Source organism: Neovison vison, chromosome 1 (assembly GCF_020171115.1).
Source record: "Neovison vison isolate M4711 chromosome 1, ASM_NN_V1, whole genome shotgun sequence".
Classification (NCBI taxonomy): Eukaryota; Metazoa; Chordata; class Mammalia; order Carnivora; family Mustelidae; genus Neogale; species Neogale vison.
Genome location: NC_058091.1, coordinates 251,761,058 through 252,049,415, shown reverse-complemented (window position 1 = coordinate 252,049,415; position 288,358 = coordinate 251,761,058). Strand labels below are relative to the sequence as shown.

Genomic DNA, 288,358 nt, shown 5'->3' with positions numbered 1-288,358 from the left:
TGGGTGTGGGTGTGGGGATTTGTGAATGAATGAGCCCCGTGTATGCACAGGGACAGAGGGCATAGAGGGGACAGCAACCTAGGGGAGTGCTGTGATCAATAAAACCAATTTTTCCAAAGTCCACTGTGGGTCAAGAGCTCTCCTGCCTCAGTGCACCCTAGTACTGTGGGTGGAAGTGAGCCCACGGGGACAGGTTGATGTTCTCTACGATGGGATCTGGGGACGCAGCTCGCAGAACTGAGGGCCTCATAGGTGAGGGGTGGCAGGTTGGTCCACCAGGCTGTGACAGTGCGTTCTTGGAGGCTGGGTGCACAGGTAATGGGGAGAGAGGGAGGAGAAGCTGCTAACGGGGATATGAACTGCTTCGGAGGTGGGAAAGGTAGGAGGTGAGAGCAGAGAACCACGTAGACACGAGGGGAGAAGGCTGAACTCAGGACGACTCTGTGACTGGCATCTGGGCCTGCCGTCACCATGATTCTGGCCTGTCGGGGTGAGTGGAGAGTGGACTGAGGCTATGGGAGTGGACAGTGGACCGAGGCTATGAGAACCAACCTAGGGAGATGATGGCGCCGCTCTGGTGCCGAGGGAGCAGTGGGAGCAGAAAGGGATGTGGAGGGAGGGCAAGGGTCTGCAGTGACAACTAGACACATAGGGGGTATTTATAGTGTTATCTGTTGATTCTGAAAGCTGAGTCAAGCTGCATTTAAAATATGAGATTAATACTAGAGGAAAGAATCAGGTCTCTTATTAAAAGAACACGGAAAAGCTCTAGAAAAAAGGTCTCCAGGTGGGAAAGAACAGGAGGAACAAGAGGCTGGGACCCTCCCCTCCCAGATTTCACATTCCCCCTTGAGAGAATTGTCAGTTCTGTTTCTATTACTGTGGGAATCTCCCAAGATGTGGCTTCTTGCTCTAAAACTCTGTCTCAAGCAGAATAAAAACCTTCCCTAGGTTCCTTCAGTACAGTTGAGGAGGGCTGAAATTTAAAAAAAAAAATTGCACACACACACACACACACACACACACGCAGACACACACACACGCAGACACCCCCTGCGCCCCAGGCCTGCTCCCCTGCCCCCATGGTTTCTCACTTGAACCTTTGGGAGCACTGAGCCTATCTTACCCAGATTCTTTCCACCCCACTGTATTTGTGGCCTGGTCTTTTTTGCTTGCTAGCGACAGAAAACCCAACCCAGACTGGCTTAGGCAAAAGAGTCTATGTATCGGTTCTCATCATTGAAAAGTCAGAGTGGTCTTTAGACACAGGCGGATCTGGGATTGAGGTGGGTTGCTTGGGACTCCATTTCTCTTTCTCTTGGGGGCCCACCTTTTGCTGGGCTGGCTTCAATCTGGAGCTCCGTGTGGGGGCCCTCAGAAGCCCACTCCCTCTGGGGTGGCAAGACCCACCTGAGCCCTTTGAGTTCTCTTCCTTTTGGAGTCAACCCAGAGGGCAGATCAGGCTGATCCTGAACATGCTGGTCTGAATTGGACCTTTGAAGGCCGACCACCATGCCTGGAATGAACTGGTCATTTGGGGTCTTGGTCACTGTCCACCCCCAGAACCCGAAGGAGAATATGAGATTGGGATGAATAGATGCTGCCCAGCCAAACCTCAGATGTCCCCTACAGTCACAGAGGAGGCTCTCCAGGATGCCAGGTGTGGGTAGGGCCACTCTCCCATGGCTCAGAGCGTGCAGTCTCTCTCCTCACACTCTTCTCTCCTCTCCAGTGCAGCTGATGAGGACTTTGGGGCCTCTGATGGGAAACTCATCATGCTACAACTCACATGAGCTAAAGGAAAAAACAGAACAGAGCCAAAAGAATGCAAAAGGTAGGAATGCAGTCCCGCTGACTATGGTGGCTGTTGGTCATTTTCTGGCTGCTCAGGATCCACCCTCTTCACAGATATTAGCCCGAATTCCCCCTCTGTATCTGAATGACTCAGGCACTTTTCCCCCAGGGCAGGAACACAGGTATTAGCCTCCCCCTCCCAAACTTCGGATGTACCCTGGTGCAGGCCTAGGGCCTGAACTTTCCCATCAGATGCCTGTGGAACCCTGGCCCTTGATCAAGTGTCTCAGAGAACTTGGGGACAGCAGGAGGGCCTGTCCTGTCCCCCTGTGGCTCTGGCACTTTGGTGATCCCAGCACCACCCCAACAAGGTTCAAGTCATTTGCTTGGCTTCCTGCTTCTTCAACATCCTTCCTGCTCATCCCCAGGCCTGGGCCCCCAACCTCATGATTTGTGAAGGGCCGCAGAAGCCATCTAATACTTCTCTTTTACTTGGATTGGCACCGTCCAGACATACTCCCAAAGTTCAGGTTTCTGTCAAGCCAGAAACCGTGGGCTGCAGACCTGGTCTAAGAGGAAACTGCCTCTTGCCCCAGAGGGGAGAGAACTTGACAAGCCCCTAGCCTGCGTGCTTGTTTCCAGCTCCCAGCCAGACCCTTGTGGAAGTTGCCCTCACGACCAAGATCAGAAGAGCCCTTTCCAAGAGGCTTCCCCTCTCTGGAACTTCCTAGCAGTCCTCATGTCTAGTTTGAGCAATAGGCTTATCCCTGACTCACTGGTGGGACTCTGGCAAGTTGCTGGGTGCATGAGCTCATGCACACTGAAGCTTTGATCAGTGTGTTTATCTCCCACTCACCCACCTCTGCACTAACTGAATTTCTTCTCCTTGCCCTTAGGGTGTCTTTCCTCTCCCAGCCTCCACAGCCAAGCATGAGTCACTTGCTGCAGAACCAGACATCCAGGCTGCAAAGGCTCAAAAGCCACTGGTCCAGGCACAAGGCAGGCAGATGCTGATAGACAGGGTTTCGTGTTGGCTGGGGCTGAGGGGGAGGAGAGGTGGGAGGGGACCCTGTGCCGGATTAGCCTGGATTAGCGTGTCACGTGTCACGTGTCATGAGGCTCCCTTTCACACCCTGCCTTCCTGCTCCTCCTGGAGGACTGCATCCGTGTTCCGTGCTCCATGTCACTGCATTGCCCTGAGAAACGTTGTAGGCGCCTGTGGCCACCAATGGTCATTTGACTCGCCAGCAGTGCTCTGGAGAGGAGTGACGCTGGTCTGAGCGCCAGGAATGAGAGGCTACTTCCCCACTCTGTTCACCCTCCAGAATGGAGGCTGGAGAACCGTGAGAGGGGACAGTGGCATAAAGAGAAAGACATTTCCTGCCCCAGGTCATGGGATCAGAGCTTTGCAATTGCTCATGAATCCAGGAAGGCTGTAGGACACATCACCCGGATCACGGGCTAAAGGTCTGCCCTGTGCCTCTAGGACAACAGGTGGGTTCCCTGGGGGCAATACTCAGTTCTAAGGTTGTTGTCCGTACCAGACTTACACATCCAGAAAAAGAGGGACGGGACGGTGCAGTCACCCGTGGAACTCGGCTAATTCACAGTCATGCTGCTGAGAGGTTCCTGGTCCTGTGGCGAGGCTGTGCCTGTCAGTCAGCTGGTGGGGCATGAGTTCTGTCCACTGAAGCGATCTGGAGGCTAGGGGACTCACCAGAGGAGGAAAAGCTTCTAAAAAGGATAGCCCAGAGCGCTGAGCCTTGTGGTCCAGCAAAACTTTCCTGGAAACTCCCTGGCCAGAGGCCTTCGTATCTGCCCCTCCGGTATCTCCCAAGTCTGTGCCAGAAGTTTCCCAGGATGATTTCAACTTGTCCACCAGCCCCCAAGCTCCCTGTGGATGGTGGGGCTCAACACCAGAATCCTAATTTCTGGCAGAAAGCTGGTACTCTGTAGCTCTTCGTTGCTATTTGCTGGAGAAATGAATTAATGACTCCCAAGCAGACAAGAAGCGGTCAGCTAGTTACCATCTGGCTTAGGTCTGATACAACCGCTCAAATGCTGGAACTGCGCTGGTCACGTCAAAATCAGAATTAAATCTACTCAGATGCCACAGTTAAAAAGACCCAATGATATATTGGCCTGGCGGTTTCTTTTATGAAAACAGCACTAAAGCGTTACCTATTTTTCACTCAGAGCTCACTTAAAGCGCGTTCCATTTTGGACTTTATAATTTATTTTAGGGCTCCTGCTGCATCTCTGCTCTCTGAGTCTTGCCATCGCTCTGGGCTAAAAGCAATAACCGACCTCCGAAGAAAAAGGAGAAAGGCTCCGCATCGCAAGAGCACAGCCTCTGAAAGGAGAACATTTTCTGGAGACCTCAGGTGGTAGCCGCAGCAAGCTGCCTTCCATCCGGGAGGCCAGCTGAGGCCACCTTTCATCAAAGGCTGCAAACACTTCAGCACAAAAACAACCCACAACCACGGAGTGGGAAAGGTTCTGCTTCCGTGTGCAGGCATCGGTTGCCAATACCCCAGTAATAATGAGTAACATTTGAGTAATGCTTGGGCTAAGTTTCCTGGCTGGTGGGTGGAGGCTCCGGGAATGCTGGCTGCGCCTGGCATGTTTGGCCACCAGACCAGGAATCCTCTCCCACGGCTGCTCACCAAGGGTGGAAGAGGCACATCCCAAAACACTTCCAATGTTAATTGTTATTTGTTTGAGTTAATCTATAGCAGGAAAAAAAAAAAATACCCTCATGCAGCAAACCTGTGATTTCACACATTACTTTGAAGAGGAGGGTAAAGGTATTTAGATTTAAAACAAATAAGTCAATTTGCGGGAAACATGTAAATAACAGTACACATAGTATATAGGTATAACAGAACTCATGAGAAGGGCTGAAGTGTGGGGAGAGTGGCTTTGTGCTGTGTTGCTGTGACCCAGGGAAGCCCACATGGACCCAGGCTCCCTGCTTCTGCCTCCAGTTAACAGTAATGAATGTTTCTGAAGCCATAGAGTGGTGGATCCAATACAAATCCATACTGGGATGTGGAGGTAAGATGGGGGATGTATTTCTTCTCGTCCTCCTCCTCCTCCTTCTTCTTTTTTCTGGTCTCAATAACCTCCTCCCCAGATTTCTTTGTCTCATCTTTACAGAAGGAGATGATCAAGCCAGGAATGAGAGATCAAAAAGAAACAGACCATATGGGGGAAGTCTAGTCCTGTCACCCATTTCACAGAGGAATAAACCAAGTCTCAAGAAGTGAAAATGACCTAGTTATATGGTAAGTTAGAACTGGCTTTTCAGAAAGCTCTTTCAAAGACAGAGCCTACGTTTCCAGACATGGAAATAAATGCCCACAAATCAGTAAGAAGAAAGACCCAGTAGAAAAACGGGAAAGGATTTCAAAGAAAACACAAACAACTTTTAAATATCGGAAAAGACGCTCAACCTCATCCATAATAAGAGAGATGCAAATTAAAATTATATTGACACATCTGCTTCTAGCTATGATAGGCTGCTTGTATCAGACCAATCATTTTACTGAGAATAATTAGGAAAACTGGATGAAATTGTACAAAAACCACTGTTTGAAGATACTGGATCACTACCAAGTCTCCAAGATCCCAGAGAAAGGGGAAGCTCAGAGAGGGAAGCCTGATGTCTGGCAGTGCTCTACCTCTTGAGGCATTTTCTAGTTCTGAAACAGGAACGGAGAGGCCGAGAAGAACTTCTGGCAATTCTGTGGGGTTGGGGAGACAAAAATTGGAGTGCAGGTCTCTGAAGTAAGCACCCTCTTTGTACACCCATGTTCACAGCTGCTTATTCACAATAGCCCAAAGGTGAAATTAACCCAAGTGTCCACTGACAGACTGGATAAACAAAATGTGGCATATACATAATTATGACACCTGCTACAACATCAATGAAACTTGAGGACATTATGCTAAGTGAAATCAGCCAGTCACAGGAAGACTGACTGTATGATTCCATTTATAAGAGTTACATAGCGTAGACAAATTCATAAAGGCAGAAAGTAGAATGGTGGTTGCCGGGGGTGGGCTGGGGGACAATGGGAAATCATTGTTCAATGGATACAGGCCTTCTTCAGTTCTGTAAGATGGAAAGAGTTCTGGAGATAAATGGTGGTGATGGTAGCACAGAGCAATGTGAGTGTACCTAATGGCACTGAACTGTACATAAAAATGGTTCAGATGGTAAGTTTAATGTTACATGTAGTTTAAAAAGAAAGAAAGAGAGAAAGAGAGGGAAAAGGATAGAAAGAAAGAAAAGAAGATGTAAGGACGCTGGTAAACAGCCCAGGCTTTCACTTAGGACCCAAAGATTATACACTAGGAGTATTAAATACTAGGAGTAAATGCCCCAGAACTAAACCAGCCCTCCCTCAGGGATGGGCGGCCCATGTCAAATCATCTTAATTCCTGATTTGATAAGTGCAGCCTGAGATGACTGGTGCTCCCAGCTTAGGCAAAAGTAGAAGTAAATTCTCCTTGGAGAAAGGTAACATCCAGAGCCTCAAATTACCTTTTCCATGTTCATCTAGTATGTCTGATACTCAGTGAAATACCAAAATGTAGAAATAAATGAATGGGACAAAAATCAAGAGAAAAACCACCCATTAGAAACATATCATAGGGATCCAGATATTTTAGGCATCAGGGCTAGACTTTAAAATAACTGTAGTTACTGGGGTGGGGGGTAGGGGAAAGAAATAAAATAACTATAGTTACTATGGTCAACAAATTCGATGACAAGAAGAATTTCAGCAGGGAACTGGAAACTATCAAAAAATAATCAAATGGAAATTCTAAAAATGATAAAAGAAGATGATAAATTTGACAAAAGATGTGCAAGAGCTGCACATGTAAAACTCAAGACATTGCCGAGAGATTAAAGGAGATATAAATAAACAGAGAAATATATGTGTTCATGGATCAGAAGACTCAATGTGGTTAAGATGTCAGTTCTCCCCAAATTGATCTATAAATTCAATGCAGGATTTTTTTTTTTTTTTAGAACTTGACAAGTTGATTCTAAAATTTATATGGAAAATACAAATGATCTGGAACAGTCAAACATTTTGAGGAAGAAGAGTAAGTTGGGGGAACTTACAGTACCTTATTTCAAGACTTAATATAAAGTTACAATAGTCAAGACAGTGTAGTATTGGTGTAAAGGCAGACATATAGATCAATAGAGCAGAAATGTGAGTCCAGTAGTAGACCACACTATTTGACAAAGATATCAACACAACTAATGAGGAAGGTTTATTATTTTTAAGAAATTTTGCTGGTGGGATGCCTGGGTGGTTTAACCTGTTAAGTGTCTGACTCTTGATCTCAACTTAGATCTTGATCTCAGGATTGTGAGTTCGAGCCCCACATTGGGCTCCTTGCTGGGTGTGAAGCCTACCTAAAAAGAAAAAAAGAAGAAGAAGAAGAAAGAAAGAAACATTACTGGCACACTTGGATAACCATATGCAAAAAGAAAAATAAGAACCTTGACCCTTACCTTTCATCACATACAGAAATTAAATTGAAATAGATCATAGATCTAAACATAAAATCTAAAACTATAAAGCTTCTAGAAGAAAATATTAGTGATCTTAGGTTTGGTAAAGATTTCTTAAATATGTCACAAAAAATGACTATAAATGAAAAGTCAATAAATTAAATTTCATCCAAATTAAAAATATTTACTCTTCATGAGACATGATTGTGTTTGGCAATGTTTTAAAAAATTAAATATACACTTGTCATATGATCCAACAATTCTAATCCTAAAAGAAAAGATAGGTCCACGCAAAGACTTGCATGTGAATAATTGTAGCAACATTATTCATAATAGCCAAAAATTGGAAATAATCCAAATGTCCTACAAATAGTGAATCATACAATAAATACTACTTAGCAACAAAAGGAAATGAGTTACTGATAAATGAAATGAGATAGATGAACCTCAAAAATATTTTACCAAGTGAAGCCAGACTAAAAAAAATATTTGTTTTTTTTTTTCAAGATTTTATTTATTTATTTGACAGACAGAGATCACAAGTAGGCAGAGAGGCAGGCAGAGAGAGGGAGAGGGGGAAGCAGGCTCCCTGCTGAGCAGAGAGGCTGATGTGGGTCTCAATCCCAGGACCCTGAGATCATGACCCAAGCCGAAGGCAAAAAAATACATAATTTGTATATTTTTACTTACATTAAATTTCTAGAAAGGGCAGAACTATAGATAAAGTAAACATATCAGTGATTTTCTGGGGCCCATGTTGGGAGTAAGGAGTGACTATAATAGGCACAAGGGAACTTATGGGGGTGATGAAATTGTCCTAAAACGGGATAGTGGTGATAGTTCAACAACTGTACTATGTACTAAAAAATCACTGACCTATACACTTACAATGGTAAATTGTATGACATGTGAATTATACTTTATCAAAACTGTTAAATATGGGAGGAAAAGATAGTATTCAGAACACTGAAAGTAAAAAAATTTGCAAAACATAGGTCTAACAAATGAGTTGTATCTAGAATACATTAAAAACTATTACCATTCTATAATAAGACAATTATGAGACAAACTCAATTTTTTAAATGGGCAGGTACTTATTTAGACACTTTTACCATTGAAGATAAACGGCTGTCAAATAAGCACATGAAAAGATGCTCAACAACACTAGTCATTAAGGAAATGCAAGTTAAAATCACAATGAGAGTCCACTATGCAGACACTATAATGGCCAAAATTAAAAATATTGGTCATACCAAGTGTCGATGAGGATCTGGAGCAACTGGGACTTTCATGCACTGTTGGTAGGTGTACAAAATTGGTATACTTATTTCAGATAATAATTTGTTACTTTCTCAAAAACTTAAACAGAAAACTACCATAAAATCCAGACATTCTAGTATAAGGTATTTGTCAAAAGAAGCGAAAGTGTGTGTCTGCGTAAAGATTTGTGTATGAATGTTCATAATAACTTTCTTGCAACAGCCAACAACTGTAAAAATCCAAAGGTCCAAAATCCAAAATCATCAAGGAATAGATAAGCACGTTGTAGGCTATCCATATAATAGACTACTTCTCAGCATTAAAAAGGAATGAACTATTAATACAACATAGTTGATGCATATTGATGCAATAACATGGATAAATCTCAAAATAATTATTCTGAGTTAAAAACAAGTCATACCAAAAATAAATTCATACTCTATGATTCCATTTACATAAAATTCTAGAAAATGCAAATTAATCTATAATGATAAAAAGCAGACCCGTTATTGCCCAAGGAAAGGGCACAAAGAGGGACAGGTTAAGGGCATGAGGAAACTTTGGGAGTGATGGATATTCTCATTATATTCATTATGGTAATGGTGTATTCCTATGTCAAACCTGATCAAAGTGCATACTCCAAATGTGTACCGACATTTATTCATCACTTATGATCCAAAAAAGCTGTATAAAATGGAAAAAAATAATCTTAAAACAGAACGACTGAAAGCAAGAACTAAATAATTGGGTACAGACACTGCTGAAGGGAAGATTGTGGAACTGTAAGACAAATATCCCAGATTGAAGTATGAAAAAAATACAGGAAAGAAAATACAGAAAAGAACATAAGGGACGTATGAGTCATGTAATAAGTATTTAGAATCCAGGAAGAAGAGGAAAGAGAAGATAGAAGAGTAGGTAGTAACACTGTTTGAAAAGATAATGACTAGGAATTTTCTGAAAAAACATACAAAAGAGAATATGCCATGGATTCGTGCACTTAGGAAAACCACATCTAGGTATATCAGTATAAAACTGGTGAAAATCAAAGACAAAGAGAAAATCTTGAAGGCAGTCAGAGATAAAACAATTTTTTTGGTGTGGAAATTGACAGGCTCGTTCTAAATTTTACATAGAAGTGTAAAAGATGAGAAATAGCCAAGACAATCTTGCAGAAGAAAAGGAAAGTGGGAGGACTGGCACTGTCAGATATTAAAATTTAATATAAGTCATTAAGAAAGTGTGATATTGGCACACAGGTAGACAAACACACCAATGAGACAGAATAAAATTCAGAAACAGATATACACAAACATGTGGAAATTTGGTTTCTTATGAAGCTGATATCACAGCACAGTGAGAAAAAGATGGTCTTTCCAGTAAATGGCAGTATCAATTGGATAGCCATATGGAAAAAATCAATCTTATCTCTTACCCCACACCATATAAAAAGTGAAATAATAAAGCTGCTTGAAGATAGCATTGGAGATATTTGTGACTCTGGGGAAGAATGGCACAAGGAAAATATTGATAAATCAAGGAAAATATGGATAAATTAGACTACATTAAAACCAAAGACTTCTGGGGGGTGCCAAGGAGGGGTGCAGTCAGTTAAACACCCAACTCTTGGTTTTGGCTCAGGTTATGATCTCTGGGTCGTGAGATTGAGTTCCACATTGGGCTCTGCACTCAACACACAGTCTGCTTGAGATTCTCTTTCCCTCTCCCTTTGCCCCTCCTGCTTGTGCTCTCTCAACTCTCTCTCTCTCAAGTAAATTAATAAATTATTTTAAAATTTTTAAAAATAAAGTGCTTCTATTCATCAAAAAAACACTATTAGGACAGTGGAAAATTCATTCACAGAGGGGAGGAATATATTTTCTGACATATTACTGGTAGAGGACTTTTATCTAGTACATAGAAGCAATTCCAACACATCAAATAAAAGAAAAAAGACAATAGAAAAATAGGCAAAAGACTTGAATAGGCATTTCACAACAGGGACAAAGGAATTGGTCTATAAACACATGAAAGAGTGTTTACCTTCTTTAGTCATCTCAGAAAGACAAATTAAAACCACATTAAGATAACTACTACAAAAATTAAGATTAACCTTACCAAGTGTTTGTTGAATTGTATGGTAATTCTAGTTTAAGTTTTTTCAAGAAACTGCCATCCTGTTTTTCACAGTGGTTGCACCATTCTACATTCCCTCTGAAAGTGGCCAAGGATTTCAATTTCTCCATATCCTTCCCAACAATTATTATGTTCTGGGTTTTTTGGTCTTTATTTAGGGGGGAGGGTAGCAGCTATTCAGATGGGTGTAAGGTGATATTGTGGTTTTGATTTGCATTTGCATAACAATTAATTATGCTGAGCATCTATTCATGTATTTATTGGCTATTTGAATCTCTTTGGAGAAACGTTTATTCAAGCCTAAGGGAAAACTGTTTCTCTATTCACAGTACTTTTGACACCAACTGTATGGGAGTTTTTCCCTCATACCAACCAATTTTCAAACTGTCTGGACACCAACTGGGTGTTTTACAATTTAATTCAATTCTGACACTAACTCTCTGGAGTTAGCATCAGACTCCACGGGTTAAGGCCTCAGTTCCACAAGACTGCCCACTTCACATGCCAGTCAAAAGTAATGTGTCCTTGGGGTATCTACACTTCTCTCTGACTTGGCTACAGAGTTAGATATTCCCATAGCACCCCAGAAGGTTCAATAATTTGCAGAAAATGGCTCACAAAACTTGAAAACATGAACTTACATTTACTACTTTATTATAAAGGGTATTATAAAAGATTTAAATGTACAACCAGATGAAGAGGCACATAAGGTGAGTTTAGAAGGGTCCAGAATGCAGGAGCTTCTGTCCCCATGGAGTTGGGATGTGTCACCCTCCAGCATGTGGATGTGTTCACCAATTTGGAAATTCTCTGAACCCTGTTGTTTAAAGTTTTTATAGAAGATCTATCATGTAAGCATGATTGATTCAATCATTGGCCATTGGTGACCAGCTCAATCCTTAGTCCCTCTTCTCTCCCTGGAGATCTAGGGATGGGACTGAAAGTTCCAACCCTCTAATCACATGGTTTGGTTCCTCTGGCCACCAGTTCCCATCCTGAAACAATCTAGGGGCCCACCAAGAGTCACCTCATTAGCGTATGGAAAGATACTCTGTTCTTGAATGTTGTCTACTTTTTCCATTAAAACCCTTAGCATATTAATATTTTTTTAAAATAGTTTTACTTTTTATTTTTTTTTAAGTTATGTCTACACCCAATGTGGAGCTTGAACTCATGATCTTGAGATCAAGAGTCACATGCTCTACCAACTGAGCCAGCCAGATGCCCCTAGGGTCCTTAGCATATTAATCATAGTTATTTTAAATTCCCAGTCTGGAGCACCTGGGTGGCTCAATTGGTTGAGTGTCTGACTCTTGATTTTGGTGCAGGTCATGATCTCAGGGTGGAAAGGTCAAGACCTGTATCAGGCTCCACCCTCAGTGTGGAATCTGCTTGAGATTCTCTCTCTCTCTCTCTCTTTTTCCCTCTGCCCCTCTCCATGCTCACACTCTCTCTTTCTCGCTCATAAATAAATAAACAAATAAATAAATAAATAAAATCTTTTAAAAAAATTCCCAATCCAATCATGATCATTCCAACATCTCTGTCATGTCTGCATCTGGTCTGATGCTGTTCTTTCTCTTCAAACTGTGCCCTTAAGGATGCCTTGTAATTTTTTGTTGAAAGATGGACATGATGTACTGAACAAAAGGAACTGTGGTAATTAGGCCTTTAGCGATGTGGTGGTAAGGTGTTGGGTGAGGGGAAGCTTTCTGTAGCCTTATGATTAGCTCTGACTTTTAGTGAGCCTGTGCCATGGGCTGTGACTTTTGCAAGTATTTCTTAGTTCACCACTGTAAGGGCCTATTCAGCCAGAGCGGCCCCACCCCAGTTGAACTGCCATTTTGTTGTAAAACTTAAATTGACTCTGCCCCTCCCCCCCCAGGGGAACTTACTTAAAAACAAGTCCTGGAAACCAGTCCCAGATAACAAAGCCCAAATCCAAGGGTGGGTCAGGCGAGGTGGAGACATCCAATCAGTGGAGGGGTGCATACTGTCTCCCTAGTTACCAAGGAGTATGGGCCCCGCCCTTTGGGCACCTTTTGGGCACCAATTCTGACCAAGGAGATAGGCTGGTTCAAATGTTTACTAGGGTAAATTGTAATTCAATTGGTCACCTAGCATGACTGTGCAGCTTTCTCTGTGTATTAAAACTTCATTGGCCACCTGTGCATGGCCAGGCCCAACCACATGGCCTTTGCTCTATAAAAGCTAGTCTGTGAAACAGAGGTCCTCTCTGTAAGGGGCGGCCCTGACCGATCTGTTTGACAGTCGGTTTGATTCTTGATGCTTGGCGCGAAATAAAGCTTTGCTTGACCTTTGCTTTATATCAATCTCGCTCCTTTAATCACGGACCCATTATTGGGGGACCCAACATTGGGGACCCAACACCACCACCACCCCTTCCTTCCCCAACTCCACCTTGGATGGAACAGGAAGACTACACTGGGCTGCAGGTGAGTATTATCCCCTGACACTGAAAGCTAGATGGGGCTGAAGTTGGGTATTTCTCTCCCACCAGGTCATTTAAGCTCTGGCAAAATAGTTCCTTTTGAGGGGGCAAGTAGGCCTTGTTAAGAGGAGCAGAATGTTCTGGTATATTTCAAAATGGCTACCTTCCCCCTTCCCCTGCCAGAGAACATAGAGAGGATTTAGTTCTAATCTTCACTCTGAGTACTTGGTAGTGCTTCTGGAGGAAATACTCACAAAACCATGGGGGCCTCCCCAAAAGTGGGTCCCCCATGAGTTTTTAACTCTGAACTTCATCCACACCGAGCATGCAGCATTTCATCCATGATAGCCTGTGTTTCCCTACCATGACTGGTTCTCCCAGGGATTTCTATTGCTGGGTTTCTGCTGTGAGAAGTTGTGATTCTCTGTATCACAATTTGGGGAATGCTAATTTGTCCTATGACTTCTGTTCCCTTCTGGGTCTAAGAAAAGTTGTTGATTTTCAGTTTGCTCAACCTTTCTCCTCTGTGGATGGGAGAGGTAACTTCCAAGCTCTTTGTCTGAACTTCAGTCCCATATCTTTCCATTTTTTTATTACGGACATTTTTAAGTATGCATAAAAGGAGAAAGAACTGTACAATGAGTTCCCAGGTACTGGTCAGCTTCAGCTCTGACAAATATTCTGCACTTCTTGCTTCATGTGTTCCCTCTTCCATAACACGGACTTTTTAAAAAAATTTAACAAATGTGAGTTTGTTCCCTCTGACCAGCAATTTCCCTTCCAGGAATTTATTGGAGAGACATACATGCATATGAAAAAAGTGATTTCTGTCCAAAATTATTTATTACAGAATTGTTTGGAATAGCAAGAGACAGGAAACGTTATGAATGTCCATCCACAGGGGACTGGTTCAACGCACCATGGAAGGTCTATGCAGCAGAGAACTATCTGGATGTAGAGATGACTGAGGAACCGTGTTACACACCAATGTGGAGTACTCTCCAAAATATATTGTGAAGTTGGGAGAAAAACACAAAGTAAAACGAAACAAGGGGCCAAAGGATACATCTAGTATATTGCCATTTGTGTAGCAAAAAAGAGAGGGGTGACGTGAACCTATTTTCTCATGGGTGCATAAAATATGTCCAAAAGGTTAAACAAGACACAGGTAACACTAATTGCCTTTGTAGAAAAGAGCTGGTGCCCTGGGAACAGTGGTGTGAGGGAGATTCTCACCGTACACCCTTTTCTACCTTTTGACTTTTGAATCATGGAAATGCATTATCCTATTAAGGAAGGAAGGAAGGAAACTTTAAAAAAAAATGAGGGAGGGGCACCTGGATGGCTCAGTGGGTTGAGTGTTCGGCTCTTGATTTCAGCTCAGGTCATGACCTCGGGGTGGTGTGATTGAGCCCTGCATCATGCTCTGCTCTCAGTAAGGAATCTACTGGGATTCTTTCTCTCCCTCTCCCTCTGCCCCTCTCCCTGTTGCCTCTCTCTCTCTTTCAAATAAATAAATTAATCTTTAAAGAAAAAAAGAAAAGAAATGAGGGAAACTCCTTCCCCTGTAACCTGTACACATTTATCAGATATGCACACCACTGGGCTAACCTACTTACCATACAGTGCTCCCAACTCTCTTGGGAGGTAGGCTGTTTACACCCATTTCACAGATGAGAAAGCTGGGGCTGAAAGAGAAGAGGAGCTTGGCTGAGACAACTGCCACCAGCAAGCGTCAGAGCCCGCTGAGAGCCTGGGTCTGACTCTTGACTGATTCAGCTACTTCCTCTGTGGGGAGTAGACAAGGTAGCCTCACTTCCCGCCTGACAGTGATAAGAGCAGATCAGAACTGTGGGGTCTCCCAGCATGACCCCACATTGCTCCCGGGGGAGCCAAGTCCACCATGGCGGCCAGAGCAGCCATACCTTCAGGTTCATCCGTTCCCAAGGCAGAATCACCTGGCTCCTTCCCCAGGGATTTTTGAGCTGCTGGATGAATCCCAGCATTCTCACTTCCCCCACCTCTGAAAACAAGATCCAATTTAGTTTAGGGAGAAAAAAGTGCACAAAAGCCATAACACTCTGTTTATCCCTTGAAATGCAATCAGGCTGAAGGAAAGAATTAATTTTTAATTCCATCTTAATTACTCAGAGAAATAATCTATTGGCACAGCCTGGCCCTGGGATAGCCCTGCCTGATCTCTGCCTGCTGCCACCGGCACCTGAGGCTCACTTCAGGGGCTGACCGGACCGGGGAGTGGGAGGCAGGGCCTGGGCTGGGGCTCCTGCAAGGGTATCCTTTGCTGAGGAGAGTTATTCACTGAAGAAATTCCTGTGTTATCTTTCCTTTAGCCTGATCTCAGATTTCTTTAAGAAAGCCACAAGATTGATTTCCTTGGAGATGTACAATGGGCAGGGTAGGGGAATCTGCAGGGTACGCCAGATCGTTTGTGACCCTGGGCTGAGGGGTTGTGCCTTCCTTATCATCTGCCATTTGTTAATGAAATTTTAGTTGAGTACCTACTATGTGCCAGGCTTCTTGTGGGAGCCAGGGGCCCAGCAGAAGAGCTTCCTGTCCTCATGGAGCTGACACTCTAGGAGGAGGGGACACAGACAGCCAGTAAGCAAATACATATATGATCATTTCAACTGGTGATAAGCACCTTATTATAAATAAAATAGGGCAATAGGTTAGAGTGATTGGCAAGGATTTACATCAATAGATGAGAAGTCAGAGAAAATCTTTCCAGGAAGGGGATCTTGGGAAGTTGAGACTTGAGAAGAGCATGCCAAGCAGAGGGCACAGCAAGTGAAAAGGCCCTGAGGCAGGCACCCCTGGACATGTCCATGAAGGAGAAGGGTTGGTATAACGGGAAGGGCTAAACTATGGGAAGGGTAGGAATTGCCACTTCGCATCTCATTCTTGGACCAGGGAAAGCCACCGTATGCCCACCACACACATATACCGTAGGTGCTCACTAAGTGCTCGCTGCAGAAACAGCACCCTCTGAACTGCTAGCATTCGGGAATCCGTTTACTGCCATTTTGTCCCTTCCCTGCTGCCAGGGAAATTCAGACAACTGCTAATGTCCAGGAAGCCGCCCTCCGCCAGCCCTCACCAACACTGTTTTGATGTGCTAACAACTCTTAATGAGGATCCTAATGAGTCACTAAAAATGGCATCATTAGGTTGAGAACAGAACAGTCTACACAAGCAAATGTCCAAAACAACCAGGCGATTAGCCAGGGAGCAGACACTGCCCCCTTCCAGCCTGGGCTGGACAAGCCGCCCCTTTTCCCAAACAAGCAGGAAGCCCATTTTTCTGCCTGTATCTCCCTGGCTGTCATTCCCTATCCCAGCACATGGTCACGGACTGTTTTGTTTCTACCACGTGAAGATAAGAACGGAGAAAAACGCGCCCCCACCAATAAATAAATAAATAAATAAATAAATAAATAAATAAATAAAAAAAAGGACTTGCCTGGATATAAAAGTAGAAGTGAAGACATAGCTGAGGCTGGTCCGAACTTCAAGTGCTAATGCATTAGGGCTGAGTTCTAAAGCGAGGGCTGCAGGCTGGATCTGACATGACTGTGTTTTATTTGGCCTATACAGCAGTTACAAAAAACATTTAAATCAATTTCTGACATTAAATTATCGGGAGAGCTTATATACAAATTTGGATATTCAGTTTCTCCTGAAAAGCCTGAAGCTCTGGGGTGCTGGGCTGGGGTTGGGAACAGACTGTCCCTTGGAGCTCTGACCTCTTTGTCACAGTCTCCACCCCAAGGCCAAGTGTCAGTTGCCATTTATCACCTAGTTAGCCCGGCTGATTTCCTCTCTGAAGATTTAAGAAGAAAGGAATATAATTCTCAAAGCTCCTCTTTATTGAAAGTGGTCAAATAAAACACAGAGCAAGAGGGAGAAAAGTTGGGGGAGACACTATTTCTTGGCCATGAAGACATTTCTGACACGTTTAATAGGCAAGCAAACTGTGTCTGCCTGCAAGCAATTCACTAAGATGCTGTGGGAAATAAGCCCCGCCCCACCCCACCGCACATCACGACCCGACCCCAAGTGGCATTGAAGAAGGATCCTCTGGCCCCGCTTGTCCTTTCTGCAGTGGGGACGATTCCTAGAGCATAGACACAACCTTGGGAGCTAAGTTTTCACTACTGGGAACTTTTGTCTGCGTCTCACTTGGGGACATCTTGAGTCATATTCTTGGTGAAGCTGAAAGTTGCCATTGTTTCATTTGAATATGGATTTCGAACCCCATAAGCAGGACCTTCCTGACACCTGGTGTGGGTTCGGCTGTGGAACCCACAAAAGATGTTTAAGGCCACCCTCTGCCCTGGTAAGCTGGACACTCTGGTCAGGGCCTCGAGTAAGGGCAGTTGGCGTTCTGATGAGACGACATGTGTGAAAAGACCCTTTTAAGGTGTTCAAAACATTGGCTAGCTGGATTTCTTGAAGTTTGTAAAAATAGGTAACATGTGCTCATGGGAAAGAAGTCAGCAGCCTACGGAGAACGGTGTATAAGAAGCGAGTCTCTGCTCACCTTGAGCCCTGGTCTCTTGATCTTCCTTCCCAGAGGCCTCCACTCTCCCATGGAACTGAAATCCAAAGTAGGTCGAATGGTGGACCGCCCCCCAAATCTATGCCCAGGCCCTAATTCCTGGTACCTGCGAATGTGACCTTATTTGGGGGAGGGAAAAGGAGGATATTTGCAAATATAATTGAGTAAGGATCTGGAGATGAGGAAATTATCCTGGATTAGCCAAGTGGGCCCTAAATCCAGTGTGAGCATCCTTATCCAACAGATGCAGGGAAGGGGGGAGGCAACGTGGCAACGTGACCCTGGAGACAGAGACTGGAGCACTGGGGCCACAAGCTGAGAAAGGCTGATCGTCACCAGAAGCCGCAAGAGGCAACGAATGGATTTCCCCCAAAGCTTTAGGACTGAGTGTGGCCCACTGACACCTGAATTTCAGACTCTGGCTTCCAGGACAGTGAGAGAGAGAGGAAAAAAAAAAGAAATCTTATTGTTTAAGCCAGCAAGTCTGTGTCATTTGTTACAGCAGCCACGGGAAAGTGATCCGGAGTTCCTGCTCCTGTCTTTATCTCTCCTCCTCATTTCCACACGCATGAAGCACAGCCTGCTCAGTGTCATTCCTCTTGCTTTTTTCATTTAACCATTGCTCGAGAATCTTCTCATGGACAACTGCCATGGTCTCATCTACGTTTGCCTTATATCCCATCGTATGGATGCACAGTGGACTGGTCTCCCCCGCCCTTTACTCATGACTTTGAGGTTGTTTCCGATCTTCGACTCCCATAAACAATGCCAAGAGAAGCATCTTTTCCCACACGGGCATGAATGGGTGTGCAAATGCCTGTCGGACCCACTCCCACAAGCAGAATTGCTACACGTAAGAATGTACGCGCTTCCCACTTTCATAGGTATTGCCAAATTGCCCTCCGAGGACGGTATGGCACAGATTCCTTTTTCTCATTATAAAAGTAATCTTTTAGTAGAATTCTTAAGTGTGATTTGATTACACCCTGTAACCAAAATCTTTTCTAGCAGAACATAGTCAATGGGAAAATAACATCAATTACCTGAAATTTTCTTGCCAGCCTGGCTGGATTGGCCCTCTTCTTGTTAAATAGTGGGTTCTTGTATTAGGTGTCCGTTTTTCCTCCGGTGGCTTCTGCTGGGGGCTCTGAGGCAGGGTGGGAGGACATGGCTCTTTGAGCCTGGATGGCCCTGGAAGCCCCCCTCCCCTCCGGCCAGTGACTAATCCCCACCCCCATGTTCCCTCTGCAGAGAGAAGAGGAAGTGAAACGGAAAGTCACTGCCTCCATCTGGATGCTCCTGTATTGGGTGTTGAATGTCCAATTTGTCCTTGTTTCTTTGCGTTCCCGGACCAGCTTTTGGCTCAGAAGAGAGTTCCCTACCCCACACCAAAGCGGAGACAAGGATTGCCTGGTTCTTGGTGAGGCCACCCAAATTCCATCCCTCAGGCAGAGGGGGCCTGACTCCTTAGCTCTTGGCCTGGACCGGCTGCAAGGACTGACAGTCTCCTCCACGGTGTGCCCACTCCCAGGCAGTCCCCCACAATGGCTTTGAAGTCCCAAGAGACCATCTGGTCGGGTTCTTCGTATTAGGGACACACACACCAAGGCCCAGGGAATGAACTGACTATGCTCACAACAGCCTCCAAACACCTGCTGGTGTAAGGGTTGAGCCATTCGGAGAAAGGTTCTGATGTGGGCCTCACTTTCCTCTCCAGCCCCATCTCCTGCCAGGCCCCACCTCACCTGAAAGGGCTTGAATAACTCTAGGGAATTTGAAGTTCTCCTGCTATTGCCTTCCACTGCCTGGGCCCCCACCATACACACAGCCCCAAGCTGTATCTCAGCTCTCACCCAGGCTTATGCCAACCCCTTCCTTCCTCTGCTTTGCCTCGTATTTTATGATGAAGCTCAGATACCCCCTTTTCCAGGAAGCCTGCCCTGATTTTCCCTAGCTGAATTAGGCTCCTATTCTGGGAGTCCGAGCCCATCTTTAGGGCCTCACTTGCCACATTGTGATCTGCTTGGGGTCTACCTCCCTACCATGACCACATGGCGCTCTTTGAGGGCTAAGATAAAAGTTACCTAGGTATTTCTAGTAACACACTTGTTGAATGAATGAATGAACAAATCAGAAGCTAGGTGACAGTCCCTGCAATGGAGTGGAAAAAAGGAATCCCAGGCTAAGAATCAGGAGACCTTTGCAATTTATCATTTATACACCACTGGGCAAATCCCTTACCTTCTTGAAAGCTCAGTTTCCTCACGTGCACAATGGTGTGATTTGACTGTATCTCAGTCAACTATTGCTAAGTAACAAACAGCCATAGACTCCGAGCGTCAAACAGCAATGAGCATTATTTGATTCCCTTGTTTGCAGCTGTCAGAGTTTTGGCCGTCCCAGCCTAGACTACACCAGGTGGCAGGCTGGGTCTAGCTCTAGAGGGAGTAGCCAGGTCATGTCTTCAAGTGGCGATGGCAGAGGCCCAAGACGAAAAGCAGAAATGTGAAGAGGACTCTGAAGGCCAGGCATGGGCACCTCTGCCCACATCCCATTGGCCAAAGCTTGTCCCATGACTGAACCTGAGTTTCAAGAGCAGGGGGACACTCAGCTTCCATACAGAGAGACTGCAAAGTCACATGAGGGAGGAGTAGACATCGGGACCAGCAAGTCAGTCTGCGCTGGACTTACGTGGTCTCTGAAGACCCTGGCAGACCGCCATCCTCAGAAGTGCTCCCATCCACTGTTCCATGCTCTGTGTCCCCTCCTGCCTCCTGAACGTCCCCTGCCTCTTTCTGTCAGCCTGGCCTAGCCCTCTTTCAGTGGAAAGTCTGAGAGTACAATTCTGTCTTCTCTCCATCTCAGCCTGACATTTTCATCCATATCTCTCCTCCTTGCTCACTCTCTCTCAGGTAAAGAAATACATAAATAAAATTTTTAAAGATTTTATTTGTCAGAGAAAGAGAGAGAGAGCATGAGCAGGGGGAGCAGCAGGCAGAGGGAGGAGCAGGCTCCCCGCTGAGCAAGAAGCCCTGTGTGGGGCTCGATCCCAGTACCCTGGGATTATGACCTGAGCCGAAGGCAGATGCTTCACCAACGGAGCCACCTAGGCGCCCCAAGGAAATAAAATCTTAAAAAACAAACAACAACAACAAAATCCCACAAAAACCCCACAGAAAATGAAAACCAGGACATCAGCTCCCTTCTCCCTTCCTCCAGGCTCTCACCAAGGCTTGTGGGTAGGTTTTACCTCCCTGCTCCCTCCTGACTCCACCACCTCCTCTGGTCCCATCTGGCCTAGGCACTGGCATATCTGCCCCCATCATATGTCCTCTGAGTCTAGGTCTTGCCCCCTCCAAAGGCACTGACCATGCTTTTAACCTGTCCAATCTTTGTAAAAGCAGATCCAAATGTTCCAAGAACACTTTTCTGGGTCTTCACTCTTTTTTTTTTTTTTTTTTTTAAGATTTTATTTATTTATTTGACAGACAGAAATCACAAGCAGACAAGAGAGGCAGATAGAGAGAGAGGGAGAAGCAGGCTCCCTACTGAGCAGAGAGCCCGATGCGGGCCTCGATCCCAGGACCCCGAGATCATGACCTGAGCCGAAGGCAGAGGCTTTAAACCACTGAGCCACCCAGGTGCCTGGGTCTTCACTCTTAATGGCAGAGGCAATCAGGCAGGAAATATTAAGGCCACAAAGGGATGGGTAGGTGAATTGTGCCTCCCCCATAAAAATATGTTGGAATCTTAACCCCCAGTACCTCAAAATGTAACCTTATTTGGTGGTAAGATCTTTACAGAGGTAATCGAGTTACAATGAGACCATTAGGGTGGGCCCTAATCCCATATAACTGATGTCCTTATAAAAAGAGAGTTTTGACAGAGAGACATGCATAGGGGGCAGACAATGCAGACAGGGAGACAGGGAGATTCTCCCTGGCAGACAGGAAGAATGATATCTCAAGAATGCCTGATGCTCGGGGCGCCTGGGTGGCTCAGTGGTTAAAGCCTCTGCCTTCGGCTCAGGTCATGATCCCAGGGTCCTGGGATTGAGCCTCACATCGGCCTCTGGGCAGGGAGCCTGCCTCTCTGCCTACTTGTGGTCTGTCTGTCAAATAAATAAAAATCTTTAAAAAAAAAAAAAAAAAAAGAATGCCTGATGCTACCCAAAGCCAGGAGGGAGGCATGGAACAGATCTCACAGCCCTCAGAAGGAACCAAACTTGCCGATGCCTTGATCTTGGACTTGGGACCTCCAGAACCATGAGACAATACATTTCTGTCACTTAGGCCACCCAGTTTGTTGTACTTTGTCATTAGGCAACCCTAGGAAACTAATACTGTTGGTGGGAGTGGGGAACAAAGCATTAGCACAGCAGGGGGAACATAAGTGGAAGGCAATAGGGAGTGGTGTAGATTCTGGCAAACTGGAGAGACCATGAGCTAGTGAAGGGCCTCCGGTGGCTTACTGCCCCGTAGGGTTGAAAGCCTGGTGTAACTGGAGCTTCAGACTTTTTAAGGAACCCGGGGAATCTATATGTAGATTTTTATGTGAAATCAGTTCATCTTTGAATGTTGGCTAAACGATACAAAACAAAACAAAAATCTGTGGGACGGAATTGGACTGTGGGCTGCCAGGGTGTGACTCTGGGCGGGGAGCGGGGATTGACAAACTACAGCCACGGCCCAGATCTGGGCCATGCCTGTTTTTATAAATAAAGTTTACTGGAACACAAACATGCCCGTTCATTTACATACCCTCCAACGCCGCTTTCACGCTGCGGCGGCAGAGCTGAGAAGTTGCAGGGGAGACTGTATGGTCCACAAAGCCTGAAATATTTGCTCTCTGGTCCTTTACACAAGAGGTCTGTCAATCCCCGGCTTAGAGGATAAATCCAAACCGTTTGTCTGGCGTAAAGCCACACCCTTCCTCGTCTGTCACTCACGCTCCCTGCCTCTCCATGGTTCATACCCACGACCGGCGGGCACCGAACTTCTTTAGTTGCCAGATTGGTCCCCACAGGGACAGTGCGCTTGTCCATGCCGGCTGCGCCCCCATCCCTGAAGACTGCTCTCCATTTGTCTGCCCACGGAGCAGGGGCTGGTCTTCCTGGCTCAGCTCCGAGGCTGCCTGGAGGCAGTTGGTGCTCCCAGGGCGCTCTTTCCACACTCGGTTATGCAGGCTCTGAAACCTTCTTGTTTTCACTTGTTGCGTTCGGGGTCCTCGAGAGATTGTAAGCATCTTGGGGACAGGGCCTGCTCTGGTGGCGGCCTTGAGTACTGTGGGCTCAGCCCCAGCCTGTCCCATGGGCCTGGTGTTTAGGGGAAGGGAGAAGAGGAGCAAAGGAACAGAGGTGCCAGAGATGGCGTGTCTGCAGGAACCGCACCCTCCCGGGCATTCCGCACCCCGCAGGTGCCCCCCCAACCAAGGGAGCTGAGCTCTTGGTGTCTTCTTCCCCACCCATGCTGCAAAACCCTCACCAGACAGAGGAGTTTGTGCTCTGCCAGCTGTGATCTCCAGCTCACCTCCACTACAGTGAGAGACACTAAGCCTGGATGCGGGTGTCCTACCTGTGGGAGTTCATTTGTTCATTCATTCATTTGTTTACCTGATACATTTTCATGCAGACCCACCCCAGTAAAAAGCAAAGTTGTAGGACAGTGGGAAAGCAAACACGATTAAGATGTGGCCCTGGAATGGACTGGATTGTACCCCCATTTCTCCCTCCTCCCTGCCTTCAGCAACAGACTCCCTGAGAGCTGAGGGCATCTCCTGACCCCTCAGCTTGGAGCTTGGCCAATGGGACTTGCCTGGCCCAGTGGCAAATGGGTGGAATTGACAGCTCAGAAGGCGCCATGTGTTTCCTCCCTGTTTTGCTGTGCATCTTTGTCACTGCCCAGGAAAGACGCACCTGGCTGGCTTGCTGGTCCAACGGGATGAGAGGAACATGAAATAGAGCCACCCACCCCAGCCAACATGGATGCCCAGTGAGACACCGAGGGGGACCAACAGCCAACTGCTCAGCTGAACCCAAGCTGATCCCCGGATGTACGAATGACAATAAAGAAGTGTTGCTTTGGGGGGGGGGGAGAAGTGTTGCTTTCAGCCACTGAGTCTTGGAGGGGATTGTTACATGCTGTAGGTAATCCAGCCTGTCTTGTCCTGTCCTCTAGATGCTTCCACCAGTAGAGAAAATAAACCAAGCCCCCAGGGTAACTAGCATATAAAGCAGGTGGGCCAACTGTTTTCTGTTTGGCACCCATGGTAGTCAGAATAATGCACCCCCCAGTCATGTCTGCAGTCTAATCCCCAGAACTGGGAATGTTTTAGATTACACAGCAGAGAGAATTAGAGTTGTAGATGGAATTAAAGTTGTTAATCAACTGACCTTAAAATAAGATTATCCTGGATATTTTTGGGTGGGCCCAATGTAAGCACTGGGGCGTTAAATGGGGGTGGGGGCAGAGGAAGAGAACCAGAGAAACGGCTGTATGAGGCTTGGCACCATCCCTGGCTTTGGAGATGGGGGAAGGGACCATGAGCTAAGGAATGCAGGCGGACACTAGAAGCTGGTAACGGCAAAGAAACAGATTCTCCCCCATAGCAACCCGAAAGGAAAGCAGCCCTCCCAACATCCCGATTTTAGCCCCATGAGACTCATTTTGGACTTCTGACCTCCCAGAACTGTAAGAGAATAAGTGTGGGTTATTCTAAGTCACCGAGTTGCTGAGTGATTGCAGCACTCAGAAACCAATACAGCACCCTCCTCCACCTCCCACCTCCACTCTGTGCCCCACTCCCTCTGCCCCCTTCTCTCTCAGCTGTGTTAGGGGCAGGCTGACACTCTCAAGGCTGCACACCCAGGCTCCCTGGACCTCAGGCTCCTTGTTGAGAACATCCCCAGGACACTGGGGGGTGGAAGGAGAAATGGGAATATCTCTTCCCTTCCTCTCTCCCTGCTTCCGATGAGGGCTGCAACTATGGAGGGCCCTTCCTGCGGCAGCTCTGGTCACACCACTCCTCCCTCACCTCCTCTGCTAGGGGCGGGGGAGGGGGGCTGTGGCTTCCCAGTGGCTCGTCCCTGGTGCTTCCACACCCATGTGGCTTCCCTTTTAACCCTGCCTGCATCTCTGCAAACGGAGCCCTCATTAAATTCTTCTCAGAGCCCTAGCTGAGCGCCCTCTGTCTCCCGCTGGAAACCTGCCTGATAACGTAGGGGGTGAGCATCAAAAAAGATGTCAGTTGATTTCTATGGGGAGGTTGAGGGAGCGCTTCAGGAAGAAGGGTATTTGATGCGGCATTTGCAGGGTCTGCACAGGTAGGAGTGGGAAACGGGGATGCTGGAAACAGGAAGGGATTTCGAGCCAGGCACAGGAGGTTTGGATTCTTGACCCTCTCCCTATAATTAGATGAGCAGAGGGACTCACCGGACCTCTCTGAGAGCTTGCTTGCCTGTCCCTAGAAAGGGCGGTGATGTGTAGAGCATGTGTTGGGAGCACTATAAATGGTGGCTGTTTGGCCTACGGGGGCTTTCCGGGGACAGGGCGGGACTAGCAAGACAGGATGTGCTTCGGGAACAGCCAGCAGCCAGAGTGCCTAGAATAGGAAGATCTAGCTAGAGAAAGGTACGTGGAGATCATGGCCCGGGAGGCATTTAGAATCAGGGCCAAAACTTTAGATTCAATTTAGTCAGCAGTGAGCTGCTGTGAGCAGGGAATGACACGAGTTCTCAGTGATACAGGAAGGAAACACACAGAGAGAGACAGAGACAGGACAGAGATAGGGAGAGGATTTCGAAGGTAAGGACCTTTGGCAATTCTTTCGAGAATTTTTCAAAGCCATCTGTGTCCTTTTTCGTTTGTGCAAAAAGGAGAAATAGAGCTAAGCAGGGCTCCTGAAGAAATGTTTTGACAACTTGGGGCCTGAGAGCGATTGTTTTCTTGGGTAATGTGTTTTCCGATTAGAATTCTTTGCCATCCTAGTATTTGGGAGTGGCTGGGAACAGGCAGAGCCTCCATGTTGAGTGCTTTGGCCAGGGGGCACTCCCACTGGGGTCTCCAGGACCCTGTAGATACTTCCTGGGAGACCCGGGAGCAGGACTCATGTGGGACTTGCCAGACTTCCCTGCTCTGCCTGGAGCCCCTACCCTCCCTCCCGCTGGGCATGGAGGTGGGGCACGAAGCCAGCCTTCAGGACCCTGCTAACTAATTGTTGCCTCCTGTTTTTCCCTTCGACAGGAAAAGGAGGAAAAACCTGAGCCAGTCAACAAAGTTGCACAGAGCCACCTGGTAACTGAGGCTGGTGGAAGCTATCCCATCATTTGAGAGTCACAGACTACACCAAACACGCAAGAGAAAAGGCCATTCTATTTACCCAGCTACTCAGAGCCTGGCTTGCACAGAGGGGCCGATCTGCTCTCAGTCCATTTATCCCGTTATCGATCTTGTCTACGATACCAGTCATTCAGGACTTTGGCATCTTGTAAAATGCTGTCATTGTTATTTCCTTAAAATGACTTCTTTGGAATACTTGCTATATTCATCCGTACTTTTTTGTTTGCAAGATTCAGAAACCCAACTCAAGAAAATGAGGGAACTGGGAAGTTGAAGGGTATGAGCTGCAGCATCAGGCATGGCTGGATCCAGGCGTTAAAAAAAACCACTGTCATTAGGATTCTGCTCCTCTCCCACAACCCAGGTCTGTTTCCTCTGCACTGACTTTATTTTTCATCGGCCCCTTCCATGAAGTGGTCCCCAGCAGCTCCAGATTTGTGTGCTATAGGCTGACTACCCCAGAGGAAAGAAGGGGCTTCATTTTTCATGATGTAATAAATGACCCAGAATGGAGTTCCTCTTGTCTTGTCCAGGATCATGTAACTACCCTGACATCATTATGTCAGGCATGACGGGCTTTGGGTGGACAAGCCTTGGCCAGGTAGATGCCTGTCCCAAGTGGCCATCTCATGAAAGGGGTGGTTTCAGAGGAAAGGTATCTAGACAAAGAGGTTGAAGAGGAGGGTGGAAACTGGGCTGGGTGGTAGAACAGGGGCCACTCTATGTTCATTTCTAATTTTCTTTTTTATTTTCAATAGCCCAATGTGACTTCTAACACAAGAAAATGTGTGCTAACAAATCTGCGTGTACAATGATTTACCACTGGAAGCACAAATTGGCTAGCTACGTCAGCTGTATTCTTGCTCACCTTCTTGCGAGCCAGGGTCTGGGAAAAAAGTCACGATATGGACCTTCAAGGAGCCTGGGCAGGAGCATCTGGCCCCTTCTGCTTAATGTATTTGTCCCCAGAGTGACAGGCAGCCATGGTTGAACAAACTAAGACGACCCAGCTTTCACTTGCGGAGGGAGTAACAGAGCCAAGAGCTCAGACCCACGCAGGCCCTGAGACCGCTCTCTCTCTCAAGGAACTGGGAAGAGGCCATTACAGGATCAGCTGGGTCCTTGAAAGGGGGGGTCTTGCCATATTACTTAGAATCTTTTCAGTTACAAGCAACAGAAACTAAATTCAGATTGACTGAAGCAAAATAGCAATAATAAAATTACCATTCACAATATATACACCAAGACAGCAACAATAGTAATTAATAGATAATTATATAATCTTAAACATAATCATATCACTATATAATCTAATAATTATTAATATCATTATAAATAAGATTGTTTCCTGATAATATCATTATAAATAAAATTATTTCCTGATTATTATTTCAGGCACTGCTGGGCCCAGGTGCTAAACAAGCCCTCAAGAAGTTGTAAGTTCCCACCTCTCTGCTCCTTCCTCTGCCACTTACTTCCCTCTCAAGTACTCGGGCAGCCTCAGGCTAACCCACTCAGCTCAGCAGTCCCAGCAGAAAGAGGACCCCTCCCCACAGTCCCGGGATTGGCCTTGATCAGACTCTGGTCTTCCTGTTTATCTCTCAACTATTCTGATAACCAGGGCAATGAGGTATGCTGAGGGCCAGGCCTGGGACATGCGCCCCCCTCCCCCTCCCAGTTTTCAGCTCCTTCCCGACCTCAAGGACTGAGCAAGGGGGAGGGGCAGTCACGCAGAGGGGGATGATGCCTGCAGGAAAAAAACAACAGCTGTCCCTCACTCGGGTAGGGGGCTGGTGGGGGAGTGTTGGAAGTACAGAAGACAGCCGTGTGCCAAGCCTGAGAAGAAGGCTGTTGCAGGGGGAGGAGTCCGAGAGCAGGGAATGGCGGAATGGGGTGGGGGTGGGGGTCGGATACAGCCGGCTGGGAAGCAGGTGTAGAGTCACAGATGGCAGGGGTCCTCCGCAGCAGAGCCGCTGGGCAGCCCTGCAGGCGAGGTAGAGCTAAACAGAAGCTGGGGTCAAAGGCCCAGAGAGCCATGTGCATCTGGGGAACAGTCCTGTCCTCTCCAGCCTGGAGTCTGACACTGCCTTAGCTGGCAGGCATGCCCTTCGCTCCTGAGGATCTTGGCTTCTGGGTAGCTGCTAGTCGGAAGTTTTCAGGGATTGCCCCAGATGGGCAGGGGGTAAGGAGGACACTCCTAGCAGAAGGCATTGGGGCTGCTGCTCTGAAGTCTGCCCCAGTGGCTTCCTGGAGTCAGGAGAGTGTCTTTCTGAGTGTGCACGTGGTGTGAGGAGAACAGACGGGAGCTCATTTTCTAACTGAGGCCAAGGACGGGCCCTTGGTGTTTTCACTGGGCTCTGGCACAGAGTCTGGTTCCTGGATGGGCTTTGGAACGTGTCTGTGGGATTAAGGCGGCAGTTTGGTGGAAACGGGTCTCACTGCCCACTGGAAGAGGAACTGCCTTAGTCTGTCCTACCTGTATCTGGCTTGGTGACCTTCACTTAGTCACCAACCCTCTCTGGGCCCCTAGGTTCCTCATAGGTCATATGAAGGGGTTGGAGCAGCCCGTTCCCAAGTCCCATCCAGCTCTAACAGGCTTTGGCGCTGCTGCGGTGACACGGGTTCCACCCCTTGTCTCTGGAGGCCTAGCTCCCCTGTGGGTCTTCCCGGTCCCCTGGCAGAGCAGGCCTGGACCAGCCGGGGCAGGGGGAAGAGGCGTTCAAGGCGCTGTAATTATTGTAAAGAGGAGAGTTTAAGTGTTTAGTTTTATGAGCTAGCCGGCCCTCTCTGTCAGCAGAAAGCCGCGCAGCTCCCTGGGTGAGAGTTAATTTCCTCCGTGGCTCGTTTCCTCGCCTGCCGTCATTTTTCTCTGCTGCTTTATGGCTTTTGAAGCTGCTCGGAGCAGTGTGTGGTGGCGGTGGCTTCTCACAGCGGAGCGGGAAGGCCCCCTCCCCGAACCGGACCCAAGGGCAGCCTGGCCCTTCTGGGGGCAGTGGGTCTGGTGACCCCCACGCTGGTTGCGACTTGAGGGCAGGGCAGCCGGCAGGGAGGGCGAGAAGAGCAATGAGGTTGGGCCAGACTGTCCCCAGCCAGGCCATGGCCCCTGGCGCTTCCTTGACAGGCTTGCAAGGAACAAGTCTAAATTAAATGGTGGTCAGGTCGGCCTTGTAGAGGTCCAGGCACCTCAATTAAACAGCGCCAGACTCTGCCCTGTGGCTCATAGAGAACAAGGGTGCGGGGGAAATGCATCACCTTTGGCCTCAGACAGAACTGGGTTCGAATCCCAGCCACCACAGCTGTATCACCTGGCCAAGTGACTTTCCCCCCAAGGCTTACTTTCCTGAGCCGCTGTCACTCACGGAACTATTTTCCCGCTTCCATGGTGAGCCCTGGGGAAGCCACCCGAAGAACTCTAAAAGACACCATAGGTCCCCCAAGACCCCAAGCAGCCTCTCACCGATATCAGGTCTGGCCGTGCACGTGATGTGGTCACAAGGAGGACCCAAGGGGACCTGCCAAACAGCCTTGCAAGGTAAAGATTGTTGGTCCCACTTCAGGCTGAGGGCCCTGAAGACCTGAGCTTGAACCCACTATGCCACTTGTGACCTTGAACAAACCATGCATTCTCTCACATGTGGACAGCCGCGACTTCGTGGAGCAGTTGCAGGGGATTAAAGGAGGGGAGGGCTGGAGAGGGCTACGCACACAGTGAGAACGTTGTGGTGATATCCCACCCAGGCCCAGAGGGGCAGGGAACTGGGAGACCCAGGTTGTCTTTTGGATTCTGTCTCCAGCTCGTTTTCTAACTTGAGCACGTAGCTTCCCACCTCAGTGAACCTCCTTCAGGCAGCAGACCCCTGTGAGGCTTCATTAAGTTGTGGATTCTCTGCCCAGAAAACCGTACACACGGGACCCCGTGGATTTGGCAAGTAATTTCAGAGGTTCCTGTCTGTGCATCCTAGGTGAAGACCCCTGAGCTGATGGTTTCTCCAGCCTGAACCTTCTGTGAATTTGTGTGGGGCCTGGAGTGCGTTTTACCGGGTTCCTCTTGTCCTTTTTGAACCTGGCAGCACGGGGATTCAGAGATAGGCCGCAGCCAGGAGTCCCACCTAACTGTATTCTGGGGAGGAAGAGAAGCTGTTACAAAACTCCAACAAGGCCCACAGTGGCTGGCTTGCTTGGCTTACGTCCTCCACGTTGAGGACATGTGCAGTTTGCCCCCAGAATCCAGAAACCAGCTTCCAAACTCCCCTCAGGACCACCCCTCCCATATCTCAGCCTTGATTGGTGCGCTGATTCCACACCCACCTTCAGGAGCAGACCATCTGATTGGCCACCCAGCATAGTCCCTCCTCCTGGCTGTGGCTATTACTTCAGAGATGGTCAGTTAACGTAATTAGAGTCAAGGAGACAGGAGAATGTTCCTAGAGTTTCTGGGAAAGCAAGCCTGGAAGAGATCTTCACTCTTCTGCTGAAGGATGCGGTATAAGATGAGAATGGTGGTAGGATTTTGCTATCAGGAGGGGTTAGTGTGGATTACACAGGTGGGGGTCGGCGGAGGCTTTGTGGGGATCCCGAGGGTGACACTGTCAAGGAAGATAAGCAAGGTCTCTGGTGACATCTTGGGAGTTGCTGGACCAAGCCTCACCTGACGCTGACACTACCTCCAGACTTTAAAACTGCAGAGCTCCATAACACCCCCTATGATGTAACCAATCAGACCTGAGTTTTCCTGTCACTTGCAACACAAAACGTTCTAACTGCAGCTCTGCCAGCTGGACTAAACTAAGAAAAGATCAGGAAGGAGAGCTCGGGAGTCAGGAAGACGAAATTCTTCCAAAGGATGTGGGAAATCGGAATATCCACCCACTCACCTGGTGCTGGGAGAACTTCAGAAAAAAAGCCAGGGCTGAGAGAGTAGATGAATTTTTTTTTTTTCTGGTATTATTTGTCTGGACAGGAGGAAATGTCAGCTATTTTGAGTTTGATTAATCACCAATTCCCATTCAAGTCCAAAAATGTTTCTTGAAAGCCAGTCAGATGCAGGACCCTGCACAGCGATGGAAGACACGTACAAACAGGACAGTCCTCACAGCAGGGAGTTGCCAGTCCGGTGAGGAAGACAGGCTCAAGCAGAGCTCACTGGGTCCCAAGCAGGGCAAAGATAAGTGCCCAGATGGAGATCGAGACCCCTGAGTCCTGGGAGCCCCGGGGGAGACGGTGCAGGAAGGCAGAACCCAGGAGACAGGGTGCATTTCTCTGTCAATGAAGTCATGCTGTTACCTCCACCCAGAGGCCAGTCTTTCCAAATCGACACAAAGACACCTTAGGCGCCAGCATGGTCCCAAGCACCAGGTACGGTAGGGGAGAAGTCCCTCCATGCGTAGCCCTATCGAATTCTCCAGATTCTCTGTTCCCCAAAGTGTGGGATGAGGACCATGAAAGGTGGGGGATTTTAGGAGGTTCTGAGCATGGCACCAAGCCAACTGTCTCACTGGGATGGTGAGAAAGTTGTTCCCATGCAGTTGTCTCTAAAACCTCCTATTGGGGACAAAGTCTCCGTTTGGTGCTGGCCTTTCTTTAATGCCTCTCTAGCACTTGCTGACCCCTCCTCTTAGCAGAGGGGGGATGTGGAGGGGAGTGTGGGCCTCAGCCTCTTGCCTTCTGCAGGCAACAGGCTCTTGCTCAAATTCCCTCACACTGTTTTGTTTTCGTGGCATTTATTTTAACAGTTGTCTTCTATTTATGGCAAGTGATATTGGCTTTCCATTTATGGCAGTGATAAAAAGCTTTCTTTTACATTTCATTTCTGTAAGTTTTTTAAAGGGGGATGGTTGAAAGAAAAATATTAGATAAGACAAGTGGGACACAGCTATGACCACAACTGTGAAGGTGGGATGTGCATGACCGAAGAAGTTTGGAGGAATATTCATCGCACAAAAAAGGACTGCCTACCAGCTACCACGTGCTGCGAATCCAGCAGGAAACGGAGCTGGCCAAACACTGGCCTCACGGAGCTTACAGTCTAATGGTGCAGGAGGTGGGTGAGACATGAACAAAACAAATAAAATGCACAGATTGTTAGATGGGGGTTGGGACCTGCATGACTGCAGAGCGGGGACAGAGCAGCCTGGTCAAGATTCATGGAAAACCTGGCAATGGGTACGGGCTTGGAGGAGGTGGAGCCCTGGTTTCACAGACACCCAGGGAAGGACTGCAGCAGGTGAAAGAGACAGAAGGACCCAACGGTGCTGCCAGCCTCTCCTGCTTGGGACTAGTTTTGGACACTCCTCACGGTCACAGAGACATGCCCCAGAAAACCTCACATCGGTGCCCTGTGCTCCTTTCTTCAGTACAAAAAAGCAAAAAAGCAAGGGATGGCCTGCTGGGATGAGAGGTATCAGCTGGAAAGCAGCCCCCCTGGGGCACAGCTTGGAGCCACAGCAGCTTCATCCTGGTCCCACACAGGACACAGTGGTGGCCCCACACTGGAGATCAGGACCCAGCTCAACAGGGCCCTGAGGGTCTCTGGAATCATTGCTTCCTGAGTCATCAAAGTGCCATTGATTTACGGTCAATAATAGTGCGGGGTGCTAAGTGCACTTTATTATTCCACTTTGTTGGAAATTGGTCATTTATCTGTGGTCACCTGCAGCCCAGTGGGTAGGAAAGCCGAGAATCTGAACTGGGCTCCCCAGTTTTCAAGATGCCAGCTTCTGGGCAAGTTCCTTTATTCTTCTGAGCTTTCATTTTCTTGTGAATCAAATGGGGTCCCCCACTGAATGATCCCTTTGTCTGTTCTTGGCATGGTTAGCCAGTCAGTAAGATTGTCCTGTCCCTTTGTATACCTAACTCCGCGTTCCCCAGAATGCTCCCAGCTCCTTCCACAAATGGGCTGTGGCACGAGGAGGTGGACAGGAAACCCATGTGCTCATTCAACAAGAATTTACTACTCCACACCAGGCACTGTCCCAGCCACTGGAAGTACAGCAGCAAACAAAGAGAAGGTCCTGATCCTATGGGAACGAGTCCTCAGAGCAATACAGGAGATTTTAGCATGACAAGGACCATGAAGAATGTTTAGGGGAGTCGACTCAGATCAGGTATCCCGGGAAGGATTTGCAGAAGAGGAAACACTGGGGTGAGAAGGGGTATGCTCTGGAAAGGTTTTGGGGGAGAGCACTCCAGGCAGAGGGAAGAGCAAGGCAAAGTCCCTGACAGTTGTCTGAGAGAGAGAAAGCAAGCCAACTGTGGGGGGAAGTGGGTGCTGGAGAGTTGATTACAGGAGGAGGAGGACAGTCAGCCCCCGTGAGGCTCAGGCAAGGGAGAGACCCTTGAGGGGTGGCTGTATGGACCTGGCAGGGTGGGGAGGCCTGCTGTGTCCATTCGGTGACCTGGTCTCTTTGAAAGAGTCTTTAGAAACCCACGACTTGATCCATAACCCACACTGCCACCCACACAGCTAGGCCCCCTCTGCTGTCCGCTGGTGCCTCTGGGGTCAGTTTAATGTTGGACCTGACCCATAGGGCATCCACGTGCTGGCTGGACTTCCCCCCCCACACACTGAATGCCAGTTCTCCTCCAGGTTGGAAGAAAGCGCTGTGGTTTGGATGAAGGAAGGGATGAGGAGGAGGGGGAGAGAGAAAAGTGTGTTTGCTGGCACCAGGATCATAGCAGAAGCCAATGCTGGAACCCTTCCCAAGTATTTAGAAATTAAAATAATAAAAGAAAACTGAGCATATGGAGTTTGTAAAGTGCCGTCCATCTTCGAGAAGGGATCTGACTTGCTCAGAACGCGCGGCAGAGCTGGGGGCTGAGGGGAAGAGGAGTAGAGATGGTCACTCCTCTCTCCAGTGGGGATGAGGGGCAGGGGCATGCACGGCTCCAGGCATGCGGAATGAGGGGATCCCCTTTGGGTTGTGCTTTTGAAAGAGGAGAAAGAATGTCTCCTCCCTAACTACATGGGAGTCCCCAATCCTCCCCCACCTAGGGAATGCCCCCTCCGCCCAGCTCAACCTTAGACACAGCTTTCACTCTTCCTCTTCTATATCCAACTCCAGAGTGGTCCCATGGGCTCAACCTCTAAAACACACCCAAATGCAGCTGCTTCTCACCCCCTCACCATCTCCATTCCAGTCCAGCACCCTTCTCTCACTCAGCCGACAGCAGACACCCCTACCTAATCACCCAATACCTCCCTCCCTTCCCCACCTCGTCCGTCCTGTCCTACCCACAGCCACCAGATGGATCTTTCCTCCAAACACTTTTCATCCCACATAGGATGAAAAGCTCAACTCCTCCTGCTGCCCTTCAGGTCCTGCATGATCCAGGCCCTACTTGTTCCCAATATCACTGGTCTTCCTTCTGTCCCTCAAACAGGCCAATGTCCTTCTTCCCCAGGGCCTTTGCACATGCAATTCCCTCCGCTGGGCACACTCTTCACCCTTTTTATGACCAGTTCCTCACTGGGTTCTTAGCCCACTAGAAAAGCCCTCCCTAGCCCCCTCAACTAAAAAAACCCCTTTCCAGTTCACTCTGTTTATTTCTACATAACTAACACTATCTAAAATTACCTCGTTTTGGGGCGCCTGGGTGGCTCAGTGGGTTAAAGCCTCTGCCTTCAGCTCAGGTCATGATTCCAGGGTCCTGGGATCGAGCCCCACATCGGGCTCTCTGCTCAGCAGGGAGCCTGCTTCCTTCCTCTCTCTCTACCTCTCTGCCTACTTGTGATCTCTGTCAAATAAATAAATAAAATATTTTTTTAAAAGAAAAAGTAAAATTACCTCGTTTATTTGTTTGCTTGACTTGTCCCTTTGCCGTGTGAGGGCCATGAGCCCTGGACCTGTCTGTTCTCTTTCCTGCTCTGCCCTCCATATCCGATACAGTGCAGAGCCCAGAGCAGGGCCCTTCACACACATATACTGAGTGGAGACTGAGGGAACATCAGAGTCACCTGATTTATTTGGGCATAAACCAGGTGTTCTAGCCTTGCAGTTGCTGAGTGGCAAACGTCACTCAGGCAGAACTCATGAGGTTGTAGGGTAGCCCACATGGCCATGAGTCAGGCTACTGTGGAGTGAGCCTGTTTGCAGCCAGATCACCAGACAGCACGTGCTGGGAGCTCCCTGTCCCGATGGAGCAAGAAACCGGGCAAGAAAACTCAACTTGCCCCTCCTCAGATAGGGAGCCCACCTGGGAGGCTCAGGTGCCTCCATCCACCCCAGGTGCTCAGGTGTCCCCGGTGCCAGCTGGCACCAGCTAAAGAGGTGAGCTGACTGGAAGGTATAGGCACAGGGACAAAAGTGGAAGGCAGGTGTCCCATGAGTCCTTTAGGGTAGGAGCCCCAGCCAGCCTGTGGGCCCTGAGGACCTTGAGGGGTCTTGAGTGCTTTGGCTTGAGTGTGCAGAGGTAGCTGTGTGGACACATGTAGACACTTCGTGGTGGCCTCCAGGGGTGGCTGAGCCTGTGGAGGGGAAGAGAGGGTCCCTTCCCTACAGCCTGTCCCCCTCTACTTCTCCATCCTCCTCCTCCGTCTGGCTGCTCCTCTACCGCTCTGCTGCACGCTGGCCTCCGCAAGATGGATTTTCCTGGCTGTGCCAATCTTGCTGCCACCTGTTCGCGCTGTGCTGGAGCCAGCAAAGTGGCTCAGCTTCAAACCCAGAGCAGCTGGGAGAGCGGTTGCCAAGCCTTGCTGTCCCCCTCACTCCCCTCCTTTGTTGCAACAGCAGCAGCTTGGGCTCCGAGTCATCCTGTCACCTGCTGTCAGCTGGGCAGCCCCTTCTCTCTCCCACCACGCCCCCACTAGCCCCCTCCAGCCACCTCCAGGTGTCCCTAGCCCTCAGCCCCATGGCCAGGCTGCAGAAAGGGGCCCAGGCAGGGACATTCATAGCAGTCCTTTCCACCCTACCTGCCCACTACCCACAGCCCAGACTCTCAACCCCTTTCCCCTTCCCTACTTCTCGTAGGATTCCCCAACTTACTGCTCCCCAGAGCCTCCCCCAGGACTCCAGACAGGAGAACTGAGGCTTGCATCAGAGGCCTGAAGGAGCCAGGAGGTGTCCTGCTCTACCTGGTGAGCCCATAACAGAGCAGGTGGCCCAGGACACTCCCCAGCAGAGCAGGTTCCCAACCTCTGGGAGTGGGAGAGCTCTGGAAACTTCCTGCAATAGCAATCTAACCCATGCCAGAGGCTTGAGTCCCAGCCCTGCCCCTAATGCTCACTAGCTCCGTGACCTTGACAAAGCCCTTCTAAACCTCAGTTTCCTTGGCTGCCAATGGACTAGGTCGGTGCCTGCCTATCCCGCAGCGTCACTGCAAAGAACAAACATAGGACTAGTGCCTTGAACTCCTTCGGGAACAAGACAAGGATATAATTAAACACATGCGTGGGACAGAGAAATGCAAACTGTAAAGTACTGTGCAGCCCAAGGAGCTGTTTTGCTCTTTCTCACGGGCTGTGGACCTGCTCTGAGAGAGGCATTGGGGCCCCACGACCTGAGCGCATGCACGCCCGGCCTTCAGGAGAAAGATCCGGGCTGTCTGACTTCAGAAAGACCAGTGGCAGCTGAGGGAGCATCTGACAGCTGAGACGGACACATCAGAAGATAGAGCAGGACACAGGCAGGCAGACAAATAAAGCCAAATGAAATAGCCGGTGTGGCCAATGGCTCTCCTGATAGGAATGGACAGGCGGTGGTGGCTGGATTCCCGTAGCCTGAGGCCTTTCTCTGCTCCACCAGAACCTCTCCCTGCCTGCTGCCCTTGGTCATCAGCACTCACACACACAGCCTGAGGGCACGCTGGCGGGGCATTTGCACATGCACGCACCCTAATGCTCATCAGGGGTGCGAGGAGAGGGGTGCTGGACCGTCCAGAAAAAAATTTCTTTGGAACTGGGCATGGAACCCAATGCAGGGCTTTGATCTCGTAACCCCGAGATCGAGACCTGAGCTGAGATCAAGAGTTGGATGCCCAACCGAGCCACCCAGGTGCCACCGGACGCCCCAGATTTGAAGATGCTACTGAGGAGGGAGTCTCTGGCGGGGAAGGGGTCTTCTCTTACACAGACTACTTGGGGTCTGAGGAGGTATGTCTCTGTTAGTGACAGTAGTAGGAAGCTACAGACCATTTTAATTACAGAAGCAGGTGTGGTGAGTGTTGAACCCTGGGGATGAGGCATCAAGGAGAACTGAGGAAGCTAGTGGAGAAACTCTAGTATCTGCTCAGGCTTGGCAAGTGCATCTTTCCCTGGGTGCCCAGAGCTGTTCACCAGTACCTGCAGATGAGTGGAGAGCTCAGGGGCTTTTGATGCCATCTGATTGCTGGGGCTGGGCTGGGCTGTGGGGCACTAGCTCCAGCAGGGTGTGGACAAGGCAGGGGCTTGGGCTGACAGCCCTGCTTCCTCTTTGCCCCTGCCATGCATCCTCCCACAACTGCCAGACTGTTCTATCCAGAATGAGCACTGGATCTGTCCCTCCCTTGCTGATGTATGGCTTCCCACTGCACAATTAATAAAGTTCAAATCCTACCCATGGCTTACAAGGCCATCAGGGTCTGCCCCATCTACCTCTCCCACCTCGTGTCCTACTTCTTCCTCACTTACTATTCTCCATCAACACCAGCATTATTGTTCCTCCAACCTGGTTCCACCTCAGGGCCTTTGCACTTACTGTGCTCTCTGCCTGGGACATTCCCATTGCCATTTTTGCTTTAGTTGCATTATGATCATTTAGGTCTTGGATGGCCTGACACCATCCCTGTTAGTGTCCCCCTCCTTCCTCTGAGCAGTATCACACCTCCCTGGGTTTTGCTCATTTGCATACTGTGCAGCATAGAGCCCTATGTGAAAACCTGTCCTTTGTATGTTTTTAGTCTGTCTCTGCCCTATAGAACACAAGCTCTTGTCTTGTTCACTGCTGTTTCCTACTATCTGGAGCAGAACCTGAAACACAGTAGGCATTTAATAAATATTCCCTCAGTGAAATGAGTGAATCACAGAGGGAAAGGCCAAGTGTCCCCAGAATGTGGAGCTCACATCCAAGAAACCAAACAGAACAGAGGGGAATGCAGATGGAGACAGGGGGTAGGACCACAGAGGCACTCATGATGTCAGTGCTCATTTGACCACAGGTTTTGCTCAGTTTATCACATCGAATGTTCATCACCTGGAGCTGGTGTATTACTAACCCCATTTGTAAATGAAGTAATTGCAGCTTAATTGTTAATCATGTATTCAGAGTTTCTTCTCTGTGGCTTGTGGCCTGTGGCCTCCCAGCGGGTTGGAGAAAGGTCTTAGGGGCCTGGTCTATGTCCCTTGAGTTACTCCCTGCAACATTCCTTTTTTATATAATTCTATTTCTATTCAATTAATAGATAGCATATTATTAGCTTCAGAGGTAGAGGTCAGTGACTTATCAGTTGCATAGAACCCCCAGTGCTCATTACACCACGTGCCCTCCTCATGCCCATCACCCAGTTACCCTATCCCCCCACCCACCTCCCCTCCTGCAACCCTCAGTTTGGTTCCTAGAGTTAAGAGTCTCTCTCTCTCTCTCTTTTTAAGATTTTATTTATTTATTTGACAGAGAGATCACAAGCAGGTGGGTAGGGGGAGTGGGGAAGCAATCCCAGGACCCTGAGATCATGACCTGAGCTGAAGGCAGAGGCTTAACCCCCTGGGCCACCCAGATGCCCTGAGTTAAGAGTTTCATATGGGGACACCTTGGTGGCTCAGTTGTTGAGTGTCTGCCTTCAGCTCAGGTCATGATCCTGGCATTCTGGGATCAAGTCCCGCACTGGGATCCCTTCTCTGCCAGGAGCCTGCTTCTCCCTCTCCTTCTCTGTTTCTCATGAATAGATAAATAAAATCTTATTTTTTTAAAAAAGTCTCTTATGGTTTGTCTCCCACTCTGATTACATCTTATTATTTTATTTTTCCCTCCCTTCCCCATGATCATCTGTTTTGTTTCTTAAATTCTATGTATAAGTGAAATCGTATGATAATTGTCTTTCTCTAAGCATGATACTCTCCAGTTCCATCCATGTCAATTTAAATGGTAAGATTTCATCCTTTCTGATGGCTGAGTAATATTCCATAGTATGTATATACCACATTTTCTTTATCCATTCATCTGTCAATGGACATCTGAGCTTTTTCCGAATTTTGGCTCTTGTGGACATTGTTGCTATGAACATTGGGATGCATGTGCCCCTTCAGATCACATGTTTGTATCCTTTGGTTAAATACCTAGTAGTGCAATTGCTGGTCATAGTATAGCTCTCCCAGTAACATTCCTAAAAGGGCCTTGCCTGCTTGAAATAGCAGAAGACAGGGGTCACAGGCAACAACAGGCTTACAAGGATTCCAGGCCAAAGGGGGCAGTGGCCAGATGAGAAAAGCCAGAAAAGTGGGTCATGCTCCTTGGTAGACGAGGAAGGCCTAACAGAGCTCTGGCTCATGACTGAAATGAAGCTCTTGGTGGAGGTCTATGCATGGCGGCCTCACCCTCACCTCCAGGATGGGAATGACTAAAGACTTCTGTCTGAGTACGAGCCCTACATCTGGCAACACGGCTCAACTTTCAGCCTCACCATCCTCCTCTATGGACTGGAGATAATAATGCCCACCTCCAAAGTTGCTCTAAGAGGGAACCAAGCCTCGTTTGTGTAAGACTATTTTTATAAACCTTCGAGGATGGTTAAAATATGCCTGAGGAATCATTTGGCTTCAAGGCTCAGAAATACCCCTCAAACAGACTGAAACTCAAAAGGGTTCTTATAATTAAAAAGTCCTCCTAATGAATTTAAATAAAAAGATAAATTAAACAAACAAACAAACAAGTAAATAAATATCTAGCTTCAGGATCTGAACTCAGCAGGGAGTCTGCTTGAGGATTTCCCTCCCCTCCATCTACCCTCCCCTTTCCTTGTGCACATGTGTTCTCTCTCTCTCTCCATTAAATAAATAAATCTTTTTAAAAAGTCAAAAGTCCTCTATATAGGGGATGTTGGCTTCAGGCTTGGCTGGATCAGGGTGCTCCAACAAAATGAGTCCCTCTCCTTGTCTTCTTGTTAGCTCTTCTCTGTAGGGCCTTCCTTCTTAAGTAGGCGCTCTTCGGTGGGTGGCTATAAGCCATTCCAGGCCCCCAGGATCACAGATGACCATCCCCATCTGAAAGGAAGCTTCTCCTATATAAGCCCTGGCTTAAGTCCCAAGATTGATTCTCATATGAACTAAAAGCCCAAACTGAACCAACCATGATGGAAGCCAGGAGACTGGGAAACCCTGGCTGCCACCTCTGGAGCCAGGGGTGGGACTGGCTCAGAACCATGGAGAACCATGGAGACTGTGAGTGGTGGCAGTAGAGGTTCTCCAAAGGAGAATGGGGGTGCTTCTCCCAGAAGAGGGTCTGGGTGCCTGGCTGGCACATAATAGAAGCTCCCAGCAAGACCAACAGTGGTATTCTTCCCCTTCCAGCTGGCATGGCAGAGCTGCACCTTTTAGGGCTCCAGATCCCAGGAGGCTCTATTCTGGGGCTGCTCTGCAGGGGCCTGGACAAGCTGCTTCCCCAGCAAAGTGCTGAATGGGGCTGCTGGGAGGGTTAAACAGAATCAGGGGCGCCTGGGTGGCTCAGTGGGTTGAGCCACTGCCTTCGGCTCAGGTCATGGTCTCGGGGTCCTGGGATCGAGTCCCGCATCGGGCTCTCTGCTCGGCAGGGAGCCTGCTTCCTCCTCTCTCTCTCTCTGCCTGCCTCTCTGCCTACTTGTGATCTCTCTCTGTCAAATAAATAAATAAAAATCTTAAAAAAAAAAAAAAGAATCATTCTGTGAGTAGGATTTGTAAATGGTGAAAGACCCTTCAAATGTGAGAGATTATCCTTAACCGTTTAGAATAGAATAGGGGCAAGAACAACAGGATTCTGGAACTGAAATAGGGCATAGAAATCACTGGCCCCCCCCACCCCCTACCTTACCATAGTCAATACAAAGCAGCCAGAAGAACGACTTCACGATACAGATCACATCATGTCCCCTCCCCTGTCCTTCCACAGGCTTTCCTTGGAGTAGTCTAGATTCTTCTGCCTCCAGGGCTCTTAGGATCTGGTCCCTGCCTAACTCTCAGATTCCACCCTCCCTTCTCCTTTGGCACCACGTCCACACTACTATTCCTTTGCTTAGGCAAATACACCAGGCTCATTTCCTTTTCAGATGCTTTGAGTATGCTGTTCCCTCTGCCCCAAACGCTTTTCCCCCAGATCTCCAAATGGCTGCCACTTTCTCCTCTCTCAGGTCTCAGCTGAAACATCATCCTTTCATGGGGTGCTCAGGTAGTTCAGTCAGTTAAGCGTCTGCCTTCGGCTCAGGTCATGATCTCAGGGTCCTGGGATCGAGCCCCGTGTCAGGCTCCTGCTCAGCGAGGAATTCCACTTCTCCCTTTGCCGCTTCCCTTGCTTGTGTGCTCTCTCTCCTTCTCTCTCTATCTCCAATAAATAAATAAATAAAATCTTCAAAAAATGAAAAACAAAACAAAATCACCCTCTCAGAGATGTCCCTTGGCCACGCTTCTGGACTGATGTCCACCACAGCTCTCCCTCACTTCCTCTCACTCCACCTATTTTATACTCTTCATCATCTGGAATTATCTTGTTGGTTTGTTTGCTTATTTACTGCCAGTTGCTCTCCTGCCTGCCACCCTCACTGGGATGATAGGATCCAAGAAAACAGAATCTACACACAGTACCTGGCCTGACAGAGGGTCAATAAGTACTTGTTGAATGAAAGAATATGTGGGTGGACGGTGGATGGTGGATGGCTGGAGGTTGGGTAAAAGTGTGGGTAGATAGACGAGTGAGTGGGTGAGTGGGTGAGTGGGTGGGTGGGTTGGTAAGTGGATGGGTGAGTGGTTGAGTAAGTGGATGGGTAGGTGGAGAGTGGGCTGAGCCCATGCCTGTCTGGTCCTGCCCTCACTCACTCACTTATTTCTTGCCCTTAAAAAAAACTATGTACTGTTGCCCTTTTTCAACTGAGAGCTCTGGTCGCTAAAGACCCTCCAGACCACCCACTTCACACCAGATCATCCACTGTGGTCTCAATGCCACCTGCTCTAGTCACTGAATTCACCTGATTTCAAAGCCCATTAAACCGATCGTTAGGAGGTTAATAAAACCTTTCCCCCTGCATGGGCACACCCCCACACTTGCCTGCTGCCTGCTGTGCCCATCAGCTGGGCCTGCCTGTCACTGTAACCGGGAGGCAGGAGAGGGGTTGGCCACCTTTTTTGCCTGGCAAGCCATGAGGTTGAGCTGAGCGCCTTTGTCCTCACATCAGCTCCCAGGGAGGGGTGGCCCTCCAGAACTGTTCTGGGATATGAGAAATGGGAGGTGGCCTGTCACTTTGAGGGCTCTGCTCCTGAGCTGGGGGGATCTGTGTGTTGGCATGTGAGCCTGAGGTGGCCTTACACACAGACAGCCTGCTGTGAGCTTCCCTGATGTCTCAGGGACAGAGGCTGAAGGAGGGAAGGAAGGTGTGCTGCTGGAACTCTGGTTCATTCCAGTCACTGAGGAGCAAAGGGTCCCGGGGAACAGTGGGCAGACAGAGTAGTGGGTAATGGACCCATGGGGGAGCAAGGTGGGCCCACTGAGCTGAGAGCCCACATTCAAGGGATGCCCTGATATAGGTTGCAGGCCATTCTTAGCATAAGGTCCTGAGGACAAGGGAGGCTCCTCTTCCTATCTGGAAAATTCCATTACTGCAAAATCTGTTGGAAGAAACATCAAGTCTCCACATCACTGTTGAGTGGGGGGTGGGAGGGAGAGCACACTGCAGGAGGAAGCATACAGTAAGACACCATGTTGTAAAAAGTCACAAATCAAATGAAACTATGCCTAGTTGCTGCAGCAGACATACCCGTATACATGCAGAGAAAGGCCCAGAAGGCCACACACTGGACTTTCACCTGCGGTTTTCTCCTTAGAAAGAAATCTCTGAGACTTGGGCCAAGGTTGTTTGTAGTCTTTTTAAAAATTTTTATAAAAATAAGGTATTTGTGTTTAATATGGAAAATTAAAAACTATTTTTTAAAGCTATTCACCAAGGATGCAATTTGGACAGTGAGGGTCAGACTTAACTCTTAAAGGAAATGGCATGAAGGGTCACAAAAAGACACAAGAGGGTCCTGGCTGGCATAGGTGATGAGCTGGGCCACCATCCCAGGAATCCTGCCCGGGCAGTAGTCCCCCACAGGTGCTGGTGTTCACCTTTGAGGTTCCCTGGGGCTGGGCACCCCTGACTGCCTTCCTAGACCAGACCCTTCCAGATTACACACTGAGGTGGTTGCGGCAGACCCAGGAATCGGTTCCAGGACTTGAGGAGCAGAGTGGGTGGGAAGCCAATACCCAGAGGGAATGCGGAACATTCTGCTGGACTGATCCCACAATACCGGAGCGGCCGCATCTCTGCTCCCGCTGGCCGACTGACAGCGTCCGCACGCTCATGCAAGGGGGGTTATTTTATTAACCAGATAGATTAAGCATCTCTCCTTCTAATTACCAGTTTAATTAACCTTGGCACACAGTATGTACCAACCCCCGAGGGACTGAGTCACAACTGCCACACTGGGTGAACATCGCCCATCTGCTCAGTGCTAGCTTCAGCTGGCCCTCAAGGGACTGGAACAGGGAGCTCCAGAGGGCCTGGGGTCTGGTGGCACTGGAGGATCGTGGGGGAGGGAAAAGTGGGTGGGGCTTGTTAGGGACCTGTCAGGAGGGTCTTGCTGTGGGTGCTGGATTCCAACAGGGCCCCTCTTCCACAGCCCTCCTGCAAGTGACCCTGCATGAGATAAGACAGAGAAGTCAGCCTGGGCCACCCAGCTCAGGTCTCCCAAGTGTCTGCAGGGTAGCCTGGGGACTAGGAGATGTGTGTTCATCCACCACTTGCTGGATGGGGACCGTGCAGGTGCTGCACTCGATTTTCCGAGCGGGGGTTTTGTCTTCTGTAAAACGAGCACCCTAATACGTAGGACATGAGGCTTCACAAAGATGACGAAGGTCAAGACGCCTTGTAAAATTGCATTCATGTATTCATTCATTTATTCAGGGCGTATTTATGGCTCATGCGCTGCATGTTAGCAAAGGTGAGCAGTACAACAATGAACGGAGAGAATTTAGAGACCGACTTCTCCGGAAACTGACTGTGTCTGGCTAACAACTCCAAAGTCACCCTCATGTGCCTGGACACACACACACACACACACACAGCGCCCCACATTTAGCACACCACACGCAGGCACACACATTCCCCTTCACAGCCACGAACAGAACGTGCGCCGACTCGAAAACACGCCCACATTCATGGAAGGACCACATGGCTCCTCTGTTCTCGAGAAGCGTGAGGCCAGAGATGTCACATTAATAAGACGCATATCGAGGCTCTGGGAGAGGGGGTTTTATATATTTATTTATTTGAAAGCTTATTCAAATCTTAACCTAGTCTTCTCTTCACTAATGCAGTGTTATTGGAGCCTCCTGATGTCTGTGTGGGAGGGTGAAGACAGGAGTGTGTGTATTTGCATATGTGTGAGCAAAGACTTTCGATGCATTTGTGTGTAGGGTGTGCTGGGGGTGGGGAGTGTGCATGTCTCTGTGTGTGTGTGTGTGTGTGTGTGTTCCAGGGTATGTGTGTACGTGTCTGGGTGTGGAGGGTGAGCGGGGTGTCATGTTTTTATGCTTCTTAGAATCTTTTGGTGGTGAGCGGTTTCTCAGCCTATTTTCCACTATCACCCCCATAAAGAGCCTTTGTAGACATTTGATTCTGAATCGCCCCCTCTCTGAATTGTATACCTCAGATACACTACAGATCTCCTTATGTACTGTATGTAGATCTGTGCTTTATATAGAGAAAGAGTCCAGTTTTTTTTTTTTCATTTACCACCACCCCCAAAGAAAAATTTCCACCCCCCCTTAGGGGTCACATTACCCTTGTTGAGAATTCATGATGCAGAGCAAGAGTTTCTAGCTCCAGGGATCTGGGACCCCTGATGTTGTGTGCTCCTGGGCAAGGAGTCCAGGAATCCAGGTTTCAGAAAGCTCCCAGGGATTCTGATTCCCTGAATGGGGATGGAGGGAGTTTAGAACCATCAGGGACCATCTAGTCTGAGAAGGAGTCTATGTAGGGCCTTCACCTAGTCCGAGAGAACTTGGAATCTCAACCCACAAAGGCTGGGGTCCCGGCCAGCAGGACTTCCTATATCAGACTGTCCCAGGGCTCCCCAGGGGAGAGTTGGGGAGGCTGGCGGCTGGGCCAGAACTCCTCCCACAGACCTAGCCCTTAGATAAGGCAAAATGAGGAATGTGTCCCCAAGACCAGGATCATGCAGCTGGAGTCTGGGACAAACACTGATCCAAAGTGTCTGGAGCCCCATTTTCCATCTGTTCAGTAGAGCTACAGATGCCCCCACACTATCCTGGGCCTCCCTCCTGGGAGCCCCAACATACCCTGGTCCTGGGTACTCAATATGCCAGGCACTGGGAGAGGAGGCAGAAGGTTACTTCAGCCCTGTGCAGCAGCCCAGGCCAGCCCTGGAATTGGAATGGGAGTTCCGAGCTGTCAAGGGCTGGAACCCTGTCTGGGAGTTGCCAAGGACCAGGTAGCAAAATCAATCAAGAAGGGAGACCTTCTACCTGGCCCTGCCCTCTGTTCGGGCCAAAGAATAGCTATGCCACTTTGGAGGCCTGGACCTGTGCCAAGTCCCAGCCCTGGGTGTCTGAGTGATCAGCACACAGGGGACCAACTGATGCGCCATGGGCAGTGGTCCAGTACAGGGCTGGCAAGGGGCAGATGGGAGGTTGGAAAAGGGAGGGAGGGGCCATCATGTGGCCAAGGAGTCGGGTGGGAATAGAAATGACTCTGTTGAGGGTCTGATGGCAGGAGAAGGGACGATGGGATGACAGTGGATGGGAGATGGAGGGAGCCTAATGGAGGGAGCACAGAGAAAGAGTGAGGAGGAGGGGCACTGTGGTTTGGTAGGGAAGCCAAGAAGCCATCCTTCTCCCTCTCTTAAGCTTTTAAAGGCATCAGAGCATCTTGCTAATTGTTCATCTCCCAGAGACGCTAATGAAATTAACTCTGCAAAATGCCCATCAGGTCATCTGCAGAGGGCACAGTGCCAGGCTTCTGCTTGGTCCAATCCTGTCCTCCTCCTCCTCCTCCTCCTCTTCTTCCTCCTTCTCCTCCTCAGCTCCTCCTGCCCTTTCCTGATGATTCTCCGCCCCCGCCTCTTCAACAGGCCCTTCAGCAGGGAACATCTCACCACTGAAGCTGCCTAAGAGTGCCCAGTGAGGAAACCAGAAATGGGGGCTATGTAGCCCCTCAGAGTCTGGGATGCCATGGAGCTCATGGAACTGGAAAGGTCTCTGGGTGTGTATGTTTCTCTATGTGTGTTTCTGAGTACAAACATTTCTAGGGCATCTTCTAGGTTTAAGTCCTGCCCCTCTTACAAGCTGAGTGGCTTTAGGCAAGTTGCATCCCCTCTCTGTGCCTTAGTTTTTGTATCTATACAATGGGGATGATAATAGTATCTACCTAATAAAGAGTTGCGAGAACTGAAAAAGGATAAACCAGGTAAGGGGCACCTGGGTGGCTCGGTTGGTCAAGCATCTGCCTTTGGCTCAGGTCATGATCCCAGAACCCCGGGATCTAGCCCTGAGTTGGACTGCTTGATCAGCAGGGAGTCTGCTCTCCCTGCTTGTACTCTCTCTCACTATCTCTCTGCATCAAATAGATAAATAAAATCTTTTTAAAAAGAAAAAAAGATTAACCAGTTGAGAATCTTAGTCCTGTGCTGAGCACAAGGGAAGATCTGGAGAAGTGTTGGGCACTGTCCTTGGTTCTGGAGGCGCCAAGGCAAGGAGATCTCCATCCCTGTGCTCAGCACAGGAGAGGCCCAGGCACAAAGTTCTCTATAGCATAGGGCTAGAGAGTGCAGTAGTTGGTACACAAAGGATACGGGGATATCTGGAAGTGGTTTTATGAGTATGTAAGTATATACGGAAATGTGTTTTTATTGATCATGTTCAGTTGCTGGGCATGCACGTGTGTGATTTGGGTGTGGGAAGTGCACTTGAGTTGGGAACAGACTGAGTGGGTGCTGGCATGCTGTGTGTGTGTGTGTGTGTGTGTGTGTGTTGGATTCAGTGATGGGTGGATGTTAGAGCTCTGTGTGAGGGAGACACTGGTCCAGATATGGCTGATGGTCCTCTTAAGAGGCTTGATTCTAGTTCTCTTTCCTTTTTAACCTCTATACATTCTTTACTTGTCTTACGACCTGGCTCTCATTCCACCCTAACACACAACTGAGAAGACATCTATGTCCTCTCCCACAGGCTGCAGTTTCCCCAAGTGGATGGCATTAAGCCTTGCAAACAGTAGGCACTAATAAATGCTTGTTCCATCTTGGGCAAGGCTTGAGAACAGATTTTTATAAAAGATGATTCTGTATCATTTTTAAAAGTATACATGATGGGGTGCCTAGGTGGCTCAGTCGGTTATGTGACTGCCTTAGTCCTGGGATCCAGTCCCACATCAGGTTCCCTGCTCAGCAGGGAGCCTGCCTCTCCCTCTCCCTTTACCCTTCCTCCCTACTCATGCTCTCTCTCTCAAATAAATAAATAAGATGGGGCGCCTGGGTGGCTCAGTGGGTTAAGCCGCTGCCTTCGGCTCAGGTCATGATCTCGGGGTCCTGGGATCGAGTCCCGCATCGGGCTCTCTGCTCGGCAGGGAGCCTGCTTCCCTCTCTCTCTCTGCCTGCCTCTCCGTCTACTTGTGATTTCTCTCTGTCAAATAAATAAATAAAATCTTTAAAAATAAATAAATAAATAAATAAATAAATAAATAAGATATTTTAAAAAATTAAAGTGTACATGACAGAAACCTTTCAAAATGGGCTTAAACAAGAAAAAGGGGAGGGGCGCCTGGGTGGCTTAGCGGGTTAAAGCCTCTGCCTTCGGCCCAGGTCATGATCCCAGGACCCTGGGATCGAGCCCCGCGTTGGGCTCTCTGCTCAGTGCAGAGCCTGCTTCTCTATCTCTCTGTCTCTCTCTCTCTCTCTGCCTGCCTCTCTGCTACTTGTGTTCTCTGTCAAATAAATAAAATCTTTAAAAAAAAAAAAAAGGGGAATTTATTGGCTCATGTAACTGAAAAACCAGGGGTGTATCTGGCAGCTTCAGGAGCAGCTGGATCCAGGGGGCTTGAATGATGAACCAGCGTTAAGTGTCTCTCTCTTCTCCAGGCTCTGCTTTTCCTAACCAGACTCAGTCTCGGGCATGTGCCCCTCACATGGTTCTCCTCTTCTCTGCTCCAAGTTCAGCAAGAAAAGAAATTCTTTCTCTCCTTAGTTCTAATAAAAATCCCAGAAAAGAGCCTGAGCACTTGGTTGGGTCATATGTCCATCCCTAAGTGTCCATCCCTAAGTGAATCACTGTGGCTCAAGAAATAGTAGACATTGAGTGTTTAGATCTGAAGCATGGATTATCCTATGGAACTGGGGTGGGGTAGTCTCATGTGAATCTCATACACTGATGTTGGGGCAGGGTGAGTCCTTGAAGGAAAGACAGGAAGCTCATGCTTCCAGGAGACAGAAGCTGGATGCTGAGCAGCGGGAAAATATGGATGCTTGGATCAAGCCGGGGACTATCAAGAGCCAACGTGGGGTCACCAAGAGCAAGTTCAGCCCGCCAAACTAATTTCTTGTTTCAGGTATTGGCCTGGTGGATGAGGACAAAGCTTATGAATCTGGGGCTCTGGAGAGTCTTTCTGTGTATTTTCTGGATGCAGCCATGAGATGGGAGTTGAAGGATGGGGTGGCCAGAAGTTCCCTGAGCAGAGGAAAGAGATAGTGATTTATTTTCCTAGTGCAACTGACAAGGTAGTGGGGAGTGGGCAGCCACTAGGCTCTCCCCTTGGTCTGCCTTCAGCAACCTGTTTATGAAGGACTTGGTTGAAAGATCTATGGTTTCCAATCTCATCTGGGAAGGACTGGAAGCTGAGAAATAGCAAGTACCCTGCCTGACAGCTTCCACACCCTGAGAGGGCACCATATAGGAAAGAGGGATTGGATGTAATACAGAGCAATAGAATTGGGGATGAATTGGAAGTCTCTGCACTTAAATTCAGAAAGCCAGTGTCCCAAGCATGGATGGGGAACATCCAGGTGTTGGTAGTACCTATGGCAAAGACACAGGGCACTGTGGGGTCTTCAGAACACTGGCACCAATAGAAATAGCCAGAAGGGAGCGGGAGGCGTGGTAAAAGCTCAGATTCCTAGACATGTCCCCAGACATACTGAATCCGAGTCAGGATGAGCAGGGCCTGAAGATGGGCATCTTACCCAGCATCACAGGAGCTCCTGGCACAACTCCAAGTCAGTGATGGCATCACTGTGGGTTTAGAGTTCCCGCTATCCAGCGGGCACCAGCAACTGACTGCGACCTTGCTAAAGCATCAAGCACATGCGCAGGAGATGTGCCAATTCCCGTCAAGAGATGTCTTCTGAGGAGCAGACTTGGAGGAGAGCACTTGCAGTAGGGGCCAGGGCGGCAAGGACAGGGCCCCAGGGTTCTGTTGCCATGCCAGTGATAGAAGCAAAACTATTTGGTCTAAAGGGAGAAAATTCAGGATAGATCCAGACTTTGTCTTCGAAAGTAAAAAGAAGAAGTAGTAGTAAGAGTCTTCTGAATAACAGAAATGAACATAGGGGCAGTGGGGAGAGAGGTTTGATGAGGCCCCAGAATGTGAATCCAGTGATCCAGTGAGGGGTAGATTCCTGCTGCCTGTCAAGGAGAAATTCCTAGCCAGCAGCGGCAGCTGGAGGTGAAACCCAAGCATGGTCACTGGGATATTGCAAGGTGGCCACAGACACTTATGGGAGGGTCCAGCCTAGGCAGGGTCTGGCCTCTCCCTCCCTTTAAATCTGAGGCTCAAAGGCAAAGAAGGTTGAAGATGTTAGGAGCCCTCTTATCTGACCATCTACCTTTGAGCCTGAGACCAGCATTTCCTGGCAGCCCTCCAACCTAGATTCTTAAGAAGAATTTAGGTGAGACATTTACTCCCCATCTCAGCAAGGGCATCCCTGCTCCTTTGCCTGACATGCCCTGAGTACCAATCGGAAGGGGACAGCTAAGCCAAGGCCCGAGTCACTAAAAGGAACCAGCCACGTGAAGATCTGGGGACAGAGTGTCTCGGGAAGAAAGGCAAATAGGATGGTCCAGCAGTGGGGGTGAGCTTAGATGCTGGAGAAACAGAAGGGAAGCCACCATGGCTACAGTCCAGGTAGGGTTGCAGAGTAAGGCAGGGGATCCATCATGCTGGGCTTTGAGGTAGTGGTCATCATTAATGCTACTTTCCTCTTATTTCAGCTGCTGGCACAGAAGAGACATGTAATTCTTTGTCCTTTGGATGGGGCCATGGGGTCAGTTCTAACCAATGAATTGTCAGTGGAAGTGGCATGTGTCACTTCAGGACTGAGCCATCGATGGCTGCTGGGTGTACCTCCAGAGCTCTCTTTTCCTCTGCCTCACTGACCAAAGATGCTCCCGAGAGTGGCTGTTTTGTCAGCCTGTGTCCTCAGTGGAGGATAATCTAGAGCAGTAGATCCATGGTGAACAAATGAGAAACAAAACAGAAGCCACTGAGATTTGGGGACTGTTTGTTACCATGACATAACCTAGTCTATCCTGACTGCTACACAGATCATTCTACTCTAGTGGAGGAGGCCAGTGAAGTGAACATCACAGAGAACTGAAGAGAGATACAGACCCTTTCATTTCTTGTTCCCCAAACCTTATTCCCAAACTCTAATCCCAGAGCAAAAGCTGTAGGAAGAGGAAATGTAAGGAGCACAGACATTGAAGTCAAAGCCACCCTAGAACCAATCTTAGCTAGCCCTGCAAACATTGAATAAGGTTGGCCCTGGACCTAAGGCACTTCCTCTCCCTAAGTCTCAATTACCTCATCTGTATAATGGGGATAATAAAGTTCACTTAACAGGATTGCATGTGAGGATCAAATTAAAATGTAGGCAAGGACATAACAGAGTCCAGCAGAGACCATTATGATATTATCTAATCTCCCAGCCCCCACTCCCAGTACTTCCTTCTCTTCAGTGCCTAAACCCCAGTTCCTAACTCTCTTCCACCAGGTGCCCCAAATGATGGTCCTAGTAAGGTTTCACCTCTCCTACCCACCTCTTCCCTGGGAGCATGCGAGGCATAGTGTCAGAGGGAGCACCCTGGGCACACACCGCTCCTGGCAACACACACACATGCATGCAAACGCACGTCTGTGCGCGCGCGCACACACACACACACACACACACACACACACTTTCTCTCACACTCCAGTTGGGTAGATCAGGTAGACAAAGCCTACATACAAGCAATCACCAAAGCAGAGCTCAAAACCTGGAGGCCGCTGGATATTTGTGGACATTTTCATCTGGGCTCACATGAGGTAAAAAAATAAAATAAAGATTACTTTTCAGTTAGAAATTTTAAATGCCAAGATTTCACACACAGTGACTTCTCTTGAAAATGTGGACGATATGGCCGTACTGGGCCCCAGTTCAACACCAGTTGGCACCTGGTGTAGAAAAGCCAGCTGCCCCCCTGCGATGGGATCCCACGCCCAGTGACCGGGTCGCCATTGTCTCCTCCGCGCTAAAGCCCAGCGTCTGTACATGTGTATCTGGACATTGGCTGATGTTTCTTATACTAGTTAAGAGAAAAGCAAAACATTTCTCCTAACCCTTCTCTATCAAAAGTGGGAAACAAAAGACAGACCGAGAGAGGGCCTCGTGGTTTCAAGAAAAATAGGAGAGCTCATATCGCTTTGTGGAAGCGTAGACCATTATCATATCACCCAGCCTGCAGGACCAATTTACATCATGGACTGGTCCCTTTAGGAGGTTTGCTCTGCGACCATGCCCTCACCCTTCTCGTCCTTCTCCAGACCCAGAGTAGGACCGTCTCTTTTTCTGACAATTCGCCCTGGGTATATGTTGCGCGTTTGCCATTTCCTTTCTCCTTCAAGGCAACAGTCTGTTTACTTTAACCAGATTAGGGAATGGGGGTGGGGAGCAGGAGACTCCAACAGCGGTCACTGCTGGAGGCTCCAGGAGACGACGTGACTTGCCCAAGGTCACAGAGCTAGAAGGCGGAGGCGTCTAGACCCTATCCCGGGTCTCCTTAGCTTTTAAAGACCCGCTCAGTCCTTCACGCCCACATCTCTGGCGTTGTGCGCGCTCAGGGCGCAAACACCGCGCGCCCAGTCAGAGACGCTGTGCCCTGGGGTTGTTTTCCTTCAGCGAGAGGCGCCACGGGGTTAGAGAAATCTTGGGTCACACTGGGATCCACCAGGCTACACGGTTGGGACTGCAGGTGGCCCCGAGTCTGGCCTGCCCGAGCGCCGGGGCCCGGGTGCTCTCCCGCAGTCCCCTAACCAAGCCGCGGGCTGGTGGCGTACCGCAGCACGCTGACGGCCAGGGAACACTGCCGGGAGGCGGGGAGCGGAGTAGGGTGGGGAGAGAGGACTGCAGTGGAACCTGCCCCCGGCACCCCTGCCCCAGGCGGTTCTCTGCAGGCTGGCTCCGCGCCGGGGTCGCTGCAGCCCTGGGCCCCTCCCGGGCCACCTGTGCGCAGGCTGGCGGGCCTGGGAGAGCCCGGATCCGGAGAACCGATCCATTCCGGGTTTCGGACTCCAGGCCCTGTCCCTGGAGACCGCGCGGGGCGGTGGGAGGCCTCCCCGCCCACCACCCCCAACCCCTCCCCGGGGGAGCCTCGGGCAACGCCTGGAGGGATCCCCGGAGCTGAGGGTGGCCCGCGCGCGTGGCGTGGGGCGGCCCGGCCCCTCCTTCCTTCCCCTGCCCCGCCCTGCCGTCGCCCCGCTCCGCTGCTCCAGTCCGGGTTTTGCGGCGCCCGCCGGCCCGCTCCCCGGCTGCGGGCTCGGCGCGGCGGCTGGCTCGGTGCGCGGCGCGGCTGGCGCTGCGCTCCGCCCCGGCTGCATTGCTGTGCTCCGGGTGCCCAGGGGAGCCACGCGCCGTGTACGCCCCGCAGCCGGCCGCCCCGAGGCAGCGCAGTCCGCTGGCATGGGCCCCGGGGGCGCCCCGGGCTGGGGCTCTGGGCTGAGGCGCTGAAAGACGCCCTCCCGCCCGCGGGGCCCCGCGCCCGGCCGGCCCGCTCGCCCGCCCGCCCGCGGCCATGGCCGTCCGGCCCGGCCTTTGGCCAGCGCTCCTGGGCATGGTCCTCACCGTCTGGCTCCACAGCTCGGGTGAGTCACGCGCGCGCTCTGGGGTGGTTTGCGGGGGACTGTGCGCGCGAACGCTCCCTGCTCTGGGGGGGTCCCTGACCCGCTGTGCCCGACCCGGCTGGAAGCCCCCCGAGGCCAAACTTTGCGAGGCGGGACGCGGGGGCCGCTTCTCGATGCTGCGCAGCTTCCCCGCGCGCTTCCCCGGAAGCCTGGGTTCTGCCAAGTGCTGGAGCAGCTGTCAGCGCGCGGGGCTGGCGAGTGTAAACGCTCCACGCCTCCGGGCGGGGGAAGTTTGCTGGTTGCCCGGCCCCAGAGCAGAGTCGGGGGTTTGAATCAACGCCCGGGGGAGCCTGACTCTGAGGGTCGCAGATTAGAAGATTTTGACCACATCCCAGTGCCCAGGAAAATGAGGAGGGGTCTTAAGATTCCTCTTGCCGGTAGCATCTGACCCGAACAGCTACTCACTAATCCGACTTGGCACCTGGCCTCTGCCCACGTCCAGAACACAGTGTCCTCCTCTGTCCCCGCCATACGCTCGCACACGCACACACTCAGGCGTGGAGGCGCATACACCAGCCCCCGGCTCTTGCAGCCCGCACTGTCAAAGGTCCGTGGCCCCTGGCCAGGGCTGTGGCTCCCAACCTCCTTGGTGCATGGGGGGCCATAGTTGTGTACTGTGGGGTCGCTGCTGCTCTCCCTTCTAGCTTTCATTGCACCGCCTTTCCTTCTCCCCTCATGTCCCGTTGGCCACCCTAACCTGCTTGGTAACTAAGCTCTCAGCCCACCTCCCTTGGGGTGGGGGGAGTTCCCCAGCGTCCTTTGTCTGCTCTCCCTGAGCTTCCACCTGAGCTGAGTTGTTAGGGCCTTCTGATCATCCCCCCTCCCCACCATCCATGCACTTAGCAGAGCTGAGCTTATGTGTGTATTTGGTGGGGGGTGGTCATTTCTGTGATCAAGGGAGCATGAGGCTCACCCTAGCAATGCTTGATTCTTGCTGTCCTGAGAACCTGAGGGATGCCTCCCAGCCTGGCTGGGCCATTGTTAATCCTAGGGGTCAGAAGGGAGCATTGGGGTTCCTGAGATGCGAAGCCAGACTGGAGATCAATGAGTGACAGCTGAGACCAGCCTGATGATTGAGGCTGATGGCTGTTTCTTTAAAGGGTCTCTGCGTAGCATATCCTGCACCCACACTGCCTGGCTGCCCTCCCCAGTCTATCCCCTCAGTCCTTGTTCTGCTCTACCCCATCCGTTTCCCACCACCTCCCCACCCCCACCACCCCTGAAAGCCTCACTTTAGCAAACCCTCCTGCCCCATGACCTCCCCTTTTCATCCAGATCAAGCTGGGAGGCTGTGCTGCTGCTGGGTGTGTGTTCCTATTGCATACATATCCGTGTCCGGGTGGTGCATGCAGCCCTCAGGGGGTGCAGGTTTGGTGAGCCAACCATGGTGAACTGGGGGTGTTCAATGTCCTCACACAGGGGAGGTGTTGCCAGATACCAAGTAGGCACCCAGGAAATGTTTACTGAGTCGGCTGTGTGTGAGAAGGCGGTGTGGTCATATCTGCATGTCGCCCACGTGAGCACGTGTGAGGGCTCTGGCTTGGCATGTGTGCCCTGGCGACGATGGGAGCTGGCAGTGTGTGCAGCATCGGTGTGTGGGGGACCAGATGAGCTTGTGTGATGGCTGGCCTACTGTACGTGTGTGATGGTTGTGAGCAGTGGCACAGGTGAGCCCATATGAATAGGATAAGGGGGTGATGGGTGCTGGCGAGTCAGGGTGCCACAGCCTGGGTGGGGGGGTTGCCACATTGGATGCTTCAGATGGTCACAGAGTAGGGGAACCTTGTCCCGGGTTGGTGGGGCACCTGTTGGGGCCGGGTCCGAGGTTGCCTCCAGAGGGGGCAGGTGGGCACCGGTGCATGGGGGCCGCCCTGGAGCGGAGGCTGCCACTGAGCCTCCACTCTCAGCTTGTGGAAGAAGCCTCTGAAGGGCATGCAGGGGCCCTTCTCCTAATCTGGGGTCCTTTACTACTGTCCCCCATAGGCTCTGGGCACACGTGCCCAGGCAGGCTGGCCCAGAGATGACCCCAGCTCCTCCCGCCCCTCCTCCCACACCACCCATCATCTCCTCGGCAACAGCAGCCAGTGAAAAATATGTGTGAGTGGCTGAGGGAGGGACGGGCCAGTCGGGCAGCAGGGGGCGCAGGGGGCCAGCAGGACTGCAGCCTCCTGCTCCCCAGGCCAGGGGCCCACCCTCCGTCTCACGCAAAAGCCTGTCCCTTCAGCACACTCACCCCCTACCCCGTGTGGCCCCCGCACACAGGGACCCCGCCCCCACCCTGCCTCACAGCTTTTTCCCATTCATCCTGGTCACACAGCTGGCACCTGCCTCCCCACCAGGGTGGGCCTCTCACACCTGTTGGTTGCCCAGCCACACAGATCTCTGCACTCCCAGGGGGAGGGGCCCGTGAGGCGCTGGCTCTCCTGGAAGGTGGTGCTGAGGGTCACCAAGCTCTGGTATTGTCCCTCCTGACCCCAGCCGTCGGTCCTGCTGGTCTCTTCTTCGGGCCCCATCCCCATCCTCAGGGCTGGTCCTGGATCCCTCTGTCTGTCCCTCACCCCTGGACTACAGTAGCTGGTTAGGGGAAGGGTGTCTTAATTCTTTAGGGCTAAAAGATACCCCGCTCTCACCTTGTCTCAGGGATGGGTTGGGCTGGACTTTAGGGCCCCACAGGTGTCCCCAGGAGAAGATTGGTCCTCTGACTGGCCTGTTTTCCCTTGTCCATGTTGAGAGGGGCTGGCCTCAGGAAGCTGGGGATTGGCATCGATGCAAGTTCCAAAGCCCTAGCCAGAAGCCACTGGCAGGTTCCTTGGAGTGGCCAGCTCTAGCCTCAGCCAGGGGCCAGGAGCCCTCCTGTCTTACATAACTTTGTCCCTCCTGGGGCTGCTGTGGGCCCCAGACCTGCAGACTCAAGCCACACAGTCTTAAAGTCAGGAGCTACCTCCAGCCTGGGGTGGAGGGGCCCCGTCTCTGCACAGAGGTCATGGTGTTGACTACCTGGGAACACACGTGTCCACGTACATGCATGCCTGAGCCTTCTCTATCCAGGCCAGCCCTCTCCTGCGGCCCCTCCTTGCCTTCCCCCTCCCTCTAGTCCTCCAGCCCGGGGCTGGAAACCTTGCAGTCTCTCTTGGCTCTCCCTTCTCCTTCACGCTTCATGTCTAATCTGTCACCAAGTCCTCCAGCTCAGCTCTACTTGTGACATTGCTCGTGTCCCTCTCTTCTTCTGTCAGCATTCCCGCCCCCAGCCCCTTTCTCCCTCACCTTTCCCACCTGGATCAGTTCAGTGGCCATCCCCATTCATCTCCTTTCTGTGGCTCCTCTGCTTTGATTAATGTCCCTGGTATCCAGGCTGGAACCCCACTAGAAAGCCTTCTATGGCCCCCCAGGCCTGAAGAAGAAGTCCAACCCTGAGCCTGGGGACCCTTAGGGAAACACCTGTATCATTACTGGCTCTTGGCTTTAACTGCCGGTGAGCTGGGCATCCATGCCCGCAGACAATCTATAACTCCCTTGCCTTGCAGAACCTGGTGCGCCGGGCCCCACCAGCCACCCTCCTCACCCTATAGCTGACATCTTCTGCTCTGTCCAGACCTAGGCCATCTCCTCCCTGCTGCTGCCAGTCCCAACTCTTCTGCTTATCTCAGCCCCCAGCTTTAGTCCAGCTCCCTCCAGGAGGCCTCCCCGACTCCTCCCAGGCCCACGGCACATTGCTGAGCTTCGAGTGGCCTACAGGACAGATTCCTCAGCCCCGGAGAGGCCTGTGGGGCCTGCGGGCATTGCCATCATCTACAGTGCCGTGACCCTGCTTTTAGCCCCTAACATGCTCTGAGTCACGGCCAGTCAAGTGCATATTTTTCCTCCACTTGTGTTTGGGTTCTCTGGCTAGGTAAGGAGGGCTGCCACGGCTAGGGAGAGGAAGAGAAGGTTGCTCTGCCCCCCTTGGCAGGCCTCCCCCTCCCTGTCCCTGAACACAGACTTCTTCACTCTGGAGAAGCTGGAAATGGCTCCTGGCCAAGGTAGGAATGAGCAAATTAAAGCCCCACAATGGGGTGTCCGTGCCTTGGACCCTCACATAGATGGCAACCCAGCTCATGTGATCATGTATGTTTGTGGGTCCTTTGTACAGGTGTACAGGTCATATGCCCAGCACTAGTGAGTAGGAACGTCCCTGCTCATCCCTAACCCTCCTGGCATAGATGATCCCAGATCAGTGTTTTGTCATGCAAATGATGTCATTCTGGGCCCCAGCCCTGAGGACTCAAGCCCTTGGAAGGTGGAGCAGGGGGACACGGAACCATGGCATTGCCCATCCTGTCCCTGCGCATCTGCCCTGGTGGCCTGTTCCTTAGGCCCCACCCCATCCTAAGGAATGGAATTGACACCAGGACTTGGGCTGCTCTGTGCAGAACCTGTTGGGACTTCTGATTCCTGAGACCGAGAGCACCAGGACAGTCAGGCCCTTGAGCCCCTGGGGATGGTTTCCTCACCATCTGGTTGGAAGCTCAGCTTCCTGTGATCAGTTCTACTGGTCCATCCCTTCACTCCTTTTGTCTGCTCCCATGGCAATGGCATTGACAGGTGTTTCTGCCTTCTGGGGAGCCTCAGCTCCTTCCTCCTGTCAGGTAGCATAGAAAGGGCAGGGGCTTGGAAGACAGACAGGCTTGGGTTTTAGTCTGAGCCACCTGGCCTTGGACAAGTAGCTTTTATTCCCTAGCCTGTTCCATGTTTTTGAATAGGTTATAGTAAGGAGATGATGGGTCACATAGAGGGCCTCAGGATGAAACCCAACATGGAGCAGACAGCTCTGGCTGTTTAACTCCTCCCATTTTCCCTGGCGTTGAAGGGGCATGGATTAGGACAGAGCTAGAGTCTTGAGGTGATCAGGGCCCAAGTCCAGAGATAAGAGAGAAAAACATTTGTCGCCGCTCCAGCCCCAGGCAGGAGTCCCAGGAAGGAGTCATGGTTTTAGGTGGAAGAAGTAAACACCCGCCCTTCCAATCTGTACACATACCGCCCCCTTCAGGGACTTGGGCCTGACTCACACACCAATTCCTCCAGTGCGCAAAGAACATAGGGCTCTATGAAAATGATGATTTGGGTTCAGCTTGTCCTGGAACCATGTCCTGATGGTCAGCTCTGACACAGAACATGGCAGCAAAAGGGTGTGGGCCCTGGACCAGACTAAATTCTAGTCCCAGCTCTGCCATTTGATTGCTTTGTGATCTTGGATAAGTCCCTTAACCTCTCTGTGCTGTTTGCCTCTTTGTATCCTAAGCATCAGACTTGATGACTCTATTGGAGCAGAGGCTGGTGCACAAGGAGGCTGCCTTGGGAGCCCAGGGTGGGCTGTGCCCTTAGCAGCAGGTTCCCCCAGGACCTACTCACACCTGCCCAGCACCCAGTGAAACCCCCAACCACCCCCGAGGTAGCCGCCTGCATTGCCTTGGAGCCAGGTGTCTGCCGAGGCAGGGCCAAAGGTGGCTGTGAAGCAGAGGTGGCAACTGTGAGTCCCAGAGCCTGAGTCAGGAACCAGGGCCCTGCCTTAACTGATGAACACCCCCAGTGGCAAAAACAGGCCTTCTTAGAGCCGCCCAGAAGGTCAGAGTGTCAATGCCCGCAGCCCACCCTCTTCCCTGGGCACAGATGTCAGAAGCCACAAGCAGCGTTTGGCCCTCAGGAGCCAGCATCCCAGGCATGTCGAGGAGGTGGTGGAATGGCTGAGTTGGCAGTTCTGGAGTCTGGGTTTGGACTAGGACTTGGACTAGGGTGAGGAATAAGTCATGCAAGTGCAGGGTCAGCCTCCTTCAATTTTGTGCCCCTGGCACCCCCTGTGCGCCGCCCTAGTCCTAGCAAGCTCTCCGGCTTTCTTGTCTATAAAAAAATGGTGTGCTGGGAGGACCTAATTCACAGGGCTGTTGCGTGGATTAGGTGGACTAATGCACGTCATTGGTGTGTCATAGTCCAAGCACGCAGTAGGCACTCCGTAAATGCTAGCACTTGATGGTGATGGATACGGCAGAGGGCACTGTTTTGTCCTCACTTCCGGGGAGTCCTTGTGCCATCTCTGCGGAAGAGGGTGCAGCGGAGGGTCCGGGTGGGAGGGCAGAGGCCCGAGGGGAGGCCTGCATTTTGACTGGCATTTTTTTCTCTCTTTTGCCGCGCCCTCCCTTCCCTTCTCCAGGTCTAGTTGTAGACAACCCCATCCCAGCCCTGTCTGAGAGGGGAATGGAGGGAGAGACTGAGAAATCTAGAGGCCTGAGTGGCAGCTGCTTGTCCCCAGGGTAGGTCACAAAGAGGCAGGATTTAGGTCCCACTTAGATGGGGGAGGGGCCCCCTGAAAAAAGCACCAAGGGCCAGCGCCCTGATGGGTGAATTCCCAGAGCTAGGACCCTCCCCACACCTGGATGTCAGAGCTCTGTCCATCTGGAAGGCTCAGGGTCACCTTGAGCTCCAGGCAAATATGTCCTGCGATTTGGGGAGGGGAGTCAGGCTAGACTGACTGAGCCCGAACTGCAACTGCAGGGCCCTTGGCGTAGAGAGCTCAGACCCTGTACTCCACCTCTGCCGGGTACCTCCCCAGCCAGGAGGGCAGGTGGGACCCCACCTCCCCCCACCGCCCCACCCCAGCACGTCCCGCAGAGAGCTTGCTGGGAGTACACCGGAGTGAGACCCTACCCCTCCTAATTGCGACAGAGACCACCTTGAGTTGAGAGGTTGCTGCCCCCCCCTCACTTTCCAGCCCTCTCACTCCTCCCTAACAAAAGGTTGCCAGGCACGGGCAGGTAGAAGTGCTTCCTTAGAGTCCCCGCGTGACCGGAGCCTGACCTGCTTCCAAAAAACCATCCCCACCCCGTTGCCCGGTTGTTCGAGTAGTTGGCGGGCGGGGTCCCGGGCTAGACGCCGGCTGCCTGGCACGTTCGCGGCCGAGGGGCGGCAGAGACCGGAGCCAGTGGGAGCCCGAGCCCGCGGGATTAGCAATTAGCCGGCTCGCCCGCTGGGACTTTGGGGAGTAGCACCCTGGAGGTCCGTCGGGGCCCCCGCGGCCCCGCCCCTGCCCCGGCGCCAGGGTTGATTGCGCAGGGAGCTCGGCGGCCGCGGGGAAGAGGCAGGGGCTGGGGAAGGGGCGGGATCCCTCCGCCCGCCAGCCCGCCCGCGGACGCCCGCGGGATTAGCGGCTCTTTGTTCGGGGCCTGTTAACAAGTTCCTGGCTGAGCGCTCGGCTGCCGCCGGGGGAGCGGGCGTCCAGCCTCCGGGCACCACGGCTCGGCGGCCTCCGCGGTGCCTGGATTCTAGCGCCCAGCTGCGCCCCCGAGACGGGGCTAGCCAGTGGGCCCCACTCGTGGGTGGGGTGGGGTGCGTAGGACTTGCAGAGCACCCCCGCTGACCTCGCTTCCGAAGGGACAAGAGCGCCGACCTCCGTGAGCACCTCCTGTAGGCCGGGGGCTTTGAATGCACCGCCGCGTTGGTCCCATTTTACTGATGAGGGAGGGCACGGCTTCCTGCAGTTTGGGCGGAATTAGGCAGGGCTGGAGTTCCCGTCCAGGTCTTTGACTCCAAAACTCATCCTGCGTCTAGGCGAGAAACCTGGGGTGGAGGAGAGGTGGAGCCTTCAGCGCTGTAAACTGCTACCTTTTTTACTCCTAATTAAATTTGTAATGGTAGTAATCATGGCCCACGCTGGGCTCTGCCTGCATTATTTGATCAGAACCTCAGGACAACCCACAAGGTATGTGAAGTTAGTCCCGTTTATTAGATGAAGACACTGAGGCTCAGAGAAGTGGCAGGGCTGGAACCTTGTTACTGCTCAGCCTGACCCCCTTCCCTACCCCCTCCCACACTGTGGGGAGCAGAACACTGTCCCATGTGATCGTTTACTGTCAGGGTCTTGTCTGGTGGCCCATGGACATGAAAGACTGTAGGAGAAAGTCAGGGGACCTTAATTCTTTGTGTGGTCTTGGGCTAATCCGCCCACCCTTCCAAGCTCATTGCCCCCTCTATATCCTGCCCCATCTTGGGTGCTTCCTGAATGTCCAAGCCACAGGATTTTGTATATAAACCTCCTGGGTGTTGGCTTTCCAACTTGCCCCCACCATACTCCTTCAGGTGGTTGGGACTGTTCAAAGTCACTTTCTTAGAATGAGGAGGAATCCTTCCCAGTAAGCTCCCCAAAATGGCTCTTGGCTCTTCTTTCTGGGGCCATGCTGAATGGCTTCCCCCTTTTCACTTATTTAAGACAGGGCCCCAGCCTGGCCCCATCTGCTCTTAACAGCCGGGCACCTCCAGTCCTTTCAGCTGTTCCTCATGTAGCATGGTTCCAAGCCCCTTCTCTGTCCCCTGCATCCTTGTTATCTGCCTCTGGATGTCCATCCCAGCTTAACCCACTGTGACACAATGCCCTGGCATGAACTCGCAAAGGATACTAGGTGTATCTATTGCAAATACTAGGGAACCCAACCCAAAGTGACTTAAACAAAAGGGATTTATTGGCGTGTGGAACTGAAAGACCAGGAGTAGGTTAGCTTCAGGCATGGTTGGATCCAGGAGGGACAGTGGGACCAGGATTCATCCCTCTTCTCTGCTCTTTGGGGGCTGGCACCACTGTCCAACAGCCTCTACCCTCCCAGTGCCAAGGTGGCTGCCACAACTTACCAGGGTACATTCTTGCAGGCCCAATCCAGGGAGAAGGAGGGAGCATCCCTTCCCTCAGCCATCCAACAAATGCAACAGATGTCCTTCCTCCTTGGGCCAACTCAAGTGCTGTGCCATGGGAACCAGTCCCCACAGCCAAGCTGTCTATGCCATTATGCCACTATGTCCTGCGTGCCATCACTCACAGCTTCTCCACCGAGAAGAGATGGGTACATTGTTCTCAGGTTTAACCAGTGTGTCATCAACGTAGTTTGCCCAAATTATTTAATAAGAATGCTGAAGAGCACCAAGGTCACAGTCTGAGGCTCAAAGGGGAAGACCCAAATTTGGATCCACATTAGCTATTTAATCAGCGGTGTTCGAAAACAATGCTGGCGGTCCAACTGGTTTTGCATTCCTTTAAAAATGCTGCCATCCGGTTCCTGTGTCTCCATTTGCAGATCCTGAGATAGTCTATCAGGTGTCTGGCAGAAATCCAGATACACTGTTTCCAGTCTGGCCCTGACCCACCAGAACAGTAACTCTGTGATCAGGGAAGCTGGTCTGGAGGGAAGGGTCTGCGGGAGTCCCAGTATGGCCCCGTGTGGCTCTACCTTCCTTGCTCAGCTGTAGCCAACAGAGAAGCTCCACTGGAAGCATGCCTGGGGTTTGCATCAGATCCTCAGGCTGAGACCCCTTCAGTGAACATTTTTTGGGTTTTGCATTTGTCCCACTTCCATCCCTGGGCCCACTAGGACCCCATAACCTCTCGCCTTTTAGATACAACCTTAGTGGGGATTTTAGGGAGCCCCTAACCTCAGCAGCAGGACCCAATAAAGCAGGTAAGTAATTTCCCTGCTCCTAGTTCCTTTCTCACTTCAGCACCTGCTTTTAAATCTCTTGTCCCTTCTCTCAACGACCCAATTTCTTGCCAGGATTTTCCCTTTTTTTGCTTAAATTTGTGAGAATGGATTTTGTTGCTTGCACTTGAAAAACCCTGATGCATTCACCAAATCCAGCTTGCCTCCTCTTCTGAAAATTTAGCTGCAGCTCAGGCATCTCCTGCCCCATGACCACTCCCTCTCCCACTTCCTCAGAGATCAGTAAGATTTCCTCTGCCAACACCTGGGGTGGGATCTGTCTGGCCCAGAAGACCTGAACTCATTCCCAAGAAGGCATTCTCTGATCTTGCCTTCTTGATCTTCAGTGCTTTCTTACTAGAGTGTGCCCTGCCCCTCCAGGTCAGTGTCCTCAGCTACAGACTGGTGGGTGGGAAGTTCAACTTCCCAGAGCCCCCACCAAAGAGCAGGCTTGCCCTTTCCTGCTCTTCCTCCTCCAAGCACCCCCTGCACCATGTGGCTTTGGCATTTCTCTGCAGGCCACAGCTGGACCTGAGCTCAGCCCTCCCTACATGCTTCTCCATCCCATGTCTCTTGTCAGTGGTTTTGTACTTGGTTTGGGGCGATCTTTCCGTGTTGGGCATGTCTGGTCAGAATCTGAGTCTACCAAAAGTCTCAGAGCTTCCCTGACACTATTCCAGAGACCTTTTTTTCCTCCAGATCCTTTGGGATCATACAACCAGAGGTCCACTTTGGAGACCCACCCATTCCTCTCAAGACCCCTATCCTTTTAGATCCCTGGCTCTATGGGGGGAGAAGGGGCTGTTTTTGTGTGGATTGCCTGAAGCCTACCACCCACAGGCCAGGCTGCTTTTCTGAGGGTGGTCAGCATTCCCTCCCTAGCAGCGATGTGCTGCTAAATGTTTAACACTTGGCACTCTGGGAGAGCTGGAGGGCTGATTTGCCAATTTCCATGGTGTAAACACTCCCACTATGGCCTATTTTAAGCTACCAACATGATGTCAACTGGCTTGCAAAATTCTAGAAATTTTAATGAGGGGCTCTCTCTCTCTCTCTTTTTAGATTTATTTATTTATTTTAGAGAGAGAGCACACGTGAGCAAGAGGGAGAGAGACCAAAGTGATTTTGGATCGGACCCTGAGACTATGGGCTGAGCCGAAATCAGGAGTTGAACACTTAACCGACTGAGCCACCCAGGCACCCCAGTGATGGTCTCTCTTTAGCAGATGCTGTTCCCTGGTTATCCAGTCCTCTGAAGAAGTGATCACAGGAAGGGAGTGACAAAGGCTTCTTAGTCCTCAGCCTATAGGCTTGGGTTGGAGGGCTGCTCCTTCTGAACACCAGGCGTTTTTGGTGGGCTGAGGCTGGGGAGTCCCTAAAGCACAAGAGCCACTATGAGCCAGGGCTCTGCAGATGATGGTTAGAATCTTCAACTGGGGGGCGCCTGGGTGGCTCAGTGGGTTAAGCCGCTGCCTTCGGCTCAGGCCATGATCTCAGGGTCCTGGGATCGAGTCCCGCGTCGGGCTCTCTGCTCAGCAGGGGGCCTGCTTCCCTTCCCCTCTCTCTGCCTGCCTCTCTGCCTACTGTGATCTCTCTCTGTCAAATAAATAAATAAAATCTTTAGAATCTTCAACTGGATGACGTTAGGCAGGGGACTTCAGCTGTCTGTGCCTCAGTTTCCTCATCCAGAAAACATGGATAATGAAAGGTTCCTGCCTCATAGAGTTGCAAGGAGTAAATGAGATATTCCATGGGGAGCAACTTAGCCCCATGCCAGGCCCATACTGTAGGGGCTGCCCATGCTAGGGGGACACTTTGGGCCTCTCTCCCGGGACCAAGGCCAGAAGTGTAAGGTCCTTGGTGGACAGAAATGGCAGAGAGCCATAAGGGCAAGGCCCTGCCGGCCTGGAGTCTTGGGAAGGTGCTTATTCTGGAGTACCAGCTTTCGTGGGGGGTTTGAGAAGGAAGGCTAACATGGTGAAGGGTGATGCGCCTCCAGTCACCCTTATGGCTAGGTGTGACGCCTCCCAGCCTAGAGACTGAAGGTTGAGCAGAGCAGAAGGAAGGCAGGGGCCACGGCAACATTGGAGAGCCTCGTTTGGCCAGGCAGGGGTAACCTACCTGCCAGCCTGCAGACTGGAGGCTCCGGGGCTTTTCCTGGCTGCCCCCATCCTCTGCTCCTGAGTTCCAGGGGCCCCGAGGCCAGAAGAAAGGGACTCCATCTCGGGCCTTGGCAGGTAGTGGGATGGGCCAGATGATGAAGGCACAGGCATTCCCTGGTGACTGTGTGTGTCCGGGGGACACTGGGAGGCACAGCCAGCTGGAGCAGACGGGGCCCGAGGGGAACCAACAAGTGATAGGTCTGGCTTCGTGGTCACGGGAGTGACAGGAGGCGAGTGGTGTTTAAGGAAGATTAATCTGGCAGTGTGTGGAGGATAGATGGGAGCAAGGAGAGGCTGGAGGCAAGGAGACCAACCAGGAGGCCGTGGCGGTCATCCAGGCAAGAAATGATGAGCCCCCCGCCCTTTCCCAGTGAGCAAGCGGCAGGGATGGAGGAAAAGAGATGGATGTGGGAGACGTTTGAAAGGAGGAGCCCCTGGATGTTACATGTTGGGGGCAAGGGACCCGGAGGAGGCAGACATGATTCAGAGCTCTTGAGTCAGGGGAAGTGATGTCAGAAAGAGAAAATGGATTGGGAGCTGCGTAATGGAGGGGAGAGAGGCCGAGAGAGCAAGAAGGCTGCCCAGCGCCAGAGGCTTCAACCAAGGACGTGTGCCATGCCGAGCCCTCTTCAGAGCACGGCCATCCACCTGCGCACTTTGGCCTTAAGCGACAGCACCTGCCTCGGGCCTGTGGGTAACCGACAGACTGACTTCAGTCATGTCCTAAGAGAGAAGTCCTCAAAGGCCTGGGTGGGGATGGGGTTATACTATTTAATTTCAGGCACTGAAGCCAGGAAGGGAGGGTAGATTGGCTTTGTTCTGTGTAGCCCCACAGGATAGGGTCAGGACCAGCAGCGGGGAGACACAGGAGACTGAGAGAGACCGTCCTAACAGGTGGTGACACTGAGACTCACGGGTCTCAGGAGGCAGTGAGCTCCCCATCTGGCAGGAGGAGAGTGTGGGGGAGGCTGTTGAAACAGGCCATTTTGGGGCCTCTCGAGGGGACCATGGGTGGGAGGCAGGTGGCCTTGGTGAGGCTCTGTGGTAAAGGGGCAAGGCTGAGGATCCAGAATCAACTTGGGCTCTACACTGCCCCTCACTGCCCTTCCTCATTGCCCTTGGGAAGTTTCAGGCCCTTTGGGAACTGGGTTTCTGGCAAGTTGACCCCCATTGTGTGGGATGTTGCAGTTTTCTCTGTGGTTTTGAGCATTTGAAACATGTCCTCATGGGCACAGCACCTCTCCCCTTAGCTGACTTCCTCCCCGACACCAGGTGGTCCTGTTTGGATGGTCAGTCACCGGCAGATCCTGGTGCAGATCCTGGGCTCTGTGATTGGTTCCAAGTGGCCACGTGACCAGTCAGGATTCTTCTTGTGGCTTTTCCCACGGGGAGGTGGAGAAGTTGCCTTCTCTGCCTCCGGGGTTGGCAGCTGTGAGATGCAGGTGGGGATTTGGGCCAGTGGCAACTCTCCCCCCTTGTGTGGAGAGAGCCTGTTGGGTGAGGGCCATGAGGCCAATCCATAGGGAACTCATAGACAGACAGCAGGTAAGATTGCCCTGGTGGCCCTAAGGCCCTAGAGACTAGGGTCCCTGCACTCTTCTGTCAGTCCCATGAAAACATCCTCTCTAGGCTTACAACTGGTGTGGGCTGGGTTTTGGTACCCGCACCTGAAAGGGGCCTGGCACAGGATCTCAGGAGAATGCCACACGGTTGGCAAGGCATGCACCGGAAGGTGGCAATGTGGAGAGCGTTCGGCCCCCAGCTGGCAGATACAGCATTCTAAAAAATAGAGAATTCACACACCAAAAAAACCCAGATCTTGGGCTTCCCTTAAAGAGTCAGATCCGGGTACTGAGACCCCATTTTCCTGAGGGGACAGCAGCCAGGACCAGGCTGTCCCCTTGGGTGTGCCCCCGCCACTCATGCACACAGGCTGCATTCTGTGCCTCGCACACTGTGCTTGGCATGTGGCGGGCATATTCCTGCCCCTCCCTGCCTTCCAGCTTGAAGAGCCTGCATTTGGGGCCTTGGATGTCACCTGTGCATTTTGAGGCGGCAGCAGAGGGTCAGGCAGAAACATCTAAATGACTGTTGAAAAGGTAGGACGGGCACTTGGAGATGCGGTGAGGGTGGGAAGTGGAGATGAAAGGACCTTTCGTAAGGAGCTGGTCACGGGCACCGTGAGCTCAGATCCCATTCTGAGAAGCAACGGGGGATGGCTGCCACTGACACAGGGAAGGAAAATTTGGGAGTTTCCAGGGAAGCCAGAGGCAGACCAAAGAGAGAGCGGTGGAAGCCAGGAGAGTTTCAAATTTGGAGCAGGGCTAGGAGGCGGCGGCAAGAAAGGCTGCAGGTGGGGACGGAGCTTGCAGATGAGGCCTGGAGGACCCACGCCGGTCAAAGGCCAGCAGGAGCCGCTTGGGACCTATGCTTGGAAGTACAGAACCAGCACTAGAGAGTGGGGAAAAGTGGGTGTCAGGACACAGCAGATGCTCAAAAATTGTTGAGCTGGGGTGCAAGGATATTAGAGCCAGAAAATGCTCTGATCTAGGTAGATTCTTCAGAGGAAGAAAGGGAGCAGGGGCAGCACAAGGTTGAGAGCCGAGTGTTTGCAAAGCGCTTGTACAGAAGCTCTCGGCAGGTGGGCTGTGACATGAAATGACCAACCAGAGTCACACCCGCAAAGCCAGGTTGCAGCCCCCGTCCCTCTGCATGCCATCTGTGGAAGAGGGTGCGGCAGGAGGCCCAGGGCCCCAGGGAGCTTGTGAGGGAAGTGGAGCAGATGGACTGGGGGACGGGGCGAGGTGAGGGTGGGGGCACACCTGTCATTAAGAATTTGATCGAGCACCTTTTGGTGCCCGGCCAGGCATTCTGCACTGTGAATACGCAGTGAGCAAGGCAGGAACTGTCCCTACCCTGAGGAACTCCCATTCTAGTGGGAGGAGAGGACCATCAGCCAATAGACGCAGATAATGAGGAATGTTCTCCAGAAGCTGGAAGGCAGGCACAGAGACCGCATGGCCAGGTGACCATGAGTGAGCTCATGTGGGCATGTCAGGTGCTGGTTAGACTGGATGGTCAGACATCTCTGAGGAAGGGACATGTCAGCTGAGTCCTGAGTGACAGGCAGAGCCAGAGCGTGCGCCAGCCTGGAGGTGGGAATGAACTTGGTTACTAAGGGGTCCATTGTGGTCTGGGAGCAGGAACATATGGAATTAGGTGAAGAGAAAGCAGAAGGACTTCTCTCTGAGTTCGTTGATGCTATAGCCCCCACCCCTTGTCTATGAGAAAGGCACAAAAGCGCTGAAGTAGATCTGACGAGGCCAGCAGGGGTGACAGAGGTGGCTAGGAGGCAGGGCAGGACACCGGAGAGCCCAGGTCTGGAGCGGCCAGACCCTGCTCTATCCTGGGGGTGAGGAGGCCAGAGCCCTAGGCCAGATGTGCGCCTTAGCCTCACTGTGAAATGGAGCCAGTAATCCAGAATGACCCAGGCCTGGGCTGTCCTGGAGCTGATCCTGAGACAGGGGCGGGGAGAAGGCAAGACAGGCCTGTAATCTTGGAGTCTGCTGCTCCCACCACCTCCTGGACCAAATACTGGCCTGTAAAATGCACGGAAGGAGGTCCGGCGAAGCTGAGGTTCATTCCCTTCTCAAGTGCTTTGACGCACGTATACATATATGCATACATATATTTTTTAATTGGCATGAAATTCCCGTCGCATTTTAGAGTACACGATTTCATGGCGTTTAGTACATTCACAGTGTTATATAACCATCACCTCCTTTTAGTTGCAGAAGATTTTCTTCACCCCAAGGAGTTACCCCGTTAGCAGGTGCTCCCCACCCCTCCTTCCCCCTCAGCCCCTGGCAGACAGCAGCCTGCCGGCTGTCCCCGTGTAGTGGCCTATTCTGGGTAGTTTTCATGTAAATGGAATCGGACAACATGTGGCCTTTTGTGTCTGGCTTCTTTCACCGGGCGCAGTGCCTTCCGTGTAGCGCCACACTGGGGCGCGTATCAGTACGTGGTTCCTCTTTATGGCCAAATAATACTCCTTTGTACCGATAAACCACGTTTGTTTATCCATTGTCATCCGTTTGGGTTGTTTCCACCTTTTGGCTCCTGCAAACAATGCCACTTTGAACACTTGTGTGTCAGTGTTCATTTGAGCACCTGTTCTCAGTTCTCTTCGGTATATACCCCAGAGTGGAATTGCTGGGTCCTATGGTAATCCTAGGTTTCATTTTTTGAGGAAACATCAAATTGTCTTCCTCAGCAACTGCACCGTTTTATGCTCCCACCAGCCATGCATGAGGGTTCCAGTGTCTCCACATCCTAATGCTAATTTCTGATTCATTAAATTCTTGAAAAAAATTGTTTTTCTCCTCTCCTGGTGCTCCTGCTTTGCTCACGCCTGAATCCACGTGGGGCGTGCCACGAGGCCGGCCAGTGCTGCGCGGTGTGGCTCTCATGGTCCAGGACAGGCCTGGGGGTGAGGCCGCCCCCAGGCTGCTGGGGACACCTGGTCCTGCAGCAGGCAGTGGGTCAGGCCTGCTGTCAAGGATGGGGCTGGGCCTTCCTGGGCCCTCAGAGACTCCCATGTCCCTCTGCTGCTCCCTCTCCCTCCGTACCTGCCCCCAGCCCCTAGCTGGGAGCTGCCCTCGCCACCCCTCTGCTCTGTTCTGTGTGTGTGTCTCATCTTCAGGATAAATGTAGCTACAAACAATGCGGCGGGCTGGGTGCTAATTTGTCAGACGCAGTGCACGGCTGTGATTCCGAATACATTAACATTTTCACATGAAATCATTTCAATTTTTAGTGATTAAGAAGTATTTGTTTTAAAGCATCAGGATGATTTGCTGCAGGCCTGGGAGGCGGTGGGGGCAGGGGTGGGGGAGCCCCCAAGTGTGATGTCATTCATGGGCACCAGCACAAGTCAGGCTCACACCAGTCATCACCCTTTGCCTACCTGTGCCCGTTACAGGCTTCCTGGGTGTGGGGCTGGGGTTGGCAAGGAGTGGGGGTGTTGTAGGACCTGGGGGGTAGAGACAGTGGTCTGAGGGTCCCTCAAAGGCACTGGGACCCATAAGCTTCGGCTGCCACTATCTTTTCTTGCCTCATCTCCATGTCATTCAAGCCTCATGAAAGTCACCTCCTCACAGAGGTTCGCCTTGGCCCCCTAGCCTCATGTGGCAGCTTTGCAACATCAGAAGTGACCTTCTTTATTGATTTATTTATTTGTTTATTTTCTCTCCCCATCCCAATATTAGCTTCTTGAGGGACTTGGGCCTGCTCCCTGCTGTATCCCCTATGCCTAGAACAAGCGTGGCACTAAGTAGAAGCTCAGTATTTGTTGGATGGATGGATGGATGGGTGGGTGGGTGGACAGGTGGGCGGATGGACAGGTGGATGGATGGGTGGACGGATGGATGGTTGGATATAGAGTGGCACGGAAGACCCCTCACCATATGTTGCATCCTATCATCTTTGAATCAAGCTCTCTGTGACTTGCGGAAACCCAGCCTTTCCTGGCAAGTCACCTCTGCTGTGCCAGACTCTGGGCACCTGGGAAGTACAAGTTCACTAGTACTGGGGCTTTGCTCATAGGCCTCCAACTCACCCCCCAACTTGTCCTCATCATCTCCACTCTTTAGAACCTCTGTGCCTCCCTCTCTGGATGGACGGGAGCTGCTGGAAGGGGTTCCCAAGGGCTTTGGATAGATGAGTTCCTCCAGGTCGCCACTGCTACCAGCCCTCTCCTCCCCTCCCAGGGGAGCAGTTCATGGGGCAGCCAAGGTGTGGGGTGAAGGTATGTGCCTGCAGGGGATGCGTGTGTGGCATGAATCTGCTTATGTACTAGGCTGTGTGTGATAGGAGGTACTCAGAGCTTTGCCAAGTGGGAATTGGGCTCCTGCCGGCCTCTCCCCCACAATGGCCACTCAGGAGGCCCTTCCTCACCCTTCTGCACCTCCTAAGCTTGCCTGGCTCCACACCCTACCCCCATTCCCCCGGATCAGACCCCTCCCCCACTCACCCCAGTGAAAGGAAAATAACTGGAAGCTTTTATCGTTCAGCAGAAGCAACATCAGAAAACAATTATTGTTTTAATTACCTGCTGTCGCCGTACAAGACAGGGAGGTTGTAAAGCGCGATAAAATCTTTCATGTTAATGGACTGCCAGGCTGGGCCAGGGCACGATTTATGGGACTGCAGCTGGCAACTCCAGTCAGCTGGTGTAGAGCCCCCAGGGCCCCCCCTCTCCCTGTCCCTCAGGCCAGGTCTCCTGTGCCAGGGGTGATATGCCAGCCCATACACAGTGGAGACCTGGAGGCTCCATTCCCTGCAGGGTGAACTTTGGATTGACCCCTCTTTCTGCTGCATGAAAGACATGCCAGCATTGGGCTGGAGCTGGAATGGAGGCCTGTCTCCCCACAACCCTGCTCCACTCTGGCCACCCCCATCCTCCAGCCACACAGGGCCATTACCCTGGGCACCATCTTGAACTTGAGCTCTGTGCAGAGCTGATCCTCCCCATAAGCCCTGTCTCCTCCTCATCTGTCTTCTTGCCCTCAACCAACCCAGCCTTACTTCTGTGCCTGCATCTCCCCAAAGCCCAAAATGGCCCACCCCTGCTTGGGGGAATCCCCCTCCCTTTTAAGCACTTTTACACCTTTGCTCATCACAGAGCTTTGAGGGGTTGCCATCATTATACTCCTCATTTTACAGATATAGAAACTGAGGCATGGAGAAGTCAAGCATTTGGTTGTCAGTCTGAGTTCAGAGAGGGGGTGATCTGAAGAGTAAATGGGGCAATAATTGTGAAGTGCTTGGAACTGTGCCAGGAATCGAGTTCATGGCCAATACATTTTAGCTCTCATAATAATTCTTGTTTTTATTGCTATTCAACTTGGAGCAAATCACTTAGCTGCTTTAGTTACACCTTACTTTCCTTATCTATAAAATGGGGGCATTGCTCACCTATCCTATAGGATGAGGGTGTCAAATAACCCATGCCATAGTGAGTGGCCTAGGGCAAGGTATGTGGTGAGAACTGAAGACCTACTAGCTGCTGGCCTTGCTGTTGCCATGGTTAACAGTGGCGAAAGTTGAGGCTGTGAAGGTAAGTTGAGTCCACACTATGTAAGGCCCTTAATGCCACACCAAGGAGTTTCAAGCCATTCCAGAGACAGTGGGGACCTGCTGAAGATTTGAAATCAGGACACACGTGATCAGATCTGTGTTTTGGAAGGTTCATGGTGGCCCAATGGCAGATCAATGGGTGAGAGAGCAAAGCTCACACCCAGAATGATCCAGATGAGGGCTGACGAGGCCCTCGCCCTGGCCATGGCAGGAATGGTACCAAAGCCATGAAGACCCAGTGCCAAGCGTGGGTCTGGCATGTGTGGTGGCCTCTCTCATCTACAGTATGCAGGTAGTTGGCTAAGTCCCAGGGCACAGCAGGAATAGCTGGGGCTGCGGCCAAGTCCAAGTTCAGAAGACAATCTTTAGGCTGCTGCCAGGGACTGGGGTGGGGCTTTCTCTGAGCAACCTTAGGAGCCTGGCCATGTCTCTCCCGGACAGGCTTGGGTGCAGGCTGGGAGTCTGTGTGGATGGCTTTGCTCGTTAATTCATTCGTACATTCCTGACTCCGGTCCTCAACAAATGTTTGTTGAGCACCATTTCTGTACCAGGCTCTGAGCTGGACCCTGGGGATGCTGGGAAGTATGGGGGTGCCGTCCTGAAGCTGCTGTTCTAGTGGAGAAGATGGGCAACAAGCCAGTGAGCAAATGAAGAAATGAAATAATTGCATGCTGTCGCGAGTGCAGAGGAGAACAAAGAAGGAGCTGAGATGAGGGTCCCCCTCCTTTCTCCTCTCTCAGTCCCTGGCCTGTCTGCCTGTGAGAAGTGGCTCGCGGCTCCCCAGCCCTGCCGAGATGCATGGTTGGCATCAGCGGCCCAGCCTGCCCGATATGTCTCCCTGTCTCCTTTGGATTACTTCCACCATTTTGGCCATCACTTCACCACTCTAATCTATCCCCCAGGGCCTGGGAGGGGCCATTCATCTAAAGATCTTTCTATGGAGCCTTCTCCTCTGAGGACCCCGAGGGAAAGAAAAATGCCAGGAGAGGACGAAAAAGAGAGCAAGAGGAATCTGATTTCAGAACTCCCAAGCAGCAGGACAGATGCCTTAGGGATCAGGGCCCAGCTTGCTCAGACACATAGCTATCCAGTGGTGTAAGTACTTCCCCTCCCTTCCACCTTCCGCCTGCACCCCTGCAGGAGTCAAGCCCCAACATCCTACCCCCGCCAAGGGTAGGCTGTCCTCAGGTGCTGAGAGATGGTGTCCCTGATTATAATTCAGTTTGCAGGCGTTCCTCCCTCCTCCCTCCCTGTTTCTGGGGGGCCTTGTGTGTCCCGGGAGGGCTCTGGTGGAGATAGCCTTGGTGTGCTCTGTCCCCTGGAGTTGGACCAGAGTGACCACCCCTTACCAGGTGGCTAGAGAAAACAGACCAGCGTGACAGCCCCAAGGCAACATGGAAGGCAGGAGAGAGATAAGCATGCTCTGGGCCACAGTTGGAGCTCAGAGGACTCTTTAGGCTAGGAGTCATTGCCCCTTCGGGATTTCAGGTGGCAGCTACTTCTCATGAAAACATTCGGAAATTCTAGGTCCCTGCCTGGCACTGCACATGACCTCTGTACTCTGCAAGCGGTGTGGCCAGGGAGAGAGGTGGATTCAGGGTGTCTTAGTGGGTCACAGGAGTTCTCACATATCCCATGAGCCTGGAAATGGGGTCTCTAGCCAGGGGCTGGCTTTGCACACCTGGTATTGGTGAGACTAAGGAGATATGTGCCTGGGTAAAGGTGACCTCACTGCATTCTTGGAAAGCAGGAATGCCTGCCCCTGGGGGCTTAGGGTCACCTGCCAGTCCTGCCTCTCTTCTAAGTGTGAACAGAGGCTGCCTGCGCAGCCCACTGTATGGCAGCTGGGCAGCTAGCTGGGCCCCTGTCCATGGCTGAGAGAGGTCCTCATCCTGGCTTCTCTAACCACCCTAGTCCAGATTTCAGGAAATTACCTGATCCCCTCCCAACAGTTCCAGATGCTCCAGAGCCTCTGATCCATTTCTCTCATGTGCTGGCATTTTTCTGCCTGGCTCCATCCCCTTCCCTCCTGTCAAACATGTGAAATCACTGGGCTCCTCAAAGGCCAATGCCAAGTCTCTCCTCAGCATACAGGTGTATATGTGAGTGTGGAGGGAAGTGTGGTGTGTGAGTAAACACTTGTGTGCTTGAGCATCGGTACAGAGGCATCAACATCAGTAGAAATGGATGTTTTTATAAAGGATGTGTGTGTGTGTGTGTGTGTGTGTGTGTGTGTCCATCCTCTGACTCTGTATCCTAAGTGTTCTGGAGTGTGGGTCCCATGTGTAAGTGTATCTTAAAAATGGATTAATCTGGAATTTGAAGCAACTGTTTTATCATTGATAAGAAGCTGACAAAGAAAGGAAACAAAAGGTCTGAATTAATAAACAGTGCTCTAGATAGAGAAGTGTAAGATGTGAGCTCAGCCAAGAATTGGAGCTAATCTTTTTTTTTTTTTAACATTTAAATAAAAGATCTGGAAGTGAATGTGTACAGTGAAATCACCAAGTTTGCAGTTAAATCTAAACTCTCCTGGGTGGTAATAAAATGCCAAGCTGGTGAAGGATAAGCTTTAGGAAAATCTTATCTTGAAAGGCAGTGGGCTGGGCAGAGAATGGCCAGCAAGTTTTAGTTGGGGAAAATAATGTGAATGGTGTCTGGGGAAAGGTATTTGAAGTTTCTTTCCTAAAGATGGCCCAGAAAGGCAATAGAAGCCTGGACATGGTTGGGAAGGGAGTTTGAAACAAGCTATAAATGTTCCCTTCTCCTGTCACATGAGGAAGGGGCACCTGCATTCTGCTGTACTTGTGGTCATGCCTCCTTACGAGAGCCACCCACCCGAGACAGGGGAAACCTGGGTTTTATTCTAGGCTTACATAATCTGAGTAATTCATTTCCCTTCCGTTGCCCTCAGTTTGTATACCTGTGAAATGGAAGTCATGATCCCTGGGACCTGCTTCACAGAAGCATGAGACAGACTGAGATCTTGCACCGATGACAATGTATGGGTCATTATAAAGTTCAGCAAAACCACGTGTGGTTGTTATCAAGAGGGTTGTGATGAGAGGGGAACTGTCATATAAAATTAGACTAGCCCACCTGGGACATCTTCTGGGTACGAGAGAAGCTAAGCAGGAATATGGTAGAAATCTATAGCATTAGAAAGGGTGTAGAGAAGGAATAGGGGCTCCTTCACTAAATCCCTGCCTGACAGAATGAACCCCTCCCCACTCTTAGACCCCAACAAAGCTCAAGAGAAGTAAGCTTAAAACCAATAACAGGAAATCTTGCTGCACTCAGCAGGGAATAAACTTTGAAAATCATTTCCCCTAGAGGTGATATAAGCTGGTAATATAAATTGCTTCCAGAAAGGTTTAGATAAGTTCATGGATGGCAGAGTCAGAGTGGTTCTTAGGCAAAATTAGAATGTTGGGAGTCCTCCACCCCATGAGGATGACGTCAGAGGGGAAGTCTTGTCAGAGCCAAATGCCTGGGCCACACCTAACCACCTGGTCACCCTGTCTTTGTATATGTTTGTGTGAGCCTGTATTTGGGGCTACCTTGTCCCTATCTGATGTAAATGGCTCCTCATTCATCAGTCCACTGCTATTCTGAAGCTTTACTTCCTCCCCATTTCTTTACCCCCATTGCTGTTCCCTATTTCTGCTCTCCAGTTTCCACCTTCACATTGTTGACCTGTGCTCCTTCTTGCCCCTTCCATCTCACCTGCCATCATAGTGCAGCCACATGCCCTCCCTCTGTATACTGTCTTCTAGCACAGGCACCTTGCTTGGCAGCGCCAGTGAGCCAGGGAGGACTAGATGCTCCTGCCAGGCCCTCCACTTAATGCTGTTGGCAGGCAGCCTCTCTCTCCGGCTGCTTGCCCAGGGCCCATCTCTGCCTGGCTGTCTCTCCCAGGGTCCCCAGCAGAGGCTAACTGAATGAAGACTGACGTTCAAGCCCTTCAGGAACCTATAACCCTGGGGAGCTTGGACAGCTGAGGATGGACTAATACCTATGCTGGGGACAAGGTTACCATCAGGAAGCAGGTCTGCTTGGGTCTGAGCCAGATTATCTGTCTAATGCAGAAGGTCTTGGGGGACTTGGATTAGCAAGGGGAGGCAAGGTTGTGGAGTCTGCTTCCCCACAGGGGTTCTTAGGTCCTCTGAAACCTTTCCAAGTCACCACGCATGGGCCATGAGCTCTGTTTTTAGCACCACGGATAGAGGTCCCGAGGGGCGGGGCTATGCTTTCAGCACCATGGACAGTTTCACATGCTGCTGCTGCTGCTGCGCTCTCTCTGTTCACTCTCTGGGCTGCCCCACTGCCTACCTCTGCTAGCTCCCCTGGGGAGGTCCCCACCACCACCTCCAGAGAATTCATTTATCCATTCACCAGGATTTACTGAGCACCTGTCTACTATATGCCAGCCTCTATTTTAGATGCTGAGAGCACGTCACTGAAGAAAACAAATCCTTGCCCTCGGAGCCTCCATTCCTCCAGGTGTGGACTCCTGCCCAGTAGGCTTCCACTGATGTTCCCAGAGCTTGCTCCAGGCAAGGTGGCCCTGCATGCCCACAGAAGGGGAACAGATAGATGATGCCTTCTTACAAACCTGATTCCACTGCTTAGCTTGTGGGAGGGAGCTGGAGAATAGAGAGTAGGCATTGGTGAGGTCCAATTCAGATGGCATTTTAGGATTCTAGGAAGCCAGCGCATCTAGTCATGCCTCTGCTAAAAAACCTTCCATGGTTCCCCAGTGCCTCTGCAAATGAATAGCACTTCCCCAACCTGTCATTCAAGCCCCTGGTAAAATGTTGCTGCCCCATCTTGCCGGTCCTGTTTACGTGCCTCTCTTCTCATGTTTCCTACATTCCAGCCAAACTGGATTCTCAGTTAAGCATCTTATGGTTGCAGTATGACAGAAAGCTCAACTCAAACAGACTTAAACAGTAAATGGATGTTATTGACTCTTGTAACTGAAAAGCCCAAAGGTATGGCTGACTTTGGGCAAGGCTTGATCTACTGGCTCAAACAATCTCACTCCACAACTACTCTCACCATTTCTCTGCTCTGGTTTCTGTGCCATTGGCTACATCCTTGCCATCCTCAGGGCACCCCCCAACAACTCTATACTCTCCTTGTCTTGGTAATAAAATGACTGCAGCAGCCCAACCCTCACATCCTGGCCCCCACATCATTCATTGACTTGCTCCAGTGCCTCTCCCAAACCAATCACCAAATCCAGGACAGGAAATGCAATTGCTTTAAGCCAATCAGGATCCACTCCTGGAGCTGGTGGGAGTGTCATTTCCACCCAACACACACAGCTGGATGTAGAACAGCAGGGGAGCCCCAGAGAAGTGGTTTGGGGCAATGAGAGAGACTGAAGCTGGGGAGGGGTCAGCAGGTGGCCAATCATTGAACCCATTATTTTCTTTTTTGCTTCCCTGATTTTGTACCAGCTGCTCCCCTGTTGTCTCACCTGCTGATACCCTGTGCCACCTTCGTGGCCTTTCTCAAATGCTACTGCCTTCCTCCCACCACTCCAGTTGCTGACTCCCATCGGGAAGTCCTGTCTACCTCTTCTGATCCCTCACTGCACTTAGCTCACTTCTCCCTTCTGTCTTCTCCCCATTACCTGATCTATAAGCAGCGAGCAGAGTGGACACGCTTCCCAGGGCACATGTGCTGGGTGGAATGGGGTGATGGATGGCCACTGTCACATCAGCTCAGTGGGGTGGGATAACAGCATTGCTGATCCACAGATAGGCCAGGAGGATCCACTGGCTGGGCAGGCCGGGGCCCGTCCCTCATGGCCATGTCCACAGGGCTTGGGCTGTCCCTTGCCATCACCACCCATGAAGACTTATACTTGCCCAGTCAGTGGGTAGAGTCTTTGCCTCTGAGGCTGTCCTGTCAGTGCCAGTCTAGAAGTGACAGGAAGGCCCACATGCATGGTGACCTAGCCTGAAAGTGGAGGTGCTTGGGGGAGGGTCCGATGATAGGATCCAGGCAGCATCCTGGGCTCTTTTTCTTCCTGTGGCTTCACTGCCTCCTCTTTCTCCTCAGTGTTAACCTCCTTCAGGCTTCTTGCTCTGGCACTGGCGGGGAGAGGGAGGACTTGTAAGGAACCTGCTGGCCTAAGAGAGGTGGGGCACTGGAATGGAGTGTCAGAGAGAAGGGTGAAGGAGCACAGCCACGCGGAGGGGGAGGCAGACATGAGGTGCCATGACAGGAATTGGGTTATGAGTCTGGGGAGGGACCAGAGCCATTATTCATTCCCACCACCAAGTCTTCCAGCTTCCCTCAGTGAGGTCACACTCACACTTTCAAGCTCTTGTTTTAAGAGCTGGTTGGGCCCAGCCAGGGGCTGACCACATCTCTTCATTTCTTTCTGTTTGATAGGGACCCTCACCCTGTGCAGGAGCCAACTGTTTGGGAGCACACCCCAGGGTGGCCAAGGGCTCAAGTGAGGGAATTAGTAGGGATTCCCTGTGAAGGAGCTGGTGGACAGGACAAGAGGGAGGCTTCTCCCCAACCTGACCCCGGACCTTGCTGATGACCGTCTTCTGAATCACTAAACAAGGGGCTATATTATGTCCGGGACAACTTCAGACAAATCTCATTCTGCAGTGGAGCAAATGGGACCCAACAACAGGAAGACCTGCCCAGGTGACCCCACATTGACAACCTTGCAAAAAGGCAGGTGGTAGCAGGGTTGGTGAGAGCTTCCTGCTTCCCCCAGTCTCACCCTCCTTGTCAATGTCCCCAGTCCTTAAGTGGCTGAGGTGGGGAAGGCTGCTGCCCTCTGATCCCCTCCTTCTGGATATTTGGGCATGGATTTCCTCACTGGAAACCTCCGTCCACAAGCCAGAGGTGTCTCAGTCCATTTGGGCTGCTATAACAAAAATTACCACAGACTGGGGTGCTTATAGACAGAAATCTATCTCCATTCTGGAGGCTGAGAAGTCCTAGATAAAGGCGCTGGCAGATTCGGTGTTTGACGAGGGCCTGCTTCCTGGTTCACAGACGGCCACCTTTCCCATGTGTCCTCACATGGCAGAACGGGTGGCAAGCTCTCTACAGTCCCTTTTATGAGGACACTAATTCACAAGGGCTCCACACTAATGATCTTGTCACCTTTCAAAGGCCTGCCTCCTAATACCACTGGGGATTTCAACTTAGGAATGGAGGGGACCCCACAAGCATTCAGTCCGTAGCAGAGGCGGGTGAATGGCTAGGCATGGAATGCAGGCCATGTGACTTGTTGTGCATCGAAAGCCACGGCAGGCAACGGGAGTATTCTTTCCTCTTCCACTGAACTTGTAAGTCCTGAGGTCCGACAGCGTGGTAATGAGGACAAAGCTCAAGTTGTAGGAGGTGCCAGATGTCTGCTCCAATTTATTTTCTTCAAGCCCCTGAGCTGCTCAGGGATATAGTTGTGGGTGCTCTTGGTGAATAGGGATGTGCCAGAGGCTAAGGGACTGGTACGGGGCACACTGTGAGCCAGGGGTGAAGCTGGGATTGAGACCCAGGACTTCAGCACTCAGGTCAGAGTTCTGTCCCCCATCCCAAGCCTCACCCAGGGCTCAACCCAGGAATGCTATGAGAGGCAGCCTTCCCAAAGCCTCAGGATGTGCATCCTGGGGCCAGACAGCTGGCTTTTCTGCTCCTGGCAGTGTGAACTTGGGCAAGTTACTTCCCCTCTCTGAGCCTCAGTTTGTCTTCTATAAAATGGGAGTAATGATAGTACCTAACTCATGAATTTGTTGAGAGAATTAAGTGACATGTTATACATGAATATATGTGGTATGTAAAGAACTCCTAATCGAGGTAAGCCCGAGCTTACCATATGTCCTTGCAGTCCCACTCCCACAAGAAATGAAGACCTGTCTACCAGAGCCTACATGTGAATGTTCACAGCAGCTGTATAATCACCAAAATCTAGAAATAGCACTAGTGAATGAGTAAACAAGCTGCGGTACTTTTATATAATGGAATACTGCTCAGCAATAAAAAGGAACTAACTACCGATTAAAGCAACAACACCGTTGAACCTCAGAAGCATGGGGCTGAGTGGAAGAAGCCAGGCCCAAAAGGCTGCAGACTGTATAATTCCATTTCCATGACATTCTAGAAGAGGGGAAACTATGGTGACAGAAAGCAGACCAGTGGTTGCTGGGGTTGGGAGAAGGGATTGATAGTAAAGGGGCTATAGGGAACTTTTTAAGGGGGAACAAAACTGTTCTCTATCTTGATCGTGGTTGTGGATACACTTGTCAAGCCAAATCAGACTGTCGATTCAAAGGGGGCGAGTTTTATTTTCTACATTAAAAGAATAAAACCTGATTTAAAAAAATATTTATATATGTATTTATTTGAGAGAAAGAGAGCAGGAGGAGAGGCAGAGGGAGAGTCAGAGAATCTCAAGCAGACTCAGCACTGAAGGGCGGGGGGGGGGGTGCGATCTCACGATCCTGAGGTCTTGAACTGAACCAAAACCAACAATTGGAGGCTTAACCCACTGAGTCCCCTAGGCGCCCGAGACAACCCTGATTTTTTAAAAAGCGGAGCCTAGGGCATAGTAAACACGATGAAAGTGTTAGCTGCCACCGTGATTATCATTATTATTCCTCTTCAGATGGCGGTTTCCCAGGGAAGTCTCTGGATTGGGGGTTCACGTCCCAGACCCACCCTGGCCATGCGTCAGCACCCACCCCACCCTCCTGTTCAGGCTGGCAGGGGAGGACACCGTGGGGAGTCTTGGCCCACCCCACCCACTCTGTGCTTGTGGGTCGGGGAGGGCAGCGCCTGGGGAGGGCGCTTGGCTGTTTCCTGTGTCTAGTTTCCCTCCTGCTGATCCTGTGAGGCGCTCAGTGACACATTAGTGAGAAAGATGCCATGAGAAATAAAGTTTGTTATGAATTATTCTTCTTGAGGCTAATTATAGGCACAGAGGATTATTTACAGAAGCAGGAGGCAGCAGGGAGGGAGAGGGGCTCAGAGGCGAGGCGTAGAAACACAGCAGAGGGCTGGAGAGTTGAGCAAATGGGGCTGTGTTTGGGGGAGTAAAGTCACGTTTTAAATAAAAGCTATAACTAAACTCAGGTCCCCGCTGATGAAAATATCTCAGTACACATATCTGAGGCCCCAGGCTTTGTCATGTCCTTGAGATGGATTGGGATGCATTCCCCCAGGTCTGTGGGGTTCTCTGGGTAGGGTATGGGGCAAACATGGAATCCCAGGGAGTTGTGGACCAGTGTCCACCCCATTGCCCAGCCCCGCTCCCTTCTCCTGGGCTTTTCTTGTTCCTGTTGACGAAGGGTTATTTCCACTCACAAAGGTGGGAGTGGAGGCCAGACTGAGCCAAATGTAGGCACCTGCTGGCTGTAGCAGACCAGTGAGAGAAGAGACTAGAGGGGAGTTGGGGGAACTGTGTAACCCCTAGAGAGTGTAGCCCATCATGGCTCAGGGCGTTTGGGGCCTGGTATGGCCCCAGCTTCCCTCTTCACAGGAGATAGAAACCAATGTTTGTGTGAAACTTCCCACTCTTTAAATGCTGGTTGAAACTTACAAGACACATATGGAGGCCTGTGGACCCACAATTCGCAGCTTCTGAAACCCAGCCTGGTGCCTTGTTGGTCCATTCAGAAGATTGAGGCCCAGGCACGGCTGAGGTTCAGGGACTCTCTGACCTACTGTACTCAGCAGCCCACAGAGCACAGTCCAGCCATGGACTCCTGCCTGAGGCTGGGGGGACAGCGGTCGCCGGGGATGCCACACCGTGAGTCGATGGCTCTCTATGTTTGCCAGAGGGCACCGTTCTTGCCCTCCCCTGAGTGAGAGCAGTGGGCTTTTCCAGTTATTTATGCCTGGCTGCATGGCCATCTAGCCGCTCAACCAGGCAGGAAATGACAGCATCATCTTTGGCTCCCTGCTCCTTCCCACCCTCCCTCCGGGCCCCAGGGGCATCTCCTTACCCCGCCCCCCACCAGACACTCCACCTGGGGCCTGTTCCAGGTCATGCTGCTCCCCCTGTGGAGTGGCACAGCCTCCACAGCAGAGCCATTCCTACTGCCTTGTGATCCCATCGGCCCTGTCCTGGCACAGGCACGGACCTTTTCTAATCAAACCTCTGCTGCCACTGGATAGGTCCTGTCTCAAATTCTTTACTTCCGCCCTTCCCCCAGCCTGGAACGCCCTTCCCCACTGCCCCTTCCAGGCCCCTGCCTTGCAGTGCAAGTGCACCCCCTGCCCTCATCCCTCTGGGCGGGGGATGGCTGGCACCCAGCAGGTCCTGCACAAACTTACTTATCCCTTCCTTCAGAAGTATGTAGTGAGGGCCTCCCGGATTCAAGGCTCTGTTCCAGGGGAATGAGACAGGCGTCTACTCCTTGAGCTGCCCTGCTGCTTCCCAGGCAGATGGACAGCAAACAGGTCAAATAGGGAAGCTGTCAGAGAGTGCCATGGGTACGGTCTGTGATGGGGCACTTGAGGAAAGCCTCTCTGCAGAGGTACCTTGCGCCAAGATCTTGGCGAGGAGGGTGAGCTACAGCATCAGTAGGAGCAGCATCCTGGGCAGAGGGAACAGCAGGTATGATGGCTCCAAGGCAGGAATGACCTTAGAGTGGGAGGAGAACAGGTGAGAGGCCGAGGGTTAGGAGGCGTTGGGGGCGGGAGAGGGTAATGGCCTATGACTTCTGAAGGAGAGGAGAAAAGACGACGGGAGAGGCAGAGCCAGCAGCTTTCCAGCTGGGGTAGTGATGGTGCTGTTTGCGTAGGGAACTGACCATTTGACGTGGCCATGCAGGGTGGCTGAGAGGACACGTTCTGCAGCTACAGGCCCAAAGGTCCTGCCGTGGGGATTTTGGAGTTTTCTGCCCCAAGGTGTTCACTGAAGCCCGCCATCCTCCGGAGTAAGGAGATAGCAGATCACAGGGCCAGGACAAAGGGAAGAGCCTCAGCAGGGCCCCGACTGTGGGGGCCAGGAGGAGCTCCTGAGTCAGAGGAGGCAGTGGCAAGTGAGAGAAAGGGTTTCAGTGGAGAAGTGGAGGTAAAAGCCAGACAGTCACAGCTGAGCCAGGAACGGGGGAGGACCGAAGTAGGCTGAGGGCAAGAGAGAGAAGGGACCCAGGCTGGAGAGGGGCAAAAGAGATGAACAAGTACTTTTCTTGTCCGTGATGGAGCAGAGTTGAGCATCATTGGAGACCCGTGGGCCTTTGTGACATTTTACACAGCTCGGTGATGCTGCCTCCAGGAAGCCCTCTGGATGCTTCAGATCAAGCCCCCCAGTTATGTGTTCTCATGCCACCAGCGCTTCTCTGCCAGAACTCTGGGTTATAATCCTGGACTTCCTGCTCTGACAACTAGCCAGTGTCTGTCTTCCGTAAGTGGGTGAACTTCTGAGAGAGGGGCCTGGGTTTTGCCCTCTGTATAAAATTTGGGCTGTCACCCAAGGCCTGGTGAGAGGCTGAGGATGACAGGGAGAGTAGGCACAGTTCTGGTGTGGAGGCCCCAGAGGGAGCCAAGGCTTCTGGGTTGGTGGATTGGCCCAGAAGGAGGTCATGCTGACCTTCAAGCCAGCAGGCCTGTGGGCTGGGAAGCACATCCCAGCAGGGGGCAGCTGTTCCAGGAAGCAGGGGGGCTCCAGACATGACAAAAGTGCTCTTTGGCCTGGAGCTTCCACAGGAGCACCCCAGCCTCTCCCAGCCCCCCCCACCCCATCACGCTCTGCACAGTAGCCCCACGTTCTGTTTCGGGGCAAACCAAGGTCTGCCTTGTTCTTGTCCGTCTGCTTTTGGGCTGTAGCCAGCTGTATGCACCCAACAGCAGGACCAGGCCCTGGCTGGGTCCTTGTTGGACAGAAGGATGCTTAGATGACCCTCCCCATTCCCACCTAGCCCCTTTCTCTGGGATGGGGTTTGGCAGAGGGGCTCCAAATACCCCAGGGACTGACCTGCCGTCCCAGCTGGTTCAAGCAGGAGAGCTGGGCTCTGTGGCCTGGCATGCTGACCTGTGAGTCGTCTTCAGGTCCTCTCTTGAGTGGGGACCCCCACCAGGGAACAGGAGCCAAGGTGGGAGACCCCCAGCAACCCTGAGCTTCCCTCAATTCATTAAGACCTGTAAATTTCTCATTAATATACTTAAAGTTCGTTTTAAGGGGAACAAGTGCAGAGATAATTGATAATAAACCCTCAGTTAATGCCCTCGGTTTACTGTATGTAATTTATATCCGCAGATAGCGTCTCTCACTCCCAATTACCCATTTAGCTGTGGTGATAACAGCAGTTCAATCAGACCGATACCAACTTTTATATATTCCAGCCCGAGAGCCATAAATACCCACACAGGGAGACTCACTGGGCCCGCTGTATTTTTTTTTATTAAGATTTAAATATTCATGCAATTATTAGTGATTTATTAAGAGCTAATGACCCCTTCAAGAGGCTCCAAATCTTCACCCACAGAGGCCCTGGCCCTCCCCTCCCCCTTTGCCCCATCTCTCCTTATTGCCCCCTCCCCCCAAATCAGAGAAATGAACTGCTCTTCCCCGGCCCAGATGACATCATAGCATCACCCGTGTTTCCATGGCTACGGCAGACAGGTGAGGTGGAGGCCAAGGACCAAGGTCAGGCCCAGGGAGAGGCTGGGCTTCATCAGACTGGAGGATCTTGCTCACTTTCCAAGCAGACCTGGAAGACTCAAGGATGAGGAGATTGCCCACCAGCCTGGCCACATCACTGCTGACCCGCAGCATCTGCATGGCAGCCTCCTCCAGGCTGGTTTCCAGGAGCACCCCCCCATCTCATTCTGGCATTAGCATAGTTCCACCCAACCCCAGCCCTCCCTCAGATCCCTCCTTCCTTCACGTTTGTCTGCGTCTGCCCGTCCCTTTAGGGGAGAGTATGCCAGCTTCTCTCTCCCCTGCTGCCCTCCCATCCTGTCTTATTTTTAAGTGCTCCACCCCCATTACATCAAGGATGAGAGAATAGGCAGGGATCTGGGGCTCTGGGACTCAAGGCCCAGAGAGGGCAGTGGCTTGCCTCAGGCTGCACAGCAAGGTCTAGGCCACCTGTCTCTCCCTCCTCCATGTTCCCTCACGCCTTCTTGCCTACTTTCCTCCAGTCCCCGCAGCAACCCCCTCCCAAGACCTTGGAGCCCGTTAAAGGGGCAGGAAAGATAATGAACAAACCAGGAAAACATGAAATCAATATTAGGAGAAAAAAGTACGGCTGCCATTAAGTAAAATAAACAAGCTGGTAATTATTTGGACAGCGGGTAATTGAAATGGGGTGAGGGCTCATTACTGTCTCGTCAGGGGTATGATGGGCACAGCCATACACCCTCTTCCCTGCTGGAAGTTCACAGCCAGGCTTGGGCTCCCACCAACCCAGAATTGCAAGGGGTGGGGAGGGCGGAGGTGGGAAGGTTGTCGCAGGGTGTTTCCTCTGTGGATGTCCAGCCCCATCCTACCTGTGTCTCTGCTTTCAGCAGCCTTCTCTGGCTCTCTGTGGGTCAGGATCTGAGGACTAGACCCAAGGCAAGCAAGGCAGGGCAGCCCCTAACCCGCCGTCTGCCCCTTCTCCTGACCCCACTGTCCACCCCCAACAGCAGGAAGCTTCTCTCCCCTTTCTCCAGCCCTCAGGCCTCAGCTGAGGGTGGAGGACTGTTCCGACATTAAATCCCCAGATGCCTGAGGTGGTTCTTCAGAGGCCCAGACCCCAAGGGACTTCCTTCCTGAGGCTATGATGAAGAGAAGTCGGGGGGTGGGGTGGGGGGGGAGAAGACAGGATGGTGGGGTGCTGGCAATGGTGGGAAGAGTCAGGGAGGAGGAGGAGACCAGGAGGGCAGAGCAGTGACTGGGGGCCCCTTGCCCAGCTCAGACCCCGGTTTCTTAGGTATGTAAAGTGGGAGGAGACCTTGGACATTGTCTAGGACATTGCCAACTAGCTTGGCCCACAAGGTGTTTAAATGTTTAAATTAGTTGTCAACATTTTAAAACAGGAAGTTCCTCATAAAAATGGATTTCCAGCTTCTCTTTAAAGACAACGCCCCCCCCCCCACCAAAAGACAAAAACCCGGTGCCTCTTGGCCAGTCACTGATAAGGATAGAAACAACACAGCACCCAGGCCAGAGCTTGCCAGAAGTAAGCCACAGTTACTGCACTGCCCCCCCCCGCAGCTTGCCGGTCCCTGAGGGGGACACCGCAAGGTGGAGGCCCACACCTGCTTCACACACTTGAGGGCGCGCCATCTGACGGAAGAAGTGGCCACTGTCCCCCAAGCCCATCCTTCGGTAATGCTCTCTCAGCCAAGGAGCCGGAGGAGCAAGCCCGGCGTCTCCGGTACAGAGGACCTAGGGAGGCATCGCAAGAAGGTGACACCTTGAATTAGGTGTCTACAGGACTGGTGGGCATTAGGAGTTAGAGGGGTGCCGTGCAGGTGCAGGGGAAGTTAGAGTGAGGGGAAGGGTACAGGCATGCAGTGAGAGGGGTCATTGGGGCACTGACTGGCTGCAGGGCATGGGCTGGTGGCTGGGATGAAGCTGCTGCATTGGGTGGGAGTGTTATGAGGAGCTGACCCTTTACCTGTGGTCGGTCAGTGGGAGCCATTTCAGGGGTTTGAAGTGTGGGTTGAGATTTTCTTTCTAGAAACAGCACTGTGGTGGTACAGTTGAGGATGGCACGAAAGCCAGGAGGTGGTCATGGGAAGGCGTTTGGGGCAGTGTGGGGTGGGGGCTGAGGAGTTGGGGAGCCATACAGCGAGAGGAGAGAAGTAGTAGTAGGTGAGAGGCCGGGGGCACTCAGGGGCTCAGAATAGTGGTCAGGGAGTAAGAGGGCCTGGTGGCTCTGGGATTCCCCATGAAGCTCCTTAGGGGTATAGCCCTCTGACTGAGAGCAATCCCTGGGAGCAGGAGGTTTGGGGGAGCCACTGAGCCCAACTTGGGATGTGCCTGGTATGAGGTTCCAGGAGGCGTCCAGAGACAGGAACAGTAGAGCTCAGCAGTGAGGGGCACTGGGGACCCTTGCTGGGAAACCATGGGAGCAGAAGCCTCAGGAAAGAGGAGAGCAGCGAGGCAAGCCACATAGTGGGGGACGGAGGGGGAGCTGGGGTGCAGGCTCGGGTAGGCTGCTGTGGTAGGAGCTGGATCTGGACTGCGTTTTCCTATGGGTCCCCATATACAGAGAGGTCCAGGTGGGCTCAGCTGCCGAGAAGGGGGTTACAGGATGGGTACAGGATGGTACAGCCATCCTGTAACCATCCTGTACCATGCATAGCGAGGGCATTGGCCACCCCAGCCATATTTAGCCCAAAGGACAGTAGGCAGTGTTGCTGTGTGTGTGTGTGTGTGTGTGTGTGTGTGTGTACAAGCCTTGGTGTGTGTGTGCCCATGGATGCCAGAACACTGGGCACAGTGAGTATGATTCTGGAATGCTGTGTGCCCAGGACTTCCTCGGTGAGACTGTGACCACTGGACAGTGCATGGGGCAAGGACTCGAGTCTCTCTTGGGCACTGCTGTGTGGCCCATGCCTAGCACAGTAGCTGGCACATTGCATCCATCGCGGACTTGGTGAACACGTGTGTCCTGGTGAATGGCTTAGAGCACTGTAGCCATCAGGCCTGGGTAGGAATCCATCACTCACTACTTTACCTCCCTGTTCCTTGGGTTTATTGCCTTAAAGTTGGGATTTAAAGTAGCTCTTCGCCTTCTAGAATTATGCTGAGGGTTAAATAAGAAAATCCATGTTCTGCTAAGACTGCGTGTGTGTGTGTGTGTGTGTGTGTGTGCGCGTGCATGTGTATGTGGGTGGGCATTTGCTGGCTGTGGTTGTGGGCAGCGGCTTCCACCGGCCAAGGGCACGTCGTAATGCGCCTCCCTCCTGTCGCTGGGCTCTGTCCAGGGGCTGAAACTGCCCAGCCCCATGCAGCGCACACTGAACCAACCCAGGTGAGGGAGCGAAGCCACGGCTCCTGCTTCCACCCCTGGCCTCCACTCTGGCCAGGCTGGCATTAAACCATTGAGATATGAAATGCCACCCTATCCGAGACAGGGTCTTTAATTAAATTAATTGCCAGCAACATTGTAAAAATGCTGATGGGGTCATAAATGGCGCATCGGCAATGCCGTTCATCATCCCTCTGGACTCGCTGGGGCCTCACCTGGCCTGGCAGGCTGAGAACCCCAGGGAGCTCTACAGCCACCAGGGCCTCTGGCAGGCAGACCAAGGGAGAGGGGAGTGGGGGGCACCTTGTTTTAAGGATGCATGTGTGCAACAATTGTACCACTTGCAGCGCGGCCCAGATGGTTACCTGGCAAGGGGCAGCTCTGGAACTGGCTGGGGCACCGGGGAGGGGAAGGGCAGGCGGTCCTTCAGCCTGCTCGCAGGTCGGAGGTACCCTTGATCCACGGGGAGTGTGAGAATCGGACCCAGCCTGGCCACTGATCGCTGAGTGACCTTGAGCAAGTCCCTATCCCCTCTGAGCCCCAGCTTCCTCATTAGGAAGACAGGTAGACCCCCACCCCACCTGCCTGCGCAGGGAGAACCCTCCTGTCCTCCCTCCCACAGCCTCCTGCCCTGCAGGGAGCGGTGCCAGAGATCCTGTTAAGTCCTTTCAGCCAGGGCTGCCATCGGGTGCTGGCAGGGCCCAGAGCTTGCATGCTGACCTCGCACTGAGCACTGGGGAGGAGGCTGGGCCGGCGCCCACCGCCCACCTCTGCCAGGTGAAAGGTGGAGGAAGCTTGCCACGCACACATGCACACACGCACGCACGCACGCACACACACCACCACTACCACCCTAACCAGGAACGCCCACAGCAGCACACACTGCACCAGCTGAAGATTCCATAGTAGGAGAAAGCCCTCCTTCCCTAGTTCTCCCTGGGCTGTGCGACCACATAATTACCCTGGATTCCATTCTATTTAATTGCAGCTTATTAAATTCTAACCAGCCAATTATCAGCCACAATTACAGCTTAATTCAGGGACACAATAGCTATTTTATCGTTTGTTAATCAAATGCTTATTTAGGCCTCAGCTTTATTAACTATTTCTCTGGCCCATAGCAAGGCCCTGCGGTAGGAAGGGGCAACGGGAGGAGGCCCCTGGGACCTGTCCCCCCATCACAGCACTCCCTCCCTTGGCACCCCACTAGTTTCTAAGTCTCCTTGCCTGGTGGGCTTGGGGACCTTAGTGATGGTAGCAGTGTGACAGAGTGTGGGCACTGGGTCAGGGCAGGTCAGAAGACCCGAGTTTGTGGGTTCCTGAGCTTCACATGTGTTTATCAAGCACCTGCTATATGCCAGGCCCAGGGCTGGGTTCTGGGATTACAGCAGTGAACCTAACAAGCGTGGTCCCCACTGTCATGAACAATTCAGGAAAGGGGACATGGAGAGTAACAAGCAAACAAGTTCCCAAACAAGATGACTTCTGGTAGTGGTGAGTGCTGTGAGGAAAATAGCCTGGGAAGGAGAAGGGAGGGTAGAAGGGCCACCTTCAGACATGGTAGCTTGGAGGAGGTAACGGTGCAGTGGAGACCTGAGGGATTCAAGGGAGCAGCTGTGGAAGAGCAAGGGGCAGCATGTTAGAGGCAGAAGAAGCAAGTGCAAAGGCCCAGGGGTGAGATAAGCTTGGAAGCCTTGAGAAAGAGAGAGCATTGGCATGGACACAGAGTTAGCAGAGGACAGCAAGGTGGACAGGGCCAGACACTGGTCCAGTCAATGCCCAGAACCCGTACCCTATGCCTGGCCCTGACTGAGAGGTGTCAAGAACCCACCCAGCCCTTTGGAGTGTGATGACCTTACGTAAGTCCTGAGCTTGCATTCCCTGCCTGTAGAGTGAGGGGCCAGCAGAGCGCCCCTGAGCACAGCTCCCAGTTGACACGCCAGGTGTGTGCAGCTGCGGACAGTATGGCCTGGCCACACCAGGTGTGAGTGTCCCTCAAGCAGACAAAGTGGCACCGTCCTCCACCCCTACCCGCTTTGTCCTTTGCAGTTAGGACTGTCTGCGTGTCCCCCTCATGGCACCTGTGTCTGTCCTTGTAACCAGGCCCCCGGAGCCCACTGGGGAAGGGGGTGATTTTCCTCCGATCTTGGGGGGGTGGCTGCCGCTGCTGTGGCACTTCCACGCAGGCATCGTCATGGAAACAGGAGTGCCATGCACGTGTGTATGTGAGTGTGGGCCAGGGTAGCAGCCCCCCACACTGTTACTGCCACCTCATGCACACTCCTAGAAGGGAGAGGCTGCAGCTGCGTCATTCCTCACTCACTGACCTTGTACCCACTGGGGCAAAAGAGCCTGGCCTCAGACCTGTGCCCCTGCCCAGGGAAGTCCTCACTACTGGGAGCGATAAGCAGCGCCCACGAGATGAATGACTGAGGGATGGGCCCAGAGGCAGAGCAGGGAAAGAAGAGAGGCTTTGGTGCACACCTCCAGCCCCCAGGCAGGGGGGCAGCCTGCTGTGGGGTCAGCATGTGTGCCCTGGATGGGAAAACCGAGGCTTAAGAAACAGCAGCAGCCGGGGTGAGGGGGTCCTGCAACAGCCGAAGGAGCCCCAGAAGCAGCAGACAGGCTGCGCAGAGATTCCTTACATGTTAGATTTGGAGGAATTCTGAGGCACCTACCCCAGCTTGGCCTGACCCTGTGGCACCCCACTGTCACCTCCAGGCAGGTCTATGTGTCCGAGCTGCAGCCTGGAGCCTCAGGGTTCTTGGTGCAGCTCCCAGGTCTGCGGTCCCAGGGCCTCCAGAGCACCATTCCTCCATGGCCACCCCGTCCCGCCGCTGTCTGTGCGTCTCTGACAGCAAGTGCAGCTTCATCCCTGCTTCTCAGAGTCTCTCAGGGGAGCTCCATCATCGTGCAATTGCCCACATTTAAAACCTAGTAATTCAGGAAGCAATCTTGGGCTGTGGAGGTGCAAGTTGGCAAGAGAGCAGAACTCGCTGGTCCCCTGCATATCTCCGCCACCCCCTAGCTCCCCACCTGCCACTGTGGCCCTGGCTTCCTGCCCCAGCCCCTCCCCAGACCTCTCAGGCACACTCTGCCTCCCTGGGGTCCAACACAGGTGCTTCAGAAATCAGGTTCCCCTCCCATTGATTTCCTTGATCGCTGGCTTGCTTGATTGGAGGGCAAGCAGAGCCAGCTTCCCGTTGGATTTGGGTGTGTGTCTTCCACTTCCAGCCTTCCTCTCTGGGTCTTGGGCTCATTTAAGGGGGTGATGTTCACCATGCATTCAACAAACACCTACTGGGCACCCGCTGTGCGTCACACGCGGCCAGGCTCCGGGGACGTGCAAAGGGATGTCACTATTCGGTCTCTGCCTTCACGGTACTGACTGTGGGGAGACAGACTTGTGGATGGGGACGATATGAGGTTGGAGGCACTAGGTCAGTTCAGCTGAGCTGTGGCAGATCAGAGGAGGTGTGGCAGGCTCTGGCTGGGGGTCCAGGAAACTTCCCAAGGGAGGACGTATTTGAGCAGGCCTCGAAGGGCAAGTAGAAGTCACCCGGGCAGATGGAATTACCAGGCCTTTGGTACTGGCCCAGAAGAAAGAGGGGTTTCCTTCCCAGCAGCCCCACCCAAATCCCAGAGTCCCATCAGCTCACATGGGACGACCTGTCCGTCTGGGAACCAGTCAGTGTCAGATGCCCACTGCTTGGGCAATTTATGGGCTCAGCCCACCTGGACTGAATGAGCATTTGGGCTAAAGAGGGTCAGGGGAGAGCATCCTCTGCAGAAAAGCAGGTACCCTTAGCCAGAAGTCGAGGGAGGCAGAGCCTGGCACGCAGTGTGCACACGCCCTTGAGGAACAGCAGAGTCAAGGTGCCATCCCACCGGGCACAGTTGGAGGGAGGCTCTAGAGGCAAGGCCAAGTGGCAGCTCAGGCCGTGCACCAACAAGGCCTCCAGTGCCAGGTGAAGGGCATGGATCATTAGCTTGCAGCACTCTCTCCTCTCCCCCTGCCCCAGGGCCTATGAAGCCTCGACACCCAGGCCCCATGGAGACCTACCAAATGCAAATCTCCAGGCAAGGCAGTCTAGGAACTTAAGTGCCCAGGGGTCAGGGGGCTCCAAGCTGGGTGAATGGGCAGGAAAAGTTCAGGTAGAGAAAGAGAAAGACGCCAGGCCGCGGCTCCCTCTCCACCACATTTCCAATCCCAAATATGTCTCATGCATAGCCAAAGCAGGGACTGGTGACTCTGACTGCCAGGACTATTGGGAGGTTGAAAGGAGCAGGGGGCGGCAGGGGCTAGGCGGGCCCAGGGGAGCAGCGCGCACATCTCCTGGCTGAATGAGGCTGGATGATACCCTGCCCCCACCCCACTCCCAGGACTCAGTCTTTGCTCAGATAATACAAGTTCATTAATAGCTTGATTAATCACACCTCATATTTTCATGGTGCTTTTAAAAATAAAACATTTGAAAGCACTTTCACACCCACCCTGGGCCTCAGAGTTGCACGGTAGGTCTTATCATCCCGCTGCAAGTGAGAAAGGGAGCGCTCTGAGGAGCAGCAGGGCAGGGACCACGTGTGCCCATGCAGGAGCCTTCTCCCTGCCTACAACTCCACCTGCAGGCCTCTCTGCACAGCCTCGGGCTCTCCCTGCAGGGCAAGAGTGAAGTGGCCATCCTTGGCAGAGTGGTTGAAATTCAAGAGAAAAGAGGGGGTAGTCATTCCGTCACTCAACAAACACGCCATCAGCATCCTGGACTTCCGCCCCAAGCAAGTACAACAGTGTGCAAGCTATTCTGAAAGTACCAGTTCTGAAGGCACTGTGGAGAGAGGCTCAGGGGACAGCGTGGGCACTGGGACAAGTGACAGATAGTGTGGTTCCAGGAAGGCATCCCAGAGGAAGTGGCACATTTGCTATAACTTGAAGGCTGGGTGAGAGCCCCCAGATGGACCGCATGGGGCAGGTCTGCCACGGGGTCCCCTCCATTAGATGCTCCCTCATCCACCTGTCCGCTGCCTCTCCTGCCTCTCTCCACTTGTTCATGTGGGAAGATCTCATCATTCCCTTGCACACAGCTCTCCAGAGGCTCCCATTGCCATTGCAGTAGAATCCCAGCTCCCTACTGGACCTAAAGACTGCAGGTCAGGCCCCTGCTCCCTGTCTCTCATGAGTCTTCCCTGCCCTCGCTCCACTCTGGCCATGCTGACCTCCTCACAGGCCTCACACAAGCCTGTCCGTTCTCTGCCTGATAGCCTCTGCTGCTCCCTGTTCCTAAAACCCTTTTCCATCTGGCTTTGGCATTCAGGGCTCTGCTCGGATATCACCTCTGCAGAGACATCTGCCCCGAGTCCTCCTCCCCTCCAGAGCCCTTGAGCCCACACCCTTTCTGAAATAGCACCCCTTTTACCTGCGGTGTAGCCCTCAGCAACATCTGGAATCCTTTATTTTGTTTTATTTCTCCAACTTGGAGAGCAGGGGCTGTGTTTGTCTTGCTCACTCTATCCCTGAACAGGTCTGGCACTCCAGAAGTGTTTGTTTGAATGAATGAACAAATGAATACATTTCAAATCATGGGAGCCCTATGTGAGGGGAGGGAATCAGTCCCAGCCTCAGCTCTGGCCAAGCCCCCACGTGCCTCCACATATACACAGATGAACCTACGTGGTCTTTCAAGCCCTTCTCCCTTGTTGTTCATTATGAGGGATGCTGGGGGTGGGGACTGCTTGGAATGTTGCTTCCACTCTTCATGGGGCATCCAGAGCAGGGGTGTTGGCTTGGGCTGACTTGGGCAGCCAGTGCCCTCCTGAGACAGGTGGGGGCCAGCTGGCCAGCCCTAGGGCTCACTAGAAGTTGGGTCATGCTTTGGGGTCTGGTCTGTATGCAGGTGACCAAGAGACTATTGGGGATCTGCCAGTAAGTGAAAGTGGTTTTCCAACTGATTTCTGGTAAGGCAGCTAGGCCATGGCCTTAGCAGGTAGGAGAGCCTTGGCTGGGGCCTGGTGAACCAGAGCCTCTTGGGGAAGTGAAGGCTGGGATTTGGGGCCTGCCGGTGCTGTTTGTAGCCTGCACCTGCCAGCCTTCCTGCAGCCCCTGGGTGTCCAACCCAGCAGAGCAATCCACCCATGTTCATTGTCTCAGTGGCCCCGAGGGCAGCAGCAGTAGGCAACCCACTCCAAGTCCCCAGTTGTGAATGCCAGCACTAGGCAGCCTTGAGTTAGCTGCCCACCTGTTTCTCCTGTGTAAGAGTTACAGCACCAGTGAAGCCAGGCCCTTGGGTGCAGAGGGCAAGGCGATATGTGTGGTTGCCTGGGGGAGTGAGGTGGGGGACCCCTCTTTCCAGAGGAAGTGACAGTAGAGCTGGGCCCTGAGGACAAGGTAGGGAAGTGCTGGCAGAGGAGGGAGGAAGGGGGTTTGAGACAGAGAAGACCATGGACAGAGACCTAGAGGTGGTAGGGGTGGTGCTTCGAAGCGATCAGTAAGTGTTTCTGCACAGGAAGGCGAGAGAACTGTCTGTGCTGGAACGGAAAACTCAGGGATGCCAGCCAAAAGCAACTGGCTCCATCCTGAAGCATCCATGGGAGCCAGGCACACAGTAGAAAGCAGAAGAGGCAGGCCTGGGGTAGGACAATAGGGAGTGGTGGGGAATGTGGCAAACTAGAGAGCTTGGGCCCTGTGGGAAGGATCACCTGTCACTGGGCCGGGAGCATGGACTGTTTGGTGTTGTCTTTTTTTTAGACAAGTACAGGATTCAGTCAAAGACAGAGATGCTCACTCTAGTAGTGGCTTGCGGTATGGAGGGGGAGGGACCCGCGGCTCATGCTCCGCCTTAGTTCAGGCAAGAAGCCTGAGGGGGACAGTGAAGGGTCAGGCCAATCATGTGCTGACCACGGGGTTGCAGGCTTCAGGGCCAGAGGAGGTGAAGCCCACTCTGAAGCTTCTAGTAGCTCCAAGAGGACATGCAATGGGGCCTGAATTTACCCCTACCTGTAGCCTCAGAGTGTCCTTGGTAGAGGGGATAGCTGCAGCCTGGAGGGTGCCCCCGGGTCCACCCCGTAAATGCCTCCCCTCAGGGTGAGGAGGGGAAGGCCGCACCAGCGTGGCGTGACGGAGGCCCTGGAGAAGTGAGCTATGTCCCTTATTGGTCACAGTACATTTATTTTTCATTAGCAGTTAAATGCAGACATGAGGGATTGTGCTGGGTTCAGCAGGCAGCTGACGTGAGCAGTGCTTGGTGCCGCAAGCAATAGGGTGGCTAGAGGGCCACTCGCTGCCCGTATTCCCAGCCGGGACCCCTGCCCTTCCAGCCCTGAGCTAGTGGGCAGGCACCGGCCATTGCTTCCAGCCTCCATGAAGTGAGGTGCAGGGAAGCCTGGAACCTGCCACTGAGGGGTCCCATCCCCCGCTGGAGCTACTGACCCCTGCCCCCCCACCCCTCCAGGCCCCACTCAGTGGTCAGGCTTGGCCCTTCTCTGGGCAGCCGTGGGGTCTGCGCAGACACCACGTCTAGAGGGGCCCCAGGCCTGCTGGCTCCCTGCTCCAGGCCTGCACGCAGGAGCCCACGCTCCCGTTCGTGTGCACACCTTAGGCCTACGCCTGCCCCAGCCCTCCCTAGCAGAGTGGTGAATGGCCGCCCAGTGACAGCGAAGAGGAAGTGTAATAACAAAGGTCACGACACTTTCTGAGTCCAGGGTCCAAGTCAGGGGGTGCAAGGGCCATGAATTCACCCTAGGAGCTCAGTTTCCATCTGTAAGACTGTTCCTCCCCTCTGCCTGCACCCCCACATTCCTCACCTCCACCAGACCCCAGGGGGCACTGGCAGAACCCTGGAGCAGGCAGGATGGAGAAAGGGAAGCTTTGTTTCCCCAACGGCAAGTGTGCTTTTCCTGGGTAGGTTGGCCTTGGTCTTGGAGCTGAAGCAAAGTGCACAGGTCATGCCAAAGAGAGCTCAAAGAGGAAAAGACAGGCTGGGGAGAGACCGGGGGGAGGGGGTGGATGGCTGTGCTGCAGATGCCATCTGGCTGAGTCAGATACACCCTCCACACCCCCCCATCCCTCCCACCCAAGGGCATGACTCCCCACCCCAACCTGAGGGCAAGGCATCTGGCTCTGTGCCTCAGTTTCCTCAAAGACATTGCTGTATGGCTGCTGAGTTAGGGGAGAGGCATTCCTTTGCCCTCAGAAGTGCAAAACTGCTAGGCCCTGGTGTGAGCTGGGCACAGTGCCTTTTCTCATCTCCTCCTCACAGCTGCCCGAAGAGTGGGGTGCTCCCTCTGGCAGGCGAGGAGACAGGCTTGCGGTGGGGGTGTGTGTGCCTGAAATCACACCAGGTTTCAGCCTCTCTTGGCTGGCATTCCCGGCTCACCTGAGCTGGCCCAGGACACCCACAGGACCAGGCACAGATCCCCTTCCCAAAATCACAGTCTGGGGGTGGAGAGGACAGACTCCCACCTTGGAAAGAGTGGCCCTGTGCAAACGGGAGGGAAAGGGCCATGTGGCTGCCCTCCACACAGAGAGGGAGCCAGGCCTTCTTGGGTTAGAAGCCCACTGTGGGTTTCAGACTGCCCCCAAAAGGGTAGATGGTAGAAAACCCAAGAGGCCCACCACGTGAGGGACCTCCAGAGTTTCCCGAGGGACAGACAGGACCTCGGTGTCACAGATAAGTAATGGGTGAATGGCTAATTCACCCAAGGTCACCACTAGCAAGGAGCTGCATTGGTCTCTGAAGCCCAAGCTCTTCCCTCTTTATGCCCAGAGGCCACTGTTGATTGTGAGAGTGGGTTGTGAGAAATCACAGTGGCCCTGAGGGAAAAGCCAGGCTGTAAGGGGCCTGTTTGGTGGGCGACTGGCTGGAGGCTGAGGTCACCCCATCTCCATCCTCCCACTCCCTCCCAACTCACCCTTCTCCACCCTTCCAGGGGTCCTGCTGGTCCAACAGACTGTCAGACTGCTGTGGGGGAGGGGGGATGACCTCCGCCAAAGCCTCAGAGCCAATTACCTGTGTCATTAGCAACAAATGAGTTGTGGATGCTTGTGGTTTTCAGTTAAAATTAGAAGGAAGCATGTATTCGGGTCTCCTTGAAGGGGCGGGACCTAGCCTGGTCCCTCAGGCTCCCAGACACACACTTCTAGCTCCCACCCTGCCCAGCAGCACAGGCTCCCCCCCCACCCCTCCCCTGGACCTCTCCTATAGCACAGCCACCAGCAACCCCCATATTCTCCCTCACAGATGCCTCTTCTCCTCCTTCTTTCATATGCTATTTTCTGAGCACCCCCTGCTTCCAGGGGCCGAGAATGGAAAAGAACCCAGAAGTGGCCTCAGAGATGCCGGACATGGAAGGAAGGGACCCTGCCCACCTGTCCTGCTGGGGTCTTCTCCCTCCCTCCAGCACTCTCTGGACCTCTGAGGGTGGTGGGCTACCTCCCCAGGTCCCTGAACTCCTACCTGAGTAACAGGAGGCCCTAACTTCTGTTGTCTGTGGAGGGCCCCCTAAGTGCTGGGACTCCCGCCCCCATCTCATTTCTGCTCTCCATAGTCTTCCAAAGTGGGTGGGCTCTCCCCATTTGGCAGAGGGGACACTGAGGCTCAGGGGAGCATTCAGTAGCCTGGATCGCTGGGCTGGAGGTGGGAGCCTGGCCCCATCAGCTGCCTTCGCAGAGCCCAGCCTCAGCCCCTGAATGGGCACGCAGCCCCCACGGGCCCCAAAAGCCTGCCAGTGGCCCCGGCTCACCTTCCTGCTCTGCCCCCACTGCAGGTGCCCAGCAGAGTGCTACGGTGGCCAACCCGGTCCCCGGTGCCAACCCAGACCTGCTTCCCCACTTCCTGGTGGAGCCTGAGGATGTGTACATCGTCAAGAACAAGCCGGTGCTGCTGGTGTGCAAGGCCATGCCTGCCACGCAGATCTTCTTCAAGTGCAACGGGGAGTGGGTCCGCCAGGTGGACCACGTGATAGAGCGCAGCACGGATGATGGAAGCGGTGAGTCTTGGCCGCGCAGCCAGGCAGGGCCCAGGGAGGGGAAGCCAGTTTCCACCTCAGGGAAAACAGAGGCCCAGAGGGGGGTTTGCAATCGCCTCTGGCTACACGCCTATGAGGAGGCCAGGATGTCACCAGCCCCGTGCCCACCACCCCAGCTCCCCAGAAGAGGCAGGACTCCCACACCTAGGTCTCCCTGTATGTACACCGGGGCCGTCCCTAGGGGGCCACACCCTCACCAGGCCTGACCACTTGGGAGGGCATGAGTAAAAGGGAACCCCCTACAAAGGCCCCCGGATGCTGCGGTTGGAGGGACATAGGGCTGAGCTAGGCCAGGGGCAGCCTGGTGAGAGGTGCCAGCAAAGAGAGGGAGTTAGGAGGGAGTAGCTCCCAGAGGACAGAAGAGCTCACAGGCCTCATACTCCGTGAGTGTTTGATCTGCGTGTTCACTCACTTGCAAATTCCCTGAGCACCCGCTTTTGTGCCAGCGACAAGCCACCACCCTCAGAGAGCCCTGGGGGCTATGGCGGCAAGAGGAAAGCGTGCTGAGGCTCCTCAGAGGAGGTGACGTGGAAATGAAGGGGTTCTGAGAGCTAGTCCGCTAGTCCAAAAGAGGAGAGGGGAATGGAATTCCAGGAAAGGGCTCAGCATGAGCAAAGCCTTGGAGTCGGAGTGGCGGAGTGGCGTGCTGCTCAAGGTCAGCAGGGAGTGTCGGGTGTGTGCACAGGGAACAGTGGTGCCATCTGGAAGACTCGCCCATCAGGCTCTGGAGTGGGGTCACAGTCCCATGGGATTTCAGACTGCCAAATGGCATGGTCAGAGCTCTGGGTGACACTTGGGGCCCATGTGGGTGAGGGGACTGATGGAAGGGGCAGGCCTAGAGACCCAGAAGAGACTGAGCGAAGATGTGGAGGGAGGGGTTCCCGGAACCGCAGGCAGACTCAGGAAGTACCCTTCCCATGGGATACCCTATTCTGTGCCCCTATCCTGGCCTCAGACAGCGTGTGGGCTTTGGGATGTGAGTGAGAGCGCTTTTCTGGGTCCCAGCACTCCCCAAGAGCAGGCCTGGTGGAGCTGACGACCCTCCCTTCCTCCTCACTAGCTGGACCCCAGTTCGGTTTACTTCTTCTCCCTTCGCTCTGGCACTCTGTGAGGCCCCTATGTATGAGGAGCCCTCAGGTTGAGTCCCGAAACACACAGCACACACTTGTAGGGCTGCGGCCTCTAGTGTGAGACGAGCATACGCTGGCCGTGCCCAGGACAATTCATGCTGATGTCAAGGCAAGCAAGAAACCTCAGGCCCAGAAGGGTGGGCTAAGCTGCCAGGCAGGAGGGTCTGGGTAGCCCAGGAAAGATTCCAGATGAGGAGTAATTTCCAAGCATGAGTCTTAAAACCTCCTGGAATGAGCATTTCCCAGGCGGAAGGGCCACAAGACCCAAACGCAGAGACCCAGGTATAGACAGAAGGGGCCCTGGGGGGCACACAGCTGGACATGGGGTTGCGACCACACCAGAACCTTGGAAAGCTGGTGCCGGGCAGAAGGAGACTGCAGGATGGGTCCTTGCCTGGGAGAACGTGGAAGCTGTCCCAGTAACCGTGATGTGAGTAGCCTTGAGTTTAGGCTGCGGGTGACTTGGTCCTCAGAGCCAGCCTGTCATGTTACAGATGGCTGTGACTCATCAGGGCCCCAAAAGGGTTCCAACCAAATATTCTGGTCCCTAGAAGTCACACCTGACTCTCCCCTGCTCGAGTCAGCAGGGGCAGGCCTCCTTGCTGCCAGGTGTTGGCTCCTGAGTTAGTGGTTCCTGCCCCGGCCTGAGTCCTGCGCTGGCTGGGCCTAGACACAGCTGCTACTTGCGGCTTCTTTCTTGCAGTCCTCAAAGGTTAACCCTGTGCCAGGCCCAGGTTAGCACCCAAGATGATTGGCCACCTTCGGACCCCACCTTCAGACCCCAGCAGGTACCAGAAGCCTCCCTGCCCCTGCACCTTTAGGGCCTGGTGGGGTGTCTGCCCTCCCTCAAATGGGAGTGAGGAGGGTCCCCTTGCAGGTTGGTGGGAGAAGCCATGAAAACTCATGGACCCTGTGTGAACCCAGCTCCAGGCCTTTCTTCTCTTCCCACCCCACACCCAGGGCCCAGCACCACTTTGGGGCATGATGAGGCCTCCCACTGACAGAGCCCCCAGGAAGAGGACAGATGAGGAGAAGGAAGCTATAGTCAGGGACCTGCCTTCCTGCATCATTAAGGGCCTGTCTGAAACTTCTTAGAAGTTTGAAGGCTCTAGGCCAGTCTCCAGCTGCTCCCAGGTTCCCCCTCTAGGCTTCCCCACAGACCCCTCCTTGTCTCCTGCCATCAGGAGATCTGGAATCCAAGGCTTGGCTGAGACCCAGGTCAGGGCCTGCATAGCTGTCACAGGCTGGGCCACATATGCCAAGACCCACCACCCCACACTCCCCAACAGACTCTTCTGGCTTTGCTCCCTTCAAACCAGGTGGAGAGCAGAGCTCGTGGGGACATATCCCTCCCATAACCACTGTGGCCCTTTCCTGCCCTGAGCATACAAACTCAAGCGTCCCATGGCCAGCACATCTGACTTTGTATTGACCTTGATTTCTCAACCCAAAACCATTCAGTGCTTTGAGAAGAGATAGACTTCCCTTGCTCAGGAACAGATGGCACTACAGTGGGGAGTGGTGCTGTGCAGGGACTCAGACCAAAGACCCTGACCCAGAAACATTCTGTTGTCAGGCGGGTATGGAGGAGTCCTAGGTCAGCACAGATCTGCAGCCCCACCCATTCCTGTGTGGGTAGCTGGGTGGACACCCCAAGAGACAGCCTTCCTCTCTTCCCCTCACTTGTCCCCATTCCCCATCCAGAAGGCCAGGAGGAGGGACCAAAGCCTGAAAACCCTCAAACCCAAACCTGCTGATGCTATAAAAGCCCCAAATCAGAGAGACCAAGCCTTGGAGTCCCACCTGGGAAGGTAATTTATTATGTGTCAAACAAACTGGTTATTAGAAGCAGATTGATGAAAAAGTGAGAATCTAAACCCCAACTTGGCCTCAGAGCCCAACCTCCACCCCTCTAACCCTCCATCTCCCAAAAATACTCAATACACCCACACTGGGGCCTCCCCATGTGCCCACAGCATTTACACACCCACTCACACCCCACACGCTCCGGGGCCAGCAGGGACACTGCATCCTTCCTCCCCGGCATCTACCCAGTGACCTGCAGGGAGGAAGGCACCGTCTTCACATCAAGGACCAGCAGGGCAGTGTCTGGGTCTCCTCCTGAATCCACCACCCTCCTGGAGCTTGTGGGCCTCAAGGGTGCTGCCGGATCTGGGACATCATGGACAAACTTGGCCCTCATTCATGGCAGCAGGAAGGAGATGAGGGGGTGGCAGTGGCAGGACAGAGAGGGGAGGAGATGGGGATAAAGAAATAGGAGTGCTTAAATTTAGTGCTGTTCTCCCCAAACTGAGTTGCCTGAGCTCCCACCACCACCATGGGGGATGCAGTAGTCCATCCATCCACAGACCTGTCCACTCAGGAAGGCTACCAGGTTCAGAATGTTCTAAAAGTCTCTCACCACTAACCCTAGAGGCTTAGAGCTGGAGGGCCCTGTCACCACCCCCAAGTGTATACACGGCTCCTTGTGCTTGTCAGGTAGCTAGAGCCCAGGGCCCTTCTCCTGTATACAGACCCTGTGAGGGACCCTCTGTTCTCAGCCCTCACCCTACCGCCAGAGAATACACATATTTTTCACCTTCGAGAAAAGGGGTTGCAGGCAGTGGCCAGAACAGAGGGAGCTTAGCCATGATGACCTCAGCCAGAGGTGGACACCGCCCCCCTCCACCTCCTCATCTCCGTGAGAGCTTGTTGGGGGCAAGGGCAAGGGGGGAAAATCTGGGGACCCGGTGTGGGAGCTGGAGAGACACATGAGGAGGGGTCTGGGCAGGGGTCAGGGAAAGACATGTTAAAGAAGTTAAGAGGGAAAACAGCCTCCCGGACTGCCTGCTCAGCTGGGCTGCTGCCCCTCCTGCAATGCAGCCCTAATTGAATTTCTCTGTTAACAATGGAAACACATTGGTTGCCCGGCCTCTCTCCCTTTTTCTGATAAGCCAATGACCCGAGGGAAATTGGGGTCAGGAGAAGGAGAAATTGGAAACAGTCTTGTCTCACTCCTGGGGACACTGGTTTTGGCCAAGGGCCAGGAGACTAGAAGAGGGCTAGGATCTCCTGTCCCGGGTCCTCAGAGGATTTGGCCTCCTTGGTGTCCCATTTTTGGGGTCCAGGTATGGCAGCAGCTCAGTCTGTCCTTGAGCAGAATCCCTTCAGCCCAGCCCAGTCAGGGCAGACAGGGTCCCAGATACCCATCACTGGCCAGCTTCTCCTCTGCAGACTGCCCCCTCACCCACCCCCCACCGCTTCTCCGTGAAATGGGCAGGGGGGATCCCTGAATGCACTGTGGATTCAGACAGCCCTGAGCAGCTACAGCAAATCACTGTCTCTCTAAGCCTCTGTTTCCTTATCCGTAGAGTGGGAGCAATACCATCAAGGGAGTAGATTGAGGAAAAGAAGCCAGCATGTGGGAAACTCTGGCTAAGCCCCAGGGGTCTATTATCATACTACATAATCGCTGTAATTATACTGTTAATAGCTGTTATTATATTATCACATGTCATAATCTACCTGCTAAACCCCAGGGAGAGGAACCAGATCCTTCCTCACCTTTTTTAACCACAAAGGCCCCAGAGCTATCCTATCTGCCCCACCCCTTCTGCCTTGGGTCGTTGAAGGCCAGTCTCTGTAGCCCAAAACTCCTCTGTACTGTTGTCTCTGAAACAACAGCAAGCCCCTTTAGAGACATTTCTGCGGCTGCAGGGAGACAGGCCTTGGGTAACAAAGTATAGTGAATGGAAGAGCTAAGGACTGGCTCCTGGCCTTCGGGAGATATAAATGGAGCATCTCCTGGGGCTCCCGCAGAGTTCCTTCCAGGCTAAGGGTTGCCTTCAGGGTCCCCTCTCCTTCTGAGCCAAAGACCCCCAGACATCTGGGCGGCAAGAACTGTGTAAGGCTTGGCACAACCAGAACTCTGGCTACCCACCCCTCCTGCCCCCCAGGGCTGCCCGCCATGGAGGTCCGCATCAACGTCTCGAGGCAGCAGGTGGAGAAGGTGTTTGGGCTGGAGGAGTACTGGTGCCAGTGTGTGGCATGGAGCTCCTCAGGCACCACCAAGAGTCAGAAGGCCTACATCCGCATTGCCTGTGAGTCCAGGGCCTGGCCCTTGGTCAGGGGTGGATGGAGGGTATCAACAAGGGTAAGGGTCTGTTCAGAAAACCTCAGGTCCTGCCTAGATGGCAGAGAAAGTGCCTCTGTCCACTCCCCAGCCACTCCCATATCCCCCTAGTCACTTGGCACTTTCTCTAGCCATGCGCCACAGCCGCTGCGGGACCAGGGGACAGGGCCAGCAAGGCTGAACCAGCCTGAGACACTCGGGCTGGAGGACACTCTTGCTCTTCTCCCAGATTTGCGCAAGAACTTCGAGCAGGAGCCGCTGGCCAAGGAGGTGTCCCTGGAGCAGGGCATCGTGCTGCCCTGCCGCCCACCCGAGGGCATCCCCCCGGCTGAGGTGAGAGGGGCTCTGGTGCCCGCTCCACAGGTGGGTAGGGCTCCCGGGTCTTGGGTCCTGCCTGCCCTGACGCCCCCAGGGGCTGCTCTCGCTCCAGGTAGGGCCAGCATGGGCGGGCAGTGCAGTGGCATGGCTCCCTCCCCCAGGTGGAGTGGCTCCGGAACGAGGACCTGGTGGACCCGTCCCTGGACCCCAATGTGTACATCACAAGGGAGCACAGCCTGGTGGTGCGACAGGCCCGCCTGGCCGACACGGCCAACTACACCTGCGTGGCCAAGAACATCGTAGCGCGTCGCCGCAGCGCCTCAGCTGCTGTCATCGTCTACGGTGGGCCCCAGTGCTGGTGGGGCAGAGGGGCTCCCAGGCATAGGGAGATGGGCAGCGATGTCAGTGGCTCCCTATGGAGCCAGGGCCCAGTGGACCAGGCTGTGGCCTCCCTGGGAAGGACAGGGAGAGGGCTTGCTGTGGCTATCTGGGAGCCAAGGGGCGTAACTGGGCTGAGGTGTGGGACAAGTTGGTGGTCCTCTGTGATGAGACCATCCCTTGGGTTACCTGTGGGCCAGGGACATTGTGCAAGTGGAGATGAGGGCACAGGATGGGAGTCTAGGAAAAGTAACAGACCACAGCCCATGCTCCTGTGTCCCAGGTGTGGGAAGTTGAGTGTTCCAGGCACCCCAAGAGCAGGCAGAGGGGGCGGGTGCCGGAGTTGCCCTCGTGAAAGACTGGGGTCTGGGCCGGAGGAGCATGGGAGCTGCAGCTAGGCCTGGCTGCCCTGGGCGCTTGCAGAGCCTGCTGGAAGAAGGGGCTGTGAAGCCAGTACTGCCAGGCCCTGGGGGTTAGCGAGCACCAGCACGGGCTCCCCTCCAGGGCATCTCTACCAGCACAGCCACAGCCCGCCCCTTTCCAGCTCACAGCCCCTCTGCCCTCCTGCCCTGGCCCCTGGGCCAGCGTGTCTGAGGAAGCCCCCGCTCCCTGACCCCAGTCCTTCTCTGTCCGGCCAGTGAACGGTGGGTGGTCGACGTGGACCGAGTGGTCCGTCTGCAGCGCCAGCTGTGGGCGCGGCTGGCAGAAACGGAGCCGGAGCTGCACCAACCCGGCGCCTCTCAACGGGGGTGCCTTCTGTGAGGGGCAGAATGTCCAGAAAACAGCCTGCGCCACCCTGTGCCCAGGTACCAGCGGCCGCTGCCTCCCGCATCGCTCCTCACCACGCCATCTCCGTGCCCTGGCTCCATTGTGCCCACCAGCCTGCCCCCCATGGCTCCATCCCACCCACCCCCACACAGGGCCAGGCTCAGTCCAAGACTGGGATGGGGTTTAGTGTGGTTGGAAGCAGGGCTTGGTCTGTGTCCAGGCTAGGCCTTAGCAGAGGGGCTGAGTCACAGACTCCGCAGTACAGTCAGGACAGGTACAGTCAGTGTGGGGCAGGCGCAGGGCACCGCCTGAGTCTACAGAACCACCTGTGCCTGGAATCACAGGGTCATCGTGGGACCAAGTGCCCTTGCTGCCCCAGGGCCAGGACGGCCCCATAGTGTGGATAGAGTAAAGCAGACCCGGCATCATCGTGCCTCCCGTCATTAGCATGCGTCATTCAGGCCAGCCGGACACCAGAGGGTGTGCTCCTTACCACAGCATTGCACCTAGGTCTGGATGCCCAGCAGGGCCGCACTGGCGAACTGCCTGTGCTGCTGCCCAGGCTGACCACACCATCTCCTCTCTGTCCCTGTCTGTCTCTCCTCTAGTGGATGGCAGCTGGAGCCCATGGAGCAAGTGGTCAGCCTGTGGGCTCGACTGCACCCACTGGCGAAGTCGTGAGTGTTCTGACCCAGCACCCCGCAATGGAGGTGAGGAGTGCCGGGGTGCTGATCTGGATACCCGAAATTGTACCAGCGACCTCTGTGTGCACAGTGAGTCCACTCTGCCCCAGGAGTCCTCTTGATTTTGCCAGGATTGGCCCTGACCAGCCCCAGGGAGGTGACAGCTAAGGGAATCAGTCCCCTGACACAAGGTGTGCACCCTCTCCAAAGTTCAGGACCCTCTGGAACTCCCCATCCCTAACATACCCACACATGTGCTCGTGTATACCCCAGTACTTCCCCCACCTCTCCTGAAACATGCATACATGGGAACCTTTCCCCTGTCCCCCAGGCTTCTGGATCCCCCTCCTCTCCTACAGTTTCACCTCCACACGGTCCCCCAAGTACACACACAAGTCCTGTGGGGACACTGGGCTTGTGAGGCCTGTTAATTACAAGGCCATAACTAACAATTAAAGATCTCTGTTGGATTTTTTTCTCTAGAACACACCCTCCCCCATTCTTTCAATTAAAAACCTAATTATCTGTGTCAATTCCTTTCTGATGGACATTTCTTCCATTATGCAAAGCCCTTCTAAAATCAATATAGCTTCCTCCAGGCAGTCAATCACCCCCACCCCAGCCCTGCCTCAAGCCTGGGGAGGCAGACCAGGAGAAAAGCCCTAGCACCCCAGCTTCTGGCCCAGGGACATGGCTAGGAATTAGATTAGCAGACCCTCTCCTCCAGAAAGTAGAGCCCCTACTTTGGGGATCCCAGGAGCTTCCGCCAGCCCCAGCTGCCCTGGGCCCCAGAAGAGTAGGTTCAACCTGGCAGCCCACTAGGGCTGCCTGGGAAAGCGTCTCCTCCCCTCCTCCATCCTTCAGTAGCAGCAGCCTCAGACTGAATGAGCAGTGAGAGATGTGATTTGCCCAGAGTGACACAGCAAGGTGGTGGCAGATGCAGGGCTGAGATGCACACATGCTGACTCCATGCTCCCTGCCACCACATTTGCAGCCCCGCTAGTGCTGATGCCCAAGGAGTGAGCACCTCATCCTCCTGGGGCGTAGACCGCTGACCTCTCCTTCCCGGTCTCCTGCACCCTGCCCCTCCCAAGGCCGCGCTCTTTCCCGCAGCTGCTTCCGGGCCCGAGGACGTGGCCCTCTACGTGGGCCTCATTGCTGTGGCTGTATGCCTCCTCCTGCTGCTGCTCGTCCTCATCCTTGTTTATTGCCGCAAGAAGGAAGGGCTGGACTCAGACGTGGCTGACTCATCCATCCTCACCTCAGGCTTCCAGCCCGTCAGCATCAAGCCCAGCAAAGCAGGTGGGGTGCCCCCTCACTCCCAGCATTCCTGCCAGGCCCCCACACCAAGAACTGCCCAACAGGTCACCTCAGTGCCACCCCCTGAGTCTGTCTTTACCCTTGCAGACAATCCCCATCTTCTCACCATCCAGCCAGACCTCAGCACCACCACCACCACCTGCCAGGGAAGTCTGTGTCCCCGGCAGGACGGGCCAAGCCCCAAGTTCCAGCTTGCCAATGGGCACCTGCTCAGCCCACTGGGTGGTGGGCGCCACACGCTGCACCACAGCTCGCCCACCTCTGAGGCCGAGGACTTCGTCTCCCGCCTCTCTACCCAGAACTACTTCCGCTCCCTGCCCCGTGGCACCAGCAACATGACCTATGGGACCTTCAACTTCCTCGGGGGCCGGCTGATGATCCCTAATACAGGTGAGAAGGACTCCAGGGTGCCCCAGGGAGCTCTAAGAGGCAAAACTAGCCTTGTGTCCCTCCTAGAGGAGGATGGGACAGCTCTTGATGTTTTTCCTGGGCTGCTCACCCTCACCCCAAGTGCTAAGCCAGGCACCAAGGAGTGGGGAGAGAGTTTTGGAGAGAATCCAGTCATGGCTGGCCGTAGGGCCGGCACCGAGGCCATGGCCAGAGTATCTCCCTTCCGTTACTTCAGGGCACAGGACTACTAGCCATTCATTTGCACAGTCAGCCAGCCCATGTGCCAGACTCTGCACTGGGCCCTGGGCCCAGAGGTAGGACAGGTGCCGGCCCCAAGGAACTGTGGAAGGAATGGAGAGATGGCAGAGGACAAATGCCGGGACAGGGGGCTGCTCCGCCCACCACCTCACAGAAACCCTTCTGACAGGGTCCACGATAGGGACTCCACAGACCCTTTCCATAGTCCCCTTTTGAGGAAGCACAGCAGCCTCTGGTGTTCCCACCCTGAAAGTCTCTTCTCCCTCAGCTCAGATGACCCCACTTGCCCCTGATTTTCTTACCCCTCTCCAGCTGCTCCTGGTGCCTGTGCCCTAAATGTAGGTGTTCCTCAGAGCTCCCTCCTGGCACCCTGTCGCAGAGCAATCTCGCCTACTCCGTGGCTTTAATCGCCATGTCTGTGCAGATCACTCCCACTCCTCCATCCCCAGCCACATTTCTCCTGGGCGACAGAATCATACACCCAGCTGCCTCCTGGGCAGCTCCATCTGGATGTCTCACAGTACCTCAGCTTCCTGGTGCCTAAAACAGCACTGTCTCCCACCCTCCTCCAGAACCTCCTGCTTTCTGGCTTTCCCCACCTCAGGGACAACAGAGTCAAGTTGCTCCAGCCAGAAACTGGAGGTCACCTTGACCTTCTACTCTTTTTCACTTGCCCCCCTCATCTCCACAACAGCTTTAGTCAGTCACACACCAGTCCCATCATTCTTCCTCCTCAAAGGCTCCTGGTTTGCCTCTTCCCCACTGCCTTTTCTGGCTCAGGCCACCATACCTACCTCTTATCTGGTTCAAGGCAACAAACACTCACAAATGAAGCCAGACTTAATCATGTCCCTCCCCTTCTTGAGCCATTTTTGGGGCTCCCCAGTGCCCCACACAAAGCCCACATAACAAGAACACAGTGACCTCTCTGTCCCCTGCCGGCCAGATGCAGTGGCCTCTACCTTCCTATGCACTTTTTTCGTGCACACGGCAGTCACAGTGGGCTCTCGGCACTCCAAGCACACCATTGCTGCCCTTTGCACACACGGTTCCTCTGCCCCCATTCACTAACTCATCTGCTAGCTCTCATTCAGGTGTTGGCCTGGCAGCTCTCCCTCTCTGTGCCTCATGTCCTCCTCACGGGGCTGCTAGGAAGATGAGGTGAGATGGTCATGTCAAGCTCTTAGAAAGGGACAGGCACACAGTGACACTCAGCCTTTCTTGCCCCTGGGGCAGGAGGGCTGCCCACCCCCCAGAACCCTTTGCTCCACTTGTCCTTCTGCCCCACCCCCACCCCCCGGGGCTGAGTGCCTCAGGAGACCAGGGCCCCTGGTTTTTCCTCACTGCCTGAGTACTGGACATGAGCATCTACTGAATGTATACGTCCGCCTCAGAGAGCAGTCACACATGGATCTCTGCGACTGTCACCAGCACTGGCAGCCAGTACCAGGAGGCAGCACAGAGCTGGTGAAGGGAGCAGTAGCTGTAAATAGGGCTACTGTGCCTTCCCTCTCCTGCGCTTCTGTTTCTGGGAAGTGGTGATACTCCAGCCAGCCCACCTCAGACTTCACTCTGGAGCATAAATGCAAGCTTTGGACTTGGTGGGATAAAGTCATAGAATTCCTTCCTCTCCCCAGTCACGTGCCTCCAAGGTCCCTTCTGATGTACGCGCCCCCATCCCCAAAGAGCAGGAAGGTAGAGCAGGACAACTCCTTGCCGTCCTCAGAGGAACTCTGCAGCCCCTGCCCCACTGGCTCTCCCCTGCAACCACTCCTCACTGAGCAGTCCCTTCTGGTGCTGCCGAGCTGGACACTGCACAGAGCTGAATCCACCAGACAAGAGGACATGAGTGCAGTGTCTCCCAAACCAGGGAGGGCTACCAAGGCCAGCAAGGCTCTTAAAGGCCTGCCCTACCTACAGGCGCTGCTAGCAAATGAGGAGCAAAGTCATGGTGGCTGAGAATGGCCATCCCCAAAGATGGCCAGGGCCGATAGGAGGAGGAAAGCTTGGGCAGAGCAGGAGGACAGGGCACCCAGGCAGAGGTGTGCTCAAGAGAGGGGGGCTTCAGAATAGCCAAGAATACAGCACAGGCCGGGCTAAGGAAGCTGCTGGAAAGGCTGCCAGGGCCAGAGGTTAAGGGCTAGGCCAGGGAGCTGGACCTTATGCTGGAGGCAGGGAAGGTTTTAAGCAGGAGTGCCCTGGTCCCACCCAGTGTCTTTTGGGTGATAGGTCAGGTAGGTACAGAACACCTAGCACCTTTTGTTCCAGAACTTTCTGTGCTCAGGCTAACTAAGCATGCTTTTTCCACCCGAGTTCCCTTAGCCTCTCTTGGGGTCACTAGGACTCCGTTTCATGCCTGTGTGGGTAGATGGACAGCTTGGCAGTCCCTTTGGCACCTCTGTCCCCTGGCAGTCCCTTTGGCACCTCTGTCCCCTAGTCCAGGCTGGCAGTGGTCAGTCCGCAAAGGGAGGTGCCTGTAGGGGCTGGGAGAGAGGGGTGTTTGATGTCTTTGCAGCCCTGGTAAACCCCAGCCCTCCTCCTACTTTGTCACAGGGATCAGCCTCCTCATTCCTCCAGATGCCATACCCCGGGGAAAGATCTACGAGATCTACCTCACACTGCACAAGCCAGAGGATGTGAGGTGTGGGCGCGGGCCCTGTTGCTAGGGCTGGGTGGGTCCTGCCCTCTGCCTTCAGTCACCATGACATCCCCTAGCCATCCACTGTCAGACTTGGTCTAGCCTAGCCCTGGGGAGGGCAGGGAAGAACTACCCATAAGCTCCATCAGCCCTGGGGCCTCAACCCTGGGGTGCCAATTGCTCTGCCCCTGCCAACTCCCAGGACAGCCCACTGACACCTTTCCCTCTCCACCCATATTTTCCCACTTGAGGTTGCCCCTAGCTGGCTGTCAGACCCTGCTGAGTCCCATCGTTAGCTGTGGGCCCCCTGGAGTCCTGCTCACCCGGCCGGTCATCCTCGCCATGGACCACTGTGGGGAGCCCTGCCCAGAGAGCTGGAGCCTGCGCCTCAAAAAGCAGTCCTGTGAGGGCAGCTGGGAGGTGAGCAGGAACGGCCCTGAGCCCACCCACCTGAGCACTGAGGAGTTCAGAGTGGAGCCTGGGCTTCCCACCTGGCCCTTGAGCTACCCTCTCCCCAGTCTGGCCACTCCTTACCGTTGGAGTTGGCCATGAGCTGACCCATGGGGCCCTTGCCTGCAGGATGTGCTACATCTGGGAGAGGAGGCACCCTCCCACCTCTACTACTGCCAGCTGGAGGCCGGCGCCTGCTATGTCTTCACTGAGCAACTGGGCCGTTTTGCCCTGGTGGGAGAGGCCCTCAGTGTGGCTGCAACCAAGCGCCTCAAGCTGCTTCTGTTTGCCCCCGTGGCCTGCACCTCCCTCGAGTACAACATCCGAGTCTACTGCCTACATGACACCCACGACGCACTCAAGGTACCCCCCCGCCCCCACCCTGCCACAGGGAGGCCACACCACCACTGGCACTGAGGGCCTCTCCTCCTGGGAGGGGCAGCAGTGGGGAAGGTGCTCCGGGCCCCAAGACTCAGCTGACCACCTGGGGTGTGCTACAGGAGGTGGTACAGCTGGAGAAGCAGCTGGGGGGACAGCTGATCCAGGAGCCCCGAGTCCTGCACTTCAAGGACAGTTACCACAACCTGCGTTTGTCCATCCACGATGTGCCCAGCTCCCTGTGGAAGAGCAAGCTCCTTGTCAGCTACCAGGTGAGGCCGCTCAGGGTGCCTAGAGTGGGCACAACCAAGGCTGGGCACACCTGACTCAGCCTCTCTGCCCGCCCCCTCAGGAGATCCCCTTTTATCATATCTGGAACGGCACCCAGCAGTACTTGCACTGCACCTTCACCTTGGAGCGCGTCAGCCCCAGCACCAGTGACCTGGCCTGCAAGGTGTGGGTGTGGCAGGTGGAAGGCGACGGGCAGAGCTTCAATATCAACTTCAACATCACCAAGGTGGGCAGAAGGGGGCATCAGCACTGCAGAAATGTGCCTCCCCCCACCAACACACATACACACACACACACGCGCGCGCGCGCATTCGCGCACACACTGGGCCTGTCCTGCCACCAAGCCCACCTCCTAGAAACTGCTTAGCAGCTTCCCCCAAGTCTCCAGGGAGAGAGGTGCAGATGCAAACAGACAGATGCAGACAGATGCGATTGCAATCTGACTTGGGGGTGGAAATTGAAGAGGATGTGGGAGCAGCAGGAGGGAGATACAGAGCCTGGGGGCCTTGGGGTTTCCAGGAGGAGGAACTTTGTACCATGCCTTGAAGGATGAGTAAGAGACAGAGAGTGAGGGAAAGGGGGCTTCTGACTGTGGGAACTGAGTGGGGAGGACAAAGATAGTGAGATGAGGACAGTGAGTTCTGAGTAATCAGTAGGGGTGACTTGGGGAGGGGTGATGGGGAGAGAGGACGGGAATGAGGCTTGATAGCTCCTCTGCACTGGCTGTGAGACTTTGGGTAGGTCACCATAGCTCTGAGCCTTGAGACCTTCTAAACTCTAGTGAGCAGAGCTCTGGCATACCAGGGGTGCCCAAGAAATAGTACCCATGCTACCCCCATGCTGTGGTGGTTTGGGTGCTCCCCCAGCAGGTGGTGGCAGTGGGCCTGGGCCATGAAAGTTCTAACAGGCACCTCCACCCCTCCCCCACCTCCAGGACACAAGATTTGCTGAGCTGCTGGCTCTGGAGAGTGAAGGGGGGGTCCCAGCCCTAGTGGGCCCCAGTGCCTTCAAGATCCCCTTCCTCATTCGGCAGAAGATCATTACCAGCCTCGACCCGCCCTGTAGCCGGGGTGCTGACTGGCGGACTCTGGCCCAGAAACTCCACCTGGACAGGTGGGTGGGAGATGCGCAGGGAGGGGCTGCAAAGGCCCCCTGCAGTCCTTCCTGGTGGGAGAGGATGGGCGGGGTGGGTAAGAAGCTCAGTGGGGCGGGCAAGAAGCTCAGTGGGGCAGGCTTGCACCCCGACCACCAGCAGCCAGGGTATCCAGTGCACTTGGCCAAGGGGAGGTCCTGCCCTTGGGTGGGCTGAGAGGCAGAAGGGTACAGCGTGGGGTGAAGCAGGGCTGCTGACTGGCTCCTGTCCCCTCCCTTCCACAGCCATCTCAGCTTCTTTGCCTCCAAGCCCAGCCCCACAGCCATGATCCTCAACCTGTGGGAGGCGCGGCACTTCCCCAATGGCAACCTCAGCCAGCTGGCTGCAGCAGTAGCCGGACTGGGCCAGCCAGACGCTGGCCTCTTCACGGTGTCAGAGGCGGAGTGCTGAGGCCAGCCAGGCCTACAACGCCTATACTCTCACCAGCTTTGGCACCCGCCAGGGACGGGCGGAAGCCAGATGGGGCCCTTTCCCCTACTCAGGGGGAGCCGTGTGGACAGGCCCCCTCCTGGCAGACACTGTCCCTTAACACTGGCCCTTCAGACCCTGCCCACACTTCCACCCCTCAAGGCCTGCCTGGCCAGACTGGCACTGCCACCTGCTCTGACCCTGCCCCAGCCTCTGGGGCTCTGGGTGGACAGTGACTAGAGCCCAAGCCAGGCCCAGCCCATCTGTGTGTGTGTATGTGCGTGTGATGCTACCTCTCCTCCTAGCCCCTGGCCAGGAGGCCGCATACACACGGGCATACACGCACACGCTGGGCTCGGGACATGGCCCCCAGAGCTCCTGCCTGAGCTGGACCTTATGCAAACATTTCTGTGCCTGCCAGGTAGGGGCACATCTGAGGGGCCTGGCTCCAAGCCTATGAGACTGAGGGCCACAGCTGGACAAGGGGCGGCCCCTGGATTCAGGCGTACGACCACCACGCGGGCATGTGCCCATGCATGTCTCGTGTGCTCATCTCACATACTCCCTGCCAACCCACCACACACACACACACATCTCATGCTGTACACCCAGAGGCCACTAACGTCTCTCACACCCAGTGTCCGTCCACATCTGCCTCTCACATGCTGCCCTTCTCCCACCCACCCAGGGACACCCAATGGCTCCTCCCTGATCCTCCCCCTGCCCCCAGCCTGGAGGAGCCCTGCCCAACAGGGCATGTGAATATGCAATGGGAGTCCCGGGCTGGACAATGGCAAGTGTGCGTGCCGTGGTGTGCCCGTTCCTGGGGCTGGCCGGTTCCCCCATGTGGGGCCTGTTGTGTGAAGCTCGTGCCCTGACTCTGTCTTAAGTGCTTTCGTGCACTTACACTTGGCCTTATGTACACAGCCTTGCCCGGCCGCCGGGGCGCGTAGGGATTTTAGCGGACGTGAATGTAAATAAATTATATATATATATTGCTAACCCGAGTGCTACTTCTCTCTGGGAATGCCAGAGGTCAAGGCTAGTGGACACAGAAGGGCCACACTTGGGCTCTTTGGGAGTCCTGCATGACTGGAGACATGTGGGACCTGGGACCTGGGCCCTGGTCCAGCGAGGGTAGTTCCCAGATACTTCTTCAAACACAGGCCGTCTGGGCAAGGCGGCAGGCAACTGCAGTGACCAGGGCTGCACCTTTGCCGGACCCATCTTCCGACTGCAGGAAGGTGACCACACAGCGAGGGGCCAGCTTTCTCACTGTGGCTGCCACCAGGCTGGAAAAGCTGTGGGGAGGGGGACTGAGGTGAGCCCTGGCCAGCCAGATTCCCCCCAGGCCATTCCTCCCTGCCCATCCCAGCACCCAGACTCACTGGGGATGCAGCTTGTAGAGGGTCCCATCCACCCCTACGGTCACAGTCAGCTCTTCTAGGCCCCGGTTCTCACGGATCTTCTCCACTACAGCAGCCACACCTGCCCCACAGAGCTGAGCAGCCCGCTGGGACACAGCCTGGCACACCTCCAGGACCATCAGGGCATCATCTGAGGTCAAGGGCAGCCCCAGATCCTCCAGGATGGCTCGGACCTGCCTTAGAGCCAGGCTGTCACTGGAGGACAGGAAGGAATAGAACACAGAGAGCCAGGGTCCTACATTAGCTTTCCCACCTCATGAGTTCTCTAGAATGGACCTCCCACTAACCAGCATTTTACCCAAAGTGGGTAGATAGATTCTCTTGGGAGGTGGAAGGAGGCAATACAGGCCTTAGGCACCTTTCAATCTCAGAGAGAAACTTGGTCTTGAAGATGTCCCTGGTCTGAAGGCGCTGGGTCTGCTGGCCCCGGAAGAGAACTCCAAGGCTGGTCAAACGCAAGAGAATGTGGCGGACGATCTCCCCCAGGTACATGCCACTGATCATCTTCTCAAAGCTGCATGAAAGCACAAAGGTCAGGAGACCCTACCTGCTTCCATAACCAGTGCCAGCCACCACCAGCTGCCCCTGCCCAGCCCCACCCATACCTCTGCTTGCCAGGATTGATGGATGCCTGGTCCACATTTGCATCAAAGCAGGTTCTAAGCAAGTCCAGAGAGCCATCATCCCCAAAGGCACCCCACTCCATATTGATGCACATATGGCCTGAGTCCCCAGCCACAGCTGCCACATTCCGAAGCTCCTCCATGTAGCAGGCGTTGGTGCCAGTTCCTGCAGAGAGGCCAGACAGGGTGGAAGTCATTTGCTGACAGATAAGACCCCTCCCTCTGTGCCCTTCCCAAACTGAGATGGCAAAATTTAAGTTCATTTCTGACCTCTCCATTTCCTCACACCAACAACTTGTCTTAATGTCCTGGTCTGCCTTCTTTTCTGACATTCCTTCTGCAGACCCTGGCAGCATCAACCCCTGTGGACCTCCTCTGCTTCCCCTACCAGCATCACCATCATTGTATCTTCCGTGCTATGCCAGAGCACCCCTGGGAGATGTGTGAGAGCTCCCCCACTATCGGCAGTTGAGAGGCCCAAGCTCCCTGGACTAACTTTCCAGATCTTTAGTCAAACTAGCAGGTTCTGGGGACATAGACAGGAATCAGATATGAGGAGCCCCATGGTGGCCAGGGCATGGGCAATAAGCAGCTAACATGATATTGCCTGTATGTACCCAAATAGAAGTGCAAAGAAGAGCATGATGGGAGCCTTGAGCATAGCTGAATGTTCCTGCCTAGAGGGTCAGAGAAAGCTACAGAGAGGAAATGATGATTGGATTTGACTTTGAAGCCAGGAACACAGAAAGGAAAGGAATTCTAGGTAGAAGGGACATTCTGGATTAAGATATACCCTTTCTCTCCCCAACACATAGTTAGCTCTATGCAAGTGGTCTCCTTATCAGCCCCACCTGGATTTCCTCCGACTAGTTTATTCATAAAGCAATCTAGGCATACCTCTCCTGAGCACCTCCCCACTCGGCTCTATGTTCAAGAAGCTCCCAGTTTCAAAAGGAGTCTGCTGACTCCTGACTTAGGATTCTGATGCCTAGAGAGCTATGAGAGCCGTCCTCCCGCATCTAGACAGACATTCTTCAAGTCCCACTCATGTTAGGACCACTTCCTTTCTGATCTTAACCTTGTCATCCCATTGTGCAGAGTCAGATTCAGCTCTGACTGCCACATGCTGTCCTGGGCTTGATCCCCACTAAATGGTGGGTTTTGAGAAGATAGGTATTACCCTTATCTTTGTGTGTAGTCTTCCTGTCCCTTCATCCAGCCTCTATCTGGCCAGAGGAGGAATGTTTAATAAAGATTTAGGATCTTGGACTACCAGAAGGACAGCCTCACAGCTCACTCTCTGTCCTCCACCCCAGCCTCTACCCAGTTCCAAGCACTGAGCATGTACCATGGGCCAGGAGCTGTGCCACACTTTGTTCCCTCTCCTCTCACTCTCACAATTCTTTTTTTAATTTATTTAACAGACAGAGATCACAAGTAGGCAGAGAGGCAGGCAGAGAGAGAGGGGGAAGCAGACTCCCCGCTGAGCAGAGAGCCCGATGTGGGGCTCGATCCCAGGACCCTGGGATCATGACCTGAGCTGAAAGCAGAGGCTTCAACCCACTGAGCCACCCAGGCGCCCCCACTCTCACGATTCTTGAGATAGCCATTGCTATTATCTCTGTCTTAGAAGGAAATGGAGGCTTTGGTGATTTGCCCAAGGTCACACAGAAATAAGTGGCAGAGCTAGTATTTCCACCCAAATCTGTATGACTCCAAAGCTCATATTCATTTGAGAGAAAGGCAAACCGAGGCTCAGAAAGCTTAAATGACTATGAATAGTATAGCTAAGCTGAGCAAAGTTCAGACACAGCCCATATATATGAGTGTTGCTGGGCCTAGCTGAGTCAGGTGGAAATCACGCCACATCCCCAAGGCCAGAGGAACATCCAACCTGAGGAATCAACAGAAGGCAATGAATTAACATCAGGCAGTAGGAGCACAAAAGAACAGGGCCCTCCTCACCAACAATGAGGCCGACCTCACAACGGGAGTCCTCATAGCCACAGGACATCATGGTCCCCACCGTGTCATTGACAATGGCAACCACATTCAGCTCCACTGCCTGCACACAAAAGGATGCTGCTAGTTGCTGGGCAACGTGTTGTCACGGCAACCAGCTCTGGACCCAGAGGTCTCTACTACAGAGAGCCACCCACTCCACCCCCCCAGGTCAGGAAGCAGGAGACCCTCTGCTCCCTTCAAGTCCTGCCACAGCCCCAAAGCACTCCTGGAGGCAGCCTCCTCACCTGTCTTCTCCCGATGGCTTCCCGCAGCAGACACACAACGTCTTGGCCCTCACAGTCAGATGCATTGAAACCCTTTGTCCAGTTTAGGAGGACGCCCTGGGGTGGGACAAAGGTGGGGTCAGAAGGTGAAGGCCCCTTGGAATCTCACTCTCCCTCCCCAAAGCCTGTACCTCATCAGAAGCATATGCTATCCCCTCTCACCAAGCAGGATTCCATGCCCACTCTGCCACATGGCTGAGGGCCTTACCCTCTGCCCCCTCCTAACTCCCCAGGAGCCTTCCAGTGTAAAGAAACCTATTAATAACCATCCGACCTGTGTCTTCTATTATTAGTGCCAGAATGCTCAGATGGTCTGAGAGTCTGGACGTTTTAAGACGGCTGCCCAGAAGGAATGGCCCTTCATAATTGGGTTAGGAATGAACAGAGCTGATAAAATGAGTGCTATGTACGGGAAGGGGGAGGACAGAGAAGGCTCAGAGGTCCAAATGACAGACTGTTCTGCTCTTTTAGAAAGAACTAGCAAGAGTCATTTGAGAGGAAGGAAACTGAGGAATTAGGGACAGAGCCATGTCAAAAAGAAATTCACTTGTGTATTCCAGATATGAGTGAAGGACAAAAGGAAAAGCTAGAACCTAGAACACCTAGGCAGGATGGGAAGAGAGAAGACAGATAAGCCTTTATTGTGAGAAATTTGCCTTAAATTATGAACTTATTGATGGGCTTGACAATCTAGGACTATCCTTTTCTTTTTTCTTTTTTTTTTAATATTTTATTTATTTATTTGACAGAGAGATCACAAGTAGGCAGAGAGGCAGGCAGAGAGAGAGAGGAGGAAGCAGGCTTCCTGCTGAGCAGAGAGCCCAACGCGGGACTCGATCCCAGGACCCTGAGATCATGACCCGAGCTGAAGGCAGCAGCTTAACCCACTGAGCCATCCAGGTGCCCTAGGACTATCCTTTTCTAAGTGTGCTTTCTCTGAGAGAGCAGGCAGGGGGAATTATTCTCCTGCTGTTAAAAAATGACAGCCCAAAGTAAGAGCATGCAAAGCAGATATGAAAATCTTTGGGGGGCACCTTGATGGCTCAGTCAGTCGAGTGTCCAACTCTTGATTTTGGCTCAGGTCATGATCTCAGGGTCCTGGGATAGAGCCTTGCCTCTGGGCTCCATGCTCAGCACACAGTCTGCTTGAGATTCTTTCTCTCTCTGTCCCTCTGGCCCTCTGCCCTGCACTCTCTCTAAAATAAATCTTTAAAAAAAAAAAATAAGGAAAATCGTTGGGGCAGAACATTTTAGAGATACGAACTGACTCTTCCTCCTCCAACAACATTTCCTTTTATCCCCTGCACTATGCAACCTCAGCCAGAGTGCTGAATGCTCGTGTGAAACACAGTAACTAGAAGCCAGAGTGTGAGACAGCAATTAAAAAGGAGGGCTACTGTGGGGGACCCCAGATCGTAAGTAGCGCCAATACTTTCCTGCTCTCAGATGACAGACAGACCCCAGTCTGGGGAAGGGGAGCTGAGGCGACCTCAGAGCCAGGTTTTGGAGTTTCCTGAGACAAGCATTCTATACCTCTACCTGGACCATACCCCTATGGGTAGGAAGGAGACAGAAGAGATCTGAGTGATCTGACAGCAGAGGAGGTCTCTGTCCTCCTTCCCCATGGAGGGGAAGGTGAGTTGTAAAGGGAGGTGTTAAGAATCAAGAGAGGAAATGTCAGAGTCCTCACAGCTGGGGCCTAGGCATTTCCCGACTTCCCTGAGTGTCTGCGCATACACAGCAAAGGTACTGTGCAGCTGAAAGGGGCCCTTACCTGGGGAAAGAGGCCTCCAGATTGATTATCATTAAGCCATCCCCCGCAAAAGAATGTGGGCTCAACACAGAAATTAAGTTCAGTTCTAGATAATGAATAGGACCCTGTTTTCTTCTTGCGCACATGATTTTGCATACTGAGTCCCACCTTCTCATATCTTACAAGGAATAATCAAATGGTGCCAGCATGCTTAGTCTAGAGTGGGGCAGACCAGCAGAGAGACACTGCTGAATGCTTGATTCCAAAGGGCGACTGTGTAAAAGAAAGCCAAGTGCAGAAGCTGTGTCTGAGAGAGGTCACACCTGGAGCAGAGCCTAAAACTGCATAAAGTTTGGGTGGTGTAAAGAAGGCAGAGCTTTGGGTGCCTGGGTGGCTCAGTGGGTTAGGCTGCTGCCTTCGGCTCAGGTCATGATCTCAGGGTCCTGGGATCGAGTCCCACATTGGGCTCTCTGCTCGGCAGGGAGCCTGCTTCCTCCTCTCTCTCTGCCTGCCTCTCTGCCTACTTGTAATCTTTCTCTGTCAAATAAATAAATAAAATCTTAAAAAAAAAAAAAAAAAAGAAGAAGGCAGAGCTTTTCAGGAAGAACATAGTGGGTGATTTTAGGGGCAGCAAGCTCCTCCTCACTGAAGGCAGCTTTTTGGCAGAAGTTAGGGGTGTTGAGAAGGAGACTCTTGGGAGCTTGGACCAAAGTACGGGAGGAGCTGTCTTCATGACAGCCCTCTGGTGTGTGCACTGAGAAGTCCAGCATTCTTCTTGAAGGACATGTAGAGGTGTATGCTCAGTTGGTGCTGTGTCTAGATCTGTGTGTGCTGCTCTACCATTCCAGTCAGGCACCCAATACCAAGCCAGGCATAAGAGGTACACAGTAAGTTCAGGAAGGGGAGATAGGGCAAAAAAAACAGGCAACCATAAGCCCTTTCACGAAACAGGAACTAATGCTGTTTTCCTGCAGGTCTCCTAGATTAGTACACCAGGCCTGTGGAGTGGAGTAGACAATGTGTTCCTTCATCAGCCCCGATCTGGGCCTCCACTGCTCCCAAGTGCCCAGACCTAACCTGGCTCCATTTTCCTACCCATTGGCAGCCCCCAGGGGTATCCATAATCTTTTCCATCCTGAGTCTCGTTACAGTCCTGGATTCCAGGTGAATTTACCACACCCCCTTCACCTGCACACACCATGTCCAGTGAAACCAAGGCTAGGGCTGGCTCAGCCCAGCAGTGCTTCTGCCCACCCCCACCCCCAGCCCAGGATACTTGAAGCCCTCTCCCCAGCCTCCTGCCCATTCCATGAAGGGTATGAGTGTGTAAAGCCCTTGGGGATAGTTTCTCCTGGCCCTCCCTCCCTCACCTGGTCAAGGCCAAGCTGCCTGCATGGGAAGGAGAAGGTGAAACCCAGTGGGAGGCTCTGCCCACTCAGGCCCTGCTTCTGCTGGAAGTCCACAATGCAGTCCACGATGTGGTCGAAGAGCTGAGGTGCAAGGCAAGTCAGGAGGTGGCCCAGCCTGGGTCCTTCCCCGCCCCTGCCATTAGGTCCAAGCTCTGGGTACCTGCTGTCCAGAGCCCTGGGCCACATACTCTGGGATGGAGTAGACCTGGTTGGTGATCTTCACACCTCCTTCTGTCACACGCACCAAGAGGACCCGAAAGTTGGTGCCCCCCAGGTCCAGAGCCAGGAAGTCCCCACGTTCTGTGGAACAGAGATCCCCAGAGTCAGGACAAAGCACATTTTGTGACCTCCATGAACCTATATCCCAGCCCCACACTCATGCCAGATCCTCACCAGTGCCATCAGGTGTGGCCCGGACATAAGTGGGCAGCATGCGGAGGGATGAGGCCTCCCCTCGGAGCCCCTTGACCATGGCCTCCCGCATCTGTGCCTGCACCACTGCCAGCTGCTCATGGTTCAACCGGAAAGGTGCCAGGGTCTCTTCTAGCAGGCGCCGGTGAGCAGCCAGGCGGGCAGCCACAGCAGTCACCATTGCCACACCCCGGCCACCCCCATCCACAGAGGGAATGAAGGAGACATCACATTCCGGGGCCAGGAGCATCACGGTCTCCTGCAGGATGCTGAGGAAACTACACAGACACAAAGCAGGCATACCTGGCTTGACACCTGATCCTGAACTCCAGGGCTTGCTGAAGCCCTGGGCCCCAGCACTTCAAATCCCTTCAGTTCTAAGTCCAACTGTACACCAACCTTATGCCCAGTATCTCCAGTGCTCCCAGTGTCCTCAGAGTCCCCCTCCCTTGCATACCCAAAGAGAAGCATCTTTCCTCTCTTCTGACTTCTTCTGGCGTCCCTTAGTCCCCATCTGACCTTACCCTGCTTGGGTGCCACTCATACCCACTGCCTTGCACACATGGAACTAGAGTGCCCTCTGGGTCTTTATGGAAAACACATTCTTGCTACCTGCTCACATAGGAAGTGTGTATTTCCAGTACCTGGGGTGTTGCTCAAACACTCGGCCTCCGGTAGCCACAGCAATCTGAAGCATCTGCAGCTCCCGGCTGTGCCGGAGGCGGGAGAGAACAGCAGCCAGGGCGGCGGCACAGAGCCGGGCAGCCCGAGTCAACACAGCTGCACACACGTACTGCACAAGCTTGGCGTCCGAGGCCCCCACACTCAGGCCCAAGTCCTGCAGGATGGCATGCACACGGGCCGCCCCAGCCAAGGGGCTGGAGGGACACAGGGTATTGCTTTGGGACTCAAGTAGCCCCAAAGCTCCCTGCCCTCCCTCAGCCCCATGGCTACCTGGGGGACAGAGCATCCTCCCCTCTCCCAAGCCAAGAAGCCCTTTGTCTAAGCCTACTGGCTTTTCTTACTTACTCCTCCATCTCAGCCACATGCTCCAGGAGGATGCTGCCTTGGGTCAGCAGGGCGGAGGAGGTGCAGCCATCAAAGAGGACCCCTTGTTGGGCCAAGTGAACCAATACAAGCCTCACCAGCTCACCCAGGTACAAGCCCCCAATCATCTTCTCAAACCTACAGGTAGGAAGGGTGGCTGGACAGAGCTTTCCTTAAGCCCTTAGCCCACTTGGTCCCACCTCCAAGGGTCCCAAAATAAGGATCATTTTCTTTGGGGTCCCCCAGACTGGAGGTTCCAGAAGCAATGGTTTCCCAGGAGATAGGTGGGTGTTTATCCAGACCCCGCTGCCCTCTCAGGCTTAGATTAGGTTCAGAGGGGCTTCTGGAGGACAGGGAACACTTTGCTACCCCCATCCCCAACACTGGTCAGGAATAAGGAAGGGCTATGGGTTGAAAATTCTGGGTTCTAGAATCTTGAGCCCTTCCTTCTTTGAGCATAGCCAAGGCCCCCTAAGATGCAACCTGGAAACCCTATGAGCAAGCAATAGGGAGGGGCCCCAGGGCCTGAGTTCAGGGACAGCAGCGAAGAAGGGAGCAGAAGAGTGATAGGCCCTAGAGCAGAAGGTCAGGCCACCTCTGGGCACCAGGATTCAGGGACTCTTGGTCCAAGGCATGGTCAAAGGTGGTCAGCACTGGTCCCAGGACCCCATCATCACTGAAGGAGCCCCACTCAACGCTGACGCAGACGCGGCCCCGGTCCTCATCCAGCACTGCCACATGCCTTGCCTCCTCCATGTAACATGCATTGGTGCCAGTGTCTGGCAGGGATGAATCCATCAGGACCTGCCCATCAGGTAGCGGTACCCCCACACCCATCATCACAAATGGCCCATGGCTCACCTACAACAAGCCCGACCTCACAGGGCCCAAACCCTGGCTCGCAGCCCATCATGGTGCCCACTGTGTCATTCACCACGGCAACCACGTCGATGCTGTAGGCCTGGACAATGGAGAGGGCAGAGGTCATGGCTGACTTAAGTGGGTAATGCAGGAAACCTGGGGGATGGGCAAGGCTAGGGTCTTGGCTTTGATGGAGGGGCCCTGGCCTTGATAGAGGTGCTCAGAGGCCATGAAACTCAGTGTGTGTTCATGCCCACACATACTCTTGGTCCTCCCACCCTATAGAGAATTTTCCTCCCATCCCACACTCCCCCTTGTCTCTTCCACCCTTTACTCAGGCCCTGGGGCTCTCAAAGGCTCCCGACCTCAGTCATCACCTCCAGAACACCAGTGCTCCCCACAGGACCAAGATGATTGTGAGCAAGCACGGCACCTTGAAGACTGCACTGTAGGTACCTGACTCTCTAAGCCCCTCCTAAGCCCTGAATTCCATCCACTAGCATCACAGTTAGTCCAGATGGATCCAGATCCACCTTTCTTTGGTATCCAAATGTTTGCCCCTTTCTCTGAAAAACAGATCTTCCACTCCAACCCCAGCTTATGCATCTGGCAAACTCCTTAAAGCCCCTGCCCGAGTCCTAGTGTGCCCTTCCCATACTACCAGAGTCACTGAACTACCTCCTTGACAGGGACAATCCTTTGTTGGAATGCTTTCCCTCTAGCCTGTGAGGTCCTTGAATACAGGACAAGTCATTTCACCTTTGTTTTGCCCCATGGTCCTGAAAATTCATTTGTCCTTTCTTAGCCTTTAGTCTCTTCACGTATAAAGTGGGAATGGTAGCAAAAACTACCCCAGGGTTAGACTGGATAAAGGATATAAACAGAAAAGGAAAGAAGGACCTCCCAGAAGCACAGGCACAGTCTCTGTGTGCTGCCTTCCCATTGCCCCTGCCCCACTCACCCCCTGCCTCTTGATGGCATCTCGCAGCAACTGGACCACATCATGGCCTTCCACACCGCTGCACCTAAAACCTTTGGTCCAGGAAATAAGGGTGCTCTGGGGGCAGAAAACCTGGATCACTCCTCCAATAGCCTTCATGGGGCTGCAAACCTTCCACCCACTGTCCCCATGCCCACTCTGCCTCACCCTGTCCAGGCCAGTCTGGTGACAAGGGAAGGAGAAGCTGAACCCAAGCTGCAGACCCTTTTTGTCCATGGGGATTGCATCCAGGAACTCAGAGAGACAGCGGGCAGCAAAGTCAAAGAGCTATGGGACAAGTTAAGGTCTCAGCTCTGCCCACCAGAGCCCTAGCCACCCAGCCAGTTCCCAGAGTCTAGGCAGTGGGCTCTTACCTGCTGACCAGGACCCAGCATCACCTCTGGAGGGATCACAAACTCCTGACTCCAGGGCTCCATCCTATGCCCCTCATTGCCCACCAGGGTCACCCACAGAACACGCAGCGAGGCCCCTGTGGCCCCCAGCTCCAGCACCACAAAATCTCCTTGTTCTGGGGCAAACAGGACACAGAAAGGCATGCAGCTGGCAAGCCTCCCAGAAACATCCCCAAGGACTGCAAAGTCTCATTAAGGGAGCTTAGAGTTGGGATTCTTAATGGGGAAAGGGATAAGGAACTCCATCCCCCAGATCAGAATTCTCTCCCTAGGCCTGGCCACCAATTTTGGTGTATGCCACCCACCAGTGCCATGTGGGGTAGACCCCACGTATGTGGGCAGCATCCGGACAGAAGAGGCAGGGCTGGCCTGCCCCCCCAGTGCGTGCTCCATAGAGCACAGGAGGCTGGCTTGGATCTGCCGGAGCTGTGTCTCCGTCACCTTGAATTGCTGTAGACATGCCAGCACCTGGGGAGAAACAAGCTAATATCTGGTCAGGAACCCCATTGCCTAGCCAAGTTCTCTGACTCCAACCAGGACTGCCCCGCCAAGCTTGCTCCTCCCTTTACCAGTCCAGACCAGCACCTCCCTTAGCTTTCCCAGGAGCTGACTTGCGCCCTGCCTAAGCCCTGAGCCTTGCTGGTCTCCCCAACATGTGCCCAGCCCCACTTCTCACCTCTTCATGCACCTAGGTTCTTTTGTTGCCTACACCTCATACTCAGTTTCTGCATTCTCAGAAGGCTCCTTCCTGGAGGGGAGACACACCTACCTTTTCCTTCTCCATTCTCTGGTGATTCCTTCTCAACATAGGGATGTTCCCTAGCCCTCCAATTTCTTAGAATTCAGGGTTTAGTGGGGCCATTCCTGTCATACCATTATTTCACTCTGGCTCCCCAGTACCCAGAGTTAAGCTGCTCAGTGAGTTGTCGTTCACCAAATGAGCAAAGAAACGAACAAATGTGGTATGAATTTCAAGTACATGTGCTTTGCTCTCCCAATCCACTTGAATCTGGAGCCTAAGTAAGCTCAGCTTGGGAGAACCTGGAGGCCACACTGTGGAGGACAGTCCTCCTATCCGTCAGCCATCTTTCCCACAGGCATTGATTGAGTACCTATTAGGGGCCCAACACTATTCTAAGTACTACAAGTTGCATAACCTGGTGAGTTTTGTTCTTATCAAGCTTAGATTCCAGCATAGAGGCAGAAAATAAGGAAATAAACATGAAATATGATTCTGGTAGTAACAGTCACTTTTTTTTTTTTTTTTTAAGGCAGGAACAGAAGTTTGAGAGTGACCAGGGGAGAAAAAGGTGTTTTTGGATATTTGATAATAAGTTCTCTCTGAGGAAGTGAACTAAATGAAGGAAGGGGACAAGCCATTTGAAGATCTGGGGTGGAGGATAAAGGGATTTTCTTTGGAGTGAGGGGATAGATTTGGGGGAAGGTTGGGCCAGGGGTGAATCTGAGTGATGGGAGGGGGTAGATAGGCAGAAAGCAGAAGATGGGATACCCAAGGGTCCTCTCCACCAGTAACCTACTGTGGGGGAGCTAAGAGGAGCCCCAGTACTCTACCTCTATGTGAAAGCTCCCCTAGATGACCTTCTGGCCTGTCCTTCAAAGAGATGCTAGCAGCCTCCCTGGGTTCCCTGGAGTCCCGAACTGAAGCTCTATTTCCTGGGCTTAGTTTTTCCCAGGTCCTCACTCCCTGTCCCACAGAAATTCCATTCCTATGACTCACTGTCCCACACTGGACCTGTCTGTAAAGTAACCACACAGGCATCTGAATAAGGAGGCAGAGGAGCCAGGGAGGAGAGGCTGTTCAGTGAGGGAGACTCAGTTCCACCTCTGCTTTAGAAAGAGAATGGAAAACAGATTCCTAAGGAGGCAAATGATCCTAACTGGAGTGCCAGATGTTCAGTTCGATGTTTACATTGTAGGAGATGCTTCTAGCAGCCATGCACACTAGGAAGGGTTATTCCTATGCTATGTTACAAATGAGAAAACTGAGGCTTAGAGAGGAATAGTCATCTGTCTAATCCAAGCAGCTATTAAGGGACAGAGTGAGATTTGAACCCAGATCTGACTGAAGTGTACCCACACAAATGTGAAGCCTTATAAAAACTAGCAATTTCAGGGATGCCTGGATGGTTCAGTCGGTTAAGCATCTGCCTTCAGCTCAGGTCATGATCCCAGGGTCCTGGGATCAAGTCCTGTGTTGGGCTCCTTACTCAGCAGGGAGCCTGCTCCCCCCTCTGCCTGCTGTTCCCCCAGCTTGTGCGCTCGCTTTCTCTCTCAAATAAATAAATACATACATACAATCTTTAAATTAAAAACAAAAACAAAACTAGCAATTTCACCTGAAAAGAACCCAAAGCTGATGAAGGTTGCAGCGAAGAAATCCCATGGAATGAGAAAATTACATCTGAGTCTTCGCCCTGCCACTTTCCTGGCTGTGTGGCCCTGGAATAGGGCTGAGAAAATAATAATACTCAGAAGGCCCCTGTGTTCCCAATGCCAGGGACCATGTCATTTCTCACTTCTGTGGCCCCACCATGAGTTGAATACAAAGGAAATGTTTACAGCAGGATCTGGGGCAGAGACCAGACAAAGGTGAAGTGGGAGCATGAAATGCAGTGAGGAGTGATGCCCCCCAGTTTGGGCAATAAGCCAAGTCCAGCAGATGTCAGAACAAGCTGGAAAACTAAAGAAACTGCAGGGAATAATTCAAGAATCCTTTCATGGCTGCCTCCTCTATACAGGTCCTTTATCTCCATTAGTTCACTTAATCCTCCAGGGGGTGGAAGGATTAGACTTTATTTTCTTCCATTTTACTGATGAGGAAACAGACTAGGAGATATGAAATGACTTACACAAGTGTTTCCTGTTTGATGGTGTGACATGCAAGGGTTTCTAAACCTTGGTCAAGATGACAGAAAAGAGAAACTCAATCTGAACTAACCCAAGGCACAGGGACTATGCTGAAGAATAACCTCCAAGTTGAGTTCAGCTCTGAAATCATCTGTGTGCCTGATTGCAGTGGCTATGTTGAAGGGAGGGAGATATGCAGGAGACTAGAGAAATAGGGGAAGGAAGTGTCTTAAGAATATAGTCTACCAGAAAACCCCAAAAGGGTCCTTGTTAGACTGTGTGAACCCATTCAGGGTAGGGGCAGCATCCGTGCAACAAAGTGGCAAAAAGTAATACCTTTGCAACTGAAATACCTCAGCTCAAGCTCCTGTCATGAGTTAAAACTCATCAATTCACCTAAGCCCCCTCTTTCTCAGCTGTAAAATGAGAAGATAATCCCCACCTTGCTGTTTGTTATGTGAAGTCACAAAAGAAACAGTTACTAGATCAGATCTGAAAGGTTTCATAAACTAAAAAGGGCTGCATGGCTGTGAACTCAGGTCCCCATGGGCTGATCCTGCTCTTTGATAGCCTTAAATAGGCATGAATCAGAACCCCAGTGCTGAACTTACCAGCTCAGAGCTGTCTGAGGGGCAGGGCAAGCCCTCCTGGGAGCAGCCAGGAGCTCCTTCCCTTTGCCGCAACCCTACTGGCCCAATGGAGTCCATGTGGTTCCACAATGGAGGGTGGCCACCTATAGGAGGAAAGGGACAGCCCAGGTGAACCACATAGTCTTCAGCCCCTCAGAGGCTGTGGCCTTTAACTTTTGTCCTCACGAGGAAGAAAGCTGTAGGCAGAGCTCAGAACCTCTGACCATCAATGATCCTTTAGTAATCAACCAGAAGGACCCCATTTTCCAGAAGCACATTTATTAAGAGAGCACTGGGAAGGCTGGTTCCTAATCCCAATGCCATTTATTCATTCTGTCATCCATTTACATTTGCCAGTTCCTGATGACTACTGTCCCAGATGCTGGAGTATAAAGCAGATGTAGGCTGGTCCTGAGGAACCTTACAGCCTTACCAACAATCACAGAACCCTTGACATAGTCAGTAACAGAGATGGACCTGCTACCGTGCTTGGGAGTTCAGGATGTTCTAGAGGTTTGGAACAAAGAGTGTGAGGTAACAAGGAGCCAAAGACTTGCTGGAGAAGCAGGTAGGCTGGACTATGGATGGCCTTTATGCCAAGCTATGTTGTACAAATTTCATTCTGAAGGGAGAAGTGGACAGGGATGGATCTGTACTTCAGAAAGGGGTTCCACTAGTGGCATAACTTTTATGACTTCTTTGAATTTTAGTTTTTTCATCTGGGAGGAAATAACTGCTTTTACAAGGTTGTTATAATAATTAAATAAGACTTGAAAAATGCTTTGGGAAATTTAATGTGCAACACAAGCATCAGCTCATGGGTGGGTTTTGGAAGGTACAGTGATGCAGAATGGAAAGAGCCCTATGCTCAGAGTTAAGGACCCGACTCTCCACAGAAGACCTAGCACCAGGTCTCCAAATGGGAGGCCCAATTTTCTTAATCTGCCAAATGGGGATCAATATATGTCAAAGAGCTTTGTGGGGCAAATGAAATAATGAACGCAAAAGGACCTTGTGCAGAATGTACCTTCAGATTTATTTACTTGAATCTAAATTGAGCCTCAATTTCCTCCTCTATAACAGAACAAAAATTCAGTTCTTGTGAGGATTAAAGGAGTTAATGGTTTGCATACTGTAAAGAACTGTAGAAATGTCGTATTTTGCTAATTCAAGCTAGAGGTGGTACTGCTATTCCAAGAAATTCCCAAGGGAGCCTTCAGTGATTTAGGTGTCTTTCAGGAGTAAAGGAAAAGGGAAATGCAGTGAAGGCCCCAAGATGGGGAGAAGGGATTTGTCCACTGAATCAGTCTACCTCTCTTCCTGTAGCACAAGACTCCAGGGAAGAAAACCTTCCCATCCCTGCAACCCTTGCCCATCCTCCATTCCCAACACGCCCATGAATTTGCCCTCCTCATGGTCAAATTGAGCTGCTGATTGTCCCATCCCAGTCTTTTCCTCAGTCCCCATCCCCTACGGTCCTCTGTCAGGCATGCAAAGCCATGAGCAATCTCTTCACTGCAAAATTCTCGTCTCTTGGCTTTCAACAACTAGTCTTTCCTGGGCCTCCTTCCTGAGTCCCTCATAATCTTCATTACTTTTTCTCTCCACTCCCCCTTAACAATGCCCCACCCCACCCCTGTTTCTGGTCATAGCCCTCTTCTCCACAGCCCTTCAAAACCTTTAGGTTTTGATTAAAACCTCTGTTTCAGGTCTCCCAAATCCCTGTCCTGAGCCAAATCCCAAATTCTGATGGTCTGTTAGACATCCCTCTCCAGATGCTGGAGAAGCTTCTCAAACTCCATAGTCAAAGACACTTTCATTTTCTCCTTCACTTTTTCCCCATGATACTCTTCCTGTCCTCCATCTTAGCTGGAGGCATCAAGGCTGCTCACTCACACAGCTATTCAGGTGCCTACAGGGTCTACAACCCTGACTCTCACCTCTCCTCTATACAATCAGGTCTGAGGCTGAAAGAGCTAAGAACAGAAAGTGCTCTCCCACATATCCCCTCTTGCCACTGCCACCGCCCTAGACCTTCTTCCCATCTGATTATTCCAACAACCTCCTGATACTGTCCATCTCCCTGCCCCACCAACTCCCAACACATCACCAGAATAACTGTACAAAAATAGATATTTCTATTTTCCCCAGCTCTATCTCCCCTAAGATAGGAGGTAAACCTTCACATTGTGGTATTTCCCTCTGCAGGGGGAAAAAAAAAAAAGTCTGAAACTCTTTAGCATAGCTTTGCAGGCCCCAAGTTTCCTCTCTTGCTACTCTCCCTCACACTCCAGCCACACTGACTACAAGTTTGCCCTGTCTCTTGCTATCCAGTCTTCATTCTTCATTCACAGTTTTCCTCGAGTCTGGAACCACTGGTCTGAGTCATCTGCATCTTCATCCCAGCACAGGGTTTGACATAGTGTGCTAATACAGCTTTGAAAAATTTGGGGGTGGGGGTGTGGGAGTGGGGTTCTTATTCAGAGAACTAAGAAATCAGTTTCCAGCAAATGTCTTCAAAATCCTATATACCTAATTTCCAAATCTGTCAAATAGGAATGTTAACTTCCTGAATGTTACAGGTTTGTTTCAAGGATAAAACAGGGTAACTGAGACAATTATAATCTTAGGAAAGGGCTAGCCACTACACACAGAGTAAGCTTCCACTCTCCTTTTGAGGCCCAGCTCACTCATTCTTTCATTCATTTACTCTTATTCATTCACTCTTCTATCGGACATTTATCTGGTATTTCTACATGCCAGAGACTATGAAGCTTCCTCCAAGAAACCTCAGTATTTACACTCCCAGTAAATGTACTCATATCTGCCTCTTCCAGCTGAGCCCAGTGGGGAGGGACAGGTCTCCCACATCACTAGATTCTCAGAACTCAGCTGGGGTCTGCACATGTTTAAGTTGGCCTCTTAGCTTAACTCAGCTGAATCAGGTGAGTCTTCCTTCTGAGAAGGATCCCAGGGACTCCTGCCAAGATTGAGAGCTATCACTGAGGACCAGCTGGCTTAGTCGTTCCAGCCTCTACTCTGCTAGCATGGGCCAAGCTGGAGAGATGGTGAGGGGATGGACCTGAAGTAAGTAGAAGAGGGTCTTACCCGGAAGAAGCAGCAGTTGTTCACTTTCTTCAGGCTTGAGCTCTTCTCTCGCAATGTTAGGCATCCCACTGACCTGGTTTGCACCCAAAAATGAAACTCACAGGTCCACCTGAGTTATAATGTCCCACGCTCTTTCTTGGCCACCACTATCTAGACATCAGTTAATTCAGGAAGATGCACTTCCTTCTGAGTCTGCCCTAAGAGAAGTCCAGGGCAGGCAGGGCTATGGTGCAAACTTAAGCAAGATAACTTTACGAAGCTGGAACCCTGAACTAGGTCAAGGACCCTGGGACATCCCCTCTGTAATACTGGGAGCCCCACCCACTTTACAAACAGTAAACCCAAGAGTTTGAGTTTGGAGGTGATGGCTCACCTGGAAAGATGGAAGAGGCTAGCATGAGAAATATATAGTACAATAGACAATCTTCCAAAATGTTCAAGTACTAACGAGCAAGAGGCAATGTGGAACATAAGAGGAAGAGACTAATTCTGCCCTAGAGTGGGCAGGGCAAGTTAAGGAAGCTGAGCCGTGAAGAAAGACTAGCAGTATGCTGGCAGAGGTAATCCTTCAGAGAGAGAAGAGCCTGTGCAAAATCTTGGGTGCACAAGGCACCTTCATGGTATGCGGTTCAGCTCCAAAGACAGAAATAAAGATACATGTAGGTGAGGATATATGATGGGAGAGGTAGCAGCCAGACTGTGGAGTCTAGCCCTCAGATGGTAGGCCAGGGAGGGGTAGAGGGGGTGTAGGTTCATACCTTGGGTCTTTTCTACCAGAAGGGGAAGGGTAATCTCAGGCTACAGTAGAGTTGTTTGCCCTCACAAAGCTGATTTCCCCCCAAACAGTCTTCTTGAATGCATAGAACCTTGTGGCATCACTATGACCACTGCTATGGTCTGAATATTTATATCCCCCTCCCCAACACCAAAACAAATTTTGTTGAAATCTAATGCCCAAGGTGAAGACTTTAGTAGATTGGGCCTTTGAAAAATGACTAGGTCATAAGGGCAGAGCCTTAACAAATGGGGTCAGCGTCCTCATAAAAGAGGCCCCAGAGAGCATCTTTGCCCCTTCTGCAGCATGAGAGGATACAAGAAGTTGGCAGTCTGCAACCTGGATTGGAAAAGGGCCCTCACCCAACCATGCTGGCACCTTGATCTGAGTCTTCCAGCATCCAGACTGTGAGAAATTTTCATTGTTTATAAACTATTCAATCTGTGGCATTTTGTTATAGAAGTCTTAGAGACTAAGATACCCACCATAATAGGAGACGACATACCGTATTAATTTTCATTTCTGGGAAATTGGTGAGCAGGTATTTTAAAATTTGGGCTACTTCATTAGCAGTTAACCCTACCATTGTCTGCAGACAGAACATGGCCTCCATATGACACCAGGATGGAGACCAGGGACAGTGGCTCTTGTATTATTTTTGGCATGACTGGCCTAGAAACATGCCAGATTATCAAACCTGCTGCACATTTCACTGGGTATCAATCAGACATACAGGCTCTGAAAGACAGGAAATTGGTGGTGGGGGTAGGGAGGACACCCATAACATAATATCCTGCCTAGCCTGGGGCTCTAGTCTCTCTCAGCTTTGTCTAGTTGGCAAAGAATATGGAACTGAATGTGATTCATGCTGACAGTCAAGAGTCCACAGTCTTTTGGGCCAAAGTAAGGATATGTTCCTGAAAAGTAATGCCAGGGTTTTTTAAACCATGTTTCTGGAAGTCCTGTATCTATTTCCCCAGGAGAGGGGTCCCTAGGTAGAGTGTCAGGGAAGGTCTGTGTCAGCCCCTATGGAGGGTAGAAGTGCCTTCGGCTTAAATTCTGTGAGCAGCTAAGACAACCCTGGATGTAGCAGAGGCGGAGTAGTGGCCAACAGTTCACTTCAGATGCCAGATGGCACTGACCAACAAGGAGAAGGACAAACCCTGACAAGCCTCCTTCATAGCCCCTTAGTACCAATCTCCAGCTGTCCAGAAGGAACTAAGGAATGGGAACTGGTGGTCAGTGAAAGGTGGGTTGCAGCCAGGGTTAGGCTAGAAGCCAGGCTCTCCCTCCTCTGAGCTATTCACAGGCTTCTCACAGCTGACACAAGCCCTCAAGAAGTTCCCCACCATTCCTTGTACACCCTTTTACCCCAGGTATGCCTTGTAGATCTTCTACACCCATCAAGCTGCTGCTTACTGTAAGTCTTTGTTCATGCTTATTTATCTGGAATAGCCACCCCCCCCACTTTGTCCTCTCCAGCCTTTTCACCTAGTTTTTCCTTACCCTTTAAAGTAGACTTCAGTCACTGCCAATGCTGTGGAGACTTCCCTGATGAGTTCCTCTTGGCCCTGACCCTGGCTGAGTGTGGTCTATTGATCTCAGTGTCTTGGTTTAGCTTACATCATTGCACTGACAACAGTTTATTAAAAATATCTGTTTAGGGGCACCTGGGTGGCTCAGTTGAGCATCTGACTCTTGATCTCAGTTCAGGTCTTATCTCAGGGTTGTGAGTTCAAGCCTTGCACTGGGCTCTGTGCTGGTTGTAAAGTTTACTTAGAAAAACAAACAAACAAACATCTGTTTATGTGTTTGTCTTCCCCCGTTATATGGTGGGCTCCCAGAGAATATTTCTTGTTCATCTTTGGAGTTTCAGGACCCACGATCCAGACCTGACATGTAACAGATATCGGTTTAATTTTTGTTAAATTGAAGAACCACAACTTCAATAGTCCAGGGCTTTGGTAACTGAGAAGAAATACATAAACTCTTCCTGCCTTCCTGGTGCATATGGCTTCAGCAACCTTTCCACTCTGAGTTTGTACGGTTTGTACATTCTTCTATCTTCCCACTGGTACTACCATCCACTACCTGCCTTCCCTTCAGCCCAATTTCTATTAAATCAGCTTGGGGTCAAAACTGCTGTGCTTTGAGTAGAGAGAATGAGCCCATCCAAACAGAGTTTCCACTGAGTTTTGGGACTCAAGTGGGAGGTAAGAGGTAGTGAGTAGTGAGGTACACAGAGCATCAGCTCTAGTGTCAAGCACACCTAGGTTCAAATCCCATCCCATTTACCAGCTTTATGACTTTAGGCAAATCTATTCATGTCTCTGGGTCTCAAGAGTTTTCCAAGCATAAAACATAGAGACTAATTTCTCCATAGGATTTGTCTTAGTTTGGGTTTCCCTGGAGGCAGACCTAATGTGCATGCAAATACCTTAACTGGGAAGCAATCGGGCCAGGGCTAGGATTAGGGTGATGCATGTGAAGTGCCTAGCTATAAAATATAGAGGCCTTCTTACCTTCACGTTAAGTACCCACTCTGCCCTTAAGTACCCTAGACTGAAGGCCCCTCATCCTAGTCCCAACCCTGATCTAGAAAGTACTGACAGGGGACGCCTGGGTGGCTCAGTTGGTTAAGTGGCTGCTTTCGGCTCAGGTCATGATCCCAGCGTCCTGGGATCGAGTCCCGCGTCGGGCTCCTTGCTCGGCGGGGAGCCTGCTTCTCCCTCTGTCTCTGCCTGCCATTCTGTCTGCCTGTGCTTGCTCTCTCTCCCTCTCTCTCTCTGACAAATAAATAAAATCTTTAAAAAAAAAAAAAAAGAAAGAAAAGAAAGTACTGACAGGGTAGTTGGAAGTGAGGTAGGAAGGAAAAAAAAAAAAAACAATAGTGCATATATAATTAAGTTGCTGCTGGCAGCTATTAAGGTTCAATCCCACAAAGGAACTCTTAGAATTCTGGTGGAGAATGCACCCACCTAAGAGGTAAGGAGGCTCAAATATTTACCCCCAACTTCCATTTTTCACTGGCTGAAGACTGCCTCAGGGGCCTCAGTCCTGGCACTCCCTGCCTGACCACACACAAGTTTAGAGATGTCCTAAGGCAGAGAGCTGCAAGTTCTTGCAATAGGACATTGTGGGTATGTAATAGAATGGTGAATACCCAGGGGAAATGCACAAGCCACAGCCTCTGCTGGAAGGCTGTTGTAAGGATGAAAGGAAATTACACAACCACAATGCCTAACACAGAGAACTCTTCTTCTCTTTCCCAATTTATGGTAATAGCGTGAAGTTCATGGAGATTTCCAGCTCTTCAAGAGTTGGCAACAGCAGCAGAACTGCTTCCCATCTTTCAGAAGAAGCAAAACCAAAACACAACAAAACAACCCCAAATCTAAGGGTCCTAGGTGAGCTCTAAATGCCCAGGACCCAAAATTGTTGTGGAAGGCTGGTAGTCGATGAAGCTAATGCAGTCAAAGGCTCACTCCTCTAAGAATGGTTTCCTCTTCCATCTGCTCCCCATCTCTTTCTGGCTTTTTTATCCCTCACCCAAACACTACTTATGACATACAAAACTAGCATCATATTCATAACTGCTGCCACTTACTCATCTTCTTCATGTGACAGATACTGTGCCTTTATACCCATTAGCTTAATCCTTAGAACTCTCTAAGTATGATTTCCCCATTTTATGGACAAGGAAACTAAGTCTCAGAGGGATTAACCCATGTCAGAAGCAGGATTTCAGTCTCAGGCTGACATGATACTCTTTCCGCTGACTTTTTGTCTCTTCATTGTCTCACTAATGCCCCTCCCACAGGACCACAGGCACACGGAGAATAAAACAAACAGCCTTTATCGAAGCCATGTTCTAGAGAGACTGCCCAATTATAAGCTAAAAAAATGCACTTTCTAGAATCAGCCTTTTCCTTTTCTTCTCTTCAGGCAAAGAGATAAACATACCATCCCATTTATAATGTTCTACCTCCAATAAACTGCCATTTAATGAGAGAGACTAGTGAGAATTAAGTTGATGGGACAGATAAACTACTTTTTGGTTAGAAGGAAGACAGGAAAATAATCAATACTAGAGCCAAAATAAAGCATTTTCTTTAGGACTGAATATGAGGGGTACTGTGATCTCATTGCCATGGACCAAAAGAGGCTTTATTTATTCCCCTGAGCCTTTCTTTGTTTCCTCACCTGAAAATTAGAGAGGATACTACCTATCTCACAGGGTTGCTGTGAGGATTAAATGTAAGTACATACATTACCCAAACCATAGTAGTTCCTCAAAAAAAATAACACCTGTTCTTTATGTGATGCTGGCCACAATGTCAGTGTCATGCAACACCGGAACATGGAAAAAATCAGGAGCCTGCCATCTGGCCTTCTTTTAACTCAAAAAGCTTGTGTGCAATGGAATAGGCAAGAAAAGTATCTTAGGGGCATCTGGGTGGCTCAGTTGGTTAAGTGTCTGCCTTCAGCTTGGTTCATGATCCTGGGGCATCGGGCTACCTGCTCAGCAGAGAGCCTCCTTCTTCCTCCCCTCCCTGCTCATGCTCTATCTCGGTCTCTCTCTCAAATAAATAAAAAAAATATTTTAAAAAAAAGTATCTTAAAGGATCATTTGGTGCTTTCCATCTTAGCTATCTCTCTGAACCCCTCTCCCCAGTCTAATACCTATCTCATTTTCACCTTAAAATAAAGAAAAAGGTAACTTTGAATTTGATGAATCAGAAGTTAGTAGAGTCTGAGTGATATCCCTATTTATCCTGTCCCAGGATCCTTTCCTGGTCAGCAGCCACCTCCCACAAACTTTTATTACATCTTCAAATCAGCTTGGGCCAAAGCTAGCTTTCTTAATATCCTTGTTTGGTCATCTCATTCAGGTAGTTGCTTCTGCTGTTCGACATCCTCTCATCTTTGAAGTCTGCAAGTACACTGCAGATAGACCACATCTTGTTATGCACTGAAAGCTCCTGGGCAATGTGGTCAAGTATGTGCACTCCTCTACCAGTAACATACTGAAATAGAGATGTTATCTCCTGGTACTGGTACTGCTATGACCTTTGACAGCAAGAGAACTAATCTTGGCTTTAATAGATGAATATGCCTGGTATCCCCACTGGTTAATCTAGGAAGAAAAATAATTGCACAGGAATTAGTAACAGAGCATTCACTTACAAATTCCTGGTAAGAATGGCAGGAGATACCCCTCAAAGGTCCTATGCTCTGGCTGAGAATTGTTAACTAGGTGAAGCAGCAAGATGAAGTAACAGGTTGCTGAATGATAGGGATAGCAAAATAAGAAGCAGGATTTGATGCCTTGGCACTTTCCACAGTGATGTCAGAAAAGGTCAAGGGAGTAACTGTGCTCAGAAATGGGCACTATACATTCAGTGAATTTAGGCAGTATGTCAAAGTCAGAAAAGGTCAAGGGAGTAACCGTGCTCAGAAATATGCCCTACACATTCAGTGATTTTAGGCAGTATGTCAAAGACCAGTAATGGCATTAATTTGGAAACATGTAATTTAGCTCCTCAATTTAAATATTCCCACCCCAAAACCTGCAACACAGAGGGGAAAAATGGAAGATCTCCATCTTATTGAAATAAGATTTCATACAAACATAAATATATTTAAATTTTCTTTTAACTATAAGTGAATCCAGACTGTTATAAAACAGAATACTATACACAATCGTATAGCTTATAGAAAACATCAAAACAAGAATGCTGAGTGGATGCTGGTGATGAAATCTGCAGGGCCAAAACTTGCTCAACAATGAAACAGGGGCCACTAAAACTTAATGACCATGGCCCACCCCTACTGCTAATGGTTTTGTCAATGTCTGGACCCTAGAAATTCAGGGTTTTCTCCTTCTTCCTCTGCCTGCTTTGGTCCGTGTCCGGCTACCTGGCCGGACGGTAAGTTGCTTTTTAAAGTCCACTAAGCAATCTGTGGCTTCTGAAATGGAAACAAAAGACTTGATGGGAGACTCATTTAAGTCGAGATGTGCAATGGAACTCTGCATCTCTTTGCTGCAGCCTGCCTCTTCCATCCTTGGTGAGGGCACCCTAAAGAGAAGGGGGAAAAATTCAGAATTCAATATACACCTACTAATAAGCACTAAGTATGTGTCATGCATTATACCAGAGGCTTCTACATACATTATTAGTTCATATAATCTTTGTAATAATCCAACCAGGTAGGTATTATCATTCCCCTTTCACAGATAAGGACATTGGGTAGTCACACAGTGAGATACTGAGAGAATGAGAAGTCAGACCTAAATTCCCAAACTTTTTTTTTAAATTATTTTTTTTTACCAAATTCCATTTTTTTTAATTAAAAAAATCTTGAAATCTAGGTCAGAAGATCAGGGTTAGGAGAAAAGAATAAATCACAGCTTTTGTTCTGCCTGTTTTAACGCCATGAAACTGAACTAGCCATCCAATTCTTAGCCTAGATATGGGGGGAAGGTAGCACACACAGAGGTCACACAGTTCCATGGTGATTTCTACCTTCAATAGTTTGAATATCACACTATACACAGGACCCAGGACAAGGCCTGTACTTTTCTAGAACTACTGACAGCCATACTTCAGTGTATACCCCAATTCACCTGAAGCCTGCTGTCTCTGAAGACTTGGTCTTTATTTCTGCATCTATAAGAGAGAAAAAGTAATAGTGTTAATAGTGTTGTAATCATACCACTTCTCACTGCTCATGTGCTTTCTGTGTTCTGGGCACTGTTTTTCATCAGTCTTAAACAAGTAGCTCAGATCCCCATCCCCAAGCCCATAAAATATGAGTATTAGCATCCAACAGGCTCAGCTGCAGAAGTATCAAGGTGAACACTTTTGAATGAACAACCTCTGAATAATCTACTTCAAATCTGGACTTGAGGAACAAGGAGTTGCCAAGAGAAATCTGCCACCTGCAGAGATTCACAACATGCTGATCTAGAAGCAGCAGGCTATAGGGCTTGGAGAGGCTGACTTTTTATAGTCATCAGAAGGCAAAAAAGATTTGCTTAGTGGGAATGAACTGTTAGAATGAGAAGGTAAGCAATTTCACCAGGCTTAAGCAAAAGCTCCTCTTCCATTTGCATCTAGTGAAATTTAACAACAGCAACTAATAACAATAATAATAGCAGCTAACATTTATCAAGAGCCTATTTATGCCAGGGAGTATGTTTGGAACTTTACTAGATATAATCCTTAAAATCTATGAAGTTGGTATTGCTAACTTTATGCAATGCTCATAACCAATCCACTCTACTGCTCCCTAAATACTAGTCACAAAGAGACAAAATTACTTCCTACAATCCCTCTGGAATGCAGGCTGGGACAAGTAACAAATGATGCACAAAACAACAGGAGAAGGCAGAAATATCTGCATGTCTAGTTTCCCAAGTCTGTTCCTTTGGAAGGTATTTGGGGCTGTGTCATTCCCCTGTTGATTTGGAAATTTTTTTTCCCATAACAGGAAGTCCTGTTCCTTAGTTAAGGGAAACTAAAATGAGTCTCAAAGTCTGGCTAATGGGCCAAATGTAAATCCACATAACTCCAACAAATAGTGAGTTGGCAGTAGCCATTTTTACTGGAAGGCCTATGACATAAGCCCAGAAAACTGGTTCTGGGGTCTTCACCTGCAGTCCTGTGCTCAGACTGTTCCAAGAGACTGAGGAGCCGGCCTTCACTGCGATTTTTTTCCTATAATAGAGAAAAACAGATCAAAGGATTATCTCATAGCAGAGAATCTAAAATACAACCTTCCTTAGCCCAGATCACACCTATCTCCAGGAGAGAAGGAATGTAGGACATAGCTCTAGGAAAGTCTTTTGCTTTCTAATAAATGAGGGTATACAAGTAAAAACACAAACTGTCATGATGAACAGAATATATCTTTATGCCAAGAATATTATCCAAGAATGGATAACCAGAGTCAAGGCAGATTATTCCACAAAGATATTAAAGAACAGTAACCACTGACCTATGATAGATTTGGAGAGATTTTAAAATAGAAAATAACAGTTTAGGGTAGCTTCTTGAAGTAGTGATGCCAGAAGAGCCAACTGGCTCTATGATACAGGCACTTACCTATAAGCCACAACTCCCAATCACATCACCCCATTCATACCAGGGTCCCTTTCTTTTGTCATGACAGATAATGGCTTATCCATCTTAGTGTGCAGTGATTGCTAAGTGAGTAAGCCTAGCATATGGAGCTGCTGCTTCATCTCTGATCTCTAAGCCAAGACTTGATCTTCCTGATCTCTAATTGCAAAGCCCAGAAAGCACATTCATCTTCCCCATACCAGGGGCCAGACCTCACAGCTTCCTAAGACCAGGCACACAAGGTGCTAAATAGAGTTGATCTCAAATATGTTCCTGGCAGTGGGGGTATGACTGGATATCCTTTCTGGAAAGGAATTTGGTGGTACATTTCAACAGATTTTAAAATGTTTACATGAGTTCCACTTTAGGAAATCTAAGAAATAGTCAGTGGTACACAGATTAATGGTTCAAATACAATCTTATAATACAAAGAATTAGAAAGAACCTGAATGTCCGATTAATATGAGTGGTTAAGCAATATAAACATTAAGAGTAATTTTTTTTTAAATATTTTATTTATTTATTTGACAGAGAGAGATCACAAGTAGGCAGAGAGGCAGACAGAGAGAGAGAGGAGGAAGCAGGCTCCGGGCTGAGCAGAGAGCCCGATGTGGGACTCGATCCCAGGACGTCGAGATCACGACCTGAGCCGAAGGCAGCGGCTTAACCCACTGAGCCAAAAACAGTTTGAAAATAAACCCAGTGGGGCACTTGGGTGGATCAGTAGGTTAAGCAGCTGTCTTTGGCTCAGGTCATGATCCCAGGGTCCTGGGATCGACCCCCACATCAGGCTCCCTGCTTGGCAGAGAGCCTGCTTCTGAATCTCCCTTTGCCTGTCACTCTGCCTACTTGTGCTCTCTGTCAAATAAATAAAATCTAAAAAAAAAAAAAAAAAAAAAAAAGACACCCAGGAATGTATTTATGCTATAAAGTTTACACACACACACTCACACACACACGTATACACACAGATATATATATACACATATGGTCTCAACTACATTAAAAATGCATAGAAAATAAAAGAAAATAGGCCAAAATACTAACAGTTATCTCTAAGTAGCTCAATTGTGGGTGATAATTTTCCCTGATTCTTTATGCTTTTTAAAAAATTTCCTATATTTCCTACAGTGAGGATATATTAAAAGAAAATATAATTTTAAAACAAAATATTATTTCTAGATACATAGAAAAGTAAGGAGGAAGGGAAAAAAGCATAGAACAGAACTTTGGAGAATTTCCTAAAGCATTCCATACACACCTTTGGATTCCTCAGCCGCTGCTTCTGCTTCTCCTCCATAACTGAGCATACCTTCCCACTCTCTTCAGGTTCACCTCCTTGGTCACCCCTTGCAAGCTGGAGACAGGAGTCCACATGACTCTGGTACTCTCTGAATGGGACCAGGGATTTACAGAGATAACACTTCTCATTCCTAGCCAATCAGAAGAAAGGGGGAAAAAGCAGTTTTAAGATTTGTTTTTGCCTCTGGGCTCCTGAATAAGTCTTAAATTGTGTTTTTATGTTATTCTGTCTCAATTGTGTTTTTACGTTATTCTGTGGAGGAGACATGTCAACCAATGCAGATTCGCTCAGCAGGATCGCCAATAAAACTTAGCCGACGCCAATCAAAAGGACTGAGTGATTAGCGGTTTTCCCTGGCTGTTTCTCTGTACCCTGCTGTTGCAGCAGTGGGATGGTAATGAAATCAGTTCTTCTAACTATCTCAAACAATGCTGATTGCTCTTCAGACATAAAATATTCTGTCAAACTCTTCTGAAATTAAGTGTAATAGTTTTTTTCAAAGGGAAGTTAAGATTTAGACAGAAAAAGGAACACCAAGTGCATTAAATCAAGATGACATTTTTACCAGGGTGGATGAACTTGTCTGATTAGTAAATCAAGTCTGTATGCTGACTTCCCTAATTCTACAACCTGCAACATCAACTAGGAAGTTAGCAAAACCATGTAGTTCTGCTAGAGTCTTTTGTGTAATTTCATATACACAGCTATTTTTATCTTTTTATAACAGTATAATCTGTAGAAAGAGAGGAAACTGTGTCCTTGAAGTAAGGTTTATTGGGCATCAGTGAAAACAGAATCACTGGGGACAAAGGAAGGAAATGAACAATCATTAACTATTTTTTCTGTAGCAAAGAACTGGTATAACGCCCTTTGAACACAATTTCTCAATTAATTCTTTTGCCCTATTAAGAAGGTACTTTTCACCCCAAGGTCTTATTAGTTAATAAATATCAGAAGCCAGGTCTGCTTGATTCTTAAGATCATCTTAGTTTTAAGAAGCTAAAGACAACTTTCCAAAGCTTGCTATTTTAGACTCTTTCTGGCCTTTACTAGTCAGTTACTATACAGCAAGAGTGATCTGAATTAGCTCTACGGAAACTTACTCTGGAGGTCTTTAAAAATAGGAGCAAAAAATTGCCTTATGAGAAAAGCTAGACCAGTGTACCTTTAAAAACTTATGAATTAATGCAAAAATCATATATTAACCCCCTACTATATGAGAGACAGCAGGACTGTGCAAGGAGCTTAAGTTTTTGAGTCATGTGGGCTTTGCCAGTTCTGGTAGCATGATCTTAACCAGTTACTTATAATTTCCCTCCGATTTATCTACTTAAAAAAAGAAAGAAAGAAAGAAAGAAAAACTATCTTATCAGCTATTGTGAGAGCTACGAAGTAAATCATACACTTAGCACAGTGACTGGTACATAATATTAGGTGTTAGACAAACAGCTATTACTGTTAACTGCTGTCTGAGATGCATTTTATTAGACGCTGAGGATATAAACATGAATGAAGGCAAGTATGTGCCTTCAAATAATTCACAGCCTATCCAGGAAGACTGAAATATCAAAAACGAAAAAAAAAATTACTGCAATATGGTAGGATGAATATAGTCCTAGAGGAATGTCCACATGACAGGATTCCAAAAGGAACAAGTGATCAGCTCTGCTCAACTGAATTAGAGAAAGCAGCCCTGAAATTTCAGATCTAAAATCAATTTCAAAGATAAATATTTCTGCCTAATGACTACTACTGTAATGTATTATTGGTAGTGTCTTTACTTTCAGGAGGTGTCACTTATACCCAATCATCCCATAGAATGTACTTTGTTTCTTAGTCAAGCTGCAACCCACAACCCAAGGAAGTCACCTATATTGCTCAACATTTTGCAACTCAACTTCTGTACCATTACTTCGCAAAATAGCTCACTGCTTCCCAAAAGTACCAAACACCAATACACAAATTCAAAGAAAATAGAAATCTAAGAGCAATGTACAAATGGAATGGGTGGCAGGACTTTTTTAGGGTTATTAAACATACAGAGGCCATCTACACTGACATAAATTAGGAATAAAAAGATACAGAGGCCATCTACACTAACAGAAATTGGGAATAAAAGAATAAATTCAGACATCAAAGCAATGGAGTGATTGGAAGGCCAAGGAAAACCACGGTAGGAGAGGAATGGATCTCTTTATTCAGTATAAGCCATAATATGTCAAAAGAGCTCCGAGAACACAGCATACCTACTTACTTGTCAATGTCTAGGGACGTCTGGGCAATTGTCCCACTGTCACTCTTGCTCTTGGCCTCTTTTTGTCTCCGAGTCAATACTTTCAACAAAAAAAGAAGGAAGGGAGGGGAGGGAGGGAGGGAAAGAGTAAGGAAGGGAGGGAGAGAGGGAGAGGAAACAAGGAAGAGGGAGGGTGGGGGAGAGGGAGGGCAGAAGGGAGGGAAGGACAAAGAAAGAGAAAGAAAAAAAACTGTTAGTTGGCAGTAGAATCCAAATATAAAAGACAAAATGTATGTGAAGAAGCAAAGTTTAAAATCCTATTTCCCTGGAAAAAGTGCACTGTGTGGGAAACCTCTGCTTTTCTAGCAGAGAATAACACCTGTAATGTATGAACTGAAATTGCCAGCCACAAGATATTCCTGCTAATGAGAGATCTTTTTATCCCCTACTGCCATGAGATCTAACGATCTAGTCAAGGGGCACCCAGGTGGCACAGTCAGTTTAGTGTCCTATTCTTGGTTTCAGCTCAGGTCATGATCTCAGGGTTGTGAGATGGAGCCCCAAGGGCTCTGTGCTCAGTGCAGAGTCCACTTGTCCCTCCCCCTGCTCATGCTCAGGCATGCTCTCTCTCTCTGTAAAATAAATAAAATCTTTAAAAAACATTTTTTAATTAAAAAAAAAAAAAAGATCTAGTCCACATAAGGAAAGATTTTGTGTAGCACCCCAACTAGCAACACTGAATCCCTTTACACTTTCCCAACCAAAATTCTGTCTGGTGTGACACACACTCCAATGATGTATTCTATGACATACAGTAATGATAGCTACATCTATATGAGTACCCATATTAGCTCTAATCTTTACTCTAGGAAGTGCTCCAATTATAAGAGGAAAAAAGTTCACAATGGTTAACACAACCAGTTTTTCCCATCACACTAGGACCACCTTCCAGTGCTAGTGGGTATAAACAGCTTTAGCCCAGGTGGCATACCAATACTTTGTCTCACAACAAAAGGCATCTATTTATAAAATAACAGTCTCTTAAAAGATCTTGGAGGTTAATCAACTGGTTTCTAGTCTTCAGTCCTTGCAGTAACAAGAAAAACTATAACCATCTCACTTCCAATCTTGTCTTCTTCCCTCTTGACTTGAAATCCCCATGCCATAGAATTTAGGAAGGTTATCAGTTCACAAAATAATTAGTTTGTAAAGCATTGATCTAGTCAGCAGTCAGGAAACTTTTTCTAAAGGGCCACAGTAAATACTTCAGATTTGGCAGGCCATATGGTCTCTGTCACACTACCCAACTCTACACTGTAGTAGAAGGCAACCACAGACAACACATAAATAGGGTGTGGTATGTTCCAATAAAACTTTACAAAAACAGATGTCTGGCTGGATTTGGCCCCCTGCTGTTCATAGTTCACCTTTCCTTCTAGTCCAACCCTCTACTCATTAAAAAAAAAAAAAAAAAATACCTTCCATAAGCATCCCCAACAAGTTATCATACAGTCTCAACTTGATTATATACATTCACTGAGGGGAATTCACTTCCTCCTAGGGAAACTCATTCTATTGCTACACAACAATCCAGTTCATTCTGTATTTACTGGGGACTGTATGAGTAAGTTTACCCCCTTTTCCATAAGTCAGCTCTCTGAACACTTAACAAGCTACATTACAATCTTGGATTTACTCAGTTGTCTGCCCCACTGAAATGTAACCTTCTTCAAAGCAGGGACTATATCTAGTCATTAATCCAATCTCTAATGAGTGCAGAAACTTTTGATTGCCTAGGTTAATTCTAATCTTTAAAACAATCCTCTAGGGACGCCTGGGTGGCTCAGTTGGTTGGACGACTGCCTTCGGCTCAGGTCGTGATCCTGGAGTCCCGGGATCGAGTCCCACATCAGGCTCCCAGCTTCATGGGGAGTCTGCTTCGCTCTCTGACCTTCTCCTTGCTCATGCTCTCTCTCACTGTCTCTCTCTCTCAAATAAATAAATAAAATCTTAAAAAAAACAAAACAAAACAAAAAACAAACAAAAAAACCCAATCCTCTAGATTGGTATTACTATTCTGCCCTACTCTAAAGGTATGGAAACAAACTCAGAGGAATTAACTTTGCCAAGCTATCACAAATGGTAAGTGGTAGAACTCAAGATAGATCTAGATCGGTCTGATTTCCTATACCCAAGTTTTACGTTCCTAGTTGACCTTTACATACATCCCCATTTGTCAGTCTCTCTCTTTCTATGGACCAAATACTCCACAAGCAGTGTGACCAGTAGAGAGAACACAAGAACTACAAACTAGCCCACAAAGACTCATATTCTACTAATCCAGCCAAGACTGTATTTGCTTTGTTGAAAATCTTAAACTGAGCTTAAAGATAATTAAGATTAATGCCCTACCCTTCCAAATTATCTTCATATAAAATATTATCAAGACAAGTCTCCTAATTCTATACTTAGGTAACTAAGTTGTTGGTTATTTCCCCCCCTTAAACACAGGACTTTATATTTATCCCTGTTCTTTTCAGCTGAACATTCTAGTTTGTTAAGATCATCTCCAGTCTTGATTCTGTCATCTGATGCTATCAACTGTCTTTTCCAGCTTTGTGTCATCTGCATATATGACAAGCATGCTTTCTACATCTTCATCCAAGTCACTGAGGAAAATGGTTATAATAAATGACATGGCCAAGGAAAGAAACCTACGGCATTTTACTAGATAAGCCTGTCTTCTTCCTGGTCCAAATTTCCTTTAAATATTTAATCAAGCAAGTATTAATTGAGAATCTTAATCTTCAATGTGCAAGTAATTTGGGGGATATATAGGAAATTATGTAGTAGGGTCCTTGTTTTGTTTTGTTTTTTAAGATTTTATCCATTTATTTGACAGGGGGCGGGGAGAACAAGCAGGGGGAGCTAAAGAGGGAGGGGGAGAAGCAGGCTCTCCACTGAGCAGGGAGCCCCATGTGGGGAACCCATACCAGGACCCTGGGATCATGAATTAAGCTGAAGGCAGGCACTTAACTGACTGAGCCACCCAGATGCCCCAGGGTCCTTGTTCTTAAGCTTCCAGTTTACTAAGGGAGACAGCACATACACTTAATAACTATAACACAAGATGTAAAAAGATACGCATAATAAAACAAGATCACATATACACAAGCAACTTTTTTTTCCTCCTCCCTCACTCTTTCCTTCCCTCCCTCCTTCCCCTCACAAGCAACTATTAATAGTGTTTGTCTCTGGGGAGGATGACAGGGACACTTGGGGAATGCAATAGGAGGGTGGCATGTTTTTGCACTATATACTTTTCTGTACTGTTGAATTAAAAATTAAAAGGGAAGGAAAAATAGACCAGATTATAGAGAGGTCTTAGATACAAGTTAAAGTACACTATCTATTTCTAAGATTCCTTCCAACCTACAGATTTTATAAGTAAAAATATAAGTACTGTAGGAGAAAACCATCCTGGACATAGCCATATAACCACCTTCAAATCCACCTCCTATTCTATCAGCCAGTATTATTTATTCTATTTCTCCATCTTACGTATAAGGACTTCATGAGAGATTTTATCAAGTGTCTTGCTGAAATCAATTCTCAAAACGTTGGCACCTCACAGATTACAGAAACCTTTAAGGGTTGTTTTTTCTCCCCCCCTCTCTATTTGTCCTCCATCTAGAATACCAAGTATTTTTCCAAAAGAAATACTTGGAAAGCACTACACAGGCAAGGCTGAGAAAAGAATTGCTTCTAGCACTTTATATATACCCCTATTGCACTTAGCACATTTCTGTTGTTGTTTATATGTCAGTCCCCCTTCTACACTAAGCAACTTTCTGAATTCAGAGATTCTGGATTTTGTTTCTTCAGCATCCTCAGCAGAGTATAGCATTGATTAGATGCTAATAAACATTTGCCAAATTAAATCACAGAAATGTACTAAAAAAAGCTCTTGTTTTATGAGGACATTCTCTGTGCCAGGGAATTTATAAACATAATTTCTATTACAATAATTCTGCAAGGTATATATGATTATCTGTACTTTTTAGATGATGAATATTAAATAACCTGATCAAGATCACAAAGTTAAAACAATAACAACAAAGAAACATGGCACCAGGAATACAGTAAGAGTCTAACTTCACAGAAGAATATGTTGGGGCACCTGGCTAGCTTAGTTGGTGGGAGTGTACAAATCTTAATCTCACAGTTGTGGGTTCAAGCCCCATGTTGGGTGTAGAGTTAAAAAAATAAAATCTTAATAGGCTGCCTGGGTGGTTCAGTCATTAAGCATCTGCCTTTGGGTCAGGTCATGATCCCAGGGTCCTGGGATCAAGCCCCGCATCAGGCTCCCTGATCAGTGGGAAACATGCTTCTCCCTCTCCCACTCTCCCTTCTTGTGATCCCTCTCTAGCTGCTTCTGTCAAATAAATAAATCTTAAAATAAAAAATTAAAACAAAGAAGTGTATGTTATTTTATAGGAGCAGGCTGCCTTTCCTGGGAAATAAGAGGGTAAAGGATGGGAAAAGAAAAAGCTATAAGTGGTAAATGAGTGGGCAAGTGGAAAAGAATATGAGGGGAGAGATTTGGCTCATGGCTGAAAACTATATGCTAATTCTATTATTAAATGTTATGAGCAGAGTGAACTGGACTGGACCCTACAGCTACATTTTCCCTTTGAAATACATTACCCTATGAAGGAGCACAAAGGTATATGTTGTTCTAAAGGAGCCCACAGCTTCAGTTTCTGAGTCTTGACACAGCCATTTCAAATAGCTGCAGGAAGAAATTTAAGTCTAAAAACCTAACTACTGGTGACAATGCCAAAGATTTCAAAAGGAAGCAATGGAATCTGGGGACAACTACCCAAAAAGCAACTACCAGGTCGGAGGGATAAAACAGAAAGGAGGGATAACACTGAGAGCTGAGAGAGCCGCCTATAACCTACAACCAATAATGCAGGCCTTTGTGTAACACTGGATGGAAAACATCCTCAGGAGCTGTGCTTGGGACTTGGCTTGGCACTGTTAATACATTAAAAAGCAGCAACACCTAGCAGAATAAAGTGCATTGACTTCATAGTTGTCCAAGTTAGGATTCTACTAGCTGTGTTGGGTAGAGTAACTTGGGCAAGTAACTTAACCTTAGTATCAGTTGACTTACCTACAAAATGAGGTAACACCAAAACCTCACAGGTTTTGGTAAAGATCCTATCAGATAATCCAAATAAGTTGTAATAGTGTCCAGCCCACAGAAAATCCTCAACAAACCTTTGTTATTATTATTATATAATTCCCGTTATTATTCCAGCTTATTACTTCTTAGCTTTATCTAAAGATTTAAGACTACCCTTAGAATGTTAATAAAAAAATAAAAAATAAATTTTTTAAAAAGACTACCCTTAGAACTAGTGCCCAGTTTATCTATAAATTTAGATTAGGTCTTAATCTTTAGTTCTCATACTAATTTGTACAAAAAGAATGGTCAGGTAAGTAACCTGGTCAAGTAAGTAACCAAAACCTTACAGAACAATTATCAATACTGTGTAAACATTTGTTTCTACACGGTTTCCAAAATCTAAAGAAGACAAGCAATCAAAAATAAAGACATGTGGGTGTGTGGGATCGAGCTGGGATGGAGCCCCAATTCTGGATCCCTGCTCAACAGAGATTGTCCCTTTCCCTCTGCCCTTCCCCCTCACTCATGTGCTTGCTCTCTGTCTCTCTCCCTCTCTCTCTCTCTCAAATAAACCCCTCTAAAAAGTAAAAACATGTGGCCTGGAACTGTAAACACTGAAGATGATGACTCCTTGAGGAGAGTGGAAATTATATATACAAACAAGAGAAATTCTACTCAGTCTATCTCTCTCAAACTCAAAACTATCTCAGCAGAAAAAATGGGAGGCCAGAGTGGTGTCTGGGTGGCTCAGTCATTAAGCATCTGCCTTCTGCTCAGGTCATGATCCTGGGGTTCTGGGATCAGCCCCATGTCCATCTCCCTGCTCAGCAGGGAGCCTGCTTTTCCCTCTCCCTCTAACCCATCCCCATGCTCATGCTTTCGCAAGCCCTCTAATGAATAAATTTTAAAATTGTAAAAAAAAAAAAAAAAAAAAGGGAGGCCACAGAATTTTATATATGGTCCTGCTATGACTGACCATCCTCCAACCTAGCATTTCCTCAGTGGGAAGTAAGAGGAAGAAGGGGAGGCTTGCTCCATCCGCATGATGCCTATCTCAGTATTACCAGTCTCTCCTTAAAGACCCAGCAAAAAGGCTGTCATTAGAATTATCTACCATTTTCTGAGATGTGTGGCTGTTTAAACTGAAATCTTAATTAGAATTAAATAAAATTTAAAATTGAGCTCCTCAGTTACATGAGGCGTGATGAAACAGTCCAGTCCACTGTAGTGTTCCTGTTGCCTCAAGGACTTTTATTATTTTTCTTTTTAAGATTTTATTTATTTATTTAACAGACAGAGATCACAAGTAGGCAGAGAGGCAGGCAGAGAGAGAGGGGGAAGCAGGCTCCCTGCCCAGCAGAGAGCCCGATGCGGGACTCGATCCCAGGATTCTGGGATCATGACCAGAGCCAAAGGCAGAGGCTTAACCCACTGAGCCACCAGGCGCCCCTGCCTCAAGGACTTTAAATATTTCTTATGAATTAAGTCTCTGGTGATGAATTGTTTCAGTGTCAGTATATCTGAAAAGTCTCTATTTCATCTTTTAAATTTTTAATAACATTTTTAGTTTGGAATAGTTTAGAATTGTAAAAAAGTACTGGAAAGACAATGTAGAAATTTCTTTATAACATTCTTTATAATGCTCACTTTCTCCTAATGTTAAAATCTCATGTAACCACAGTACCTTTGTCAAAACTAAAACATTAACAATGGTACATAATTTTTTTTTTTTTTTTTTAAAGCAGGCTCCACACCCATCACGGAGCCCAACCCAGGCTCGGACCCAAGACCCTGAGATCAAGACCCGAGCTGAGACCAAGAGTTGTCTCCCAACTGACTCAGTCACCCAGGCACCTCTCTGGTACACAACTATCAACTAAACTCCATACTTTATTCAAATTTCACCAGTTTTCCTACTACTACCCCCCACTAAATATTCTTGGATCTAATCTGAGATACTTTATTACATTTAGTAGCCCTCATTTTTTAAAGATTTTTTGCTGGGTATAGAAATTTAGGTTGGTAACCTTTTTCTTTCAGAATTTTATAAGATTTTGCCTGTCTTCTTGCCACCCCACCAACTACCCCACTTCCTTTCACATTCCACTTATGATCTTCTCTCTTCACCACTCCTGCCATCATTCTTGTTGACTTTAATATCTGCTTATTAGACAGAACCATATGGAGTTGCAGTGTGTTGTTCCTAACATGAAATCTGATTAATTCTTGTTTTTCTCATCTGCACGTAACATGTCCTTTTGTCTCTGAATGATATTCAGGGTTTTTTTCCCCCTATCTCTGGTTTGAAACAACTTGATTATGATGTGCTTTTAAAATTTATGATGCTGTTTTTTTTCTTCCTTAAGATTTTATTTGACAGAGAGATCACAAGTACGCAAAGAGACAGGCAGAGAGAGAGGTGGGAAGCAGGATCCCCACCGAGCAGAGAGCCTGATGCGGGGCTCGATCCCAGGATCCTGAGATCCTGACCTGAGCCAAAGGCAGAGGTTTAACCCACTGAGCCAACCAGGCGCCCCCTATGATGCTGTTTCTTATGCCCGTGCTTCCTAGAACATCTTGGATCAACAGATTTATAGTTTTTATCAAGTTTGGAATTTTCTGAGTCATTAATTCCTCAAAAATTCTTTTCTGTCCCCTGCCCCCCTGTAGGGACCGTGGTTACCTGTGTATTAGGCCACCTAAAAATGGTCTCATAGTTCACTGATATTTTTTTCATTTTTGTGTGTGTTACATTTCAAGTGCTCAGTCGCCACATGTGACTACTGGCTATCATATATGACCCCACAGATATAGAACATTTTTGTCATGTGGACACCTCCTTTGGCTAGCACTGCTCCTTTAAGAGAGAACCGCAACTAATCCTGTCCTGCCTTAAGTGTTTACTTTGGACACCACGGGAAATCTAGATGTCCTGTGGCAGCTCTCATCACCTAGATTCTCAACCCCACCTGACTATTATCTGGAGGGACTTTTGTAAGCTAACTTGATCTTCCTATTCTCAAAATGACGTTCTCCCTTGGAACCTGTGTCCATGATCAATAAAACCCCTGATGTTTTCAGCTGCTTGTGTGAAAGTTTCCTTCATCCGCTTGGTCTCGCTGAAAGATGGCTGTCCTCCGAAGATACTGTTTCTCTTTGCACTTCTCAAGTACTGGCTATTTCTTCTTCTTTACACCACAGTACTACTGACCTGGAGGTGGGGTAAGCAGCCTCTCATTTGTTTCCAGAGTACTAGAAAAACCTAGTTTGAAACACAAACCACTGTGCTAGCCCTGCTACCCGCCCACTGAAGTCATCTACTATCCTCCTGGTCATGTGCCCCTTACCAGCTACACCACTTCCTGGCCATTCATTGAAAACTTTAACATAGCGCTTACTATCTTATCTCTTCACCACTCCTGCCATCATTCTTGGTGACTTTAATATCTACATATTAGTCTGAAGCCTATGAAGTTGGGAGTTTTTGTAGGTTCAGCCTAGAGTATGGCCTGTCCAATACGCTGGCCTCTCAGTTCCTTGACCTTTTGGCTATCCGCTCCCGTGGATCCTACCATCTCAGCCTTTCTCAAGTGGGGTTCTGAGAGAAAAGTAGGCCTAATGCCCAAGACATCCATTGTATGTAATGAATTAGCCTCTGTCCTTTGCATCTCGAATGGTGCCAGTTATGTGCGATCCTTGGGAGAAGAAAGAAAGAGCCGGTTCATTTTCTGTGTTCTCCGGTTCCAATTCAAGAACCCTGATTCCTCAACCCTGGTTCTGGTTGAGCCTGCCAATAATAACGGTGCCACTTCCAAGATCTCATTTTCAGATGTCCGTTCTCTGATCTCTGATCACCACCACCCATCTCCTCCAAGTCACTCCCTCTAATATCCTGACTCCAATAATCCTTCAGCCCCACTGGGATGTTTCAATTCTAGACTATCACCTTTTCATTGTCCATTACCCTGTCGTGGCCTCACTTTTTACCTAACTTAGATTTCACGGTTATCATATTAACCATTCCCTTGAATATTCTCTCAATTCATTTCTAATTTCTGTTGTACGCCCTGGTAAAAACTCTATTTTGGTTAAATCCAACCTTCTACCTACTTACTACGTGTCCTTACAAGCAGCACAAAGTGCTGACAGGCTCACAGTATATTTAAGACCACACAGCTCGAGTGGCCCCTCAGTACTGCTCAGCAATCATCATGTTTCCGTAGTCAGTTTATTCTTCTACTCTCCCAGAGACTATTTAATTTCTCCTCTGCTATCCTCAAAACTCTAGTATCCATCCTGACTCTGGAGTCACCGTTTTTTGTTTTGATACAACAACTTTATTGAGATATGGTTCACATATTACATAGTTCACTAACTTAAAGTGTAATTCAATGGTTTTTAGTATATTCATAGTTGTACAACTATCACCATTATCAATTTTTTAAAAAAATTTTTTTAAAAAGATTTTACTTATTTGTTTGACACAGAGAGAGAGAGACAGATATCACAAGTAGGTAAAGAGGCAGGCAAGAGGGGTGGGGGAAGCAGGCTCCCTGCTGAGCAGAGAGCCCAAGGCGGGGCTTGATCCCAGGACCCTGAGATCATGACCTGAGCGAAGGCAGAGGCTTTAACCCACTGAGCCACCCAGGCGCCCCTCACCACTATCAATTTTATAGTATTTTCCAATAACTGAAAAAGAAACCTGTTCCCATTAGCAGTCACTTTCCATTCCCCTGCTAACCTCCAGCCCTAGACAAACCACTGATCTACTTCTGTCTCTATAGGTTTTCACATTCTGGGCACGTCATATAAATGGAATCATACTATGTTTGGTCTTTTGTGACTGGCTTTCTTCACTTAACATATGTTTCCAAGGTTCATCCAAGCTGTTGCATATATCAGTAATGCATACCAAGGAATTTTTTTTCGGGACCACTGCACCATTTTATATTCCCACAGAAAATGTACTTGGGGGGGTTTCCAATTTCTCCAAATTCTTGCCAACATTTGTTACTTTTATTTTTTTTTAAATAGCGATCCTAGTGGGTGTGAAGTATCTTGTGGTTTTGACTTGAATTTCTCTCTTGACGATTGATACTGATCATTTTTTCATGTACTTGCTGGCCATTTGTACATCTCTGGAGAAATATCTACTTGAGTGCTTTGGGGTTTTTTTAATTTTTTTAAATTAACATAAAATGTATTATTTGTTTCAGGGGTACAGGTATATGATTCATCAGTCTTACACAATGCACAGCATTCCCCATAGCACATACCCTCTCCAACGTCCATCACCCAACAACCGCAGCCCTCCTCACTCCTCCCCTCCAGCAACCCTCAGTTTTTTTCCTGAGATTTAAAAGTCTCATGGTTTCTCTCCCTCTCTGGTTTCATCCTGTTTCATCTTTTCCCTCCCTTCCCTCTATGATCCTCTGTCTTGTTTCTAAAACTCCTCTTATCAGTGAGATCATATGATATTAGTCTTTCTCCAACTGACTTATTTTGTTTAGCATAATAGCCTCTAGCTCATCCACATCATTGCAAATGGCAAGATTTTAGTTTTTTGATGGCTGCATAGTATTCCATTGTGTGTGTGTGTGTGTACACACACCCCACATCTTTACCCATTCATCTGTTGACGGACATCTAGGTTCTTTCCATAGTTTGGCTATTGTGGTCAAGTCCTTTGGGGGTTTTTTTGCCTTTTTTTGTTTGTCTTTTTTTTTTTTTTTTAAAGATTTTACTTATTTATTTGACAGAGAGAGATCACAAGTAGGCAGAGAGGCAGGCAGAGAGAGAGAGAGAGGGAAGCAGGCTCCCCGCTGAGCAGAGAGCACGATGCAGGACTCAATCCCAGGACCCTGAGATCATGACCTGAGCCGAAGGCAATGGCTTAACCCACTGAGCCACCCAGGCGCCCAAGTCCTTTGTTTTAATTGAGTTGTCTTTTTGTTGTTGAATGCTAAAAAGTTCTTTATATATTCTGAAATCCAGACCCATAAAAGACATAAATTCTACAAATATTTTCTCCCATTCTATATATTTTTCTTTTTACTTTCTTGATAGCATCCTTTGATGCACAGCAGTTTTAAATTTTGATGGTGTCTAATTTATCTATTTTATCTATTTTTGTCTTATATTGCTTAAACTTTTGGTGTCATATCTAAGAATCCACTGCCAAATCTAAGATCCTGAAGATTTACCCCTAAGAGAGCTACAGAGTTTTTAGTATTTACGTTTAGGTCTTTGATCTATTTTTTGTATATATTGTGAAGGGAGTCAACTTTTTCTTTTGCATGTGTATGTTCAGTTGTCTTAGCACCATTTGTTGAACAGACTATTTCCCCCTACTGAATTATCTTGATAGCCTCGTTGAAACCTGGTTAGCTATAAATGTACGGTTTTAATTCTGAGCTCTCAATTCAATTCTATTCCATCCATCCATCCATCTATTTCCTTATGCCAGCAGCATACTGTCTTGATTGGTAAGTTATATAATTAGGAAGTGTGAACCCTCAACTTTGTTCTGTTTCAGGACTGTTTTGGCTATTTTGGATCCCTTGAATTTCCTAATCTCAAAAAATGGAGTCATAACTAAACCAGTTGCTTAGGGCAAAACCATGGTGTTACCTGAGTTTTCTGTCTTACTCCAGAAAATCCTGTAAGTTCAATCCTCAACATACATCCCAAATTTGGCAACTTCTTTACCTCATGGCTATCACATGATCCAAAGAAACATTAGACCCTGCCTGAATATTCCAAGTGCCTCCTGTTCACTTCTACTTTTGCTCCTGGCCTTCTACATTTCACACAGTAGCCAGAGCTGGATTACATCACTTCCTTGCTCTCAACCGTTCTATGCCATTTCATCATATTTAGAATAAAGTGCAAAAACCCAGATAATCTGATCACTGATCTGATCTCTCCTCTCTTTTCCCCTGTTGCTCATCCCACTATCTCATTATGGCTTCCCTGCTGCTATAAGACACATGTCAAACACACTCTTGCTTTAGGAGTTTTATAGCTATTCCCTTTACCTGGAATGACTCGATTCAAATGTCACCTTAAGAAATCTTCCTTGATCTCATAAGTTAAGAGCTCCCCTCCACCCGCCGCCCACTGCCTTCCCTGCCCTTCCCTCTCTATCCTCTGATTCTTGCCTTATTTTTCTTAAGTTTTATTTATCATTTGTTTTTTCCATGAGAATGTAAGTTTCACGAGAGCACAGATTTCTCTTTTGTTCAGAACTGTATTCTCAGCTTATATAAGAGTACCTGGGCTACAGTGGGTGCTATATATAAATTGTTGATTGGGGTTGTCAGTAAAGGAACATAAATAATACAGTATAATTAATATAGTCATCTTCTAAATTTTACTCAGAGGGACTCTCTAAGTTGAGCACCCTACAATGGGCTTAGGCAGAAACCTAAATCAAAGCTCCCTTCTTTCAACCTGATCCCCAGTCACAAAGTGTGATTGATTCTCTCACTGAAAGATTCTCCTATCTCTCCTCTTCCACTGACACTCCTTTGTTACTTCTCTCCGTTTCTAGCCTCAACCCTTCCAATCTTCCATACTGTTCTCAGAATAACTCAGGCCCAGCATTAACAGTGGCAGTACCCAGGAAGTCTTCCCTGACCCAAGAAGGCCCCAAACTTTATTACTTAAACAGGGCTCTCTGTGCATCTATCACAGCACTTTTCACACAACACTCTATTTACTGCGTTACCTACTTATCTCCTCCAGCAGATTGTCTCTTAACCACTTCAGTATTCTACATTCCTGGCTTAAAATTGACACTCGATATAAACATATATATAATTCATCAATTTGCAAGGTCGTTTCTTATTCAGAAGTTTTCCAGAGTATTTTCTTGGCTTTAAGAACAAGAGAATATTTGGGGGGTGCCTAGGTGGTTCAGTTGGTTGAATGCCTACCTTCAGCTCATGTCATGACCCTGGGGTCCTGGGATTGAGCCCCACTTCTGGCTCCCTGTTCAGTGGGGAGTCTGCTTCTCCCTCTCTTTCTCTGCCCCTCCTCCATGCTTGTGCACACACACTGTCTCTCAAAATAAATAAAATGTTTTAAAAAAAGAACAACAGAATATTATTATAACTTAGATGAAATTTTCTCTTGAGTCTGATCTAAAATAACTTTTGAAACAGAAAAGCCATATCTACCTCAATCCATTCAATAAATAAATTCCTTTTGCTCTCTCAGGTACTAGACTTGATAATCTTATTCTACTAAAGATAACTTCTAATTCAAATAACTCTAATGATTATGTTGACACTTCCTAAGTATAAACAACCCTAAAACAGGCAGGCATCACTTAGTCCAATTTACAGATAAGCAAAATAAAAAAGACTCAGAGGCCTCAATTCTGTAAATACCTGGTCTTGGATACAATTCCAAGTCTGTTAAGACTCCAAAGCCAGTACCACAATACCAAATTGTCTTCTTTGTTTCAGAGAAGCCATAAAGGTCCCCTGTCCTATTCAAGTTGTAGTAATTTCCTCTCAAGTTTAGAGATAAGATTGCTTTCTCAAGAGGTGCACTTGAATGTTGAGCTCCTGACCCTAACCTTCAGTGCTGCTATAGCTAGCCATTGCATCTAAAGTGTCAGCACGGCTTGCTCAATACCTGTTCATACAAAGACAAAAGTAATAATATAAAAATATTCTTAGCAGTGCCCCCCAACCTGAGGCTAAAGGCAAGAGTAAATACTGAGAAAAATCTTAAAAGTCACATAATCCCTACTTAAGATACAGAAATAAAGGGCCTACCACCATTATATTTTTATGAACAAAATAAATAAAAAATTCCTCAATCTATGAGGTATTGAATAATTTAGAGGTCTTAGAAAAACAGTCACTTGTCTAGTTCTTACTAGTACTTGTGCACAATATTTATAGCAGAATTTTTTTAACAGCTGGAATTTAAGGTGTTAAATTTGACAATGTTTATCTAGAATTTTAAAATAATTCATATCTACTGACCCATGAATTATATTTTTGGAATCGATACTGAGGAAATCATCTGAATTTAAATGAGATTCATAAGACAAAGATATTTTATCAAAGCATTTTGTAACAATGAAATATTTAAACAACCTAATGTTCAAACACAAGATGAAATACTACACAGGGATTCAAAATAAAAACGGAAAATACACCAAAATATTAACAATAATGGCGGGGGGGGGAATGATATTTCTATGGTGCCTTTTTTTTTTCCCCCATATATATACCACTTTATAACTGTTTAAATATTAGGAGACAGGCTGCCTGAGTGGCTCAGTCAGCTCGGGTAGTAATTTCAGGGTCCTGGGATCAAGCCCCAAGGCAGGCTCTGTGCTCAGCAAGCAGTTGCTTGAGATTCTCTCCCTCGGTCCTCCCCCTACTCAGAAGGTCTCTCTCTGTCTCTCTCTCAAATAAATAAATAAATAAATAAATCTTAAAAAAATTTATTAGGAGACATCCTTCATGAAATAACAGATCTAGGCAATGATCACCAATGACCATTAGTTGAAAGCACTGGCTTTCTAATGAATGAATTAGGTTGACCCTACTGATCAATCGTAACATCATAAAAGATAACATCATAAAGACTGCTTCACAAACTGATGCAATATGGAACATACAATATCATCTATAACATACTCTTCTCAAAAAAAAAAAAATCCAAACTGAATCTGATCAAACCTCAAATCTAACTAGAAGTTTTCAGAAATCACTGTCTAGAACAGAGTAACACTAAAGATAGAACAGGGATACAATCAGCAAAATCCAGAAAGGGAATTCTGAAAGACAAAAAGCTAGTCTCTTTAACAAATAAACTGTAAAGAAAAAAAGAGAGAAAGGAGGATAACAGAGATTAAAAGAGACTTGAGTGACATCAACAAAATGCAATGTGTAAAACTTGTTTGGACCCTAATTTGAACAAACCATTTTTAAAAACTTATGAGATAATTAGGGAAAAGAGATGCTGACTGGTGTAATAGTGGTACTGTGGGGGCGCCTGGGTGGCTCAGTGGGTTAAAGCCTCTGCCTTCGGCTCAGGTCATGATTCCAGGGTCCTGGGATCGAGCCCCGCATCGGGCTCTTTGCTCAGCAGGGAGCCTGCTTCCTCCTCTCTCTCTATGCCTGCCTCTCTGCCTGCTTGTGATCTCTGTCAAATAAAATAAATAAAATCTTCAAAAAAAAATAGTGGTACTGTGGCTGTATTTTTTTTTTTAAAATAGTCCTTACCTTTTAGAGATATATATTAAAGTATTTGTAGATGATATATGCTTAAAAATTGCTTCCCCAAAATCTGGGGGTGGGTGGGAGGCATGTTATAAGTGAAAAAAGATTTGTCATATGTTGATACTGCTGAAGCTGGAAAATAAGTTTATAAGGATTCATTATACTGTTAAGCAATGAAAATAAAAACTAGGCTCAATATAAAATGTGCCAGTAAAAACTATGTTAAAAAAAAAAAAAAAGGAAAAGAAAGGATACATATCAAATTACAGCAGAGGTTTGGACAGGGCCATGGATAAATTTTTTCTGAATAAAATTTCCCTAAAATCTTCTACAATAAAGACATGATGCTTGGGCGCCTGGGTGGCTCAGTGGGTTAAGCGGCTGCCTTCGGCTCAGGTCATGATCTCAGGGTCCTGGGATCGAGTCCCACATCGGGCTCTCTGCTCAGCAGGGAGCCTGCTTCCCTCTCTCTCTCTCTGCCTGCCTCTCTGCCTACTTGTGATTTCTCTCTGTCAAATAAATAAATAAAATCTTAAAAAAAAAAAAAAAAAGACATGATGCTCAAAAAAACTGTTAGAAGGCAAAACAGCCTAATGATTAGGAGTAGAGCCGTTGGGAAATGGCAAATTCCAGATCTAAACAAAATAAGTCATGGTAACCCATAACCTCTTGTAATAAAAAGGAAGTGCTCAGAATAATTGATGGGCATATACCCAAAATTTACAGAAGATAACCTCAAGGGACTTCCACTGATCAAATGTGGAACAACTGGAACACCAAAATGACTACTGGAAAGAATGAATTACAACACACTGAATTTGAAAAATGAATCCAGGGCACCTGTCTGGCTCAGCTGGAGGAAAATGCAAATCTTGATCTTGGAGTTGTGATTTTGAGCCCCACACTGAACACAGAGATGACTTCAAAATTAAAAAAAATCTCAAGAAAAAAATGAATCCATGAGTTCATTCCACATTAAAAAATACTAACAAGGGATAAGGAAGAAAGTTCCTCTTCACAAATGAATGTCAGCTAATCAATGTAGAACAACGGCAGAAATTTAAAAAAATAATCATTTACTGTTACAGTAATAATTAAGCAAGAATCACCAATTGATGCTAACACCATGGGTGAAAGTCTGCTTGGGACTAGAATATTCATAGAGCCTCAAAGCACTATGCCATAGATGACATACTGATCACAAAAAGGGGAAAGGGTAACTTCATAGAAAAAAATCTGGTAGACACCAGCTTAAAGAAAAGATCAAATTTAACAATGCCACTAGTACAAACTGATGATGATTTGCCCTTGATGTGATGTTATGGATTGACTGTTTGTGTCCCCCCATAATTCATATGTGGAAATTCTAACTCCCAATGTGATAGTATTAGAAGGTGAGGCCCTTGCGTAGTGATTAGCTCAGGAGAGAGTGGAGCCTTCATGAATGGGATTAGTGCCATGATAAGGGGCTGAAGAAACCAGAGCGCTCTCCTTTGGTCACATGAGACATAGCAAAAAGTCAGTGATCTATAACCCAGAAGAAGGCTCTCTCTAGAACTCAACAATGCTGGCACCTGATCTCAGACTTCCAGCCTCCAGAACTGTGAGAAATAAGTTCTGTTGTTTATAGGCCACCCAGTCTGTGATACTTTGTTACAGCAACCCCAAATAACTAAGACATGATGCATTTAGAAGACTACAACATTCTCTTTGTTATATTCTTGCCAAAAATGTTTAACCTGAATCTAGTCATATAAAAACATCAGACAAATCCAAACTGACAAATATGGTGAGAGGAAAAACTTGAAAGGGAAGACCCACTTTCTGTAAATAAACTACCCAGGTATCCAACTGACTCCAGAATCACTCATGTACAAGAGAGAATCCAGTTGAGGATAAAAGAACCAAATTAAGATTTGAACTGCCTCCCCAAACAAGAATGAGCAGTTTGATTCCAACCATTAACTAATAAAACAAACAATACTTTGAGAAGACAGACAGACTCTAGAATATCCACAAAATAACATTCATAGTGTCCAATATAAAATTCAAGATTACTTAACATACAAAAAGAATGAGGCAAATGTGGGATTTTCAACTTACAGGGGTACAACAATATGAATGATCACAGAGTTCTTATCAGCAAGTATGGAGGCCAGAAGAAAGTGAAATAAAGTCTTTAAAGTGCTAAGGGGGAAAAAATACATATTAACCCAATTCTATATTCAGTAAAAATATCCTTCAAGAATGATGGTGAAACCAAGAACTTTTCACATAATAATATGCTAAGTTTGTGACCAGTAGACCTACACTGTAAGAAATGCTAAAGGCAATTCTTCCAGCTGAAGGGGATGATACAATATGGACTCAGGTCATTAGTAAGAACTTCAGAGTATTAGAAATGATTACTATCTGATAAAAACACAGAAATCTTTAGCACTGTTTTGTGGGGTTTAAAATATAGAGAGATATACATGTGACATTTGACAACTACAGCATAAAACAAAAGTAATACAGTAAATGGACTTATACAGTTATGAGATTTTCTGTACCTTTTTTTTTAATGGGTTTTTTTTGTTTTTTGTTTTTTGTTTTCCTCCAATTTATTTATTTTCAGAAAAATAGTATTCATTGTTTTTTCACCACACCCAGTGCTCCATGCAAGCCGTGCCCTCTATAATACCCACCACCTGGTACCCCAACCTCCCACCCCCCCGCCACTTCAAACCCCTCAGATTGTTTTTCAGAGTCCATAGTCTCTCATGGTTCGCCTCCCCTTCTAATTTACCCAAAAGCACATACCCTCCCCAATGTCCATAACCCTACCCCTCTTCTCCCAAACCCCCTCCCCCCAGCAACCCATAGTTTGTTTCGTGAGATTAAGAGTCACTTATGGTTTGTCTCCCTCCCTATCCCATCTTGTTTCATGGATTCTTCTCCTAAAAAAGTGGTATAAGTAGACTGTGAAAAGCCTACTATCCCCAGAGCAGCCACCGAAGATACAAAGAGGTATAGCTTTAAAAAATTCTATTAACATATTCAAATAATCAAAGGAAAAGAAAGAAAAAAAAAAAACAGGAAAAAAACAAAAGAGACAAACAATAAAATGATAGATCTAAATCCAACCATATCAATAATTATATTTTAAATGTCAACTGACCAAATTTTCCAATTAAAAATTAGAGATTACAGAATGGATAAAAAGCATGACTCAATGGTTGGCTGTCTAGAAGAGACTCACTTTAAAAATAAAAATGAAAATATTGGGGCACCTGGGTGGTGTAGTCAGTTAAGCAACCAACTTGTTTTTGACTCAGGTCATGATCTTAGAGTGATGAGATCCTCACTCAGCATGGAATCTACTTAAGTTTCTCTTTCCTTCTGCCCCTCTGCCCCTTGAGCATGTGCTGTCTGTCTCTCTCAAATGAATAAATAAATCCTTAAAAAAAAAAAAAACACACAGGGTACATGGGCTGCTCAGTCAGTTAAGCATCTGCCTTTGTTTCAGGTCATGAACCCAGGATCCTGGGATTGAGACCCACATCAGGCTCCCTGCTCAGTGGTGAGCCTGCTTCTCCATCTCCCTCTGCCACTTCCCCTGCTTGTGCTCTCTTACTCTTTCTCTCAAACAAATAAAATCTTAGAAAAAAAAAAAAAGAGAGAGAGAGAGAGAGGTGCCTAGGGCTCAGTGGGCTAAAGCCTCTGCCTTCAGCTCAGATCATGATCCCAGGGTCCTGGGATCGAGCTCCACATCAGGCTCTCTACTCAGCGGGGAGCCTGCTTCCCCCACCACCCTGCCTACTTGTGATCTCTCTGTCAAATAAAATCTTAAAAAAAAAAAATAATACAAATATGTTAAAAAAAAAAAGGTATACTAGGCAAACAGTAGACATAAAAGGGCTGAAATAGCTAACACTGTTAAGTTGTTCTATCAGATAAAATATACTTCAAGAAAAATATTAACAGAGATAAAGTTGGAAACTAAGGAATATACTTACAAGTTGACTGTAAAATTTATATAGAAATGCAAAAGACTGTAATATCCAGCAATCTTAAAAAGAACAAGGGGAAATTTGCTACCTGACTTCAAGACTTACTATGAAGCTACTATAATCAAGATATTTGCATCGTTGGCATAAAGATAAATAAACATCAGTGAACTATAATAGAGAACCAAGACCTCACTTACATGGTCATTTAATTTTTCTAAAAAGGCAACAAAGTGATCGGGAGGGAGACAAACCGTAAGAGACTCTTAATCTCACAGAACAAACTGAGAGTTGCCAGGGGGTAGGGAGAGGGTGGCTGGGTTATGGACAATGGGGAAGGTATGTGCTACGGTGAGTGCTGTGAAGTGTAAACCTGGTGATTCACAGACCTGTACCCTGGGGCTAATAATACATTATATGTTAATAAAAAATTAAAAAATTTTTTTAAAAAGTCAACAAAGTATTGTATTAAGAAAAAGAAGTTTTTTCCACAAATGTTGCGGGAACAACTGATAATCATACAGGAGAAATAAACCACAACCCTTACTTCACACCTTCCACAAAAACTAATTCAGAAAACAGTAAGCATAAAAGAAAAAAACTGACAAATTAAATTTCATCTTAAAACTTCTGCTCAAGACACCATTAAGAAAATAGGCAAGTCACAGACTAAAAAAATTGTCTTAAGAACATGTGTGTGACAAATGACTAGTATTCAGGACATACAGAGAATTCCTGTCTTAGTAATAAAAAGCCAAACAAACCTGAGGCACCTGGGTAGCTCAGTTGGTTAAGCCTCCAACTCTTAATACTGGCTTAGGTCATAATCTCAGGGTCATGAGATGGAGCCCTGCATTAGGCTCTACTGCTCAGTGGGGAGTCTGCTTAAGATTCTCTCTCCCTCTGCCCCTCTCTAACTCAAGTAAGAAGACAAACCATAAGTGACTCTTAATCTCACAAAACAAACTGTGGGTTGCTGGGAGGAGGGGAGTTGGAAGAAGGGGGGTGGGGTTATGGGCACTGGGGAGGGTATGTGCTTTGGTGAGTGCTGTGAAGTGTGTAAACCTGGCGATTCACAGACCTGTACCCCTGGGGATAAAATATATGTTTATAAAAAATAAAAAATTTAAAAAAAAAGAAAAAAAAAGGTCAAACAATCCAATTTACTAGCTTGGTGATTTTGACAAAGTTACCTACTACTCCTTAAGAATGACAGAATTTAATTTTAAGGTTGCTACAAAGATCAGATGAGATAAGGGTAAGTACAAATAAGTGCACAGTGCTTAAACACAAAGCAATAGTAATAGGAGTCACTATTATAAAGACTAGGAATATGCTAAAGACCTGTATTCTAAAACTCTTTCTTCCTAAATGAAAGAATTCTGTTTTCGAATAAAATCTCATTTGACACACAATATATAAAAACTCAAAAGCAGAGTTATGAATGAGGTAGGTGGTAAAGGTAGAGTCTTATAACAATACTAGTACTGGCTACCATACCCTTTCCACACCTTCACAGAACTCTTATGATCTATAGAACACATTCTGAAAAACCAATGCTGTAGAACAGGGATAGGCAAATTATGGGCTGACTACCTGTTTTTAGAAATAAACCTTTACTAGAACATGGCCACCTAATTCATTTACCCATTATCTCCAGCTGCTTTTGTGCTATGAGATTGCTATGAGTTGCATAGCTGTGACAGAGACCATATGGCCTGTGAAGCCTAAAATATTTACTATATGTCCCCATAAGAAAAGTTTGTCAACTCTGGCTTTAAAAGAGTACATTTTCAGAGGGCCTACCTGGATAGCACTGCTAAGATTCTATGGAGGGAATAAAAATGACTATGACACAGTTACTGTTAATAACAATCTTAAACTTATCTGTAGAAATCATGAGTGTTTTAAGTCTTAAAAAGGAACACTTCGCAGGTGTGACTCCTGTAAATTAAGAGTGCCTAAGAGATCAGTATCAAAAACTCTCTACATTGTATAAACCTCACTGGATCCTGATTTCAAAAAATCAGGAGACTCAAAGAGATGTGAACTCGCCAAATATTTGATGATAATAATTTTTAGGTATAACAGTATAATGGTTAGATTGGCTTTTCTTTTAAAGAGATCTAGGGGTGCCTGGGTGGCTCAGTTGGTTTAGCATCCAATTCTCTCAGTTTTAGCTCAAGTCATAATTTCATGGGTCATGAGATCCAGCCCTGCGTTGGGCTCTGTGCTCAGGAGAAAGTCTGCTTGAAGATTCTCTCCCTCTACCCTTCTAGTGCTCTCTCTCTCAAATAAAATCTATTAAAAAATAAAATTAAAAAATAAACAGATCTTATCTTCCAAGGATACTCAGTAATAATATAATGAAAGGATATGTGGGATCTGACTTAAAATAATCTGTGGAGAGGAGGTTACCGATGGAATATAGGTAATACAGCAGTGACCATGAGTTGATGAATGGGTGGATGCTGGGGTTCAAAGTACTACTATTTCTCAATTTTTATGTCAAATTTTATGTTTGTATTTAAAACAAACACAACCCATGGTCCTTCTACAAGACAATAGTAAAAATTAAGCTGGCTGTTTTCTTTTTAAGAAACTGGTATGAAAGGTAGCACAGATATAAAGAACCCAAAAAAAGCCCCAAGAGGCTTCTCTCTTAAAAATCAATATGGTAGGGAGGCTAGGTGGCTCAGTTGTTAAGCATCTACCTTCGGCTCAGGTCATGGATTCCAGGATCCTGGAATCAAGCCCCGCACTGAGGCCCACATCGAGCCCCACATCAGGCCCCACATCAAGCCCTGCATCAGGCTCCCTGCTTGGCAGGAAGCCTGCTTCTCCCTCCTCAACTTCCTCTGCTTCTGCTCCCTCTCTCGTTGTGTCTCTCTCTGTCAGATAAATAATATCTTTAAAAAAAAATCATTAGGGACGCCTGGGTGGCGCAGTTGGTTGGACGACTGCCTTCAGCTCAGGGCGTGATCCTGGAGTCCCGGGATGGAGTCCCACATCAGGCTTCCAGCTCCATGGGGAGTCTGCTTCGCTCTCTGACCTTCTCCTCGCTCGTGCTCTCTCTCACTGTCTCTCTCTCTCAAATAAATAAAATAAAATCTTTTAAAAAAAAAAATCATTAATGGCAATTATATCAGTGGTCACATACTGTCATCAGAGCCTAAATTAAGGTAATACTAAATGTGTCTTGTATGGAGGAAAAAAAACCTCTGAACTTTTCTGAATTTTACTAGTGGCTGCTTCATCAAGGCTCCTATAGAAGTGAAATGAAAGACAAGAAGTGTAATAGAAACATATAAGCTCTTTAAAATGCTAATAATACATACAAAAGAAAATATATCCAAACCAATCACCCAACTTAAAAACTACACTATTCTCAAAACTGATTATTTAACTGTGTACTTCTGATCCCAACCTCTGCCTCCACCTACCTCCACCAAGAAGAACCCTTATTCTCAAAATTATATTATCATGTTTGTTCTTATAGAAATATACAGTTTTAATGTAAATTCTTAAAATGATATATTGACTATTATATTAAATTTAGTGTTCTGAATCTTGTTTTTGTTTTTGTTTTTTTTAACCTGAACATTCCTGGATAAGTCTTTGCAGTACAAGCTTTTTAATTAAGGCTGTTGTGTAAAAAATAAATAATAATAATAAAGCTGATTGTATAGCCCAGTTCTGCCACTTTCTAGGTATGTGATATTGGGGAAATAATTTTTCCTTAAATTATTTTCATCAGTTTCCTCTTTTATAACAAGTACTAAACCTCTCCGATGACAGTTTCCTTGTGAATAAAGTGAAGATAACACTAATATTTATCTCCTAAGGTAACTAAAGTCCTGTCTATGGCCCTAAGGTAGTTCTAATGGAAATGACTTATCTAATATTAATTCCTTGAACTTTCTTCTTTCTCAAAATGCTCTAGATGCTGAATTAAAAGGTGTGACTAGATCATGAAGTCTGAGATGAGAGCTCATCTAAAGTGGTTTTTAGCTGATAATACTCCTTCAACACATAATGCTTTGGGTATTAACTCAGGTGTTAATAAGAGCTATTTTATTTTTCAAGGAAAGAATAAGCACATCTGGCAGAAGAAAACTGTTAAAAGAAATCCTGAGGTCGGGACGCCTGGGTGGCTCAGTTGGTTAAGCAGCTGCCCTCGGCTCAGGTCATAATCCCAGCATCCTGGGATCAAGTCCCACATTGGGCTCCTTGCTTGGCGGGGAGCCTGCTTCTCCCTCTGCCTCTGCCTGCCATTCTGTCTGCCTGTGTTCGCTCTCTCTCCCTCTCTCTCTCTGATAAATAAATAAAATCTTTAAAAAAAAAATAAAAAAAATAAAAATAAAAAAAATAAATAAAAAAAAAGAAATCCTGAGGTCTGGCTCTTTAGCAGCAAGGCACAACGAGTAAGGGTAACTGAAGAAGACAAAGTCAATGTTAAGAGGAGTAAGATGAGAAGAGTAAAGGCACCTAGGACTCAAGCAGACCCAGACTACAGTCAGACTGCCATTTCATATGCCAAATCACACAATTTTATTACTGTATCACAATGGAGCAAATATGAGGAAATGTTCCACAGAAAGGTTGAATAGAAGTTGGCAGAAGACAACCAAGATACAAGGGGAGGGGAGGGAAGAGGAACGCTGCTGCTACATTATTAATACAAGAGAAGAAGGGTTACATGCAGTGCAACTTAACAAGTCTGGGATGAAAGTACTGGTCTAAGAGTTCATCCAGTAGCTATGTCAATAAGCATTTAAAATAAGATGGTGGCCATTCCAGAAAATGCCAAACAGTTCTGGAGTCAAGTTATCAAAGAGGAACCTACTAAACAGCATACCAGTTTGAATTCTGCTTGGATTCCAATACTCTTTTCCCATATCAGTGCCACCTCTATTCACACCAATTAGATCTTTCTACAGAATCAGCACTCCTGTTCAAGAAATAAAAGCTTCGACAGTATTCACACAAGGAGGTTACTGTCTCAGGCTGCAAAAATCTGGGAATTTGGTGAAAACTGATGGATGGATAGAAAAAACCTGGAAAGCACCCTGGAAGCAAAAGGCAAATCATTTATAAAGAACTTATATAAATGACTAAGAACCCAAAAGATACTTGGGCAAAGTTGAGAGAACAATTCTTCAAAGAAGAAAGACAAATTGGCTCTTTTAAAAAAGAAAAAAATCTCAAATTACTACTAATCAAAGAAATACAAAGTATAGTAAAATGCCATTATTTACCTATCAAACAGGCCAAGATCTGTAAAAAAGAAAAAAAAATACTCCTTAGCATTTGGAATGGTGTTGTGACGAGAACAGTCTCCTATGCTAGTGGTGAGAATTGAAATGACTGAAATCTTTCTAGAAAGCAATCTTAAAACTTTATAGATATAATCCAGTAATTCCACTTTTAGTAATCCTAGTTTAAAGAAGTAATGCTAAACAGAAATTCAGACAGTGCTTACGTCACCAGCATGCTCAATTTTCTTTATTAAAACATTTTATTTTTTAAGTAATCTCTACACCCAATGTGGGGCTTCAACTCATAACCCCAAGATCAAGAGTCACATGCTCCACTGACTAACCCAGCCAGGCACCCCAAGGCTCATGCTATCTTAGATGTTTATCTTCAACAGAAAAAAAAAAAAAAGGTAAAAAACCCATGCTTGATATTAAGGGAACACTTAAATAAGAATCTGTTCTTTTTCTTGCCAACCAAAAGTAATCCCTTCCACCTTTGTAAGTTGTTAGTGCCTCTATTTTAGTACTTCAGCTGATTTGTTATCATACTTAGCTATGCCCAAGTCTATTTGCTACACTGGACTGTAAATTCCCTGAATATAAATCTGAGGTCCCAGTTGGCTCTCTCCTATCCCTTTACCACCTCTTGAGAACCCCCAGCACAACACTTCACTAAATAATTTAGCAGAACACAAAAATTTCTGTTAAGTTGAATCACTATACAAAGCAAATTAATCAACGACTTCGAAGACAGTATAATTTTATACACATAAAGACATACAAACAACAAAAGACATAAATACTAAATTTAAAACTGACCTAATTCCACAAGATTATAAGAATATTAGATTCCTAAATACAGAAGTATTAGACCGCAATAGTCAAAATCTACAGCCTTGTCCCTTTGACCCCTCCTTCCTGCCTGGAACACAAACTTGAGGTCTAAAGATTTAAAAAAAAAAAAAAAAGCCACCTGGGTGACTCAGTTGGTTAAGCCACTGACTTCGGCTTAGATCATGATCCCAGGGTCCTGGGATCGAGTTCTGCATCGGGCTCCTTGCTTGGCAGGGAGCCTGCTCCTCTCGCTGCCTCTGCCTGACACTCTGCCTGCTTGTGTACTCTCTCTGACAAATAAATAAATAAAATCTTAAAAAAAAAAAATAAGCTCTACATACCTGCAATTCAACAAATTATATTTAAAAAATAAAATAAAAATAAAAGCCATCTTGAAACCATGACTCAAGAAACTGCAAGTCAAGGGTTGTAGAGCAAAAAGAGAAAAGCCTAAATTCTCATTAACATTGCTGAGCTACTGCCTCATTTTAGATACCTTGTTATGTAAGAAAAAGAAACCCTATATATTAAACCCATTGTTAATGGTGTTTTGTGTTACTGTGACTTAAAGAATTTTGTCACAGATATCAATAGGGTTTTCTGTTACTCGTTCTGACTCACAAACAATGCGTACCCATCTACTTTGTTACAGTGACTAGACCATGGATGGACACTTAAATCAAATAAAGCCTAATCAAAAGTCTTTCTCTAGAATGACTTATAGTTTCAGGAGAAAGCACTCCTTCTTTCCATTAAAGGCTAAAGTCTACAGCTGCAGGCAGACATCTTGTTCATCCTTGAAAAGACCTATCTATTGAATACAGACAAGCAGAGTCAAGAGATGGAGGAGAGACATCATCTGAGACCCTAGACCGAGCTCTGTCTGAAATCTACGCCAGACTTCCCAATTATCATGCAAACTAACTTGTTTTTTGCTCAAAGGTTACTTGAATTATATTTTTAACACTTATATCCCAGAGAGTCCTATATACTATAGTGAAGTAAACACAAAAAATTCTTTTACAGTTGAAAAAAACTCTACCCTATATTAACCAACATATCTCAAGTTAATTTGTCATTCTGCAATTGCCTACTATTTTCTTTCATACTGCCCATACTACAACCTCACTGAAACACTTGTTCTTTCCTGTATGCTATTCATATTTTTATGTGATTTTGCCTTTTACATTAATGCCCTTCTATCTTAATCTCTAATCACATTTCCTCAGAGACTGTATGTCCATTAGTAATTCTAACCTGTGTTACAGTTATTCATGTGCAAGCCTTTTTCTGCCCAACTGCACTATAATCTCAATATGCTTGGATTTGTGTATCTCCCCACAGGCCTCTGTCTCCAAAATCCATGTTATTTTTACTAAACCTATGCTATTTCCCAATTGTTAACACCTCAATAGTTAGGTGTCAATAGGAATATAGTTAATCTAACCTCCTAGGTACAACAAAAGCCATATTAACACAAGTGAGAAGACTAAGTGGGGGCACAAACTAGAGTCAGGTAGATAAATTCAGGTATATAAACAAAAATAGTCCAACTTTGTCTAATTAAAAAATTTTTTTCATTAAAGATGTTCAGGTTTTATGACTTTTGCTGAATCACCCAAGTCAGTCCTCTATTAGCTGTTAGGCAAGTCTGTCTACAGCAAGGACTCTGACCTCCATCCACCAACTTACCCATTATTACTTTTCTAGGAGATATCCATGAAGAGAATATCCACTCTTAACAGTATCCTGACTCTAAGCCACACCCCTCTATCTAGGCTCAACGTGTACACAGCTAATGCCTTCAGCTCCCCTAACTCTTCTACAATCTATTTCTCACTAGCTTATTATTCTTACCAACTTACCACTTCCTTGCCTTTCATCTTGCCCTTAGCTCTACCTGGCTGATGGCTCATCCTTTATGTATTGGCACACAGACACAGACTTCAGAAAGACTACATAGGCAGGAATAATATTCAGTAATAACAGCAGCTACCATTTATTGAACATTTACTGCATGCTAGGCATAGGGCTAAGTACTTTATAAAGTGTCTCTGATTTTTTTTAAGTATTTTATTTATTTATTTGAGAGGGGGAGAGAGAGAGAGAGAGAGAGAGAGAGCGAGCATGGGGTTGGGGGGAGCAGAGAGAGTGTGAGAAACAGACTTCTCTCTGAGCAAGAAGCCCAGTATAGGGCTCAATCCTGGGACTCCCAGATCCTGACCTGAGCTGAAGGCAGACACTTAGCTGACTAAGCCACCCAGGTGCCCCTAAAATGTCTCTGATTCTCATGATAATCCTAATGATGTCGAACTAATTTTACAAACAAGGCATCTGATCCTCAAAAAGGTGAGGTCATTTGTCAAATATTATCCAGATGACAAGTATTACAGCTGAAATTTAAATTCAGATCTGTCTAGTTCCAAAGCCCATGTTTCTCCCATTCTATCATACTGCCAAAAATAAAATGTTGGATGTTCTCCCAGCCATCACTCTTATCCCCCACCCCCACAATCTATACATACAGCAGAGTGATCCTTTGCTCCAATACTAATTCATTCTTTGCTCAAATCCCTCCAATGGCTCTCCCCAACACCCTACCCTTTGCTCAGAGTAAAAGCTAAAATTCTTACTATGGCCTAAGAACCCTATCCAATCTGTCCACACATCCCCTCCCCAATCACCTCTCTAATCCCATTGTTTATCTTTCCCTCACTTACTTCACTCCAGCCACACAGGCTTGTCATTCCTCATACACACCAAGGCTGTTCACAACCAAATGTCTTTGCACTTACTGTTCCCCCTACCTGTAACCACTCTCCTCTCCGCCTTGAAATTCTTCACTTACTTTAGGTCTCTGCTCAGATGTCACTTTCTCAATGGGACATTCCCTGACCACCTATTCTAAATTGCTACCTCCTGACCTCAGTACTCCCTAATCTCCTCGTCCTCTGCTTTCTTTTCTTCTCCAAAATACTTATCACCACTTAATATACTGTATGTTTATTTATATTAATATTATTAATATAACATACATACCATATGCTATATTTATTTATTTATTGCCAATACCCCACTGTTAGAATATAAACTCCATGAGGGCAGGAGCTTTGTATAGTCTGTTCATAGTACTTGGTATAGAGCAATTATTTATTAATTACTGAATGAGTAAATGGAGAGCTTCAGTCTTCCTAAATGTTTAAATAAAAATGGTCTCGGGGTGCCTGGGTGGCTCAGTGGGTTAAGCCGCTGCCTTCGGCTCAGGTCATGATCTCAGGGTCCTGGGATTGAGTCCCGCATCAGGCTCTCTGCTCAGCAGGGAGCCTGCTTCCCTCTCTCTCTCTCTGCCTGCCTCTCCATCTACTTGTGATTTCTCTCTGTCAAATAAATAAATAAAATCTTAAAAAAAAAAAAATGGTCTCAAACACATTTTCCAGAAAGCAAATACAAAGGCAACCTGCCTTTGTCCTAGTCTAGATTAATTTAGCAAATCTTCTCCCCTCAAACAATGCATTTAAAGAACACTCACTCCCTCTAACTTTCCATCCTTGTGGATAGCCATGTCATTGAGCAACAAACTGAGCAGACTGAGCCAACTTACCCAGAGTGTAGTATAATAATCAAATAAAACTTACAGCAAAGTTAATCAGACACATATTTAATGATATGCATAACTGTTATTGTGCTGCATGGTAACTAGGCATAAATGGTAGACACTTCATGTAAATGACTCTAATTACTATTTCTTTTACAGCCAAATCAAGCATGTCTAGGATCAGATTTGGGTGAAAACAGGAAGGAAGGGAGAGCTGGACACCAAACTCTGGGAGGTAACTCCTCTCTCTTATTCCACCCTGTTAGGCATTTGGGCTAACAGTCTCTCAGTCTGGTTTACATGTTTTCAAGAATAACTCTTTCCTTTCCATGGCAGGAGAGACTCCCTTTTACCAAAAACTAAGTTGAGGGCTTGGTCTCTGATTCCAGTCATAATATGTGAGAGGAATCAGAACAATCACTACTATCTCTGGCAAGGAAGACAGGGAGGAAAGCCGGTGGGGTGGGGGGGGAAACACAGCAAACTTATTGAGAACCTACAATATGGCAGGCACATGGCACACTAGGAGGTACTTTACATAATTCCTCTACTTCCCCGCCCCACCTATAGCCCCAAACTCTGTTCCTAGGACACAGGTATAAGCAAAGAGTGGGACAGTTCCAGTGGGGACTCCCTGTTCCAAATTCTCTTATAGGGTCATAGAGAGTTATTTTGGGTTAGCAAGTTAACACTACTAGGAAGATAAAGTGGAAGCTGTTGCTTAGTGGCTGTTTCCCTTGCTTCCTATCTTATCTAACCTATAGGAGGAGAAAGGGCCCCCTACTTTGCCGTGGATTTATCCAAACCTGTCCAGCCTTCCCAGCCCAGGCTAAACTCATCCTCTCCGAGACATCACCCTTATTCACTGCAGCTCTCCTTTTTCCTATTGAACTTACTGTCAGAATCATTCATTTGAGTACATTATCATTGACTTTGTGTCATCTTGTTAATTAATTTCTTAGGTTAATGCTTATCTCCCCAGTGAGACTGCAAGCTCCTTAATGGCAAAAATTCTGTCTTAAACTTCTTTAGTAATCCACATAAGTTCTATCACCATTAAGAAAAGAAAAATGTTCTGTAAGTATCTGGATGAACTAACGTTGAGGAGGAAGGCAATAGGTGATAGAAAGGGATCAAATTTCTCATTCTAGGTAGACAAGTTGTTGTTGAAATTTATAGTAGTCTAGTTACACTCCTGAACGAATTTTTAAAACATATCTCCTCCCTATGAAAAAGAAAGTTTTGGGGCACCTGGGAGATTAGTCAGTTGGCTGTCCAATTCTTGATTTCAGCTCAGGTCATGATTTCATGAGTCATGGGATCAAGCCCCGAGTTGGGCTCTGAGCTCATTGCAAAGTATGCTCTCCCTCCGCCCCTCCCACCAACCTCAGGTGAGCACCTGCTCTCTAAAATAAATTTAAAAATAAAAAATAAAATAAATAAAATAAAAATTTTATTTTATTTAAATAAAAAATAAATAAATAAATGTTTCTAAAAATATTTATCAAATATTTATAAAAACATTTATAAAAAAAATAAAAAATTTATAAAGTGTTACTGTCATTCAGGACACAGCAGACATCTTTGCATGGAGGTCTGAGACATCTGGATCAGAGCTATAAAACATACAGTGCTGAGAATATACAGGTTTCCAAGTCTATCAGAAAACATACATACATATATCTATATCTGAAAGAGTCCTTACAACTAGATTGTAAATCCTATTGAGCAGCATTAGACAGGGTCACTGGCCCTTGTTCCAGGGGAATAAAGAGAATCTGAAAGGCTTTCCCTGAATGAATGACAGTCTCCTTTGCCCACCTGATGGTCTCAGCTTCTCAATAAATAAGTTCAATGAGAAATCCTGGCTCTGGTGGTATAAGTCTGCATTTGGTTTCAGAATACTCAGAAACAAGTCTGAATCAATTTCAACAGCAAGTATGTGGGGCTGTGAGTTGCCCCATCACATCCTAGTAAGGAAAAATAGGCTAAAAGACAAGTATTACATAGCTGAAAGATGTCTTTGGACAGTAATCAATACTAAAACCTGCTATTTAACCACAAACAATGAGAGTTCAGTCTCAAGAGATGTCAGTAGGAACCATTTTATACTACCCTTTACCTAATAACTCTGACCAGAAGAAGGTTATCTTTCCTAGCGCTCAAGGTACATTCAGCTTCTCAAATTCATTTATTTTTGGATCTCAATGCTGAGTAAGTTGTTGACTCATAACTAATACCAGTTGAGTAAGCATGGTGAGATAGGCAAGATAGTATCTTCCTTCTCTGGTCACCAAATGTCCATCCCCAGAATTCTTTCAGTCACTGGAACTCTCTGCTAAAAAAAAAAAAATCAGACCTGAAGAGCTATGTCAAATTAAAATTACATCTAGAACCCTAGTCCTTCAGTGTTCTTCTACTCAAAAGAGATAATGTCCAGATTTAGGTCTTCAACTTTCACTATATTTAAAAGATAACCATGCTATTAAATTGACACTTAAAAATGATTGACAAAATCTCTGACCCAGTAATTCTACTATGGGGAACAGTAACAGCAGCTAAAAGGCCTTAAGTATTTACTCTGTGCTAGGCACAGTGCTATGCACTTTCCTTAAAATATCTCATTTAACCTCACAAAAATCAAATAAAGTCCTTACTATTAACTGGCCAGCTGCATAAAGGGAAGCCAGGAAACTAGCACAAAATCACACACTGGTAAGTGACAAAGATGAGATTTAACCTCAAACTGACTAGATTCCAAAGCCCATCTTTTTTACTATCACCTAAACTAGTATAACATTATATCCTTGGGAAATAACCACAAAATATAACAACTTTAGGCACAAAAGGCTCAGTGACATAGAAGTATAATGTGGCTGAAACATGCTAAATACACAACAGCTAAGTGGAGGCAATTCAGATTAAAGAATATTATGTAAGCATTAAAATATTTTTACACATAACTTTAGTGACATGGGAGAAATTTTTTTTTTTAACATGGGAGAAATTTTATGCTATTAGTAGAAAAAACAAAATACAAAATTTTATAGATAGTAAGATCTCAATTATGTACAAAATATATCTGTACATGGAAAGATCTAAATTTACTGCTAAATTTTAAAAAAAGCAAGTTGTAGAATAATATATATACTGAGTGTGTGTGTGTATGTGTATACTGAATATGGTCCCATTTATGTAAGTAGTATCTGACTCACTTTAAGTGTTCAATAAATAAAAGCAATTATTACAATGAACATGATTACTTTATAATAAAAAAAATCAACAAATTTATTTAAATTATAAGCTTAGATACTACCTTACATAATAAATAAAAAGAATATTACTTCAGAAAAATTAAATACCATGTGCCTTTTTTCCTGGAAATCTTTTTTTTTTTTTTTAAAGATTTCATTTATTTATCTGACAGAGATCACAAGTAGGCAGAGAGGTAGGCAGAGAGAAGGGGGAAGCAGGCTCCCTGCTGAGCAGAGAGCCCAACACGAGTCTTGATCCCAGAACCCTGAGATCATGACCTGAGCCGAAGGCAGGGGCTTTAACCTCTTAAGACATCTTAATTGAGTCACCCAGGCGCCCCTTTTCCCAGAAATCTTAACCTATAAAATACCTCACAATTATACAATTTCAGATTAAATACTTCTAAGTTATGGGAATCAAATAGGATTGAGACATGCAACACTTGCAATCATCTAAGGTATGGTTATATTCAACACGCTGGACCACAGAGAGCTGAGCTGATACTATTATATTTAGAAATATACAGAAAGGCAAGATTAGGGGTGGTAATTCACAGGATGTGATGAACAAGCAGATTCTCTTGGTCAGTAACTCACACTGTACCCAAATCAAGATTTTTCACGTTCTCTTCAAAAAGTAACCAATAGTCCAGGGTGACTCAGCAGAGAATACAAGACATGAACTGAAATTAGGGATATTTCTTAACTATAGTTTTAACACAGAACTTTCACATACAAAACCCCATAAGGGACTTATCTTGAATAAAAAATGGTTAATTCTTCTAACACTATATGTCAACTATACTTCAATTTTGAAAAAAATGGGCAACTCTAGAACTTATTTCCTCAAGTTACATAAGGAGTCTCAATAGCTGAATATGTAAGATGAAACACAAGGTCCATAGCATTGCACTGATTTTTGGACTACATATACCAAAGAATAAGTTGAAACATTAAAAAATGAAAGATTTTTCCCTTCCCTTTCTCCTGGGTGTATGTAACAAAACAGCATACCTGCCAAAGTAATAAAGAACATGAAAAGCATAGAGAATTAAGTAGATAAGAGAAAGAAAAATGAACCCAACAACTTTAACTTTGAGGAAGAGTGGTCCGTTTTTCCTGTACTGTACTGTACAGGATTAAAAAACTACCATGCAAAGAAAAGAGTTTGATAAATCCTGATAAGTTTTACCTGTGTCTTGCCCTATCAGCCCATTGCAGTACATGGCATGTCGTTCAATCTTTGTGGGTGGGAAGCCTTGGTCACATAGCGGGCAGGAGACCTGGGTACTGGATGAGACTGTAGAAATAGGTATTTCCTTCTCAGCATTTCCCCTGTTACCAACCTGAAGAAAATAATAAATGGCAACTGTAACAACTTTACTTTATAAAATACCTTTTCCCTCAAAGAACTGCAAGAGATTCCATCCCATATTTCATTTACTTTCAAAGAGACAATACTGAGGCACCTGGGTGGCTCAGTAGATTAAGCCTCCGACTCTTGATTTTGGCTCAGGTCCTGATCTCAGGGTGGTGACACTGAGCCCCACATCAGGCTCCATGCTGGGCACAGAGCCTGCTTAAGATTCTCTCTCTCTCTGCCCTGCTCTGCCCAGCCTGATCCACCCCCACTGCATGCTCTCTCTCTCTCTCTCTCTCTCTCCCCCTCTTGAAAAAAAAAAAAAGAAAATATCAGTTTGCCAAATTCAGATCTGAAGATTGGGAGATACACTAATATACTTAATAGTTATTCAGAACCTGTATACTATATGTTAAACACTCTGCATGTAATACTCATTTAATCCTCATAGTAATCTTACAAAGTATTAACATAACCTTTCCTACACATGAAGAAAGTATTGCCCAAAACAGTAAAGCAACTTGCCCAAAGTTACATAACAAATAGGAAGCAGAGCTGAAATTCAAATCAAGGACTATTTAGCTCCAAAATCTGAAGGCATTCCACTTTATCAAGATCTTAGGTCAGCGGGGCGCCTGGGTGGCTCAATGGGTTAAGCCTCTGCCTTCAGCTCAGGTCATGATCTCAGGGTCCAGATCAAGACCCTCATCAGGCTCTCTGCTCAGCAGGGAGCCCTCTTTCCCCCCTCTCTCTCTGCCCACTTCTCTGCCTACTTGTGATCTCTCTCTCTGTCAAATAAAAACATAAAATCTTAAAAAAAAAAAAAAGATCAGTATGTTGTGTCTGCTGTGTTTCAAACAATCTATGTATCAACAGCATCTCAAAGAAACTTTTTCAGTCTGTAAAAGAACTGTGAGCATTCCAAGTGACTTCAGACATAAGGAATTAGGAAACAAGAGTTCCTTTTCTTTTTTTCTGCTCATTCCTTTTTTTTATATTAACCTTTATTTTTTTTAAATTTTTTATAAACATATAATGTATTTTTATCCCCAGGGGTACAGGTCTGTGAATCGCCAGGTTTACACACTTCACAGCACTGACCATAGCACATACCCTCCCCAATGTCCATAACCTCACCCCCCTCTCCCAACCCCCCTCCCTCCAGCAACCCTCAGTTTGTTTTGTGAGATTAAGAGTCACTTATGGTTTGTCTCCCTCCCAATCCCATCTAGGAAACAAAAGAGTTCTAAGCAAAAGTAGCACAACTAAAATTTAAGACTTAGACCTCAGCTTAGACCAATAAGACATACCACCTCTTCTGTTTTATCTGTGACTTTTAGATTAAAAGAGGAAACAGAACAGAACTAAGACCCAACTATTTAAGCAGACTCAAAAGTCCTTAAGACAATTCTGCAGAAGCCATTCTTATATCTTCTCTCTCTTATTCCTCTCAGTGTTTTATAATCACCATTTTTCCTACAGTACCCAGTGTCTGAGAGGCAGTTTTATTTTACCTTTACAGGTCAGAGCCAAGAACTCTGCAGTGATTAATTCAACAGTATGCGTGAGCACTGCAGCACTACTGCCTAATACTTGCTTCAAAGGACAGCATGTCCTAACCAATCAATGTGAAACTGTCCCGCATAGCCACTGCTTCCATTTAAGAGCAAAGAATACCTGGGCTATTATTATGCCTTACTACGGGGAAAAAAATAAACCCTCTTCTGGTACAAGATGAAAACTAGACCAAAACTGCAATGGGTAGATAATTTGAGCTCTGAGGCAAGAGGAGGGCTTTGGTTTTGTTTTTTTATTTTTTTGGTTTAGGCCATCCCTAAAATCTACTGCTTGTGAATGTAATCCAACAGAGGGAAATAGACCATCTAAATACCAAGTCAAACAGTTTCTACAACTGCCAGAAAATGTCGTTTTTCAACCCACCTGCCTTTTACTTAAAAAGACATATTCTGAAAGGGGAAAAGAAGAAAGATGAAATAAGAACTAACAGTGCTTGAGTTCATTTTCCATACCAGGATTGGCTAAGCATTTTCCATACCCATCACTCACAACAATCCAACTGGCAGAGGGATCACTAGATCTAGTATTACAGAAGAGGAAATTGATGTTTATATAAAAGGTAAAGTAACCTGCTGATCACAAAGTTAGTAAATATACAATCTAGACTTGAACCCAAGATTCTGCAGTATCAAAACTTCAGTACTTCTATTTTAGCAAATTATGGCAAAAGCAAAAAAAGCATCCTCTCTACTTTGTTGCTGACCCTGCCAGATATTGGGAGACTATCTGATTCTATTATCCTTCTCTAGAAGGTGGAGAGAGCCAAGTGTGTCTGGAAGTTCTAGGTGTTATTTATTCCAAGCTTAGTCACTCAGCTTCTCACAAACCCCGCTTCTTCTGTTCATAAATCTTACAAGGCAAAGCTGTCTTGGGCATGCAAAGCCATTTGAACAGAGGGGAGAAAAATCAATATACCCTAAAATTTGCAAGTAGTCTTGAGTTACTGAAAGTTAATGGCAACTGAGCAGTTACTTGGCATTCTAAAGTTCGCTAAGCACAGAAATGTTGTATGACATGAATGTCACTGGTGCTCACACCCAACACTCTACTCCTTTGTATTCATTACCAGCTCTAAAAAATGCATGGAATGTACCTTCAACTATTAATGTATTCAAGAGGGAGTAGTCTATTATTGTCTTAGTGTGAATACAAGACCAGTTCCAATCACATTCATAGACAACTGAGAGGTTCTGAACATTTTTACATAAAGTAAGATTTTTTCAGCATCATTTAAAAGTTCTATTTAAATATTAACTACAATAGAGGGACTTCAAGAGGAAAAAATATAAGCGAAGCAGCTTTTATTAGGACTGTGCAGTCAGGGATTCAGTCTCTGAAGAACTGCTTCTACTTCTTTTAAAATATTGTACAGCCATTTCTCAAGAGATACTTGGACACAGAATCTTGATCTCTTAGAGGTTGGTCCTTACCTTCTGGCCTCAAAAGAAACCTCACCTCAATAAATGAACTGGGTGAAAATAAAAGTTATGTCCTACAAATCACCAGTCCTGACCCTTCCCCACCCAATTTATGTGCAGCTTAGAAAGCTCTTTAGATCTTTCCCCTCTTTCCATAAGACTCAACACAGTTTACTTAAAAACCACTGGCTAAACCAACTGTTTGATTCTGAATAACTTCTATTAACTTTTCTAAAAAAAAAGAATATCTCCAACCAAGGGATTATCTCAGGCAAGATATTCAGAAAATATTATTTTCAAAAGAACCTGACCACTGCAGGAAATCAAATCAAGAAGGATTACAGTTCTGCCATGCTATTCCAAATAACTCAAATACTGTTGAGCAATTCTCTGTCATTAGTAAGCTAATATCACTGAATAGCCACAATATATTACAAAGCAGTAAAATAATAACTGGTTCCACATGCATACTACTTCTTGTGCCAAATCTTTGCTATGCATTTCATATTCCCTAATCTTTAAAGCAACCCAGTAAAATAGATTACTTTTTGTCTCCACTTTACATATGAAGAACTGAAATTCAGAAAAGCATTCCTCTTCTATGCTTCCCTAATGCCCTGGGCATCTCTCTGTCATTATATTTGTCAGAAACATTGTAATTATCTATGTGTCTGTCTCCTCCTTTACCAGGACCCTCTGAGGGCAGGCACTGTTTTGCTGTTGTTGATCTTCATACCTCAAGAGTCTAAAATGAACAACCGGCATAAAGTACATAAACTATAATATCTTTCAAATATATGAAATGAATAAAACAATTAATTTATTTGCCCAAGGTCACAAAATTAGGTGATAGGGTTGGGATTCTTCTAATTCCAATGCTCAAGCTCCTTGTACTACACCAAACCACCTTCCGATGAACAAGAAATTTTAGGACAAATGACCCTATATACAGACTCCAAGAGCAAGAGTCCACACCCACTATACTATCTTTGTGCTCATAAAATATTCAGATTCTACCTTTCTAATAAGTGACGTGTAACTAAGTGGTGATTACTCAATGACTTAAAAACTATAGTATCTCTAACATCTTTTAATGGATATAGAATTCTAAGACTATTTACAGATATCCACAGATACCAGCAAACAGCAACAATGAAAGGAGGACATTCAATGTGAGAAAGGTCATATAATTCCATCCCTTTGATGTGTAGTGGTGCAGACATATACACTATAAACTCTAAATAGGGTTCATGCTCTTTGCCCCAAACAAAGAACAGTCTCCTTTGCAGTCATGGATGGATAAGAAATCAGACTTCATTAACAAAAGGATTGTAGGGTTCTTCTGTAGTTAAGATGACTATGTTAGTAACACTCTGTTCCCTATCCCCATTTAGAAGATTCTGCTCCCTCCCTGGAAGCCATTTTAACATTATCCAGCAGGATATGTCCTCAGTCACTCTGTTGCAGGAAGTGTCATCATCCTCCCTACCACCACTGGCATCAGAGAATCTTGGTCTGTCAGTTGTGTCAGATCAAGTTCCAAGGAACCAAGCAGTGTGCATGATTCATGAAAGCAGAATTTCTACCCAGCTACCTGCAATGCAGAGACTGGGCAAGGGATCTACCTTCTATTGTAAAACTGTTTTCAAAAAACCTAGAGTATAAAAAGGAATAAGAGAATGAAACCTCTATTTTTAAATGCTCAGGGTATGATAACATACACAAATGTAACCAAAATATTTATTTCCACAGAAAAATTTAATTCTCAGGCTGCTTTTCAGAACAAGAAATTTGAAAAATTCTGAATTCTTTTTTAAAATTCTTGGTAAACTATTGTGTAAGTCTCAACATGATAAATATATATTGAGAATATCAATCAGAGGTATGAACTTTAACAACCACCTTTATGAATGATGGCAGATATGTGAAACTGGAAAGGTAAAAAAGCCAATAAAAATCCACTTATTTTTTCCTGCTGCTATCCTGATTGCATTTCTGATACCATGCAGAAATTAGAGCTGAAAGTTATGTATAATATAAATATGGTGACTTTTTCCAAGATTGTTCATTTCTGTTACTTATCAGTAATGTAAAAGAAAATATCCCAGACTTTGGAGACAGATCCAGGTTCAAATTATTAGCATTTTGAGTATGAATGAATGACAAACATTCTAAGCCTCTGTTTCCCCCATGTGTAACAGAAATAATAAAGCACATTAAGAAATCAAGAAATTATTACTATTTTTAGAAACAGTTGCTCAACCGAACTTAACTGTAGTGCTGAGCTGAACTTAACTATAATAATCTCTGACATAATCACCTCCAAAACTACAATCTTTTGTCACCTAAATCTTTTCAGCCGAGGTCAGTGTTGTATCAGAGAGAGGAATATCAGTAGAAAGAAAATACTAAGAAAAATTGTGCAGAATATTCACCTCCTTATCTGCCATTATTATTCTTACTTCATCCAGGATCTCTCTGCTACCTGGAGAGACTTCTTTTTCCAAGTCAAACGTTTCAGGAGAACTTAGCTGTGTCTCTGTAATTTATAAAATTAAAAAGTCATTTTCATTTTGTATTTTCATAGTTAAAAAAACAAATACCTATTCCCCCTAAGTTTATAGTGATTAATACTGACTGCAGTGGTAATACAGATCAGTCTGATTCTTCTTAAAGCTTTACTAAGGCATAATGTATATATAGAACAATTCATCAATTTTCAGTATGGGCAAATGTATACATGGTAACTTTTTTTTTTAGCGATACCCATGTACAGTATCATACCACATAATAATCGCAATCAAGATATAAAACATTTCTGGGGTGTCTGGGTGGCTCAGTTAGATATCTGACTCTTGATTTCGACTGAGGTCATAATCTTGGAGTCCTGAGATGAAGCCCTGCATCAAGCTGCGTTCTGGGTGTGGAATCTGCTTAAGATTCTCTCCATCTCCCTCTGTCCCTCCTCTCAATCCCTCCAACCCCTCCTTAAAAAAATATATAAAACATTTCTAAGCACCCTCCCAAAATTCTTATGTATCCCTTTGCAGTGAACTCCCCACTGCTTGGCTCCTTGCAATGACCAATCTACTTTGCATTCCTATAGTTTTCCCTTTTCTACAACATTACATAAATAAAATCATACAGTGTGCCATCTTTTGTGTCTGACTTCTTTCATTTAGTATAATGTGGTTGAAAAGCAACCATGCTGTTACATATCAATAGTTCACTCTTTTTTAATGCTGAGTAGTAGTATTCCACTGTATGCAAGTATCACAATTTGTCCATTCACTAGTTAATCCAGCTGACTTCTTTTCAGCATAATTTGGGTTTTAAAGCATACTTATTTTGACAGAAAAAAAAAACAAGCCAATGTTACTTCTAAAGTTAAAGGGATGATTAGAGAAGACAGAAAATTGGGAGAAGAAACAGAAAATACAACCTAAACAAAGATATGCCTTTCTTTAATACATTCTTTAGGTGGCATCTATTCATTCAACATTAACTTAACAAATATTTATGAACAAATTCCAGTCACTATATAGACTGCAAGTAATAAGGAGATGTAAGATGGTGTCCTTCATGGTCTAGTTCAGGAGTCAGCAAACTATAGCTCATGACCCAAAGCCAGCCACCTTCCTGTTTTGGTAAATAAAAGTATTATTGGAACACAGCCATTTTTCCCTGTATTCTATGGTTGCTTTTGTGCTAAAATGGCAGTTGAGTAGTTTCAGTGGCACAGCTGAGTCATTTAGCCCACAAAACCTAATATATCTATCTAGTCTTTTACAGAAAAAGTCTGTCAACTTCTGGTCTAGCCACCCGTCATGTAATATAACAAAAGAACAAGGGCACCTTGGTGGCACAGTCAGTTAAGACACCAACTCCTGGTTTCAGCTCAGGTTGTGATTTCAGAGTCATAGGATCAAGTCTCACATGCAGAGTCTGCTTAGCATTTTCCCTCCCTCTCCCTCTGCTCCAGTGTTCCACTCATGCTCACTCTCTAAAATAAATAAAATAAATCTTAACAACAAAAAAAAAAGAACAGTAATTCTATGTCAAAGAAGGACAACTTCTTTGGAAAAGAAACTTATCTCAGAATTCACACCCAGTTATGTTCTTTCTTATCTAAACTGCACATCTTACTGATACTTATGTGCCTCACAAATACAATGAATGGCCTATGTTGGGCAAATAAAGTACCTATCTAAAATACCGAGGTATCTTCTCAACATCAAAGAGGGATTAAATAAATTTCTAGTGTTAACTATATTTTCATACCTTATTATTTTTTGAAAAATGAATATACATGCTCACACACACAGATTTTACCACCTTGGCAGAAAAAGGCTTACAGTGCATAAACTTCAAATTTGTCTTTATCAGGAACACTTCTACTTGCTACAGGAGATGCTGCCTAATTCAAGAATCATTTAATAAAACTAATTTAAAAAAAAACTTTTTTGTCAAGTTTCCCTGAGATATTACCAAAAAAGACATTTAGTCTCTTAGAAAATAAGAGCTGCTCATTGTCTGTACTACTATAATAATAAAAAGTCTTTAATTAAACTTTCTGTGAATAGCTGAAATAGTCAACTATAAAGAAAAGAGAACATTAGCTCCTTAGAAATAAATAATACTAAGAGCATACACAAGGTGGGCATAAGGCTATAATTCTGTTTCTTCAACAAAGTGAGTAAAAAAAGATGTTATAATTTTGAGTATCAGATCCCTGGAACTTTCAGAAATCTAAGACAAAACAAAATAGAGAAAATGGACTACTATACTCAATCTGCAATTCATCTATTTAGGACACACTGAAACCTCAAGAGTTCTGGAAAATTTAGATGGCATAGCTTCTAAATTTTATATTTACAAAGAGATTCAGGAGTCTCGCTTCATGCAGAAGTAGTTACACTTTCTCAGCAAAAGGAACAGTAATGTTATGGAAACCTTTTGCAATCTCATTTAGGAGTGGTTTTTGTCAGCAAACAGTTGGACTAATTTAATTCCCAAGCTAATGACAGCAATTCATAATCAGAAAAGATATCTAACCTCAGTCCTGAAGGGCCTGCTTTTCCCCCTCTCACCAACTAGGGCTTTCAAAATTATTGTATTCACAGGTTCCTCCTGCAAAATCCCTGGGCAACGTCACATGCCATTATCTTAAACAAATTGAGTGACTTCCTAACAGGATGGCATAAGTCAGCAATCCAAGATGGGCAGGTGGTCAGAGGTAGGGGATGGTCAGCTGTGGGAGTTGTAAAGTTTTCTTTTCACAAAGATAGCACAGCATTCCTGAGTGCTCCTGCCAAAATCAAAGCACTTGGTAGTGAGGTCTCTTAATGGATATCATCAAGCAGTTAATTCAAATATATTTTATATGAATAAAGAAACCCACTTTCAATAGAAAACAACATAATTAAACTTAAAAATAAGTAAAGAAAGGCCTTTTATGATATGCTGCCAAATGTTTATAAATGTTCATAGGTCTTTCCTAAAATAATGTGTAAACTAAGTTTAAGTCTCCATAGGAAAAAAAAACTGAAAGAAACCAAAATAAGAAAACTATGAGTCTCTCTGACCCTGACAGGTAGGTTATATGAGACCCAAGGGAAACTAGGTATGACTTATGGTAACATGTGTACAATACATACTGCCCAAAGAGTTTAAATATTGATAGGAAGTCCCTTAATCTCATACGAATGAGGTTACTGATACAATTGGCCTCACTTTTAAGAAGAGCAAAAAAAGGAAATATAAGCTAAAACAAAATCCTTAAAAAGTAGTGGTTCATATCACAACATAATTCTTCATATTATACAATGATTCAGCTCCAGAGTTCCCTTAGATAATGGGTATCTTAGTTTATTTAAAATTATTTTGTGTGGTGGTGCCTGGGTATGGCTCTGTCGGTTAAGTGTCTCCCTTTGGCTCAGGTCATGATCTCAAGGTCCTGGGATCCAGCCCTGCATCAGGTTGCCCAGCCTGGATTCCACTTCTCCCACTGTCTGCCCCACCCCCCACCCCTGCTCATGTACTCTTTCACTCTCTCTCTCAAATAAATAAAATCTTTTTAAAAAATTATTTTGTGAGGGCATCTACGTGGCTCAGTTAAGTGTCTGCTTTTGGCTCAAGTCATGATCTCAGGGTTGTGGGACTGAGCCCAGAAGAGTCAAGCCCCACATCAAGCCCCTCATTGGGTTCCACACTCAAATGAGTCTGCTGAAATTCTTTCCCTCGCCCTTCCCCCTCTCAAATAAATAAATCATTTTTAAAAAATTTATTTATTGGGCGCCTGGGTGGCTCAGTGAGTTAAGCTGCTGCCTTCAGGTGAGGTCATGATCTCAGGGTCCTGGGATCGAGTCCCGCATCGGGCTCTCTGCTCAGGCAGGGAGCCTGCTTCCTCCTCTCTCTCTGCCTACTTTTGATCTCTCTCTGTCAAATAAATAAAATCTTTAAAATTTATTTATTTATTTATTTATTTATTTATTTATTTGACATAGAGAGAGACAGCGAGAGTAGGAACACAAGCAGGGGGAGTGGCAGAGGGAGAAGCAGGCTTCCTGCTAAGCAGGGAGCCTGATGTGGGGCTCAATCCCAGAAGACCTGAGCTGAAGGCAGATGCTTAATAACTGAGCCACCCAAGTGACCCTCAAATAAATAAATCTTATAATAAATAAAATCCCATTAGCAAATTTTTTTAATTTTAATAAATAAAAGCTTGTTGTAATTAAAACAAAAAAAGTTTTTTTATGTCAAAATCTATTCATGTGCAACATGGAATGAACGTCTCTTATACCTAAAGTACAGAACACAAGTCTTTTCATCTCTACAATTAACAAAAGGCAAAGTGTGGTACTTAATCAGGTTAAATGCCTTATCTGAGATTAAAAATAAGTCAATGACAGAACTGTGCACAAAATTCAATTTCTAGACTCCCTCTGCTATAAGGAGTGAATGGCAATGTAAAACTAGAAAAATCTGCTTAATGACAGGCATATCTGAAGACAGTCAAATTTGGAGAACCCATCAACCAAAATATAAAGTCCTCTTGCCTCTGAATGTACAGTTAAGTGCTACTCCTGATGCTTTGCTGCCATCTCTGAGGAGGCTAGTAAGCAAATGAGGAGACAAAGAGCATATTAATCTCAAAACTAAAACATCCAAAAAAAAGACTAAGAATCAGAGCTAATGTCCATTTAAAAAGTGTGTGTGTGTATATGTATATATATGTGTACATGTATATATGTGGAGGAGATACACACACATCAATCACAATAAACCTTCGGAAAGTGGGTTGGAAAAGCCAGAAAAATTAATAGGCACAAAAAGGTAGATAGCTAGGGATCAGAAATTCAGTTAAGATCAGTGAGTTGCTTACCAGGACACACAGTGATTTCCTCTGCAGAACTCTCTGGCATAAGGACTAAGCTCCTCTTACTGGTCAAAGCAGCAATGCTGAAAAAAACCAAACCCCAAGTGAATCCCAGTATAATAAATCAGAACACAGAGCCAAAAGCAATGGTGAGTCATTTACAAAGCCACAGGTAATCTGATACCTGCTGTCCAATACCACAAAATCACAACAGGGAAGCAAGGAATTGGTAGTGAATATTCCAAGCCAGAAATGGAGAAAATAAACATGCTTACAACTCTTGTTCCAGCAAAATCACTGAATCCAAAGAATCCCCTTTTTGAGTCTTTACAAAGGAAAGTTGAAGGGTAAGGACTATCTGTGAATACCCTAGAAGACAAAAATTCCACTCCCATATAAGAATGTCAACGGAGGGGGGCGGGGAGCGCCTGGGTGGCTCAGTGGGTTAAGCCGCTGCCTTTGGCTCAGGTCATGATCTCAGGGCCCTGGGATCGAGTCCAACATCAGGCTCTCTACTCAGCAGGGAGCCTGCTTCCCTCTCTCTCTCTCTCTGCCTGCCTCTCTGTCTACTGTGATCTCTCTCTGTCAAATAAGTAAATAAAATCTTTTTTTAAAAAAAAAAAAGAAAGAATGTCAACAGGGGGCACCTACGTGGCTAAGTACGTTAGACATCTGACTCTTGGTTTCAACTCAGGTCATGATCTCACACGGGTTGTGGGACTGAGCCCTACATTGGGCTCCCTGCTCAGTGGGGTGTCTGTGCTTAAGGATTCTCTCCCTCTGCCCCTTGCCCTGTGCACAGACTCAAGTGTGCTCTTTCTCTCTCTCAAATAAATAAATACATCTTTAGAGAGAGAGAGAAAGAAAAAAAAAAGAATGTCCATTGTGTTTTATAGCCTCCATCTCAGCCTTCTGAAGGTTAGAGATTTATAAACTCCTAAGAGAAAATATGGAGATTCTCTTGACAACACACTTGCTTTCCCTCACCTTGCAGTTCAATTTTCTCTTTATCTCAAGATGTGGCTTTCCAAGCAACAAAAAGATACAATTCCAAATTGCCCTACAGCAAAACCTGCCCATACAAGTTAAATATCTCTTCTGAGAGTAACATAATTATGTACTGCTCCCATCATCCAACCTTTTAGTTTACCCTGCCTGTTCATGGAGTGCAATCTCTTCCTGACACAGGAACACATGGCTGAGAGATCTGAGCATCTGAGCTACCCCCCTCCATGTCTCACAGAACTTTATGACTAGTTTGATCAAGTATGCAAGAGGATACTTAAAAAATAAAACCTCATATCAACTAAGAAGCACAGAGAAGAGAGACTAACCATCACTGATTCATGATAAATAACTAAATCCTGATAGGAAACCACAAGTGATTTCTCTTTCTAAATAAAACATCTTACAACATTTATTGTAAACCCAAGCCAGACACAGTTTACTCTGCATCTAACATTACGGCTCTATTCAAAGGGTCCATCACAAAACAATTTGCTGACATTTATAAAATGGGCTAATCAACTTGAAGTCAAACCACATTGCCTGCAATTCCAACTCTCTCCTGGTGACAAAGCATATAATCATTTATTAAAACTTACATCTGCTCTGCACAGGCTCACCACAACAAAGCAGAGGGACCTGGAAGAAGCAAAAGGCCTATTCCAGTTAAAACCACTTCCAAAACCATCTTAACAGCGGGAGAATCAAACCAAAACCATATTCTTCAACTCAGAAAGAAATACCTAGTACTGTCAATTTAACCAAAACCCTAAGAAGCACAACCAAACTACAGCAAATGGTAATTGGGCCTCAACTTTCATATGAGAAGTGGAGGTCACTCAACATAAAATTAGCTCTTAAGTAATCCCCAAAGGTCAACTACCATATAAAAGGGAAAATTAAAAACCTGATCCAGTTGATAAGCACAGTTTGTAATCAATCAACCACTATATATTATTAAGTGAGAAGACCTAAGAAGGTAATCCCATCAATCAATCGGCAAGAATAACTGAGGAGGTAATGCAAATACAACAATTTAAGGGAAAAAATAAGATACAACCAGATTAAAAGTGGCACAGTACAGGGAGTGAGGGTGAGCCATGTTCTCTGTGACCTGAACAATATGAATAATAAAAAAATAAGTCTTAAGAGTACACTTAAAAGATGTATGCAATTTGGACATGCAGATAAAATAAGCATAAGCAGAGGAAATCAAAGGGGACAGGAAGACTAGAAGGACTGTAAAGAAACTAGAGCCTTCAGATTGGCAAAGGAAGCTGTTAAGAGAGCAGCAGAATGTAAACACTGTTAGGAATGGTAAAAATGGGATACGTGCCAAGACGGCTGGACTATACCAAAACAACACCTTCTAAGATCTCTTCCATTCTAATATATCAGGCTTCTATGAGATACATATTTGAGAACTGGAAGATAATGATTCTTCTCAGTCTGTACTTATAAAGGAGCTAAAAGATCCCTGGCAAGCTCTCCCGGTACAGTATCACTCATGTGCTTCATCTCTCTTACTCTGGCACCATCAGGGAATTCAGACCCAAAACAACTTATAATCTTACCTTTGTGAGGCAGGTACAGAGTTTCCTTCTTCTGAAGTTTCTTCAACAAATAGCCCTTGGGAAGACTGCAAAGAAATATAACACCCTAAATACACAGGCACAGATGAACTGGTTTCTCCTCTTAAAAAAAAATCTTTTAATTGCTCAGCGTTATTACTCTGCAATTAGCAGTAAGAATAAAACATTTTACTTAAGTCAGTAAGTTTCAGTAGAAAAAAAGCATATCCTATGGAGTCAGAAGAGTGGGATTTATATCACAGGTGGATTACCCCTTAACTCTGTAATCTAGGGTGTCACATCTCAATCATCTTAAAATGGTTATTAGACTGCCTCACAGACTTATTATGAGAATTTAAGAAGATAACATAGGTGATGGCCTTTGTAAAATGCAAGACACATGAATATTAACTGGTGAGTCAAATGAATCATGATTTCGAAAAAACTACTATAAAGTTCTGTTGCAGAAGGAGGAAACATAGAGAAAAGCCCAGTTTTCAATGGAAATATTTAACTGGGGAAAACACTGCAATCTGTGAAGAAGTCTCTCTGAACACAACCAAGCCATAACACAGTACATCCCAAAGGGAAGGTTATAAAGATTTCTTTTGCTACAAATCTGCTACTATGATTTTATTATCTGGCTACAGGGATATCTTTTTTTAAATGTAACAAATAGGGACTGGATTTTTTAAAAAGATTATTTTCTATGATTAATAGTAAAGTTGGTGCAAAGGTCTAATCATTAAATGTAGGTGTACAGAAAAAGCAGCTACTGCTGCCATAGGGAGACTTCGCAGAAGTACCTGAGCTGAGAGGCTTCTTCCAATAGATATAAAGCTACTAGGTGAAGTTTTCAGGGTCTCCTAACAGGATATAAATAACCTAAACAAGTTAGGCATCTCTGTACCACTCAGGCAAATAAAATATACTAAAAAACAGAAATAGCTGAGATGAGCCTTCCTTCAAAGGAAAGATAAAGCTGTGCAATGATCAGGAATACAGTCATTATGAAAAATGAGGGTTGAACAAAACTGTCAAAAGGACTAAAATACAACAGCAATAAATACATCACCTATTTGTTTGAATTCAGTAGTGGTAAGTTTCATTACTGAAATACAAAAAAAAAAAAAAAAAAGTAGATACTGACACCTAGTGTCCATTTAATAGATTTTACCATCTTAGAATAACTATAGTTGACTAAACTTGGGCTTCAGAAGCCATCAAGGCAATGGTGAGTTATAAGATACCTCATCTCTACCTTCGGCTAAAGCATACCGTTCTGTTTTTTGTTTTGTTTTGTTTTTTTAATTACTGTATACCCATTAAGTGCCAAGCCCTTATGAAAATCACTTTACATTATCTCCTTTAATCCTCACAAGAATTTTTTGAGGCAGAAACTGTAGAAAGTTCTTTTTGGAAATGAGGAAAGTGAAACTTTGATGGGTTGCCCAAAATTACAGAGTTGGTCAAAAGTGGAGCTGGGATCAGACTCCAAAATACATGTTCTAACCATTATTGTTATGTTTACTCAAATAATCTTACAACCATTTCAACACAGAATTCCAAGAATGTCTTCATTTCAATAAATCATTTTTAATTTCTAAACTTATACCTCAATGACAGCAATCTGAACATAAAGGTGAAGTGAGGTTCTTCCAGAATATGAAAATAACATAGCAAAACAAGCAAACAAAATTTTATTAGAATATCCAAATATAATCAATTTGAACAGGAATGCATGATATGAATATAACTTAACCTAAGGAAGCTGTGGCCCAATCAAGACGTTGAATTTGCCTAAAGAAATAAAATGTTAATGAAAAAGGGATGATAGTCTGCAATGACTCTAAAAAATAAAAATCCAAAGATTCAGAATCAAGCAGTGTCTTCAATATCGTAGCTTGATAAGTAAAAATAAACAGACACATCATCTGGTCACCAGAAAAATGTCCTCTATTATCATGTACTAGTAGCTTATCAGTCTTTCCATAGACTAGTTGAATCATCCCTTAACTATTACCATTTCCTAATTACTATTTTCAACCCTCTAGGTACCTTCATCCTAGGAAGTACAGTAGTAGATGGTGGACCTGAATACTGTGGTCACCAAAAATGTCTATTTTGCATAATAAATTAACAAACTGTCATTTGGTGTACGTATCAGCTCAAAGTTTGACAAGTCAAAGTCAGTTCTCACACCCCCCCCCACACAATCCAGCCATTTCTGAAATACAAATTCCAGTATCTGGACTGAAAAATTAAAGATCAGACCCAGAAACGTAGTGACCACATCAATATGCTACTATTCCACTTCCCTGCTGTACGGCCATCAAGATGATCTCTCCATCTTCATCAACCCCTCTATTGTTTCTGTGATGCCAGAAATTAGTTATATGATTCAAAAGCTTTTATAACCTTCATATATACTTAAAGTGATTTGCCCAAAGGTGAATGTTTTTCTAAGTCCCTAGTTCTGGGAACCTTTTGCTATCTCTGTCAACCAAGGAGTCTCATAACTGGGCAGCTCCAGCAAAGTCCTAACAATAGAAAATGTTTAATAAGCACATAAATTCTTTATACCCACAGTTCCTGAAAGCAAAAGACCAATATAAGTGGTGAAATTACAACTGTAGACTTTCATTATTTGACTATAAAATTAGTAAGTTTATTTATTTTGTTTTGTTTTTTAAAGATACTATTCTGTGTTGGCAAGACTGCAGTGAACTAGGCATTCTCATGCATTGCTGAAAGGAAGGAGTACACATATGAGCAACCTTTCTGAAATGCAATTTGGCAATAAACAGCAAGTCCTATTTTTATGTTCATAGCTCTTTAATCCAGAATCTTCCTTGCTCCCTATCTCTAAGAATAATTATTTTATTTATTTATCTTTTTAAGATTTTATGTTTAAAAGTAATCTCCACACCCAACATGGGGCTTGAACTCACAACCCCAAGATCAAGAGTTGCACATTCCACCAACTAAGCCAGCCAGGCTCCCCAAAGGATACTAATTTTAAATAAAACAGTATTTTATTGGGGCGCCTGGGTGGCTCAGTGGTTAAGCCTCTGCCTTCGGCTTGGGTCATGATCTCAGGGTCCTGGGATCAAGCCCCGCATCGGGCTCTCTGCTCGGCAGAGAGCCTGCTTCTCCCTCTCTCTCTGCCTCCCTCTCTGCCTACTTGTGATCTCTCTCTGTCAAGTAAATAAATTTTTAAAAAATAGTATTTTATTTTAAAAAAATGTTTATCATAAGCAAAATATCCAACAATAGGAAAAGGGTTAAAATATTATGATAAATTCATAAACCAGAATATTACATAGTCATTAAAAGTGAAATCTATAAATAATTTTAACATCATAAGAAAATGTTTATATAATGTAATTTTAAAATACAAAAATATTAAAAAATACAAAAATATGATAGGATGGAAACCATATAAAAATAAGTATAGAAGATAAGATGAAGGAATATATCACTAGATAACAGGATTGTGAATGCTTTCAACTTTATTCTTTAAACTTTTCAGCATTTTTCAACAATTCTGATTTCTAAAATTAATGTTAATGACAATGACTACATTGGATACTTACTAGGTTGTCTGCCTGGTCTCCTTTTACTGAGGCCAGTATGTCACCCCTCCTACTGTATATATAGCAGTGGACTCAGCCATTTGTACAATTTGACACAGACCTCACTTTAGGCCACAGTCAACTGGGCTGGTGAAGACTATAACCGCAACGGGGCAGTTAAGTCCTTTCCTAGAAATTTGAAATTGGTATTGAAAAAGAAAAAAATCTCCTTTAACCTGTATTTAAGTTTGGGAGTTGTAGGATCAGTGTCTTCCACCAACCATTGTGAAAGAGAAGCAAATGAAGCCAATACACAGGGGAGAAAAATGAAGAAGATACAATATAGCAATGAGATACAGAAAAATTATTCTAGACCATATACCTTTTCCATGTTTGGTTACCATCCTGTTTTAGAATTTATGAGGCACCCGATTTCCTTATGATTAAGTACTCTTTTTAATTAAACTAGCTTGATTTGATTGGTTGTGGCCAAATAGTACCAAACAATAATACTATCAGTAGTAGTTGGTGGCCAGTTCAGGGAAGTTAGAGAACTTCAACCAATGGCCGCCATTAGGTTCTGAACACTTCCAAGCCATCTCAAATGCACTGCTTTCAAATGTCAGAACTTGACAGAAGTCTATGTTCTACAACTCTGGCCCCTGGGATTTTCAAGCTAACAAAATGAATTATAATAAATCAGTCAACAAATATAATAAATAAATGTTCATTCTTTAGAGTTTATTTATTCTCTAAAGTGGAAAAGTCTCTCTTAGTTGCAAAGAACTAACAAACAAAACATGTTATAAGCACAGACTAACCTTCCTTTGGAAAAGAGCCAAGTCACTAGAAGAACTGTTAAGAAAAATGCTTTTTCTTTCTATATAGCAACCTTTCCAGAATGTGGATCTTCAAGGCTGCTGAGAAAGAATGATTCCCACAGGTACCCTCAATGAATGGTCTTCTGATCCCTTAGAGAGAACTACCATTTAATGAGTGCCTATAATTTCCTAAGCATCATAGAAGACATTTTACATAATTCACTTTAATTGTTCATGAACTGCTATGCCCAATTTACAGATGTAAAAACTAAGATTCAGAGAGGTTAAATGGCTTGCTCAAGGACATACACAAAAGTCAAAATTCAAACTCCAAATCCATGCTCTCTACACTATACTATGATGTTTCTCATAGCTTCCATTTCTTAAACCCTTATTATAAGAGAAATAAACAACAGCAAAACAAAACCAAAAACTCAGAGCCCAAAAACAGAAATAGCAACAAAGAACAGTACAGTCATAAAAAAGAATACTCTTTAAACTTACAGTTTACACAGTTTAACTATATGATTGCTTTTATAATACCCAGAGGAAAAAAAAATAGAACATAAGCTTTGATATATAATACAATCTAGATATGTTAGAAAAAAACTGAAAAGACAACCTAAATGTTCCCAAACAGGGGACTGTTTTTGGTAAATATAAAATAAAATATTTTATTTTATATAAATTTATTATATATATCTTATTATATAAAAATAATTTTATTATATAAAATATATAAAATATAAAATAAAAAAGTAAAAAATACACTGGAAAACTATCTACTCTTCATATCAAAAAGGACCACTTTCCTTAATAAAGGGTACCTACAAACAACTAAGACAGTTGAAAAAGAAAAATGCCCTTAAGATCTAAACAGACAGAAAAGGAACTATAAACGGATTTCAACTGCAAGCCAATAACAGAAATGCAAATTAAGACTGTATTGAGATAGTATTTTTCATTCCTTAAATTGGCAAAGGTCAGAAAGTCCTGATAGTATTGATTTGGAATTGGTAGTGGGAAGCTGGTATTAATACACTGTTGTGAATGTAAACTGATACAATCTCTATGGAAGAAAATTTGGTAAGAGTAACAAAACTGTAAATGCATATGTCCTTTGATCCACCAATTACATCTACAAGAAATTATGCAAATATTTCCCATATGGATGAAACATCTTCATATAAGTGTAATTAGTGCAGTAGTGTTTGTAACAGTAAAATATTAGAAACAACCTAAAAGTCCACCAAAGGGGTACTGGATAAAATAAACTCATCTAAACACCATATATTACACACCCAAAAAAGGGAAGAAATTCTTTATATATGTGTGTTATGGAATGATCTCAGAAATATTTCAATGAAGAAAAGCAAGGTGCAGAATAATGTGTAGATTATGGGGTCATTTGTGTAAAAATAGGTGAGAAAAAGAGTATGTATACAAATCTGTTTGTACCACATATAATATCTTAGAAGGATACACTAGAATAATACAGGTTGACTTCAGGGAAGGGACTGGTTGGCTTGAGAAGGGGACAGGAGACAGACTGCATTGACATCTTTCCAATCCATGGGCCATATGAGTATTATTACCTATTCAAAAACTTATCTTTTTAGAATAAAAATTTTAAAACATAAAAATTAAATTATGATACATCCATATATAGAATAATGTTTTCAAGTATACTTAATAGGAAAAGATCTAACATAAACTACGAAGTGGGAAAAAGAAACAGCTTATACATTAGAGTCTTCATTTTGTTGAAAATTTTAAGAGAAAAAATATTTTAAAATGCATAGAAATAATGATTGCCTCTTGGTCTGAGATTATGGGTAATTTTTTCTTCTTTACACTCTTCTGTACTTTCCTAATTTTCCATAGGGAGCACGTGTTACTTTAAAAATCAGGAAAAAAGACCACAAAAAGAACAAATAGCTATAATAATCCTTGTTTAAACTGTGAATAAATCATCCTTAATCACAGCATCGCTGACCCTTACCTGACCATGACTGGTTGTTGGTTCTTCCTCCAACAAAAGTTTCTCTTTCAAGCTTTTAATTGGGCTTTCTTGGAAATCCTTGGTTTTTGAGTGCCAGACAGATGCCCTAGACTCCTGCCTCTCCTCTTTGTCTTCATCTCCCATATCTTCTGAGATGCCTTCATTTTTTTCACTAGCCTGATCTCCTTGGCCACATTCATTCTGGATCAGAGAAGGAGGTCTAGGTAACACTGGTTCCCCAAACCCTTTTTTTTTAAAGAGCTGCCTCTGAGCCATTTTTAGGCTCTTTTGATAAACCTCCAACTGGCAGAGAATGACCTTGGTATATTGGTTAGGATCTACTCCAGCAGGGCAGAATGGAATACCCCAGAAGTAGTGCACAGTGCCCCCAACATCCTGGGGACCTTTGGCATCTGCTGGGATAGGCAGACAGTGCCTAGATGTGTCCCCCCTACCCTGGGCAGCTTTGTGAAAAACACAACCCCTCCCAGTACTTTCCTGTGGCTTCCCACACTGTGTGTGCTCAGCCAAGTGGCCAGTACATCTGTCAAAACATTTAACGTTCTCATTCTCAAACACTGGCTGGCTTGACTGATCCCAGCTTCCTGAGCTGCCAAAGACCGGCTCCTCTTCAGTTTTTTCAGTGTGGTCCCAAGGCTCCTCTCTTTCCTCAGCCTCGTTTCCCTGACTGATATGTGAGCCTTTAAACAGTGATGGAGGTACCAGCTGCCATATGCCTGTAGGTATTTGAGAAAAAGTAGGGCTAAGGACAAACTGTTCTTTATTAAGAGGGCTTGGTAAGTAATCACTTACCAAGAATTACATAATGTGGGTAAAAGGCTCTTCTTTGTGCTTAACCAAATGTTGACTTTTCCTTGGAGATAAAAGTATGCTGGGTATTAGTGAGATCTCAACTATTTTCAGATTTAACCTCTTTAATACCACCAAAGGGATTTGGGGCATTTCTGTATATCTACTCTCAGCACGAGATCCCTGTGATATAGTTATACTTGATGAGTGGAAGGAGTCAGAACAGGGAGACATGCCTTCAGTGGTCCCAGAGTCTGTGGTTTTCTCTTGGTGGGACTGTGAAGATGGTCCAGTGGCCAGAGGTCGAGATCTGGTAGCAGAAACATCAGAAGGCCGGCAACTCTGAAACAAGTGATCCCACACCAGACCAGGTTTATTATTAAAATAGCTATACATGAAGGGTCACAGGAAGGACAAAACAGGGAAGCCACTGTGCCCTAAGAGATTCTCCTGTCCAAAATGTAGATGCTCAATTCAAATGATTTCCACAATGTGTACCAAAAGCCTACTATGTGCAAAATGCTATAGTAGATCACTATACTAAGTCCTTTTCTAATATAGAAACATGAATGACATAAAGGATGGCTCAGGACCTGCCACTGGCAAACATCCTTCACATTTAAAATAATTTCAAATATACATTTTCAAACCACAATTTAACATTATTTGAAAAATGTTCAACTGCTCATTTTTTTCCCAAAACCCACCTCTAGTTTCTCATTGCCTTTGATCTCCCCCAAAACAGGAGAGGTAAGCACCTTATCTTGCTCCCTTTTAGTTTCTTGGGACTTGGTAACTCTTTTCAAAAGCTGCCAACTACTAAGCTCTCTTAACCATGTACTGAAAATCTGTGGGATGGAAGAAAACTCTTTCATATAAAATTAATAGAACACTTCAAATTGGGTTCACCAACAATTTGACAAGCACTTTAAAAATTATTATGGGAAATATTTGTTAGTTAAAAACCCTCTGAACTACTATACCTAGTTCCTAATGCAACTGCAGCACTGCAGAAGTAATAAAAATATATATACTGCTGATCAAGCCTCACAAACTTTTTCAACGTAGCATATTTACATTCAGGCTTTCTGCAATGGCTTTCCTCAAGAGCTCCTCTTCTTCCTCCTCCTGGCTGTTCATCTCCCTAGCTTCCTGCTCACTCATTTTGAGAGCCAGAGCAAACTGTTCCTCTTCTGTCATTTCTGTAAGAGGATAAGAAAAAGAGAGGAGAGGAACACTGCAAATATTACTGAATAAGCACAGAAACAAGAAACAGAAATTATTAAACTTTTCAAATGAAAACACTACAGACCATTTAGTACAATTTTATACTCTTATGAGGAAAGACCCAAAAGGTAAGGTGTTGGCCAAGATAAGTAACAGTTGTTTCAATAAGTTATCTTGGGTTAACTAGACTGTAAACTCTCATAAAGGCAGAGTTTTTGCCTATTTTGGTCACTCTTTTATCTCCTATGTATAAAAGAATGTCTGGCACCTGATACTCAATAAATACTTCACAAATGAATAGAGGAACTGGCTCCCATTCCAGGGTTTTTTGCTACATATCACATTGCTTTGTGCTCAATACTTAACCAGAAGAATTTTACGCTTCAGAATCCTCTTATTTACCCAGCAGAAAAGAACATCCCTAATGACCAGAATGTGATTTCCAAACACTATTTCCATTAAAGACAACTGGGGTACCTTGGAGAAAGGTACCAGGGCATACAAAGGTATAGTGGCAATTCCAAGTCTGGAGCATGAAATACAGAAGATCTGTTAGATCTAGATATCTAGAATATCTGTTGTGAATGAATTATCTATCAGATACTACTAGGGTTAACTTAGTAACCAATTTTAAAACCAATTTTAAAGCCAGCGTTCTCACTGGCCAAAACTTGAACAACTGGAATATCAATAAGAATAATCACTGCAATGAACTAAGACATCAAATATGTTTACATTTATGAGTTTTAAGGACACTTAAAAAAAAAAAAAAAACCTGGGGCGCCTGGGTGGCTCAATGGGTTAAAGCTTCTGCCTTTGGCTCAGGTCATGATCTCAGGGTCCTGGGATCGAGCCCCGCATCAGGCTCTCTGTTCAGCAGGGAGCCTGCTTCCCCTCTCTACTTGTAATCTCTCTGTCAAATAAATAAATAAAATCTTTAAAAAAAAAAAAAAAGCCACACAACTGGGGCGCCTAGCTGGCTCAGTCAGTGGAGCATGCAATTCTTATCTTACATCACTGGGCTTGAGTTCAAAGCCCATACTTCATGTAGAGATTACTTAAAAATAAAATCTTCAAAACAAAAACATACAACTAAGTGGCCACCATTGAAGAATGTTAGTGGATCAACTATTTTGTTTTTCAAATGTTTTTCTTAAATTTAAATTTTAGGTATTTATCATACAGTACATATTGGTTTCTGGAGTAGAAGTCAGCAATTTATCACTTACAAACATTATTCAGTGTTCATCATAACAAGTGCCCTGCTTAATAACCACCACCCATCCAGCCCATCCCCTACCCACTTTCCTCCATCAACCCTCAGTTTGTTCTCTATCCTTAAGAGTCTCTTATGGCTTGTTTCCCTCTCCCCTTTTTTTCTCTTCCCCCTTTCCATATGTTCATCTGTTTTCTTTCTTAAATTCTTTCTTAAATTATGAGTGAGATCATATGGTATATGGTGGATCAACTGATAAATAAAAAAGAATCAAGCCTGTGCCCTACTCTTTCAAAACAAGCAACATTACAGGATAATCAAATAGATGAAGAGAAGTTTCTCTTTAAAGAATTATTCCGGGGTGCCTGATAGCTCAGTTGGTTAAGCGTTTGCCTTCGGCTCAGGTCATGATCCCAGGGTCCTGGGATCAAGCGCTGTTTCGGGCTCTTGGCTCAGTGAGCCTGCTTCTCCCTCTCCTCTGCCTAATGCTCCCCCTGCTGTTCTCTCTCTAGTTCTATCAAATGAATAAATAAAATTTTAAAAAAAGAATTAGGGATCCTTAAAACTGAATCCAGACATAAAAAATTCACCCTACCGAATACGAAATGACTTTAAATAAAATGAAAACATATCAAAATTTGTGGGATGCACCTAACACAATATTTACAGAAACATGTATAGGTGTTTATGATTTTTTTTAATACTTTCTTTATTTGACAGAGAGAGAACACAAGCAAGGGAAGAGGGAGAAGCAGGCTCCTCACTAAGAGCCCATCACAGAGCTCGATCCCAGGATCCCAGGACCATAACCTGAGCCAAAGGCAGATGCTTTATGACTGAGCCATCCAGGAACCCCTCATGAGCATATTACAAAAGAAAAAAGTTTAGGGGCACCTCGGTGGCTCAGTCAGTTGAGCAGCTGACTCTTGATTTCAGCTCAGGTAATGATCTTGGGGCCTCAGATTGAGCCCCACATAGGGCCTGTGCTCAGCATGCAGTCTGCTTGAAATTCTCTCCCTCTTCCTCTGCCCCTCCCTCTGCTCTCTCTCTCTAAAATAAATAAACCTAAAAAGAAAAAAGTTTAAAATCAATTATGTAAGCTTCACACTTTAAGAAACTAGAAAATGGGGCGCCTGGGTGGCTCAGTGGGTTAAGCCGCTGCCCTCGGCTCAGGTCATGATCTCAGGGTCCTGGGATCGAGGCCCGCATTGGGCTCTCTGCTCAGCAGGGAGCCTGCTTCCTCCTCTCTCTCTGCCTGCTTGTGATCTCTGTCAAATAAATAAATAAAATCTTTAAAAAAAAAAAAGAAAAAAAAAAGAAACTAGAAAATGAAGAGTGAAATTAACCCAAAGTAAAGAGAAATATAAAGAATAGAAATAAACAAAATAGAGGGTGCCATACAAAAGGGAAATAAATTAAAGCAGCAAAAACTGTCTATGAAAAAATCAAAATTTATAAAAATATAACTAGAACAAGGAGAAAAAGAAGAGAAAACACAAATTAATAATATCATGAATAACACAAGGGATAGATACTACAGATTCTACAGTCATGAAAAAAATAATAAAGGAATACTGTGGGTAATTTTTTTTGAAGATTTTATTTATTTATTTGACAGACAGACACAGTGAGAAAGGGAACACAACCAGGGGAGTGAGAGAGAGAGAGGAGCAGATTTCTTGCAGAGCAGGGAGCCGGATGCGGGGCTTGATCTAAGAACCCTGGGATCATGACCTGAGCCGAAGGTAGACACTTAATGACTGAGCCACCCAGCTGTACTGTGGACAATTATAAATCAAAAAAAATCTGACAACTTGGATCATGCATTCTTAAAAGGGGTGACATTATCTCCAAATGGACAAAAACTGGTTCTAGGAGATCAAAAGAATCTTACTCTCTTATTTATAAAACACAGATATACAGGGGCACCTGGGTGGCTCAGTTGGTTAAGTGTCTGATTCTTGATTTTAGCTCAGGTCTCAATCTCAGGGTCTTGAGTTCAAGCCCTACACTGGGCTCCACACTAGGCAGGGAGCCTACTTTAAAATGAAACAAAACACACACAGATATACAAATCAATATATAAATGGGATCTATAGCATTATCTGTGGCATTAAAATTTCATGGGGACAGGTGGTTAGGGAAAAATATCTAAAAAGGAACCTTTGGGGAACAACAAGGAAAAGAGGACTGAAACACTGATTATGTTGAAACAAAACAGAATTACTGAAAACACAAATTATGAAAAATGACACAAGAAACAGAAAAACTGAATAGTTCTATATCTAATAAGAAATTAAATTTATGATTAAAAAAACTTTTTGTTGGGGCACCTGGGTGGCTCAGTTGGTTAAGTGTCTGCCTTCGGCTCAGATCATGATTCCAGGGTCCTGGGAATGAGCCCGCATTAGGCTGCCTGCTCAGCAGAGAGAGGCTGCTTCTCCCTCTCCCTCTGCCTGCCACTCTTCTTACGTGTGCTATCTCTCTATCAAATAAATAAAATCTTAAAAAAAAACAAAACAAACAAAAAAAACTTTTCCTTAAAGAAAATTCCAAAACTATGTGACATTCATCACTGGTGAATGAATGAAGAAAAAATTAATGTCAAACTAATTCAGAAAATAAGGCAACAATCTCCCAAATTGATTTATAGAATCAACACAATCCCAATCAAAATCCCAACAAGCTTGTTTAATGGAACAGAAAATTCAGGAATAGACCCACACATTGATTTTCAACAAGGACAGGCTTTTCAACACACACTGCTACAACAACTGGATATCCATGAGAAAAATTATCCTCAACCCTTATCTCACACTATATATAAAAATTAACTCAAAATTGGGGCACCTGGGTGGTTCAGTGGGTTAAGGCCTCTGCCTTCCGCTCGGGTCATGATCTCAAGGTCCTGGGATCGAGCCCCACATCGGGCTCTCTGCTCGGCAGGGAGCCTGCTTCCTCCTCTCTCTCTCTCTGCCTGCCTCTCTGCCTACTTGTGATCTCTGTCTGTCAAATAAATAAAATCTTTAAAAAAAAATTAATTCAAAATGGATCACACATCTAAATACAAAAGCTAAACTATAAAAATTCTAGAAGAAAACATAAGTGAAAATCCTTGTAATCTTGGGGTACTCAAAGATTGCTTCGACAAGACTCAGAAAAAAGCATAAAAGAAAAAAGTGGACTTCATCAAAATTTAAATCTTCTTAAGAAAATAAAAAGGTAAGACACAAAATAGGAGCACACATTTGCAACATATATTCATACATTAGATATGTAATCTGACAAAGGACTTATATCCAAAATAAAGAATTCCTTCAATTTAATAAGAAAACAAGTAATCTAAATTTTAAAATAATGAGAAGGGGATCTAAACAGATACTTCACAAAAGAAAATACCAGAATGACTAATAAGCACATGAACAGATCATTAGTCATCAGGAAAATGCAAATTAAAATGAGACAGTAGGGGTGCCTGGGTTGCATCTGACTTCAGCTCAGACCATGATCTCAAGGGTCCTGGGATTGAGCCCTAGAATGGACTCTGCATTCAGTGGGGAGTCTGCTTCTACCCCTCTCTCTGCCCCTCCCCCTGCTCATGTTCTCTCATCCTCTCTCTCAAATAAGTATTTTTTTAAAAAATTTGAGATGGGGGCGCCTGGGTGGCTCAGTGGGTTCAAGCCTCTGCTTTCAGCTCAGGTCATGATCCCAGGGTTCTGGGATCGAGCCCCACATCGTGCTCTCTGCTCAGAGGAGATCCTGCTTCCTCCTCTCTCTCCCTGGCTGCCTCTCTTGCCTATTTATGACCTCTGTCTGTCAAATAAATAAAAAAATCTTAAAAAGAAAAAAATTTCAGATGGTACTAATGCCACTAAAATAGCTGAAGTGAGAAACACTGACATTCCTATTAAGTCACTAAATCATAAAAAAAAAAAAAAATTGATTACATCTTTAAGTTCAATTTAAGAGAACCAAGAACCATATAATGCAAAAGAGATAATTTTGAGTTCTTTGTAATACTCTCCTTTTCAAAACACCTTATTTCCCTAAAAGTTCTGGAGAGATTACACTTTGCTACATTAGCTGATGTATTCTCCAGATTCTTCCCTCTTGCTCCATCATTAGAACAAAAACTTTAATTTAGTAACACAGTGTGTTTCTGTTTTCTAGTACACAGGAAGAAAGCTCCAAAAGCAGTCTTGGGTTTAAAACTTGATTTTTGCTTCTTTAGTTGTCTAGTCTTCAGCAGGTTACTTATCCTGTATACTTGGGTACTGGCGCTGGTCTTTAATAATCTCCCTCTCCCTTTTTACTTTGTTTCATTTAATCTATTGTGGACATGCATGTAGAGTAATTATACTCTTGACTTTAGGGATTCTCATGTAAATGCCATGACTCTGTAATACTTATTTTAGGTCAAACATATATAAACTTGAGGTAATAATATTTAAGGCTGTTATGAGGATTAATCTAATACATGTAAAATGCTTAGAAAGTGATTGGCACATAACAACGATCAAATAATTGTTCACTACTATTAATTAATAATTAAATTATGTATTGTCATTATATATTAATTAAAGAAATCCAAAACCTCAATTCAGATTATCTAACAGTCATTTTATGTATATTTTATTAACAGCCTATAACCACATAACTTGACAAAGCTACTGTTACGTATTTAATTTTAACCACAATCAGAATTAGTTACTATCACTCACTATAACCGTCTCTTATTTTCACATATCAACCATAAACTGAGACTAAAGTCCAATAAAAATCACTGTTGACTAGGATTCATTTTACTTAACTTCTCTACTATATAAGTACCTAATCATTAGTAGAAAAGGAAAAACAGTTTTTCCCCGGATCGTGCACCTATAAGGAAAATATGAGCAAGTGTCAACATTAGCATCTCTAAATAAACTGACTCACTCAGCTTATCAAATGATTCTGCTGAGCTAAACACACAGTAGTACACAATTTGCGTGAGGCTGATTATGCTGATCATAATTTATGATGATTAACATCTCCCAACATCCAGGTTAGCCTCCCACTGAGATGTGCAAACAGGCTGTTAACAAACCAAATCACAAAATTAGACAGTACCTATCAAGAGAACCTGTATAATTTGGGGGTATTTGAAATGGCTGAAAGGGAACATTTCATATAACAAAAAAATGAACAAGATAAATTATTTTCCTGCTGAAATCTTTTCCTAAAAACTTTCTTTTCCAAAACAACTGTGGTAAAGCTGATATACCTATATACAGGCAGTTAAAAAGTAAATCTGTAAAACACATTTGAAAGGCACCATGTCATAACCTTTATAGATGTGCATTCTCAAATGAAGTGATACCATTTTTGAGAACTGACCCTAGGCAGTCACTGAAAAGAAGTGCTATACACAAAAAGATGTCCACTATACTATCATCTCTGAGAGTACAGACTTAAATACCTTAAAAAAAGGCAATGGTTAAGTAAATTGTAGTATGTTAACTCAAGAGACTGAGTTGTTATCATCAAAATGCTAATTACAAAAACATATAAAAATGATAAACTCTATAAAGGCCAGAAGAAAATATAATGGGGATGACACAATCAATTTCTAGTTCCACATGTAAGAACTTAAAAGTCGCCATTCTGTCCTACCAAGAAGTAAAAAGCTGAAAAAACTAAAAAATCAACAACTCTTCTTGAATCCATGAAAGGGGAGGACACAGGGCAAACTACTGCCCCCAAACAAAGAGATCAACAGGGGAACACAGGGAGTCAGGGTTTATCAGAGCAGAGATTCAATAGCTGAAAACTCTATAGAAACCACCGCCAGGGTAGAAAAGCATAAACTGTAATTGACATATTACTGGAGGCTTCAGTGCATTACAAGTCTGAGCATTAAAAACTCCACAGGAACTCAGTCATAGCAAACCCCCACACTTTTGTTGGGTATATACCAAGAGTGCAACTAGTGTTCCCACAATAAATATAGCAAAAATTTTCTCTTGAGCATCCCACAGAGGGAGAGGAAAAGAACTATTTTGAATTAGAATTATGTCAGAATACTCTGTTCTTTTTAAGAGGGTGTGTCCTAGGTCAAACTAGTTAATCAGAGCCTACACTTATGGGGTATGATCAGTATCAAACTGACGCAAAAAAAAAAAAGGGAAATAGTGAATTCTAAACTTCTCTAGGCATCCTGTTCCACATAAAGGAAGAGGGGGTGAAAAAACTGAGAAACACATGTGAGGTTCACAGTCCAGAGGCACAGACACTGAAAGACTGAAACCTAACCACAGACCTGCAGAATACTTTCCCTACCCAGCATACCTTACCAGCATATCACCAAAGACTCATTTATAATAGTTTCTTTCTACCTGGTACATTGTATGTCCAGCTATAAAGAAAATTACAAGGCATACAAAAAAACATAAAACACAAACTGAAAAGACAGAGTAAGCATCAGAACCAGACATGGCAGAGATATGGGAGTTATCAGACTAGAGTTTTAAAATACTATGATTAGGGGTGCCTGGGTGGCTCAGTGGGTTAAAGCCTCTGCCTTCGGCTCAGGTCATGGTCTCAGGATCCTGGGATCGAGGCCCGCATGGGGCTCTCTGCGCAGCGGGGAGCCTGCTTCCTCCTCTCTCTCTGCCTGACTCTCTGCCTACTTGTGATCTCTGTCTGTCAAATAAATAAATAAAATCTTTAAAAAAATAAAATAAAATATTATATTAGGGGCACCTGGATGGCTCAGATGGTTAAGCATCCAACTCCTGATCTTGCCTAGGGTCGTGGTCTCAGGGTTGTGAGACAAGCCCTGCATCAAGGTTCTGCACTGGGCATGGTCTACTCTGGATTCTCTGTCTCCCTTTCCCTCTGCCCTCCAAGAAAAATGTTTCTAAATAAATAAATAAAACAACTATGATTAGTATGCTAAGGGCTCTCATGGATAAAGTAGAGAACATGCAAGGACAGATGGACAATATAAATAAGGAGATGGGAATCCTAAGAAAGAACCAACAAGAAATGCTAGAGATCAAAAACACTACAACAGAAATGACGAATGCCTTTGATGAGCTTATTAGATTAGACACAACTGAGTATATATCAAAGAAACCTCCAAAACTAAAAAGTAAAGAGAACAAAGACTGAAAAGGAATAAAACAATATCCAAGGACTATACGACAATTACAAAAGGAGTGACACACACATAATGGAATTACCATAAAGAAAAGAGAGAAAGGAGCAAAAAAAAAAAAAACAAAACCCATGTGAAATAGTAATGATTCAGAATTTCCCCCAAATTAATGTCAGATACCAAAACATAGATCCAGGAAGCTAAAAAAACAAAACAAAACACACCCAAAACCCACACTACACTTAAAACACAATATTTTCAAACTACAAAATGATCTAAGATAAAGAAAAAATCCAAAAGAGCCATAGGAAAAAAACACCTTACCTATACAGAAATAATAATAAGAATTAGGGGAAGAAGGTGAGGGGGATGGTGTAACTGGGTGCTTGACATTAAGGAAGGGATGTGATGTAATGAACACTAGGTGTTCTCTAAGACGATGAATCACAGACCTCTACCTCTGAAACCAGTAATACATTATATGTGAATTACTGAATTTAAATTTTTAAAAATTAAATTTAATTTTAAAAATGAAATTTTTAAAAAATATAAGAATTACATCTGACTTCTCAGAAACCACGCAAGCAAAAAAAGAGTGGAGTGAAATGTTTACTGTTGAAAGAAAAAAACCCACCAACACAGAATTCCAATACCCTGCAAATTATTCTTCAAAAGTGAAGAAGAAATAAAGACTTCCTCAGACAAAAACGGAGCGAATCTGTTGCCAGGAGACCTGCCTTGCAAGATGTGTTGGAAGAAGTTCTTTAGTCACAGGTCAAAAACTCAGATACAAGGGCTCCTGAGTGGCTCAGTTGTTAGGCATCTGCATTCAGCTCAGGTCATGATCCCAGGGTCCTTGGATAGAGCTCTGCATCTGGCTGCCTGCTCAGCAGGAAGCCTGCTTCTCCTTCCCCCACTCCCTCTGCTTGTAGTCCCTCTCTCGCTGTCTCTCTTTCTGGCAAATAAATAAAATCTTAAAAAAAAAAAGAAAAAAAAAACAACCACTCAGATATACATAAACAAAGGAAGTGTATCAAAGAAGAAATAAATGAAGGTAAAATAAAAACTTATTTTTCTTATTCTTAATCTAACAAAACAGTTTGCTCAAAAAGCTAATACTATTAAAGTATTTGATTGTGTATGTTTATAAATCCTATTTTCATATATGTGTCTGCATTTGTGAATAACAATGATACAAGGAATGAGAGGAATTAGCATAATTTTGTTATTATAAAGTACACAAAATATTATAAAGTACATTATAACATTATATATATTATTTATATGTTATATATAACATAACATTATAAAGTACACATTGTAGTGTTATTTGAAAATGGACTTGGATTAGTTGTAAAGGTATACTGCAAACTCTAGGGCAACCACTAAAAATTGTAAAGAAAGAATTCCAACTGAAATGTTTAAAAAAGAAAACAGAAACATGTAAGATGCTCAATTAAAACCACAAAATGCAGAAAAAGAGTAGAAGACAAAAATGGGAAAGAAAAAGAGGGGCAAAAACAGATAACAGTAACAAATAAGGTAGATATTAATCCAACTATATTAATAATCACCTTTAATGCCGCCACAGACTAAATGCACAAATTATAAGGCAGAGACTTTCAGAGTGGATCAAAATATAACACCAAACTCTACAAGAAACCCACTATGCTTTTTTTAAAAAAGATTATTTTTAGTAATCTCCACACCCAACGTGGGGCTCAAACTCACAATCCTGAGATCAAGACTCACAAGTTCCACTGACTGGGCCAGCCAGGCACCCCAGAAACCCACTTTAAATATAAAGACAACTACAGGTGTGCCTTGGTAGCCCAGTCAGTTAAGTGCCGGCCTTCAGCTCAGGTCATGATCTCCTGGTCCTGGGATCAAGCCGATATTGAGCTCCCTGCTCAGTGGGGAGAGTCAGCTTCTTCTCTTCCCTCTGACCCCTACCCCGCTCGTGCTCGCCCACTCTCTCTCAAATAAATAAATAAATAAATAAAAAGACAACTACAGATTTAAAGTAAATAGGTGGTATAGCATAAAGAACTGTTGAATCAAAAAAAAATATTGAATCAGTATGTTGTACACCTAAAACAAACACTGTATGTTAATTATATTTCAATAAACAAAACAAATAACAAAATGAAGGATAAAAATCATATGACCATCTCAAAAGATTCAGAAAAAGCACTTGACAAAATTCAATATCAATTCATGATAAAAACTCACAACAAAGTGGGTTTAAAGGAAAAATACCTCAACTTAAGGGCACCTGGGTGACTCAGACAGTTAAGCATCCAACTCTTGATTTCAGCTCAGGTCATGATCTGGGATTGAGCCCCTGTAACAGGCTCCCGGCTCAGAGGGGTGTCTGCTTCTCCCTCTTCCCCAGCACCCGCTCCCCCAGCTCATTCTCACTCCCTCTCACACTTTCTTTAAAAAAAAAAAAGAAAGAAAGAAATCAACAGACAAGGTGAGACAAACCAAAAGCTGGTTCTTTAAGAAGATCAATAAAGTTGATAAGATTCTAGTCAGGCTAAGAGAGAGGACATAAATTACTACTATGAGAAATCAAAGGGGACAGTACCACACATCTTGTGGACATTTAAAAAACAGGTAAGGAATACTACAAACAACTCCATACTCACAAATCTGGTAACCTAGATGAAACGGACCAATTCCTTGAAAGACAAAATATGCCCAAATTGACATAAGAAATAGACAATCTGAATAGGTTTATATCTACTTAAAAACAGGACCCATAATTAATAACCTTCCAAAAACAAAAAGCATCAGGCCCAGATGGGTTCACTGGTGAACTCTACTAAACATTTAAGTAAAAAATAATACAAATTCTCTATAATCTGTTTCAGAGGATAGAAAAAGAGGTCACACTTTCTAATTCAATCTATAAGACCATCAGTAACCCTAACACTAAAATATTACAAGAAAACTACAGATGAATATCTCTCATGAACACAGATGCAAAAATTCTTTTATTTCATTTTATTTATTTGACACAGAGACAGAGAGTACAAGCAGGGGAAGTGGCAGGCAGAGGGAGAAGCAGACTCCCTGCCGAGCAAGGAGCCTGATGTGGGACTCGATTCCAGGACCCCAGGATCATCACCTGAGCTGAAGGCAGACACTTAACTGACTGAGCCACCCAGGCATGCCAGATGCAAAAATTCTTCACAAAACATTGGCAAATCAAATCCAACAACGCATAAGAAGAATTATACACCACGACCAAGTCAAATTTATCCCAGATATACATTGCTGGTGTAACACTCAAAAGTGAATGTTACCAACACATCAACAGGATAAAAAAGGAAAATCACATGATCATAGCAATAGGTACAGAAAAAGCACTGGGCAAAATCAAACACCTTTCATGATAAAAACTCTCAACAAGGGGTGCCTGGGTGGCTCAGTGGATTGGGCCGCTGCCTTTGGCTCAGGTCATGATCTCAGTGTCCTGGGATCGAGCCCCGCATCGGGCCCTCTGCTCAGCGGGGAGCCTGCTTCCCCCTCTGTCTCTGCCTGCCTCTCTGCCTACTTGTGATCTCTCTGTCAAATGAAATAAATAAAATCTTTAAAAAAAAAAAAAACTCTCAACAAATTAGGAATAGAGGGGAACTTCCTCAACCTGATTAAAAAAAAAAAAGTCTACAAAAAACATACAGCTAAAATCAGGCTTAATGGAAGAACTCAAAGCTTTTCCACTAAGGACAAGAAAAAGGCAAGGATGTCAAACTCTCACCATTTCCTTTCTACATCATAATGGACATACTAACCAATACAATAACAAGGAAAGGAAATACATACGGATGGGAAGAAAGAAAACTGTCTTTGTACACAGATAAAACGATCATCTATGTAGAGTATCAAAAGGAACTGACAAAAAAACTCCTGGAACTAGTAAAACAATTACAGGAAGGTTACAGGATATAAGGTTAATATACAAAAGTTAACCACATTCCCATATACTGACAATGAGCAAGTGTAATTTAAAATTTACAATAAAATACAATTTATTAACCACATTCCCATATACCAACAATGAACAATGTAATTTAAAATTTATAACAGAATACAATTTATTAGCATCTGCCAAATGAAATACTTATAATTTAGGTATACATCAAACAAAATAATGTATAAAATCTACATGAGAAAAACTATAAGTCTCTGATGAATAAAATCAAAGAAGAAATAAATAAAGAGATGGTCCATGTTCACAGAGAGAAAAACTCAACACTGTCAGGATGTCAGTTATTCCCAATTTGCTCTGCAGATTCAATGTAATCCCAATCAAAATCCCAGCAAGTTATATTACAGATATCAACAAATTCATTCTAAAGTTTATATGAAGAAGGTGAAAGATGCAGAAGACTCACCGTAACATTTAAGGAGAAAAAGTTGGAGGACTGATGCCACCCAACTTCAAAACTTACTATATAAAGCTACAGTAATCAAAAACAATGTGGTAGTAGCAAAACCCAAATAGTTCAATGAAACAGAATAGAGACTGGAGAAATACACCCATATAGTCACCTTATCTGTGACAAAAGAGTAAAGGCAATACAATGAAGCAAACAGAGTATGTTCAGCAAATGTTGCTGGAAAAACTGAATATCCATAAAACGAATCTAAACGAATCTAGACAATGACCTAACACCTTACCCAAATTAACTCAAAATAGTGCATAGACCAAAATATTATATACAAATCTATAAAACTCCTAGAAGATAACATAAGAGAAAATCTAGATGAACTTCAGTATGGCAATGACTTTTCAGACACATCAAAGGCATAATCCATGAAAGTAGTAATTGATAAACTAGACTTCATTAAAAATAAAAATTCCGGCTCTGCAAAGGATAATATCAAGAGAATGAGAAGACAAGACACAGACTGGGAGAAAGTATTTATAAAAGACACATCTGATAAAGAAATGTTACAAAAAAAACTTAAAACTCAACAAGAAAACAAACCAAACAAAAACTGAGCCAAAGACCGTACCAGATACTTCACTAAGATATAGATAGCAAATAAGCATATGAAAAGATATTCCACATATGTCATCAGGGAAATGCAACTTAAAACAATAATGAGATATTAACTATACACCTATTAGAATGACCAAATATTGGAACATTGAAAATACCAAATGCTGGTGAGGATGTGGAGCAACAGGAACTCTCATTCATTGCTGCTGGGAATGCAAAATGACAAGATACTTTGGAAAACAGTTTGGCGATTTACAAAACCAAACATACTCTTACCATACAATCCAGCAATCATACTCTTTGGTTAGCTACCCAAAAAAGATGCACACAAATGCACACAGATGTTCACAGAAGCTTTAGTCTTAATTGCTAAAACTTAGAAGCAGTCAAATGACCTTCAGTAGGTGAGTGAATAAACAATGTTATTCAGAAAATGAAATTATTCACCTATAAAAAGAAATGATCTACCAAAATATAAAAAGACCCAGAAGAACCTCATACGCATATTTTTTTAAAGATTTTATTTATTTATTTGACAGAGAGAGATCACAAGCAGTCGGAGAGGCAGGCAGAGAGAGAGGAAGGGAAGCAGGCTCCCTGCTGAGCAGAGAGCCTTATGCGGGGCTCGATCCCAGGACCCTGAGATCATGACCTGAGCTGAAGGCAGAGGCTTTAACCCACTAAGCCACCCAGATGCCCCCTTATACACATACTATTAAGTGAAAGAATCCAACTAGAAAAGGCTTCATAGCAGGATTCCAACTTATATGACATTCTGGAAAAGGCAACACTGTGGAGATAGTAAAAAGAGCAGTGGTTATAAGAGATTAGCAGAGGGCAGGATAAATAGGGAGGGCACAAGGGATTTTTTAGGACAGTGAAAATGTATGATACCATAATGATGGATACACATTATTATATATTTGTCAAAACCCAGAGAATGGATAACACCAAAAGTGAATGTCAATGTAAACTATGGACTATTGACATATAATATGTCAATCCATGTTCATCAATTGTAACAAGTGTTCCACTCTGATGAAGGCAGCTATACATGTATGAAGTATGGGGTAAATGGAAAAATCACAGTATCTTCCCCTCAATTTTGCTGCAAACATATATATATATATTTACCCGCACCCCAGGACGGGTTATTAGGAAGATGGCAGAGGAGTAGGAGACCTACTAAATTTCATCTGGTCCCAGGAATTCATCTAGATAGTTATCAAACCACCTACAGACTCAATAGGAAATCAAAGAAGAATAGCAGCAACCCTACAAACAGAAAAGCGACCACCTTCTGGAAGGTAGGATGTGCAGAGAAGTGCAGAGAAATGAATCTGAGGCGATATATGGGAAGATAGACTGCAGGGGGTGGGGAGAGAAAGCCTCTATCAGCAGTGATAGAGCAGCAGAGTATAAAATCGCAACTTTTAGAAGTCTGCTCCAGTGAGGGGCATTGCTTTGTGGCTTTATGGTGGGTGGAACCCTTGCTGGGACAGTGTGGTCTCAGGACCCTTGGGGTCACAAAAAGACTAAGGGTGCCTGAGTGCAGCAAAGCTACCAGGTATCTGACTGGGGAAGCCAGCAACAAAGAATGAGCCCAGGAGTGAGCTCTCAGGGCAGGGTTGCCATAAACTGTGATCTGCAGCACAGTTGGGCCACTGCTCTTCAAGTGGGAGTGGGAGACTTCTTCTCCTGGTACAAGTGGCACAGGAGCTCACTTGAGAAATCTACTGGGTCTAGAGACTCCAAACAGGGTTAAATGCCAGACACAGAAACACTCAGTGACAGGTGAGGAGAGCACAGAGTGCGACTGGAGACCAGGGAGACAGGAGTGATTGACTGCGTTTCTCTGAGGGTGCCCTGAGGAGCGGGACCCCAAGCTCTTGGCTTCTCCAGGGCCAGAGACTGGGAGACCGCAATTTTCATTCTCCTCCCCTAAAGATGTAGGGAAAGCCTTCAGGGAAACCCAGGCAGATTACTTAGTGTGGCCCCTGGCAAGGGTGGTGCAATTCCGCCTGGGGCAAAGACATTTGAGAATCACTCCAACAGGGCCCTCCCCCAGAAGATCAGCAAGGACATAAGGCCAAGACCAACTTTACTGATCAATGAGAAGGGCAAAACTCCAGTGCTAGGGGATACAGCATATAGAATTCATGGTTTTTTCCCATGATTCTTTAGTCTTTCAAAGTAAATTTTTAAAAAAATTTTTTCTATTTGGGTTTTTTTAAAGAATTTTTCTTCTTCTTTTTTTTTAAGATTTTATTTATTTATTTATTTGACAGAGAGAAAGACAACAAGAGAGGGAACACAAGCAGGAGGAGTGGGAGAGGGAGAAGCAGGCTTCCCACTAAGCAGGGAGCCCGATACAGGGCTTGATCCCAGGACCCTGGGATCACAACCTGAGCTGAAGGCAGACACTTAACAACTGAGACACCCAGGCACCACTCTTCTTTCCTTTTTCAACCAACTTCTTATCTATTCAACCCTTTTTAAAAAATTTTTTGATTTTCATTTTTACAATGATATTTTACCCCTTCATTGTATATAACCTTATTTTTTGTATACACATAAATTTTTCTTTCTTTAAAATTTTGGGATGCAGTTTCTTCTAATAGACCAAAATATACCCTAAATCTAGTGTATGGCTTTGTTCTATTCATCCACCTGATCACATTCTCTTTTTTTTTTTTTTTTTCCTTTTTCTTTTTGTCAATCAACTTCTTATCAATTCCTTTTTTAAAATCCTTTTTAATTTCATCTTTGCAGTCCTATACCATCCCTTTGTTGTAATTACCCTTATATATGTTTTTCTTTCTTTAAAATTTTGGGAGGCAGTTTCTTCTAACAGACCAAAATACAACCAAAATGTAGTCTGTGCTTCTGTTCTATTCACCAGCATGATCATATTCTTTTTTATTTTATTTCTGTCTTTCTTTCTGTCCCCCTGGTTTCAGGTCTCTTCTGATTTGTTTAGTGTACATTTTTCTGGGGTCATTGATACCCTTTTAGCATTTTGTTCTCTCATTCATCTATTCCTCTCTGGACAAAATAACAAAATGGAAAAACTCACCTCAAAAAAGAATAAGAGGCAGTACTGACTGCCAGGAACCTAATCAACATGGACATTAGTAAGACGTCAGACCTAGAGTTCAAAATGACAATTATAAAGACACTAGCTGGGTTTGGAAAAAAACATAGAAGATACTAGAGAATCCCTTTCTGGAGAAACAAAGCTAATCAAGTTGAAATAAAAAAGGGTATTAATGAGGTGCAAAGAAAAAATGAAGGCTCCGACTTTTAAGATAAATGAGGCAGAAGAGAGAATTAGTGATATAGAAGACCAAATAATGGAGAATAAAGTAGCTGAGAAAAAAAGAGATAAACAGCTACTGGATTACGAGGGGAGAATTCAAGAGATTAAGTGATATCATTAGGAGAAACATTAGAATAATTGGGATCCCAGAAGAGAGAGGGGGGCAGAAGGTATTTTGGAGCAAACTATAGCAGAGAACTTCCCTAATCTGGGGAAGGAAATAGGCATCAAAATCCAGGAGGAACAAAGAACCCCCCTCAAAATCAATAAAAATAGGTCAACACCTTCACATCTAATAGTAAAACGTACAAATCTCAGAGACAAAGGGAAAATCCTGAAAACAGCTTGGGACAAAAGATATGTAACCTACAATGGTAGAAACATTAGATTGGCAGCAGACCTTGCCACAGAAACCTGCCAGGCCAGAAAGGACTGGCATAATATACTCAGGGCTAAATGAGAAAAATATTCAGCAAAAAATACTATATCCAGCTAGGCTATCACTGAAAACAGGAAAGATAAAAAGCTTCCAGGACAAAAACTAAAAGAATTTGCAATCACTAAACCAGCCCTACAAGAAATATTGTTAGGGGTCCTCTAAGCAAAGAGAAAGCCTGAAAGAAACATAGACCACCTTACAATAGTCCAATAGTCACCTTACAGACAATATAATGGCACATCCTTTGGCACATGTACCAAATGGCACAGGAATACAATTCATATCTTTCAATAGCTACCCTAAATGTAAATGGGCTAAATGCCCCAATCAAAAGACACAGGGTATCATACTGGATAAAAAAACAAGACCCATTGATACGCTGTCTCCAAGAGATTCATTTTAGACCCAAAGACACCTCCAGATTTAATGTAAGGGGATAGAAAACCATTTACCAGGGCGCCCGGGTGGCTCAGCTGGTTAAGCGGCTGCCTTCAGCTCAGGTCATGATTCCAGGGTCCTGGGACTGAGCCCCGCATCAGGTTCCCTGCTCAGCAGAGAGCCTGCTTCTCTCTCTCCCCCTCTCCCTGCCACTCTGCTTACTTGTGCTCTCTCTCTAGCTCTCTGTCAAATAAATAAATAAAATATTAAAAAAAAAAAAAAAGAAAGAAAACCATTTACCATGCTAGTGGACATCAAAAGAAAGCAGGAGTGGCAATCCTTATATCAGACAAATTAGATTTTAAGCCACAGACTATTAGAGATGAGGAAGGATACTATATCATACTTAAAAGGTCTATCCAACAAGATCTAACAATTATAAATATTTATGCCCCTAACATGGGAGCAGCCAATTAGTAACAAAAATCAAAAGAACACAATGTGACAATAATACAATAATAGTAGGGGCCTTTAACACCCCCCTCACTGAAATGGACAGATCATCTAAGCAAAAGATCAATAAGGAAATAAGGGCTTCAAATTACACACTGGACCAGATGGACTTCACAGATATATTTGGAACATACTCGAAAACAACAGAATACCCATTCCTCTCTAGTGCACATGGAACATTCTCCAGAACAGATCACATCCTGGTTCACAAATCAAGTCTCAACTGATACCAAATCAAGTCTCAACTGATACCAAAAGATTGGGATCATTCCCTGCATATTTTCGGACCACAATACTTTGAAACTCAAACTCAGTCACAAAAGGAAAGTTGGAAAGAACTCAAATACATGGAAGCTAAAGAGCATCCTACTAAAGAATGAATGGGTCAACCAGGAAATTAAAGAAGAATTTTTAAAATTCATGGAAACAAATGAAAATGAAAATACAACTGTTCTTGGGCACCTGGGTGGCTCAGTCATTAAGCGTCTGCCTTCAGCTCAGGTCATAATCCCAGGGTCCTTCGATTGGGCCCCGCATTGGGCTCCCTGCTCAGTAGGAAGCCTGCTACTCCATCTCCCATTCCCCCTGCTTGTGTTCCTTCTCTTGCTGTGTTTCTATCAAATAAGTAAAATCTTTAAAGAAAGAAAGAAAGAGAAAACACAACTGTTCCAAAATCTTTGGGATGCAGCAAAGGTTGTCCTAAGAGGGAAGTATAGAGCAATACAAGTCTTTCTCAAGAAACAAGAAAGATTTCAAATACACAACCTAACCCTACACCTAAAGGAGCTGATGAAAGAAGAGCAAATAAAGCTTAAACACAGAAGGAGAAGAACAATAATAAAGATCACAGCAGTTATCAATGAAACATAAACCAAAAGAACAGCAGAAGAGATCAACAAAACCAGGAGCTGGTTCTTTGAAAGACTTATTCAGTAAGACTGATAAACCCCTGGCCAGATTTATCAAAAAGAAAAGAGAAAGGACCCAAATAAATAATATCATCAGTGAAAGAGGAGACATCACAGCTAATACCAAAGAAATACAGACAGTTATAAGAATATATTATGAGAGGGGCGCCTGGGTGGCTCAGTGGGTTAAAGCCTCTGCCTTCAGCTGAGGTCATGATCCCAGGATTCTGGGATCGAGTCCCTATCGGCCTCTCTCTTCAGTATGTTTTATGAGAGTTTTATAACTTAAAAAAAAATTTTTTTTAAGATTTTATTTATTTATTTGACAGAGCGAGATCACAAGCAGGCAGAGAGGCAGGCAGAGAGAGAGGAGGAAGCAGGCTCCCTGCTAAGCAGAGAGCCCGATGCGGGCCTCCATCCCAGGACCCTGAGATCATGACCTGAGCCGAGCGCAGAGGCTTAACCCACAGAGCCACCCAGGCACCCTATAATTTAAAAAATTTTAATGAGCAAAGGATATCAATCAACTTTTCCCCAAAGAAAATATACAAATGGCAAAGAAGCACACAAAAAGATGATCAACACCATTAGTCATTAGAGAAATGTAAATCGAAACCACAATGAGATACCATTTCATACCCAGCAGAATGCCTATAATTTAAAAAAAAAAAAAAAGTAAAGTAAGTACGGCAAGGATTAGAAGGAACTAGAACCCTCAATTCCATTTGGAGGCATCTTTGAGCTCGCCAAGTAGACACCATGAGCAAACCTCATCCTCCCAAGCTGAAAAAATTTATGGACAAGAAATTATCATTGAAATTAAATGGTGGCAGACATGTTCAAGGAATATTGCGGGGGTTCGATCCATTTATGGATCTTGTGATAAATGAATGTGTGGCGATGGCAACTAGTGGGCAACAGAACAATATTGGAATGGTGGTAATACGAGGAAATAGTATCATCATGTTAGAAGCCTTAGAACGAGTATAAACAATGGATGTTCATCAAAAGAATCAACTGCTTCCACATGTCCCCTCTCCATAGTACCTGTTTTACTACAAAAGCCTGGGTGGCTCAGTTGGTTGAGCGACTGCCTTCGGCTCGGGTCATGATCCCAGCGTCCTGGGATCGAGTCCCACATCGGGCTCCTTGCTCAGCAGGGAGTCTGCTTCTCCCTCTGCCTCTAGCCTGCCACTCTGTCTGCCTGTGCTTGCGCTCTGTATCTCTCTCTCTAACAAAAAAAAAAAAAAAAAAAAAAAATCAGATCGTGTGCATTTTCATATTGAGCTTTTTTGTTAAATAAACTTTTATAATAGCCAAAAATGCTTTTTCAGAAAAAAAAAAAAAAAAAAGAAGGAACTAGAACCCTCATACAATGGTGGTAGAAATGTAAAACAGGTATCTACTTTAGAAAACAGTCTGGAAATTTCTCAAATAATTAAATACTGAGTTGCCATATGGCCCAGGAATTCTACTGCTAGATATACACTCAAGAGAAATGAAAACATGTCCACACAAAAACTTGCACATAAATGTTCACAGCAACTTTAGGTGTAATAGCCAGAGTAGAAACAATCTAAATGTCCATCAAATGATGAATAAACAAAACGCAGCACAGCAGTATAATGCAATATTACTTAGCAATAAAGGAATGAAGTACTGATGATGCCAATGTGAAAACACTAAGCAGAAGCCAGTCATAAAAGATACATGTTCTATGATTTCATATACATGGAATGTCCAGAATAGGCAAATCTACAGAGACAGAAAATTAATACAGAGTTGCTGAGGGCTGAGTGGGATGAAGGCTTTAGATGACTGGTAAACATACAGGGTTTCTTTTGAGGGTGATGAAAATGTTCTAGAATTAAACTGTGGCAACAGCTGCACAACACTTAATATACTAAAAACCCACTGTATACTTTAAATAATGAAGGTATTGTATGATGAAAGAATTGTACGGTAACTGAGTTATATCTCAACAGTTATCATAAAAATGGGAAAAATAAAGACTTTTTCAAATAAAAACAGAATTGGCAACTGATCTACATTATAAAAGTGATAAAGGAAGCTTTCCAAGAAAAACTGGGATCTACACAAAGCAATAAACAGCCCTTGAGATGGGAAAAATAAAGTACTGAATTCTTTAGTTTGGTTTTTTTTAAAGATTTTATTTATTTGTTTGATAGACAAAGATCACAAGTAGAAAGGGGGCGGGGGGCGGGGGAAGCAGGCCCCCCTGCTGAGCAAAGAGCCCAACGCGGGGCTCGATCCCAAGACCCTGAGATCATGACCTGAGCTGAAGGCAGAGGCCTAACCCACTGAGCCACCCAGGAGCTCACTGAATTCTTCAGTTTTTATTTCCAATGCTCTAAAAGATAACTATCTAAACCAAAATAGTATTAATGTATTATGTACTATAACAAGTGCAAAATTAAAATGTATGGTAAATATAACACAAAGCAGAGTAGACAAAAATTGGGGAGTATACCGTTACACAGTCTACACTACACATGAAACAAAAGAATATTATTTGAAGTGACTGTGATTAATTAAATGTGTGTACTAGAAACTCTAGGGCAACCACTAAACACATTTTAAAAGATATGATAGAAATAAAATGAAATCAAAATAATATTCAACAAATACAAAAGAGGACAGAAAAAGAATAAAAAAGACAAAACAGCTGGAACAAACGAACAGCATTTAAAACTGTACATTTTAATTCAATAACACCAATAATTACATGAAATGTCATTGTAAAAGACAAAAGTTGTCAAAATATATAAAAAAGATAAAAAGGGTCGTCAGACCAGAAAAATAAGCATGACACCACTAAATAAAAAAGTAAAACCCGGGCGCCTGGGTGGCTCAGTGGGTTAAGCCGCTGCCTTCGGCTCAGGTCATGGTCTCATGGTCCTGGGATCGAGTCTCGCATCGGGCTCTCTGCTCAGCAGGGAGCCTGCTTCCTCCTCTCCCTCTCTCTGCCTGCCTCTCTGCCTACTCGTGATCTCTCTCTCTGTCAAGTAAATAAATAAAATCTTAAAAAAAAAAAAAAAAGTAAAACCCAATTTGATTGTAAAGATTCAGAATAACCAACTATCAATAGTCCACCTATGATGACATAAATTTACCAATTGATAAAGATAATTGCATCTCAAAAAATAACTATTATCAACAATTTTCAATACTGAAAATAACTTGAGTACATTCGACAGATCTAACCTAGTGACAGCTACCTCTAGACATAAAGCAATGATTTCACAACAAAGAACTGTCTGTGGTTAATCTACCTTACATCACTGAAAATCAAACTAATAGTGAAATAAAACCTTGCTTATCTTCAATAAACTTTTGTAAAAAAAGAAAGCAAATATAGCAAATAAAACAAAAAAAGAAAGCAATAAACTTTTGTTAAAAAAAAAGAAAGCAAAGCCTACAACAAAAAATTTTTGTGCTCTTCTGACTTAAACTAATAAATATATATCTGATCTTTGTTTCCTGGCACAGAGCTCCTAAATCCCTTAGAATTTACTAAGTGAAAAGAACAATAAAGATATCTTTTCTCATTTGTAACAAACCCTTTCTTTTTTTTTTTTTTTTAAGATTTTATTTATTTGACAGAGAGAAATCACAAGTAGGCAGAGAGGCAGGCAGAGAGAGAGAGGGGAGAAAGCAGGTTCCCTGCGGAGCAGAGAGCCCGATGTGGGGCTCGATCCCAGAACCCTGGGATCATGACCCGAGCCGAAGGCAGAGGCTTTAACCCACTGAGCCACCCAAGCGCCCCTGTAACAAACCCTTTCAACCATACCTGAGAGTTATGTTAATGCACTTACTTTTGGAAAGCCCCTAAATATGAGGAAACCAACTGTGGGTTTAGAGGGTAAGAACATCCATCCCTGTCCCCCAACCTGGAGGGAACAGACAGAGGGGCTGGCTGGACTTTGAATCAATCACCAATGGCCAATGATTTAATCACTCGTGTCTATATAACAAAGCTTCCATAAAAATCTGTAAACTACAGGGTTTGGAGAGCTTCTAGTTTGGTGGAGATACTGGAAAGGCTGGCGGAGATACTGGGATACTCCTCCCACATTTGGAGAGGGGATGCAAGCTCTGCAGCCCTTCCACCATATCTTGCCCTATACATCTCTTCCATCTGCTTGTTCCTGAGTTATATTCTTTATAATGAACCAGTTATCTAGTAATTAAATGGTTTCCCTGAGTTTTATGAGCCATTCTAACCAATTAATCAAACCCAAAGAGAGGGTAATGTAAACCTCTGAATAGCCAGTCAGTCAGATGTACAGGTAATGACCTGGACTTGCAGTTGCTGTAAAAAAGTGAATCCTGGGATGCCTGGGTGGCTCAGTTGGTTGAGCGGCTGCCTTCGGCTTGGGTCATGATCCCAGCATCCTGGGATCAAGTCCCGCATCGGGCTCCTTGCTCGGCGGGGAGCCTGCTTCTCTCTCTGTCTCTGCCTGTGCTCGCGCTCGCTCTCTCTCTCTCGGAAAAGCAAATAAATAAAATCTTAAAAAAAAAAAAAAAGTGAATCCTGTGGGATCTGATACTATCTCTGGGCAGACAATGTCAGAATTGGTTAAACTGAGATACTCAACAGTGTCTGACTAAAAACTGGAGAACTGCTTGGTGTGGGGAAAAAACTCCCAACACATGTGATGACCAGGCTGAAGTGTTAAGAGTAGAGACTTTTTCCCTTACAATTTAACAGACGTTAAAAGGAAAACCACAGGTCCACACAGCGTTGCTTGGACCAGGCCAAGTCACCAAACCGGGGCTCAATACCTAACTTAGCTACAGTTTCAAATTTCCCCAGAAATTTAAGTCTTAACCTGTCAACCAGGAATTTTCTGATTAAGCACCAATGAGATAATCACATAAACTCTCCATCCCAAAGGAAGATGAGGTAATCCACCTAATAAGACCCCTATGTTTCCCAGCAAAGAAAGATGGTCTTGCCTAAAATAATTCTTTCTCTTTTTTTGTTAATAATTTTCTCACCCCACCCTCCTTTCTATAAAAACCTTTCATTTTGGACAATTCCGCAGGAGCACCTTTCTATTTACTACATGAAATGTTGCCCAATTCATGAATCATTAATAAAAGCCAATTAAATCTTCAAATTTACTCAGCTGAATGTTGTTTTTCTAACATGACAAAACTAGTACCATTATAGTTGGTACTATTATTTGAGCCACTAAGCATTATATCTGTATTTTATTAAATAAGAAAACAGAGGTTGGCTGAAAGCATTAACTTGCCTTAAGTCTACATAGTAAGGGCTAAAGGAAGGATTTAAAATCCAAGTGTGCCTAACTCTGAAGTTCACATTCTAATTTCAAACCTCTGCCAATAATAAGTTAACTGTATAAGTTGTAGGTAATGGTGAATCCTAAGATTAATGGAATCCCAAAATAAATAGGAAGCACATACATCCTTACTCAGAGATCTTCTTAATGAAGAAATCTCTCTTCTTAATGAAGAAACCACTGTCAATTCTATGCTGCACTTTTCAAAGCATTCTCAACACAAAAATAAAAACATACGTGCAATTTTTCTTTTAGCCAAACACTTTGTTCTATTCGACTGTTTTGTCTTCATTTTCTGCAATCCATTCTCCTCCTTTGGTTCCTGTTGCAAAACAAGAAATACCATCAGGGTGGCTACTATTAAAATTAGTACTCTTTCTACCTCTTCTATAACTGAGCCTCTTGCAGAATCAGTGGCTATTGTAAATGTTCACAGAAAACAGCTGAAAAGATCTTTTATAGTACAATAAAAAAATGTAGATCTGGAACAACTAAAAATCATAAAAATTAAAATGTATAATATATTGACATTATTATTTGTCACATGGACACTCATGTAAAAATTGGCCATTTGCATAATGCATGGACTCAAGTTCAGAAAAAGCTTGATTCAGGATTTAAAAAATGAGTAACTATGGGGGCGCCTGGATGTCTCAGTCAGTTAAGCATCTGACTCTTGGTTTCAGCTCAGGTTGTGACCTCAGGATGGTGAGATCGACCCCCGTGTCAGGCTCTGCACTCAGCAGAGAGTCTGCTTAAGATGGTCTCTCCCTCTCTCTCTCTGCCCCTGCCCCCCACCACTCTTTCTCTCTCTCTCAAATAAATAAATAAATCTTTTTTAAAAATGAGTAACTATGTTTAAAGTCAGTGTGTATTCATCTATTTTTTTTAAGATTTTATTTATTTATTTGACAGTCAGAGATCTACAAATAGGCAGAGAATCAGGGAGAGAAAGAGAGGAGGAAGCAGGCTCCCCGCTGAGCGGAGAGCCTGATGCATGGCTCCATCCCAGGACCCTGGGATCATGACCTGCACCGAAGGCAGAGGCTTTAACCCACTGAGCCACCCAGGTGCCCCTGTATTAATCTATTTTTAAATCAGTACTTAAAAAGCAACAGAACTAGGGAAAACAAAGAATGGGCTGATTTTCTTTATCTATAAAGAGCTCTTACAAATCAGTAAAAAGACCAGTATTTAACCTCCTCCTACAAGTAAAGGCCATGATAAGATACCCCATAGGGAAAAATACACAAAGGGCTAATAAGTATATGTAAAGACGCTTGACATAAATCAAAACAGTTATATACTCTTAAAACCTGTATTAATAGCAAAAATAAAATGTTTTATAAAACACTTTATGTGGGGAAACAAATACTCTTATACCACTGACAGGATAAAATGGATCCAATATGTTTAGAGGGCAAATCGGCAATAACCTCTGCAATCATTAATGTACATAATCTTTGCCCAGCAAAACACTTCTAGGAGTTAAATCTACAGATACACTCACATGCACAAAGATGTGTGAACAATAATGCTCAAAGTAGAATATTTTGTTGTTGTAAAACCTGAATCAATGCTACAGAAAATATGATCTATAGATAAGTGGAAATTAGCACACTGCCTGTTACTACTCTAACAAAATAAAGATAGAGGGGTGCCTGGTGGCTCGGTCAGTTAAGTGCCTTCGGCACAGGTCATGATCCCAGAGTCCTGGGATCCAGCGCTGCATCAAGCTCCCTGCTCTGTGGGGAGACTGCTTCTTTTTCTCCCTTTGCCACTCCCCCTGCTTGTACTCTTTTTCTCTCTCATATAAATAAAATCTTTTAAAAAAATAAAATAAAATAAACAAAGAAACTGAGAATAAGCATTTAGAAACTTATACAGCAATTTGACATTGCCACAACATCCAAGCACATGGTAAGTAGACTTCCATGATGAAAACTGCAGACTAGTCATTTGCAGAAGGATTAGCCATTACAAGTTGAAAATATTACAAACGAAGATGTACTGAATACTCCTAATGTACCAAACATCACAGTTTAGCCTAACCTACCTTAAAGAAGCTCAGAACACTTACAATGGTCTATAGTTGGGCAAAATCATCTAACACAAGCCCTTTTTTTTAATAATAAAGTGTTGACCATCCCATATAATTTACTGAATACTGTACTGAAAGTGAAAAACAGAATGCATTTATGGGTAAAGAATGGTTGTAAATGGACCAGCTGTTTACGCTCATGCTTGTGTGGCTGACTGAAAGCTGTGGCTCACTGCCACTGCCCAGTATCACAAAAGAGTACCATATCATGTACTGCTATCCCAGAAAAAGATCAAAATTCAAAATTTGAAGTTCAGTTTCTACTGAATGTGTCTCACTTCACACCATCATAAACTCAAAAACCCATAGTCAAGCTATCAAAACTCAGGGATTTTCTGTATATAAAACTATCAGGAAATCAGCAGAAGATTGCAAAGCTTGGAAATGCTGGGTGAGTATGAGGCAAAGAAGGTAAGTCAAGTACCATATTTCAATAACAACATAGCCTGACACATTCAGGAAACACACCATGATATGGAAGAACAATTAGTAAAACAAAGCCAACAATATTCTTTTCACTGTAGCTTCATAAATGCACAGATATTGGCAACACAGCAATTATTTTAAGAAATGCGTTATTAACAGGATGATACAAAAAATTTTTCACTGTCAACAAATGTTAACTAAATTTTTAATTGTACAAAAACATAAAGGATTAAACTTTTAACTATCACATAGCCAGAAGTAACTATGGGAAAAACATCCTAGATTTAAGAAGATTGTGCACAGTTATTCAGTACACAGTTTCTATTACTGAAAATACTGTCAGCCAAACTAAATACTGTGCGTAGTAGAAATTGTAAGTTACATAAAGCTAAGGCAAATGCATTCAATTCAAGAATATTTTTTGATGCATAATCACTTTATTATGTGATATGTAAATGTATCATAAATAACTGTTATTACTTGCCATAACAGGATTTATTAAAGGGGAAAGGTCTGTGGAGAATTCCAAATTATAAAATGAATGCTTAGTGTTTCTAGAACTTTTTAGGACAAGGTAATAAAGTAGAAAGCAAGACTTATTTTTCTGATATGTTCAGTATTTTCAGTGAACTTAATACTTCCATGCAAGGAAAGAATGTTTATGACAAGTAAGATCAAAGGGCAGAAATTAAAGTTAGATTATTAGAAGGACAGAGAGTCTACAGACTGTGATGTTCTACAATTTTAAAATAAACATCAGTGAAATGGGTGATAAACTTACATCTGCAAAACATTATCATCCAAAACTTTATAAATTTAATAGAACTTTCCAAATTTCATATTACACAAAAAAATCTAAATTCGTGGATCCAAATTCCATTTCTTTCCTCAAAGGATAATTAAAATGTAATTATGGAAGCAACCCAAGTGGCCATTAATAGATGAATAGATAAAAAGATATGGTATGGGGCACCTGGGTGGCTCACTCATTAAGAGTCTACCTTCAGGGGCGCCTGGGTGGCTCAGTGGGTTAAAGCCTCTGCCTTCGGCTCAGGTCATGATCCCAGGGTCCTGGGATGGAGCCCCACATCGGGCTCTCTGCTCAGCAGGGAGCCTGCTTCCTCCTCTCTCTCTGACTCTCTGCCTACTTGTGATCTCACTCTCTGTCTAATAAATAAATAATTTAAAAAAAAAAGAGTCTACCTTCAGCTCAGGTCATGATCCCAGGGTTCTGGGATCAAGCCCCACACTGGACTCCCTGCTTGGCAGGAAGCCTGCTTCTCCCTGTCCCACTCCCCTGCTTCTGTTTCCTCTCTTGCTGTGTCTCTTTCTGTCACATAAATAAATAAAATCTTTATAAAATAAAATAAAAACATATGGTATATATAAACAATGGAATATCACTCAGCCATAAAAAAAAGAATGAAATCTTGCCATTTGCAACAACACAGACAGATCTACAAAGTAAAACGATAAGTGAAGTAAGTCAGTTGGAAGAAGACAAATACCATTCAGTTTCACTCATACATGGAATTTAAGAAACAAAACAAAGAAAAAAGAGACAAATCAAAACAGACTCTTAACTACAGAAAGCAAACTAATGGTTACCAGAGGGGGTGGATGAAGGGATGGGTGAAAGGTAAAGGAAATTAAAAGTACAATATCATGATGAGCACTGAGTAACATATCAAATTGCTGAATCACTGTATTGTATACCTGAAACTAATATAATACTATATGTTCACTATACTGAATTTAAAAATAATAATAAGGTAACTGAAATTTAACTTTTCAGAAAAAAATTGCTGGAACAGAGATCAAAGATGATTTTGAAGTATAGCATTTTCAAGCTAGTTTTGAATAAAAATACTACAATCTTACTGAAACTGCTTTAAAATTCTTCTTCCAGGGCGCCAGGGTGACTCAGTGGGTTAAAGTCTCTGCCTTCGGCTCAGGTCATGATCCCAGGGTCCTGAGATGGAGCCCCACATCGGGCTCTCTGCTCAGCAGGGAGCCTGCTTTCTCCTCTCTCTCTGCCTGCCTCTCTGCCTACTTGTGATCTCTCTGTCAAATAAATTAGTTAATTAAATCTTTAAATTAAAAAATAAAATAAAATAAAATTCTTCTTCCCATTCCTTAATGTAAAACTGATTTCTTCAAACTGAATTTTATCTTTTTAAAAATATAGGCTTTAGGTAAACAATATCCCCTGTGACAATGGCATCGTCATCAACCCAAGATGTTAAGCAAGTTGTTAAGCAAGAAGAAAGCTCATTTGTCAAAATAAGAACTTTAAATATTGATATACACAGTGTTCATTGAAAGGATATGTATGGATGCTTAATACACAGTTCACTATTTCACACATAACTTTGTTTAGTTACAATTATGGAAAGAAAAATTTATCAGTAAAATAGACATTCTCTATGTCAAATTGCTTATAAACACAATTTCAAGGAACATGTACCATTTTTTTCCTGTTTTCCTATGTTGTATTTGTTCTGATTATATTTATTGAAATGAAATCTTATGTTTGTTGTATATAATAATAAAAGATACAGGCTCGTATTTTATCTTTTTGAATTTCATTTTCTAGTAATCCTTTTTTACTGTATTTTAAAATAGTTTGTGACAGACTGGATAGTTTTTTAAAGATTACATTTATTTACTGAGAGAGAGAAAGAGAGAGCAAGTGAGTAGGAGAGGGAAAGGAAGACAGAGAATCTCAAGCAGACTCCCCACTGAGTGCAGAGTGCAACACGGAGCTCAATCTCACCACTCTGAGATCCTGACCTTAGCTGAAACCAAGAATTGGACACCCAACCAACTGAGCCACCCAGGCACTCCAAACAGACTGGAAATTTTAAGAAGCAGCTAGTATTACATCACAGATTGTATTAAGTGCATGGACTTATGATCATGAATAACAACACAGTAAAATATATTATGGTACATTCAGAATACCATGTTTTCATCTAAAAGAATAACTTTTGGGGCACCTGGGTGGCCCAGTTAATTAAGTGGCTGACTCCTTTTTTTTTTTTCTTAAGATTTTGTTTTATTTTATTTGAGAGACAGAGCATGAGCAAGACAGGAGAAGGAGAAGGAACAGCAGAGGTAGAGAGAGAAGCAAAAGCTGACTCTTGACGTCAGCTCAGGTCATGATCTCAGGGTCATGAGATCAAACCCAGCAAAAGGTTCCATGCTGATCATGGAGTCTGCTTAAGACTCTCTCTCTCTCCCTCTCCCTCTGCCCCTCCCCGCCCTCAAAAAAAGGAGGGGGGGGCACCTGGGTGGCTTAATGGATTAAAGCCTCTGCCTTCGGCTCAGGTCATGATCCCAGGGTCCTGGGATCGAGCCCCACATCACCTGCTTCCCTTCCTCTCTCCCTGCCTGCCCCTCTGCCTCCTTGTGATCTCTGTCTGTCAAATAAACACTTTCATTTATAAATACTCATATAAAAATATTTCCAAGATAAGTGATGCTTCCCTTCCTCTCTCCCTGCCTGCCCCTCTGCCTCCTTGTGATCTCTGTCTGTCAAATAAACACTTTCATTTATAAATACTCATATAAAAATATTTCCAAGATAAGTGATTAAAATAAGATGCAAAATAGTAAGGCTAAGACATTTCTGTATTTTATATACAATCCCCCCCCAAAATCAGATAAATAAAACAAAACTGCATGCAACCTGCATTTTCTGCATAACTCCAAATTTCAAATAACTTGCAAGCAAGAAATAAACATCAATTTTGAATAGGCAAAATCACAACAAGAAAGAGAAAGTCTGACCCTAATATGAATAAGGTATATCCACTAAACTTATATCAATCCCAAGGAAACAACACTCATAGAGGAGAACAATAGAAGTAGGCAAACAGAAAAGAGACACCCTATGGCCACTGGGTGATAAAGGAAAAGAAAAACTGGGTAAATTAACAGTTCTATATGACAAAGAGAATCAAAAACACCAACCATACCTTGCCTCAAAATTCAATAAAGGTACTGAAGAACATAAAAAAAAAAAATCAACAAAACAAAAAATGAAACATGAAAAGGAATAAAAATGATCTGAGAGAAACTAGCAATAAAAATGATCTGAGAGAAAGTAGCTGTAACAGAATACAGGAAAAGATCATCTAATAAATGTATAACTGGGAACTCCGATGAAAAAAACAGAACAATGAAATAAACTAACATTAAAACTATAATTAAAGGGGCACCTAGGTGGCTCAGTCAGTTAAGCTTAAGCATTCAACTCTTGATTTTGGCTCAGGACATGATCTCAAGACCATGATATAAAGCCCTGCTTTATATGGGGTTCTAGACTCAGCATGTAGTATGCTTGTCCCACTCTCTCCCTTTCTGCCCCTCCCCTTGCTCAGGCTCACACTCCCACTCTCTCTCTAAAATAAATAAGTAAATACAATCTTTAATTTAAAAAAATATATAATCAAAGAAAAATTTACCCAAAACAACCCTGAATTTATTTACTGAAAGTACCCACCATTTTTCTGGGGAAATGGACCCTGAACAACTATTTTTCAGACCTATACTATCAAACCTATTGCACCGTAAAGATAAAGAAATTCTTAAAGCATTCAGACTAACTAAAAGGCCTAATCACAGAAAAAGGAAAGTTGGACTTTTCAAATGCAACATACTAAAGCAAAAACAAAGAAACGAAAACCACAAAAGCAGCATTTTTAAAGAACTCGAGTGGGGGAAAATTGTAAGCAAGAATTTTGGATCCCATAAGGAGTCTTTCAGGTATCAAAACAATAGAAATACAATAGAAAAACAGAATTCAGGAAATACTGCTTACAAGGTCTTCCTGATGATTCTAATACATAATAAGCACCATTAAACTAAAAATTAGAGAAATTATTATTAGAGAAAATTTGGCAAAGAACTGAGAGTGAATATTTAGTATTTCTAATTTTAGACCTAAGATTAAAACAAAAGTAGAGATGACAATGTAAGAAAAACATAATTATGTATTTTAATAATGTAAAAATTATCCAACTAATAAATGAGAAGAGATAAAGCTGGAAAGTAGAGTAAGTTCACTAAATACCGCATGGGCTATAAATGAAGTCATAGAACACCATTTACAAGTGACAAAACAGATTATAAAATGCTATAAGAAAAAGAGGAAGAAATTATAAAAGGCACTAATATAAAGTCAATGTCTAGAACAACCACAAAAAATACTTTCTAAGTACCAAAAGATATGCCAAAACAAAGAGCCAAAAAAGTGAAAAATATAAAAATATACAGTGAATATAAGATCATCTAACAAGGTTATTATATAAAAGACTCAACTATTATATAGTGATACAGAATGGCTGAAAATGAAAGAGCTGAAAGATAATGGTAATTGCTTAAATCTGAATCTCTCCACAAATCCTCCAGGAAAAACCACCAGACTAAAAGGTGAGAAAAAACCACCATTTCTGACCAATGTCTTCAGCATGAGAAAAGGCAAACCATAAACTTCACATAACCAGCAAGCAATAAACAACAAATTCCAACAGAATTCCCACTGCTGCTGTAAGTCTTTGGGTACACAGAACAGAGTAAGGAGACACTTAAAAGCCTCCATGAAAAATAATGGAGACTCCATGAAAAAGATATTTAAAAAAGTTAAAGCACAGACAAAATCACCCCAATGATTAGGAAGTCCAACACTAAGGCTAAACACTAAGCACAGGTCCAAGATGTGGTACTTCACATAATTAGCTACAATAAAGTACTTAAAAGTGAGAGCAGCCAAAAGTGACAACCACAGAGATGCAGTGTTATTAGAACAGAGGGAGAGAAACAAAAGAAGTGGTGCCCTTCAGGTTCCTAGAAGGAAAGGAAGGAACAAAGAAACAAAAATGAAGGCTCCTACAGGAAAAAACAAAACAAAACAAAACGCAGACCTGTCAATCTATCCTACCCACCCTAACACCCCACTAACATGAACAGTATCATCCATAAAACAAATTATACTTCACTGAAGAGACAAAAGGAGAACTTTTAAACTAGGACATATACCCAGTAAATGATAGAAATAAAAAAAGAAATTCCAAACTATGCAACTACAAACAAAAAGGCAAATAAAAACATTTCAGCTTATGAACACTATCCCAGCCCCCAAAACCACCATAGAAAAGAAAATCAGTGTAACATTCCAATAGTTACAAAGATGCATCCAGAGATTAAGAAAAACTCAGAATCAGAAACTAAAAACTTAAGCCATAAACGGACAAAAAAAAAAGAAAAAGTGAAATCTAAGTTCATAAAACTCATGAAAGAAACTGAAGACAGACAAAACCATCTCAAAAAAGAAAAATGAATTACTATGTCTCCAAAGGAAAAGAAATTCAAGTAATAATTTAATGATGGTCATTGTAGAAATATAAGATAGTAAATGAAAAAAAATAATTTATAGGATATTTTGTACAGAGAAAAGAACAAAATGCAAATAGGCATACTACATTTCACATACAAAGAAGCAAAATTGAGAAAACATGTGCTGGCTTAATTTTCCTTTAAAGCAACATCAACGAGAATAAACAAGAAATAAAACTAATTACCAACAGGGATGAGGCAGTATAGGATAGAGAAGCAATATAATTTAAGTATACCTTTCTCTACAGATTTGACTTTTTTGACTTTTTCAATAGATCAAACATCCTACATATGCAAAAATTAAATCAAGGATGGGGAGAAAACTAAAAACCAATGCAAAAAAAAAATCTGAAAGACAGTAAATTTTTTTGAAAGATAGTAAATATTAAAGTACTTCAATAACCATGTTAAATATTAATGGTTCTACCACCACACTGGTTTAAGGGAAAAAAGATGCAAGCTTGTATAAAAATAGAAAGACCAAGTATGCTGTACATGAAACCCAACCAAAATATAAAGACATATATTAAACATATATTAAGACATATATTCAAACATATGATGCTAGGAAAACTGGATATCCACATGCAAATGAAGAAAGCTGGACCCATCTTACATGATGTACAAAAGCTAACAAAAAGTGGATAGAAGACCCAAAAATAAAAGCTACAATTTAAAAACACCCAGAAGAAAACATAGGGGGGAAAGCCTTATGACACTGGATTTGGAAATGATTTTTTGGATAGGACACCAAAAGCACAAGCAATGAAAGAAAAAAAAGATAAACTGGACAATTACAAAATTCAAAACTACTGTGCATCAAGGACACTATTAGTAGTAAAAAAACAACCTGCAGAATGAGAGAAAATATATGCAAATCATCTATCTGATAAGGGGTTAACATCCAAAATATATTTTAAAAATCCTACAACTACGTGCCTGGGTGATTCAGTTGGTTAAGCATCTGCCTTTGGCTCAGGTCTTGGGATCAAGGCCAGTGTCAGGCTCCCTGCTCAGCACAGAGTCTGCTTGTCCGTCTGCCTCTACCCCCTCCTACTCCCCCCCCCATTCACACTTATGCGTGTGTGCATTCTCTCTCAAATAAATAAATAAAATTTTAAAAAATAAAAATAAAAATGAAAGAAATCCTACAACTAACCAACAATGTGAATGTATCTAATGCCACTATGCACCTAGAAATTGTTAAAATGGTGAGTTATGGATATAACACCATACAACATGCATGCACATATACACATATGACTATCTCCATACCACATATAAATATTAGCTCAAAATGGATCAAAGACCTAATGTAAAGAGCAAAAACTACAAAACACTTAAAGATCAATCATCATGATTTGCATTTGACAAGAGAGTCTTTGGTATGACATCAAGTACCAAAAAAAAAAGCAAAAGAAATAACCTGGACTTCATCAAACTTTAAAACTTTTGGGCATCAAAGAATATCATCAACAGAATGAAAAAGACAACAAAGAATGGAAGAAAATAATTGCAAATCATATATATGATAAGGATGTAACAAGCACAACAGAAAAAGAACACTTAACATCCAACAACAAAGAGACCTGCAATTAATAAACGGGCAAAGAACTTACGACACTTCTCCAAAGGTGATATATAAATGTTGAACACAAATATAAAAAGAAGATTGAGAACATTGGACATAGGGAAAATGCAAATCAAAACCATGATGAAATACCACTATACATTCAATAGGGTAGCTATAATAACTTTTTTTAAAGATTTTGAGTAATCTCTGTACACAACTTGGGGCTCAAACTCACAACCCCAAGATCAAGAGTTGCATGCTGCACCAAATGAGACAGCCAGACATTCCTACAACAACCTGGTGATGGGTCTTAAGGAGCGCATGCTATAGGTAAATAATGGGTGTTATAGGTAAACAATAAATCTGGGAACACCACATCAAAAACTAATGACGTGGGCACCTGGGTGGCTCAGTTGGTTAAGCAACTGCCTTCAGCTCAGGTCATGATACTGGAGTTCCAGGATCAAGTCCCACATCGGGCCCTCTGCTCATCAGGGAGCCAGCTTCTCCCTCTGCCCCTCACCCCTTTCATGCTCGCTCTCGCTCTCTCTCAAATAAATAAAATCGTTAAAAAAAAAAAAAAAACTAATGATGTACTGTATGGTGAGAAAAAGAAAAAGATATTTAGAAGAAAATTAAAAAAAAACATGGGGCACCTGGGTGAGGCATCTGTCTTAAGCTCGGTCATGACCCCAGGGCCCTGGGATCAAACCCCACATATGGGCTCTCTGCTCAGCAGGAAGGCTAATTCTCCCTCTCCCTCTACCTGCTACTCCCCCTGCTTGTGTGTGCGCTCACTCTCTGTCAAATAAATACATAAAATCTTAAAAAAAAAAAAAAAAAAAAAACCCAAACCCATAGAAAATAACAACTGTTGCCAAGAATGTGGAGAAACTGGAATCCTAGTATATCGTGGTGGAAGTATAAAATGGTATAGCATCTGTTTTTTAAAAAAAGGGGTGGAATGAATTACTGATATACACAGCAGCCTGGATGAACCTTGGAAACATACGTTAAGTGAAAAAAGTCAGTCACAAAAGACCAAACAGTATGATTCCATTTATATGACGTGCCCAGAATGGGAAAACCCATAAAGACAGAAGCAGATCAGTGGTTTGTCTAGGGCTGGAGGTTAGCAGGGGAATGGAGAGTGACTGCTAATGGGAACAGGTTTCTTTTTCAGTTATTGGAAAATACTATAAAATTGATAGTGGTGATAGCTGTACAACTATGAATACACTAAAAACCACTGAATTATTACACTTTAAGTTAGTGAACTATGTAATATGTGAACCATATTCCAATAAAGTTGTTGTATCAAAACAAAAAAACAGTGACTCCAGAGTCAGGATGGATACATAGGTTTGAGGATAGCAGAGGAGAAATTAAAGTGTCTCTGGGAGAGTAGAAGAATAAACTGACTACGGAAACATGATGATTGCTGAGCAGTACTGAGGGGCCACTCGAGCTGTGTGGTCTTAAATATACTGTGAGCCTGTCAGCACTGTTGTGCTGCTTGTAAGGACACGTAGTAAGTAGGTAGAAGGTTGGATTTAACCAAAATAGAGTTTTTACCAGGGAGTACAACAGAAATTAGAAATGAATTGAGAGAATATTCAAGGGAATGGTTAATATGATAACCGTGAAATCTAAGTTAGGTAAAAAGTGAGGCCACGACAGGGTAATGGACAATGAAAAGGTGATAGTCTAGAATTGAAACATCCCAGTGGGGCTGAAGGATTATTGGAGTCAGGATATTAGAGGGAGTGACTTGGAGGAGATGGGTGGTGGTGATCAGAGATCAGAGAACGGACATCTGAAAATGAGATCTTGGAAGTGGCACCGTTATTATTGGCAGGCTCAACCAGAACCAGGGTTGAGGAATCAGGGTTCTTGAATTGGAACCGGAGAACACAGAAAATGAACCGGCTCTTTCTTTCTTCTCCCAAGGATCGCACATAACTGGCACCATTCGAGATGCAAAGGACAGAGGCTAATTCATTACATACAATGGATGTCTTGGGCATTAGGCCTACTTTTCTCTCAGAACCCCACTTGAGAAAGGCTGAGATGGTAGGATCCACGGGAGCGGATAGCCAAAAGGTCAAGGAACTGAGAGGCCAGCGTATTGGACAGGCCATACTCTAGGCTGAACCTACAATATACCTTGGTGATATTAAAGTCACCAAGAATGATGGCAGGAGTGGTGAAGAGATAAGATAGTAAGCGCTATGTTAAAGTTTTCAATGAATGGCCAGGAAGTGGTGTAGCTGGTAAGGGGCACGTGACCAGGAGGATAGTAGATGACTTCAGTGGGCGGGTAGCAGGGCTAACACAGTGGTTTGTGTTTCAAACTAGGTTTTTCTAGTAGTCTGGAAACAAATGAGAGGCTGCTTACCCCACCCCCAGGTCAGTAGTACTGTGGTGTAAAGAAGAAGAAATAGCCAGTACTTGAGAAGTGCAAAGAGAAACAGTATCTTTGGAGGACAGCCATCTTTCAGCGAGACCAAGCGGATGAAGGAAACTTTCACACAAGCAGCTGAAAACATCGGGGGTTTTATTGATCACAGACACAGGTTCCAAGGGAGAAAGTCATTTTGAGAATGGGAAGATCAAGTTAGCTTACAAAAGTCCCTCCAGGGGCGCCTGGGTGGCTCAGTGGGTTGGGCCGCTGCCTTCGGGTCAGGTCATGATCTCAGGGTGCTAGGATCGAGCCCCACATCGGGCTCTCTGCTCAGCGGGGAGCCTGCTTCCTCCTCTCTCTCTGCCTGCCTCTCTGCCTGCTTGTGATCTCTCTCTGTCAAATTAATAAAATTTTAAAAATCTTAAAAAAAAAAAAAAAAGTCCCTCCAGATAACAGTCAGGTGGGGTTGAGAATCTAGGTGATGAGAGCTGCCACAGGACATCTGGATTTCCCATGGTGTCCAAAGTAAACACTTAAGGCGGGACAGGATTAGTCGTGGTTCTCTCTTAAAGGAGCAGTGCTAGCCAAAGGAGGTGTCCACATGACAAAAATGTTCTCCATCTCTGGGGTCATATATGACAGCCAGTAGTCACATGTGGCGACTGAGCACTTGAAATGTAACACACACAAAAATGAAAAAAAAAAAAGTGAACTATGAGACCATTTCTAGGTGGCCTAATACACAGGTAACCACGGTCCCTATAGAGGGGCAAGGGACAGAAAAAAATTTTTGAGGAATTAATGACTCAGAAAATTCCAAACTTGATAAAAACTATAAATCTGTTGATCCAAGATGTTCTAGGAAGCACGGGCATAAGAAACAGCATCATAGGGGGCGCCTGGTTGGCTCAGTGGGTTAAGCCTCTGCCTTTGGCTCAGGTCAGGATCTCAGGATCCTAGGATCGAGCCCCGCATCAGGCTCTCTGCTCGGTGGGGAGCCTGCTTCCCCCTCTCTCTCTGCCTGTCTCTCTACTTGTGATCTCTCTGTCAAATAAAATCTTAAGGAAAAAAAAAAAAGAAACAGCATCATAAATTTTAAAAGCACATCATAATCAAGTTGTTTCAAACCAGAGACAGGGGGAAAAAAACCCTGAATATCATTCAGAGAAAAAAGGACATGTTACATGCAGATGGGATAAAAAAGAATTAATCAGATTTCTTGTTAGGAACAACACACTGCAACTCCATATGGTTCTGTCTAATAAGCAGATATTAAAGTCAACAAGAATGATGGCAGGAGTGGTGAAGAGATAGGATTGTAAGTGATATGTGAAAGGAAGTGGGGTAGCTGGTGGGGTGGCAAGAAGACAGTCAGGCAAAATCTTATAAAATTCTGAAAGAAAAAGATTACCAACCTAAATGTCTACACCTAGCAAAAAATCCTTAAAAAATGAGGGCTACTAAATGTAATAAAGTATCTCAGATTAGATCCAAGAATATTTAGGGGGGGTAGTAGTAGAAAAACTGGTGAAATTTGAATGAAGTACAGAGTTTAGTTGATAGCTGTGTACCAAAGTGGTGCCTGGGTGACTTGAGTCAGTTGGGAGACAACTCTTGGTCTCAGCTCGGGTCTTGATTTCAGGGTCGTGGGTCTGAGCCTGGGTTGGGCTCCATGATGGGTGTGCAGCCTACGTAAATAAAAAGGAAGTGGCTCAGTGGGTTAAAGCCTCTGCCTTCAGCTGGGTGGTTCAGTGGGTTAAAGCCTCTGCCTTCGGCTCTGATTATGATCCCAGGGTCCTGCATCGGGCTCTCTGCTCAGCGGGGAACCTGCTTCCTCACCCCCCCTGCCTGCCTCTCTGCCTACTTGTGACCTCTGTCAAAGAAATAAATAAAATCTTTGAAAAAAAAAAATGATGACATTAAAAAAAAAAAAAAAAGAAGTAGCAGTTGTCATGGGGCACCCGAGTGGCTCAGTCAGTTGGGCATGTCTTCAGCCCTGGTCATGATCCCAGGGTCCTGGGATTGAGCCCCATGTTGGGCTCTCTGCTCAGTGGGGAGCCTGCTTCTCCCCCTCTCTCTGCCTGCCACTCTGCCTACTTGTGCTCTCTCTGTCAAATAAATAAATAAAATCTAAAAAAAAAAAAAAAGTCATGTACCGATGTTAATGTTTCAGTTCCGACAAATGTATTGTGGTTACATGAGATGTTAACATTAGGAGAAAGTGAGTGAATGTTATATCTCTATACTATCTTTCAATACTTTTACAAATCTAAACTATTCCAAACTAAAAATGTTATTAAAAAGTTAAAAGATAAAATAGACTTTTCAGGTATACTAATTCTGAAAAAATTCATCACCAGACACCTAGTCACAAAAAGGTTAAAAGTCCTTGAGGCAACAGGAACACTCCAATGGGCTGGGTTGTGTCATCAGGCCTCATGGGACTGAGAAACTGAATTTTAAATTTAATTCTAATTAAGATTTAAATTTAAATAGCTACATGTCTTCCCCTACCCCCATTAAAATTCATACACTGAAGTCTTAATCCCCAATGTACTGGTATTTAGAGTTGCCTCCTTTGGGAGGTAATTATGGTTATGTGAAGTTAAGAGGATTAGTGCCCTTATAAGAAGAGACACCAAAGAACTTACTTTCAACCAGTGTATGCAGGGACAACAAGCCATATAAGTAAATAGTAAGAAGGAAGCCATCTAAAACCCAAGGAGAGGGTCCTGACTAGACAGTGACCCTGCTAGCACCTTGATCTTGGACTTCCAATCTCCAAAACTATAAGGAAATAAATTTATGTTGTTTAAGCTACTTAGTTTATCATATTCTCAGTGTGACTGGGCTATGGCAGTCATAGCCCAGTCACACTGAGAAACACAATACCAGGATACCAAATATAAAGTTACACAAAAGATTGAAGAACTTCAAAAATGGAAAATACACTAATAAACATATGATTGTTTCTCTTAATCTTCAAAAAACTGATTGTTTAAGCAAAATAATAACAATGTATTGTGGAGTTTACAATACATGTACAAGTAAAACACATGACAATGGTAACATAAAATTCAGGGATGAGTAAAATATGTAAACTACACAAGATGCTTACGTTATACAGGAACTAGCGTAACATCATGAAATTAGACTGTGATAGAAAAATATGCATACTAAAATCTCTAAAGAAACCATTAAATAACAAAGAGTTGTAACTGGCAAGTCAAAAAGGGAGTCCCGAAGTCCCAAGAAGAGTCAAAAAAGGACACAAAGAACAAATGGAATAAACTGAATACAAAGAGCGAGATGACAGACTCAAATCTAACCATATCAATAATCCTTAAAATGTGAATGTTCTATCTGACAAAATTAAAGGCAGTGATGGTCAGATTGGATAATAAAGCAAGGTTCTACCACATATGCTAACTATAAGAAATTCACTTAAATGTAAAGAATCAAATAAATTTAAAATAAGAGGATGGGAGGAAAAAACAGCATGAAAGACAAATCAAAAGCAAGCTTAATGGTCACAACATAATGAATATAACAACAAAGAAAGCAAATACAAGCACGAGGCCAGCACTAACAAAAAGCCATCCAGCAAAGGGACAAATGAAAAATTCTACACTAAGTAACTTGACTGGCACACCTATAACAGAACGATCACTTGAGAAGTTTGTAATGGTTTCCATTTGAAATACTGAGACTACTGAAAAGTTTTAAAATTTTATAGGCCTAGGTTTTGATGTTTAAAACTCATTCTGAGGGGCGCCTGGGTGGCTCAGTGGGTTAAGCGTTTGCCTTTGGCTCAGGTCATGATCTCAGGGCCCTGGGATCGAGCCCCACATCCGGCTCTCTGCTCAGCGGGAGCCTGCTTCCCCCTCTCCCTCTCTGCCTATTTGTGATCTCTCTCTCTGTCAAATAAATAAAATCTTTTAAAAATACTTAAAAAAAAAAAACTCATTCTGAGGAACACAAGGGTGGTGCAGTCGGTTAAGCATTGAACCCTTGGTTTCAGATCAGGTTGTGATCTCCGGGTAGTGGAATAGTGCCCCCCAGACAGGTTCCCTGCTTAAAGAGGAGTCTCCTTAAGATTATTTCTATCCCTCTCCCTTTGTCCTTCCCCACTGTGCTCTCTCAAATAAATAAATCTTTAAGGAAAAAACCCATTTTGAGGAAGAAAACTGCTTTATTTGCTTTAAAGTAATTAAACGTTATTGCTAATTGTACTTGTGTAATATTAAAAGGTGTATCATATAGTAAATATGGGGAAATTCCATCTAGAAAAGATAAACTGTTTTTCCAGAATTATAGTTGTGATATATTTTCAATGAGTTTCCATATGCTAATGTGTAACTGACCAAAAAAACTTTCATTTTAAAAACTATCTGTATAAATCTTTTTCCCAAATATTGTGGGTTCTGTGCAATTTTTTAAATCTTGGATTTACAGACTGTCCTTTCACTCATTATGAAGTTTTGTAGAAGGTAAAGAATTTTACAAAGGCGCCTGGGTGGCTCAGTAGGTTAAGCAACCGACTCTTGGGTCCAGCTCCTGTCATCATCTCAGGATCATCAGCCCCATGTCGAGCTCCACGTTCAGCACACAGTCTGTCTGTCCCTCTCCCTCTGTTCTTCCTGTGCTCTCTCTCTAAAATAAAATCTTCTTTAAAAAACGGATTTTAGGGGCACCTGGGTGACTCAGTGGGTTAAACCTCTGCCTTCAGCTCAGGTCATGATCTCAGGGTCCTGGGATTGAGCCCCGCACCTGGCTCTGTGCTCCTCGGGGAGCCTGCTTCCTCCTCTCTCTCTCTCTGCCTACCTGCGATCTCTCTCTGTCAAATAAATAAAGAAAATCTTAAAAAAAAAAAAAATGGAATAGCAGTGACAGGCCTATTTCAAGGCTTAACCTGTCCTGCACTCAGCTTTAAAAAAAGGATTTTATTATAAAATGTTATACTTACATAAGTACTGATAAACTCCTTTTATCAAAAGTTCATTTTACTCTCCCACTCTACATTGTGTTATATTATCTTGCTTCTTTGTAACAATGTAGTTTTTATGCCTTTCTGTAACACAACCAGATACTCAACTAAAGTTGAAGTAACAACTGTACAAAGTATAAAACCTGAAGATAATTTAGTTTTGTAATTGGAAATTCAGTAAAATCACAAGACTTTCCTTGGAATTAGTCTGGTTTACGGTTTAAATCCTCTCAAAATGAATCATCTAAGATCCCTGTAAATATAGTAGATAAAATTTAAAACAAAAAGTTTGCTTTTAAGAAATGTCTCAACTTTTTAAAGATTTATTTATTCGAGAGAGAGAGAGAGAGAGCACACAAGTGAGAGTGCAGGGGAGAGAGGCAGAGAGGGAGAGAGAACCGTAAGCCAACTCCACACTGAGCACAGAGCCCAATACATGCTTCATCTCACAACCCTGCGATCATGACCTGAGTCTAAACCATGAGTTGAGCACAAAACCAACTGCACCACCTAGGCACCCTGAGAAATGTTTCAACTTTCTAAATTTTCTTTTTCTTAAGTCAAATTCATTAAGAAAGTCCTGGAAGTAGTATTTTCTTAACTGGGGGGAAAAAATCAATCTGAGTTGCTTACGTAGTAAATCTAAGTAAATACCACCATAAAAAAGTAACCTATTTGTAAACATGGCTATATTAAAAGGAAAATTTATTCTCATATCTAGATCACATATGTAACAGGACTTCAAAGAATGTACACATTTGTGTAAGACTGATGAATCACAGAACTGTGCCCCTGAAAAAAATACATTATATGTTAATTTTTAAAATGATAATAAGGGGTGGCTCGTGGGTTAAGCCTCTGCCTTCGGCTCGGGTCATGATCTCGGGGTCCTGGGATCAAGCCCCGCATCAGGCTCTCTGCTCAGCGGGGAACCTGCTTCCCCCCTCTTGCTCTGCCTCTCTGCCTACTTATGGTCTCTGTCTGTCAAATAAATAAATAAAATCTTTTAAAAAAATGATAATAAAAATAGTCAAATAAGTGGCAAAAGAGAGTAAGAATGTACAAATTCATTTCTTCAAGGCAGCAAAAAAAGTAAGTGCTAGCACTTTGATGGTATGTATATTAACAAATATGAAATAATCAGGATGAACCAATGTTAACATTTATGGGAATAAAGGACACCATTTTAAAAATATTATTTCAAATATCAGTTCATTTGGTAATTTTTCTTTTTTTCTGAGCTTTTTAATTTTAGTTAATATATAGTGCAATATTGCTTTCAGAGTAGAATTCAGTGATTTCACTTGGTAATTTTCTTTTCTTTTAAGACTTTATTTATCGGAAAGAATGAAAGAGAGAAGAGAGGGCAAGCACACAAGCAGGGGAAACAGCCAGCAGAGGGAGAAACAGGCTCCCTGCTGAGCAAGAAGCCTGCTGTATAACTCGATCCAAGGACCCTGGGATAAGGACCTGAGCCAAAGGCAGATGCGTATCCAACTGAGCCATCCAGGCATCCCTCACTTGGTAATTTTCACTAGCTAAAAGATACTTCTCATGGTTTTGTTGTTTAATATTTTTTTAAGATTTTTATTTATTTATGTGACAGAGAGAGAGATCACAAGTAGGCAGAGAGGCAGGCAGAGAGAGAGGAAGAAGCAGGCTCCCCGCTGAGCAAGAGAGCCTGATGCAGGGCTCAATTCCAGGACCCTGGGACCATGAACTGAGCCGAAGGCAGAGGCTTAACCCATTGAGCCACCCAGGCGCCCCTACTTCTCATGTTTTGAAACTAAATAAGTTGGGGGGTGAGGGCAGGATGGCTTAATACAAGATAGTTAAAATTTTAGTCCTGTGATTTGTAAGTTCCATAAAAAAGTATTTGCATGTGACATGTATTATGTTTTAACCCCTAGGTTAACCATCTTCATCTGTAGATGAAAATTTGAATTATCTTAATATTTAGACATTTTGCTTTTCACAGGTCTTAAAATGGAACTAGAACCCATTATTTTGAAAGAATTCTATTTCATTATACAAACCAGTCATTCTATATTTGGTCCTTAATACAATTTTAATCTGGACAGAGTTATTCTAGTTAAGCTGTAAGTATTAACATATAAGCTTGTTTTGATTAAAGAATTTTCATATGAGTAAAAAAAGAGAAGAAAACTGGAATACCTATATAAATGTCCTAATAAGTGCATGTCAGAGCAAAGATTATTACAATGATTAAAAAAATATTTCATAATGATAAAGGGATCAATTATCAAGAAAAGATTAAATTCTTAAATGTGCACCCACCTAATTAAAAAAAACTCAAAAAACACAAAACAAAAACTGACAGTACTGAGAAAGACAAACCCACAATTATAGGCAAAGCCTTTATTTAGTATCTCTGTCAAAATAGTTGTAATATTTGCAAAAAATCAGTAAGGATTTAGTAGATTTGATAACACTATCAACCAACTTGATTAGACTGACATTTATTTCTATAAATGTCTAGAATGTTTCTTTCTAGAAACCACCCAAAATACTCATTCTTCTCAAGTTCACATGGAATATTTTACCAAGATAAATGATATTCCAGGACACAAAACAAATTTCAATCAATTTCTTAAAAAAAATCAAATCATAGAAAGTATACATCCCCAAATGATCAAATTAGAAATCAGTAACAAAAAAATCTCTAGAAAGAATACCAAGTATCTGGGAATTAAATAACACACTTTTAAATAACCCACAGATTAAAAAAAAGGGGGGGGGGAGGAATTAGAAAGTATTCTGAATTGAATGAAAATAAAAACACAGCATGTTAAGAATTTGTAGTATGCTTTAGTTCTTAATGGGAAATTATAGCATTAAACACCTATATTAAAAAAGAATAATGTCTCCAAACAATGACCTCAGTTAGCTTCCACATTAAAAAAATAAAATCGGGGTGCCTGGGTGGCTCAGTGGGTTAAAGCCTCTGCCTGTGGCTCAGGTCATGATCCCAGAGTCCTGGGATGGAGCCCCACATCGGGCTCTCCACTTCTTGGGGAGCCTGCTTTCTCCTCTCTCTGCCTGCCTCTCTGCCTACTTGTGATCTCTGTCAAATAAATAAATAAAATTTTTAAAAAATAAAATAAAATAAAATCGGGGGGCACTTGCATGGCCCAGTAAGTTAAGCATCTGCTTTCAACTCAGGTCATGCAACCTGAGTCCTGCATTGGGTCCCTGCTCAGTGGGGAGCCTGCTTCTCTCCTTCTCCTGCCCACTTGTGTTCTTTTGTTGCTATCTCTGTCTCCCTCCCTCTCTCTCTCAAATTAATAAAAGTCTTTAAAAAAAGGAAAAGAAAATCAGAAGAAATTAAAATAAGCAGAATAAAGGAAATAATAAGACCAAAATAGAAACCAATAAAAAAGAAAACAGAAAAACAACACAGAAAATCAAAGTGACGGGAAAAGCAATAAACCAGACTGATGAGGATGAAATAAAAGAAAGAATTACATCAGAAATGAGAGAGGTATTATCACTATACATTCTACAGATTTTTTAAATGGTAACACTAATATTAGAAACAATAAAAAAAGAGAAACAACTTAATATATTAGCAGCATAGTTGAAATGAACAAATTCCCTGAAAGACACAATCAAAGCTCACTCAAGAAAGAGTTAACTGGAATAGCCTTGTATGCAATAATAAAATTGAAATTGTAGTTAAAATCCTTCCCACAAACAAAACCTCAAGCCCAGAGGTCTCTACTGGTAAATTCTATCGAACATTTAAGTTAGAAATAATACTAATTCTATTGAAACGTCCAAAAAACACAATGATCTTTATCTCAACTCATTCTGTAAAGCCAAAAATCAACCTCATATCAAAACCAAAATATTATGAGAAAACTACAAACCATTAACTCTCATAAACTAGGTGCAGAAATCCTAAGTAAAATTTTACCAAATCAAATACAGTAACATTATGAAAGGATAATACATCTTGAACAAGTGGAGTTTGTCCCAAGAATGCTTAACTACTTTAACATTCAATGATCAATGTAACTGACAATATTAAGAATTGAAAAAGGAAAATTTTAAGTTCAACCCAACACAAAAATGCATTTGACAAAATTCAATATTCATTCCTGATCAAAACTCTCAGAAAGAGGTATCTTTCTATGCTGTTGGTGGGAATGCAAACTGGTACAGCCACTCTGGAAAACAGTTCCTCAAAATGTTAAAAACAGAACTACCCCACAACCCAGCAATTGCACTACTAGGTATTTACTCAAAGGAAACAAAAACAAAGACTCAAAGGGGTCCATGCACCCCAACTTTCATAGCAGCATTATCAACAACAGCCAAATTATGGAAACCACCCAAGTGTGCATCAACTAATAAATAGATAAAGAAGATGTGGTATGTGTATATATATAATGGGATATTACTGCCATCAGAAAGAATAAAATCTTGCCATGTGCAATGGTGTGGATGGAACTAGGATGTATTATGCTAAGCAAAATAAGCAGTCACACAAAGATAAACACCATACGATTTCACTCATATGTGGAATTAAGAAAACAAAACAAATGAACATATGTAAAGAGCTAAAAAAAAAAAAAAAAGAGAGACGGAGGCAAACCATAAGAGACTTAACGATAAAGAACAAATTAAGGGTTGATGGAGAGAGGTGTATAAGGGATGGGATAACAGGGGATTGGTATTAAGGAAAGTACTTCTTAAAAATGAACACTGGGTGTTATATGTAAGTGATGAATCACTAAATTCTACTCTTAAAAACAATATTACACCATATGCTAACTAACTAGAATTTAAATAAAAATTTGGGGGGAAAAAACCTCTCAACAAACTAGAATCAAAAAACTTCTTTAGGGCACCTGGCTGTCAGCCAGAAGAGCATCTGACTCTGGATCTCAGGGTTGTTGTGAGTCTGAGCCCCACACTGGATGGTGTATAGAGTGCTAAAATAAAATAAAATAATAAATAAATTCTAAAAAAAGAGAGAACTTCTTCAACCTGATAAAAGGCATCTATGGAAAAATTACAATTAACATCATAATAAAGAAAGACTACATGCTTTCCTCCTAAGATCAAGAACAAGACAGAAATGTCTATTCTTGCCATTTCTATTCAACATTATACTGGAGGTTCCAGTCAGGGAAATTCAACAAGAAAAAGAAATATAAGGAACCCAGATTGTAAAGGAAAAAGCAAAACAAGTTTCTATTAATAAACAACATGACCATCTGTGTACAAAATTTGATGTAATCTACAAAAAAAAAAAAATAGCAGAGTAAGTTTATCAAGGTTGCAGAATACAAAAAAAAAACCACCAAAAATCAATTCTATGCAGGGGCAACCTGGGTGGCTCAGTCAGTGAAGCATCTGCCTCCAGCTCAGGTCATGATATCAGAATCCTGCAATCAAGCCCCACATCAGGCTCCTTGCTCAGTGGGAAGTCTGTTTCTCCATTTCCCTCTGCCTATCCCTGCCCTAGCCCCTACTTGTGCTCATGCTCTCTCTCAAATAAATAAAAAAAAAATCAATTCTATGCATATATTCTAGCACAAAAAACCCTAAAATTTTGAAAGAATTCTATATACGAAACACCAAAAACCATCAAATATGTAGGATTAAATCTGACAGAAGATATGAAAGATCTGTACACTGAGAACTACAAAATATTACTAAGAGAAATTAGAGAGAACACTAAAGAAATGGAAACATATACCTTATTCACTGGCCAGAAGTCTCCATATTAAGATATCAATTCTCCCTCAAATTGATCTATAAATTCAACACAATTCCAATCAAATTCCTAACAAAATTTTGGTAGAACTGCCAAACTGGTTTCAAAATTCATACAGAAACGCAAAGGAACTGGGGCGCCTGGGTGGCTCAATTGGTTAAGCATCCACCTTCAGCTCAGGTCATGATCCAGGGGTCCTGGGATTGAGCCCTGTGTTGGGCTCCCTCCCTCTCCTTCTGTTTGTGTTCTTTCTCTTTCAAAATAATTTGGCATTTATTTATATCAAATAAATAAATAAATATCTTTAAAAAACAGAAAAGAAATGCAAAGTAACTAGAAGAGCCAAAAAATTCTAACAAAGATCAAAGAGGACTGACACTACTTGATTTCAAAAAGTTGAAGTAAGCAAAGCAGCATGATAGACTGACTTAAAAGATCAGTGGAATAAAGTCTAGAAGTAAATTCACATATACAAACATGACTGATTTTTAACACAGATATGATGGAAAAGTGAAGAAAGAAAAGCCTTTCCCATCTATGGGCCTCAAAAAATTGAAAATGATGTGGAACAAAATGAACACGGAGTTATACTACATCATATATAAAAATTTACTCAAAATAGATCATAGATCGAAATGTAACACCTAACATGATCAAGTTTCTAAAATAAATCATGAGACAATCTTTGTGAACTTGAGTTAAGCAGTTCCTAACATATACCACCAAAAACATAATCCTACAAGAACAAATTGATAGGGCGCCTGGGTGGCTCAGTGGTTAAAGCCTCTGCCTTCGGCTCAGGTCATGATCCCAGGGTCCTGGGATTGAGCCCCGCATCGGGCTCTCTGCTCAGCGGGGAGCCTGCTTCCTCCTGTCTCTCTGCCTGCCTCTCTGCCTACTTGTGATCTCTGTCAAATAAATAAATAAAATCTTTAAAAAAAAAAAAAAAGAACAAATTGATAGACATCATTTTAATTAATAACATCTGTATTCAAAATATTAAGAGAACGAGAAGACAAGCCATGAACTTGGAGAAAATATTTGAAAAGCATTTATCTAATAAAGGACTTGCAGCTAGAATATATAAAGAAATCTCAAAATTCAACAATAAGAAAACAACCAACCCCATTCAAAAACATAAAAGATCTGAATACTTCACAAAAATTCATGGCAAATAAGCACATGAAATGATGTGCAAACAAAAATGTTTGCCTGTGTTAGTGCAAACACTCTTGAAACAAATGGAAAGACTAGAAGTCTCAACAGATAAAAAGCTATAAAAAAGAAAGCTATAAATGAAAATATTATAATACAATAAGCAAAATAAACATTCATTGAATGGGCTTAAGAGCTGAATGGAGGGGTGCCTGGCTGGCTCAGTCAGAGGAGTATGCAACTCCTGATCTCAAGGTTGTTGAGTTCAAGCCCCATGTTAGTGGTAGAGATTACTTAAAAATAAAATCTTTAAAAAAAAAAAAAAAAAGAGAGAGAGAGAGAGAGAGAAATGGAGATGACAGACCAAAGAATCCTAGAACCTGAATCTACAAATCATGCAATCTAAACAATAGAGAGAAAAAAAAAGGACTACAAAATAATAAACAGAGCAATGTCTGGGTGCCTCTGTCGGTTAAGTGTCTGCCTTTGGCTCGGGTCAAGATCCCAAGGTTCTGGGATGGAGCCCCACATCAAGCTCCTTGCTCAGCGGGGACTGTGCTTCTCCCTCTACCCCTTCCGCAGCTTGTGTGTCCCCTCTCTCAAGTAAATAAATAAAATCTTTTTTTAAAAAGTAATAATAATAATAAAGAGTCTCAGAAACCCATGGGACAATATCAGAAACTATAAAATTTGTGTCATCTGAGCCCCTAAATAAAAGGAGAAAGGATATGGAGTAGAAAACATACTTGAAGAAATAATGGCTAAATCTAGCAAAAATAAATAAATTTAAAGAAATTCACATCCAGATACACCATAATCAAAGTTCTGAAAATCAAAGTTGATGAAAAAAGTCTTAAAAGCAATGAGAGTAAAACAGCATACTACATAAAGAAGAATGATCAAGGGACTTGGAATTTCTTATCAGAAACTATGGATGCCAGAAAGTAGTAGAACAACATTCTTAAAAGTGAAAAATGAAAAGAACTGTCAACTGAGAATTCTATTTCCAACAAAAACATCCCTCAAAAATAATGGTGAAATAAAGACATTCTCAGGGCACCTGGGTGGCTCAGTTGTTAAGCATCTGCCTTCAGCTCAGGTCATGATCCCAGGATCCTGGGATTGAGCCCCATATTTGGCTCCCTGTTCAGCAGGAAGCCTGCTTCTCCCTCTCCCACTCCCCCTGCTTGTGTTCCCCCTCCTGCAGTCTCTGTCAAATAAATAAATAAAATATTTTTAAAAATCAAAATAAAAAAGACATTCTCTGCTATAGGAAGCTATAACAATTTGTCATCAACAGACTTGCTCTAAAAGAAATGCTAAAGGAAGTTCTTCATGGTTCTTTTTAAGATCAATAAAGAAAATAAACTTCTAACCAAACTGACAGAGAAAAAGAAAAATACTGAAATGAAGGAGGGTAACCATTTCAGACACTAAAATATAAAAAGGATAATACAGGAATATTACAGGGGCACCTGGGTGGCTCAGTGGGTTAAAGCCTCTGCCTTCCGCTCGGGTCATAATCCCAGGGCCCTGGGATCGAGCCCCACGTCAGGCTCTCTGCTCAGCGGGAGCCTGCTTCCTCCTCTCTCTCTGACTGCCTCTCTGTCTACTTGTGATCTCTATCTGTCAAATAAATAAATAAAATCTTAAAAAAAAAAAAAAAACAGGAATATTACAAAAACTCCATGCACATAAATTCAACAACTGAGAAACAGATAAAATCTTAAAAGACAAACTACCAAAGTTTACTCAAGAAAAAAACAGATGACCTGAATTGTCCCTATATCCAATAAAGAAATTGAATTAATAGTTTAAAACCTCCAACTCTGTATTTTTGTGCATTTTTTAAAGACTTTTTGTTTTAGCATGTATTCTAAAAAATACCAACACACTGAACTTAAAGCATTTATTAAAAACTAATTTGTAGCCCAGTTTTATGAGCAAGTTCTAGTAACCTTAAAGAATCTTAAAGACAATTCCTTTAATATATGGACTATGGTAGGACAATGAAAGGTGAATAAATTTCCTATTTGACAGCTTAAATCTGATACTAAAATCTAATGAAGACAGTACAAAAAATTATACAAAACCAATGTCACTAAGAATACAGATACAAAATTCCTCAACAATATATTGAGAAAGCAAATGTAATATTATGTTAACGTAATACATCATGACCAAGTAAGATGTACTCCAGATTGCAAAGATGTGCCAAAATTAGAAAATATATTAATTTAACACATATTAACTGGTTAAAGGAGAAAAATATAACATCATCTTGTTAGATCACGAAAAGGCATCTGATTAAATATCCATTCTTAAAAATACTAATATTATATAAGTAATTAAAGAATATTTCTGAAACATAATAAAGAATAGAAATATGAAACAAAGAGCAAAATATCTGAATAGTTTACAATTAATTTCAAGTCAAAAGAAAGAGGTATTCAATCACTGAAATCAATCAACATTATTCTGGAAGCTATAGTCAATGTAATGAAACAAAAACAAGGTATAAATATTAGAAAGGAAAGGAGAAAATAATCATTATTAGCAGATATAAGTGCCTACCTAAAAAACTCAAGATAATCAACAGAACTACTATTTTTAAAATCTTTACTGGATCAATGGAACAAACAGAAAATCCAAAAACAAACCCATTTATAGAAGAGATTTTATTTTTTTTTTAAGATTTATTTATTTATTTATTTGACAGAGAGATCACAAGTAGACAGAGAGGCAGGCAGAGAGGGAGAGAGAGAGAGAGAGAGAGAAGCAGGCTCCCTGCTGAGCAGAGAGCCCGACGCGGGACTTGATCCCAGGACCCCGAGATCATGACCTGAGCCGAAGGCAGCGGCTTAACCCACTGAGCCACCCAGGCACCCTATAGAAGAGATTTTAGTTTACAATTAAGATAAAACTTCAAGTCTTCAGAGAAATGATTATTGAAAAATATTGGTAAAAGCATATAACCACTGAGGCTGGTTTTTAATATAAATGTACCGTTTTTTAAAGATTTTATTTGAGAGAGAGAGAGAGTAAAAGAATGCACAAGTGGTGGGGAGGGGCAGAGGGAGAAGGAAAAGCAGACTCCCTGATGAGCCAGAAGCCTCACACAGGGCTTGATCCCAGGACCCCGAGATCATGACCTGAGCCAAAGGCAAATGGTTAACAGACTGAGCCAAGCAGATGCCCCTAAGTGTACACATAAGTGTAGTAAAACTATAAGAAAAGCATGGAAGGGGCGCCTGGGTGGCTCAGTGGGTTAAAGCCTGTGCCTTCAGCTCAGGTCATGATCTCAGGGTCCTGGGATAGAGCCCCAAATTGGGCTCTCTGCTCAGCGGGGAGCCCCGCTTCCTCCTCACTCTCTGCCTGCCTCTCTGCCTACTTGTGATCTCTGTCAAATAAATAATCTTACAAAAAAAAGAAAGAAAAGAAAAGCATGGAAAACTAAAACAAATACAGCGGTTACCTCTAGATGGGTGGAAAGGGATGCAACAGGTGAGGGGTCATACTAAGTCAAGAGGACTTCTGGGGCGCCTGGGTGGCTCAGTGGATTGGGCCTCTGCCTTTGGCTCGGGTCATGGTCTCAGGGTCCTGGGATCGAGCCCCTATCAGGCTCTCTGCTCAGCAGGGAGCCTGCTTCCTCCTCTCTCTCTGCCTGCCTCTCTGCCTACCTGTGATCTCTGTTAGGTAAATGAATAAAATCCTTAAAAAAAAAAAAAAAAAAAGAGGACTTCTAAGACAGTAAATACAGGTGTTCAGATTATTTTTTTAAAACTATGATTTACCAGGTGCTTGGGTGGCTCAGACCTTAAGCGTCTACCTTCAGCTCAGGTCATGATCCCAGAATCCTGGGATTGGGCCCTGCATCAGGCTTCCTGCTCAGCAGGAAGCCTGCTTTTCCCTCTTCCGCTCACCCTGCTTGTGTTCCCTCTCTTGCTATCGCTCTCTGTCAAATAAATGTAAAATCTTTAAAATTTAATTTAATTTTTAAAACTATGATTTACTTTTTTTTTATGATTTACATTTTATGTAAATGTAAAAACCGTATTATTATTTCAATATGTAAAAAAAAAGCATTTCACAAAGTACGACATCCATTCATGATAAAAACCCTCAAAAAAGTAGGTCTAGAGGGAACATATCTCAACATAATAAAGGCCTTATATGAAAAACCCAGATCTAACATCATACTCAATGGGGAAACACTGAGAGCTTCCCCTAAGGTCAGAAACAAAACAAGGATGTCCACTCTTACCACTTTTATTCAACACAGTACTGAAAGTCCTAGCCACAGCAATCAGACATCAAGAAATAAAAGGCATCCAAATCAGTAAGGAAGAAGTAAAATGTTCACTATTTACAGATGACATTATACTATATATAGAAAACCCTAAAGCCTCCACCAAAAAACTACTAGGACTGATAAATGAATCCAGTAAAATCACAGTATATAAAACTAATGTACAGAAATCTGTTGCATTACTATATATTAGTTACCTTTATATACTAATATATACTATATGCTAATAAATATACTAAAACATAGCAGCAGAAAATGAAATTAAGAAAACGGTCCCATTCACAATTGCACCAAAAACAATAAAATATGTAGGAATAAACTTAGCCACAGAGTGAAAAACCTGTACTCTAAAAACTATAAAACACTGATGAAAGAAATTAACTAGGACACAAAGAAATGGAAGACATTCTATCTCATAGGTTGGAAAAATAAACATTGTTAAAATGTCTATACTGCCCAAAGCAATCTACACATTTAATGCAATCCCCATCAAAATACCAACAGCATTTTTCACAGAACTAAAACAAATAAGCCTAAAATTTGTATATGAATAGCCAAAGCAATATCAAAAAAGAGAAACAAAACTGGAGGTATCACAATTCCAGACTTCAAGGTATACTACATAGCTGTAGTGATCAAAACAGTAGGCCCCTAGCATAAAAAAAGACACATAGATCAATGGAACAAAACAGAAAACCCAGAAACAAACCCACAAATACATGATTAATCAATCTTCAACAAAAAAGGGAAGACTACACAGTGGGAAAAAGTCTCTTCAACAAATGGTACTGTGAAAAACTGGTCAGCTACATGCAAAAGAATGAAACTGGACCATTTTTTTACACCACAGACAAAAATAAACTTAAAACAGATTAAAGACTTAAACTACGAGACCTGAAACCATAAAAATCATAGCAGAGAGCACAGGCACTAATTCTCTAACATTATCTATCTAGACTATAGCACAAGTTTTCTAGATATGTCTCCTGAGGCAAGAAAAATAAACTATAGGGAGTACTCAAAATAAAAAGCTTCTGCACAGAAGTGCCTGGGTGGCTCAATTAGGTGTCTAACTCTTGGTTTCAAGTCAGTTCCTCATCTCATGGCTCATGGGATCAAGCCCCAGGATAGGCCCCACACTCAGCGGGAGTCTATTTGGATATTCTCTCCCTCTGTCCCTTCTCCCATTCATAAGCTCACTCTCTCTCTCTCAATAGACCAATAAATCTTTAAAAAAAAAAAAAAAGTTTCTGCACAGCAAGGGAAAAAAATCAATAAAACTAAAAGGCAACCTACTGAATGGGAGAAGATATTTGCAAATGATGTACCTGATAAAGGGTTAGGTATCCAAAAATATATAAAGCTGATACAGCTCAATACCCAAACACCAAATCATCCAATTAAAAAATGTGCAGATGACATGAACAGACATTTCTCCAAGAAGACATCCAGAGGGCCAACAAACAAATGACAAAATGCTCAACATCACTTATTATCAAGGAAATACAGAACAGAAACTATAATGATATATATCACTTCACACCTGTCAAAATGGCCAAAATCCAAAGCACAAGAAACAACAAGTGCTGGCAAGGATGTGGAAAGAAAGCAACCCTCTTGTATTGTTGGTAGGAATACAAACCGGTGCAGATGCTATGGAAAACAGTATGCAGGTTCCTCAAGAAGTTAAAAATAGAACTACCCTTCAATCCAGTAAACATATGCTACTGGGTATTTATCCAAAAAATACAAAAACACTAATTCAAAGGGATATATGCACCCTTGTGTTCACAGCAGCACTATTAACAAGAGCCAAATGATGGAAGCAGCTCATGTCCATCAACAGATAAAGAACATGTGATACATAAACACACATATACACACAATGGAATATTATTCAGCCATAGAAAAGAACAAAATCTTGCCATTTGCAATGACATAGAGCTAAAGAGTGTAATGCTAAGTGAAATAGGTCAGTCATACAAAAAGACAAATACCATATGATTTCACTCATATGTGGAATTTAACAAATAAAACAAATGAGCAAAGGAGAAAGAAAGAGAGAGAGAAACCAAGAAACAGACTCTCAACTATAGAGAACAAACTGATGGTTACCAGAGGGAAGGCTGGGGGGGAGCATGGATTTGGGTGAAATCAATGATGGGGACTTAAACAAAAAGTGTGGCACCTGGGTGGCTCAGTCAGTTAAGTGTCTGTCTTCAGCTCAGGTCATAATCTCGGAGTCAGGGATCAAGCACCACATTGCACTCACCTCCTGCTCAGCAGGGAGTCTGCTTCCCCCTCACAATCTGCACCCTGACCCCCACATATTCACACAAACTTTCTCTCTAATAAATAAATAAAATCTTAAGAAAAAAAAGAAAGACGAATGAATTAAAGATAATTCTGAGCTTTATAACAAGACAATGAGTAGTTTTACCATCAAATGCATTATAAGATGAAGTAGAAAAAACAATGACTTAGTCCACTGCTTTCCTGAATGTGACCTACAGACAAGGGGAAATCTCTAATAAAGAAATGGAAAAAGGGAATAAAGGACAGATATTAAGAGTTAAAGCAGCACTGTCCAATAAAGCTTTCCATAATGAGGGAAATGTTCTATTGCTGTGCTGTCTAATACAGCAAACACCAGACTCACATGGCTTTGATCACTTCAAATGTGACAGTCCAACAGCGGAACAGATTTATTTAATTTTAATTCAAATTTAAATAGCTACCGGTGGCTCACTGCTATCACACCGAACGGAGTATACCTAGACACTTAATAACTTTACATTCTCTTTCTTTCACTTTCTAGACACATAAAAATTAACATTTACATTTGACTTACATTACTCTGATAGTTTAAAAATACCACCTTGGGTTAAAATATTACAAAACTGAGGAACTGATCCACCCTCAGACAAACAGTATTACTTTAAGTAATTCTTAATTCCATTTACAAATCAAAATGAAGCTGAGTAAAAAACTGCATGCTCTGGGGCACCTAGGAAGCTCAATCAATTAAGCATCTGCCTTCAGCTCAGGTTGTGATCCCAGAGTCCTGGGATTAAGCCCCACACCAGGCTCCCTGCTCAGCGGGGAGTCTGCTTCTCCCTCTGCCTCTCACCCTGTTCATGTTCTCTCTCAGTCTCTGTCTCTCAAACAAACAAATAAATAAATATTTAAAACAAACAAACAACTGCATGCTCTGGCAAGCTGGCATTAAGGTATAGCTCCAAAACAAACCAGTCATGGAGAAGGCATAGTTTGAGACCTAGAGCTCTACTCTTCAGAATACTGACCTCTCCATCACTATCAGATATCACAATGAATGCATCTTCAAGTCTCCGTTTCCTCTTCAGACTGACAGAACTGGCAGTTTCTGCATCTTTCTTCTCCAGGTTCTGAGTTTCAGAGGCTTCTTTAACTTTTTTCTTTCTCCGTGGCATTCTTTTGTCTGAAAACACAGGGTAAGTCATTTACTCAGAGTCTAAGTTTTCCAGAGGCTATCTGTAACTTAGTCATTTAACAGGAAAAGGTTTCCATCTAAAAGAAGTAAAATGACTTCTGAACATTTCCACTACTCATTAAAATTATAATTTTTCTATTTAAGAAACTATACCTGGAAATATGTCATCTCTGTAGGGACATTTCAATAGAAATAATACAACAATTTATCCTAGTTCCTTAAACATTAACTTAGATAACTGGTTGTCTTTTTAAAGATTATTTATTTGAGACAGAAAGCATACACATGCAATTGTACATGCAAGTGGGGGAAGGAGCAAATGGAGAGAATCTTCAAGTAGACTCCCCACTGAGCACAGAGCCCAGCGTGGCTCCATCTCATGACCCATCAGAGCATAACCTGAGCTGAAACCAAGAGCCAGACACTCAACTGACGGACCCAGGAGCCCCAGATAACTGGCTCTCTTGATTACATATTATAATTTACATAAAAAAGAATTTTTTCAACAACAATGACTCAACTTGATAAAGAACATCTAAAAATAAAAATAAAACATAGCTAATATCATACTTAAAGTTAAAAGACTGAATGGTTTCTCCTTAAGATAGGAACAAGACAGGATGAACATTATCTTGGAGGTTCTAGGCAGGTCAATTATGCAAAAAGAAAAGACATCCAAATTGGGAAGGAAGAAGTAAACTATCATCATTTGCAGATGACATGATGTTGGGTTTAAAAAACACTAAAAATGGGGGCACCTGGGTGACTCAGTGGGTTAAGGCCTCTGCCTTCGGCTCAGGTCATGATCCCAGGCTCCTGGGATCGAGTCCCACATCAGGTTCTGTGCCTGCTTCTCCCTCTCCCACTCCTCATGCTTGTGTTTCCTCTCTTGATGTCTCTCTCTGTCAAATAAATAAATAAAATCTTTTAATAAATAAATAAATAACACTAAAAATGGGAGTCTCAGTGGCTCAATCGGTTAAGCATCCAACTCTTGATTTCAGCTTGATTTCAGCTGGGGTCATCATCTCAGGGTCCTGGAATCAAGCCCTGCACTGGTCTCCACACTCAGCAGGGAGTTAGCTTAGGGATTCTCTCTCTCTCTCTCCTTCTGCCCCTCCTCCTCCCCCTGCTGGTGCTCTTTCTTTAAGGGCACCTGGGTGGCTCAGTCAGTTAACCATCTGACACTTGATTTTAGCTTAGGTCATGATCTCAGGGTCATGAGATCAAGCCCCATGTCAGGCTCCACGTAGAGTGTGAAACCTGATATTCTCTCCCTCTCTCTCTGCCCGCCCTCCTGCTGACTCACGCACACACTCTCTCCCTCTCAAAAATAAAATAAAATCTTTAAAAAAATAAGAAAAAATAAAATTCAATTGCTAATAGCATCAAAAATAATAAAATTCTTAGGAATAAATTTAACCAAGTAAGTGCAAGACTTGCAAATGAAAACACAAATATTGGAGGAAGAGTCCAGTTCAAGGTGACACTGGAAGATTCTGAGTTAACCTCCTCCTATGGACACACCACATCTACAAATATACAAGCAACAACTCTAAAATAAACCTAAAATCTGGCAGAGCAACCCATTCACAAATGAGAGGGAAACCACTACTTTAAAGAAAGTAGGTAAGGTTAAGAGACTATCATAAAACCCACCCCAGGCACTACAACCTACAATGGGGAGGTAATTCAACACAGGAGCTTATCCCCGAGGAGAGACAGATTTGAACCCCATATCCGGCACCACAACTTTTAAGACTTACCTAAGAAATAAGCCCCCTAAACTTCTAGCTTTGAAAGCCAACAGAGCTCGCATCCACAACACTCCCAAAACTAAAAGGATTGAAAAGCAATTCTCAAAAAAGCTGACATGCAAATTCATGTACCCCAGAGCTCAGCACAAAGGCAGCCAAGTGAAAAGCACCCAGACTCTCTGTGATAAAGGCTTCTTTGCTTATCTTAAAGCATCCGCCTGAGAGGCAGGCATCTAATTCAACATACATAGGTGCCTACTTAAGTATTTCAAAGACAGAGGCCAGCAGGAACCATCTTTGCACCTCCCTCTGCCTCACTCAAGCTCACCAGTATCTCCCAGAAAGGAGTTTATACCCTTGTGTGACTGCTTCCCAGGTCGTACTCCCAGATCACCTGCTTCTGGTGGCCATCAGGGCTTACGCTGATAGTCCTACAGGACTTTGTGTATCTGTTTACTTCAAAAGCTACAGCCTAAGAGTCTAGCTTCCAATCAGCCTTAATCTAGGTGGTAACAAAGTTCCTTCCATTTGGGACACTGACAGTTCTCCGCATACCTTCAAGTGCTGGGAACCACTAAAAATATAGTAGGCTGCTTGGATAACCACAAAGGTTTGAGAGACAGCTAAATGCCAAGGCAAGGTTAAAAAATAAGGTTCATCTCCCACATAAGACCACTCTTTCAAAACTCAGAGTTGCTGGTTTGTTTTTTTCCTCAATTATTTTAATTTAAATTCAATTAATTAACATATAATTTATTATTTATATAATTTATTATTTGTTTCAAGGGTATAGGTCTGTGATTCATCAGTCTTTTTTTTTTTTTAAAGATTTTATTTGACAGAGAGAGAGAAATCACAAGTAGGCAGAGGCAGGCAGAGAGAGAGAGGGGAGGAAGCAGGCTCCCTGCGGAACAGAGCCCAATGTGGGGCTCGATCCCAGGACCCTGGGATCATGACCTGAGCCGAAGGCAGAGGCTTTAACCCACTGAGCCACCCAGGTGCCCCAATTCATCAGTCTTATATAATACCCAGTGCTCATTGTAACACATACCCTCCCCAAGGTCTATCCCGCAGCCCCCCAGCCTTCAACCCCCCTTCCCTCCAGCAATCCTCAGTTTGTTTCCCAAGATTAAGAGTCTCTTATGGTAGGGAGCCTGGGTGGCTCAGTCATTGAGCGTCTGCCTTTGGCTCAGGTCATGATCCCGGGTCCTGGGATCGAGCCCCATATAGCGGGCTCCCTGCTCTGTGGGAAGACTTCTTCTCCCTCTCCCGCTCCCGCTCCCCCTGCTTGTGTTCCCTCTCTCAATGTCAAATAAATACATAAATAAACCTTTAAAAAAAAAAAAAAAGAGTCTCTTACAGTTTGTGTCCCTCTCTGGTTTCATGTTATTTCATTTTTCCCTCTCATTCCCTATGATCCTCTGCCTTGTTTCTTAAATTCTACATATCAGTGAGATCATAAGATAATTCTTTCTCTGACTGACCTATTTCATTTAGCATTAATACCCTCTTGTTCCATCTATACCATTGCAAATCGAAAGATTGCCTTTTTTTTTTTTAAGGCTCCAAGAGTTGCTGTCTTATCTAATGCACAGAACCAATATGGAGAGTAAAGAAAATGAAAAAAAAAGAGGAATAAGTTCCAAATAAAAAGAATTAGATAGAAGTTCAGAAAAACACCGTAACAAAAGAGAGATAAGTGATTTACCTAACAATGGAGTTCAAAATAATGGTCATACATCCAAATGGCCAACAGACACATGAAAAAGTGCTCAACATCACTCGGCACCAGAGAAATACAAATCAAAACCACAATGAGATACCACCTCACACCAGTCAGAATGGCTAAAACTAACAAGTCAGGAAACGACAGATGTTGGTGAGGATGCAGAGAAAGGGGAACCCTCCTACCCTGCTGGTTGGAATACAAGCTGGTATGGCCACTCTGGAAAACAGTATGAAGGTTCCTCAAAAAAGCTGAAAACAGAGCTATACTATGACCCAGCAATTGCACTAATGGGTATTTACCCCAAAAATACAAATGTAGTGATCCAAAAGGGCACCTGCATGCCAATGTTTATAGCAGCACTGTCCACAATAGCCAAACTATGGAAAGAGCCCAGATATCCATCGATAGATGAATGGATAAAGAAGAAGTGGTATATGGGATATTACGCAGCCATTGAAATAAAAAGAAATTTTGCTATTTGCAACAACATGGATGGAACTAGAGAGTATTATACTAAGTGAAATAAGGCAATCAGAGAAAGACAAATATCATATGATCTCACTTATACGTGGAATTTGAGAAACAAGGTAGAGGATCAGGGGAAGGGGTTGGGGGAACCAGAGAGCTGGGTGATGGACATTTGGGAGGGTATGTGCTATGGTGAGAACTGTGTATTGTGTAAGACTGATGAATCACAGACCTGTACCCCAAAACAAATAATACATTATATGTTAACTTTTTTTAAAAACCCTCTAAACAAAACACACAAAAGAAATAAATATTTGGGGTGCCTGGGTGGCTCAGTGGGTTAAGCCGCTGCCTTTAGCTCAGGTCATGATCTTAGGGTCCTGGAATCGAGGCCCGCATCAGGCTCTCTGCTCAGCAGGGAGCCTGCTTCCCTCTCTCTCTCTCTGCCTGCCTCTCCATCTGCTTGTGGTATCTCTCTGTCAAATAAATAAATAAAATCTTTAAAAAAAAAAAAGAAAGAAAGAAAGAAAGAAATATTTGGTATTTACTCCTAATAAAATAAAGAATGGTCATAAAATTGCTTCCTGTGTTCAGAAGAATGGATGAACAAAGTAAGAATTTTAATTAAAAAATAAAAAATATAAAAGTATCAAACAGAAGTCACATTACTGAAGAATACAATAACTGAACTGAAGAATACAATAACTGAACCAAAAAATACAGGAGAGAGCTTCAACATTAGATTAGATGAATTTGAAAGGATCACTGCACTTGAAGACAGATCAGTGGAACTCAATTAGAGCAGCAAAAGAAAAAAGATTGAAAATGAGTGGATACATTACAGAACTTATAAGACATCAAGCAGACCAACATTCATATTATAGAGGTCCCAAAAGAGGGAACAAAAGGGACAAGAAAATTATTTGAAGAAATAATGGATAAAAACTTCCCTAACCTGGAAGTCCAGAGAGTTCTAAAAATGATAAACCCAAAGGAATCCACACCAAGACACATTATAATTAAGATGTCAAAGACACAAGGAAAAAATCTTTAAAGTAGGAAAGAAAATGAACATGTTCCTGTGACTACAATAATTTGTTAAGGGACACACAAGATGTTGGGGGCACCTGGGTGGCTCAGCCAATTGAGCAATCCAACTCTTGGTTCAACTCAGCTCATGATCCTGGGGCAGTGGGAACAAGCCCTGCATCTAGCTCCATGCTCAGCAGAGAGTCTGTTTGAGAGTGTCTCTCTCCCTCTGCCTCTGCCCCTCCCCTGTTAAAATAATTTTTTTTTTTTAATGATGTAGGGAGAATAAAAATGTAGAGCTTTAGAATAAGTTCAAACTTAAGTTCTGTAGCAACTTAAAATAGACTGCTGTACTTTTTTTAGGTCAGCCTCAGGACAATCACAAAACAAAAACCTGTAGTAGATACATAAAAGATAAAGGAATCTAAATATACCACAAGAAAAAATCATCAAATCACAAAGAAAGAGAGTAAGAAAAGAAGGAACAGAGGAATTACAAAGCAGCCAGAAAACAACTAACACAAAGCCACACACATACAAAAGGCAGTAAGTACACAGCTACCAATAAATACTTTAAATGTAAACAGGCTAAATTCTCTAATTAAAAGATTCAAGAGTGGCTGAATGCATTAAAAAACATAAAAACACATCAAACATCTTAAACCTAACACTCTCCAGCTGTCCTTACCTGCTTTACCCAGTAAATCTAACAAAATTAAGGCCTAAATTTCTGACTGAAATTACAATATTCTAGAAAAAGAAAAATGTGAAGTCAATTCATTACAAACATATAAAGCCTATTTTTATGGTTATATCTCCATTGTTTATCATAATATCATCTAACACAGAAGTAGATACTTATTTTTCTATTTCAAAATTGTTATTGTTCTTCACTTACCCATTTATTTCTTCTCTCCTCCTAAATGAAAATTAGGATCATTTACAAAGACTGCAACTTTATTTTTTCTTAAAGATTTATTTACTTGAGGGGCACCTGGGTGGCTCAGTTAGTTAAGTGTCTGCCTTTACCTTAGGTCATGAACCCAGGATCCTAGGATCAACCCCACATCTGGCACTCTGCTCAACGAGGAGTCTACTTCTCCCTCTGCCTCTCCCCCTACTTGTGCTCTCTCTTTCTCTACCAAATAAATACATGAAATCTTTTTTTTTTAAGTTTATGGTGCCTATTTATTCAGACTATGTATATTTTTATGGCATTCATACACTTTTTTTATGGTTTTAAAAAGACCTTAGGAAGGTCTTTTTCCTCCATTTCTATACAGGTTTTGTTTTTTTTTAAATAAATAAAATCTTTTAAAAACACTGATTTATTTGAGAAAGAGACAGAGAGAGAGAGAGAGCACACAAGCCTTGTGTTTGTGCAAGCAAGGAGAGAGACAGAGGGAAAGAGAATCTCAAGCAGACTCCCAACTGAGCACAGAGCCTGACTTGCAGTCCAATCCCACATGCCCAAAATTATGACCTGAGCTGAAATCAAGAGTCGGTCACTTAACCAACTAAACCACCCAGGCACCCCTTATAACTTTACATGACATTGTGTTGTACAAAGGCAATACAAATGAAATCTAATGAAAAGACTGATTTTTGGCTGCCTAAATTAATTAGCTATTTAAATAAAATAAAACATTAAACAGCTAAGAAAGAATGGAAGGCAAAAAGACGTTAAGACTATTTTCATGATAGTTTATCCAATTCCATTGCTGTGAAGAAGATACCTGTAATTAGGTAACACAAACAATATATGCCATAGTAGTCCACAAAAAAATGGGGCCTGGCTCAGCTAGGTTGGGTAAGTTGGGAAAGGCCTTGCTGGAGGTGGACTTTGAGCAGGACGCTGAAGAACTGTACTGGGTTTTTATGATGGTTACAATCTTATTTCCTTAGGAAAGTGTAAAGTTACAGAGACAGGAACTGTTTCTTATTCATACCTGAATCCCAGCATTTAGCTCGAAGCTTAGCTTTTAATAAATGTTACTGAATAAGTGATATAATACTTTAATAACCAAATGAGTATCTGAATAAACAAACTGGATCTGGAAAGGCACAAAAGATGGGAAAAAGACAAATACAGTGTGCCTGTTATTCAGGAATCTGAAATATATTCAGATAGAAGTTAAATGTCCCTGTCAAAATTAAAAAGAAGTAGAGACACAAAGAGGCTTAGGTGCAACTCTAGTGGAGTGGTAAGGTTATAATTAACCTCTCCGAGTCTCTTAAATTTCTCATCTCAAAAGGATTCTGTATTTTTAATTTGGAAAAGATTTCTAATATAAATTACTGAAGAAGCTTTTTTTAATCGAGGTGTTAAAATATTTTCTGAACCCAATAAAAAATAACAAAGTGAGGGACACCTGGGTGGTTCAGTCAGTTAAGCATCTGCCTTTGGCTCTGGTCACGATCCCAGGGTTCTGGGGCTCAGTCCAACACAGGGCTCCCTGCTCAGCCAGGAGTCTGCTTGTCCCTTTCCCTTTGCCCCTTCCCACCCCAGCTTGTATTCTCTTTCTCTCTCTCTCTCGCTCTCAAATAAATAAAATCTAAAATTTAAAAAAAAAAATAACAAAATGAAAGCTAAATTCATCATTTTCAAGATTAAAATTATAAATACAAACCATTTTTTATTGTCATCTGTGATAATAAATGCTTGATAATATCAGAGCTCTATAGCTCTCATCAAGAAAAATCTAACTATAACTGCATAACTCTAAAATTCTAAGTCTATCCCTTTTAATCCTATTTCAAACACATTTGCTCCTTCTGCTGCTCTTACCATGTACCCATCTTTCTCATTTCCAATTCTTCTTTACTACATGTGAGGAGTTACTGATTCTCCAGCATTAGCAGTATATATAGTTGAGGATGACTTAATCTCATGAATCCAAGGTGATTAAATTTCCAAAGGAAACAAACTGGCATTGGATTTTGCAATGATTTCTTGGGTATGACACTAAAACAACAGGCAACAACAAAAATAAATAACTGACTATGACAAAATTTTAAAATCTTATGCATGAAAGGACACTAACAATAAAGTGAAAAAGCAACCCACAAAATTGGGAAAAAATTTGCAAACTGTTTATCTGGTAAAGGGTTAATATCAAGACTATATAAAGAACTCCTGAAACTCAATAACAAAAAACCCAATTTAAAAATGGGCAAAGGATTTGAATAGACATTTCACCAAAGAACATATTCAAATGATCAATAAGCACATGAAAAGATGCTTATATCACTACTCACTAGGGAACTGCAAATCAAAAACACAAAATACCACCTCTCACATCTTCAGATGGCTACTGTTCAGAAAACAGAAAACAGCAAGTGTTGGAGAGGATGCAGAGAAACTAGAACCCTTGAACACTGCTAGGAGGAATGGGAAATAGTGCAGCTGTTAATGGGAATCAGTATGGCAATTCCTCAAAATATTAAAAATAGAATTTTCATATGATCCGGAAATTCCCCTTTCAATTATATACACAAAAGAAGTGAAAGCAGGGATTCAAACATATTCGTACACCCACATTCACAGCAGCATTATTCACAATAGCAAGAAATAGAAACAACTCAATGTCCACTGACAGACACAAAATATGATATATACATACAGCAGATACTATTCAGCCTCAAAAAAAGAAGGCAACTCTGACATATGCTTCAACATGAACAAACTTAGGGGCACCTGGGTGGCTCAGTAGGTTAAGCATCTGTCTACAGTTCAGATCATGATCCCAGGGTCCTGGGATCAAGCCCCACTCTCCCTCTGCCTGCCACTCCCCCTGCTTGTGCAGACACACTCTCTGTCAAATAATAGAATCTTTTTAGAAAATGGGTAAGCTTTGAAGACATTATGCTTATGTAGTTAAGTCATAAACAAATGGACAAATACTGTACAATTCCACTTACATGAGATACCTAAAGTAGTCAGATTCACAGAACAGAAAGCAGAATGGTGGTTGCCATAGGTTGGGAGAAAGGAAGGATGTGTAGTTACTGTTTAATGGGTAGAGTTTCAGTTTAAGAAGATGAAAAAAGTTCTGGAAATGGATAGTGCTGATGGCTGAATGACAATGTGAATGTACTTAATATCAACAAACTGTACACTTAAAATGGTAAGTTTTGAGTATATTTGGTAAAAGTTTATGTATTTGGTAAATTATGTATATTTTGCTACAATTCAAAAAAAGAAAACAGCAAAGGCATATGCAGTTGAACTTTGAACGACATGGGTTTGAACTGTGCAGGTCCGCTCATATGTGGCTCTTCTTACAGTACAGTACCATAAATTTATTTTTTTAAGATTTGAGAGAGCGTGTGTGCACAAGTGGAGGGGTGGGGGGGAAGACAAGCAGACTCCCCACTAAGCTCAAACCCAGTACCCCAAGATCATAACCTGAGCCAAAATCAAGAGTAGGATGCTTAACTGACTGAGCCATCCAGGCATCCAATAAACATATTTTATGTTATTTTCTTAATGCATTTTCTTATTGCCAACTTATCTTATTGTGAGAAGGGTCCCAAATATTTTTAATTAATTAATCTTCACAAAAACCCAAGAAGTATGTATAATTATTACCAGGAAGCGTAAGTTCAGAAAAGTAACTTGTCAGAAGTCACAAAGGAGGCACCTGAATTCTGTCTCCTGACTCCAGTACTTCATGATTTAATCTTTACACCTCTTCTAACTAAAACTGTTGCCTGATGTATGGTATGCACACATAAATATGTGCTGAATGGGGACACCTGGGTGGCTCAGTTGGTTAAGAAGCTGCCTTCCACTCATGTCATGATCTCAGGGTCCTTGGATCCAGTCCCGGGGTTGGGCTCCCTGCTCAGTGGGGAGACTGCTTCTCTCCCCTTCCACTACAAGCTTATGTTTTCAAATTAATAAATAACATCTTTTAAAAAATGCATGCTGAATGAACAGTATAATGCTTATATTTAAAATTTTTAATACAACAAAGACACAAAAGGATAAAATTATTATAGGTTGAATAGCATAGGTAAGACTTGGAAGTCGGAGTTAGTTTGGGGGAATTCTAAAGGAATCATAGTGCCCCAGGAAAACATCTTCCACGGAATAGTTTTCATCTTATTAAATGTCTTCTGTACCCTACAGCTATTTAAACCAAAATGCTCAAATCTGATATCAAGAGTAGCTATACCACCAAATATATGTAATTTCTTTAAGATACATAAATAAAAACTCTACCCTTCTCTGTAGCACAGAACCACCAGCAATCTCAAAGTGGGTTTTCAAAGAATTAAGCAGATAAGCAATGGATAAGCAGCATTAAGCAGAGCCCCCCCAGAGATTACAGACTCCAAAACTCAGTGCTTCATGAGATTTAACCACACAATAATTCTAAGAGTAAAAACAAGGCACAGCTTGACCAATTTAAACAAGCTGACCAGCATACAGTGCAGCTACTATTTAAGTTGCTACCCTTAAAAATGAAGAACTCACTAAAATAATGGCTTATCTTCAAGTACTTGAACTGAGGCTAAAGAATGAATTACCACTAACTCTGAAGAAAAAACGGAGTTTAAAGGCCAACAGCCTCATCTTTAATCATGACAGGAACAAAATGTCTCTAAAAGAATGAACAAACAGGAAAAGTGACACACTAATGAGACTTGTTATTTATCTCACAGGTAGCATTTTTAATAACCCGAACTTGGGTTATTTGTCATTTTCTTTCAGTGTATCTATCATCTTTTTTTTTTAAAGATGTATCTATCATCTTGATCTATCTGAAGAACAATCACTGAAAAAATAACTTAAAATTTTGACATTCTACCTACCGAACATGTCAAAATCACTTCAAAAGCTTGGGGATATAGGGACCTTAAGTCTTCATGAATGATTGACGATATGCTACTCAGTAAGTCACTACTCAAGAAATTTGGTACCAAACATTACCATCTGATTTCAAGAGCTTGTTTCCTTGGTTTATTTTTTAAAACAATTTATTTATTTATTTATTTGAGAGACAGAGAGAGCACAAGCACGCAGGAGGGTCAGAGGGAGAAGGAGAAGCAGACTCCCTCCCTCCCAAAACATAATCTGATGCGGGGCTCTATCCCAGGACCCTGAGATCATGACCTGAGCCCAAGGGAGACCTTTAACCAATTGAGCCACCCAGGTGCCCCGTTGTTTCCTGAATTTAAAAAAAGGTAAATGTGGCAGCTCTTTTAACCAAAGATCCTGTCCTATGATTTAATAAAACCACCTTTTTGGGGGCGCCTGGGTGGCTCAGTGGGTTAAACCCTCTGCCTTCAGCTCAGGTCATGATCCCAGGGTCCTGGGATAGGGCTCTCTGCTCCGCGGGGAGCCTGATTCCCTTCCTCTCTCTCTGCCTGCCTCTCTGTCTACTTGTGGTCTCTGTCAAATAAATAAATAAAATCTTAAAAAAAAAAAAAAACACCTTTTTGTGCCGATAATATATAAATACATACATAAGTACATAAAATTTAAAAAGGTAAATGCCTTTACACGTACAGACAAGCACACGCACAATTCTTTACTTCCCACTTTATAGTCAACCTCAGGACAACTGTGTATCAAAATCCAAACATATTTTGAGTAATAATTCAATCATAGTCATTTACTGAGTCCTGGGACACTATTCTAGGTATCTCACACGCATTATAAAGGTTACCCTCCCAATAACTCTATTGTGGTAGGTATCACTATTTTACACTATTTTTATCACTAATTGTTATTTTAACGATTTTTATCACTATTTTACAAGTTTGTAAACTTATTCAAAATCAATTACTAAGTTCTTACTAGGTTGGTAAATGGCTATGTTGACGGAATTGCAGCTCGATATGCCTGACTCCAAAAATACATTCTTTGACTTATCTACACGGCACTCACTGCCTCCCAACAGGAAAAAAATAAAGAAAGAAGCATAAAACTTTCGCTTTTTCCTGGACAATGCTTATATCTTAGTATGCTATAGTGACCACATACAAGAACATTAGAGTCCAGCTGCCTGGATTCAAGGCAGCTTTACCGCTTACGAGATCGGTCTTCCATCATCAGTTCCCTCATCTATAAACTGAGGATAATAGTACCTATCTCAAAAAAAAGTGTCAAGATTAAATAAATGCGTACGAGTAATAGGCTTGAAACACGGTCACCGTACAGAAGGAAACAGCAGTTCTGTTGGAGTGGAAAGTGGCAAATAATAAGGATTTCCAAACAAAGTATATTTTTCTGGGCAAATAACAGAAGGATCACTCCGCAATAAAACAGTAGCCTGGAGGGGGGGAGGGGGAGGGGGAGTGAGGCGTAGGAGGCGGAGGGGCCCCGTGGCCTGTCCTCCCGTATGGGGCCCCGCCGGGGGCACGGCGAGAACCGAGCCTCCTCCCGGGGTGCTCAGCGTGAGGAAGACGCTTTCGAGAGACCGGAGGGGACCAGAGCCCATCGGCTGGCAAGAAATAACGAAGGAGCGCCGGGTCCGGGAGGATAAAGGCCGCACCTCCGGTGCGAAGTGGGCAGGCCTGGAACCGGGGGGCGGAAGCCCACCACGGCGTCAGGAGTCGCCCAGAGAAGTCCCCAAGGGCTACCCCGGTGTCCCAAAGGGCCCCACTCCCGCGTCCGGAGGCACTCGCCAGCTTCCTGAGGCGTCCCGAAGGGCCCATCCGGGCGTCCGGAGACGCCAACCCAACATCCTCGGGGCCATCCGACGGCCCGAAGGGCCCACCCCTGTGTCCGGAGAGGTCCGCCTCCGAACCGAGAGGGCTCTACCCCGCGTTAGAGGCGCCTCTCCAGGTGAGGACCAGGCCGTGACCGCCGGGAGAGAAAAAAGGAGGCGGGAAGAGGGCGGGCTGGAGGTGAGCGGAGACGGCAGGTACTCACCGACCGGCCGGCGCCCCTCTGCCGAGCCCCTCCTCCGGGGCGCTGCGGGTCGCGAGCCTCCGCTGCACGTCAGGAGCGGCGGGGCGGGGGCGGCGGCGGCGGCGGCGGCGGCGGCAGTGGTGGTCGGGCACGCGCGCGAAGCTGAGGCACCGCGGGGAGGAGTCGCGCTCTCAGAGCGGGTGTGGGCGCTTGCGCCGGCGTCCGGGGACGCAACCAACCCGCACCGCCGGGGGAAGCCGCGGTCGGGTCGTACCACTGCGCTAGGGCTGGAGTGCGCCATCGCGGGGAGTCGGATTTGATCTTCCAGCGTGGTGTGGGATCTTCCATGTGCGCTCGCAGTGTGCTCGTTCGCTCTATTATTATTAGTTAGCACTTTGAGGGAATCCAAAGAGTAAAAATAGGGCGCTCAAAACAGTACAGTGAACCCCTTCAAAGTCTCCTCTGCTACATCATGCCTCCTCCCGCCCTTTGTTTGCATGCACTGTTGCACTGAAATTACCTGTTCATACCACTACTTGAAAACTGTGGTAAATGTTACAATCTGACAATTTCCAGGAAAAGGAGTCTGAGAAACGTAAACTATTAAAGATGTCGTTTGGGAGTGTAAAATTAGAACAGCCACTTTGGTTGAGATTCTAAATGTGCATTTTATATCCAGCAACTTCATGTGTAAAAGAATAAAGAAACTCTTACAGGTGTGCACAAGAATACAAATTCATGTTCAAGCCTGCTTCCTTGCAAAAATGTGCAATAAAACATACATGAATAAAACGTGTTATATTCCTATGATAATATGTTACGACAAATAAAACTGAGTCCTATACGTATCAACATTTGATAGCTCTTAAAAGTTGTTAAGTAGCGGGCGCCTGGGTGGCTCTGTCGTTGGGCGTCTGCCTTCAGCTGGGGACAGGATGCCGGGATGCTGGGATCAAGTGGAGTGTGTCGCTCCCTGCTCTGCGGGAAGCCTGCTTCTCCATCTCCCACTCCCCCTGCTTGTGTTCCCCCTTTCGCTGTGTCTCTGTCAAATAAATAAATAAAATCTTAAAAAAAAAAAGTTATAAATAGCAACATGCCAATTATGTGCACTGTGAAATGACTTATGTAAATTTAACAGAATCACAGTATATACTGATAATGGAAAAAAATATATGTATTAAGTATAGAAAATGAACTGCATGGATATACGGATATGCATCATGATAGTATTGGGGTGGGGGTGTAAAAGTCAGGATGGATTGGGAGGGGGGATAAACTGGACTTCAGATACATCTGTAGGACTTCACATACATCTGCCATGATTTTTTTTTTTTTTTTTTAGATTTTATTTGACAGAAAGAGATCACAAGTAGGCAGAGAGGCAGGTGGAAGCAGGTTCCCTGCTGAGCAGAGAGCCTGTTGGGGGACTCCATCCCAGGATCCTGGGATCATGACCTGAGCTGGAGGTCACTGAGCCACCCAGGCACCCTGTCATGATTTCTTTTCTTAACAAAGAAGAAACCTGGGGCTCCTGGGTGGTTTAGTGGGTTAAGTGTCTGCCTTCTGCTCAGGTAATAGACCTGGGGTCCTGGAATTGATCCCCACATCTGGCTCCCTGCTCAGCACAGAGTCTGCTTCTCCCTCTGCCCCTCTCCCCCATTTGTTCTCTCTCACTTGCACTCTCTCTCAAGGAAATAAAAATCTTTTAAAAAATAATAAAAAATAAAATACAAAAGAAGAAACCGAAATAGAAACATAACAAAATGTTAACAACTGAGTGGTGGAACTAGTTACATTATTCCATGTGCTGCAGAAGCAAGCACTAGTTACATTATTCTTAGCATTTCCTGTAACATTTTTTCAAAAATTTTATTTATTTATTTGAGAAACAGAGATAGCAACAGAAATAGCAAGAGAGAACACAAGCCAAGAGAGAGGGAGAAGCAGGCTTCCCAAAGAGAGCCAGGCTCAATCCGAAGACCCTGGGATCATGACCTGAACAGGAGGCAGACACTTAACCAACTGAGCCACCAGGAACCCCTTCTGTAACAGTTAATTCTGGAATGACGTTTTCTTATCCTCCCAAGTCACCTACCTTCAACTGATCCTCCAAAATCCAACTCAACTATTTCTTTCTTTGTGTCCTCTAACCCTGATGCTGAAAAGGGTCCTTGAGCTGGCTAAACAATACAAATTGACAAGAGGTCAAACAGAAGTTCCAAGCAAGGCTTTATTTGGGCTTATGCTATAGCACAAGGAAGATAGCACAAAGGAAAGAGTCTTCAGGCTAGCTCCCTGAAGAGAGGTCGGGAAGAGCTTTAAAGAGCCTTAACCGACTGAGCCATCCAGGTGCCCTCTGAGTATATATTTAAGGTCTTCTACAGTCTCACAGGAGTAGGATGACTTCAGGTCTTCTGGATGGTCCTGTGGATGTTTTAGAAAGAATTTTAATCTGGAAAGATGTGCCCACTTAGGGATTCCTTGTAGTTGACTGCATTTGGAGTTGCCAGGGTGTCTTGGTAGGAATCCTTCCATTTAGGCAACAATGGGTTCTCTGGGGAAGAATTACAAGCTCTAAGAAGACCCTGATCTCCTAGGTTAACCTGTGGAGGGGTCCTCCTTTCTGCCTCATCCTTAATGGGGGCTGGTAGTATTTTGTTTGCAAAGTCCGATATTGCTTTATGTACTTGAACTAGATTAATATATATTGTAGGCTCTGGCTCACTTCTCTAACAGTAGGAGTAGTCAATTCTAAGGTTCATGAGTCTCCTGAAAAGAGACAGAGCAGTGACCAAACTCAGGTCCCCTCAACCCTCACTGCAAAATCCAGCATACCTTAGCTCTCCATAGAAAGAAAAACTAAGGGGCACCTGGGTGGCTCAGTGGGTTAAAGCCTCTGCCTTCAGCTCAGGTCATGATCCCGGGGTCCTGGGATCGAGTCCCGCATCGGGCTCTCTGCTCAGCGGGGAGCCTGTTTCCTCGTCTCTCTCTGCCTGCCTCTCTGCCTACTTGTGATCTCTGTCTGTCAAATAAATAAATAAAATCTTTAAAAAAAAAAAACTCTTTAAAAAAAAAAAAAGAAAGAAAAGCTAAAACTCTATGCATCCTGAGTAGTATATCTTGCAGGAATGTGGAAACAAGATGTTTATGGAAAGCAAGGACTCAACTATGAAGACTGGTGAGGACTGGATCAAACCAGTCTGTGCCAAGATGGCCATCAATGCTGACCTTTCCCCAACATTTTTCCCTCATTATAATACTAAGGGTGGAGATTTCACATGCTAATTAGACATGTGAGACATGAAGAAGCATGACCTTTAAATGCACAGCCATCAAGAACTCCCGACCTTGGGGTGCCTGGGTGGCTCAATGGGTTAAAGCCTCTGCTTTCGGCTCAGGTCATGATCTCAGGGTCCTGAGATAGAGTGCCGCATTGGGCTCTCTGCTCAGCGGGGAGCCTGCTTCCCCCTCTGTCTCTGCCTGTCTCTCTGTCTACTTGTGATCTCTGTCAAATAAATAAAATCTTTAAAAAAAAAAAAATAATTCCCGACCTCTACATGCTTAAATGTCACCCTTTCCCACCTAAGTCTCCTTAGAGGTTAGTATCACACTTTTTTGGCAACTCCATCCAGCAGGACTCCAGGAGGGTGTTTGGGACCCATGGGGATGGACAGCTGGATGCAAACCCTTTGTCCCTGACGAACAGCCACCTAAACCTTTGGTTCGCAGTCACTGTGCAGTCACTGTGCAGGATGCCTCCAGCATCCTGGTGGGGGGGGGGGTGGTTAGTGCCCACTACTCTCATTCAGGTTACATTTTTCCCTTTACCCTTCCTTCCCAATTTCCTTCCCTCCTCCTTTAACCACACTCTTCTTTTCTTTTCCTTTCTTTTTTAAGATTTTATTTATGTGTTTGACAGAGAGACAGAGGCAGCAAGAGACTGAACACAAGCAGGGGCAGTGGGATAGAGAGAAGCAGGCTTCCTGCCAAGAAGGAAGCCCAATGTGTGGCTGGAACACAGGACCCTGGAATCATGACCTGAGCCAAAGGCAGATGTTTAACAACTGAGCCACCCAGGGACCCCTCCCTCTTCCCTCTTCTTTCCCATGCTCTTACCCCTCCTTCTTATCCTCTACTAATGGGATGGCCACAGACAGCTACAGCTTAACTCCTAGGTAACTAACCAGTAAAGATGGAAGAGGCTCAGTTCACACCATGTAGACCTTGGTCAAACAGGTGGTCCCTAACCAGGGACTAGTAAGAGTGATGGAGATATAACCCTCACACAGTGTAGTCTAATAGCTGGAAGCTGAAACAACAAAGGAAACTTCGTTGTTGTTGTTGTTGTTTTTTCTTCTCTTTCTCCTCTCATTCCCTGGTTCCAAGTTGTCTGAATAGAAACATGTAATGGATGGGTTGAAAAACCGACTCCCTTGGCCTGATCACCCCAATGGGTAGTGGACAGAGTATCTCCCTCCACTGGCCCTTGCTTGATTTCTTTTTTTCCTTCTCTCTCTTTCTCCTTCTCCTCTTCCAGCTTCCCCCACTCTGCCTACTACCCGCTTTCAACCTGGAAATTCCCTGTTTTGTTAACCTCTTTAAAATCTCTTGATACAGGGTGCCTGGGTGGCTCAGTGGGTTAAGCCGCTGCCTTCGGCGGCACAGGTCATGATCTCAGGGTCCTGGGATCGAGCCCCGCGTTGGGCTCTCTGCTCAGAGGGGAGCCTGCTTCCTCCTCTTTCTCTCTGCCTGGCTCTCTGCCTACTTGTGATCTCTGTCAAATAAAATGAATAAAATCTTAAAAAATAAAATAAAATCTCTTGATACTTCTTCTCCCTGTCCCTGTCTGTGCAGAGAGGAGGTGCGTGGGCTTCTTTGTCACTGTGCCAGTCAAAGTTGTCACCCAGTTAGATCTTCTTGTCTTCTGTGAAGATTGCTCGCTATACTAACAAGCCTGGAGACTGCAGAGGAAAAGGCATTGCTTGTCATGCATTTCATTATTTAATCTGCTCCAGACACTAGGAGAAAATTAGAAAAGTTAGAGACCAGCCCTCAAACTCCACTGTCAACCTTGGTGGAAGAGGGCTTCAAGGTCCATAATAACATAGACAAGGCAGAGGAAGCTAATAGAGATAGGAAATTGGCCAAAAAGATGCAGCTTTTGGCTCCCCTAATTCATCCACCAGCTCCAGGTGACCTTAGGAAGCCCAGAAGACCAGACAACTGATAGGGAATCGTCAGCCTGGGATGAAACCAAGGTAGTTATTGCCAGGATGGACATCAGAAAAGCGAACACCCTGAGTGCCCCTGCTTTGGGATACCCAAGGGCAGCCCTGACCAACCCCTGCTTCTCGCTAATCTCTGGAATAAGAATGCACACACCAGTTGAGGAGACCTGAGTCCAGCGTTGCTGTCGCAATCCCAGTACAATTCTCCTGCTTGATTCCCTAGCTACTAAGACATTTGGTCACCCATGGTATACTGGAGTTGTTTGCTATATGTATCCATCTATTTTATAAGACTTGTGAGCTTTCTTTTTTTTTTTTTTAAGATTTTATTTATTTATTTATTTGACAGAGAGAGGGAGATCACAAGTAGGCATAGAGGCAGGCAGAGAAAGAGGAAGGGAAGCAGGCTCCCCAGCGAGCAAAGAGCCCTATGCGGGGCTTGATCCCAGGACCCCGAGATCATGACCTGAGCTGAAGGCAGAGGCTTTAACCCACTGAGCCACCCAGGTGCCCCAAATGTGAGCTTTCTGAAGACATGATACATGTAACCCCAGCAAGCAGCAAAGAACCTGGCCAAAAGCAAACATTCAAAACATGTTGACTGAATTGAATTAGTAAGCAGGAGATTTAAACAAACAAACAAAAAAAAGCTCTCAGTGCAAGGCCAGAAACGTCCTTTTGAAGCATCTTACTTCAGAGGAGAATGCTGATTCAATTGTTGTTGGCAGCCATCTTGTAGCCAGCCAGCAGCTTCTATTTTTTTTTTTTAAACGTTTTATTTATTTATTTGACAGACAGATCACAAGTGGGCAGAGAAGCAGGCAGGGGGGGGCGGGGAAGCAGGCTCCTGCTGAGCAGAGAACCTGATTCGGGGCTCGGTCCCAGGAGCCTGGAATCATGACCTGCGCCGAAGACAGAGGCTTTAACCCACTGAGCCACCCAGGCGCCTCAATAAGCGGCTTCTAAAATTGCTCTCAATCATCCCACCTCCTAGCATTCACACTCCTGAGGGTGGGTTATACTTACTTTTTAAAAAATATAATGAGGCAGACATGATGGAATGCATTTCAAGACTAAGTTATAAAAAGACTGTAGCTTCCTGATTTCCTTGCTGGGCATTCTCACCCTCTATATTTGGGCACTTTGTGGAACTCCCAATGCCATGTCATGAGGCAGTCATGTGGAGATGGATATGTTAGAAAGAATTTCACCTCCACCACCACCATCCACCACTACCACGACCCCCACAAAGTGACAGTTTAACTACAACCTGATAAGAGATCTTAAGTCAAAGGCAACACCTGGCTAAGCCAAACCCAAATTCTTGACCCACAAAAATTATTATTATTTAAGATTTGGGGTAATTTGTTACATAACAACAGATAGTTAACACACAGCTTTGAAGAGGAAAAAATAGAAAATAACAGGATGAGAGCCCTGATCACACAGACCTGGAAACTATTCAACTTCTGGACTTTCTGGGGCACCTGGGTGGCTCAGCCAGTTATGTGTCTGACTTCAACTCAGGTCATGATCCCAGGGTCCTGGGATTGAGCCCTGTGTTGGGCTCTGTAATCAGCAGGGAGTCAGCTTGTCCCTCTGTTCTTCCCCCTGCTCATGCTCTCCCTCTCTCTCTCAAATAAATAAAATATCTTAAAAGAAAAAATAAATGTAAAAACCAACTTCTGGCCTTTCTGTAATGCGAAATAATAAATGCCCTTAATATTTACATCAATCCTGTTTTGTTACCTACAGTAAACAACATTCTAATTGGTATAAATCTGAACCATCAGTAAGGGAATTATATATTACATACTATAGTATATTCATATAATAGATAATATAGAAAAATTAAAAGAAATGAACTAAATCTACAAGTGCCATCATGGTTACATCTCAAAACACAAGAAAAAGGCCTAGCACATAGTAAAGAATGAATGACATGCTCGGCATGATTCCACTTACGTGAACACAAACTCTTATACAAATAATATCACATTTTTTAAATTGACAGATACATGTAGAAGTATTTTCATGGCCTGGGAGGACACATGGATACATAATAAGCAGAAAATTTAAGATACTTCTGAAAAGGGAGCTAAAGGTCTAAAATGGGGATCAGACAAAGAGAACCTTACTATATTCTTAATGTCCTGATTTTATTTTTACAACTACTGTGTAATTAAAAATGAATCAACTAGGAGTGCCTGGGTAGCTCAGTCAGATAAGCGTCTGCCTTCGGCTCAGGTCATGATCCCAAGGTCCTGAGATCAAGCCCCGCATCAGGCTCCCTGCTCAGCAGGAAGCCTGCTTCTCCCTCTTCCACTCCCCTTGCTTGTGTTCCCTCTCTCACTGTGTCTCACTCTGTCAAATAAATAAAATCTTTTAAAAAAATGAATGAACTATATATTTTAAAGCAAACAAAGTAATCACCAGAGAACTTTTAGTGATTGCTACATCCAAGATACCTAACATTTCTGTACTGATCTCTCTCTCTCTGTAAACATTTCTGCATAGAATTTCTCATTTTTAAAGTGGGCCATTTGTTAATATTGGGGAAATCCTTTATTTACAACTCCTTGTGTTCCACGTGGAAGCATTAGTGTAATAATCCTGGCCCCTCATCACTCCTCACTCATTCCTCCAAGGGTAGGGCTAACTCATATGTCTGATAGGCTTCAGAGAAGGAACTACACATTTTCACACAACCCTTATCTCAGTATCTCCCAGATCTGCCTACCTGCGTGAAGCACAAGCACACATTCCCTGCTCTTCTTTGCTATAACTCTGATGGCACTTCACATCACCCCTCACCCATCTCCTCCAAGACAATCCAAGCCTGAGAAGCTGGGGGGCGCCTGGGTGGCTCAGTGGGTTAAAATCTCTGCCTTCTGGGGACGCCTGGGTGGCTCAGTTGGTTAAGCAGCTGCCTTTGGCTCAGGTCATGATCCCGGCGTCCTGGGATCGAGTCCCACATCGGGCTCCATGCTCCGCAGGGAGCCTGCTTCTCCCTCTGACTCTGCCTTCCACTCTGTCTGCCTATGCTTGCTCTCGCTTGCTCTCTCTCTGATAAATAAATAAATAAATAAATAAATAATCTCTGCCTTCGGCTCAGGTCGTGATCCCAGGGTCCTGGGATCGAGTCCCACATCAGGCTCTCTGCTCAGCGGGGAGCCTGCTTCCTCCTCTCTCTCTGCCTGCCTCTCTGCCTACTTGTGATCTCTATCTGTCAAATAAATAAATAAAATCTTTAAAAAAAAAAAGACTGAGGAGTTGGGGTGGCTCAATCAGTTAAGCGTCTTTACTCTTGATTTTGGCTCAGGTCATCATCTCAGGGTTGTAAGACTGAGACTTGCATAGGGCTCCTCACTGAGAGTAGAGCCTGCTTAAGAGTCTCTCTCTCTCCCTTCCCTCTGCACCTCCCCGCAAAAAACCAAGACTGTTTATATGTGCCTATTATGAGGGAAACCCATCCAATTCAGGCTTGAAGTACAAGCAAGCTCACTTGGCTAACACACTAATCTCTTAACTGGTTCCTATCTTGGGCAGGGGACAGAGCATTATTTATAAACCACCTCCAACCACAATAACTAGGAAGCTTTTTTACTTTTCTAAAAATGTAGGGCTATATATGTCTACTCATGTAAAACTGTAAGAAAAGAGCAGTACCACAGCACATGGCACAGCAACCAAAATGCTAGGTGAGTTTCAGGTATATATCTACATTACTTAAGTTAGTCATGGTGTGAGGGGTTTTGGAGGGGGCTTGAGGGGGTTGGGGGTGGTTTTTTGTGTGTGGTTGGGTTTTTTTTTTTTTTCATTTCAGCATTTATTCTAGGTTTTGGGATGCTTTTTAATCTATATCTGTAAGGAATATACACCACTAGGTAGTGTTCTTGATTCCATTTTGAAATAAAAATTTCCTCTTTTTTAAAAGCTTCAAAATTGGTTTAATTGAAGAACAGCTTGAGACTGCAAGCAACCTATTTTAACACTGTGATAATTGGGGCACCTGGGTGGCTCAGTCAGTTAAGCAGCTGACTCTTGGGGGCGTCTGAGTGGCTTAGATGGTTGGGCATCTGCCTTTGGCTCAGGTCATGATTCCAGAGTCTTAGGATTGAGCCCTGCTTTCAGCTCCCTACTCAGCCTTGCTTCTCCTCCCTCTGCAACTTCCCATGCTTGTTCTCTCTCACTCTCTTTTGCTTACACACTCACACTCTCTCTCAAATAAATAAATAAAAATTTTTTAAAAGATTATTCATTGGTGATATTTTTTAAGATTATATTTATTTATTTGACAGAGAGAAAGAGAGCAAGCACAAGCAGGGGGGAGTGGGAGAGGGAGAAGCAGGCTCCCCACTGAGCAGAGAGCCCAATGCAGAGCTCCAACCCATAACCCCAGGATCATGACCTGAGCTGAAGGCAGACACAACTCACTGAGCAATCCAGGCATCCCTCATTGGTGATTTAAAAATATTGATAACAAGGACACCTGGCTGGCTCAGTCAGTAGAGTGTGCATCTCTTGATCTCAGGGTCATGAGTTCAAGCCCCATGTTGGGTGTGGAGGACACTTTAAAATTTTTTTTAATTTTTTATTTATTTATTTATAAAGATTTTATTTATTTATTTGACAGATAGAGATCACAAGTAGGCAGAGAAAGAGAGGGAAGCAGGCTCCCCACTGAGCAGAGAGTCCGATGCGGAGCTCGATCCCAGCACCTTGAGATCATGACCTGAGCCAAAAGCTGAGGTGCCCCACTGAGCCACCCAGGTGCCCCAAAATTTTTTTTACATTTTTAATAAATAAAATAAAAATACTGGAAATAACCAAATGTCCATTCATAGGAGAACGAAACATCCAATTAATGGAATATTATGCAAAGGTAATATGTCCCAGCAAAACAAACAAAACCACGTATACACACACACAAGGGGCAACTTAGAAGCTATGAACTGGTAGGACGCCTGGGTGGCTCAGTTGGTTAGACAACTGCCTTCGGCTCAGGTCATGATCCTGGAGTCCTGGGATCGAGTCCTGGGATCGAGTCCTGCATCGGGCTCCTAGTTCCACGGGGAGTCTGCTTCTACTTCTGACCTTCTCCCCTCTCATGCTCTTTCTCACTGTCTCTCTGGCAAATAAATAAATAAATAAATAAAAGAAGCTATGAACTGGTTATCTACTAGGAGTCGATAGACTCAAAGTGGAAAGAATGATGGGTGAGTAACCACCAGAATGGGATAGAAATGTGAGGAGGGCAGACATCAATGTATGAAAATAAAATAAAGGAAACTTCATCTAAAATGAAATTGAGAGGCCCTGAGGGGAGAGCTCTCAACCAGGTAACAAAAACCATAAGAAGCATTCCTTACATTCCTCAACTGGAAGGAGCTTACTTTGCATATCCCAGCAAGAAGCAGGCAGAATCTCTCCTTGCCCAAGCATATAGCCTAGCCAATGAGAACTCAGGAAAACACCACTTCTAGCTTCCTCTTTTCTCCTATAAGAGCAAGCCCTGCCCTCTGTTCTTAGGGCTTGCCTACCATTTACCATAGTTTGCTTATCCTGAATTATAACTTCTCTGCTTTTCCCAAAATAAACTCATTTTGCCAGTAAAATAAATGGCTCTTTTGTTTTTTAAGGTCAATATAAGTTAAAGTCTTTATTGTAGTTCTAGTTTTAGAACCTTGTTAACATTTCCTAAAAAAATAGGGACACCTGGGTGGCTCAGTGGGTTAAAGCCTCTGCCTTTGGCCCAGGTTATGATCCCAGGGTCCTGGGATCGAGCCCCACATTGGGCTCTCTGCTCAGCAGGGAGCCTGCTTCCCTTCCTCTCTCTGCCTGCCTCTCTGCCTACTTGTGATCTCTGTCTGTCAAATAAATAAATAAAATCTTAAAAAAAATTTTTCTTAAAAAATAAAATGAACAAGGATGAAGGGAAAACCCTGAATGGGATAAATAAGCCAAACTGTATTGCAACCGAATAACATAACCACACTGAGGTGGGGGGAAATTCACACTGAAAAAGAGAAAAAAATTGCATACAAATGCATAAAACACATCCACACCCACACCCACACACGTGTGTGTGGGTGTGTGTGTATATATATATATATATTTATATATGTATATCCTAAGTCTATATACTAAGAGAACCTGGAAGCAATGACACCACAATAGGAATGAGAACACCTAGAGCCCAAATCTTGGTTTTTAAAACCATTCTCTCCTATACAAAATTAGGATTCCTCAGAAAACTGGCTGACTCCAGGAAAAGAACAAGAGGAGCCTGGATCACCTGATTGTTCAAGAAAGTAAAGATAATCTCAAAGAGGGATGCCTGGGTGACTCAGTCAGTTAAGCATCTGCCTTTGGCTCAGGTCATGATCCCAGGGTCCTGGGATCCAGTCCCACATCCAGCTCCTTGCTCCTTGGGAGGCTGCTTCTCCGTCTGCCTGCCCACCCCCTGCTTGTATACACTTTCTCTCTCTCCGACAAATAAGTAAATAAAATCTTTGAAAAAAAAAAAAAAGATATGTTCAAAGAAAAATGAGAACATGTCAAACATATGGAGCCAATTTGGAGGGGTTTTTAGGGTCAAATATGGGATAATATAAAAATCAAAATAAATAATGATAGTCATGGACTGTAACTCATTAAATAAAATAGTAATTCTTGAGTCTATATTGCTATAAATATATAAATAAGGGAGAAGGAACAGCCCTTCCATTAGGTGGAATGTCAATTAATAAATGTAGAAAGAATGATGAAATTAAAAAACCACCATTTGGCAAGCAACAGAGTAATAATTAAGGAAGTGTCATCAATGAATACTAAAACCAGTGGATACAAGGTTGACAACTGACAAGGTATTTATATAATCTCAAAGAATTTCCTTATAAAATCATTATTAATTACAAAGGGAAAAAATAGTAACTTTACAGCAGAAAAAACTGGCAGGCACCACCTTAATCAAGTGATCAGAGTTACTATCACTGGTAAGGAGACACAGCAATATCATGTACAATCTGACATGATGCCTGTGGTTTGCTGCCAAAATGCATAAAATTTAATCTAATCATAGAGAAACAGAAATAAACCCAAACTGAGGGACGATGGCATGAAAGACAAAAACTGGGGAATTCATCCAGATTAAAGGAAACAAAAGAGATGTGAAAACTGAATGGAACATATGATCTAAAATTCTCTTTTGCTTTTATGAAAGAAACTACTGGGATCATTAGTGACATTTGAATAAGGTATATAAATTAAATAACACCATTGTGTTGATGTGATTTTTTTACATTGATAATTGTACTGTGATTATATATGAAAATGTCCTTGTTTTTAAGATATGTACACTGAGGGGCCCCTTGGTGGCTCAGTCAGTTACATGTCTGCCTTTTGCTCAGGTCACGATCCCAGGGTCCTGCAATAGAGCCCCACCCAGGTCGGGCTCCCTGCTCAGTGGGGAGTCTGCTTCTTCCTCTCCCTTTGACTCTCCCCCACCCCTACTCCTGCTCTCTCACACTCACTCTCTCTCAAATAAATAAATAAAAATTTTTAAAGATTTTATTTATTTATTTGAGAGAGAGTGAGAGAGAGAGAGCACAAATAGAGCAGTAGACAGAGGGAGAAGGAGAAGCAGGCTCCCCACTGAGCAAAGAGCCCAATGCAGGGCTTGATCCCAGGACCCTGGGAACATGACCTGAGCCAAGACAGCCACTTAACCAACTGAGCCACGCAGGTGCCTCAATAAAATCTTAAAAAAAAAAGAAAAGAAATGTGTACTGAAGTAAAATGGCAAAATGGCATCATGCCTACAAATTGACCTCAAGTGGTTCAAAAAATATTATCTATAAAGCATGTGTAGAGAGAATGATGGCACTCAGGTAGTAAATTTTAACATTTGGGAAATCCAGATGAAGTTTATGTGGGAATTCTTTGTGCTATTCTGTTAACTTTTCTGTAAGTCTCAAAATATATTCTAAGTCTGAAAATAGAAAGTTAAAAGAACAGGAGTAAAAGACATGATGGCTCTAATACAAAGACTTCAGTTGACACCTATAATACCCAACTGCAAAATTTTGCTTTTATCTGGACTGCCTCATTGTTCAAATTATTTTAGAAATAACTGTTTTAATTTTTAACTTATAAATGTATATTAAGGGCGCCTGGGTGGCTCAGTGGGTTAAGCCGCTGCCTTCGGCTCAGGTCATGATCTCAGGGTCCTGGGATCAAGTCCCGCATCGGGCTCTCTGCTCAGCAGGGAGCCTGCTTCCTCCTCTCTCTCTGCCTGCCTCTCTGCCTACTTGTGATCTCTCTCTGTCAAATAAATAAATAAAATCTTTTAAAAAAATGTATATTAATAAATTACCACTTTTAGTGTTCTTCAAACATTAGGAATCTACATAGAATCATGTTTGGAAAAAAGAGCGATTTTACTAAACAAAGTAAACACTGTTTTAGTTCAATTTCTAATCCACGGTTTGAGAAACTGAATCACAGTGAGAAAAAGTGGCTAATGACCTGCCCAAATCACACAGTTACAAAGGAAGTTGGGACTGTCAAACACACAGTTAACCCACAAGAAAATGTCAGCAATAAACAAGTGCTCGAACAAAGGCCGAGGGGGAACCTGGGTGCCTCAGTCATTTGAACCTCTGACTCTTGATTTCAGCTCAGGTCATGATCTCAGTCAGGGTTGTGACATGGATTCCCTCATCAGGCTCTGTGCTCAGTGGGGAGTTTGTTTGTGATTCTCTCTCTCCCTCTGCCCCTCCCCCTGCTCATGCTCTCTCTCTCTCACTTACTCTCTAAAATAAATAACAAATCTTTTTTAAAAAGAATAAATGTAGAGCATCATGAACCATTAAAGAAATACAAAATAAAAGTCCCACAGCACATTTGTTAAATTAGCAAAAACAAAACAGACAAAACTCAATGGTAACAGGACTATGAGAAAATAAGTACATTTCTTCATTGTGAATGTACTATAAACAAGTGTAATCTTTTCAATGAGAAATTTGGCTATAGCTGTCAAGAATCATAAAAATGATCATACTCCCAACTTGAGTAATACCACATTGGGGAATACATCTCATGGAGAGGAATTCAAAAGAGAAAAATATACTGGAACAAAGATGATTATAGCCAAACAGTATATTTGCTAAAAACTAGAAACAATCCAAATGCTCACCCATGGGAGAGAGGCTAACTTGAAACAGGCCATGGTAGAGCAATACAATAACAGTTATTACATTATCACAGGGAATATCAACAAGAGGACCTTGTAGGAATGTGGTAAGAACCTTATCCAGTAAGGATAAGCTAAAGATAGTAGAATCCTGGGGCACCTGGGTGGCTCCGTCATTAAGTGGCTGCCTTCGGCTCAGGTCATGATCCCAGGGTCCTGAGACGGAGCCCCACATCAGGCTCCCTGCTCAGCAGGAGGCCTGTTTCTCCCTTTCCCACTCCTCTTGCTTGTGTTTCCTTTCTTGCTCTCTATCTCTCTCTATCAAATAAATAAATAAATAATTTTTTTTTTTTTAAAGGTCGAATCCCAAGAGACCCATACACAATGCTGACAGCTAACAGACAATTTGTATGCAGGTGTCAAAGAGACAAAGAATTTGTAATAAGTAGATAATCTGGAGTTGTAATCTTTTTTAAATAGATATGACTTTTATTATTTAATGAAATCCGTGTACAGGAAAAATGGGAGGGGTGGCCATGGCCAGAAGCCAGGGACTACAACTCCCCAATCCTGAAACACAATGTGACAGCTTCTCTCTCTTTTTAAAAATGACTTCACTGTTACCCTACAACCCAGCAACTGTACCACTAGTATTTACCTAAAGGATATAAATGTAGTGATCCGAAGGGGCACCTACATCCCAATGTTTATAGCAGCAATGTCCACAATAGATGAATGGACAGATGAAGGGATAAAGAAGATGTGGAATGTGTGTGTGTACACCTACACACATATACATACATATATATACACATATGTATATATATACACACACACACATATATATAATGGAATATTATTCAGCCATCTAAAAGGATGAAATCTTACCGTTTGCAATGACATGGATGGAACTGGAGAGTATCATGCTAAGTGAAATAAGTCAATCAGAGAAAGAAAATTATAATATGGTTTCACTCATATGTAGAATTTAAGAAACAAAACAGAGAAGCATAGGGGAAGGGAGGGAAAAATAAAATAAGATAAAATCAGAGAGGGAGACAAACCGTAAGAGACTCTTAACTGAGGAACAAACCAAGGGTTCCTGGAGAGGAGGTGTGTAGGGGTTTGGGGTAACTGTGTGATGGCCATTAAGGAGAGCACATTATGTGATGAGCACGGAGTGTTACATGCAACTGATGAATAACTGAACTCTACATCTTTTTTTTTTTATAAATTTTTTTTAAGATTTTATTTTATTTATTTGAGAGAGAGAGAGACAGTGAGAGAGAGAATGAGCGAGGAGAAGGTCAGAGAGCGAAGCAGACTCCCCATGGAGCTGGGAGCCTGATGTGGGACTCGATCCCGGGACTCCAGGATCACGCCCTGAGCCGGAGGCAGTCGTTTAACCAACTGCGCCACCCAGGCGTCCCTGAACTCTACATCTTAAACTAAAGATATACTATATATTAATTGACTTTAAATAAAATAAAATAAGATTAAAAAATAACTTCTTTGAGATATAATTAACGTACCATATAATTCACCTTCTTAGAGAATCCATTTATAACATGACAGCATAAGAGCTCTACTGACCTGTGCCCTCAGTGAAACTGGTGAAAATTATTTTAAAAACAACCATTTCGGGGCTCCGGGGTGGCTTAGTCAGTTGAACATCCAACTCTTGATTTCAGTTCAGGTTGTGATCTCAGTGTCCTGGGATAGAACCAGAGCCCCAAGTCAGGCTGGGCACTCATCACAGAGTATTCTTGTCTCCCTCTCCCTCTGCCCTCCCCCTTCTCTGGCACATGCTTGAGTGCACTCGCTCTCTCTCGCTCTCTCTCTCAAATAAATAAAATCTAAAAAAAAAAAAAAAATTCAAGCCTCTGAAAATAGTCCTAAGAACAAATAGTAAATGAAGAAAAAACAAAACATGGCTAAAAACAGACACAAAAAACCCACAAACTATTAAAAATTCAGTAAGAAAATGAGACTCTAGAATATTTGGACTAAGAGTGCTCCCACCCCTCCACCTCCCAGCTCAGTGTGGTGAGATTCTCTCCAGACAGCTGTAGCCAAGAATACAGGGCACAGTTCCTCCCAGCTCAAAGCCAGAGGTTTCCTTCCAAGGAGGAGCAGGATATCAGTGTTTCTCATTCTGTCTCCAGTCACCTGTTGCTGAGGCTAAGTCCCAGGCAAACACTGTTGAGAAGCTGAGAATCCCCTCACACAGCCCCTGCTCATGGAGTGGAGGCTCTAAGTTAGGTAGGACATGCTGAGAATACCAGGGCCCTGATCACCCTTGCCTGAACTCAAGAAGCAATAGCTCTGAAGCCACTGCCTTGGGTCCCTCTGGCCAATTGAGTAGTTTTAGCAAGCACTGTGTAATTGATTAAGCATTTCTTTTTATATCTATAGGTCATGCACTGTTTCCTAGAAAGATTCAGAAACAAACCTGTTTGCACAACTTCTCGCACCATAATGACTTCTATAGCTAGCACCACTGAGTCTGCAAGCAATGAGTAAGTGTTACATACTACCATGCTCCCCTTTTACTGATTCAATGCCCTAAAGTTCCTTTAAAGATCTTTGGATGAGGCAGAAATTTGGATTTGGTTTTTGGATAACAGTCTACCTTCACCCCAGGTGCCCAGCCTCCTAAATAAAACTCATATTCCTTTCTAATCAAAACTCCTCTCTTCTCAAGGAATCGATCCCATTTACAAATGCACTGAAAATAATAAGATACCTAGGAATAAACCTAAACAAAGAGGTCAAAGATCTATATTCAAAAAACTATAGAACACTAATAAAAGAAATTGAAAAGGACACAAAGAAATGGAAAAACATTCCATGCTCATGGATTTTAAGAACAAACATTGTTAAGCTCCCTATATTACCCAAAGCAATCTACATATTAAATGTAATCCCTATCAAAATACCATGAGCATTTTTCATAGAACTAGAACAAACAATCCTAAAATTTGTATGGAACCACAAAAGACACGAAATAGACAAAGCATCCAGAAAATGAAAAGCAAAGCTGGAGGCATCAAAATTGCAATCCTCAAGCTATATTACAAAGCTGTAGTCATCAAGACAGTATGGTACTGGCACAAAAACAGAAACATAGATCAACGGAACAGAGTAGAAAACCCAGAAATGGACCTACAAGTATATGATCAACTAATATTCGACAAAGCAGGAAGGAACATCTAATGGAAAAAAGACAGTCTCTTCAACAAATGTTGAGAAAACTGGACAGCCACATGCAGAAGAATGAAACTGGACCACTTTCTTATACCATACACAAAAATAAACTCAAAATGGATGAGAGACCTAAATATGGAACAGGAAACCATCAAAATCCTAGAGAACATAGGCAGCAACATCTTTGACCTCAGCTATAGCAACTTTTTAGACACATTGCCAAAGGCAAGGAAAACAAAAGCAAAAATGAAATATTGGTTGGGGTATCTGGGTGCTCAGTTGGTTGAGTGTCAGACTCTTGGTTTCAGCTCAGGTCCTGATCTTAGGGTCCTGGGATCAAGTTCTATGTCAGGCTCCATGCCCCGCATGGAGTCTGCTTATTCCTCTCCCTCTGCTCCTCTGATTGCTTGCTCTCTCTCTTTCTCTCAAATAAATAAAAAGAGAAAAAGAACGAAAAAAGAAAAAAAATATGAACTGTTGGGGGAAGTTTTTTTTATTTTTAAAAATGAACTATTGGGGGCGCCTGGGTGGCTCAGTGGGTTAAGTCTCTGCCTTCGGCTCGGGTCATGATCTCGGGGTCCTGGGATCGAGTCCCTCATCAGGCTCTCTGCTCGGCGGGGGGCCTGCTTCCTCCTCTCTCTCTGCCTGCCTCTCTGCCTGCTTGTGATCTCTCTCTGTCAAATAAATAATAAATAAAATCTTTTTAAAAAATGAACTATTGGGACTTGATCAAGATTAAAAACTTCTGCACAGCAAAGGAAACAATCAACAAAACTAAAAGGCAGCCTACAGAATGGAAGAAGATATTTGCAAATGACATGCCTGATAAAGGACTAGTATCCAAAATCTACAAAGAACTTATCAAATTCAACACCCAAAAAAACAATCCAATTAAGAAATGGGCAGAAGACATGAATAGACATTTTTCCAAAGTAAACACCTAGATGACTAACAGACAGTTGAAAAGACGCTCAGCGTCACTCATCATCAGAGAAACACAAATCAAAACCACAATGAGATACCACCTCACACCTGTCAGAATGGCTAATAGTAACAACACAGGAAACAACAGATGTTGGTGGGGATGCAAACTGGTGGAAATGAAAACTGATGCAGCTCCTATGGAAAACAGTATGGGGGTTCCTTAAAAATTAAAAATAGAATACCCTACGATCCAGCAATTACACTATTAGGTATTTACCCAAAGGATACAAAAATACAGATTCGAAGGGGTATGTGCACCCCAATGCTTACAGCACCATTATCAACAACAGCCAAACCATGGAGAGAGCCCAAGTGTCCACGAACTGATGAAAGAAGATTAGATAGATAGATAGATAGATAGATAGATACTGGAATATTACTCAGCCATCAAAAAGGATGAAATCTTGTCATTTGCAATGGTGTGGATGGAGCATTTTATGCTAAGTAAAATAAGTCAGTCAGATGAAGACAAATATCATATGCTTTCACTCATATGTGGAATTTAAGAAACAAAACAGGTGAACATAGAGGAAGGGGAAAAAAAGAAAGAGAGGAAAGCAAACCATAAGAGACTCTTAACAATAGAGAACAATCTGAAAGTTGATGGAGGGAGATGGGTAGAGGATGGGTTAAATGAGTGATGGGTAATGAAGGAGGGCACTTGTGATGAGCACCAGGTGTTATATGTAAATGATGAATCACCAAATTCTACTCCTGAAACCAGTGTTACACTGTATGTTAACTAACTAGGATTTAAATAGACACTTGAAAAGGGGAAAAGAAAACTCCTTTCTTGAATATTGGCTTTTTGAGCTACAGGCAGAACTTGGGTTTTTCAGTAAGAGTTCCACAGTGGGATAAACAAGCTAACAGGTCCTCAGGTCCCAAAACCAAGTCCTCAGACCCTAGAGTAGGAGGATCATTCAGATAGAAGCTTATTAGTCCCATTTTCTGCAACTTTAGAGCCCTGGCTTAGATCCTGCTTCCAGGGAAAAGCAGACAGGGTGGAGGGAGGGAGGAGGAGAGAATAGGTAGCTCCTAATCTCTTCCCAAAGTAACTGACTTCATTTACAACAAAGCTTGGAGAAGTTCATGCTTAAGGGTGGTCACAAGAAAAGCAGTGGCTGGGTGCCTGGGTGGCTCAGTGGGTTAAGACCTCTGCCTTTGGCTCAGGTCATGGTTCCAGGGTCCTGGGATCGAGCCCCACATCGGGCTCTCTGCTCAGCAGGGAGCCTGCTTCCTCCTCTCTCTCTGCCTGCCTCTCTGCCTACTTGTGATCTCTATCTGTCAAATAAATAAATAAAATCTTTAAAAAAAAAAAAGAAAAGAAAACCAGTGGCTGTAGTAAAAGTCAATTGAGAGAAGAATCAAGATGCAGAATAAATCATAGGCCAGCTAGTCTACAGGAAAAAGCTAGGGAATAATACAGCTGGGAGGAGCACTACTGAAGTCAGAATATATAAACACTGACCTCAGGAACTATTATTTCAAAGGACCCAGATTTGATTGGATATATTAGCAGAGCAATTTATGCCCCAGGGCATTGTTAGAAACATAAAGCAATTACCTGGCAATTAGAAAAGTTTAACACAGGGCTCCTGGGTGGCTCTGTCCTTAAGCATCTGCCTTCAACTCAGGTCATGATCCCAGGACATCATGCTACCTGCTCAGGGGGAGTCTGCTTCTCCCTCTGCCCCTCCCCCCAACTCATGCACTCCCTCTTTCTCAAATAAATAAACTTTCTTTCTTTCAAATAAATAAACTCTCTTTCTCAAATAAATAAACACACACACACAC

General features: G+C 44.9%; 4 protein-coding genes across 8 annotated transcripts; 2 read left to right on the top strand and 2 right to left on the bottom strand.

The window, feature by feature from the left end:
- Positions 1-53,338: 53,338 nt before the first annotated feature.
- Positions 53,339-113,904, top strand: UNC5A (unc-5 netrin receptor A). 2 transcript variants are annotated; one of them, XM_044228927.1, is made up of 16 exons: positions 53,339-53,408; positions 97,947-98,168; positions 103,294-103,437; positions 103,699-103,802; positions 103,949-104,129; positions 104,804-104,971; positions 105,542-105,706; positions 106,730-106,918; positions 107,024-107,326; positions 110,138-110,225; positions 110,474-110,642; positions 110,802-111,035; positions 111,173-111,322; positions 111,403-111,567; positions 112,276-112,454; positions 112,719-113,904. In XM_044228927.1, exons 1-16 carry the CDS (start codon positions 53,339-53,341, stop codon positions 112,882-112,884), a joined length of 2,697 nt encoding a protein of 898 aa, XP_044084862.1. In that variant the 3' UTR covers positions 112,885-113,904. The 2 variants fall into 2 exon arrangements, with proteins under 2 accessions (XP_044084862.1, XP_044084870.1); XM_044228935.1 differs by lacking the exon at positions 104,804-104,971.
- On the bottom strand, positions 113,877-130,959 carry HK3 (hexokinase 3). The gene is made up of 19 exons (XM_044228913.1): positions 130,719-130,959; positions 127,593-127,714; positions 124,419-124,581; positions 124,075-124,229; positions 123,869-123,988; positions 123,683-123,778; positions 122,722-122,821; positions 122,456-122,639; positions 121,843-121,998; positions 121,458-121,691; positions 120,796-121,091; positions 120,563-120,702; positions 120,364-120,483; positions 117,202-117,297; positions 116,918-117,017; positions 114,935-115,118; positions 114,688-114,843; positions 114,291-114,524; positions 113,877-114,203 (listed from the first exon to the last, which is right to left on the bottom strand). Exons 1-19 carry the CDS (start codon positions 130,780-130,782, stop codon positions 114,059-114,061), a joined length of 2,865 nt encoding a protein of 954 aa, XP_044084848.1. The 5' UTR covers positions 130,783-130,959; the 3' UTR covers positions 113,877-114,058.
- A 6,171-nt stretch (positions 130,960-137,130) lies between these two features.
- Positions 137,131-268,053, bottom strand: UIMC1 (ubiquitin interaction motif containing 1). Of its 4 annotated transcripts, none has more exons than XM_044228860.1 (15): positions 267,968-268,053; positions 254,933-255,087; positions 222,765-222,849; positions 198,122-198,246; positions 197,281-197,386; positions 196,235-196,971; positions 189,840-189,904; positions 187,267-187,343; positions 182,318-182,421; positions 176,719-176,872; positions 143,177-143,255; positions 140,881-141,052; positions 139,151-139,214; positions 138,122-138,164; positions 137,131-137,573 (listed from the first exon to the last, which is right to left on the bottom strand). In XM_044228860.1, the coding sequence occupies exons 2-15, from the start codon at positions 255,077-255,079 to the stop codon at positions 137,363-137,365; spliced, it is 2,169 nt and encodes a 722-aa protein (XP_044084795.1). In that variant the 5' UTR covers positions 255,080-255,087; positions 267,968-268,053; the 3' UTR covers positions 137,131-137,362. The 4 variants fall into 4 exon arrangements, with proteins under 4 accessions (XP_044084795.1, XP_044084804.1, XP_044084813.1 ...); XM_044228869.1 differs by lacking the exon at positions 267,968-268,053 and adding an exon at positions 262,871-262,906; XM_044228878.1 differs by lacking the exon at positions 267,968-268,053 and adding an exon at positions 255,858-255,868.
- Positions 217,902-218,331, top strand: LOC122892416 (small nuclear ribonucleoprotein G-like). The gene has a single exon (XM_044228901.1). It carries the CDS (start codon positions 217,957-217,959, stop codon positions 218,185-218,187), a length of 231 nt encoding a protein of 76 aa, XP_044084836.1. The 5' UTR covers positions 217,902-217,956; the 3' UTR covers positions 218,188-218,331.
- Positions 268,054-288,358: the final 20,305 nt, after the last annotated feature.

What these genes read in the sequence shown, in the direction of transcription:
- UNC5A (XM_044228927.1), top strand. Translation starts at nt 53,339, where the DNA reads ATGGCCGTCCGGCCCGGCCTTTGGCCAGCGCTCCTGGGCATGGTCCTC. An exon ending in ACACCCACGACGCACTCAAG is followed by an intron (nt 111,036 to 111,172) that starts GTACCCCCCCGC and finishes GGTGTGCTACAG; the next exon opens with GAGGTGGTACAGCTGGAGAA. An exon ending in CAGAAACTCCACCTGGACAG is followed by an intron (nt 112,455 to 112,718) that starts GTGGGTGGGAGA and finishes TCCCTTCCACAG; the next exon opens with CCATCTCAGCTTCTTTGCCT.
- LOC122892416 (XM_044228901.1), top strand. Translation starts at nt 217,957, where the DNA reads ATGAGCAAACCTCATCCTCCCAAGCTGAAAAAATTTATGGACAAGAAA.
- UIMC1 (XM_044228860.1), bottom strand. Translation starts at nt 255,079, where the DNA reads ATGCCACGGAGAAAGAAAAAAGTTAAAGAAGCCTCTGAAACTCAGAAC. An exon ending in CAACAACCAGTCATGGTCAG is followed by an intron (nt 189,905 to 196,234) that starts GTAAGGGTCAGC and finishes ATTTCTTTGCAG; the next exon opens with TCTTCCCAAGGGCTATTTGT. An exon ending in ACGTCCCTAGACATTGACAA is followed by an intron (nt 141,053 to 143,176) that starts GTAAGTAGGTAT and finishes CTGATTGGCTAG; the next exon opens with GAATGAGAAGTGTTATCTCT.
- HK3 (XM_044228913.1), bottom strand. Translation starts at nt 130,782, where the DNA reads ATGCCTAACATTGCGAGAGAAGAGCTCAAGCCTGAAGAAAGTGAACAA. An exon ending in ATCAATCCTGGCAAGCAGAG is followed by an intron (nt 114,844 to 114,934) that starts GTATGGGTGGGG and finishes GCTTTCATGCAG; the next exon opens with CTTTGAGAAGATGATCAGTG. An exon ending in CTCTACAAGCTGCATCCCCA is followed by an intron (nt 114,204 to 114,290) that starts GTGAGTCTGGGT and finishes CCCTCCCCACAG; the next exon opens with CTTTTCCAGCCTGGTGGCAG.